This window comes from Balaenoptera borealis (assembly GCF_965194805.1).
Source record: "Balaenoptera borealis genome assembly, chromosome: 1".
Taxonomy (NCBI): Eukaryota; Metazoa; Chordata; class Mammalia; order Artiodactyla; family Balaenopteridae; genus Balaenoptera; species Balaenoptera borealis.
The window spans coordinates 140,936,691-141,147,936 of record NC_138860.1 but is presented as its reverse complement, the minus strand read 5'-3'; the positions used below and the strand labels follow the sequence as shown (position 1 = coordinate 141,147,936).

The following is a 211,246-nucleotide window of genomic DNA, read 5'->3' as shown; positions in this document are numbered from 1 at the left end:
CCCAATTCAATAAAATTAGAGTGAGGCAGGCTTTGCCTGGCTGTGGGTTCCCAGGGATCAGAAAGTGCTTGGGCACAATGGGTCTGAGCCCAGCTTGTATGGCTGGATCCTTGTGCCAATGCTGGGAGCGGAACTGTGGCTCCCCCAAGGCAGTGGATAATACCACACCACTCTTCTTGATTTTGCAAGGCAGACTCTTAGGTTTTAGGCACTAGGTTTACTATTGTATATTTTTCTAGAAAATTAAAATGTTTGTCTTCCCAGTTCCTGGTATGCAGAAATGTGTACCCAAATTAAATAAGCTCATATATGCAAATTATTCTGCATATTGAATTGGGTTTGAATTTATAAGCAAAATGTAAAGGATGGCTGTTGAGTTGGAATTTTAAAACAACAGCAGACAAATCCGGAAGCAATTCACCATGGAAAAGGCGCTGGGCAGCCTTGAGGGAAGGGTGTAATAGAACTTTTTCTGTGTTTGCCTTAAGGTCGCTGCCCCTTCCAGCTCTCCCTTCGTCTGCTGAGCTCTGGATCGAGGCGGCAGGGTGGCTTAAGGAAACAAGGATCTTCTAGGTAGAAATGGATTGAGGCCCTTCTACAACCTTTCTATTAGAAATTCATATTTAGGAAATGCTGTTGGAGTGGATGATGGCACCTTGACATTCAAGTATCCCAAGGGGGAAATCGCATCAAATGGGTAGGGGGAGTTGGGGCCGTGAAGGTGGTCCTACGGAGATCTCGTCTAGAAGATTGTCGGAGAGAACAGATTCTGGCAGAGCAAGTGACTAAGGCTGGAAGCCTTACTGGCTTGAGTCATGCTAGTAGAGTGTCACCTCCTATTTATGCTTAATGGTGCTATTCTTTCTTTATCCACACATCTCAAGTGTACTTATTTTAATTTCTCTTTTAGATTGTTCTAGTACCTTTACTTCTTCAGGAGTGTGTAGATTGTACTTAAATGGCATTGGGCTTCCTCACATGTATATTTCTTGCCCAAGAGATTTCTACTAATGTGACTTGGCTTGTGGGGGTCTCCATTTGGGGCAACTCCATTTGGTTGCCTCTACTCAGGTCCTATTCTGGATCGCCTGACTCTAGATAATTTTTTTTTTTTTTTTATGTTAGTGGATTGGCTTGGATTTTGCTACTTTGAGAATGCGGGTCCCACATGTATATGGCGCAGACCCAAGTTTCCAATTTCATGATTCCAGTCTGGGAAGACTAACTCTCTTTTCTTGCTGAGAACTTGGGTGAGTGGAAGGACATTCAGATTCCTGTTTGTGGATGGGCAGCTTGGTCCTGGCTCCAGTTCCAAGTCCTCATTAAATGCCAGGCCTGTGGGCATTTTAACCCCAGCTCCTACAGCCTGTCTCTCTGTCCCTGGTCCTTTTGAGGGCTATACACCCTCAGCTACTGCTGTATATATCCCGACACCTAAGGAATCCCCTTTTCTTGCCTTTGAGACATGTATCTTATTTTAATATTCAAATATTTTAAATATATTCTGTCTAGCATTTCTAGGTTTTAGGCATAGAAGGGAGTGTTTTAGAATGTGCCCAATCTACCATCTTGACCTAAAATTTTTTTTTTTAATCAGTCATCAGTTTTATACACATCAGTGTATACATGTCAACCTCAATTGCCCAATTGACCTAAAATTTTAATAGAAGTTATTTTTAGTAAAATATTGCCTTTTAATATTAAATTTGTAAATAATGTCTTTACTCACCTCTTATTTTTCTAGCAGGTTTACGCTGTTTCTCTTTTTTTTTTTCTTTTTAGATGTACAATCATATGATCTCTAAATAATGACAGTTTTGCAACCTCTTTTTTATTAATTACACACTGAAATCCCAACCTTGTCTAATTGCACTGTCAGGAACTTCTAAAACAATATCCAGTAATGATGGTACTATCAGGCCCCCTCTTGTATCTGAGTTTATTAGAAATGTTTCTAGTGTTTTAATATTAAACACATCCTGGCTTTGGTTTTGAGAAATGTTTTCCTTAAGGTAAGGGAATACCCCTACATTTTCATTTTATTAAGAGGTTTATAAGAAATGGGTGTAGGAATTTCATTACCTGCATTTTCAACATTTATGAAGGCAATCCTATGGTTTTTCTCTTTTGACTTATTTAAAATTAATTTATATTATTAAATTTCCTAATATGCAGCCATGCTTAATTTCTTGATTTTTGAGATGAACCTCACTTGGAATTGGTGTATTACTCTTTTAATGTATTTCTGGTTTGATTTGATATATATGATTTATAGGTGGAGCTATATATTTTTAGACATTTTTTTCTTTTTCATTTCTATTCACAAGTAAAATTATTTTGTAGCTTTGTTTTCATTAAATTAGTAGATTAATGATTTGTTAATTTTTTAAAAATATATTAAGATATTACCTATATTTCTCTGTGCTCTTGAATAGTTTAAACAGCATCAGAAACATCTGTTTGTTTAATAGTTGAAAGATTCATATGTGAAATGATCTGGGACTAGAGTTTCTGAGAAGAATTTTCTTAATTTCTTCTATGTTATTAACTTCTTTAGGTTTTCCATCTCTTTCCAATCCAATTTTGGTAATATGTATTTTCATAGAGGAACATCAATTTTATTTGTGTTTTCAAATAGACTAATTATAATAGTATATGATAGTCTTACACCTATCTATATTTCCTCTGTATATGGGGGCAAGTCTCTATCATAATTTTGTGGTTTTGTGCTTTTTCCTCTTTCTGTTTCTTCTTTAAAGCTAGCTACAGAGACACCCATATTTTGCAGGGATCCAGCTTTAAGAGTTACAGATCTATTTTTTGTTGTTTTCTTTTTTTTTTTTTAATAAATTTATTTACTTATTTATGGCTGCCTTGTGTCCTCATTGCTGCACGCGGGCTTTCTCCAGTTGCGGCGAGCGGGGGCTGCTCTTCGTTGCGGTGCGTGGGCTTCTCATTGCGGTGGCTTCTCTTGTTGTGGAACATGGGCTCTAGGCGTGCGGGCTTCAGTAGTTGTGGCACGCAGACTCAGTAGTTGTGACACACGGGCTTAGTGGCTCCGCGGCATGTGGGATCTTCTCGGACCAGGGCTCGAACCTGTGTCCCCTGCATTGGCAGGCAGATTCTTAACCACTGCGCCACGAGGGAAGTCCTGTTGTTGTTTTCTTAATCATTAATTTCTGATTTTACCTTACTGGCTCCTTATTCTACTTTCTTTGGGTTTATTTTACTGCTTTTCTAACTTCTTGAAATAGGTGAGTCCTCATGTATTTTTTTCTTTATTTTTATTTTTTATTTTTGGCCACACCGTGTGGCATGCGGGATCTTAGTTACCCATGCAATGGGAGCACGGAGTCTTAACCATTGGACCGCCAGGGAAGTTCCCCTCATGTATTTTTTTCTGTAATGGCAGTTAATATAACTGGGCTTTCCTCTGAAGTGGATGTGTGCCATCTGTTGACCCTCCAGGATATTACACACACTGGAGATGACCTTTTGGGATTTCTGTACTTTCCAAGAGATTTTGGTACCTTAAACCAGCGGTCCCCAACCTTTTTGTCAACAGGGACCGGTTTCAAGGAAGACAATTTTTCAGTGGAGGGGGAGGAGGTGGTTTAGGTGGTAATGCTAGCGGGGGGGGGGGGCGGGGGGGCAGGAGGGGGCTGGTTCAGACAGTAATGAGAACGATGGGGAGCGATGGGGAGCAGCAGATGAAGCTTCGCTCACTGGCCACCGCTCACCTCCTGCTGTGCGGCCCAGTTCCTAACAGGCCGAGAACCGGTACCGGTCCACGGCCCGGGGGTTGGGGACCCCTGCCTTAAATCCAAAGGACTAGATAAGAACCCTGGGTGAGGACTGACTATGCAGAAATTGGTCATGAAAAGGTTGTAATAGCTGAGGAAACACTTTAAGAAGTTCTCAGAGGTAGGGGAAGAATAGAGGTGTTGTCTAGCTGGAGAGTATGACAGATAGGGTAGATGTTTGGAAGCCAGACCACATTGAATCTTGAATCTTGAATACAAGGCTAAAGTTTAGAGAACTTCTATAGGCTCTGGGGAGCCCTTGATGGGCTATTTTAGGGTAGAATGCCATGAGCTCAGAAGGGGTTCTGGCAGATGCCAGGACCAGGGTGTCAGACACAGTGAACAGGGCAGGACGCCAGACGCACCTGCACGATCTGAACTCAAGTCAGGTGGGATGAATGGAGCTCGAGGGGGTCAGGGCAGACATGCAGGATGGAAGTGGTTGGCATGAAAGTAATCATAGAAATTCTGAGTGTTCTAAGGGAGAGGGGGGAAGAGAGGAAGAGTCGCGGATGAATCTTTATATAAAGGGATTTAAAGAGAGGAGCCCGGCATGGGGATCTGGAGGGGAGAACCAGGGAGAGCAGACATAGAAGCCAAGGGGCAGAGCCACGCTGAGCTACAGGGAATCACGAGGGCGAAGCTGCCAGCAGGTGGAGGAGGGGAGAACCTCCGTGAAGACTCCTCGATCTAGAGGGCGCCCTCACTGCGAACACTAAACTAGTGAGTGTTACAGAGTAGAATGGAAGCGCTGATGGAACATAGATTCTGGAGAGAATGGGCTCTTCACCCTTCAGATCTTTTCATGTTATTCACAATTAACAAACAAAATATTAGACAATTGTGGTTTCTGTTGTTGGGACCGGGATGTCAAATTTAACCTTATCTATCTGGGTAGCATGTATTCAGCGGAAAATACTAACTGGTGCCTTTTTTCAGATAACAGTTTTTGTCAAAGAGAAGTCAACTAGAGGACAAAACAAAAACAGGGGATGTAGCCTTCATTTTAGAGAAGATTAGCTACAAATTTCTTTTAAAGAGAGGTCTCTCTTAGAGTACTGAAAATATTATTCAATTTACTAAGATTGAGGATATGCTGAGCTGTCCCATGAAATGATGTGTAAAGAATGCCTTGCAGGCCCGCAATAAATGTTAGTTATTATCCCTCACCTCCCACTCCCAATGCATTTCTAGGCAAATCAGGCCTGCTGTTCCGTCACAGGGAGCTATGTTCTTCCTGCTTAGAAATTAGATCAGGTCTTCTCGTCTGGGGCCAGCGTGCCTGTCTTTCCCAACCAGAGACTGTGTGCTCGCCAGCATTGCTTGACCTTTCCGACACGCATCAGCATTCCCTCCCACTAGGCCTGCTCGTTTTGCCTGGTGTCTGCAACAGGATAATCACTTTGGAAGCTGCTGGGCAGGTCTCCTGCTTCCAGAGGGGTGTGGAAAAAGCCACCCATGCAGTCATATGTGACTGGCCTACCAGCAAGTGCTCACACTGGCCATGGTGGGCTCTGGGAGAAATGGGGAAGCCTAACCAGATTTTCAGCACCTAGTCTAGCCCCGTGATTGAGTCAAGGCTATGCCAGGGCCAGAAGGAGAGGGAAGGTGGAGGAGAAAGACCAAAGGGCTTCCCGTGGGGTCAATGACGAAAAGTCAATGCCAATAGAACAGTGAGAGTGCATTCAAATGACATTACTGTGTTATGTGGTTATGAGGGACGGGAGTTTCTCATTGCAAAATTACTTTTTAGCATCCTGATAAGCAATTGATAGGTGTCTGTGCCCACCAGCTCTGAGCATCCCCCACTCTCTCCTCCTTCAGTTGGGCTGCCTGACTTGTGAGAACTTAAAACATCTCCACCCACACATTGAATGTGTACATTCACATGACTTTCCTATTCCACTCTCTGCATCACTGTAAGTTGACTATTTCATGAAAGTCTTGCCCAGAAGATGAAAGTTGAAGTAACTATTGTTTATTCCTGGAAGTTTCCAAAAAACTATTGAAATGATCATTCAATTGTTCAACTCTTCAACAGAAAACATCGACTGACAATTTACTCCCCAAGATTCTTTGAACGCTTGCTGCTTCCCTTAGTGGCCATCAATCTCAAACTCGTAATTCATGATCCTTACCCAATCCTAATCAAGCCCCTCATTGAAAGAGCTTCTGAAACCAGACTCCAAAACCTTGTAGATCTCCCGATTTTGCCTTCCCCTCTGCAAGACACTACTAAGACTCCATCTTACTGAGAAAAGAATGAACTCAGTCTTGTCTTAACAACAGGTTGTCCTGGTGATATTTGGGGGAAAGGCAGCATTCAATGAAAATCTTATCTGTCATCTCAACCTTCCCCGAGTTCTGGAATCCATTCAGACTTCAGGCAAAGGGGATATGGGTTAGAGGGAGCTCAGTAGTTGTGGCTCGTGGGCTTAGTTGCCCCGCGGCACGTGGGATCTTAGTTCCCCGACCAGGGATCGAACCCACGTCCCCTGTGTTGGAAGTGGATTCTTTACCACTGGACCACCAGAGAAGTCCCTTGCCACCCTAATTTAATCACATCTGCAGAGACTCTTTTTCCAAATAAGGTCAGATTCACAGGTTCCAAGAGAATAGGAGAAGGACATCTCTTTGAGGACCACCATTCAACCCACAGCATCCATAAAAATGAATAAGTAGGACAATGAAATTAAAAACAAACACAGTAGAAGCCCACTGATGGCAAAATGTCAAATTACTGTAATGTTTCTAGCCACAGGTTGAGTGACACTGACGCGGAGTGTACAAGGGCTGCACATCATCCCTCCAGCTGTGTGGGTATCTGTAGTGGTGCTGAGGGCAGAGGTCACAGAAGGCTTCCCAGAAGAGGTTACAATGAGTTGCAACTTAAAGAAAAGGTAGGCATTAGCTGTGAGGAAGGGTGAGAGCTAGAGGGAAGAGCATCTTAAGAAGAGAGGAACAAAAGCATGTCTTATGGGTTGAAATGTGTCCCCCTCCCGCCCCCCCCAAAGATATATTGAAGTCCTAACCCCTAGTATTTGAGAATGTGATCTTATTTGGAAATAGAGTCTTTACAGAGGTAATCCAGTTAAAATAAAGTACTTAGGGGGGCCCTAATCCAGTATGACTGGCATCCTTATACAAGAAGGAAGATGATGTGAAGACACACATAGGGAGAAGACGGCCACATGAAGGTGGAGGCAGCAATTGCAGTTATGCTGCCACAGGCCAAGAAGTGCCTGGGGCCACCAGGAGATGGCAGAGAGGCCCTGGCTGAGCTGATCCCTCAGGTCCCATATCTGCTCCCTGCTGGGCTGGGAGTGCTTTTAAGCCTAGGTCGTGTCGATTGGGGTGGCACTCGGGTGGCTTTATAATTGTGCCATCCTGAATTGTCACCCTCCTTCCTCCCTGGCTGGGCCCCTCCTTGGACCACTGACTCCCTCCTCCTGATTCCTGGATGGGCTCCTGGTGTGCACACCTTGCCCCTTGGTACAGTCTTATTTACTTGAATGTCCATCCACCTGCCTGCCTGACCAGACCTCTGAACCATGAGACCTGGATGCCCCAAATTCCCCCCCAGTGAGGCCCTGTCCTACCTCACCCTGACCCAGGGCATCCTGTTCCAGCCCTATCGGGGACACCATTGTGCCATCTGTGAATGGCAGTTCCTGGACAAAACTGCAGAAGGTGATGTTCACTAGAATACAGTGAGATGGCGCCCCCTGGAGTTGTGCAAGTGAAGCGACTAGTATCACTGCAGGCTCAGACATCATTTGGGTCAGGCAGTGCCCCCTTCAGGCAAGATTCCTTCATCTGCCTGTAGCCCCCAACCCCTCTTTTCCACCCCACTTCACCAATAAGACCAGGCTGGGCCTCATCCACAAGATCAATGTGCTGACCAGGGAGTGTGGGGGACTTGGGGGAGGAGTTCAGGGACAATAAATACTGTTACTTTTCGCATTTCCAAAGCTGGGAAACCACTGGGAGATGAGACACCAGAGATGTCAACTTTATTACTGATCACAGCTGGAAAGAAGGACATGGCTTAAATGTACACAGCGAGTATCTCACACCTGAGCCCAGAATCACAGGTTCACTCTGGTCACAGGCAGAGCCGCAGTGCCCCCTGCAGTGTCCCTGTGATATTGTGATTAATAATAAGAAATATATATTTGAATTTTGTCCTGTTTCTGGCACAGAGCTCCTAAAACCCTTGGAATCTCCTAAGCGATGAGAGCCATAAAGGTGTCTTTTGTTATGTTGAGGACTGACTTTGGACAGCACCTAAAGATGGGGGCTGATTGCCAGAAGAACCAACCATGGGATTAAAGGGTTGGAACTTTCAGTCTCACTCCTCTGACCTCCGAGGAGGCAACAGGGGCTGGAGATTGAGATCAATCACCAGTGACCAATGATTTAATCAGTCATGGCTGTGTAGTGAAGCCTCCATAAAAAGCCAAGGACCAGGGTTCAGAGAGCTTTCCTGTTGGTGAACACGTGGAAATGCAGAGAGTTGCATGCTCTGAGAGGATGAGGAAGCTCCACCCCCTTTTCCCACACCTTACCCTATGCATCTCTTCCATCTAGCTGTTCCTGAGTTATGTCCTTTGTTGATAAACCTGTGATCTAGTAAGTAAATATTTCTCTGAGTTCTGGAGCTGCTCTAGCAAATTAATCGAACCAAAGGAGGAGGTCATGGGAACTTCTAATCTATAGCCTGTCCATCAAAAGCACAGGTGACAACCTGAGCTTGTGATTGGCAACTGAAGTGCAGGGCAGTCTTGTGGGACTGAGCCCTTACCTTGTGGAATCTGATGCTGTTTCCAGGTACATAATGTCAGAATTAAGTTGAAAGGTAGGACGCCCAGCTGGTATCCAAGAATGGCTTGGTTGAGGGGAAAACCCCACACACTGGAATTGGTGATCAGAATCTTAGTCCTCTAATGAGGAATGACCGCACCTGTCCTGCTGAGCCAGCAGGGGGGTGGAAAGCAGACCTGCGTGCCTCCTCTCTGTGGGCAGGCAGAGCACAGACAGGGCCTGGGCTTTGCTCCCATCCTGCTCCAGATCTATAGTTCCCTGTGCTATACAGTAGAACCTTGTTTTTTATCCATCCTATATATAATAGTTTGCACCTGCTAATCCCAAACCCCCAATCCTTCCCTCCCCCACCCCCTCCCCCTTGGCAACCACAAATCTGTTCTCTATGGGTGTGAGTCTGTTTCTGTTTCTTAGATACTTTCATTTGTGTCATATTTTAGATTCTACATATGAGTGATATCATATAGTATTTGTCTTCCTCTTTCTGACTTACTTTGCTTAATATGATAATTTCTAGGTCCATCCATGTTGCTGCATATGGCATTATTTCATTCATTTTTATGGGTGAGTAGTACTCCATTGTGTGTGTGTGTGTATATATAAATATACCACATTTTCTTTAGCCATTCATGTGTTGATGTACATTTAGGTTGGTTCCATGTCTTGGTTATTGTAAATAGAGCTGCTATGAACATAGGGGTGCATGCATCATTTTGAATTATAGTTTTGTCTGGCTATATGCCCAGGAGTGGGATTGCTAGATCATATGGCAACTCTATTTTTAGTTTTTTTTTTTTTTTAATTTTACTTATTTATTTATTTTTGGCTGTGTTGGGTCTTCGTTTCTGTGCGAGGGCCTCCTCCAGCTGTGGCAAGCGGGGGCCACTCCTCATCGCGGTGCGCGGGCCCCTCACCATCGCGGCCTCTCCTGTTGCGGAGCGCAGGCTCAGCAGTTGTGGCTCACAGGCCCAGTTGCTCCGCGGCATGTGGGATCTTCCCAGACCAGGGCTCGAACCCGTGTCCCCTGCATTGGCAGGCAGATTCTCAACCACTGCGCCACCAGGGAAGCCCTATTTTTAGTTTTTTGAGGAACCTCCATACTGTTCTCCATAGTGATTGCACCAATTTATATTCCCAACCACAGTGTAGGAGGGTTCCGTTATCTCCACACCCTGCCCGACATTTGTTATTTGTAGACTTTTAATGTGGCCATTCTGACCAGTGTGAGGTGGTACCTCACTGTAGTTTTGATTTGCATCTTTCTAATAATTAGTGATGATAAGCATTTTTTCATGTGCCTATTGGCCATCTGTATGTCTTCTTTGGAGAAATGCGTCTTTAGGCCTTCTGCCCATTTTTCAATTGGGAGTTTTGTTTTTTTTGTTCTTGAGTTGTATGTGCTGTTTGTATATTTTGGAAATTAAGCCCTTGTGGGTCACATCATTTGCAAATATTTTCTCCCAGCCCTTATAACCTCAGCTGTAGACCCTTGAGACTGTCATGGGATGCTGAGTGCATTTGTCCAGCTCCTCCTGCAACAGAGATCCCAAATGTGCAATGGTGTAAACAAGTTAGAGAATTATTTCTTGCTCACATATCAAATGAAGAATAAACAGTCGGGGGCAGATTTGATGGCTTTACAGTGTTGGGGTGCCTAAGCTCTTTCTGACTTCTAATTCTATGATCCCTAGAGAGCTGGCCTCATCTTCATGGATCAAGATTTATCACTACCACATTCCAACCAGTGGGAAGGGAGAAATGCACTTTTTTCCTTCTTTAAATGCAGGAGCCAGAGTTTGCACACATCACTTCACTCACATCTCAGTAGCCAGAACTTAGTTACGTGGCCACATCAAGCTGTACGCGAGGCTGGGAGATGGAGTCTCTACTCTGGGCAGTGATGTGTCCAGGTAAAAGTTGGGGATTCTATTACTAAGGATGATGGGAAGAACAGATATTAGGGACAGTGACACCACCATTTTCCTGTCAGTCATTTTAGACCCTTCTCCACCATCCAGTTTGTCATCACATCCTGGCCCATGCCCACTCCTGATGCCTTCCCCATAGGGCCCTATTCTTTATCCCTACTGACACCAGGACGAATGGCCCTTACAGCTTTATACCTCGTGTATTATGAGAACTTTTAGCAGATCTTTTTGCCTCCAGTCTCTTTCCACCCTCTCCCTGTGATCATTTTAAAGTGCAAATCTGATCATATGGCTCCACAGTTTAGAAATTCTTCAGTGGCTCCCCACTGCCCAGAGCAGTGAGATTTTAACTGCAGATTTCTGAATCCCTGAGATTACATGCATATTTGGCACATATGTGCATTCTTCCAAAAGGAGCTTCAGATTTTCCAAGGACTCTGTGATTTCCCCTCAAGTTACAGGCTCAAGTTCAAATCCCTAATGTCAACATACAAGTCAACAAGTGAGATGTGTCTACTGACCTTCTTCTCAAATATCCTCTCCAGTCTTTCCTCTTTGCAACCTAAACCCAAGTCATCGTGAAATGACTCTGAACGAGCTGGCCGTGCTCTTTCACACTACACATCTTTACACCTGCTGTTCTATCTAGAATGCCTGGGAAAACTCCTATGCATCCCGCTGGCTTAGCTTAAAAGCCACCACCTCCGGAGGCTTCCCTGACTCCCTCTGGCCGAGTCAGTCTCTGCAGCATGACTCAGACTTTCATTATTCATCCTATCGCATAGCTGCTGTCAGCCAATGTCTGTCTCCTCCACCAAACCATGAACTCTGGAGCCTAGGACCCAGAATAGATAGTCCACAGGTGTTTGTTGAATAAATGTCACTCATGCCCCCCAAAACTCTAGTGTTCTTTCTGAAATGTAAATCTGAGCATCGCTTACTATGTTCCTATTTCCTTCAAGTCTTGTTACAGTGGCTTTCTCTCTGGTCTCATCTTGCCATCCTTCAGTTTTTCTACTCCAGGAAGACTGAAGTTCTTCTAATGTCCCAAGTCAGTGTTCTCCCTTGTCTTGAGGCTTTATGCATGCTTCCTCAGCTCCTCTTTGCCTGGCTAATGCCTAGTCATCCTTCAGATAGCTTAAACATTCCTTGGGAAGCCTTCCTTGACCCCCTCCCTACCCTTGGACTAGGCTGAGGGTCCCACCTATGTGTTCCCATCACACCTTGTACTTTCCCAGTTGCAACATGCATCATTCTGGGCCAAAAGGAATTGTTTGTCTTTCTTCCCGGCTAAACTGTGTGTTCTGTGCCTAACTTGACTACCAGCATGTCCCCATCCCCAAACACAGTACTTGGAAGGGAGTAAGTCCCTGACAAATCTGTGTTAAATGAAAGTTAGTTGAATGAATTTTTCAATCACAACTCAATAACTTTTCATTGCCTTTAGAACAAAGACTCATCACAGCTTTAGGGCCCTTTATGATCTGGTCCCCATATATTTTCAGTCTCATCTCTTCCAAACCCACTCTTTTATCTCAGCATCTCTCTCAAACTCTACATGCCAGTTCTATCTAATTGAATGAAGGTCCCCAAATGCCGGCTCTCAAGTCTTCCAGCCTTTGCAACACTGGTCTCTCTGCCTGACACACTCTGTTTTCTCCTCACCTCTCAGTCTTCTTCCTTTTCTGGCTAACATCCACTAATCTTTACATTTTCTTTTTTTTGTTTATAAATTTATTTATTTTATTTATTTATTTTTGCCTGCGTTGGGTCTTCGTTGCTGCGTGCGGGCTTTCTCTAGTTGCGGCGAGCGGGGGTCACTCCTCCTTGAGGTGCACGTGCTTCTCATTGCAGTGGCTTCTCTTGTTGCGGAGCATGGGCTCTAGGTGCCTAGGCTTCAGTAGTTGTGGCTTGTGGGCTGTAGACCACAGGCTCATTAGTTGTGGCGCATGGGCTTAGTTGTTCCGCGGCATGTGGTATCTTCCCGGACGAGGGATCGAACCATGTCCCTTGTACTGGCAGGCGGATTCTTAACCACTGGGCCACCAGGGAAGTCCCTTTACATTTTCAATTAGACCCCTCTTTCTCTAGAAGCCTCCCTTGACTTCCTAAGACCAGCTCTGGTGCACTTTGTTGGTACGCCGGTAGTGTTCTAGGCTTCCTTCTCACCATTCTGTTTCCCCAAGTAGATGAAGTGGCTGTCTGAACTGCGTCACTGTGATGTTTCTAATTCAAGCCCAGCACCTGCACACAGTGGGGACTCCAGAAATATCTGTGGAATGAACTGTGTTATCTGGTCTTATTCTTTACTGTTAGCAAGTGTGTCTTGTCTTCCTAAAGCCAATTGCAAGCTCCCATGCAGGCAGTGAAGGAAGCTAAAATACCTGTGGGTCTCTCCCCAGGCCTGAGCTTAATTCTTGTCTCCAGTGAGCCTGATTTATGTTCCTTGGCAGCTGTGCTGTCAGACACTTGATAAATGTATTAATCAGTGGAAACTTGGCTTAAAGTCCTGGAAAGCCTGGGATTGGGATCATGGTAACCTTAGACACTGGTTTTCTAGAGGGGACCACAGCTGCTTTCCAAAAGCCAGTGCTGGGAACAGTGTCAGTCACTGGGCCGGTTTCAGCAGATATTTGTGGAATGAATTCTAGAGCAGTGACAATGACAGGGAGGCAGGCTGTGCTTGTTCATCTCACCATGCTCTGGGCTCAGACATTCCAATGGAATGGAACGGTTAAGTGATGAGATCATGTATTCACGGTCCAAACTCAACATGAAAAGAAACTTATTTAAAATCTCAGAAAGGGTGGAGAAATCTTTCTGATAATGACTCAATGGCTTTAAACTCTACGAAAACCAGTTTGCCTTCTCTGGTCAATAAGCAGTTTTTTTATAGCTGGATTCGAATGAGATAATTATAAGAAATATGACCAAATAAAAGTTGCCACCCCAATATGAGATGCAGAGATAGACCCTAAATTGGCAACACAGGACACGGATCCCCTTACTGCTCTCTGCAGAAACACAATAGAAAATAAGACCCATATTGCAAATTCCCAAGAGCTGAGAGCAGAGAAATGCAAGGAAACACTGAGACAGAATATCGAGAGGCAGCATTTTAATATATAAACGGTCAGGATAGGCCAGAGTCTTGCTACTGCACGTGTGGTGTGGCCCTGCAGCGTCAACATCCCCTGAGAACTGGTTAGAAATGTAGACTCTCCAGCCCCCTGTTCTCGCAGACTGACTGCGTTCTAACAAGCTCTCCAGGTGATCTATATGCACATCAAAGTTTGAGAAGCACCCGGCTAGAACATTTATTAACGTGGGGTTCTGCTCTTTAAATGTGTTTTGAGATCAAAATAGACCCACTGAAAGCATTTTAGATCATTATTTGCTCCATTCTCTCTGAGCAACACCGTCCCACATCGATATCCAGCTCTAGGACTCTGAGCCTCTCTTATAAATTACAACGTTGTACTGAAGTTTGCTGTGCCATTTCGGTAGACAGTCTTTATGGATTATAAATTGGATTCCAAAACTTCCATCAACTGTTCCTTGCTCAACACCCCCAGGAGGTAGGTTGTATGATGATTTCCTTTTCTGGAGATCATGAAACTGGGGCCCGGAGAGGTTCCATGACTCACCCACGGGGCAACAAGCAAATTGGTATCTGAGACAATTGAGAACTCAAGCTTTAGAGCTGTCAATGTGAGGCTCACCCAACTTTGATGTCTTTCCTTTTTATATAAGAGGGATTTTTTTTTGTTTGCATAATAGGTTTTAAAGAAAAAACAAATGTGTAGGTAAAGCCGTGCACATGTGGGCACCTGGGATTGTAGAAGTTTAGGAACAAACTTTCCAGTAGACAGATCTGTCAGTGCAGAACGGGCCATGCCCGGCCCAGCTTCCACATTCCTCCTGCAGCCCAGGAATGGTCCAGGCCACCATCATTTCGTGCCTGGAACTACTTCTAACTGCTCTTCCAGTTTTCAGTCCCTCAACTTTCAATTCATACTCCATAAAATTGAATAACCTTTTTGAAATGTTAATGGCACCTTATAACCTCCTCTCCTCCCCTGCTTCAAACTCTTGGTTCACCTTAGGATAAATTCAGTTTCTTTTAACATGGCCTAGAATGATCTGTTCTCACTAGTATTTCCCTTGCTGTTGCAACACTGTTTCAGTTCCTCTTGCCCCAATCTCCTGACCCCAGGACCTGAACTCAAGTTCTTCCCACTTTTGTGCCTAACTCCTCCTCTTCCTTCAGCCCCAGACTTCGTGTTTCCTCAGAGAGGTCATTCATGACACCACCATAACCGAGTACCCCCTCCTCATCCTGGTGTTAGTATTTTTATATTATTACTTGGTTCTTTGCCTTCATGGCACGTAGGCAATTGTGTATTCATTTGTATTTTTGTTTGTCTACTCTATGGCTGCCTCTGTAGATTGCAAGTGTAGAACAAAGAATGTTGCCCACTCTCCAGTTCTACAAGGATCATCAAATCATTAGCCACTGCAGTCACTGACCAACAGTGCACCCTGAGAGGAATTCAGGACGAATAACAGGATGTGGCACTCTGTGCTTTGGAAATAAACCCTTAGAAAATTAGATATATATTTTTTAATATTTTTATAAAATTTTTATGAACGCTTGCATCTTCCCAAACATACAAAAGCACTAAAATCATTAACTAAGATACTGTCCCTCATGACTGGCAGTAACCTTTTGCTGAGACATATGGTTGACTGCACATGTTCCCCAGCCAAAATCATATTTATACTGGCCTCTTCCCCTTCCTCTTTGGAGCAGTTCCTCAGAGCTTTTTGAGGAACTCTTCTCAGACTATAGTCTTCAGTAAGGTCCCAGAATAAAACTGAACCTCGCAACTCTTATGTTGTGTGTTTTTCTTTATATTGGCACAAGCTTCAAGAAGACAGGGACCATGACTATCTTTTTCAGCATTGTATGTCCATCCAGCTCTTTGCACATTGCTTGCCATGTAGTAGTTGCTCAATTAACATTAGTTGAAAGTATTAATTTTTTAAATTGTTCTTGATCCTCCAGAGTTTTAATCCTTCCCTCCTTGCTATTACAGAGAGACGTTATTGTTTAGCGGTTACGTGCATGGACTTTGGAGCAGGATCACCTAGATTCAAATGCTGGCTCTTCGAACTTTGGGCAAGTTACTCTGTCTTAGTATCCCCATCTGTGAAGTAGGGAAGATGATGATAAGAATAATACCTACTTTATAGGCTAACATAACATAGGATGATTAAATGAATTGACATAGATATAAAAACAGCAGTGCTTGGCACATAGTAAAATTAACTATTATTACTATAACTGTATCTTGTGCATTGCTTTATTAGTGCATGCATCACTCCTTTTTGTAATTATTTTCATACCTATGTCACTCTCTAGGTCATGAATTAGATCGTTGCTTACTTCACACTCATGAGGTCTAACACAGTGCCTGGTCAAGTCAGCACTCAATAACATTGAACTTAACTTGGTATGTTACATAACATTCAATTATGAAAAATGTATATTATTTCTTTTTCTCACCACACTCTCCTATTATTGTATCTCTTCATTAAAATTAGGCTAATAATGAATAACAAATCATTGAAATTAAAGATTTTCTTTAGCTTGGGGAAAAAGAAAATGGAAAACAAAGAACAGAAGTATAACGTATACCTGGAGAGGAAATATCTCTTGGGTTGCAAAATCCGGAAACCATTTGGAAGGATAGGCTTTATGATTCTACTTAGAGGCCATCATGTTTGTAGAGGAATTAACTCCTTTCATCTCTGCAATCCATGCTTTGGACATTCTACCTAACATATTAAGTCAGGAAACGATGAGCCGGCAATATTATCAAGAATCAATCTGTACCACAGTCATTCCTAGTACACCCGAAAGAAATAATCAAAGTTGTACACAAAGATTAATGTAAATGGATGGTCATACCAATACCATACTATGACTTATCATAGTGAAAACAGCCTAAAAGTCTTCCATAACCCATGTGGGAACAGTTAAACATGACATGGCACAGAGCCACCTAGTTGAAAATGATGCAGCTAGTTCAAACCATATTTTCGAAGAAAATATGTTGGAGACACAAAATTGAAAGGCACAAAAATTAGATTATAAAATGGTGCTTTACATGGGATTATATGTGATTTTAATTTTCATCTCTAATATTTCTGTACTTTCCAAACTTTTACACTTTAACGGAAATGTGGTTTCTTTTCTCTTTTTTTTTTTTTTTTGGCCATGCTTTGTAGCTTGCGGGATCTTAGTTTCCCAACCAGGGACCAGTCCCAGGCCCACAGCAGTGAAAGCGCTGAGTCCTAGCCACTGCATTTCCCGGGAATTCCCAAAAAGTGGTTTCTTTTTAAATCATAAAATAATTTTTAAAAACCCTTTATCCATTTTATATTTTGGCATTCATCCCATTATTTTTACTGTTTCTCAAGAGTGTGGGCCATGAACAGTTTACATCAGGATCCTGGTGCAGGCAGGTGCACACTTAGGTATCAGAATCTGCGTTCTCACCTAACTGCTCAGGTGAGTCTTCATTGAATACATGCTAAAGTTGGCAAAACTTCAGATTTAGTAACTAGGGAAGAGGAGAAAAACCTGTGTTTAATATTAAAGAATTATAAATGGATATAACCTTTAAAATTGTGAATCACTATACTGTACACCTGTAACTTACAGAATATTGTACGTCAACTATACTTCAATAAAAATGTTTTTACAAGAACAATGTCTCAAGAAAGCTACGTGGCCAGAAGATGGCGCAGGTTTTCCATTTACCTGATCTACGTCATCAGAATGAAATCTTGTTCAAAAGAAATTGCTCGATCTCATTAAGTAAATCCAGGAGAGCGTCCTCACCCTGAAGTGAGAAACTAGAATCTTTACTATGGGATGGGATTAGGCATCCTTTCTTCATAGAATCCACTCTCCTCTAGAGAAGGATGAGTAGGTTAGGATATGTCCTCTGGGCTAGAACAGTACTACACCCCAAAGGAAAGCTCTACCCAACCCCTTGTTTTGTCTTGGCTGCAAAGTCAGGCTGGGTTAAGTTAGGGTGGGTCTCTGTGGAATTTAGGGACAACAGGAGTGAAAAGCAAAGGGAGAGGGTCTCTAATTCCAGGGCAGGTAGAGATGGATGCAACAGACTCCCCAGCCTCTCCTCTTCTTTTGCCTCCACTTTGAGTCCTGGCATCAGCGGGAGAACCCACCACCTTGGCACCTCCACTGAAGTAGTGATGGGAGCACCAACTACAGGTGCAAAACGCCTTGTCTTTCAAGACCCAGCTCCCTATGACAGCTTCCAAGGAACCTTGCCCAGCCCTTCCCTGCAAGTGTGGCTGACAGCCTTCTCTGTCATTCCTAGAACCCATGCTTGCCTTTACCTTTTCAATAACACGTTGTCTTAAAATTAATCTGTTTACAAGGTCTGTCTTTCCCAGGAGATGCCAGACTACGAGCTACTAGCCATAGGCTATCAGCTACTGCTTTCCTCCATATCAGCCATAGACTGGGGGGAAAATATCATTCACAGTGGTGGTGAAAATAATTATTACCCAGTAATAATATTAACCAAAGGAAGAAAAAAAAAAATGGAAAAAGAAAATGTGTAAGACCTATTTGAGAAAAAAAAAAAAAACTGCCAAAAGTTTAAACAAATGATAATAACAATATTAAGAGCAAACGTTTATAGGAGTCTTACCATAGCACTATTCTAAGCATTTTTGCATATTTTACTTCATTTAATCAACAGTCTATGAGGTAGGTAGCACAGTATTTCTCGTTTTGCAGGAAATGGAGGTACAAAGAGGTTAAGAAACTTGCCCGATGAGATTTCATCTTCACGGCTGGAAAGCTTGAATAATATATGACTCTTCCCCAATTGTTTTTTTTTTTTTACAAGAAAATTAGTTATTTCTGAGATATACATTTTAAAGTAATAACTAGGATTATTACTTATAACATTATACCAGAACATATAAGATTTTTAGAAATTTCACGTAATGTCTGAAACATTTATATTAACATATTTCCATACATATTTCCATACAAATACAAATATAAGATTTTTAGAAATTTCATGTAATGTCTGAAACATTTATATTAACATATTTCCATACAAATAACCCAATGAAAGTTTAGTATTAGTTGTTTTGTTTGTTTTTTTATACTGCAGGTTCTTATTAGGCATCAATTTTATACACATCAGTGTATACATGTCAATCCCAATCGCCCAATTCAGCACACCACCATCCCCACCCCACCGCAGTTTTCCCCCCTTGGTGTCCATATGTCCATTCTCTACATCTGTGTCTCAGCTTCTGCCCTGCAAACTGGCTCATCTGTACCATTTTTCTAGGTTCCACATACATGCATTAATATACAATATTTGTTTTTCTCTTTCTGACTTACTTCACTCTGTATGACAGTCTCTAGATCCATCCACGTCTCAACAAATGACCCAATTTCGTTCCTTTTTATGGCTGAGTAATATTCCATTGTATATATGTACCACAACTTCTTTATCCATTCGTCTGTTGATGGGCATTTAGGTTGCTTCCATGACCTAGCTATTGTAAATAGTGCTGCAATGAACATTCAGGTGCATGTGTCTTTTTGAATTACGGTTTTCTCTGGGCATATGCCCAGTAGTGGGATTGCTGGGTCATATGGTAATTCTATTTTTAGTTTTTTAAGGAACCTCCATATTGTTCTCCATAGTGGCTGTATCAATTTACATTCCGACCAACAGAGCAAGAGGGTTCCCTTTTCTCCACACCCTCTCCAGCATTTGTTGTTTGTAGATTTTCTGATGATGCCCATTCTAACAGGAGTGAGGTGATACCTCATTGTAGTTTTGATTTGCATTTCTCTAATAATTAGTGATGTTGAGCATCTTTTCATGTGCTTCGTGGCCGTCTGTATGTCTTCTTTGGAGAAATGTCTATTTAGGTCTTCTGCCCATTTTTGGATTGGGGTGTTTGTTTCTTTAATATTGAGCTGAATGAGCTGTTTATATATTTTGGAGATTAATCTTTTGTCCGTTGATTCATTTGCAAATATTTTCTCCCATTCTGAGGGTTGTCTTTTCGTCTTGTTTATGGTTTCCTTTGCTGTGCAAAAGCTTTGAAGTTTCATTAGGTCCCACTTGTTTATTTTTGTTTTTATTTCCATTACTCTAGGAGGTGGATCCAAAAAGATCTTGCTGTGATTTATGTCAAAGAGTGTTCTTCCTATGTTTTCCTCTAAGAGTTTTATAGTGTCCAGTCTTATATTTAGGTCTCTAATCCATTTTGAGTTTATTTTTGTGTATGGTGTTAGGGAGTATTCTAATTTCATTCTTTTACATGTAGCTGTCCAGTTTTCCCAGCACCACTTATTGAAGAGACTGTCTTTTCTCCATTGTATATCTTTGCCTCCTTTGTCATAGATTAGTTGACCATAGGTGCGTGGGTTAATCTCTGGGCTTTCTATCTTGTTCCATTGATCTATGTTTCTGTTTTTGTGCCAGTACCATATTGTCTTGATTACTGTAGCTTTGTAGTATAGTCTGAAGTCAGGGAGTCTGATTCCTCCGGCTCCATTTTTTTGCCTCAAGACTGCTTTTGCTATTCGGGGTCTTTTGTGTCTCCATACAAATTTTAAGATGATTTGTTCTAGCTCTGTAAAAAATGCCATTGGTAATTTGATAGGGATTGCATTGAATCTGTAGATTGCTTTGGGTAGTATAGTCATTTTCACAATGTTGATTCTTCCAATCCAAGAACATGGTATATCTCTCCATCTGTTGGTATCATCTTTAATTTCTTTCATCAGTGTTTTATAGTTTTCTGCATACAGGTCTTTTGTCTCCCTAGGTAGGTTTATTCCTAGGTATTTAATTCTTTTTGTTGCAATGGTAAATGGGAGTGTTTCCATAATTTCTCTTTCAGATTTTTCATCATTAGTGTATAGGAATGCAAGAGATTTCTGTGCATTAATTTTGTATCCTGCAACTTTACCATATTCATTAATTAACTCTAGCAGTTTTCTGGTGGCAGTTTTAGGATTCTCTATGTATAGTATCATGTCATCCGCAAACAGTGACAGTTTTATTTCTTCTTTTCCAATTTGTCTTCCTTTTATTTCTTTTTCTTCTCTGATTGCCGTGGCTAGAACTTCCAGAACTATGTTGAATAATAGTGGTGAGAGTGGACATCCTTGTCTCGTTCCTGATCTTAGAGGAAATGCTTTCAGTTTTTCACCATTGAGAATGATGTTTGCTGTGGGTTTGTCATATATGGCCTTTATTATGTTGAGGTAGGTTCCCTCTATGCCCACTTTCTGGAGAGTTTTTATCATAAATGGGTGTTGAATTTTGTCAAAAGCTTTTTCTGCATCTATTGAGATGATCACATGGTTTTTATTCTTCAATGTGTTAATATGGTGTATCACATTGATTGATTTGCGTATATTGAAGAATCCTTGCATCCCTGGGATAAATCCCACTTGATCGTGGTGTATGATCCTTTTAATGTGTTGTTGGATTCTGTTTGCTAGTATTTTGTTGAGGAGTTTTGCATCTATATTCATCAGTGATATTGGTCTGTAATTTTCTTTTTTTGTAGTGTCTTTGTCTGGTTTTGGTATCAGGGTGATGGTGGCCTCATAGAATGAGTTTGGGAGTGTTCCTTCCTCTGCAATTTTTTGGAAGAGTTTGAGAAGGATAGGTGTTAGCTCTTCTCTAAATGTTTGATAGAATTCACCTGTGAAGCCATCTGGTCCTGGACTTTTGTTTGTTGGAAAATTTTTAATCACAGTTTCAATTTCATTACTTGTGATTGGTCTGTTCATATTTTCTGTTTCTTCCTGGTTAAGTCTTGGAAGGTTATACCTTTCTAAGAATTTGTCCATTTCTTCCAGGTTGTCCATTTTATTGGCATAAAGTTGCTTGTAGTAGTCTCTTAGGATGCCTTGTATTTCTGCGGTGTCTGTTGTAACTTCTCCTTTTTCATTTCTGATTTTATTGATTTGAGTCCTCTCCCTCTTTTTCTTGATGAGTCTGGCTAATGGCTTATCAATTTTGTTTATCTTCTCAAAGAACCAACTTTTAGTTTTATTGATCTTTGCTATTGTTTTCTTTGTTTCTATTTCATTTATTTCTGCTCTGACCTTTATGATTTCTTTCCTTCTGCTAACTTTGGGTTTTGTTTGTTCTTCTTTCTCTAGTTTCTTTAGGTGTAAGGTTAGATTGTTTACTTGAGATTTTTCTTGTTTCTTGAGGTAGGCTTGTATAGCTATAAACTTCCCTCTTAGAACTGCTTTTGCTGCATCCCATAGGTTTTGGGTCGTCGTGTTTTCATGGTCATTTGTCTCTAGGTATTTTCTGATTTCCTCTTTGATTTCTTCAGTGATCTCTTGGTTATTTAGTAACGTATTGTTTAGCCTCCATGTGTTTGTCTTTTTTACGTTTTTTTCCCTGTAATTCATTTCTAATCTCATAGCGTTGTGGTCAGAAAAGATGCTTGATATGATTTCAATTTTCTTAAATTTACTGAGGCTTGATTCGTGACCCAAGATGTGATCTATCCTGGAGAATGTTCCGTGCACACTTGAGAAGAACGTGTAATCTGCTGTTTTTGGATGGAATGTCCTATATATATCAATTAAATCTATCTGGTCTATTGTGTCATTTAAAGCTTCTGTGTCCTTATTTATTTTCATTTTGGATGATCTGTCCATTGGTGTAAGTGAGGTGTTAAAGTCCCCCACTATGATTGTGTTACTGTCGATTTCCTCTTTTATAGCTGTTAGCAGTTGCCTTATGTATTGAGGTGCTCCTATGTTGGGTGCATATATATTTATAATTGTTTTATCTTCTTCTTGGATTGATCCCTGGATCATTATGTAGTGTCCTTCCTTGTCTCTTGTAACATTCTTTATTTTAAAGTCTATTTTATCTGATATGATTATAGCTACTCCAGCTTTCTTTTGATTTCCATTTGCATGGAATATCTTTTTCCATCCCCTCACTTTCAGTCTGTATGTGTCCCTAGGTCTAAAGTGGGTCTCTTGTAGACAGCATATATATGGGTCTTGTTTTTGTATCCATTCAGCCAGTCTATGTCTTTTGGTTGGGGCATTTAATCCATTCACGTTTAAGGTAATTATCGATATGTATGTTCCTATGACCATTTTCTCAATTGTTTTGGGTTTGTTTTTGTAGGTCCTTTTCTTCTGTTGTGTTTCCCACTTAGAGAAGTTCCTTTAGCATTTGTTGTAGAGCTGGTTTGGTGGTGCTGAATTCTCTTAGCTTTTGCTTGTCTGTAAAGCTTTTGATTTCTCCATCAAATCTAAATGAGATCCTTGCCGGGTACAGTAATCTTGGTTGTAGGTTCTTCCCTTTCATCACTTTAAGTATATCATGCCACTCCCTTCTGGCTTGCAGAGTTTCTGCTGAGAAATCAGCTGTTAACCTTATGGGAGTTCCCTTGTATGTTGTCATTTTTCCCTTGCTGCTTTCAAGAATTTTTCTTTGTCTTTAATTTTTGCCACTTTGATTACTATGTGTCTCGGCGTGTTTCTCCTTGGGTTTATTCTGTATGGGACTCTCTGCGCTTCCTGGACTTGGGTGGCTATTTCCTTTCCCGTGTTAGGGAAGTTTTCGACTATAATCTCTTCAAATATTTTCTCTGGTCCTTTCTCTCTCTCTTCTCCTTCTGGGACCCCTATAATGCGAATGTTGTTGCGTTTAATGTTGTCCCAGAGGTCTCTTAGGCTGTCTTCATTTCTTTTCATTCTTTTTTCTTTAGTCTGTTCCGCAGCAGTGAATTCCACCTTTCTGTCTTCCAGGTCACTTATCCGTTCTTCTGCCTCAGTTATTCTGCTATTGATTCCTTCTAGTGTAGTTTTCATTTCAGTTATTGTATTGTTCATCTCTGTTTGTTTCTTCTTTAATTCTTCTAGGTCTTTGTTAATCATTCCTTGCATCTTCTCAATCTTTGCCTCCATTCTTATTCCGAGGTCCTGGATCATCTTCACTATCATTATTCTGAATTCTTTTTCTGGAAGGTTGCCTATCTCCACTTCATTTAGTTGTTTTTCTGGGGTTTTTTCTTGTTCCTTCATCTGGTACATAGCCCTCTGCCTTTTCATCTTGTCTATCTTTCTGTAACTGTGGTTTTTGGTCCACAGGCTGCAGGATTGTAGTTTTTCTTGCTTCTGCTGTCTGCCCTCTGGTGGTTGAGGCTATCTAAGAGGCTTGATGGGAGGCTCTGGTGGTGGGTAGAGCTGACTCTCCCCAATTGTTTTTATTTTTAACTCAAATCTCATCAAAATCCCTAAAGAATGAAAGTTCACTGCTGTAAGAGGTTCATATTTTATGTAAGTACATAAATCCTAGAAAAAATCTGAAAGATTGTGCATCAAATGTTGGAGGTCTCTTTGATTCTTTACACTTTCACGTATTTAACAAACTTGTTGCAATATGCATGTATTACTGAATTCTAAGCATTGTGAAAGGCACTTCAACTGAATTATCTCAAGTTCTCCCAACACCATGAGGTAAATACTATTTTGCCCACTTTATAAATTTTAGAAATGCAAGCACAGAGGAGTTTGCTAACTTACTCTAGGTCACACAGCTGGTGAAGTGGAGGTCTCAACCCAACAGCCTGAATCTGGAGGGATGAGTGCCTTAATAGCAGAAGTCCCAGGACTCTGGGACTCAGAAGAGTTCCTAATTCAGGCTAGAGCATCAAGCAAATCTTCTCTTAGAGAAGCAGAGGGTCATCAAAGCAGAACTTAGAAAAAACAGTGCTCGGCACACAGTATGTACACACTAAATGTTTGACAAATGAGTTGATTAACCTAGCAAAGTGAGTAGAATTAGGGTGAGGAAGGGCATCCCAGGAAGAATAAGTCTTAGCTCTGGCTCCAAGCTGGGTTTCTTCAACATTCTGGTGCTGCAAGTCCAGAAATGACTCTCCTTTTCGGGTCTAGGGTGTCCTGGCAGGTGGCAGGGGTGTCAACTTGATAATCAAGCTGGAACCAGACAAAATCTTCATTTCTGACAGTCCAGACAAGGCTGAAGAGCTGGTCATACTCAAAGATGAACCGGTGCCAGACAAGAAGGCCAGTGCCAGGCTCAGCCTGTTTGCTCAAACCCCCTGGGAAGCTCATCCTCTACTTCCAAAGTGATTCCCTAGGATCGTTCTGGACCAGGTAGGGGACTAAGGGGCAATGGTTTTCCAGGACTTTTTGCTCATATTCTTCACAAAACACATTTTTAGGTTGACACCTACGATTTTTCAATCATAAATTTAAATATTGATAGTTTCAAAGGTTATATTTTCTAGTGTTTTTGTATTCTGAACATACCTTAAGTGTATTTTTTGTCAAAAACAGATTTAGTTCTTCCAGTTTATGGAAAGTGTTCTCCTTATAACCTAACTGGCAAAGCCAGTCCCATGAGACAAATCATACTTTCTATCAGGAAACGTTGGAGTTCACATTTCAGTTCAAATAATGGTGTTAACGTACATCCTGGGGACATGTATCTCACTTCTGATTCTCAGTCCAGTAGAGACAGGGTGTGTCGGAGGGAGGGAGGGAGGGAAGGGTGGGTGGATAGATGAAAGGAATGGATGGATGAGTGGATGGACAGATGGATGGATCAATGGTTGGATGGAGAGGCTTGTTGCCTGGATGAGATGAAGTACCTCCTCTTTCAATATCTCTCATGGAAGCCTCCAGGTTGGGCTTCTTAGGGATTCCTACTTAGAAGCTGGTACCCTCAACCAGATTTTTATGCCAGGCAGAAATGCCGCCATAATGAATCTAGTAATCATTTTGCAAAGAGAGAAAAGAAAGATTGAGAAAGAGAGAGGGGAAGGTCATACCTCAGTCACCTTCTCAAGGAGATCAGCTTTAGATACATATGGAAGCTGAGACCCTGGAAACTAAGTCTCTTAAAACTATGTGGGAGCCACAGCATGTGGGTGGGGGTCTGTGGCTCCATGGTCTTTCCCTTGGGTTTTTCCTCTCTCACCCTCTTGCACAGACACAACACTGAGAATATGCAAAGCCACGGGGAAAATGGTAGAAACTTCACCATGGCTGTTGCTGGGAAGAGCAATTCATAAATGCTCTGTTCTTTTTTTAACCCTCCAATTTGACATCATACTATAGCTCATGTAGGCTTTTATTCCTGAATACCAGCTAAACTTCTTAGGCTTAACCTTTCGGCCTCAAAAATACTGGGCAGATGCATTACCTGTCTACCTCTTTATAACTATAATAATTGGCTGTGTGCTCTTTTTTAAATTAACATGATGAGTACCTCGCCACTCAACTCCATTCATACAATCACAGAAGAAATACCAAGAAGAAGCCATCTCAGCATTAAGATCTAATTCCTATCAATGGAGTGAACCATATGTTCTTTCCTACAGCTGAGGAAATTTACAACAAAAACTGAATGTAGATATATGAACACTAAGCAGTTATAAGTTTTTGGCCTTATAATTTTGACCATGGTTAATTTGACTGTCTCTCTTATTGAGATGTAAAACAAAATGTAAATTGAACTTCTTAGATTAAGTACCATTAATATTATAAATGTTCTCAAATATTAGTTATAAATGATGTTATAATATGATTTCTTTTGTGTTAGGATCCCTACTCATCTTCTGTGACACTTGAAGGATTTAAGCTAAGACATGTAAAATTGTTCAAAATGGAGTCCCAGTGGTCCCAGTGTGAACTTCCATATTTGTTGTCTTGAAAAGTCTGCTGGAGGACTGAGGATGTCTTAGAGGGATAAACGAAGAGAAGTTTGATGGGTGACGTAAGTCACTGGAACAGAAGAAGCGACTGATGAGTCAAGGCCCCCTCCACTGGGGTAAATGTTATTCCTTAAAATGAGACGCCTCACTGAGGACCTGACTCTACCTGCTGAGAGCTGTTGCAGAGGGACGCTGCCAGAGGCCCTCTCTCAGCAGAGGGCCACTTCCCACTCCCACTTGTCGGGAGACCCATTGTGGACTGGAGACCACTGCTCCTGCAGAGATGTCTCCTGCCCAGGCTTTTCATTGGAGAGGTCCTTACCCCCTTTTCTATTTTCCCTACTTTGACTAACGTGTCTTGCATGCTAACTGCATGCAGTAAATCGAGTGACTGGTGAATTGAATTTTGGCCATGTTTCATCTATCTCCAAGCCATGATGCGTGCCTGCCCCTACTGTTGGGCCCTGTGACAAACATTGGGATCTGTTACCGATCAAACTTGGGTCAACTCGCCTGAATGCAGTAAAGCCAATCCACTGACACCAGGTTGTGGTGAAGGAAAGTGCAGGGTGCCAAGCAAGGAGTCCAGGGCAGCTAGTGCTCAAAACACCCGAACTCCCAATGGCTTTCAGGAAAGCTTTTTTTTTTTTTTAGGAAAGCATTTTTTTTTTTAATATTTTATTTATTTATTTATTTATTTATTTATGGCTGTGCTGGGTCTTCATTTCTGCATGAAGGCTTTCTCCAGTTGCGGCAAGTGGGGGCCACTCTTCATCGCAGTGCGCGGGCCTCTCACCATCGCAGCCTCTCTTGCTGCGGAGCACAGGCTCCAGACGCGCAGGCTCAGCAATTGTGGCTCACGGGCCCAGTCGCTCCGCGGCATGCGGGACCCTCCCAGACCAGGGCCCGAACCTGCGTCCCCCGCACCGGCAGGCAGACTCTCAACCACTGCGCCACCAGGGAAGCCCCTAGGAAAGCATTTTTAAATGCAGGTGAGGGAGTGGAGTCACAGGGTATATGATCAGCTTGTGCACAATTCTCTGACTGGTTGGTGGTGAGGTACAGGACAGTGTCACTTTATCAATCCTCAGGTACCAGGGGGCTATGTGTTCATGGTCATCAGGACTTTAACTTCTTCCATTTGGTGGGGGTTTTAGCATCTGTAAAACAGCTCGGGAAAAATGCATCAAATACTGTTATCTAAGTACTTCAGAGAGGAACTAAAGCAGAGGACAAGTTGGGAGGGTTCTGTTCTGGAAGGCTGCACAGAGTCCAGCATGGTTACAGAGCCACGGAGAGAGAAAGAAGTGGACAAACACAAGGGCTTGGGAATGATTAAATATGGGGATTGAAGGAAGGAGAGAAATCAAGGTTGACGCCTGGGGTTATGTCTGAATAACAGGGCAATAAGTGGTGCCTTTATTGCCTCGAGAGCCTGGAGTCGTGGCGGTGGGGTGGGCGTTGGACACGCTCAGCCGGAGGCACCCAAGAATCGGAGCTGGAGGTGGAGCTCAGGAGGTTACTGGATTGGAAGTCAGCAGTGGCTTCAGGCTTGCGTGAGATGTTCGGAGAAGCAGCGAAGGGGTGCAGATTGAAAAGGGATTGGGCCTAGGAATTTGCAAACTCTGCAAGGGGAGGGAGGAGCCAGCAAAAGATTGGGTCAGTCCTCCAGCCTCCTTCCTCACTTTGCTCAGGGCTGCATCTCAGGCTGGAGCCCCTCTCCAGGTAAGGCTGGCAGAAGCGTGGGGCACGGGGTGGGTGCTGTCCTGGGGCCCCCTAGCTTTACAACCTGCTCTGTCCCTCACTGACCCGTGAGAAAGGCACCTTCCTAGGCATCCCTTACCCTGAAACTGGGGACATTAAAATAGTAGTGCCATGAGAAGAAGATGAAGGCCAGGAGGAAATGAGGAAGGACTTAGGTACTAACTTTAAAAACAGAGTCGGGAGGTGAAATTGACAGTGTCTTTTGGAAGCAATGGTATAACTGAGAGCTTTAGAGCTTAGGGGGCCTCCTCCTCCATTCCCTAGATGTGAGGTCTTGAACTTTATCTGCAACCTATTTCGTCAGAGTATTTCTGCATTTCCTTCACTGTTAGAACAATTGATTGAATTCTTTTTTCAAACAACAAAAGGAATAACATGTTTACTGTTATAATCATATAAATGTAAGCAAACACATAACTAGAAAAGTATCTTTTTTGTGTGTGTGTGTGAGTACAAAATGGGGTACTTTTCTACATACCAAACCTTAAATTTTGAATTCGGTATCATGGGCTTTGCTTGAATTCTAGACCCTGAGCACAGCTGCACGGGAGACCAAGTCCTGCTCTGCAGAGAACTCATCCTCCTTCCAGGACAAGGACCCTCAGTGGGTGAGCAGTGGTAAAAAACAAAATTCAACCAATTTGAAAGTCGAATTGAGCAGCATCCATTCTAGCAACTAGAAGTGTGCTCCTAGCAATTACACAAAATGGAAGGTTTTTAAGAAGAAGAAGCGTGGGGCAAGGGAGTCATTAGGGAAAGAAAAGATTACTTTTTCAGGGAACTCTACCTAACGCACTGTGGTAACCTAGATGGGTGGGAAGTCCAAAAGGGAGGGGATATCTGTATGCGTATGGCTGATTCATTTTGTTGTGCAGTGGAGGCTAACACAACATTGTAAAGCAACCGTACTCCAATAAAAGTTAATAAAAAAAAAAAAGAAAGAAAATATTACTTTTAGGTCAGAACATCTTTTAGGGGAAGGCAATGGCAGTTTTATCATGCAGACTGCTTCTTCCTCTGGGGGTCAAGCTATAGAGAGGACCCACATGACAGATGACCTCCTTGGTGCCAGTCAGAAAATTCCAAACTGGTTGGCTAAGATTGCATTTCTGGGGAAGTTGGAAACTGCAAGTAAGTCAAGTATTAAGTCTAGGTTTGGTGTTCTGGGCTTTAGCATAAGTGATGCCATTTGAGGCCTGTGGTTTTTCTTTAGTAGCAGCTAAGCCTTGGTAGTTGAGTGGCTTGGTAACTGGAGAAGTGGAGAAGGGTGTGGGAACACACATATTTTAGAGTGATCCAGGGGAATTGACCTTCTGAACACATGAGGAATGATTCTAGGGTGGGGACCCTTAACCTGGAGCTTTGGTAGTCTAATATTATTAGCAGAATCCATGACTTTGTCACCACTAGAAATCACAGGTATTTTCGTTTCATGTTACAGTTTTGCAGGTATCATGGAACACAGTTTTACACTCTAAGTCAAAATTCAAAAATAGGTTAGATCTGCTGCTCGATCTTGTTAAATAATAGGTTAAGAAGCTCACATATTCTATATCTCAAATTATTGTTTTGATAACTGTATCATGCTAAATTCCATTCAGATATGAATGAAAACAAATGTGGTCTCTTTCCTGCCCAAGATGCTAGACACCCTGAAATTCTATCCTGAACTCTGGGTTCAGAATCCCTAAATCAGGGTGGAAAACAAGATTTAAACACCGAGGCTGGAGCAAACTTGGTAAGTTTCAGGTCAGGCTTAGGGGGCCATCAAAAAGGGTTTAGCACAGGAGGACTCCAGGGGCTTTTAATCAGTGCAGTGATGAGTGCTGCATTATGTTCTAAGGAACTTGCTCTAACAATATACGGCAGGAGGGCAAAATTTGGAGACAGGAATCAGGAAGGGTGAGAAATGTTGACCAATTCACACACCCAAGGCATTGCGGGTGGGGAGGGTTGGCGGGGTGGTAAATGTTTTGGTGTGCCTTTTAATCGTGTGATTCTTACTCATTTTGTACGACTTTAGGCTGTGTTAAGTAGTTCGAAATGGAATCACAGTGGCCAGTGGGCGCCTCCATGATGATTGTTCTTAAACAGTCGATGTTAGACTGTGAGTGTCTAAGTGTGACATTTTAGGAGTGTTAATGTGGGTACGGAATTTGTTTGATAAGGTCCAAGGAGAGACATCACTGGAACAGGAGCCACGGATATAGATAAGACCCACCAGCCAGGGCTTAACTGACTTATGATGCATGTGTGATTGTGTGCAAGAAGTGGAGAGAATCATAAATTGAACTTTGGTTTGTATCATAGTCTCCAATTCCGGGACTCACCTGGCCTTCCTGCAAGGCTAGGCCACCTTAAACCAATTTCCTCTTAATCTGGGGTGAAAAACAGCTTGTTTTGATTTGCATTTTCTTGGCTTGTGACTGCCATCATTTCATATATTTATTATCTACTTGCATTTCCTCTTTACTGAATTAACTTTTCAGAATAGGCAGCCTGTTTTTAGTGTGCTTTTTTTGTTTTGTTTTGTTTCTCTGAATTTGCTGATGGTTTTGTGGACTTCCTTTTCTCGAGAGAAAGAACAGTTCATATTCCCACCCCATTCTCTGGAACCACCCAGCGTTTGACATTACTGTATACTTTTCACATTTTAATTACCCAAAAGATCTAACAGTTCCTGCTGCCCCTCTCAAGGTGGAGAGGGGGGATATTTGGCCCAGAACTGACCATCATCAGCTTTCTCCAACACTGGAACCAGTTTTGTTAGCATTCCCCTGACTGCTAAAACTGAGCATGTTTTTATCTGTTTACTGTCCATTCTCATTTCTATGGTTTTGTGTCTATTTACAAAAATGGGACTGTACTATCTGCATTTTCTGCAGCTTGTTTTTCCTCTGATATATCCAGGACATTCCTAACCAGTGCATTGTGTCCCTGATACAGTCACTAATAGCCACCTAACTCTGACTCCTCAGTGGGCATAGGGCTTCTTTGGTTCAATCCTTCTCTTATTAAAGGGTATTGTTTTCTGAGTTTTTGTCACAAAAAGCTCAGTACTAAACCTTTTGTTCATGTATTGTTAAGTCCAGGTGATTTTACACCTGGTGTAGATTCTTGAGCGGAGAGTATATGTATTATTTCTGATTTTAATAGGTGTTCCAAGTTCCTAAAAAGTTATAACTATTCCCACTCCAGATAGAGAAAAGTGATCCTAATTTTTTCTATTATAGCCACAACATCTGGGCTTGGGCAACTTTTCATGCTTAGTATTCATTGCTTTCCAATTTCCTCTTTTTTAAATTTTAATTTATCATTTTACATGAACTTTTACTATAAGAAACATTAATGATTTTTGTGGTGGTTTAGAATTTGTTATTCTCTCTTCTGTGAAGTACTTCCCTGTTTTACCTTTTTTGCAGTTCAGAACTCTTTAATGAAAATTGTCTGTTCTATATGATTAAATGGAAAGTTCTGGACATGGAAACTTTTTTAAAATGTTGAACATTTTATTGATTTTTCTTTATACTCATCTGATGAAGATTTTGTGTTTGTTTTTACTTTTGGATCAATATTTGATTATTTTAAAGTTTTGCTAGGATAGCATTAATTTCATCTAGAGTTTTCTTAATTACCGTACATTTGCAAATTTATCTTTTAAAATCCTCATACTAGGTCCTTTTCCACGCTTAACTTTGCACATTGTAATTTTTTTCTGTTTAAGGAAAATTCTTACTTGGCTTTTGATTTTATTGTTTACAGTTTTCTTTTAAATTTCTACTTTTATTTGAGCCTTTTGTCTTTTCTTTCCTTGGTTTAACTTAACCATGTTGTTTGAGGCACAAAGATTTTTTTTTTTTTAATAGTAATCTTTTATTTATTTATTTATTCTTATATTTATTTTTGGCTGTGTTGGGTCTTCGTTTCTGTGCGAGGGCTTTCTCTAGTTGTGGCAAGCAGGGGCCACTCTTCATCGCGGTGCGCGGGCCTCTTCACTATCGCGGCCTCTCCTGTTGCAGAGCACAGGCTCCAGACGCGCAGGCTCAGTAGTTGTGGCTCATGGGCCTAGTTGCTCCATGGCATGTGGGATCTTCCCAGACCAGGGCTCGAACCCGTGTCCCCTGCGTTAGCAGGCAGATTCTCAACCACTGCGCCACTAGGGAAGCCCCAAAGATATTTATATTTTTGGATTATCATAACTGAAAATTTTTCTTTGCTTCATTTCATACTTTTGATCTGAATTATGCTTTATTGTTCAGTACTGCCTTCTTTGTGCTTTAATTTTGTCAGCATTTATCTGTACAACTTTGCCCTTATTTTCAGTTTTCACTGGTGTTTTGCTTTAATAGTATTTGTAGGACATATAGAGCAGTCTTGTTACTGAACTGAACTTGGGTTCACTCACCTAACACACAGCAGTCAATCTATTGACACTGGGTTGTAGTGAAGGGAAGTACAGCATGTATTTGCAGGGCACCAATCAAGGAAAATAGGCAGCTAGTGATCAAAGGACCTGAATTACTTGCTTGGTGCCCTGTAAATAAACACTTTACTTTTCCTTCACCACAGCCTGGTGTCAATAGATTGACTTTGTTGCAAGAGAACCTGAGGTTGAGTTTGTAACAATTTTGGTGACCATGAAGGGACCACTGTCCCAAGTGGGCGTCTTACCTGTGGAATATTGGTCCCTGACAGGAGGTGGCTGTAAGATTCTGTCCAACAGCTTCCTGAGCACCTTTGTCTCAGGGACAGCCCTGAGCATCTGCCACCAACTGGGTGTCAATGACCCTCAGAGATTTCGTGATGAAGGAAACAGGGCACTTGCTTGAGATGTCTCTGCTAAATAGCCGAGCTCATGTGTGATGGCACCAGGGTAATTTTTCTTTTAGCCACTTGACTCTGTCTGTGGCAGGGCATTGATTTTGGGGATTTTCTGCATTAGACTAAGGAATCTGAAACACTGAGAGATGCCTCGTGTTTGCTGGCTGACCTCCTTGATATTTGACAGCACTAGCTATGAACAACTAAAGATGGGTAATCAGAGCTCTGTTCCAACTTGTAGCCCATTAGGGTATATTCAGCAGAATAGGGAAACTTTTAGTTATGCGCCTCTGAAAAGAAAAAAAAAATGGGGTTCTATTGTAACACTGCTTGGTCTCATTACTCTTTAGGATCTGGGGAACACTGGCCCCCTAATGGCTCTCTAGATTATAAAACTATCTTTCAACTAGAACTATTCTGTGAAAGGGGAGGAAAATGGGATGATGTTTCTTATGGATAGCTTTTTATGCTATTGTATCAAAGTGGCACTTATTCAGAGAAAAATGTAACATGCATAGAATTATGATACACAAAGAAATTTCCTCCAATAAGGAGATATTAAAAGCTTTACCCGATTCTCCGGAATGAAGAAATGAGGGATTAATTCAACAAATAAATGCTCTTACAGTTCTGCCATCTCTGCCCCTGTATGGTGGGCAGAATGCGGAAGCAATCGCCAGGGTCCTATATCCCACAGGAGCCAACTCACCCTCACCTGCTCTGGCAGGAGCTGAGGAAAGCACACTGGTGTCCTTCTTGTTACCTGACAGGAAACCAATTTTGGCCAGGGAACCACTATTGTTCAGGCAGAGCATTTCCCACTGAGGCAGATTCCCATTGGAGGAATAAATACCCAAGATCAGCCAGCAGGTTTTGTGTGGATACACTCTCCCTTTTCAACCTCAGACTTGTTTAATTGGAAAAATAAGATACCAACCGATTGGGAAGACACTACCAGGATGGAAAATCTATTCTTCTCCATCTTTGCCACCCACAGCCCAAATTGGGCTGATGTTCAGGGTTTGCTAACTCCCCTGTTGGCTGAGGAAGAGAGGAGGATGGTGATAGAAAAGGCTAGAGAAGAGGCAGATAGAATGAATGCTTCTGCCCCTAACAAACCCATACAAGCACCAGCAGCAAATGCAATTCCCACCACAGATCCAGGAAGGGATTGAGAATGACCTAGGAGATAAAGCTCGAATTGAGCATGGCAGGGAGTGCAACTTAGCAGGGCTCCAAAATGGAGAGCCAACACAGGAGGTTTCATAAGGTGCAAGGAGTGTGCCAACTGCCACAGGAGAACCCCTGGGTCTTAGGAGAGAATGTATAGGGCATATTGCCAAAATATAGATGTGGATGCTGATAATCCAGAGAATTTCAAGTTAGTTAATCAGACCTTATGGCTCAGAGTACCGCAGCTGCAGAAGATAGAAGGGCTTTTTGGCCTGCCCATATCTCATCTGGCAGAAATTGCTTTCAGTTTTTCACAGTCGGGAGGAAATACAGACCAAAAAGAGACCCGTTAAATGATGCAGCAGATGTCCCTTTTGGCGGTGACACTCACAGGAGAAAGGGAGAACAAGACATCTGAGCAGAGGGTAAGATCCCAGGGAACCAAGAGAGTGAAGGGTGACCCCCAGAAAGGAGACCCCAAAAAGGGACATGTTAAAGTGGGTCCCCAGCAGTGCCTATCGTAAGCCAAGAAGGAAATTTGTCCCAGCTCAAAAAAGAAACTGGAAGAGGAGGAGAAAGCATTGTTCATGCTGTAGTAACGGAAAGTGACAGAGTGAGGAAGGCCTGGCAGGGAGTCTGCTTGGGGAAACAGCCTCCTTCCCACTTCCCAAGAGGAGCCCCCGGTAACCCTTTCATGGGAAACTAACAAATTGACTTTCTGATTGATACTGGAGCCACTTGCTCTGTTTTGGACACTCAATTAACTAGTTAACCCAAAAAAGCGCAATGGCGAGAGGAGTCTCCAGAAAGCCTCTCCAAAAACTGCTTGTGCAACTTCTAGACTGTCAGATTGAGGCCACTAACTTAAAATGCAGCTTTTTGTACATGCCAGAGTGCCCAGTCCCATTGCTGGGGTGAGATTTATTAAGTAAATTCAATACTAAATTGACTTTCATACCTGGACAACTGGATATAGAGGTACCACCGGAACAAGCCTGTGCCTTGCAGGCGGCCCTCCTCTGTCAAGGGATGGAGGAGTCACAACCAGCGTTCCTGAAGACATCTTGCAGCAGGGAAGCCTGGAACAATGGGCTGACTGGAGGCCAGGGAGAGCCAGGAGGGCTGTCGAGTAAAGGTGAAACTGAAGCCAGACACTCAGGCTCTGAGATTAAGGCAATACCCCTAAAGGAGCAAGCAAAACAGGGATCCAACCTTTGATAATCGCCTTTTTGAAATACAAGCTTATTTGCGGCCCTCAGTCACCATCTAAAACTCCCATCCTGCCTTTAATGTGCCCAGCACTGAGGACTAACAGTTCGTTCAGGACCTAAGAGCCATAAATCAGATAGTGGATGATATTCACCTTGTAGTCCCAAATCCCTATATTCTGCTCACTCTCTTACCTGGAGACCTTTGTTTGTTCACTGTGCTAGGCTTAACAGACGTCTTTTTCTGTGTTCCTTGGAGTCCTAAATCCCAAGCATCGTTTGCATTTGAATGGGAAGATCTAGAAAACAAAAGCAAGCAACAATACTGCTGGACAGTATTACAAGGACTTACGCCCCCAGCCCATGTTGTTCAGGAAAGTGCTAGCTAAAAACGTAATGGAGCTCCAGCTGCAGGAGGGAGCTCTGCTCACATATGTGGATACCTTCACAACTAGCAAGATGAAGAACTTGGGTAAAAACACTGGGACTACTTTGAACTCTCTGGCCAAATGATGCTATAAAGTCTCTGGGAAACAAGCCCAAATTTCCCAACCATCTGTGAAATATCTAGGATTCAAACTGACAAAAGGCCAGAGGAATTTGCTCCAGGACTGCCGGCAGACAGTAGCCTGGGTGACAGTGCCCACCACCCAAAGACAGTTGTGTGGGTTCCTGGAATGGCAGGATTCTGCTGCATTTGGATCCCCAACTTAAGTTAATAGGTAAGCCACCGTATGAGGCCCTAAAAGGGGCTGACAATAAGCCCTTAGTGGGGACGGGAGAATGTCAAAGACCTTCCAAACAATGAAGGAAAAACTACTGACTGCCCCTGTTCTGGGTTTGCCAGATTTGAAAAAGCCGTTTGATCTTTTTAAACATGAAAAACAAGTAGTGAGACTGGAGGTATTGACCCAGAATCTGAGAAACACAAAATGCCCAGTATCCTATTTGTCAAAGACTTTGGACATTATAATCCAGGGATGGTCAACATATTTGAGTGTCATAGCTGCTACTCGAGATTTGTTGCAAGAGGCAGAGGATTTCACTCTAGGACAGCCAAGCAGGGTGCATACGTCCCACTATGTGCTGCCACCATTGGAATAAAAGGATGGATATTGGCTCACTTCAGGCCACCTGGGAGGATATCAGGCCATTTTACTTGATAATCCTAATGTGATTCAAAGACTGTGTCTTCCTTGAACCCAGCCACACTGCTCCCCACCCCTTTGGGTGGCCCATGCTTGCAGGCCCATGTATGATTTATGCAGGTCATTGAGCAGCTGCTCAGACTTGATTAATGTTCCCTTGGGAGATCCAGACTTGGAGGTGTTCACAGATGGAAGTAGCTTCATGGACCACCAACACTAAAAGACCAGATACTCAGAGGTAACCCTGCAGGAGATCCTAGGAGCAGAAACTTTGTCATCAGGTACCTTGGCCCAAAAGGCTAAAATTATTGCCCTTACTTGACTTTTACATCTCAGTGAAGGTATAATAGTTAACATCTATACTAACTCGAAATATGCCTTTTCAGTTGTGAATGCACATGGGGCAATTTGGAAAGAGAGATTGCTCACTTCTGAGGGAAAAGAAATCAAACATGCCCCCAAGAAGTTTTGAAACTGCTAGACACAGTGCTCAAGCCAAAGGAGGTGGCAGCGGTGCATTGCCCAGAAGAGCCAGGAGCAAAACACCTTCGGTTATAGCTCTGTTCCTAAGTATACACCTGACCCAATTTAGCCTGACATACTCACCTGAGAACCTCAGAAGGTCACGAAAATGTGGATTTGATCTTACCGATCTAGGAACAAATGGTAAATGACCAAGGAGCGTTTTCAATTCCTGAATATCTAATGGAGGAAGCAATTGGTTCAATATACCTGAGCACCAATTATGGGTATCCAGTGTATACAGGAGTACATTAAAGACCAAATATGCAAAGGACAATACAAAGAGTATTATGAAAATGTATGATTTGGGCTAAAAATAATTCCAAGACTGGGGCCCCACCCTGCATGGAGTCCAAGCTAGAGGGGAGGGCCTGAGAGAAGTTTGGCAAGTAGGCTTTACAGTCATGCCCAAAGTTAAAGGAAACTTTCACTATGTACTGATGATGGCAGACACCTTTACAGGCTGGGTGGAAGCATTCCCTTGCTGGATTGAAAAAGCTCCAGAGGTAGTAAAGGTCTTGCTCCAGGAGATAATTCCTAGTTTTGGGCTACCCAGCTCAATTCAGAGTGAGAATGGAGGAGCCTTTATTGCTAATGTGATTCAAGAGGTAGCTGAAGCATGTGCAATAAAATGGAATTTGCATGCATCTTGGAGGCCTTGATCGACAAGAACCACACCTTAAAAAGGATGATAGCTAAAATCTGTCAAGAAACTAACTAAACCTGGGACAGAGTGTTGTTGGTTGCACTGCTTAGAATTAGATTGGGTCCTAGAAGTAGACTCCAGCTCTGTCCTTATGAAATATTTTATGGGAGACCCTTCTTCTATTCTGAGCAGTTTGGTGGCCAGACATCTGACCAAAAGGTAAAAGTAGACGCTGTAAGATATGTGCAAACACTGGGGTTAGTTTTCAATGCTACTCCTAAATTTGTTACTAAAAAAATGATGTTTCCCACAGATGTCCCCCTCCGGTGTTTTAGACCTGGAGACTGGGTGTTCCTTGTAACATGGAACCATGTACACCCAAAGAACCAACTCCAGCTGCAGTGAGTGGGGCCTTACCAGGTTCTGCTAGTAACTTGCTCTTCTGTTAAATTGACAGGAGTCAAGCCGTGGATCTGCTGTACACGGTTGAGGCTGGCTTCTGATCCAACTACAAGTCCACGGTCCTTGGCAGTTACAGAAAAGACAACCACAACACTGACTGAAAGCCAGTTCTCCTTCCTGCAAGTCTGGACCAGGGCTTCGGTTAAAATTAAAGGAAGTATCTTAGATAAGTAGTGAATGACTTGTGGCCATTCATAATAACATTTGTAATTGGCTGGAGCATTTTTCTGATTTATTATTTGCTTAGATCCCTTTGCTTGCTTCTTGATTCATGTAATCATTTTACCTGTGATTACATTGCAGTCAATCAAACCTGTAATTTGTTGTGATATTGACAATAGGAGATATTTCATCCTTGCTCTATTTTAATTTAACCCTTGTGATAATAGAGTTCGTACCAAAGTTTAGGGCCAGTGCTATTTTCCCATACGAGCTGTTGGCCCCAACTGTAATAATGCTTCTTGCTTTTCTTTACTGTCTCATCCCACTGGTGTCTGCTGCTTCCTGGAAGGAAAATTCTCTCATTAGGTTGTCTCAGAGTATACCGAGAGGTGGGAATTTAAGTAATTGTTGGATATGTCATTTGAAATCTCAAACTATTCGTGAACAGTATATCCCATCGGTGGTCCCTATAACTGATTTTGATACTGTGCCAGACCCCTTAACCTTCTATAATCTTCCTCCTTCAAGCTTCACATTCCAAGTTCAGATAACCAAGAGACCTCAGAATATCCCAATCCCTTGCTTCAACCTGTCTGAAGTAATTTCCATTGGAGGAAAAGTTACTACCGGTCCCCCGCGGTCCCTCAAATTTCTCCTGGAGAAATGTGATGCCCAAAATCCCCTGAAATGTACACTTGACAAATGTGTAAGGGCTAAAAATGACACGAATTTATGCCAGATAGCCAGACAAGTTGGATATCATGTAAATGGACTATGGAAGGCTTGCGGCGGCTCTCACCCCTGGCTTGAAAACATAATCTCTGAACTCCCCAAAAATGAAAGAATCAATGACGTGACCCTGGGAGGTATAACTTGCTCCCCTCCAGGATATATCTTTGTCTGTGGCATAGGGAGTGACTCACCAGCACAAGGATGGGCACATCGCTGCTTAGACAGCTGGCAAATGGAAGGGTCATGCCTATTGGGATATTTTAGGATCCCTTTTTCTGTGCATAGTCTGGAGAGCATGACTTCTCTCTCTAAATCAAACACCCGTCTTAAAAGAGAGATATTGGCAAGGTAGGAGGACAATATAGGACAAAGTATTTTTGCCAAACTCACACCAACTGCCAGAGTTTATGTCAATAGAGATATGATTCATAATGTATCTGCCGCAATTGGACAAATTGCTGAGGACACAGCTAAAAGTATTGCAGCCCAACAAACATCTTTGAACTCATTGGCTCGAGTGGTCCTGGATAATAGAATAGCCCTTGACTTCTTATTGGCAAAACAAAGATTATGTGCAGTGGCTCATCCCACATGCTGCACATATGTCAATACCTCTGGAGAAGTTGAAACCCAAGTAAACAGAATAATTGAAAAGGCTACCTGGTTATAGGATGTTTATAAAGAGGACACGTACCAGGACTTACTTTTGTGATAGCAATCTGGAATAGGGGGACTCTTCTGAGTACTGTTACAAGGCTCCATCTGGTCATCATCCTCTTTGTAATGTGTTCATTAATTTTCACATATTTCTCCAGATACTATGACAAAGTTCTCAAAGAGGGAGATAATGTTTCATAATGCAAAACACTGATGCTAGGCCTGGGACTTGAGAATTCTTAGAAAAGAAGGTCCAAGACTTTCTCTCCTCTAATCCTGAAGAATTGACATCGCCCCTGTTCCGCAGGAAGTAGCCAGAACGGTCGTCGCCCCATTCCCCTTAGGACTGAGGAGTATCGAAGAGAAGAGGGAACTGAAACGGAGCTTGACCCTGCAGTGCCCTCCTTCATACAATTCCCTCTTGTCCGCACTTCTTTTTTGTAGAAAAAGCTAGAGTTTTTGAGGCCTTGTCAGAGTTCCAAAGAGCAGACTCAAGCAATTAATGATCACAGAAGTGAGGAAATGCAGAAACAAAGGAAAAGCTACCAAGCAAGAAAAGTTCAGCCATAAAACAGAGTCACAGGACTCCTAGTTCCTCCTCAAGGGATACAGATAACAATCTGATGCAACATATCCTTGAGTTGTTTTACAGAAACCAGGACCCTGTGATGAAACCTGCTGACCACAGCCAAGGAGACTCAGAGAAGTTGGAGCCAGACGGGTGATGACCAGCATGCCAGATATCACTTTATTGCTTAACACCCATCCAATCAGAAGAATCCATGAGCTAATCACATGCTTCAGACCCTTACCCTTAATTTTAGTCTTTAAAAACGCTTGCCTGAAAGCCGTCAGGGAGTTCAGATCCTTTAAGCATTAGGTGCCCATTCTCCCTGCTTGGTACCCTGCAAATAAATGCTGAACTTTCCTTCACCACAACCCTGTGTCAGTAGATTGACTTTCCTGTGCATTGGGTGAGCAAACACAAGTTTGGTTCAGTAACAACCTGTGTTTCGGTTGGGAGAGGTCAGTGGTTTTCCTTAATGACTTTTCAGTTTTTTGAATATTAGGAGCACTTTCAAACACACAAAAGAATAAACTCTCACAGCCATCACCCAGATTCATGAACAAGCTTCTTCTTCATTTGCCTTGTCTATTTTTATTTTTTTTTGCTGAAATATCTTAAAGTAAATCCCAGACATCATTCTGTTTCATCCTTAAAATTTCAGTATCTCTCTCTTAAAACAGAAGGGTGTTTTCTTATATAATCACAATATTATTGTCCCAGCTAATAAATTTCATATTCCCTAATATTTAATACTCTGTACATATTCAAAATTTACTGCTCCTCTACAATTGATTTATTGAAGCCAGGATCTAAGTAAGGGGCACACAATTCTCTCCATCTGCTAAACCAGAACAGCACCTCATTCCCCAAGCCATTAAAGTATTGAAGCCCTGTTGAAGGTCATATCTGGTGGACTTGTTTCGTTGCTTCATCATAGTCACCTTGATAGCTTCAGGTACAACCCTAGTTATTAAATAGTTTGTTGCACTAAGAGGAATAAAACGTGTGTAACTAATATTGATCAATTTTTTATTCGTAGTCATTTTTATGCTTTCTCTTTTGACATTTTCTCTTACTTCAGATCTTTCATGTACATTGATTCTTCACTTCCTGTCACTCATAATTTGAGTTATTTTTATCATAAATGAATGCTAAAGTTAAGGCTTTTTAATAACCACTGTGGGTTTTTATGTGGTTAATGTAGTTAATTATGTTTATAAATTGTTTGCTTTTAAGCTCTTCTTGCATTTTTAATGTGGTAAAGTGTACATAACACAAAATTTACCACAACTATTTTTAAGTGTACAGTACAGAGGCAGTAAATACATTCACATTGTCATGCAACCCTCACCACCACCCATCTCACAAGTTTTTCATCTTTCCAAACCTAAACTCTACCCATTAAACACTATCTCCCTATTCCCCTCCTCCCCCCAGCCCCTGGAAATATCATTCTACTTTCTTCCTCTAGAAGTTGACTATTTTAGGTATGTCATATAAGTGGACTCACACACTACTGGTCCTTTTGTGACTGGCTTATTTCACTTAGCATAATGCCTTCAAGGTTCATCCATGTGGCAGCATATGTCATATTTTCCTTCCTTTTTAAGGGTGAATAATGGTTTGTACATATATACCACGTTTTGCTTATCCATTCATCCTGTGAAGGACACTTGGGTTGCTTCCAGGTTTTGGCTACTGTGATGCTGCTGTGAACATGGGTGTACAAATAAATAACTTAGTCCCTGTTTTCAATTCTTTGGGGTATATACCCAGAAGTGGAATTGCTGGAACATATGACAATTCTATAGTTAATTTTTTGAGCAACCCCCTTATTTTCCATAGTGAATCCCCTTGTACTCTTGAATAAACCAACTTGGTCTTGTTGTATCCTTTTAAATAACTGCTGAATTTGATTTGCTACTATTTTCTTTAAGATTTTTGCATCTATATATATTTATGAGTTTGAGGATAATAATTTTGTTTTGCATTGTCCTCTAGTTTGTTATTGAAGTTTTATAGCCTCCTGGAGCATATTGAAATACTCCTTTTGCTGTTCTCTAGAAGAATCTGGATACTACTAAGATAAATGGTGTATCTCTAATTTTCAATTTTAATTGTGAAAGTTTGATAATATTCCTGTTTTGTTTATCTGTGGTTGTATCTCCTTTCTGTTCATAGTGTTATTTATTTGTACCTTTTTTTCTAGCTAGGTCAATGCCACCCAGAGGTTCAATGTTTTCAACTTTCTGGGTCCATTTTTTTGTTTGTTTGTTTCTCTCGCAATTTAACTCAGTTTTCACCTATTCTACTTTTCTAATATTTTAAGCCAGTAAATTTCCCTCAATTCATCACTTTTACCACAAGTAGTTATTATGATTGATATCCAATATTTTCAAATTTCCCTTATTTTTGGCTGATGAGTCATTGTAGAATTTAAATAGCTGTGTCTTTTAGTATTCAAATGCCAATCATAGAAATCTTTATCTTTTAATTTTATGCTCTCTTAATTTTTCCTGGTTCAGTTTTTATGTAATGAGAAATTTTTGATTGTAATTTTTGATTGTAACAACTTCTTGATTGTAAGTATACATCTTTCCTTTGCCCTGACATTAATGTTGTGTTAGCTGCTCCTATGAGTCTTACATCACAGTCTTTTTGTAATACAGTAAGTCTCCTACATATGAACGAGTTCCGTTCTGAGAGTGTGTTAGTAAGTCTAATTTGTTCGCAAGTCCAACCAAGTTAGCCTAGGTACCCAACTAACACAATCAGTTATATAGTACTGTACCATAATAAGTTTACAATACTTTTCACACAAATAATACATAAAAAACAAACAAACAAAAAATAAAGAAAATATTTTTGATCTTACAGTACAGTACCTGGAAATGTACAGTAGTACAGTACAACAGCTGGCATACGGGGGCTGGCATCGAGTGAAGAGGCAAGAAGAGTTACTGACTGGAGGAAGGAGAGGAGTTTGGAGATGGTAGAGCTGAAGGATCATCAGCAATAGTAGATGGAGGGCAAGCTACAATTTCACTCATGCCTGACATTGATGGCACAGGTCTGGTTCCTTGCTGGATTTGATTCTATCTACCCGCTTGAAAAAATGATCCCATGTATGAGTAGTAGCTCTGTTTTTTCTCATCATGGATGACACAGTAGCACTGGGTTGCATTCTGAATGGCTGCTGCAACCTTTGTGTACCATTCTGTTTGGGTCCTGTGCCTCAAAAACTAACAGTGCCTCCTCAAAGAAAGAAAATCCCCTTGCCATTTCTTGTGTCATGAATCTCTACGGTTCTTCGGTTACTTCTTCTTCCTCTTGTCTCTCTTCATCCTTTCTCTGGGCCTCCAGTTCCATCAGGTCTTCATTTGTAAGCCCCTTGTGTTGAACAGCAAGGAGTTCAATGAAGTCCTCTTGCAGATCTAGCTTGAAATAAAGATACTGTGCTACTGTACTCTACACAGTACTGTACAGAAAAGTACACAAAAGTACAACCACTTGTAGAGGATGCAGGCACGTGACAATGTACACCAGACACCTGAACTAACTTCTGTGATTGGACATGTGAATGCACGTTCATATCTTTGAAAGTTCGCAACTTGAAGCTTCGTATGTAGGGGATTCACTGTAGTCTCTAAAGTTCCACTTTTTAGGCTTCAGCATTGTAGTAAGTAGTCTTATGCTGATTCTTAAAAAATCAATAAAGTTAATTTTTTAGAACAGCTTAGGTTTACAGCAAATTGAGTGAAAAGTACAGAGAATTCCCACATACTCCAAGCACTTACACAAGTACAGTTTCCCTCATCATCATCCCACACCAGAGTCACATTTGTTACAATCAGTGAACTTGCATGATACATCTTATCACCCAAAGTCTATAGTTTACACTAGGGCTCACTCTTCATGATGTACATTCAGAGTTTTGACAAATGTGTGACACGTATCCACCATTTTACCATACAGAATCGTTTCACTGTCCTAAAAATCTCCTGTGCTCTGCCTATTCATTCCTCTCCCCCCATTTCCTGTGAAGGACTGATCTTTTTACTGTCTCCACAGATTTGCCTTTTCCAGAATGTCATATAGTTGGAATCATACAGCATGTAGCTTTTTCAGATTAGCTTCTTTCACTTAGTAATGTGCATTTCACTTTCCTCCATGTAATGTAGTTTGTCTTTGATGAAATGGCCTCTAATCCAATGACTGGTGTCTTTATAAGAAAAGAAAACAGAAGACATAGGCACACACACAGTGGGGAGGCCTCGTGAAGACAAGACAGAGGTTGGAGTGATGCATCTACATGCCAAGAAAGACCATGTATTCCTGGCAACCACCAGAAGCTAGAGGAGACAAGGAAGGATTCTTCCCTAGATCCTTTGGACAGATCATGATCCTACCTATACCTTGATGTCAGACTTCTACCTTGCAGAGTTGTGAGAGAATATCTTTTTGGTTTAAGCCACCTAGTTTTTGGTACTTTGTTATGGCAGCCCTAGGAAACTTAATACAGTGGTCATGAACCCACCTCAGCCCCCAAGCTAGTGCTGTCCCCTAGACTAATATCCCATTCCTGCCTAGATATGAGAGGTGAAAGATTGGAGGAGGTCAAGCCACAAGAGTCTGCTCACACATTTATTTTCATTGACCAGATTGAGAGATAAGCCTGTAGCATCCTGCAACAGGGATGCTTACACTGACATAGCCACACAAACTCAAGCCTTCCTGTCCTTGGGATTTACTTCGGGTTAGTAATTAAGTTGGTTTTTTTCCAAGGCTGGGGGAGGAGTAAGAATCTCTACTGTAAAAAGTAAACAGTTGATAGTATCCTTTAGTCTCTGCTACTTTATCATCAAGTGTACACAATTTCCCTCTCCATTTTCCCTTTTATCCTCTGTCCTCACTTGTACTTCCCATCCCCCAGTATTCACCCACTCTAATGTGTGCCGTGTAAGTCCTTGGATATATGTGTTCCTTCTAAAATATATCAATTTGTGGATGATTGTGTCCTTAGTTTATGTGCATAGACTTATGTTTTAGACCTCATTTATTTTCTACAATTTATACTCGACATCCTTTATTAAAAGATCTGTGCTGGTTGTCATGCACGTAGAATTCATTGTTTCTAACTTGAATTTCACTGTATGCATCCACCATATTTTATTTATCATTTTCTCTAGTGATGAACACCAAGCTGCCTCCAACTTCCCACCACTACAAACAATGCTGCCGATGACCATTCTCACCCCTGTCCCTTTAAGGACCTGGGTGAGGGTCCCTCTGTTGGCTCCTAAAGTAAGCTTATGTTTAATTCTGCTGAGTATTGCCAGTTTGTTCAGAGTGGTTCTAGTATTGTGAAAATGAAGAACTACCCAAATAATTTCTAGTTGTGCCATCTTGGGGAGAAGTCTGCCTCTGCCAGGTCCAAGTCACCCACCACCAAGCTCCTCTCCATTTCCACAAGCTTGAGCCATTCAAGGAAACTGCAGGTCCCTCAATTTCTCTGTTTTTGTACGCAGTGAGTATGTGTAGACTCTTAGTGACGGTTACATTTATGACCTAGAAGGTTGTTCGTTTAAATACAACAATGCTATTCTTAAAAATATATATATATGTATCTATATGTACATATATGTGTATATACACACACACACACTGCTCTTCTTAAAAATATATATATATACACATATATATGTGTGTACATATGTATATATATACATATATGTATATATACACACACACACTATACACACACACACACACACACACACACACACACACACAAATGCCTCCATTGTTGTAGATTTGTTAAAAGGAGAATATTCCTTTCTCCATCCATAAATTCTTTTACTGGGCTTGTAAAATAAAAAGCATGACTTTAATGCTATTGTATGCCATATTATTTGTGAAACGAATCTGCCATTATTGGACATTTGGGTTGTTTCTTCTTTGGAGTCAGCTGAGCACGTGGGCAGCCTGGTGAGGACCAGGGAGGGGAAGAGTGACGACAGCTGAACCTCTGCTGTGTGTTAGACACCAGGGTGCTTCTCATACACACATAGTCTCCTTTATCATCACTAAAATCTTCTTACTATTATCCCCCATTTTATAGATGACAAAATGAAAAATCAGGCAGATTATCTAATTCCTCACAGTTACAGAAGTAGGTAGTAATATGAATAATGTGAAATTCCCAATGGTCATCTAAATATCTATTCTTTTTAAAAAAATTATTTATTTATTTATTTATTTGGTTGCTCCAGGTCTTACTTGCAGCAAGCAGGTGGGTTCCTTAGTTGTGGTGTGCTGACTATTAGTTGCAGCATCCAGGTGGGATCCAGTTCCCTGACCAGGGATTGAACATGGGCCCCCTGCATTGAGATCATGGAGTTTTAACCTCTGTGCCACGAGGGAAGTACCTATATATATTTTTCAAACTTATACTTTTTGTATTTTAGCAAATTGCCTCCAGGGTTTAAAATGTTATTTTATTTTATTTTTAATTGCAGTTGAAATTGCATAACATTAAATTTACCATCTTAAATGTTTTAAAGTGTACAGTTTGGTAGTGTTAAGTATATTCATACTGTTTCCCAATCGATCTCTAGAACTTTTCATCTTGCAAAACTGAAACTCAATGGCCATTAATTCCCTCTCCCCCTCTATCTTTGTACTTCCTGTCACTATGAATGGACTACTTTAGATCCCTCATATGAGTGACATCATCAGTATATACCCTTTTGTAACTGGCTTACTTCACTTAGTATAGTAACCTTGAAGTTCATCCGTATTGAAGCATATGACAGGATTTCCCTTTTCAAGGCCTCATAATATTCCATTGAATGTATATATCACATAACCTTTAATCCTCTGTCACAGACATTTGCGTTTTTTTATATCTTGTGGCTATTGTGAATAACGTTGCAATGAATATTATTGTGTAAATATCTCTTAGAGATACTGCTATAAATTTTTTTGGTTATCTATCTAAAAGTGAGTTTGCTGGATGATATAGCAATTGTATTAAAATTTTTCTTCAGGAAGCTTGGTACTGTTTTACGTAGCAGGTGTACCATTTTACGTTCCCAAATACCTCCAGATTTTTAAAGAAATATGAACACCCTAGGGACTAAATCCCCACACACAAGGTGGCCTTGTCTTTACAGGCAGCTTATGAAGAGAGTTAGAAGGTACCTGTTGGTCTGAGCATCATTGAATGGTTTGCATCCATTCTCAGAAATTAATTGTTCCCAGCAAATTTGCACAGTCTGGGGAGTCAAAGAAGACTTAAAGGACGTGATATCCACACTAAGCCATGAAGGGTCCTTAGAGTTAGCTGGGGCAAGACAGGAAGGGCTTTCAGGTAGAAAGGGCAGCCTGGAAAAACCCAGAGAAGAGAGGACTGGACTCATGCAGAGAATTCCTGTCCCTTCGGTATAGCTGGGGCTTAGAGATCTTATAAAAATCTGCAATTTTGACTTTCTGTTTAATTGTTAGTTTTTCTTTGGGAGTATGCAGATGTTTAAACTTTTTATGTGGTAATCGCCCCAGGCAGGCAGCAAAGGCCAGCCTGTTAGAGACCGTCATGTCCATCTTTCTTTTCGTTGCAACAACAGAAGATGCTAACTGAATACCAAGGGTCTGAACATCTTCTTTAAGAGGCACTCCTTGACCTCATAGAGTTTATGGTCTTAGTGGGAAAGCCAGGCATTAAAAAAGGAATTGCGAGTTCTATAAAGGGAAATACTGTGTGCTCTGGGAACCTGTAGAAAGGGGATAGAGGAGGCTCAGAAAGTTTATCTGAGGAAATGGAAACAGATAGGGTAGGGGGTCCTCAGAGGAAAAAAACCTGGTAAATCTTTCTGACATAAGAGAAGCCATTTTAAGGCCTTAAGCCATTTTGTGGTCTAAGCCTGGCCACAATTCTTGCCCTTGAACAGGTCTCAGTAACAATGATCTTAAAGGAACAAAACAAAATACTATTAGCAGGCAAGAAAAGTAACAATAGCAAAGACAACTAGTTAGTTGTAAAGACTCCCAGTTGTGTTTCAATGGTAAAGATTAGCCTGAAGCACTTTCTTGAGCTTTGTTGTGGAATTTTAATCTCCCTCCAGAGGTCAACCACTAGATCCATAGGAACCTAAAGGATGATGATGTTGACCTTTCCTGACCTTTGTAACTTCAATCAACTAAAGCCCGGGACTCTGTCAACCTTTGCCCCAATTCTATGCTGAATTCTCCTCTGTCCAATCCCCTTCATGGATATGCGTGTACCCTTACTTAAACCTTCCCGAATTTTGCTTTTCCTGGAGACACTGCTTTGGGAAAGATCCATGGTGTTCTCTTTATTTGCTGGAAGTAACATCCTTCCTTCTCTTGATCTCTGTTTCGTTGTGTCTTTTTGCTCGAAATCCACCAAGAGGCAAACCCAGTTTTGGGGGTAACAAAAGGAAGGGGGAATAACCCCTAATTTACCACTGAAACGTCACAGCTGTTATTAGAACATTAAGTTTAAAAAAAAAATGATTTGCCTTATATACCTTGTATAATTTTAGAGCACAGTGAATTTTATTTTCTACATATGTCCCTTAATAAATGGTATCTTTTCTTTAAAAGGCTTTATAACCATCATTTCAATTGCTGCATAATTCCTCTAATAAATGCACCATAATTTGTTAAATCTTTCCCCTACTGCTAGACATTTGATTGTTTTAAGTTTCTAATCAGCATAAATATAAAGACAGAAAATTTTATGAATAGTATAGGGGAGCAAAATGTACCACCCCAAAATGTCTCTTTTGGGCATGAGGATTAATTTAGGCTGATTATTTTTAAGGCCCCAAAGACCAGGAAGAACCTTTTGTTCCAGGAAATAGTGGGGCAAGAGAAGATGGTCATGCCGCAGCTCTCAGGCGAGTCCCTGGGACGGGCTGCCAAGGATGGGTCCTTGGCTTCAGGCAGGAAAGAATTCAAGGGCGGGCCATAGTAAAGTGAAAGCAGGTTTATTTACAGAGATACACATTCCATAGACAGAATGCGGTTGGTCTCAGAGGGTGAGAGCAGCCTTGGGAGAAACACGCTCCACAGACAGAGTGTGGGCCATCTCAGAAAGCGAGAGGCCCCTAAAGGTGGGGTGGTTAGTTTTTATGGGCTGGGTACCTTCATAGGCTAATGAGTGGGACGATTATTCCAACTATTTGGAGAAGGGGTGGAGATTTCCAGGAATTGGGTCACCACCCACTTTTTGGCCTACTATGGTTGGCCTCGGGCACCTTTAGTTGTGTCATTTAGCAGTGGATGTATTACAATGAGCGTATACTGATGTTCAGGGTCTAGTGGAAGTTGACATGTCCACCATCTTGGACCTAGTTGGTTCTAACCAGTTTATGTTGTGCCTTCAATGGTCATGTCATTCTTTTAAAGGTTGTGCCTTGCCCCCCTCCTGTCTCACTCTGACTTTCCCCCTGACTGCCTTAAAGAATGTAGATAGAAGACCTTTTTCAGGAAGGGAGTTGTCACCATAGATAAAACTATAATGTGGAATAAGTGTGTAGACAGGGAAGAACCTAGTAAAGTCTGTTAAATCTCTCTGTGTCCCAGTGTCTCCACAGAGCCCAGTAAACATTTGTTTACCAAATATTTGCTTTTCCTTCTCCATGTAAATTGCCTTTCTCCCCTTTGAAATCCCAATCCAATCTCCCTAACATCGTCTTTTGTCTTTGGTGAGGGTTTTGGCCATTTGGCATGTTATTCAGTTTTTCTGGGTTTCCCTCACGTATATATATCATTAAACTTTTGTTTCATTTTCTCCTGTTAATCTGTCTCATGTCAATTTAATTCTTAGAATAGCCAGAAGAACCTAGAAGGGTAGAGGAAATTTCTTCCTCCCCATCAATAAGCATGTGTCCTTTGTTCAACCCTACCCCCTTCACCACAGAACTCCTACCATAGGACAGTCTAGCGGGAATGGAATGAATGGATCAAAGATCATGGTCATGTTATGGCTTTTGCTAAATATTACCCACATGATCTTCAAAAACTGTTAACAATTTAGATTGCCTTAACTGAGAGGGCCAGCTTCTGGCCTCTGGTTGCCAACAAGGGTGTACAGTAGTCCCCCTCATCCATGGGCAATACGTTCCAGGTTCCCCAGTGGGTGCCTGAAACTGCAGATAGTGAAACCGTGCCCTGTAGAGTTAACAGACGCTGATATCTAATAGAAATTCTTGAACTTGTCTTCCAGAACAATATATAAGGGAACAGCTTGTTAAAACTCCTTTGCTTGTAAATTGCCTTCCCAGATTCATGCAGCTCAGTTGTTTTATAGGAACTTGGAGTCAATTCCTGCCCAGTTTGAGCCAACTGGGGCTGGTTGGGACCACAATCCCTAAAACTGGGCCTGTGCAGCTGTCCAAAGAATAGAAAACTCCACCCTCAGATCAGCTATAATTTAGGCACAGTAAGAGATTAACAAGAGTAAGAAATAATAAAATAGAACAATTATAAGAATATACTGTAATAAAAGTTATATGATTGTGTTTTTTTCTCTCTGGAAATATTTTATTGTACAAATTTAGTGCCTTTCCATCTTAACTAAGCACTTACCACACGCTTACCACTGTGCCTATAACTTTTGTAATTTGAGGTGCAACAGCAAAACTAGCAGAAATTTCTCTTTCCTTCTTTCCAATTACACGGATAGAAGATTCATTCTTTGTAGATGTTAGGAACTTCAGCATATGGATTTTATTCCTTTCCTTATTAAGTCAAAAACTTTCACCTTTTCACTTAAAGGACGCACTTTATGGCTTCTCTTTGGCATATCCAAATGGCGAGACTACTCTAAATTTGGAGCCATTATTACATAAAATAGGGTCATTTGAACCCAAGCACTGCAATACTGCAGCCAGCTATCTGATCACCTAGACAGCTTCTAAGTAGCTAACAGATGGGAGACGCTTGACAGGGATGATTCATGTCCCAGGCATGACAGAGCAGGACGTGCAACATTTCATCACGACTCAGAACAGCGTGCAATTTAAAACTTATGAATTGCTTAATTTCGGGAATCTTTCCTTTAATGTGTTTGGATTGTGGTTGACCATGTGATCATGGGTAACTAACTGTGGAATGTGAAACCGTGGATTCAGGGGGGATTATTGTAAGTAAAAACACATTTTAATAAGAAAATCGTGGTACCTTGTAACGTAATTTTCAATGTTGACATCTATTGAAATCACACTTCTTTTTTAAATTTTTTAATTTTTAAAATTTTTAAAAAATTTATTTATTTTCTTTTATTTTGGGCTAGTTGGGTCTTTGTTGCTGCGTGCCAGCTTTCTCTAGTTGCAGCAAGTGGGGCTACTCTTCGTTGCGGTGTGCAGGCTTCTCATTGCGGTGGCTTCTCTTGTTACAGGGTGCGGGCTCTAGGCGTGTGGTCTTCAGTAGTTGCATCATGCAGGTTCAGTAGTTGCGGCTCATGGACTCTAGGGTGCATGGGCTTCAGTAGTTGTGGCGCACAGGCTTAGTTGCTCCGTGGCATGTGAGATCTTCTCGGACCAGGGTTCAAACTCATGTCCCCTGCATTGGCAGGAGGATTCTTAACCACTGCGCCACCAGGAAAGTCTGAGATCACAACACTGTTGGCATTATTTCACTTGGTACTATGTTCAGACACTGCACCCATTTATCTACTTGTAGACTGTGCTTTTACTTTTATATCTTTAAGTGCTCTTTATCTCATTTCTCCTGCAGGACTAAAGAGAGGGGCTGTGGGCTCAACTTTCTACCCACTAAATCTTTTATCCCCTCTAGTTTTGTTTTTTTTTTTTTTGGTTGCATTGGGTCTTCGTTGCTGTGCGCGGTCTTTCTCTAATTGCGGCGAGGAGGGGTTACTCTTCGTTGCGGTGTGCGGGCTTCTCATGGCAGTGGCTTCTTTTGTTACGGAGCACAGGCTCTAGGCACGCGGGTTTCAGCAGTGTGGCACAAGGGCTCAACAGTCGTGGCTCGTGGGCTCTAGAGCGCAGGCTCAGTAGTCGTGGCACATGGGCTTGGTTGCTCTGCGGCATGTGGGATCTTCCTGGACCAGGGCTCAAACCGGTATCCCCTGCCTTGGCAAGCAGATTCTTAACCACTGCGCCACCAGGGAAGTCCCTAGTTTTGTATTTTAAACTCCTGTATTGGTTTTAGCCTTTGGATCATTTACGTTAAATATCCTTTATCATATCTCCTAGGGGTTTCCAGTGCTAATTTTTGAATTTTGTTTCTTTTACCAATATTTACCTCTTTCTTATTTTTAATGTACTTTTAAGTCACTTCTTTCCTTTTACCATCAATTTCTACTTCACTTTAGAGTTTTATTTGATTATGTGTTTGTTCCCTTGCTCTCCTGTGTTTCATTTTAGTTTGTGTTTAGAGTAAGGGCTAGGGAAACAGTTCCCCAAGGAAGAAGTATAGAGAGGACCCAGTGTGTTCACAAGCAAATTTGGAGGCCAGCACTGCCCTTAAATTCCCTCTAATCTAAATCCTTGTCCCTCTTGGTTCTCCAAAGCCACTCACCCCTTGGACCCTCCTCCCACCCACAAGAGGAGTCCAAGGAGCTGAGGGAGGGGCCCACATAGAGAGTCTGCCCCTCCCCCCACTGTCTAGCCAAGCTCCAAGAATTTCCGGGCCAAGCAGCTTGGACCCCCCTGCTAGGGCTTTACTGCATCACTCACCCACCTAACCCCTGGAGCATAGACAGCCAGTGTGAGCACCCCTGGGCCCTAAAGTTGGTCGAGGACTGACTTTTTGAGTGGAGCTGCTTGGGGAGACGTGTTGACGAGTCTGGATGTCCGCCTGTGTATTATGAGAATCCTCTAAATTGAAGAATGTGCAGGGAGTAGAAAGAGAAAGAGGTGGGCTGTGGGCCAGAGATGACCCTCTCCCTGTCTCCAGATTCTAATATGGAACTGTGAGGGGTCTGAGAACTCTGAATTTGAACTTGGCATTCTTCATGCCACTTCACACTTCATGCAGGCATATTTGTTGTAGTAGTTTGTTAGCTTTATAATTTTTAGATGCATAGGTAGGATAGTGGGCCTCCATTTTCACTCTTGCTCCAGAGTTAGGGGTGAGCCATTCTGGAAACTGGAGATTTTGAGGGGTTATTTCAGAGGGATGTCATGATCAAAGCTATGCTCAAAGATTTAGGTGGTAAATTATTTTTTTTTTAAATGGGATCAAATGAGAAGATATCAGGCAGGATGAAGAAGGAGGTGGTTAAATCTTAAGGGGAAGCAGACTCCATAAAAAAGATACAAAGTCTCTTTACCTTTAGTTAAATTAAAATACAAACAAATTATTTTTACCTTTAGTTAAAGGTAAAAAGAGAATAAGAAAACAAAGGTAGAAATTTAGACATTAAGAGGACAGATGTACACCTTAAACTTATACACAGTTATACGTCATTATATCTCAATAAGATTTTTTGTCCTGAAAATTATAGAAATAAATAAATAATTTTTTAAAAAGGACAAAGTTCAACTGAAATAGAGTTAGAAATAGCAGAATGCATCAAGGTAATGCACTGTGAAGCACCCTCATTTCCTGGAGTTCAATCCACCACCTACCCAGCTTTTCCCTGAGCCACTGTGTGACCTGACCTAACAGTGTTTAGGCTGATATAAAACTCAAGGTCTTAGTATGTAACACTGGGGAGGGTAGATATTGCTAGTAAGTTTTATATGCTAGTGAGATTTTGAGTTCATCTTATCAGTGATGCTGTCTCCTGTCACCGGCAAAGTCCATTAACAATTCCCGGGAAATAAAAATAGAATCCGGTAATAAAATAAGAAAATAAGCTTTTTCTCTGTGCTTCATCTGGTGTCACTTGCTCATGGGGGGCTGTGTGCAGAGGCCTTGCACCCAGCACTTCAGACCAGAGTTCCTGGTGCAAAACACCTGCACAGAGACCTCAGCTCTGCAGGCCTTGTGCGTGTGTGGAAGAGACGCCCATGACACCTCAGATCAAGATGGTGATCATGGGCCGTGTGCAGAAACGCCACGCCTGCCCCTCGAGAGCTCCGCCCCCTGCCCCAACCAGATCCCTATACAGCAGCCCCGCCCACAGCCTCAGGGAGAGGGTGTTCTCTAGAGCCTGAGCTCGCGCCTCTCTGTTCTTTGATGGAAGAATAAAACTTTCCTTAGCTTCTGAACCGAACCATTCTATTGGCGGGAGGGACACCAGGCAGAAGGACCTTTACTGGGGGCCTACTCAGGAGGGTTGGTAACAAAGTAAGTACAGATACGCTGCTTTTGGCAGGAGAAAGGCCTTGGATGTCACAGGAAAAACAAAAAGAAAAGCAAAACCGAGATTATTATTGGTGTATCCTTGTGGGAGGATAAAGAGCTAGCTTGTTACTTATAACAGTGCGCTGGGTGCGAGCTGCTCCTGGAAGACCCGGCATGCTTCCTTGCCAGCCGGCCCCGCCCCCACGCCCCACCCCCAGCCCCACCCCCACGCCCCACCCCCAGCCCCGCCCCCAGCCCCGTAACTGTGCCCGGAGGCCCGCATACGGAAGACTAAGTTGCCCAGGACTCTATTTCTCACTCACCAGAGATCGACTGATGTTTGGATGGAGCTAAGTTTGAACCTATGGAGATTTTATACTAAAATATTGCTGAGAGGCAGATGGGGGATGAGGGAGGACACTTAAGACACCAGGAAAAATGTAGACAACTTTGCAGAGGAACTGGTCCATTTCTAAGTGGAAACAGGTTTCCGCAGAAAATGGCTTTTCTTTCACAGCCAGATCCCAGCCTTTGTGATCCATCACTGCTCAAAATCAGGCTGCTTATAACTAAGCCATCATCAGCTATTTCACCAAAAACAACTATAATGGAATTAGAAAGGTGCAATGTGTGGGCAGCCCAGAGTTTGGGACCGGATTCTGCTTCTCCAGGGTTCTGGCTACAAGGAGACCATGAGTCTCGGGCCATCCACCCCAGGATCCCTACCGTGGCCTCTCCTGGAGGGGACCTGCGTGGGCACACACTTCCCTATCAGCGTCTAGAGATGGTTGGCATTCTTGGGCCTTGGAAAAGGTGAGGTCGAGGTAACGTGGGCATGCAAGGTGGGGCCAGGTGGCCACCTAGACTCAGGCCCCCAAACCAACAGCGTGTCACGAGGTCTGATCAGCAGCCCCCCACCTCCTCAAGCCAAAGGCCTCACACGCCTGACTTCTTTAAAAGAAAAACATTTTTATAAAATTTCCTGTTATAAAGTTACCTATGCCGAGCTTTGTGCATATTTAAACTCCTTGGGCTTATAGCTCCTATACAAGTATAAAATGGAAACAGACTTACATCTGAATTACAAACAAAGCTGCAAGGCCAATCAAATTTAAATCATTAATATAACCCTATCCACTGTGTTGTTTTTCTGGAATGCAGTAATTGCTCACAGCACGATGATGGTCCCGCCCTCTCCAGAACAGGCTCTCTTGACTCTGCCTGTTTTGTGGAGACTTAATCCTCATAGGGCGTTTCTCTCTTCAGACCAGCTGGAGACCTTTCTTTTTCGCAGGTGCCAAGACAGAAGCAGCTCTGACACTGTGAGGCAAAGACCCAGAAGATGCTTATAGTAAACTTTGTTCTTATCCTCTCCAAATTAAAACAGAAAATCAAATTGTTCCTGAGACCACATGGACTTTCCCAAATCCAATTTTTGAAAAATTCTGAACTCTGCTAGCAAATTGTCCAAAAATTAACACAGCAACATCTGACACAGGAAGTGATCCTCTCAAAAGCAATATCCTTGCTGTGTCACCCAGAGTGAGGGGTTTGGGGCTCTCCCCCCTCCAGCCCCAGAGCCCCTCTCACCTCTACCAGAGGCTTAGAAGCAGAAGCCTCTGTGTTCCAAACCAAGCCCATTTACACCAGGGACAGAAAGCTTACAGGTCTTTAGGACGTTTATTCTAGTGGAAGCTGACTTGTCCACTATCTCGGACCTAGTTGGTTCTAACCAGTTTATGTTGTGTCTTCAACGGCTATGTCGTTCTTTTAAAGGTTGTGCCCTGCCCCTTTTCTGTCTCACAACCTCTCGGGACCAGCAGTTCTCTGTATGTGCTGTGTTCTCTTTTCCTCTGCCTATCCATCTGCTGTTCCCACTCCCGCAAAAGTATTCTCCTTGTTGTCATGTCCCACTTAGCAGTCAGTTTTGCCCTCTCCAGGAAGCTGTAGCTGTAGCTGAAGGCCTAAGACCATACGGCCCTTTCATTCTCTTTAAGCCCCAGGCTGGAGGCAAATACTCAGGCTTGGGGCTCAGCGTGGGCCACCCCAAAATCTGCCACAATGACATATTGATTATTCTGAATTGGAGTTGCTTGAGAAGCAGCCGATGCAAGAAGGAATCTCTGACCCTTCTCCGTCTCCCTGAAAAGCAAGAGATAAACGTCCCATGGGAAAGGTGCACCCCCTGCATCTGGAGGTAAGAGGACACCCTTATCATCAGAGATAGGGAATTTGTAGCTGAGAAGCCTGTATAAGCACACCTTGTTACCTCTTTTAATTTACTATCCCAAGCCCAAACTCTGTTCAGATTCTTCACTAATTAAGCACCCAAAGCCTGTTTCTTTGTCCTGTCAATTCCTCACAAATTTATTGTTTCTTTGTCTAAAAAGTCTGAAAGCTGCCTGCTTCAGCCACTTCTTAGGTCCCTTTTCTATGAGACTTCCATGTACGTGAATTAAAATTTGTTTCTTTTTCTCCTGTGAATCTGTCTTGTGTCAATTTTATTAATCGCCCAGCTATAACAACTCAAGAAGAGTGGAAGGGGAAATTTCCCCCTTCCCTGGCATCAGTAATGGAAGGGCCACGTTGGCAAGCCGTGAAAGATTGACGGTCCCTTTTAGACAGCAGTGTACTTGGCTGGAGCTTCTTAATGCTGCCTGAGGTCAGGATTGGCCCCAACCTGGCAAATTGCTGAGATGGCAGGTGAGAGTCAGTTGGCCCAACCAACAGCCTTCCAGCCAAGTGCGGTTTGGTAGTGACAAGCTATCAATTTCCTAGAGAAGCACTTAAAAATGCAGATTCTGAAAAAGGAAAGTCTGTACTCTCACCCACACTCCCAATCTGATTTCTCCAAATTCCATAAGAAAAAAAAAAAAATCAAAATTCTGAGGTGTTTTAGGGAGTGCTCAATTAAAAAAAAAATTTTCTTTTGATGTGGACCATTTTTAAAGTTTTTTTTTGAATTTGTTACAATATTGCTTCTATTTTATGTTTTGGGGGCTTGAGGCATGTGGGATTTTAGCTCCCTGACCAGGGATAGAACCCATGCCTCCTGCACTGGAATACAGAGTCTTAACCCCTGGACCACCTGGGAGGTCCTGGGGAGTGCTCAGTTTTCTTGAGCAATGACTTTGTCCCTGACTCGTGAGACTGTGTAGTCCCCTCACAGCTTCTGTGTCTTTGCCCCTCTCCCCACCTGACGGCTTAGCCTTAATTCCATCTCACGGAGCCAGAGCAAGAAACTAAAATCAGATTAGCTCAAAGTAAAGTGTCACAGCAGAATCTGTGTACTCTTTGTGTGCCTGATGAGGCAGTTGTAGGCGAGGACACTGGTAACCTTTTCCAAACCTGCTGCTTGTCAGGGAAACCAGCAGACCTGGCTGGGGTGAACGCTAATGAATGCTGGAAAGGTCAAGCTGACCCAGCAGCACACACATGACATCAGGGGGTGCTGGATATCTTGGGCTTGAATAAAAGCAATGAGACAATTTTCTAGCAGAAAGACCCCAATTCAATAAAATTAGAGTGAGGGAGGCTTTGCCTGGCTGTGGGTTCCCAGGGATCAGAAAGTGCTTGGGCACAATGGGTCTGAGCCCAGCTTGTATGGCTGGATCCTTGTGCCAATGCTGGGAGCAGAACTGTGGCTCCCCCAAGGCAGTGGATAATACCACACCACTCTTCTTGATTTTGTAAGGCAGACTCTTAGGTTTTAGGAACTAGGTTTACTATTGTATATTTTTCTAGAAAATTAAAATGTTTGTCTTCCCAGTTCCTGGTATGCAGAAAGGTGTACCCAAATTAAATAAGCTCATATATGCAAATTATTCTGCATACTGAATTATGTTTGAATTTATAAACAAAATGTAAAAGATGGCAGTTGAGTTGGAATTTTAAAACAACAGACAAATCTGGAAGCCAGTCACCATGGAAAAGGCGCTGGGCAGCCTTGAGGGAAGGGTGTAATAGAACTTTTTCTGTGCTTCCATTAGGGCCGATACACCTTCCAGCTATCCCTTCATCTGCTGAGCTCTGGATGGAGGGGCCAGCATGGCCTAAGGAAACAACAGTCTTCTAGGTAGAAAGGGATTGAGGTCCCTCCACAACCCCTTCTATTAGAAATTCATATTTAGGAAATGCTGTTGGAGTGGATGATGGCACCTTGACATCCAAGTATCCCAAGGGGGAAATCGCATCAAATGGGCAGGGGGAGTTGGGACCATGGAGGTGGGTCCACGGGAGACCCATGGGTGGGTCCATCTAGGAGATTGTCAGAGAGAACAGATTCTGGCAGAGCAAGTGACTAAGGCTGGAAGCCTTACTGGCTTGAGTCATGGTGGTAGAGCATTACCTCCTATTTATGCTTAACGGTGCTATTCTTTCTTTATTCACACATCTCAAGTGTATTTTAATTTCTCTTTTAGATTGTTCTAGTAGCTTTACTTCTTCAGGAGTGTGTAGATTGTACTTAAATGGCATTGGGCTTCCTCACATGTATAATTCTTGCCCAAGAGATTTCTACTCATGTGACTTGGCTTGTGGGGGTCTCCATTTGGGCAACTCCATTTGGTTGCCTCTGCTTGGGTCCTATTCTGGGTCCCCTGACTCTAGATAATTTTTTTATGTTAGTGGATTGGCTTGGATTTTGCTACTTTGGGAATGCAAGTCCCACATGTATGTGGTGCAGATGCAGTATTCCAATTTCATGATTCCAGTCTGCCAGGACTAACTCTATCTTCTTGCTGAGAACTTGGGTGAGTGGAAGGACATTTAGATTCCCGTTTGTGGATGGGCAGCTTGGTACTGGCTCCAGCTCCAGGACCTTATTAAATGCCAGGCCTGTGGGCATTTTAACCCCAGCTCCTACAGCCTCTGTCCCTGGTCCTTTTGAGGGCTATACACCCTCAGCTACTGCTCTATATATCCGACACCTAGGAAATCCCCTTTTCTTGCCTTTGAGACATGTATTCTTAAACTATTTTAATATTCAAATATTTTAAATAATATTTTGTACAGCATTTCTATGTTTTAGGCAAGGAAGGGAGTGTTTTAGAATGTGTCCAATCTACCATCTTGACCTGAAATTTTAATAGAATTTATTTTTTAGTAAAATATTGCTTTTTAATTTTAATTTTGTAAATAATCTCTTTACTCACCTCTTTTTTTTTTTTAATTAATTAATTAATTTATTTATTTGGCTGTGTTGGATCTTCGTTTCTGTGCGAGGGCTTTTTCCAATTGCGGCAAGCGGGAGCCACTCTTCATAGCGGTGCGCGGGCCTCTCACTATCGCGGCCTCTCCTATTGCAGAGCACAGGCTCCAAACGCGCAGGCTCAGTAGCTGTGGCTCACGGGCCCAGTTGCTCCGCGGCATATGGTATCTTCCCAGACCAGGGCTCGAACCCGTGTCCCCTGCATTGGCAGGCAGATTCTCAACCACTACGCCACCAGGGAAGCCCCTCTTTACTCACCTCTTTTATTTTTGTAGCAGATTTAAGCTGTTTCTGGGGTTTGCATTTTTTTTTTTTTAGATGTACAGTCTAATGATCTGTAAATAATGACAGTTTTGCAACCTCCTTTCTATTAATTACATACTTTAATTCAGTCCTTTGCAATTGCATTTTAATTCAGTCCAGTTGCATTAGCAGGAACTTCTAGAATAATATCCAATAATGGTGGTACTATCAGGTCCCCTCTTGTGTCTGACTTTATTAGAAATACTTCTAGTGTTTTAGCATTAAACACATCCTGGCTTTGCTTTTGAGAAATGTTTTCCTTAAGATAAGGAAATACTTCTACATTTTCATTTTATTAAGAGGTTTATAAGAAATAGGTGCAGGAATTTTACTAAATGCATTTTCAATATTCATAAAGGTTCATTCATAATGGTTTTGCTCTTTTTACTTATTTAAAATTAATTTATAATATTAAATTTCCTAATATGGAACCATCCTTAATTTCTTGATTCCTGAAATGAACCTCACTTGGTCTTCGTGTGTTATTCTTTTAATGTATTTCAGGTTTGATTTGATACATATAATTTATATGTGGAGATATATATTTTTTAACCCTTTTTTAAAAAGTTTTAATTTCTAATCACAAGTAAAATTAGTTTCTAGCTTTGTCTTTATTAGGCTACTAGATTAATGGTTTGTCACTTTTAAAAAATGAATTAAGATTGTTTCCTATATGTCTCTGCTCTTGAATAGTTTAAACAGCAACAGAAATATCTGTTTGCTCAATATTTGAAAGGTTCACATGTGAAAGGATCTGAGACTAGAGGTTTTTAAAAAAACTTATTTATTTATTTATTTTTGGCTGTGTTGGGTCTTCGTTTCTGTGCGAGGGCTTTCTCTAGTTGTGGCAAGCGGGGGCCACTCTTCATCACGGTGCGCAGGCTTCTCACTGTCGCGGCCTCTCTTGTTGCGGAGCACAGGCTCCAGACGCGCAGGCTCAGCAGTTGTGGCTCACGGGCCTAGTTGCTCCGTGGCATGTGGGATCTTCCCAGACCAGGGCTTGAACCCGTGTCCCCTGCATTGGCAGGCAGATTCTCAACCACTGCGCCACCAGGGAAGCCCTGGGACTAAAGTTTTTGAGAAGAATTTTCTTAATGTCTTCCATGTTATTAACTTCTTTACGTTTTCCATCTCTTTCCAATCTGATTTTGGTAATATATATTTTTATAAAAGAGCATCAATTTTATTTGGGTTTTCAAATATATTAATTATAATAGTATAAAATAGTCTCAAACCTATCTATATTTCCTCTGTATATAGGGCAAGTTTCCCTTTATCCTAATTTTGTGTTTTTGTGCTTTCCCCTCCTTCTGTTTCTTCTTTAAAGCTAGCTACCGACACCCATATTGTTCAGTAATCCAGCTTTTAGACTTACAAATCCGTTTCTTTGTTTTCTTAATCATTATTTTCTGATGTTAACTTTATTGCTTCCTTATTCTACTTTCTTTGGGTTTATTTTACTGTTTTTCTAACTTCTTGAGATATTGAGGTGACTCCTCAGGTATTTTTTCTGTAATGGCGGTTAATGTACCTGGATTTTCCTCTGAGGTAGCTGACAGGCGCCATCTATCGACCTTCCAGGATATTACACCCACTAGAGATGGCCTTTTGGGGTATATGTACTTTCCAAGATATTTTGGAACCTTAAACCCAAAGGACTAGATAAGAACCCTAGGTGAGATCTGAATACGCAGAAATTGGGCATGAAAAGATTGTAATAGCTGAGGAAAAATTGTAAGAAGTTCTCAGATGTAGGGAAAGAATAGGGGTATTTTCTAGCTAGAGGGTATGACAAATAGGGTGGTGGTAGACGTTTGGAAGCCAGACAACACTGGATCTTGAATCCAAGGCTAAAGTTTAGAGAACTTCTATAGGCTCTGGGGAGCCCTTGATAGGCTCTTTTAGGGTAGAATGCCATGAGCTCAGAAGGGGTTCTGGCAGATGCCAGGACCAGGGTGTCAGACACAGTGAACAGGGCAGGACACCAGACGCACCTGCACGATCTGAACTCAAGTCAGGTGGGATGAATGGAGCTCGAGGGGGTCAGGGCAGACATGCAGGATGGAAGTGGTTGGCATGAAAGTAATCATAGAAATTCTGAGTGTTCTAAGGGAGAGGGGGGAAGAGAGGAAGAGTCGCGGATGAATCTTTATATAAAGGGATTTAAAGAGAGGAGCCCGGCATGGGGATCTGGAGGGGAGAACCAGGGAGAGCAGACATAGAAGCCAAGGGGCAGAGCCACGCTGAGCTACAGGGAATCACGAGGGCGAAGCTGCCAGCAGGTGGAGGAGGGGAGAACCTTGGTGAAGACTCCTTGTTCTAGAGGGCGCCCTCACTGCTAATACTAAACTAGTGAGTGTTACAGAGTAGAATGGAAGCGCTGATGGAACATGGGTTCTGGAGAGAATGGGCTCTTCACCCTTCAGATCTTTTCATGTTATTCACAATTAACAAACAAAATATTAGACAATTGCGGTTTCTGTTGTTGGGACCGGGAGGTCAAATTTAACCTTATCTATCTGGGTAGCATGTATTCAGAGGAAAATACTAACTGGTACCTTTTTTCAGATAACAGTTTTTGTCAAAGAGAAGTCAACCAGAGGAAAAACAAAAACAGGGGATGTAGCCTTCATTTTAGAGAAGATTTGCTACAAATTTCTTTTAAAGAGAGGTCTCTCTTAGAGTACTGAAAATATTATTCAACTTACTAAGATTGAGGATATGCTGAGCTGTCCCATGAAATGATGTGTAAAGAATGCCTTGCAGGCCCGCAATAAATGTTAGTTATTATCCCTCACCTCCCACTCCCAATGCATTTCTAGGCAAATCAGGCCTGCTGTTCCGTCACAGGGAGCTATGTTCTTCCTGCTTAGAAATTAGATCAGGTCTTCTCGTCTGGGGCCAGCGTGCCTGTCTTTCCCAACCAGAGACTGTGTGCTCGCCAGCATTGCTTGACCTTTCCGACACGCATCAGCATTCCCTCCCACTAGGCCTGCTCGTTTCGCCTGGTGTCTGCAACAGGATAATCACTTTGGAAGCTGCTGGGCAGGTCTCCTGCTTCCAGAGGGGTGTGGAAAAAGCCACCCATGCAGTCACATGTGACTGGCCTACCAGCAAGTGCTCACACTGGCCATGGTGCGCTCTGGGAGAAAAGGGGAAGACTAACCAGATTTTTGGCACCTAGTCTAACCTCATGATTGAGTCAAGGCTATGCCAGGGCCAGAAGGAGAGGGAAGGTGGAGGAGAAAGACCAAAGGGCTTCCCCTGGGGTCAATGACGAAAAGTCAATGCCAAGAGAACAGTAAGCGTGCATTCAAATGACATTGTTGTGTTATGCGGTTATGAGGGACGGGAGTTTCTCGTTGCAAGATTACTTTTTAGCATCCTGATAAGCAATTGATAGGTGTCTGTGCCCACCAGGTCTGAGCATCCCCTGAGCTCTCCTCCCTCAGTTGGGCCACCTGACTCAAGAGAACTGAAACCATCTACACCCACACAGCAACTGTTTATATTGGCCTGACTTTCCTATTCCACTCTCTGCTTCAACATAAGTTGACTATTTCAGGAAACTCTTGCCCAGAGGATGAAAGTTGAAAATAACTATTGTTTATTCCTGGAAGTTTCCAAAAAACTGTTGAAATGATCATTCAATTGTTTAACTCTTCAACAGAAAACATCAACTGACAATTTACTCCCCAAGATTCTTTGAACCCTTGCTGCTTCCTTTGCTGTGGCCATCAATCTCAAACTCTTACTTCATGATCCTTACCCAATCCTAATCAAGCCCCTCATTGAAAGAGCTTCTGAAACCAGACTCCAAAACCTTGTAGATCTCCCAACTTTGCCTTCCCCTCTCCAAGACCCTACTAAGACTCTGTCTTACTGAGAGAAGAATGAACACAGTCTTATCTTAACAACAGGTTGTCCTGGTGCTATTTGGGGGGAAGGCAGCATTCAACGACAATCTCATCTGTCATCTCAGCCTTCCCTGAGTTCTGGTACCCATTCGGACTTCAGACAAAGAGGTTATGGGTTTGAGGGACTCTGGTCCAGTAGGACAAAGGCCCTAGTCTTATGTTCAACACACATGGCCCTAGGTGATCTGCCTGGGCCTACATGTAAATTCAATGTATTATTGTCTGCTATTTGTGAGTTCAGAAGCTAGGCGATGGGAATTAAAAGCTGAAGAAATATCGAGTCACTCTGTCTGCCTTCAGTCTACAGCTTAGTGGGGAGAGAGACATTTAAACAGATAAAATACATTGTATTATGTACAATGATATTATGCAGAATAGCGCTTCTTAAACAATAGGTGGTTAAGAAGCGATTTTTCCTACCAAATCTACTGTGGATCAATGCTTTTGTAAAATGCCATTGTATTCATGTTCTTTGGCTGCTACAACAAATTAGCCCAAATCGAGTGGCTTAAATCAACAGAAATGTATTTTCTTGCAGTTCTGGAGACCAGAAGTCTGAAACCAAGATGTTGGCAGGGATATATTCCTCTGGGGGCTTTAGGGGAGGATAGTTCTTGCTCCTTCCAGCTTCTTGTGGCTCCAGGTGCTCCTTGGCTTGTGGTTGCATCATTTTAATCTCTGCCTCCGTCTCTGTGTGACTCTTTTAAGGACTCACAACATTGGATTTAGGGTTCACCTGGATAATCCAAGATGGTCTCGTCTTGCCATCCTAATTTAATTACATCTGCAAAGACTCTTTTTCCAAATAAGGTCACATTCATAGGTTTCCAGGGAATAGGACAAGGACATCTTTTTTGTGGCCCACCATTCAACCCACAACATCCATAAAAATGAATAAGTTGGAAAATGAAATTAAACACAATAGAAGCCCACTGATTGCAAAATGTCAAACTACCGTAAAGTTCTAGCCACAATTTGAGTGGCACTGACGCGGAGTGTACGAGGGCTGCACATCACCCCTCCAGCTGTGTGGGTATCTGTAGTGGTGCTGAGGGCAGAGGTCACAGAAGGCTTCCCAGAGGAGGTTACACTGAGGTGCAACTTTAAGAAAAGGTAGGCATTAGCTGTGAGGAAGGGTGAAAGCTAGAGGGAAGAGCAAGCATCTTAAGAAGAGAGGAACGGGCTTCCCTGGTGGCGCAGTGGTTGAGAATCTGCCTGCCAATGCAGGGGACACGGGTTCGAGCCCTGGTCTGGGAAGATCCCACATGCCGCGGAGCAACTAGGCCCGTGAGCCACAATTACTGAGCCTGCTCATCTGGAGCCTGTGCTCCGCAACAAGAGAGGCCGCGATAATGAGAGGCCCGCGCACCGCGATGAAGAGTGGCCCCCGCTTGCCGCAACTAGAGAAAGCCCTCTCACAGAAACAAAGACCCAACACAGCCATAAATAAATAAATAAATAAATAAACCCAAAGTTTAAAAAAAAAAAAAAAAGCCGTGTACTCATGGATTGAGTATAATCACGTAAAAGAAAAAAGAAAAGAGGAACAAAAGCACGTGATATGTGTTGAATCATGTCCCCCTTTCCCGCAGTAAAGATATACTGAAGTCCTAACCCCCAGTACTTCAGAATGTGACCTTATTTGGAAATAGTCTTTACAGAGGTAATCCAGTTAAAATAAGGTACTTAGGGGGGCCCCTAATCCAATATGACTGGCATCCTTGTAAAAGAAGAAATTTGTTGTGTTTTGTTTTGTTTATAAATTTATTTGTTTATTTTTGGCTGCATTGGGTCTTTGTTGCTGGTCTGGGCTTTCCCTAGTTGTGGGGAGCGGGGTCTACTCTTCGTTGCTGTGCATGAGCTTCTCATTGCGGTGGCTTCTCTTGTTCCATAGCACAGGCTCTAGGCACGTGAGCTTCAGTAGTTGTGGCACACGGGCTCAGTAGTTGTGGCTCACGGGCTCTAAAGTACAGGCTCAGTAGTTGTGGCGCATGGACTTAGTAGCTCTGCAGCATGTGGGATGTTTCCGGACCAGGGCTTGAACCCGTGTCCCCTGCATTGGCAGGCAGATTCTTAACAACTGTGCCACCAGGGAAGTCCTAAAAGAAGATATCTGGACGCACAGATAGACATGCACAGAAGGAAGATGATGTGAAGACACACACAGGGAGAAGAGGGCCACACGAAAGTGGAGGCAGCGATTGCAGTTATGCTGCCACAGGCCAAGAAGTGCCTGGGGCCACCAGGAGATGGCAGAGAGGCCCTGGCTGAGCTGATCCCTCAGGTCCCATATCTGCTCCCTGCTGGGCTGGGAGTGCTTTTAAGCCTAGATCGTGTCGATTGGGGTGGCACTCGGGTGGCTTTATAATTGTGCCATCCTGAATTGTCACCCTCCTTCCTCCCTGGCTGGGCCCCTCCTTGGACCACTGACTCCCTCCTCCTGATTCCTGGATGGGCTCCTGGTGTGCACACCTTGCCCCTTGGTACAGTCTTATTTACTTGAATGTCCGTCCACCTGCCTGCCTGACCAGACCTCTGAACCATGAGACCTGGATGCCCCAAATTCCCCCCCAGTGAGGCCCTGTCCTACCTCACCCTGACTCAGGGCACCCTGTTCCAACCCTATCGGGGGCACCATTGTGCCATCTGTGAATGGCAGCTCCTGGAACACAACAGCAGAAGGTGATGTTCACTAGAATACAGTGAGATGGCGCCCCCTGGAGTTGTGCAAGTGAAGCGACTAGTATCACTGCAGGTTCAGACATCCTTTGGGTCTGGCAGTGCCCCCTTCAGGCAAGATTCCTTCATCTGCCTGTAGCCCCCAACCCCCCTTTTCCACCCCACTTCACCAATAAGACCAGGCTGGGCCTCATCCACAAGATCAATGTGCTGACCAGGGAGTGTGGGGGACTTGGGGGAGTTCAGGGACAATAAATACTGTTACTTTTCTCATTTCCAAAGCTGGGAAACCACTGGGAGATGAGACACCAGAGATGTCAACTTTATTACTGATCACAGCTAAAAAGAAGGACATGGCTTAAGTGTACACAGCGAGTATCTCACACCTGAGCCCAGAATCACAGGTTCACTCTGGTCACAGGCAGAGCCGCAGTGCCCCCTGCAGTGTCCCTGTGATATTGTGATTAATAATAAGAAATATATATTTGAATTTTGTCCTGTTTCTGGCACAGAGCTCCTAAAACCCTTGGAATCTCCTAAGCGATGAGAGCCATAAAGGTGTCTTTTGTTATGTTGATGACTGACCTGGGACAGCACCTAAGGTTGGGGACTGATTGCCAGAAGAACCAACCATGGGATTAAAGGGTTGGAACTTTCAGTCTCACTCCTCTGACCTCCAAGGAGGCGAGATGGGCTGGAGATTGAGATCAATAACCAGTGGCCAGTGATTTAATCACTGTGATTAATCACTACACATGGCTGTGTAGTGAAGCCTCCCTAAAAACCCAAGGTCCAGGGTTCAGAGAGCTTTCCTGTTGGTGAACACGTGGAAATGCAGAGAGTTGCATGCTCTGAGAGGATGAGGAAGCTCCGCCCCCTTTTCCCACACTTTAGGCTACAAGTCTCTTCCATCTGGCTGTTCCTGAGTTATATCCTTTTATTATAAACCCGTGACCTAGTAAGTAAGTGTTTCTCTGAGTTCTGTGAGCTGCTCTAGCAAATTAATCGAACCCAAGGAGGAGGTCATGGGAAACTCTTATCTATAGCCTGTCCATCAAAAGCACAGGTGCCAACTTGGGCTTGTGATTGGCAACTGAAGTGCAGGGCAGTCTTGTGGGACTGAGCCCTTAACTTGTGGAATCTGATGCTGTTTCCAGGTACAGAATGTCAGAATTAAGTTGAAAGGTAGGACGCCCAGCTGGTTTGCAAGAATGGCTTGGATGAGGGGAAAACCCCACACACCGGAGTTGGTGATCAGAAGCTCAGTCCCCTAATGAGGCATGGCCAGGCCTGTCCTGCTGAGCCAGCAGGGGGGTGGAAAGCAGACCTGCGTGCATCCTCTCTGTGGGCAGGCAGAGCACAGACAGGGCCTGGGCTTGCTCCCATCCTGCTCCGGATCTGACTGCAATGACAGTGGAGGGAGGGTATCTAGTTTCTTCTCATAGCTTTCCCTTCTGGGGAGAAGAGTGGAAATTTCCTCACTTCTAAGGCAATGAGGATTGAAGAATATTTCCCCGCTCCCTACTCAACAGTAGGGTGGTTCTGTTTGCTTCACCGAGGACTTCACTGAGTCTGGATGTGGAGTTGAGGCGGAGAGGAAGGCAGGTAGGACCCCCTGCATCACCGGCTGGGCTCCTCTGTTCCAGGACCATCTCTCTCTGGGATGGGACAGGGGGTGAAGGAACTGATTTGGAATCATAGGGAGTTCCCTACTGAGGGGGCAATGGAGGCAGTGTGGGTTCAGACTATCTGTACCCTGCACAGAAGGCTGCTTTCTTCCCCAGGAATGCTGAGTGCCTGGGGGTCCTGACCCCTCAGCTGTTGCAGTCCGAAACGCTCTGCCTGTTTGTCTCCTCTGTCTTGGGGCCACCCAGCAGGACCTGCAGGTCAGCCACTGACTGAATGCTGGGTCCCTGAAGCAGCTCTGTTCCCTCAGCAGTGTTTACCCCTGCTGTTGGGCACTCGTCCCCAGCCTGGGTCACTGGCAAGGGAGCAAAGAGAGTTCCAGATGTATGGCAGGTGGTGGAGTGGAGTCACAGAGCCAAATCTACTGCTTGGAATCCCAGATCTGCCATTTAGTAGCTGTGTGGCCTTGGATGAGTTACTTAACCTCTCTGTGCTTCAGTTTCTTCATATATTCAGCAAGGATAATATTAATGCCAACTTTAAAGGCTTATTGTGAGAGTAAATGATTTCATACAACACCCTTAAGACTGATGCCTGGGTATTTCTAAGTACTCAGTGAAGACAAGCTTCTATTTTTATGGGGCCAGGTCTAGAGGAAAAGATCAAATGGCCAGCGGAAAGGGGAAGTACTCTTCTGTATATTGAGTTCTGTCACTGGTGCCAAGCGTTAAATGGATGCCTAATCTAATTAACCTCTTACAAGAACAGAGGGGGAACTATTATCCCCCAGTTCACAGATCAGGAGCCTGAGTGGCCAAGTGGTCTAGCTGGGCTTCAGCACCAGAGACAGCCAATTCCAGACACCATGGTCTTGCTCGCCTCCCACCATGCTACGCAGCCCCGAGGGGAGATTGGGAAAGAAAGCAAGTAGGGTAGTTATCTCCTAGGGTCTTAGGAAGGAACAAGCGTTGCTCTGATGAAGCCAGGAAGTCTGATTCAGTCTTTCTGGCTGAAGAGTCACTTTTGCTCCTCAGTGCACAAGGCTGACTCTGGCCACCAGCAGCTTCTGAGATGAACATGTTATAACCCGGACACCCAGAAGGAGACTGAATCTCTCTCCTAAATCCCAGCTCCAAAATCCCTTGGAGAAGGTCTGATTGGCCCAGTCAGTTCCACGGTCCATCCTTCAGTGGCCAGGGGCCAAGATTTCATGTAGGGACGTGGCTGCTTCTGCTGCAGTCGTGTGGATGCTGGATGGGGCTGGGAAGGGGAGGTTCCTAGGACAGGAGGACCTGGCAGACAATCCACAGGTGTCTACTTGATAGACTTTGCTCTCCAACTTTTCTCTACTCGTAGCTCCCTGTTGCTCACACTTGTTGCCTGGCTTGACCTCTGTGCGTGCAGATTCTACCTGTCCTCCTACTTCACTCCACTTCACAGCTTCTCTCTCTTCTCACTCCCTCACATGACCTTCTACTAGTAGATAAAACTCTACATGTTTCTTCATTCAGATTTCTCAGATAATTCAGTGGTCTTGCCCATATTTCCATACCAGGCCAGTTCACAGGCACTGTCTTGCTTAAGGACTGGCTGCCCTGTGGCCCAGAGCCTGTGTTTAGGAATCTGCTATAGTGATACCGGGCCTCACCTGCAAGACTGTGGGTGGGGTGTTTTCACTGCGGGCATGGAACAGGGGCCTGTATCTTGAGGACATATCCATTATACTTAGCCATTGAGGGGATGCTGCTTCTGAAGGCCTTCCTGAGCTTTTCCCCCTGAAATCCACTAACCTCAGCTTCATTTATTTGTATTTTTTCATTTTATTGAAGCATAGTTGATTTACAATGTTGTGTTAATTTCTGCTGTACGGCAAAGTGATTCAGTTATACATATATGTATTCTTTTTCATATTCTTTTCCATTATGGTTTATCACAAGATATTGAATGTAGTTCCTTGGGCTATACAGTAGGATCTTGTTGTTTATGCATCCTATATGTAATAGTTTGCACCTGCTAATCCCAAACTCTCAATCCTTCCCTTCCCCCACCCCCTCCCCCTTGGCAACCACAAATCTGTTCTCTATGGGTGTGAGTCTGTTTCTGTTTCTTAGATAGTTTCATTTGTGTCATATTTTAGATTCCACATATAAGTGATATCATATGGTATTTTTCTTTCTCTTTCTGACTTACTTCGCTTAGTATGATAATCTCTAGGTCCATCCATGTTGCTGCAGATGGCATTATTTCATTCTTTTCCATGCCTGAGTAGTATTCCATTGTGTGTGTGTATATATATATCTATATATATATATACACACATACACATATATACCACATCTTCTTTATCCATTCACCTGTCAGTGTACATTTAGGTTGCTTCCATGTCTTGACTATTGTAAATAATGCTGCTATGAACATAGGGGTGCATGCATCTTTTTGAATTATAGTTTTGTCTGGATATATGCCCAGGATTGGGATTGCTGGATCATATGGCAACTCTATTTTTAGTTTTTTGAGGAACCTCCATACTGTTCTCCACAGTGGCTGCACCAATTTATATTCCCACCCACAGTGTAGGAGGGTTCCCTTTTCTCCACACCCTCTCCAGCATTTGTTATTTGTAGACTTTTTAATGATGGCCATTCTGACCAGTGTGAGGTGGTACCTCATTGTAGTTTTGATTTGCATTTCTCTAATAATTAGCAATGATGATCATCTTAACATGTCCGTATTGGCCATCTGTATGTCTTCTTTGGAGAAAAATCTATTTAGGTCTTCTGCCCATTTTTCAATTGGGTTTTTTGGTTTTTGTTATTGAGTTGTATGAGCTATTTGTATATTTTAGAAATTAAGCCCTTGTGGGTCACATCATTTGCAAATATTTTCTCCCAGCCCTTATAACCTCAGCTTTAGACCCTTGAGACTGTCATGGGATGCTGAGTGCATTTGTCCAGCTCCTCCTGCAACAGAGATCCCAAATGTGCAATGGTGTAAACAAGCTAAAGAATTATTTCTTGCTCACATATCAAATGGGGAATAAACAACCAGGGGCAGATTCGATGGCTTTACAGTGCTGGGGGCCTAAGCTCTTTCTGACTTGTTATTATATGATCCCTAGAGAGCTGGCCTCATCTTCATGGATCAAGATTTATCGCTACCGCGTTCCAGCCAGTGGGAAGGGAGAAATGCATTTCCCTTCGCTTTAAATGCAGGAGGCAGAGTTTGCACACATCACTTCACTCACGTCTCATTAGCCAGAACTTAGTTACGTGGTCACATCAAGCTGTAAGGGAGGCTGGGAGATGGAGTTTCTATTATGGGTGGTGATGTGTCCAGCTAAAAGTTGGAGATTCTATTACTAAGGATGATGGGAAGAACAGATATTAGGGACAGTGACACCACTATTTTCCTGTCACTCATTTTAGACCCTTCTCCACCATCCAGTTTGTCATCACATCCTGGCCCATGTCCACTCCTTATGCCTTTCCTATAGGGCCCTATTCTTTATCCTTACTGACACCAGGACGAACGGCCCTTACAGCTTTATACCTCCTGTCTTATGAGAACTTTTAGCAGATCTTTTTGCCTCCAGTCTCTTTCCACCCTCTCCCTGTGATCATTTTAAAGTGCAAATCTGATCATGTGGCTCCACAGTTTAGAAATTCTTCAGTGGCTCCCCAATGCCCAGAGCAGTGAGATTTTAATTGCAGATTTCTGAATCCCTGAGATTACATGCATATTTGGCACATATGTGCATTTTTCCAAAGAGAGCTTCAGATTCTCCAAGGACTCTGTGATTCCCCCTCAAGTTCAAATCCCTAATGTCAACATACATGTCAACAAGTGAGATGTGTCTACCGACCTTCTTCTCAAATATCCTCTCCAGTCATTCTCCTGTGCATCCTAAACCGAAGTCATCGTGAAATGACTCTGAAAGAGCTGGCCGTGCTCTTTCACACTCCACATCTTTACACCTGCTGTTCTATCTAGAATGCCTGGGCAAACTCCTATGCATCCTGCTGGCTTAGCTCAAAAGCCACCTCCTCTGGAGGCTTCCCTGACTCCCTCTGGCCGAGTCAGTCTCTGCAGCATGACTCAGACTTCCATTATTCATCCTATCGCATAGCTGCTGTCAGCCAATGTCTGTCTCCTCCACCAAACCATGAACTCTGGAGCCTCGGACCCAGAATAGATAGTCCACAGATGTTTGTTGAATAAATGTCACTCATGCCCCCCAAAACTCTAGTGTTCTTTCTGAAATGTAAATCTGAGCATCGCTTACTATGTTCCTATTTCCTTCAAGTCTTGTTACAGTGGCTTTCTCTTTGGTCTCATCTTGCCATCCTTCCTTTTTCCTACTCCAGGAAGACTGGAGTTCTTCTAATGCCCCAAGTCAGTGTTCTCCCTTGTCTTGAGGCTTTATGCATGCTTCCTCAGCTCCTCTTTGCCTGGCTAATGCCTAGTCATCCTTCAGATAGCTTAAACATTCCTCAGGAAGCCTTCCTTGACTCCCTCCCTACCTTCCGACTAGGCTGAGGGTCCCACATGTGTGTGCCCATCACACCTTGTACTTTCCCAGTTGCAATGTGCATCATTCTGGGCCAGGAGGACTTGTTTGTCTTTCTTCTCTGCTAAACTGTGAGTTCTGTGCCTAACTTGACTACCAGCATGTCCCCAGCCCCAAACACAGGACTTGGAAGGGAGTAAGTACCTGACAAATCTGTGTTAAATGAAGGTTAGGTGAATGAATTTCTCAATCATAAATCAGTAGACTTTCATTGCCTTTAGAACAACGACTTATCACAGATTTCGGGCCCTTTTTGATCTGGTCCTCAGGTATTTTCAGTCTCATCTCTTCCAAATCTACCCTTTGATCTCAGCATCCCTCTCAAACCCTACATGGCAGTTCTATCAAACTGAATGAAGGTCCCCAAATGCCGGCTCTCAAATCTTTCAGCCTTGGCAACACTGGTCTCTCTGCCTGTCACACTCTGTCCTCTCCTCACCTCTCCGTACTCTTCCTTTTCTGGCTAACATCCACTAATCTTTACATTTTCAATTAGACCCCTCTTTCTCTAGAAGCCCCCCTTGACTTCCTAAGACCCGCTCTAGTGCCCTTTATTGGTACCCCTGGAGTGTTCTAGGCTTCCTTTTCACCATTCTGTTTCCCCAAGTAGATGAAGTGGCCGTCTGAACTGTGTCACTATGATATCTCTAATTCAAGCCCAGCACTTGCACACAGTGGGTACTCCAGAAATACTTGTGGAATAAACTATGTTGTCTGGTTTTATTCTTTACTATTAGCACATGTGTCCTGTCTTCCAAAGCAGATTATAAGCTCCCTTGCAGGCAGTGAGGGAAGCTAAAATATCTGTGGGTCTCTCCCCAGGCCTGAGCTTAATTCCTGTCTCCAGTGAGCCTGACTTATGTTGCTTGGAGGCTGTGCTGTCAGACACTTGATAAATGTATCAATCAGTGGAACCTTGGCTTAAAGTCCTGGAAAGCCTGGGATTGGGATCATGGTAACCTTAGACACTGGTTTTCTAGAGGGGACCACAGCTGCTTTCCAAAAGCCAGTGCTGGGAACAGTGTCAGGCACCGGGCCGGTTTCAGCAGATATTTGTGGAATGAATTCTAGAGCAGTGACAATGACAGGGAGGCAGGCTGTGCTTGTTCATCTCACCATGCTCTGGGCTCAGACATTCCAATGGAATGGAACGGTTAAGTGATGAGATCATGTATTCACGGTCCAAACTCAACATGAAAAGAAACTTATTTAAAATCTCAGAAAGGGTGGAGAAGTCTTTCTGATAATGACTCAATGGCTTCAAACTCTAGGGAAAGCAGTTTGCCTTCTCTGGTCAATAAGCAGTTTTTAATAGCTGGACTCGAATGACATAATTTTCAAAAATATGACCAAATAAAATTTGCCACCCTCACATGAGATGCAGAGATAGACCCTAAATTGGCAACACAGGACATGGACCCCCTTAATGCTCTCTGCAGAATCACAGTAGAAAATAATTTGCAATAATTGCAAATTCCCAAGAGCTGAGAGCAGAGAAATGCAAGGAAGCACTGAGACAGAATATCGAGAGGCAGCATTTTAATATATAAACGGTCAGGATAGGCCAGAGTCTTGCTCCTTCACGTGTGGTGTGGCCCTGCAGTGTCAGCGTCCCCTGGGAACTGGTTAGAAATGTAGACTCTCCAGCTCCCTTCCCTCGCAGACTGCGTTCTAACAAGCTCTCCAGGTGATTTGTATGCACATCAAAGTTTGAGAAGCACTGGACTAGAACATTTATTAATGTGGGGTTCTGCTCTTAATATGTGCTTTGAGGTCAAAATAAACCCATTGAAAGCATTTTAGATCATTATTTGCTCCATTCTCTCTGAGCAACACCATCACACATCAATGTCCCGCTCTGGGACTTAGAGCCTTTCTCATGAATCACAAAGTTGTACTGAAGTTTGCTGTGCCATTTCAGCAGACAGTCTTTATGGATTACAAATTGGATTCCCAAACTTCCATCAGCTGTTCCTTGCCCAGCACCCCCAGGACGAAGGTTGTATGATGATTTCCATTTTTAGAGATGGTGAAATTGGGGCCCAGAGAGGTTCCATGACTCACCCAAGGGGCACCAAGCAAATTGATATCTGAGTCAAATGAGAACTCAAGCTTTTGAGTTACCAGTGTGAGGCTCACCCAGCTTTGATGTCTTTCCTTTTTATACAAGAGGGATTTTTTTGCATAAGAGATTTTTAAGAGAGAACAAATTCATAGATAAAGCCATGCACATGTGGGCCCCTGGGATTGTGGAAGTTTAAGAACTAACTTTCCAGTAGACAGATATGTCAGTGCAGAGCGGGCGCTGCCCAGCCCAGCTTCCACATTCCTGCTGCAGGCTGACAAGTTCTGCAGAGCTAGGAGCCTCAGAAATCTCAGAGCCACATGAGGGCTCATAGTCCGCTCGTAAGGGTGGAGGGGAAAGGAGCCAGGATTACCGTGAGTCCATGGGTACTGCTACAAAGGAAAAGTGGTGGCTTCTGGATGATAATAACCCATGCCAAGAAGTATGCTCACTCTGATTCATTTGTTTCTTTCACAGATTCAGAAGAGCTGACGTAACTGGACGCTGCCTAGATATATGTGGTGTGCTTCACTGGATTGGATAACTTCCTGATTAATTCCAATTTCCTAGAGCAAAGTAGAGCCACTTGGTGACTTGGAAATGGTCAAGACTGTATATCTGGCATTGATGCCCATGTGCTTCTTCCTACCTCGTCTGAGTTTCAGATTTCTCTGTCAATGCCAACTAAACAGAGGCCCCAGAGGGGTTTGTTCAGTTTCACCTGCCTGCATGGTGATTCTCCTAGGGTCCTCCAGAGAATGACTGCCAGGGAAGCTGCTTAAATCCCACCCCTTCCCCACCCCCTCCTCTCTAGACATGCATATTCAATGGGATATCTTCATATATAATTGATTAAAAAACAGAAAGATGGCGCACTTTAAAATTCCATGTGAAAAGTATTGCTTTGCTACTGTGCTCCTGCCTGCCTGCTCTCTGCACGGTGCTACAAAGGGTAGAGTCACGAGGAACTCGAGGCTGAAGATAGTCGGGATTTTTTAGCCAACACCAATGCACTCTGTACCTTGCACCCCTCTGCAGCCCGCAGTTTTGGGGCTTGGCCTAAGGCAAAAACTACAAAGCATCCTAATGAGCGGAATTATACAAGAGGAATGTATGTGCATATTTGACATAGTTTCTTCTCTTGCGGGGCGGCCCCCTGGCTATGACCCGTGCCCTCTCCAAGGGCGAGGGAGGAGTCCAGAGAAGGCCCCTTCTGTTCCCTGCTGCCAGCTCTTCCGCAGCCCCTACGGCCCCAGGGACCTGCCCTGCTTTGCGTGGGCCCGTAGCAGCCCTGCAATTTCCACATGGGCGGGCGATTTCAGAACGATGGACAAAGCTGTTCGGCCAGCCTACAGGGGAGAAAGAAAAGGAAAAACAAATTTTTATCCCATTTGCCTCCCACCGCAGAAAGGAAGGGTGAGTTGGGAGCAAGGGGTACGCATGGGACATAGAAGTCTATTCCAAGCATTCACAGAGGAGAGGAGGAAACTCGAATGGCATGAGGATCAGAGAAATGGGCCCCCTTCCACGGAAACATCATTCACTCCTGGGAAATCTGTGCCAATGAAAATAATGAAGTGTTGCTTGGTTTTTAACACTTTTTTTAAAAAATTGGAAAACAGAAGAATGAAAACAACTCTTCCATTATTCCATTACACAGACCTAAATGAGAGTTAGGATTTCGGTAAGTTTCCCTCCAGTCTTTTCTCCTGTGCAAATCTGTTGTTGGTTTTTAAATAGAGGAATGATAATGTATATCAATTCTGAATGTACTTTTATTTTTAACTCGCCATGATATGCTATAAGACTTTCCCTGCTCTTACATAGTCATCAGGACGTATAGACTTTTCTTACTGGCTGTATAATATTCCATTATTTACTGAACTCTTTTCCTTTTACTGGAGATTTAGGTTGTTTCCAAGTCTTCACCACCATAAACTTAGTGCAGAAAGCATCCTCCCATTCCTAACTATTTCCTAAGGACCAACTCTTTGAAGTGGGCTTGCAGCCCAGAAAGACACATGCATTTTTACTTCCTGATGCGTGATACCATGCTGCTTTTCTCACCATGGCTGCTGTGCAAGAAGCTGCCCATTCCGCTGTCTAAAGAAGCTGCAAGCAGAGCGGCTCTCAGCAGGCATCACCAACCATTCTCTACCCAGAGATGAGGGGAAGGGCCGCCACGATGCAGTGGACACTGAGCTCCGAGGGCTCAATCCCGAACCCAGAATTCTGAAATCTAAACAGCTCTGAAAACCACTTTTCTGGCAACTCATTTTGAGGGAAAACCTGAGGTTATCTCTGGTCCTTACTTAGTCCATTTAAGTATCAATACTTTTACATTTTGCTGTATAAATATGAATGGGTTTGACACATGGGGGCCACCCAAGACCCCACTAGAGTGTTCTCTGCTCTACTGCAGATGGGGGAAATTACTTTCTAAAATGTGGAAACTCCAAAGAAGCAGGTGGGACGTGTTCACGCTCAGCTAAAAACCCTTCAGTCTCTTCTCTGTGCTCCAGGATGGAGTCCAGCTGCCATCGGGGCTCCACACACACGTAAATAACTATAATGTACGGCCAAAGGCCAAACAAGCCAGCAAAGGAACAGAGTGAGCTCAAGGGACAGGATGACCACCCCGTGTATACGGGGGGAGGGCAGGGGGTGGGGAGAGGAAGGAAGTGGCATTTCAGCAGACAGGCTTCACAAAACAGGTGAAGTTCTTTCCCTGAAAAGGCCTCGTGATTCCTTGTACCCGCCTTTTACCCATCTTTGTAAGTTGGTATTTGTGGGGTTATTTGATAAATCTCAGTCTCCACAAGGTCAGACACTGGATCTGGCCTGCTCTGCTGGCCCAGCCCCTGGCCCCGTGCCTGCGGTCTGGTCAGCCCTCAATAAGCACTGTTGAAAGAGGGAATGCTGGAGGATAACAGAGGATTCATTTCAAGTTGATGAAGAACCTGAGCCACCTAAATCCTAATGAGTATGTTCTTAGATTGGCCAAGTCTGGAAGAAAGCAAAGATTTTCCACAGCAGATTCTTGTGAAAGCCCCACCGGAGGGGCCTGGGTTTATTTAGGCCTGTCCCCTGCTGCACTTTGTCAACCTTGACGCTCCACGTCAACAAGGAGACAGTGTGATTAACGTTATTATGGGAAAGAGCCACAGGACCAGTCCCAGGGGACACGTGCACCTTTGAACAGGGCCCACCTGGAGAGGACAGCCTGCATCTGTGGGCTCTTCAACTACAGACGTGGAAAGCGGGGGCCCCATTCATTTCAGAAAGTGGGGCCAGAGAGACCACCTAGGGAGGCTGTGTCCCTGAGATGCCTCTGCCCGAGCCCTGGGAACAAGCCCACGGCACGCAGCTCTGGTGGACGCCAAGCACGGCAAGTCCCTGCTCGGCAGCACTGCAGGCCCAGAGAGCCCGAAGGGGTCAGGCAGCCAGCTCACCTTGTGTGTGTGTGTGTGTGTGTGTGTGTGTGTGTGTGTGTGTGTAGGTGAGCAAGGCATAGTCTATGCTTTCAAGAAGCTTTCACTTTGATGCATGCTTTGGAGTCACTGCCCAAACAAGTCCTTCAAAGGGTAACCCTTGGGGACCAGGGCTCAGGTCTCACCACCACCTCCTCGTCCTCGTCACTCTGGGGGTCCCAATAGGCTGGGTGACCGATTTCCCGAATTACCTTCTAAACGTGGGAGAAGGTGCCTTGCTGGCTGTTCTGGAGGTTCTGCATTTATAGCAACCTTTACGTGTTGGTAGGATGAGAGAAACCAATTTCAGGACATGATTTCCCTTGCGGTTTTCCAAGGGAGCGCCTAGGTCTCCATAGGAAAGTGAACGTTGAAACGAGATGGTGATCATGATACGGGCTGGACTCCACCCTTCAATGCAAAGCTGGAGGCACAGGGCTTGGTGCTTGCCAAGACCCAGTCAGCGTTCCCCATCTCCCACTGAAACTCTTCACCCAAGTCACCTTTGGGAAATTTGGGTGTGACTCCTGAGTCAACCCTGTCCCCAGCAGGCAGCAGGTGATTGGGCCGTGAGCAGGGTCTAGAAACTTCTGTGGGTCTGCCACCTGTATCGCTTGGGCACCCCTGTGCTCACTGGGCATCCCCTAACCCTCTCCACCTTCCCCTAAGACAGGCTTCCGCTGCCATCTCCGCTTTAGCTGCCTAGTTCCTTCTTCTCAGGCTGCCCCGAAGTGCAACCTGCCTGTCCTCAACCCCGGTCTGGCTCTTCCTGATCCAGCACTTGACTGGGACGGCATTTCATCCCACCTGGATTTCAGCACTCACCTACACCAGGGTTTCTCAGCTGAGGCACTACTGCCATGTTGGGCCAAATAACCTGTAATTCTTCACTGTTCCTGTACTTCGTAGGATGTTTAGCAGCTTCCCCGGCCTCTACCCACTAGATGCCAGGACTGCCCCCACACATACTTATTACAGATACAAATGTCTCCAGACACTGCTGAATCTCCCCTAGAGGCCAAATCACTCCCAAATGGGAGTACTTCTCCCTTTGGGCTCCAGCCTCCTCTGAATGGCTCCTCTACCTCCAGACCTTCATCCTCCCTACTCCCTCCAGACGCTTCCTGCAAATGCCCAGGTCCCTACTCATTCGTGCTGTGGCTGCTTCGTATTTGCTATCATGGGTCACCTATTCCCAACAATAACAGTTGCCATCAACTGAGTACCTCCTAGATGTCAAATAGGGGCTTTACAAACGCTACCGTATTTAGGTCTGGTCTATTACTATCCTCATTTACAGACGAGCATGCAGAGGCTCAGAGTGGTTAAGTGACCTGCCCAAAGGCACACAGTCACGGAGCCCTGTTTCAAACTCATGAGTGTTTAATTCTAAAGTCCATGCTTCTAACAATCACTCGATTTGTCCGAAGTTCAACAGAGGCCTACCTCCACCTACTGAAAGCAGCTACTGAGCTCTCTAATCTGGGGCAGGACACTCTCTCAGTCTCACTGCCTGATGACCCCCGCTAACCAGGGACTTGCAAAGCTCCTGCCCCCCGTCCCACAGGCCTGCCCTCTCAGGCCTCCCCTGGCCAACTGCACTGGTCACTCCTAAGAGGGCCCTGGGCCTTTTCCAGATTAAGGGGCCAGCTCCTTCTGCCCCAGGGTGACCCTGCAGGGAGCTCATTAACATAGAGCCTTTATCTGACTGTAACACATTTGGAAAAGGAGGCTCTTATTTCCAGAGCCCACCACTGTTCCCACAGGCATTTCAAGAGGGTCTGTGCTCTCTAATGATCACAGAAATGGCTTTGGGCAGAGCTGGAGTTCGTGGGACCTGAAGATACTGGGCCTGGGTGCCTGCTGCCTGGGTGTGGTGCAAGGGACCCAGCAGCTTGAATCAGTGATGGAACAGTGGCAGGGCATTTTCAGATGTGGCCTGGTAAGAGGGGCTGTCCCTGGGCGAGGAGGGGGCTCTCTTTCCCCCCTCAGGCCTTTGTTCCTTTTGAAGTGTGGATGTTAAGAAAGTACAGAGAAGTCTGTTTAAAGTGTTAAATTATAGTGTCAGCATTAAGTCAGACCTGGGCTCGAATTCTTGCTTCAAGAATCAGCAGCTTGTGACCTTATGACAGCTATATAAACGCTCTAGGCCTCTGCTTCCTTATCAATACAAAATGGGGATGGCAGTATCTACCTCACTGGATTACTGAGAGGATTCGTGAGGTAATGCATGGAAAGAGTTAGTTCCTGTGAGTGCTCTTAGGACTTTGACGGAGCTGGTTCCACTAGCTGTGTGATCTTGGGTATGTTACTTAACCACGCAGGGCCTCGGTTCCCCCAGGAGCAAATGGGTGGCATCAACAGAGTCAGCCTAATAGGATTGTTGTGGGATTTAAACTAGAGAGTCCGTGGTAACTGCTTGGTACAGTACCTGGCACCAAGCCAGCACATGATACAGGTTAGCTTTTATTACTATTGTTATCCCATCACTGTCACCACCACGACCACCACCATCATCACCATCATCGCCATCAACGCCATCACCTTACAAGAAGCATGTATCTGGCAATGCAACTTCAAGCAGGGTGGCTTGATGAAATGGGCCACTCCGTAAGGTAGGTCACTGTCCAAGAGTGGACACAATGTGTACTTGGTTCCTTCATCCAGCCTCTGGGAGCCCCATGGACAGCATAGCTTCCCTACTCAAGCTGCTGCCTCAAAAGCCCACGTGCTGTTGTTGCCATGACCAGATGTGGTTCAGGGCCAAGACCAGGCCTGAGCACAATCCCTCAGAATGGTGTGAAAGCCTAGGGTTTGGGGTTTCTCAGCTCCAAGTCTCGCAGCATTTACATGGGTCATCTCATCTAAATCCAACAACAGCCTTCGGAGGTCAATTCTGTTCCTACTGCCATGTGGTTCCTTGAATTTTGCTGGCTGGCAAGGTACTTTTCAGGAAAGGAAGTGAAACACCCACTTGTGAATCGCCTAGAAGTCTCACCTTGTCAGTCAGGCTGCTGTCACAGGCCGGGTGTGCCAGGAGCAGCCGGACCATGTCGACGTTGCCATGGCGACAGGCCAGCATGAGGGCTGACGATCCATCATGGTCCTGCAGGTTGACATCTGCCTGGCAGCTCAGTAGCGCTTGGACCATGTCCTCCCTGTCGTGGCTGACCCCCAGCATCAGCGCAGTCTGGCCTCCCTGCACACAGAGAGCAGGGCTGTGGTGAGGCTGGGGCTGATGGGGAGGACCCCCTCCGCAGCCTGGGTGTAATCAGGAGAGACTTCTCTGGAAAATGACAGTTGACCTGAATCTCTGTGGTAAGGGACACATCCTCCTCAGCCTGGTAAACTTCTACTCCTCTTCCAAGACGCTAGTCAAATGCTGCATCCTCTCTAAAGCCCTCTACTAACACCCCAGGCACAGGGTTCATAACACAGCATTTACCACTTGGCATTTCAACCTGTCAACCTCTCTTTCTCATAGACTGTGACATCTTTGATGGCAGGAACTAAGTCTTTTTCATCTCTGTCTCGCCAGTGCCTAGCACCAAGTACATGCTGGTAAGTGCTGAATGATGGAATAAACGAAGGGTTGAATACTTCAGGACCATGGTTTCTGACTCTCTGCCCCAGCCTAACTTCCTACAGGAAGTCTTGGGCTGCTCTGAACACCTCTGGTATTTTCAGCTGAATGATACCCAGAACCCTCTTTTCTCAAGAAGCTCTCTGTTTACATGGTCCTGTGGTCATTTCTAATCCATAGCCATTGACAACAATCTTTCACATCACTGTAATCATCAATGTACATGGCAATGGATTAGAGTCAGAAAGTAAGACCAAGCTCTGGTTCTGCTGTTTCCTGGTGCGTGATCCTGGCCACGTCACTTCGTGTCCCTGAACCTTGGTCTTTCTTTCTTAAAAATTAAAATAATTATGATCCATCCTCTATACCTCACAGGGCTTTTGTGAAAATCAAATGAGATAAAGGGCATAAATATAAAAATGTGTGGCAGTAACTTTTCTGATTACAAATTGATCATCATTTTTCCTGAATTTTCCTGTATATACATAGTCCTCTTATACGACTTGATTATATACTTTGCCCTCGTGGTTCTTTCTCTCCTGGGTTCCAGGCAGGTCAGGCGTGTCTCTCTGACTGTCGGGCTTTGTAAGGATGTGAGAATAGGTAAGGACTGGTTTCTTTCCTCTCAGATCCCCTGTGGCTCTGACCACAGTGTCTTACACGTAAAATAGGTTGGCTGATGTGTTCACTGATTAAAGCTCCAATCTGCAGTCACTGATGGATTATGCTTCCCTGCCCGCAAGGCTGGGGCTTAGAGAAAAAAAGGGGGTTGCAATCAGAAAAATCCTGGCTTTGCCGCATTCTATACTTATGTGAATCTGGACAAGTTAACCTCTTGGTGACTCCTCCTGATCTGGTAAAGCAGGAATGCTTAACGATATTACCTGCCTTCTGGGGCTGGTGTGAGGCCTGAGCGCGGCACAGATGCTGTGTACACTTTAGCTATTATTGGATTTATGAGCATTAGAGATGATGTCTGACCATCGCCTGGGACGTGCGAATGTATCGTTAGGTGTCCTGGTTCCCCATTTCTCTGGAACCCAGACAGATCTTTCCAGAGACGCTTGTTTGCTCTTTGGTTTGCTTATGCTCAGCCCTGAGGTAATGCTTGTTTACTGTACTAACCAGACCGTAGGTTTCCCTCCAGACCCCTCTCTTCGAGCGGTATTAAAGCCAGATGACATATGCAGATGTCTTCCTGTCTGCCCCCTGCCTGACTTGGGGCCCCCTCCCTCCTGGTCTGGTTCCATACAATTTAATTCAACAACCATTTACAGAGCACTGCTATGGCCCGGTGCAGCGCTGACCCTGGAGATACAGAGAGAAATAAGTAGTTTAGCCCAGGAGACTCTTGGCCTCCCAGCTCACTCCTATTTAACCTGGTACCTGCAGCTCCCCTCATACGTAAAGCCCCCAGAGGGTGCTGAAGGGTGCAGCTGCACTATGAATTCCCATCCCTCTTTTGGTGACCTGGGATGGGTCCCTTACTCTCCTACAGCATTGGTTTCTCCTCTATAAGAAGGGCACTGATTTTGATCATTAGTGAGCATTCCCCCTTCAAGAGGACCAATTTAGAAAAAAAAGATTTGATATGTTTATGGAAAACATATTATTTAAAATGAAAACAGCTTTACTGAGTCCTATGGAGTAGGTGGGTGAAGATACTTTGAAAACTAGAGAGTAAGCTACAAATGTCTGTTTCTTGCCACCAATAGAATTGCTAGTATGTGACGTGTGCAAAGAGACTTTGCCATCAGGTTAGGCTACTGTCTGCAATCACTTTGGGGTCGGGATGGTGAGCAGATTTAAATAGGTCGTTGGGAGACAATTTATGGGTCTCTTGGCTTTCTGCATATTTCGTGAGTCAGGCAATATCTGACCTTTTGTTCTAGACTACTTTTTAAGGATGAATGTACAATGAACAGCGTTGGAACTTAAAGACAGTGTCCCCTCCAGAACAGAGGGCAGACGCGCTTACTATCCAGTATGAAAGATTCAGGTTCCCTAAGCTCAGGGTTCCTCTCCAGTAACACAATCCACTCTGTGTGCAGGGATCTGGCCCTCCTCGCACCGCCCTGTGGGAAGTGGGAATTGGGACTTGGGGAACTGGTATAAATACCAATGCTCTGACTACTGTTACTGCTGTGAGTAACACACTGTCCTTTGTCTCTTGCACAAGAGTCCTGGGTCATCTGCCAGCATCCATGACACTTGTTAGCTTTAAGGTAGAGTAAAATCTCAGACCCTTTACAGTTCTTGAGAGTTAGGCTACACTGATGATCACTCTAGGGGGAAATGGAGAGTGGAATGCACTCTACTTGTTCTTCTATTGGTCAAAGATGGATAAGTGGCCTTTCAAGGAATACCCACTGTTCCATATGGAGCTTTGTCTACTGGCTAAGAGCCACACCCTTACTCTGTGTTCTCTAGTAGAAGGGCCCAGAAGCTGAACGGAGACATCCCAACCCTCTGAACTGCTTTGCAATTTATGATCGAGGTGGATCTCCTGCAGGGGCTTTCTACACAACTAGCGAACGCCTTCTCAAGGTGCTAACTGTGGGAGCATTCAGTTTGAGGAGTCAGACCCAGACGGAATTTACCCAGTTTCAGACGGGGACATAGATTACAAGCTCATGACCTCTGTCCCAGCCTGTCTGGGCCTCAGGAGGCTCTGAGGAAACTGAATGTCCAGTCTTTGGACAGATGCCATTTGGAGGGCCCAGACTTCTCGGGTTAAAAACTCTACATGGATCTGCATGGAGTTTCTCACCCCGGTGGCAGGATAAAACTGGGAGGTGCCCGTGTTCATTAAAGAGGAGATCATGTTCACACCTCCTACCTGAGCAGCTTGGATGTTCACATTTCCTTCTCGTAAGAGCTTCCAGACCACAGCCATGTCTTCATCGGTCTCTGCAGAAGCCAGGGGAGTGATCATCACGGCGGTGTAGCCAGCTTTGTTCTGATGGTCCACGTTGCAGACGCCTGCAAGAGAAACACCGAAGCTGGAACAGCTCCCGAGAGGCTGGAAGCCAGGCTTTAGCCTGTTCAACAGGATGCTGCCTGCTGGTTAAAGGGCCACAGAATAGAGCAATCCTTTCCCAGTGGTGGAATCTATGTTCTACATTTTTAGCAGCCTTTAACAGTGGCCACTTTTCTTTACAAGTTTTCTGAGGATACCCAGCAAGAAAGGTCCACATGAGAGTCAGAGGTGGCCAAGGGGGCCAATGACCTTGACTTTATTTCCTAAAGTGGAGGACAAACATTATTCCTATTCTACAGATGAGGACTCTGAAAGTCAGTGAAGCTATATCAACTGCCCAAGTGAAGGAGAAGTGAGACCAGGACTCAGGTCTATCCGGCGCTAGAGCCCATCACTCACATGGCCTCACGTCACCCACAGGTGTGTATTTCAGGTCTGGTTCTATGTCTATGTGTAACTCTTAAGCAGCTGGCTATGGTTGTAGGTCTTTTCCAAAGGCTAGTGATATCTTGTGCAATGGACCAGGGGACATGAAAAACACCCCAGGATAAACATGGGAAATCTTCCGGGAATAACCATTTTCATTTGAAAAGCAGAGCGGAAAATAAAACACTCCACAAATTTTTATATTAAAGCAATTAAGAATATACATTTCACAATAGAATGAAAAACTGGCATATTTTTAAGATGAAGTATTAAATGAGAACTCAAAAGAAATTTCTGCTTTGTAACCCTGGGGATATGCATTCATATCCGTTCCCACCAAAGGAGACGTAGGAGATCTTCAGCCTGTTATCTGTTGTCTGAAGGCTCCCACTTCATAAGGGCGGTACAGTGTGGAAAACCAAATCTTCCCTGTACTGTTGGTCATGCAAAAAATCTACATGTCTCTTTGGGACAATAATAAAGCTATTTCAGTAAGGCAAGTCTGAGATTTTCTTAGCATTTCTTCTGTAAAATGGGGATAATAACAGGATCTATAAGGTTACTGTGAAAGTTAATGAGTCAATGTATTAAAAGCACTTAGAACAGCTCCTAGCACATAATAAACACTCAATAAGTGTTAGCTGTTATTACTATTATTGTCCAGAATGGTATTCTTGTCTTTACATCCTTGCTACTTGCTCTTGAAGACTTAGAGCTTCATTGTAACAAATCTGGTTTACGACAAAATGTCAGGGTTACTTATAAGTTCTGTGCAGGGGAAAAAAAAAACAACATTTGTTTGACATTCCCTCCACTCCACCCCAAACAATTTTTCAGAAATGTGTCATAGTGGACGAGGATGCCAATGGATACAGTTGGGCTCATGTATCTGCAGTTTCCTCCCTGAAGCCTCTCTGGCCACTGTCATGACAAGCTGGGCTATGAAAGCCGAATAATAACTCTATGCATCGCCTCACAACTCTGTTCTGATAAAGACGGGAATATCTGCGTTGCCACGTTAATGACTTTAAAATTTTTACCCCGTGACTATTTTATGTTTGCTTTTAAGATGCATAAATGAGCCTCAGGTTACGATTCTCTATACTCTCTTCAGAAACGTGACCTATAACTCAGTAGAGTGAGAACTAACTCCTACCCAGGGGCTCTGAAAAGGGGCTGAGGACCCCTGGCTTTCACAGCAGATGTTTCTGAGCAGCTCCAGGGAGCAAACCAACCTCCCCAGAGGCGAGGAGAAGGCTCTCGACTGAACATCCTCCAACTCGGCCAGCTTCCTCTTCTGCAGAGGCGTCCTGGCGAAATAGAGGACAGATCACAACGGACTAAAGGGTTGGAGGTGCACCCATGGCTTTATTCTCAATAATGATGAGTCACTTCTGTGCAGCCCTTTACAGTTTGTAATGTGCTTTCCAGATGCTTCACAAATGGCTGGGAAGGGAGCCCAGTTTGGAGTGGGACACATCTGCCCTCCTCAACACCCCTACTACAGTGAGGGAAAGGAATGGCACTTTCAGACCGTCTTACCAGCCCCCTTCATTCTTTATGCTTGCAGCTGTTGTGCTATTTCAGCATGTTAAAGGGAAAAGCTTCCAAACCACTTTAGGGTTGATGAGTATTGACTGGATCTTGGACAACATCAGCAGAAATTTATAATAACCAAATCAAAGGTTGTCTGTTCTCCAGCCTGGCCTGGCCCAACCAGAGGACTTCTAACAGGCTGCAAGCCTGTGAGCTCCTTAGAGATGAAGGTGCTACGTTATGAATCTTTAGAGTTTTTGTGCACATAATAGGTGTGCCTAAGGTCTCACAGTGTCCCTGGAACCTAGCTTCGGGTAGTAGAAAAAAACCCAGGTTGGGAGGGTGACAGATCATGGTTAGAATTCTGGCTTAGCTACCTACTGGCTCTGTGACCTTGACCACATAACTTGACCTCTCTGAGCCTCAGTTGTCTCACTTGGAAAATGCATTAAATATCTGCTTCACAATCCCCGCAAGGACTGCATATGGTAGTATTGCACTGTGTCTGGGTTGGGGAAGGCACTCAATAAACAGTAGGTGGTGTTGTTATTCACGTTCTATAATGAAAGGCCCTAACACTGAATACAGTAAATGCAACCCAGAGGCATGCTCCTTTAATTATGTGCCTTTCTCAACTGAGTTACCATTTTTAGGGTATCCATGAATCCCTGAAGAATGTTAGAATTGTAACTTCGTCTTCCTCTGATGATGCAGAAAGAACTTTAGGCTGTCATTATGTACATCACCTTTCCATGCAGGTAAAGAGCCTCAAGGCTGCTTAATGGACTTTTGGAGAATGAAAGTTTACTGGAATTTAACCTAGCTCCCAGGAGTCATCCATCCACTCGTTCATCTAACAAATATTTTCACTCGACACCCACCATGAGCCAGGAACTGGTCTAGGTGCTGGGGATACTGAATGGAAGGAGACAGACAAGAGCCTCCCTCAGGTTAACTGAGTTCTGTTAGACTCAGATAGAAGGGACAAGCAAAGATCACGTGAAGAAAGAAACTGGGTGTACTGCTAGAGAGAGATGGGGCAGCCGCTTTAGATGTATCACCAAGAAGCCTTCTGCGGTGACATTTGAGCTGTGACTTGAATGATGAGAAGAAGCCAGTCATGAGAATAGTTTCAGGGAAAAGGGTCCAGATGGAAAGAAAATGCAAAAGTCCTAAGGAGGGAATGAGCGTGGTGAGTTTGAGGCCCACACGTGGCTGGAGTGAAGGGAAGGAGGGTGCATGGTGGTGGCAGAGAGAGCAAAGGCAGGCAGGACCAGGCCATCTGGGATTCCTGAAGGCCAAGAGCAAGGGGAAGCCGTGGGAGGGATTTAAGCGGGGGGCGGAGGACAAGATACAAATTGGGGGGGAGCTGTTGGATCCAAAATTCAGACTTCCTGATGGCTGTTTAAACTCCCCCTCCAGCTTCCTAAGTAAGGGTGTACAATTCTAGCATGTGCCTAATTCCTGGTTGCCACGGTATCGACTTCAAATCCCAGCAACACACTTAGTCATTGCATGATCTAGAGCAAGTATGTTGACTTTTTGGAGTGTCACTTTCATCACCTATAAAACAGGAATAATCGTCCTAATAACAGGATCGTTATGACGATTAAATGACATCTCAGGTGCCAGGTGCTTAGCAGAGGGCCTAATCCGTGTAGATCATTTGCGGTTTTATACCTCTTGTAGGTACCCTCCTAGATATCCCTCATACAGCCTTCCTAAGCTCACAGATGACATTCGACTGGGACCCACACACCTTCAGTCGGTCCCATCCCCCGCCTGTCCACACAGTCGCTCCTAGGCTGCTTGATGTTGTCACACGCTCTGCAGAAACTCCACTATAAGCCCTGTGGTGTCGTCTCAGCAGACGTAGAGTTCTTTGTTTGACTATTAACCACTCTTTCCAGCTCCTAAGATGATCAAGGCCATTTGCAATGATTCTCCACCAGAGGGAAGAGTCTTCCCTTCCTCCAGACTTCCAACAATTAAGAACCTAATGCTCACTTCCCTTCTCTCCTCCTCAAATCCCTCTGGACCTTCACCCACCCTCCCTTCCTTTTGCTTCCATCTCAGAGGAGTAAATATCCCAGCAGCTTGCCTATGCTGACCTCGTCTGCCTCTGCTGTGGATTCCAGGTTTTTCTAGCTCCTCGAAAACCTTGCTCCATCAAGCATCTTCTCTCCTTTGTATCTTTAATCTCTCTCTCTCTCTTTCTTTGTCTCTCTCTGTCTGCCCCTTTCTCTCTCTGTGTCTCTCTCTCTCTCGGATTCTTCTTCTCGGCCGACAAACATATTCAGGTCTCCTCCATCTCCATTCACTCAAAAATAACTCTCCCCATCCTCTCCTGCTTCCTCCAGCTATTGTGCTACATCACTGCCTTCCCTAGCCCATGAACGTCACTCCTTTCACTTCTGCAATCTGGTTTCCTCCCAACAGGCCCCTGAAACAACTGTTTCCAAAGTCACCAGTGACCCCTTCCCAAATCTGCCAACCAACCCCAGGCATCATCCTTCAGGGACACTACAGTACAGTATTTGACCCAGCGGACAATCTTCTTTCTTCCTGACATTTTCTTCTTCAATGGCCTGGGACTTTTCTCTGTCTGCCAGAACCTATCCGCTGCAGTGCACATTTCCTGCTCTCTAAACAGGGTATTATCTCACTTCTTTGGAGCCCTGAAATCACATTCTGCACCTCTCTCTGGTGAGCCATCATCCTGCTCCATCCTGACTGTCAGGCTGTAAGCTCCTGGGAAGAAGAGGCTCACACCTAGCTCACCTTTGCATCTCTGGTGGTAGTCAGTATGGACCTCATACACAGTTCACAAATATCTGATGAACGGTGAATGAATCAAATTGAGTCAAACTGATCAAATGGAGCCATGACTTTTGTTACAAAGTACTGATGAAGATGGAAAATGTGACCTTTCCTAGAGGCAGTGTGGTATAGCTCTGGAGCTGGACAAACTGAATACTTAGTGTGACTCTACCACTTACCAGCATTGTGACCTGAGCAAGTTTTATAACTCTCTCAGCCTCAGTTTCCTCAACTGTAACATGAGAACAATAATACCTACATCACAAGAGTGTTGTGAAGAATAAATGACATAATAAAGGAAAAAATGGTCTAGCCCAGCTCCTAGAACACAGGAGGAACTCAGAACAGTGAAGAATCTCCTCGCTGGAAAGAAGTGGGAACAAGAACTGCCCGTCACAGAGGGACCCAGGCTGCAAAGATGCAGCCATTTCTGACCTGTTTCCAGCAGCAGCCTCACGATGGAGAAGCTGGAGTGGGATACGCTGTAGTGAAGAGCTGTGTTGCCATTGCCATCAGCCAGGTTGACAAGCAGCTTTAGCAAGTGTGGGGAGTGAGGCTGGACCCCGCGGAGGTAGGTGGCCACCACAGCAGGGCTGGATGACTTCCGGCTGGAGACCCGGAACCACTCTTGACTGATGGTATTTAAGCTCTGCTTCTGAAAGATCAACAGATTCCAGTTCCAGGAGGTTACCTACCCGGGTGCTCCAGCAGGGGTGTTAATTTCCACTAGGAAAGGTCAGCTTAGGATGCTTCCACTTCTATCCCTTCAGCTCCCTCCAAATGTCCATGTGATTTACTCCTAGAGGGCTCAGAGCTAGTGGGGTCCCCATGCAGCAGCACACTTTGAACCCGTGGGATCGGTCCCCCATATGAGGTAGACAGGAGGATTGGGAGAGCAACACAATAGCCAGTGACACAGCACATTACTCGGGGACAGTTTGAGTCTACTGTACGTTTCGATCACATCCCCCATATGCACAGGATAACCATGACCCCCTCTTTCATGCGTCTATGTAACCCTAGCCCAGACTCCACCAGGGCATGTGCATGTTTTTAACAGGCACAGCTGGAAAGTCACAACATTTTACTAATGGGAAAAATGCACACTGAAAGCTAAGACAAACAACATGCCCAATTTATGCTTGAAGTAAAACCCAAACAGATGTGCTCGAATTATTTTTGGCTTTTAAGTTTTGCTAGGACCTTCAGAGAAAATGGTTTAACAACCCATGGCAGGACCGCACTATCTGCAGTATTCAGCTCCTTTATAACCATGAATGCAAATGACACCAACTCTGCATGTGACATGACCTAAGTGTTTAAAATGGAACATGACTAGATTATTTTTCTAAAGGGGAGGAGAAACGATGAGGCTGTGACTATTAGAGATGATTTCACATTCATTCTGGAAAGGCCGCTGAATTAGGAGTCACTACACCCTAGGGGCCGGGCATAAGTCCTGGCTCAGCTGTGCGACCTTGGAAGTCCTATAACCTTTTTGAATCTTTCCTGTCTTGTCTATAAAATGGGGGTGAAAAAAGGGCTGGGTCCCTAACCTCCCATGCTCTACAGAGTGAGGTCCTTGCACAACCTGCTTTGTCTCTAAGGTGGAGAGGGGGTGTCCTGTGCTTTGATCCTAAAGTGGGTGTGATGTCAGGTTTGTATGTCCTCTGATCGATTTTCTAGGCGGAAACAGTGGACCCTTTTGTGGCTAAAACACTTCTTATATATCAGAATATCTCGTTTACCCGTGGAATCTTCAGGAGAATCTGGAGAAAGATCCTAATATTAAGGAACATAGTGGTAGATTTTAAATGAAGATCTAAGCAATAACTTAGCTCTGTAATTCATTTAAGAATAAGTAGCAGGAGTTTTAATCAACATCCACCTCACATATTGGTTCTTTAACAATCTGGGAACAAGTTATTTGCCAAATCAGCGAAGATAAAATACTCATGAAAATGGGCTAATCAATCGTTTTTACTCTTAAGGCTCTTCCGCAAAGGAGAACAAAATGGGCTTTAAAATGCTTACAAGCTGTTACACATTGGGTCTTATCAGTTGCTCTCACGACTTGGGAAAATGTGTCTGTGCCAGTGCCTCTTGATTCAAGCAGAAACTAATCCTTACATGTTTAAATCTCCATGGTCCATGATGGTGTTAAGGAGCAAACAGATGTATTTTCTTGCTTTTGGTCTCTTGACCCATAGGTGCACTTCAAGAAAAACAGTAAAGACTACAGAATGAAATGCCAGGGCTTGAGGGTAGTGGAGACATGCGGTCCACCACCTTCCTTTTATTAATGAGGAAATCATGGCCCTGAGGGTTGAACTGACTCACCCAATATCTCACCACTATCTAGCGGTCCTGGGAATAGAACCATGGTTCCCATTCCACCCGCTCTTTTCCACTCTACTCACGGTTCTCTCAAACTGCGAGGCAGTTTTGAGCCTAAGCCACAAAAGTTCTATGACACATTCGGGTTGGGACGCCTAATTACACTTGGTAAATGCCTCTGAGCCGCAGGCCTTGTTCCTGTGCACGTGCGTGGGTTCCGCTTTCTCAGCACAATCCATCACCTTGGGCAGCAGAGTTCGGGCAAATGAGAGAACAGCCAGCGGCCAGGGGCCCGTGCACACCCACACCGCTGCCTCAGGCACGGGACCCAAGTCAACGCAGGTGAAACTTAAACAGTATAGAAATCTTTACATGATGATGAAAAATCAGAGTACCAAGAGCTGGTCAGTGGTCGTCCCAGTTTCTGGCAGATGTTGGCTCAATGCCCGGCATGCATTAAGGAATTCTTCTGAGGGTTTATATCTAAAGAAAAAAAATATATATGTATGTATGTGTGTGTGTGTGTATATATATATATATATATATATATATATATATATCAGTCTCCATGTTGATAAAAAATAAAGTCCCCTACCTTGACTTTCACTCTCATCTTTTAGCTCTCAGCCACTCAAACACCCAAACTGGGCAACTTCGCAGGGTCAGGGGCATTCCTCAGAAATACTGGGTGAATACAGCCTCCTGACGAGGAGGCTTGGCTTCTGAACTCTTCTGAAGAGTGAGTTAAGCGCGTTGCCCTTTAGATCCTGCTGTTTTCAGGGGGCAGGAGCAGACCACCAAAGCATTTTGGGGGCCACGGGCCCAAGTGCCATTCCTGACACGCTGGGAAAGGGAGAGTTATCTTTCTGACTTTGGAGCCAACATTTTCTGCCTGAGTGACTTGACAAATCCAAAGGACTTAATGCACAGCAGCAAATTTCTTCCGGTTATTCTTCCATGAAGGACACAGTAAGTGCTAATTGAGTCAATAAAATGAAAATCAATTAAGCTGGGGCGCTCTCAATGATACTCACTCCTCCTGTGCTAGTATAAGGGCAGACTCAGCACTGAGAGGCCTAGGTTGGGAGTCAATGGCATTTGGTCACCGAGAAGCTCCGCTCTCATCGCGTCCTTACAGCGCTGCTATTTTGGAGCAGCCTGCGGCACTGCTGGACAATCAGCTGCCATTCACTGCTCATCACTCCTTCAGCAACCAGGCTGGGGATGATGGTAACGATAATGAATGGTACTTATTATTCTCATTTCTCCCATTTATCAAGAGCCTACTATGTGGCAGGCACTACAGGAGGCATTTTGCATACTTTTTTACATACTTTTTCTCATCCAGTCCTCAGATCAAATCTATCAGGTTGCTACTATCCGCATTTTACAGATGAGGAAACTGAGGCGACCGCAGCTAAATAACACCGTGGCAGACGTAGGATTTGAATCCAAGTGTGTCCAACCCCAAAGTCAGTACTCTCTTCATCATGCCATGTGACCTCTCATCACTTTCAAAAACAGGGCTATGTCAGTATGGCCAAAGGGAGAGACAGAAAAACATGTGGGAGAATCACAAAAGACAGGCGTTGAAACACCATCTCTGCTAGCTGTGTCACTAACTTCTCGAAGCCTCTGTTTCCACATCTGTAAAGTGGGGCTTGTAATAATTTCTACCTTACAGATTGTTAGAAGGATTACATCAAGAGAATACCTGTAGAGTCCTTCACATTTTCAGTGCTAAGGCCATGTTAGCTTCATATGCAGAGCTCTGTCTATGACAGTATATCCCATGAAGGCAGAAGTTATATCTGTTTAGTTTAACCAATGCACAGTACCTGGCATAGATTGGAAACTCAATAAATATTGGTGAATGGATGGATAAATGAATTAACAAACGACCAGATGAAAGGGTGAATAAATGCCCTTGCTCTTTCTCAGAGGATCAAGTGCCCCATCTGTTCCCATCTGACTCACCTCTCAGCCTTGGGATGGGGAAGCTCTTCCCCAGGCCCGCTTTCCTGGTCTGTGTCACGGGTGCCCTCGGGAATGCCCTGCCCCGCCTTGTAGCTGAGGTGGGCATCCTTGCCCCGCCTGTGTTCTGGGCCATCACATTTCTTCTCGGCCTCGCTGTCAGACAAGTCTTCTGGGGAGGTGTCCTCACTGCTGGTCTCCTCACTCGAGGTGGTCTCATAGCTGGGAAAGGAGACAAGGTCACTCGTTCCGTGCTTCCTGCCCGATGCGCGTGTCAACACTAATGAGAACTCGGTGGGCTTTAAATAACACTTCCGTGCTTGCTAACCTCGTCCTCCATTCTCTACACTTGCAGTGCTGGGCAAGGGGACTCCCAGGAAACCTACTGTCAGAGGAACATGCTTTTAAGAGCTCTGTACCTTTAACGCTGGAGGCCATTTGGGGAAAGGGGTAATTAACTAAGCTCTTCGCAACAAACACACAAACAGCCCATGGCCTAATTGGTCGATGCATTCAGATGATCCAGGTATCCAAGGCTCTCATGAAAGCATTTGATTCTGGAACCCTAACGTCCTGTCCTGAGAGGGACCCAGATCTAGGCAAACATCCCCCACCCTGAGTTTTCTGAATCGCCTAACAAATCTTCACATCTCTGGGTGACTGTGAAGCCTCCCTTTGGCCGCCCTGTTCTATCCCAGCTTACAGCTGACAAGGGAGGAACCATCTGTGTTCACTCCTGGCAGGGTTCCATGGGACACGTGAACGGTTGGGATACTTGAGCCTAGCACCTGCCTTTCTCAGTTGCTGTTTCAACCACGGCTTAAAACAGCAAAAGTGAGGGCGTGGGCCACTTGACTGGCCTTCCCTCCCCAGCAATGATCCTTATGTTCAGTTATATGCAACTCTATTGCGGTGGCAGACCAGAGACCAGAGAGGAAAGTTCTGGAAGATGTATTGATCCCTCTGCTGATGGTCAACAGGAGACCTCCGATGGAGGTTGCTCCAGTTAAGATGAAGATTTTGGGTTCTTGGCTTACTGGCACTGCCACAGAGACCAGGGGAGACCAGGGGCCACAGCTTCTCCTGAACCCCCTCATGCCCTTCATCTGAATGGCGGTGCCTATGTAAAGCCCCTGTGCTCACTGGATTTGCAAACCCAGACTGCTCCCTGGTATGCTCACATTCTGTCTTGTTCAAACCCCAGATATTTCTTCCTCTACCGTGCTTGGAACAACATTTTGCTTTTGTGATTAAGAAAACTGGGCATACTAAGTTTACCAAACAGTTCTTCTCTTAGAATTGCTTCATAAAAGCTCCACCTGGAAGTTCATTCATTCATTCAACAGACATTTATTGAATACCTACTATGTGCCAGGCACTGTTCTAAATGTTATAACCAAAGTCCCTATCCTAACTGAGCTTAAACTCTAAGTCGGGAAAGGCAGAAAATAAACACGTGAACAATATATTCAGATAATGATAAGAGCAATGAGTAAACTAACAACGGGCCATGGGCTAGCGTGCTGGGAGGAGGGGCTACTTTAATTAGAGCAGAAGTTTTTGTTTTTGTTTTTGTTTTAATTTTATTTATTTATTTATTTATTTTTGGCTGCGCTGGGTCTTCGTTGCTGCGCGCGGGCTTTCTCTAGTTGCGGCGAGCGGGGACTGCTCTTCGTTGCGGTGCGCGGGCTCCTCATTGCGGTGGCTTCTCTTGTTGCAGAGCACCAGCTCTAGGCGCACGGGCTTCAGTAGTTGTGGCTCACGGGCTCTAGAGCGCAGGCTCAGTAGTTGTGGCGCACGGGCTTAGTTGCTCCGCGGCATGTGGGATCTTCCCGAACCAGGGCTCGAACCCGTGTCCCCTGCATTGGCAGGCGGATTCTTAACCACTGCGTCACCAGGGAAGCCCCCAGAGCATAAGTTTTTAATGTTGGCTGCATGTTAGAATCACCTGAGGGTGTTTAAAGTTCCCAATACCTGTACTGCACCCGAGACTAATTAAACCGGAGTCTTCCAGGAGGGGGAGTCAGGCATCAGTATTTTTAAGTCTCCCCCAGGGTTTCCAAGGTACAGTCAAGGTTGAGAACCGCTGCACCAGACTGACAGATACTGAGGGATATCTGGGAGAGAACTTTAAGTGGAGGAAACAGCCAGTGCAAAGGCCCCAAGATCAGCCTGACTGAGCATGTTTAAGGGAAGAAAGCCCGGAGCCAGTGATGGGGGATGAGGCAGGCTGTAGTCACGAGATGGACCTCCAGGTTTTGGTACAAAGCTGGCACTTTTGGGGACCTCCCTGGTGGTCCAGTGGTTAAGAATCCATCTTGCAATCCAGGGGACGCCAGTTCGATCCCTCATTGGGGAACTAAGAATCCACGTGCCACGGGGCAACGAGCCCGTGTGCCGCAACTACACAGCCCAGGCGCTCCGGAGCCTGCACACCGCAAGGAAGAGCCCGTGCCGCAACTAAGACCCGACGCAGCCAATAAATAAATAAATAAATATTAAAAAAAAAAAAAAAAAAAATCACAAAGCTGGCACTTTTGCAAGTATTTAAGCAGGGGAGAGAGAGGACCTGCTTTAGACTTTGAGGTTAGTCTGATTCTGCTTTCTGTACACAAACTGGGGAAAGCTCAGAAAAAAATTGTTTCTCCTCTGGCCAGTGTCTGGCGTCAGCAGGAGTGAGAACAGCAACGCTCACAGAACCTGCCACAGTAGTGACGTCACCCTTGTCTGAACTGGGTGTCTTCCTTCTGGTCTCACCCAAATTAGCAGGGGTTCCGACCTGTTCCGGGCAGCCTCCTGGGCCCACCCCTGGCTGGGCCTGGTGCCCCTGCTTTGGGCTTTCCCACCATCCTCCACTTCTTTCTCTACTAGAGTTCATCTCAGCCTGTCAGCATTCTCCCTTTACTTCTGTCTTATCTCTGCCCATGTCCAAACTGTGAGTTAAAGGCAGGGACAATGATTTATTTGACCTTTTTATCCCTACCACCAAACACATCATCGGTACTTAATAAATGTTTGTTGAATGACTGATTTAGAAAATATTCTAAATCCAGTGATTTACTCTCTACACTATATAAGGTCTGGTTCATGTTCTGAGTCAATAGACATTGATCATTTTTCTTCATCCTAAAAAACGTTGGTCTGGTTTGCCGTAAGTTAGTTAAAGGAAAGAAAAAATTAAAAGGATGAAATTTGAAATTCTACAAATTAAGAATTTGTCCTAGGTTCAGTGTTACGGTTCAGATTAAACGTCTTCCTTAAAGGGCTCATGTGTCCCCAGACTAGCAGAAGGCACCAGAATCCTGGCCCCAGGGAACACCAAAGCCAAGACATATTAAAAGCACAGGATCCAACAGACTACCACAGCTGGCAAGAAGCCAAACACATGCAAACCCGAGAGGGAGTTTTAAAGGGCCGTTGAGATTAATTCCCTTGAAGAAGAATGAAAGCCAGATGCTTCCCCTAGGAAAAGGGAGTGCTCAGGACAACAGCAGGAGAGGTAGTGTGGAGGGCAGTCTGGGCTTCACGAGCGATGCTTACCCACCGTTAACCCCAACAAACTGAAGGTTCTTTTTGGTCCCATTACCTCCTGCACGGAAGCCATAGTCTTTCTTTTTCATTATGGATTTAAGGCTGGTCGACGGGGAGATCTCTAGGCAGACACAACATCACAGGTTAGCATGACCTTGGGGATGCCCCAGAATGCAGCAGAACTGGGACTCTTGCTTTGAGGGCACACAGGCTGAAGGTGTGTGAAGAGGCAGAAAGGGAACTAGATCATTTCCATCAAATATACTGAGGGTCTTTGAGGTGCCCCAGCCTTCTGGTCAATGCCAGCCAAATTGTTCCGGTTCACAAACCCTCTACGTGTGGATTACAGAGTAGAGTTATCGGAGCATTCTTGAACCATGTGGTGTGAGTGCCACTGTTGTCCCTATCTTAGTCTGGGGAAATCTGAGGCTCAGATTTGCTCAGTGAATGGCAGAGCAGGAGTAGAACTTAGGCCTCCCGACCCCTGGTCCAGCACCCACTTCTGCTCGAGGGCACCCCAGCGGTCCTTCCTGACTCACAAGCCGGATGACACTTGTGATGTGGGGTAGGCACGGAAAACACATGAGCAAGAGCACGAGTCTTCTTTTGCTGGGCTCAAAGTTACAGGAGGCAGGTCACAATCAGTAAGACTAGCACTAGCACCGAAATAATGAGAAAACAGCCAATTTGTGATCTGCGGCAGGAAGCCGACTCACACGCTGCTGCCCGTTGAGCAAAGCAAAATATGGTTCCACTTAACTCCAGAGTGTGTGATCTGTTATAGGAGGAAGAGCCGCTCAGCCAAAGGGTCGACTTCCACATGTGAGTATCGCTCAATTTCTCTCTCTCTCTCTCTCACACAGACACAGAGAGAGAGAGAAAATAATTCAGTAAAATATTTCAGTTCCCAATATAATAATCCTCCAAAACAAGGCTACAAAAAACCTCTAATGTGCAAGAACTGGGCAGGACCACAGGAATGCAAGAGCCCAAGAAACAATTAAGGAAGGCAGAGGTTTAAAGCACTCACAGCCAGGGCCTTTCTTCACCCTAGACACTGCCTTTGCACAATGCAAATGAGAAAGAGGCACCTCTCTGGGCAGACACAGTGCTGCAGGCTTGGCAAGTGTGGGCTGGGTTTCAGCTCCCATTTACCCTCTGGCATCTCTGTGCCCTGTGCTACATGAACGACTGTATGTGGTGGCCCTGCAGTCAGTCCCAACGTTAGAGCAAGGACAAGAGCAGAGGTTCCAAGCCTCCACTGTCACAGAGATCAGTTTTTATTCCACTGGGTTCCTGGATGTGCTTAAACCTTTAAAAAAAACCATATGCATGCAATTAAAACCCTTTTCCCCTTTGACTCGTCAAGGAGCAATGGTTCCCTGTCTCAGGCACCAGTATTTACCCGTCGGCGGGGAGGAAGAGGGGCCCGGGGGCTCCTTCTGGGGTGGAGCGTGGGCCGAGTAGGCGGACAGCAGCAGGTTGAGGGAGCTCTGTAGCTGGCTCTGGATGCTGCTGAGCTTGGAGGCGGGCTGCTTGATGGCACGGGCCAGCTCCGGGTACCCATGCTCCAGGCAGCTCCACTGCTCCTGCAGGAGCTCCTGGATCTTCTTAACGTACTGCCCAATAGTGGCATCGGCGGTGGGCGAGCTGGGTGGCCTTCCTGGGCGCTCCTTCCCCGGGAGCTCTGAACCGGCCTCCTTCCTCCCTGCTGGGGGAGCCGTTCTCTCGCTGCTCCTTGGAGAGCCTCTTGCTCCCCTGACTGGACCCTCGGCTCCCACCTGATGCCCTCCCTCCTGCTCAGAGCGTCCTTCTTCGATCCTGAGCTCAGTGGAGAGGCAGCTGTGTAAAGAGGGGGTGAGGACCATCTTGGATCCCTGTGGCAGTGACAGCTGGGATGGTGACACAAATTCTGCTGGGCTCCGATCCCCCCATTTGTGACTTTCCTGCCTCCACAGGACGCCATTCCCCTTTCCCCAGGCCCCCCAGCTTTCAGATCTTGTGCTGCCCATAAGGTTGACCCCAATGCTCTTGTCACACGACTCCGTGGTCAACAGTCCGTGCAGAGGGTCCGTGTTGACCATGGCGTCAGTCTGGCCCTGAGCATCTTTGGTGCTCTCGTGGCTAAGCTTTTCTGTCAGTTGAGCTACGGTGCACTCTAGCTCTCGAATCCTCTGCCCCCTAGCCTTGATTTCCTCCTCCTGCCGCTGGAGGGCAGCTCTGACTTGGGCTAGTTCCTCAGTTCTTCCAGACAACTCGCCCTCAAGGCCCGAGAGCTGCTGCTTCAGGCTGGAGATGCTGCCGGGATCCACGGAGGTAAGGCCCAGGCTTTCCTCCGTGACCCGGATGCCGATGCTTCTCACGTCTACTTCTACAGGTGGCGGCGGTGGGATCTCGCTGATGTTGAGCTCGATTTCTTCTAGGGCGAGCTCATTCCCAGGGACGGGTGATGGCAGAGGTGGGGGGCTTGGTGTTGGGGAGCCGGGGGTCGTGACCGCCACCTCGGCTTGTCTGCTTTCCTGTTGGTCTTCTGCATCCTCTAGAACTACAAGGGATGAGAAAGGAGGCCTTGAGAAAGGGAGGTGATTTGGAGCTGCTTCTTCACCCTCTGGAGGCTCAGGCCCCTTCCGGATCAGCTCCGCTATTCCTGGCACCAGGTCTCCAGACTCTCTGGCTTCCGGTTGGGCTGCTGTTCGCTGGGTGGAGCTGGAAAAACCTGCAAATCCTTCCGTAGGACCAAAGGCGCCATCACAGACACCGCCTTCGCCCTGAAGTGGGGGGAGGGTGGGCGGGGTAGGGGGCCCTGAGTTTAGGCTCGGGTCCTCTGAGGCCCTGTTTTGCAGCAGCGTGGCTGGCATGCTGGATGCTCTCAAAAGCTGGGGCCGTCCACTCCCGGAGGCGACCTCAGCCTCCCTGGGACCAGCAGCCTCCAGCTGTCTGGCGGTCTCCGTCAGTAGGGCCTTCCGGTGGTAGCTCGCCTCGCTCCCGCCGGCGGCTTGGGGGGGATCACCGAGCGGCAGCGGCTGGGCTCGCGCCTCTGTCCCGAGCGACACCTTACTTGGCACCACTGGGGGCCAGTTCGGGTGGGAAAGAGCAGCATGGGGGCGAGCCCCGCTGTCGGGAAGGCTGAAGTTTCGGGGCAAAGTGCTAAACTTGGCCTGCTTGGCCCTTCTGTGGATAGGAATCCTTTTGATGGTGTTTCCCTTCTCGATGTCATCCACGTACTTGAGGAAGTCCAGGTCTAAATGGAAGCCATATGGGGTCTCCACGGAGTAGGGGTGGCTCTTTGGAGGGTCTTTCTCTTCATCCCCCTGAGAGGACTGGTCTTTGGCTGGGAGACATAAGACATGTGAAAAAGAAGCGCAACGTTAATGAGAAAGACAGGCGGTGAGACCTAATATCTCTCCCATAAGCATTCTCCTAAATGTTCCAGCCTCTGAATTATGCTGAGATGCTCACCGTCTTTTGGCTGGGCTGAGAAATCCTGTTATTAAATCAATGTGGACTTGGCCAATGTCTCCAAGGAAATAGGTAGAGGGAATAGTTTCCAATGTGCAGTATGGCATTTCAGTTACCGCTGTGGCCAGGAATTTGCCAAATCAGGGTACTAATTGGTAATTATGAATATGGACGTTTTCAAAGGATGAGATACACGATTGTCTCAATATTAAAAAAGGACCTTGCATTATTCAAAAAGGTCCTAGCAAATCTTGCTAAAGCCAGAGATATCAAGGAGCCTTGCTTCCTGCATTATTTAAGCTTCCTCTGATGGCTGAGCCTCTAGGTACATGAAGCTCAGAACGGGCACCCATAATCATGCACAGCCTATGCTCTTTTCCACTGGAAAACTGCGCAGTGCTTAACAAACAAGTTTCACTTTCAAAAACTCATGCCAGGTAAGGAAATACCACCTTTTTCACAAACTGGAAAAAAAGGTGGTGGAGGAAAATGGGACAATCAATGTCAAAAGGGACATTGGCAAGCATCCTCCAAGAGGTGTGGGACTCATGATTTTTTAGAGCAGCCCAAAGTATCAGGAGAATATCACAATGAGAAAGTTCTCCATCACACCGAGGCACCACTGATCCAGCAGAGGATGCTGAGAACAAGTCAGTCCTTTGATTATTTGAATCCATAGGGATTTGTCTCCAATTAGCGTCTTCCTCAGGTTAAATAATCTTTGTTGTTTTGATGTTCCTAATGTGACACCCTTTATTGTCTCTGTGACATTCTGCTAAACGTGATCTGAAAATGCTGAGTTCAGGAGAGGACATTAGTGGAGAGCACAGAGGCCAAGAATATGGACCCTGGAGCCCGGTCTATATTTCAGCTCTGTGACCTTAGGGAAATTACTTAGCCTCCCTGTGTCTCATCATCCGTAAGACAGCAATAATAACAGGTAAGATGAGATTGTGAGGACTGATTAATACATATGAAGTGCTTAGAACAATGCCTAGCACATGATGAACATTCAATACACACTCAGTATTGTAGTTATTATCTTTGTGGAAGTCCAAATTACAGAGAACTGAAGCCCCCTAATGGAAGCTGACTTGCTAGGTACATAGGAGGGGATCCTCAAATTCTTTGTGTCTGACTGATTGCTTGACTCCAAGAGTAATAGGCCCTGGGGGCAAAATGACAAAATAGCAGTAATTGAATTCACTTACCTCAACCACTATTTATTGAGCACCTCTGTTGGTTGCTAAGATAGATCTTAAGGACACAGAGATGAATCAGGTATAGCTCTGCCCTCAAAAAAAAAGTATGGTCAAGTAGGAGAAACACCAACAAGTACGATGCAGTGTGACAAGGATGGTAACAGATACATGCTCAAGGACCAGCGTTCCTTCTTGACTTATTTTCCTAGTTTCTCCAGAAAAACTTTCTTGGACTTAGAGGCTAATTCTGCCTTGGTTGGAGAGGGATGACTTCATAAGAGTGACATATAACTGGGTGTTAAATGATTAAATAGCAGTTTGCCAGGAGAACACAAGAGGGTGAAAGACATTGTAGCTGTTTATCTCCAAGATGGCCATTATCAATTCCTACCTTCTCTAGACAGGCAAAGGAATCTTTTATATTGAGAAGTGGGGTCCATTTCTCTATGCTTTTGAAACTCAGCTGGCCTGTGACTGCTTTGACCAAAAGAAAATGGCAGAAATTACACTGAGAGAATGCCAAGACTAGGTCATAAGAAGCCTCTAAGTTCCACCTGGGTCTCTTAGAATGCACACTCAGGGGGAAGCCAGATGCCATGTAAGGAGTCCAACTTCCCCGAGACTGCCATACTGTGAGGAAGCCCAAGTAGCTCCAGAGAGAGGTCATGTGAAGAGATGGTGAGAGATGCCTCGCCAGCCTGAGCTGTTCCAGACATCCTAGCCCAGGTGCCAGGCATAAGTAAAAGAACTTCAGACGACTCCAGCCTCAGCCATCATCTGATTTCAATGACAGAAGGGACTCCAAATGAGAACCACTCAGCTGAACTTGTGTTAATAATGCATGATTGTTTTAAGCCACTAAGTTTTGGGGTGGTTTGTTTTGCAGCAATAGATAGCCAGGACAGATCAGATATATGTCAGAGAATGGGCAAATGCATTAAGGTGTGAAAATCCATAGTAATCCAGGGTTCTATAAACACAGTTGATATGGTTGGAACTTAAAGTGTGGAAGAGAAGGGTGAAGAGTAGAAAAAGATAAAATTGGAAAGGTCAGCAAGAGCCAGATCAGAGAGCCACTTGTATGCATGCCAAGAAGCTTTGACTTTACTCTCTAGGCAGTGGGAGTCATCAAAGGGTTTTACACAAGGGAGTGACTTGGTCAAATGTGATTTCACAGTGAGCATTCTTGCAGAGGATTAGAAGAAGAACAAACCAGAGGCCCGAAGACCAGTTGGGAGATTGCTGACATGGTCAAGGTGAAAGAAGCTAAGGGAATGGAAGGAAGGGGCAGGTTCAAGAAGAGGTGCAAGTGATGGCATTACCTGGGGCACATATAGGGCTGCTTTTTCCCTAAGAGTGATGACATATTTGGGCTGAGCTCTTCCCACTTGCCTGTCTGATGTATCCTTCTGGCCAGTGCTACATGCTTGGGGCACAAGAACTGTGCTTAGGGAAGTACAGTTATCTCCAAAGAACTAACGAAGCCAAGTACACACATAAAGGCTGAACCCTTGAACACTGACACAATCGACCCTACCAGCCTCAGTGCTAAGTAAAGTTGCAGGGCCTGTGGGTGAGTAAGTCACAGCCTCAGCAGGGAACACAGCAAGGCATTGGTGCTGATCCACAGGGTTGGTCCAAGTTGGGTTCCAGAGCTTGTGTGCAGATACCTGGACTCCAGGCAGATAAGGAGTAAACACTCCTCCAGCACCCAAAAAAGTCCAATTAGTTCCCATTCACCCACATGATTTTTTACAAACCTGCTTTCTCCCAAAGAGGCACACTGGTAGTCTCAATGACAGCAATTGTTCTCTGTTAGTTTCCCAGCTGCACTTGGCTATACTCTTAGGCCTACTGGCCAGTTCAGCAGCCTCCTGGATTATAGGAACAAGCCAAATCAGAGAGGAGGCATTTGTCTAAAGTTAAATAGGGAGCAGATTTATGACCCAGAAGGCAAAGAGCACTCCAAAGGAGAGACTGCATTATTTATCTGCTTACTGCCTCAATTCGGTAGAAATGAACTGATTTGCCCATCAGCCTCTGAGAGCAGGTCCAGAGCACAAATACAATAATAGCATCAAATGAGGAACAGCAGGTTCCAAGGGAAAATATTCCACAAGGGAGACTGAGGTGAATCAAAGAAGTCTGTGAGACTGAGCAGTTATCCAGGATGATGGGTTTAATAGGTGCTTTCCTAAGTTACACTATGGGGTCTCTCTCCTCTCTCTCTCTCTCTCTCTCTCTCTCTCTCTCTCTCTCACACACACACACACACACACACACATTGTGCTGCTGTGCCTGCCACCCACCATTCTGCATTCCTTCTCTTTCTCCCAGTGCAAGAGGAATGCTGGACCTTGAATGAGGGAGCTTGATCTGATATGCTGGGAGATCTAGGCTCACATTAAGTTCTGCTCCTTTTAATTCTACCTGGTGATAGGTATGCAGGAGCTCAGAATTCCAGGCATTGGGCCAGGGTGAGAATTAATTAGGAGGACTGTCTCTGCTCAAAATGAACTTCAGATCTGACAAACCAACACATAACTGGCTGGAGTTGAATCCTGCCTCTGTTACCTCCTACCTCTGTGATTCTGGGCAAATTATTTAAATTCCCTATGCCTCAGTCTCTGCATTTGTAACATGGTGATAAGAATACCTAACTCACAGAGATGTGATTATTAGCACCGATGCAGTAGAGAACATGGCATAGGTATTCAACAAAGGGGCCAAAAGATGAGGATGGGCTGGTTCTGAATGGGGCGGGGGGAGATTCACTGAGAATGTGTTCTTTCTTGAATATTTAACTCTGTGTTAGGCCTAGAGCATCAAGAGGGAGTGAGAGTCCAAGAAAATAATTCTGGAGAAACTGGGAAAAACGAGTCAGGGGAGAAGAAAAAAGTAGGATATATGAGGCTCAGAGCTACCTAGAATTCCCTACAGAGTCTCGGTCTGAAAGCACCCCAGATCACTAGACCCTTGGAAAGGACCTGCAAACACAGTCACGAGCCTAAGACCTACAGGTAGGCATGAGAAAAGGGATTAGAAGGAGACAAGGGAAGGAGGAAGGGGCCACAGTCATTACCCTGAGGGAAAAAGTGAAGTGGGGGGCAGGTAAGGGAACCCATCAGAGGTATTTAAAATGAGAAAAAAAGTCCAAAAGCCTATACTCAGTTTCTGAAGGAAATGGGAAAAACAGAAACTAGAGAGAAAGTGGCCAAAAATACAACCGGAAAGAAGGTGAATTAAATGAATCTCTTTAAAAGGCCAAGACAGCGGAAGCTGTCTTTTCCCTCCTCTGCCTTTATTTTGTGAGATGTGTGTGCTTGAAGGGAGGGGTGCCTTTCTTAGCTAGTTGTGGGTGATCACGTGGAAAGCAGCCATGCCAAGGACGCTGAGCGGGGACAAATGAGGCAAGCAGGAATGACAGGCCCCCGGGGCATTAAGGGAATTAGCTGGTGTTCTGCGGGACCACTTTCAGGGATGCGCTGAAAAGGCAGCTCTCTGGGGAGAGAGGCAGACTTTTGAAATATATGGTAACTGCATTTGGAAAGAAGGATGAGGCAGGGCTGGAGCTGCCGTCCAGTCCTTGAGTCCTGTACCAGTGAAGGGCCATATAGGCTCTCCTGTTTCCTGACATTTGGTGATCTGGAAAAAGCATTTCATTAGAAGTCAGGGGATCGGGGTCTAGTCTATGATGTTTGGCAAGTTTCCTGGGGAGGGAAAGGGGAACATTCATCGAGACATTCGTTGGGCTAGATAGTTATTACTTAACAACCTTACATGCATTATCTCATTTAATCCTTTACCAACCCTGTGAAGTAGGTATTAATACCTGCTTATAGACAAGGTGTGGCAGACTGTTTGCAAAAATAGCCACAATTATAACCCACCCTTGTGTACTTCCCTCCCACACTGACCCTAGGCTTGGCCTTGTGACTTGGTCAACAGCAAATGTGACATATGCAGAGATTTGAAAGTTGCTTGCACATTGGAGTTTGTCTGTTCTTGCTGTGCTTGGAACCCTTCTGTCATCATGTGAACAAACCCTAACTAGCCTGCTGGGCAACAAAAGATGCATGGCCAAATCATCACCAATGCCCTAGGTGACATGGAGTCAACCACCAGACATGTGAGTGTAGCCATTCTAAACCATCAGGACAAGTCACCCAGAAGACCACAGACATGTGAACAAGTCCAGCAGAGATCAGTCAAGCTGGCCCAGCCCAGAATAATGGCTTAGCCAACCCACAGAATCTTTTAAGAAATAATAAATATCTTTAAGTCAATACATTTTTGAGTGGTTTGTTACACAGCAAAGCTAACTGATATAGGAGGGAAGTGAAGCTCAGAGAAGTGAAATGCCTTGGAAAATCACACAGGTATGAATGTAGGCTCTTTTACCAAATTGTGCCTCTTTTTTAGACCTCAAGTTCCTCATCTCTAAAATGAGGTTAATGAGTGAGATCATCCTGCTCCCTTCTTGCTGCTTGGAAGGGATGAGAAACACTACAAAAATTACACAACTCCAGTATAAACATAAGCCTTCATTTTCATTCCCTACTACCTTCTCTTGTTCATGTCTGAAACACACAGTTTGGGTTTCCCAGCACCGCCTATTTGGGGACGGTCTCCCGTAGGCCTCCCCTGAGCTATTTCCAGGATTTATGGTAATAATCGCTTTCCAACCCAAGTGCTCACTGTAGACCAGGGAATACAAGGGAGCCTGCCTACCGTCTGTCTTCTCCATCTTAGAGAATGCTGACCGCCAGTCTCTTGGGCACTCTTCTTCCGATAAGCCTGTAAAATTTGTTGGAGAGTTCTGAAAGAAAGAGGATGGAAAAGTGGAGAGTCTCATTACAATTAGAATAAGTATGGAGGGAACATAGCACCAAGAAAAAAAAAAAGTAACACCCCCTCCTTGCCTTTCTCCCCGGATGCCCATGTGCTCATAGCTCTCCAAGGAGGGAAATTAAAAGCCTATACACACTCCTAGAGTATAATCTTGCGTGTGTCTTCGTGGAATGTTAGCAGTGGTTGACACCAAAGGAAGCCTCTGGTCCAACTTGACAGATGAGAAAACTAAGGCTTAGAAGTTAATTGTTCTGTGCAAGGCCTCTCAGCACATTCATGAAGGAACTGGACCCAGGGCTCCGACAAGCAGCATGGTGCTCTTTCCAAAATATCAAGAGCTGAAATCTACTCACTTCCCGTCATGGTAAAAGAATTATAATCCATTTTTTTTGGAAAAGCTGGAACCAGAGTACCTATAAGGGATCTGTGACATCCCAATCAGATTCAAGAAAAAGATGAGCTAATTGGAAGGACTGACTAGGAGCTAATAGTTTGAGGTGATTTCTAACCAGGGGCAGAACAAGGGGGAGTTCAAGCCTGGTAGCCAGAAGACATCAGTAACTCTGCAAGCAGAGTACCCTCCTGACTCTGAATTAGGGTACCTTGAGGTTTGATCATAAATTCTCCCCAAAGTTTCAATCCTTTTCCAGGACTATTTCTTCAAATGGTAAACAACCTGGATCCTGCCCCCAGTACAGTAAATCACCCAGGAAATTGGTTTTTATGATTTAACTCCACACACATCAGAATCATAAATTATCTGTGACACCTCAGCAGTGGAAGCGGAGTTGTTTTAGGAATTCCAGTGTGCTCGACCACGAACTCCAGATCAGAGAAGCGTACCAGGGATGAGGGCAAGGTTGGGAGGACGTGGGGGTGAGAGAAGGACAAGGGGTGGCCCCCAGCAACCTGGGATGGAAAATGGGGAGCAAACAAGCAAACTGGGGAAGAGGCTGGGAAATATCAGGCCTGCCAAATAAGAGGAAGTCTGAAGTCTGCCCGACAGAAAGTTTGGCGTACCCTCTTTCTGTGAGTGCTGCTACTGCCTCCGAAGCTAGCACCCTGCTCCTGTCTTGATTCCCCCATAACCACGTTCCATGCAGCGGCCTATGCCTATGCAGGAGTGGCAGAGCCTGGAAGGGCAGGCAGGGTTTCTATAGGCAGAGACACTCCTTGCAGAAAGATCACAGACGCTAAATACCTCACTCACCTTTGTGGCAACAAGGACTTGAATTTGGAGCTGGAGCGGAGAAGTTAGGGAGCAGGAGGATGAATGTGGATGGTCCTGGAGGCTAAAAGCGGCCACTAAGGAGGCCGACAGTGGAGAGGCATGGAAGCTTCTAATCAGGGCTGAGGGAGGGTCGCCCTTGTTAGAAAGAGGAGGCTCTGAAACAACCTAAGTGTCCATCGACGGATGAACGGATAAAGAAGATGTGGCGCATAGTATATATACGTAATGGAATATTACTCAGTCATAAAAAAGAAGGAAATCTTGCCATTTGTGATAACACGCACGGACCCTAAGGGCATTATGCTAAGTGAAAGAAGTCAAAGACAAACACTCTATGTGAAATCTTTCTTAAACAAAAGAGAACTCATAGATACAGAGAACAGATTAGTGGCTGTCAGAGGCAGGGGTTGGGGGGTGACGGCTGGGCAAAATGAGTGAAGGGCATCAAAAGGTACAAACTGCCAGTTTTAAGATAAAAAGTCCTGGGGATGTAAGGTACAGCATGGTGACTATAGTTAACAATACTGTATTATATTTTTGAAAGTTGTTAAGAGAGTAGATCTTAAAAGATCTTGTCGCAAGAAAAAAAACTGTAACTATGTGACAGAGTGGATGTTTACTAAACTTATTGTGGCGGTCATTTCACAACATATACAAATATCAAATCATTACGTTGGACACCTGAAACTAATACAATGTTACATGTCAATTATAACTCAATTGGAAAAAAAAGAAAAGAAAGAGAAGGTTCCTGGGCAGAGGACACTGCTGCCGATCTCAGTGCCCCAGGTCTGCAGTCTGCAGCCGGGGGTGGGGCCTCCCAGATGCTGGCAGGCAAGAGAGGCCCGGAAGCTTCAAGGTGAAAACTGGGGAAGAAAAGGGTCAGGATGCCAACCCTACACGTGGCCCCTCCATCATCACGGCCTCTCCTCTCCTCCTGCTCCCTTCCTCCTCCCACCTCAAAACATTACTGAATAACAGGCAGAGCTCGGAGCACTTGACACACTTGAATTACCACACGCAAGCCTCACCATAACCCCAAGAGGATTATCATTGTCCCCATTTTCCAGGCAGGGAGACTGAGGCTGAGAGAGTTTGCAGGCCTGCCCCAAATCATATAACAAGCAAGTATTAGAGCAGGATTTGCTCTCAAGTCTCGTTGACTCCAAGCCTGTGCTGGGAACAGAAGTGATTTGTAAACGTTTTTCCACCCCTGTAAACCAGGTCGATGCTGTGACTGATCCCCAGCTCTCTTTGTGAGGGGAAGCGTTTCTGACTCCGATGCTTCTCTGCTTTTCCCCCCAGTATATGTGATGCATCTTCTGGGCGGGCAGAAGGAGAACCGCTCCTTTGGTAAGTCCTCCTGACCAAAGTGCGATCTGCTTCTCCGAGGCTGGACACCAAGCAACAAAGCTCCTCCTAAGCAGGAGGCGGCCACCTGGGTGCAGATGGACCTCTGGCTGCACGAACGCACCATCACCTCGGGGAGTTCAATCACACCCACTGCCCTTGGTTAGAGTTACCGTTCAGCCCTTCATATATCAGATCACAGAGCTTCAAATAATTCCGCAGCACACTTGGGGTCAAAGTTCATTAAAAAGAACTCTATAGAGACCTCTAATCGTTCTCTTAGACTTGAAGTTTTCTAAAATGAATCTTTCCAAGGGTACAGAAATTAATCAGTTGATACCCCAACTCTCTGAAGAGGGCCGAGCAAGCTTTCACGGTAAAGGGCTCTGCAGGAAAGGGGTGACTATCATGCCCACGTTATGCCACTTCCAGCTCCACCCACCCCAGCCTTCTCCACCTTGGCCCGTGGTCCTTCGCGCGGACATCTCGGAATTCAGCTAAGGGGGTTTTCTTCGAGTGGGTGGATGTTTGATGTGGTTAGGGGAGTGGAATCAAAGACTAAATGCCACATTGACACATGCTACTTTGTTTGCAATACAACAAAATATGAAAAATAGCTCTGTTGGACACAATTTCCCTTTAAAATGGAATTTTGCAACCTCCTGGAGCATTTAAAATTTTGACATAGAAGCAATTTATTACTCGTTCTGTTAAGCTGTATCCCCAGTGTTCAGAATTGTAATACCTGGTGGTGTTATGTAACTTTTCATTTGTTTATGGCCTATCCCAGGATCAAGAATGCCCAATTAGGTCCCAACCTCTCTCGTGAGCTCATCATATTCTAGATGTTTTGAGTATACGTAGCTGGATCTTTCTCTAGTTCTTCTCCCCTATTAAGCTTGTGAAGGTCAGAACTCCTACAGGACTCATTTCTGTGGCCACATGTCACCCTCACCCACTGCCCAGCTATATCCTAACATGTGGCAGATCATCTTCAAGTTCCAAATGAGGAACAAAGACACAAAGAGGCTATGTGGCCAATCTAAAGTTACCCAGTTAATTAGGGGCAGGACAGTTTGTGCGACTCCATCACTCCACACTGCTTCTCAAAGCCAATGGGCAGTGAAGAGGTGAGGACTGAGGCTGCCAGCACAAAATCCACCAAAGAGGCAGTTGCTGGAAGACAGCAGTGTTAGCCCATATGTAACTACCAGGCCACGTTAGAAACGGTTCCAGCAGGGTCCATGCCCAGGAGCGTGGATTTCCCTGGGCCAGACCAACTCCGGCAATATATACCCACACCCTCTCCCTCTCCCCAGTTATTCTTTTTATGATGCCATTTTCAATCTCACTTTTAACCTCAAATCCAAATACAAAGAAACCTTCCTCTACTTAGCCCTGAAACTGAAACCTAGTTCTGTACGTTTGTTCTCTTCAAACCTCTCTTTATTCTGCAATAATAAAAATGCCATATTTCATCCCAGAACAGGCTGCATGCCAAAATAAATAGCACCTTGGATTTCCTTAAAAAGAAAGCTTGGCTCAAAGCACAGCCTTATTGCCATGAGAATTCTTGGAGAATTCAACCTTACAAAGTCAAATATTTAGCAAGGTAGCACACCAAACAGCAATCTGTCAATCCCTGCAAGACCTCTTGCAAAGACAAAACGCTCTTTCTGAAAGAGAGGAAAAAAATTACTTATACCTCATACTGATCTCCCCAGATGATGAGAGCTTCCCGTTTCCCCACTCCAGGGCCCCATGTCTCCAAGTGGGAACGTCCCCTGTGCTAAACAGCAGGAGGCATATGACAGCACTGCTTAACATTAAGAGGGCTGAAGTCCAGGCACTGGGGAAGTGAGATGCACTCCCGAAAAGGATTCCATCAACCGAGTTCTCCAGCCAGCTCACTTCCCACCAACCCAGGAAACAAAGAGATAACTCATGCTCAATAAATGACACATTAACACAATCTCATTAACTCCGTTCCCACATTCTTCTGCAAGTGTCTGTCATTTTTGCCTGCACTGCAGCAGCTGAATCTGGAGCTTCATGAAGAAGAGAAAACTGTCGGGAGGAAAGCTGGGACCACATTACCTTCCCTTGGCATCTTCCCCACTGCCACAGCCTGGAGCTGGAGGAGTCACCTCCTCCCGGAAAGCGGGGTTCTGCTGCTGGACCTGAGCCAATCGCTCGTGAGTTCAGCACAGCAGCACTGGCTCCCCAGCTGTTAAAGATTTGGTCAGGTGATCCGTGACCTTGCTGGAAAAGCAAATACTGACTTCCTTTTCGCTCACGGGAAGAGGGGACTGGGGTCAGGACGGAATTCAGTGCTCAATAAGCTGATACTGGATCTTGCAGAAAGAGGAAGAAAGCTCAAATCACTCAATCGGAAAGTTAGTTCCCAGAGCTGCTCCCAGTTCAGAGGGACACATCTAAAGATGCTGAAACGGTGCACGCCTTCCTTCGTGCACTCCCTCAAAGCTAGGCGCTTATCTGGGGTGGGGGGGGGGTCATAATTAATTATGCTTTTCCTCCTCCTTCCCTGCAGCTGAGTGGCTCATTAATAAATTTGCTCCTAAAGAGAACTCAGCGTCCTAAGGAGCTGAAACCCTCCAGTGGTGCATCTCTTTCTTCCAGGCTCTGCCTTAGAAACTTCCTCCCCCGGCTGCCTCCTGGGTCCCACGGCCAAGCAAAGCTTCTGCGAGCGATCCCCAGAATGCTTGCTGCCCTGATCAATCAGTGACTGGAAGTCTGTCGGGGCAGAGCTAGAAGAAACAATGACCAGTGAGTTCCCGGGGCCAGACTGGCAGCTCCTGCTTCCTGCCGCTATGTGAATCTGATGCCCCAGCACCAAAACGCACCCAATTCTGGCAGAAAGAGAAAAGCAAGGAAGTACCTACTGTAAGGATCCAGCTCCAGGCAGGGCTTCTAACGGCAGAGCGGACCAGTGACTTCCGAAGGGCGGGTGCAGGAGCCGGGGAGAAGGCAGCTGTGGAGGAGGAAGGTCCCAGAGTATCCCAGGCAGGCGCCGTGAAGAGTCTCAGCCAGCCCACTGCAGCTGCAGCTCTTTGGAACAGAGGCAGGTGTGAGGTGCAGGCACAGAGGCTCCAGGCTCTGCAAATCCAGCACCACTACTAGACCTGAAGGAGACACAGGGGGGTGGGTGCAATCCAAACGGGGCCAGGACAGCATCTGGGCTCCTGTATGCAGGCTCAGCAAAAGGATTAGAGGACCTTATCCCCTTGACCTTCTGTGGCTCTAGCCAAACGAGGCTGTCCTCGGAAATGAAGCCCCATCAGCAAGACATGTCGAAGCAGCTCTGACCTTTACAGACACTGCCTGTCGAGATGTGCTCTCAGAGGTGAGGGCAGATTCCTGTCTAACCCACACTGAAACTGATGCCAGAGCTGAGTGTCACCCTGAAGTGCTGCCTGCATCCAGCCCAGGACACTTGGAAAGCACTTCACATCCAGGGCCTCACACCAGCTTAAGGCAGACAGGTAGGGCTGAGCGTCCCCATTGTACAGGTGAAGGAAATGAGACAGACTCAGCGAATTCCCTTGGCTCACCCAGGAGTGAATCTGGATTAAAATGAAGATTCCGGGGGTGTAGAATTCTGTGTTCTTCCCACTACACTGGATCAAATTTCTTATTTTCCTTGGAAGACTCTGGAGCATCTTGCTCAAGACGGAGGTTAACGAATTTACCGAAAGGCGTGGGGTGATGTGATGGACGAGACTATGGGACACCAACATTCACTTTTCTCAACTGCTAAAAGTGTTTAACTAGTACACAGACCAAACCATCAGGCTGTTCTTAAAAAATCAGAAATGTACCTTGAACTCTGAGGTTATATTTAAAAATATACTGAGGAGCAAACTGTCTTTCTGATAGATTTTAAATGATCATCGACCATCCCCTCTGAATTGGCTAGAGAACGGCTAGAAGCATAAGACATTTCACCAGGAAGCTGAGTGAAAAAGAGCTCTCCATTTCACCAGGTCCCATGACCTTTTAGCCACCCACTCTTCCTCTCTGGTTTATCTATGTGACAGAGGTAAGCCTTCTCATTTCCTCTCCCAGGATAAATTCTTCCTTATCCAAGACAAAATGGTGAGAGGCTTCCTTGCAGAGCTGAGCCTTTCTTGAAACACCCAACATTCTTCCAGGAACACTGGCCAGCTCCCGCCTGTCCCCCAAGCTCCGCTCAGCATCCACTCAAGTGCAGTGGCCAGCCTTCCTACTTACACTGCTCCTGTCGGCCCTCGACTGCCACAGGTGTCGCCTAAATTCTAACTGCTGCCCCTGTGTCTGTCTCCCTGACCAGGATCACGGGCTAGATGTTCCATCAAGTTTGTGAAACTGGACTCATCCACGATACCGACGACTCTAAACACAAGTGACCTCTCCAGATACTCCCTTAGGTACCAAGAAAGCACCTCTCCTTTCCAACAGGTGCCAGGCCTCTCATCAGACTGAAAAAGACAGCAAGCAGAATGAGGGAAGGAAATACTAGCCCCTAGCAGTGCCATAGATCAGCTTGGCTCAGATGCCAGGACAGAAGATACACACACACACGCACACACACACGCGCGCACCTCTAACCCTCCTTCTTCAGCTCTCTTTCTGAAGATGGGTAGCACTTTCAGTTCTCTGAGCTCCACATGAGATGCAGGTTCAGGCACTGTACTGATTGCCTATGTCTCTAATAGGAGGAGAGTTTCTTCTGTCTTTTCTGGCTTTGCACTTACCCAGTACTCTCCATTAACTCCATGGTCAAGCAGGGAGGTGAGCAGACCCAGGAATGTTACCCACCATCTTCCGGATGAAAAAACAAAGTTGGTTCCCAAGGGTATAAAGCTAAGAAAAGGCAAAGGCTCAACTCAAACCCAGATGTTCTGTCTCCCAGTCTAATACCCTTTCTTCTAAACCACACAGCCTGAACTGGGCATGCAGGTGAATGCAGGAGACACACAAACTCCAGGACGTAAGCTTCAATGCTGGTGCTGTCCAGGCAGAAGGTGACCTCACATTTAGGGAAGGTGTCCATGAGAAACACCAACAACTTTCTCTAGGGGAGTCTGAGCTTCTTTTGAGGGGGGATCCCGTCCATAGCCTCTGGCCCTTGCCATGCTGGGATACTGGCATGTCTCTACCCCTACAACTCACTCATGCATATGTCTTAATATTAGTAGCCAATTTCATGTTACCACCTATATACCCAGAAAATTCTCCTGGACCAAACACACTTATCCACCAGAACTTTTCTGGCAGGAATCATTTAGCCGAGGGGAGGTTTGACTCCTTTCGCAATTTAGACACCTCCAACTTTTATGGCCCAGGTCCCTTCTGCCCCATGATGGGAAAAAGGTGGACCACCTAAGTCAGGCAAGATGGCGCCAGGCAAGAGGGAGAAGAGGTGGAACTATCGGAAGAATGCGCCCTTTATCTAAGTGGTCCCTTAGGCTTTTGCACTTTGCTCAGAGAGGTCAGCTATCACGCAGGGCCGGGGAGCAGTGCGCTGCTTAGGTACACGTGCTGCTGAAACAGCCTCTCAGAGCAGACTGGTTACAGCCATTCTGACCAAACGCAACTTCACTGGACAGAGAAAGAAATCACACACGGGAGATCTGCGGGTGTAGGGGTCCAGTGGGAATGAGCTATTCAAATGATTGCCCCTTTAAGGCAGATGAAAATTTCTCAGGGATGAAACAGGGCCAATTGCAGGGAGAGAGGAGCCTGCAGTAACCAGTGAAAAATGCTCCTTGGAGAAAAAGAAAGGCGTCAGGCCCACAGGGAAAAAGACCTCTACGCCTCATCCCTCCCTTCACTTAGACCCTTCCAGAATGCTCTTAGTCTTTGACTCAAACACTCTGTTAGATAAAGATGCCAACAGACAAATGATGAAGGGGCACAAGCAGGCAATTCAGGAAAGGATACCAATGGTTAATATTAAAAAAAAATGTTTAACTGCATGAATTAATAATAAAAAAGATGCTAGAAAACATCGACATGCCATACTATTTATTTACCCTACACTGCACCAGGCAGTATAGGTCCATTCCAAAACCAGCCAATTTAATTCCCACAATGACCCTATAAAGTAGTATTGTTATGTCCATTATCTGAGGACAAAGCTGAGGCTGAGAGCAGTTGCCCAGTTACTGAGACCACCAGCGCCAAGATTGGAATCCAGGTAACGTGCAGCTCTTAACCATGGTATGACACAGACTCTCTAACAAGTTAGAAAAAACAGATTTTTTTAAAGAAAGGTCCTCAGTGTTGATAAGAATGTAATAAGGGGACACACCCTCCCCAGAAAGTTGCAGCAGAGTCATGTCCATCTATTTTGCATATTTTAACATAATTGAAGAGCAAGTTCTAGAGTGGCTAAGAGTCTGGACTCCAAATCTTGAAGCCAGGGCTAGAATCCCAGCTCTGCTAGTGACTGTGTAACCTTGGACAAATTATTTAACCTCTCTGTGCCTTAGCTGCCTCACTTGTAAAATAGGAATCGTAATACACCTTACACATCATGGATCTGTCAGGAGAATTAAATAAGATGACAATACACGTCAACAACTTAGAACTGAGGCTGGTATACAGTCTGTGTTCAATAAATAATAAATACATTAGCTAGTAACATAATGATATAAATTAAATTATGAATTCAATTTTGTATTTAAAATTCTAATCACATAACATTTAGGAAATATACCTGCTTTATAATGATTACTATAAATGGCTGTGCAAGGTTCCATGGACTTAGGCCTTATTTTCCAAACCCAATCCCTCCTAGAGGTCATTTCATCTCAAGTTTAACTCTCCCTGCAATGCTACTCGATCAGCCAGCCTGACAGACAGGTCTCTGGGCAAGTCTCCAGGGAATACCCCAATTCCAGGTGCTGGAACCCGGCTACCACATATAATGATGAATGATTAAGAGCAAAGATTTCAAGGTAAGATAGACCAGGTTCAAATCCTGGCTGTGTGACCTTGAGCAAATTTCCTTATTCAAGAAGAGCCCAGCTCAGGACACGGTTGTGAGAACCGCATGAGATAAGGTACATTAAGTGCTTGTGCCAATGCTCAGTATGTAATGAACACTCAGTAAATGTTAGCTATGATTACTTCTTAAGACCCACAGTTTTTTAAGCAAGAAAAGGCTAGGGATTGCATTTATTTTATTTATCACCCTATTCCTAACTGTTGGCATGGTAGAAACACAACAAAAATGTGTTGAATTAATGAATAAATAAACGGATTAATAGATAGATCATAGAGACTGACAGAGCTGGAAAGGATTTTTTTAACAGTCTTATTTAGGTATAATCTACATACCATACAATTTACCCATACAAATTGTACAATTCAATAGATGTAATATACTCAGAGTTGTGCAAACATTGCCACAACCTAATTTTTTAAATTGTGGTAAAATATACATAACATAAAATTTACCATTCTAACCATTGGTAAGTGTAGAATTCAGTGGTATTCACAATGCTGTGTAACCATCACTACCATCTATACCCCAAACGTTTTCATCATCTCCAACATAACTCTGTAACCTATAAAACAATAGCTCCCCATTCCCCTTTGCTCCCAGCACTGGTAACATCTATTCTACTTTCTGTCTCTATAAACTTACCTATTCTAAGTACCTTCTATAAGTGGGATTATGCAATATTTGTCCTCCTACGTCTGGCTTATTTCACTTAGCATGTTTTCAAGGTCTATCCAAGTTGTAGCATACATCAAAATTTTCATTTCTTTTTATGGTTGAGTGATATTCCATCATATGTAATTATCACATCTGGTTTATTCATTCATCTGTCAACTGACACTTGGGTTGCTTCCATCTTTTGGCTATTGCGAATAATGCTGCTGTGAACATTGCTGTACAAGTATCTGTTTGAGTTCCTGCTTTCATTTATTTTGGATATATACCTAGGAGTGAAATTGCTGGGTTATATGGTAATTTTATGTTCATCTTTTTTTAATATATAAATTTATTTATTTGTTTATTTATTTATTTGGCTGCGTTGGGTCTTCGTTGCTACGTGTGGGCTTTCTCTAGTTGTGGCGAGCGGGAGCTACTCTTTGTTGCGGTGCGTGAGCTTCTCATTGCAGTGGCTTCTCTCATTGTGGAGCACAGGCTCTAGGCACATGGGCTTCAGTAGTTGTGGCATGCGGGCTCAGTAGTTGTGGCGCACGGGCTTAGTTGCTCTGCAGCATGTGGGATCTTCCCAGACCAGGGCTCTAACCCATGTCCCCTGCATTGGCAGGTGGATTCTTAACCACTGCACCACCAAGGAAGTCCCCTATGTTTAACTTTCTGAGGAACTGCCAAACTATTTCCAAAACAGCCACACCATTCTACATTCCCACCAGCAATACATGAAGATCCCAGTTTCTCCATAGCTTCACCAACATATGTTTTTTTCTCATTAAAAAAAAATCAATATAGACATCCTAGTAAGTATAGCAGGTGTGTAGTATTATCTCATTGTGGTTTTGTTTTGTATTTCCCTAATGACTAATGATTATTGAGCATCTTCTCATGTGCTTATTGACCATTTGTATATCTTCTTTGGAGAAATGTCTAAGTTCTTTGTCTATTTTTTAAAAAATTTTGTTTGGTTCTTATTTATTAGGATGAAAAAGTATCAGATATTTGTCTGTAAACATCATCCATCTAATGAGATCATCTAAATGATCCTAGTTTTAATTTCATACATGAGAAAATGGAGACAAAATAATTTCCTTAAAATCACCATCACATTTTTTTTTATACAGCAGGTTCTTATTAGTTATCTATTTTATACATATTAGTGTATATATGTCAATCCCAATCTCCCAATCCATCCCACCACCACCACCACCACCACCACCTCCCCCCCCCCACCCACTATCCCCCCTTGGTGTCTACACATTTGTTCTCAACATCTGTGTCTCCATTTCTGCCTTGTAAATTGGTTCTTTGTCCATTTTTTAATTGGATTGTTTGTTTTTGTTGTTGTTGAGTTGTCAGTTCTTTATATATTGTGGCTATTAACCCATTATTAGATATGTGATTTGCAAATATTTTCTCCCATTCTGTAGTATGTCTTTTTGTTTTCTTGATAGTGTCCTTTGATGCACAAAGGTTATTTGGTGAAGTCCAATTTATCTATTTTTGTTGTTGTTGCCTGTGCACTTTGGTATCATATCCATGAAATTGTTGCCAAATTCAATGTCATAAAAATTTTCTTCAATGTTTTCTTCTAAGAGCTTTACAGTTTTAGCTTTTAAGTCTAGGACTTTGAACCATTTTGAGGTCATTTGGTTTAAGATAAAGGCCAGCTTCATTCTTTTGCATGTGACTATTCCCAGAACCAGTTATTGAAAAGTCCACAATCAGATTTTAGAACATTTTCGTCACCCTCAAAGGAAACTTCATACATGGGATTTCATTTTTATAAGGAATTAGGAACGTAATGAGTTATTGAGAATTAATAAACCTTGGCATTCATAAACAAAAATTAGTTTATTAGAGTTTACTGAGAATATGAACTCTCTGTTCTATAAAAATGTGTGGCCTCCATCCACTGGTAAACAACACTGCAGAACTAGGGTGTATGCATGCAGGTGAAGAGCTGGAATTCCCACAATTCTCAGGAAGGGTGCTTTGTTATTACTGCAAGAGACATTTGTCATGCTATTTTGGGCTACCCAGCACCATGTGAACACCCTTCCTATGTCTGGGTTATTTCCTTCCCTAGGAGTTCCACCTCCTCAAGGTTGAAAACAGAATTTACAGTGCCAGACTCCTTTACAGCTAGGACCCAGTCGTGGGACCTGCACTCAGCAGGCAGAGGCACCCCGGCCAGACCTCAGATTGGAAGAAAGTGCCCTGGAAAAGGAAGGACTGCAGGCAAGTGATTCTGAGGAGGGTGGTGGAGTGACCTGACATCCTCTAATAAATTCCTCTTTTACGTAAGCTTGCTAGAATCGGTTCTATTGTTTGCAACTGTGACCCTTGACTGCTACAATGCAGCATCAGCGTTGGCTTGGTTTTAAATTTCTCTATTCCATTAATTTACATTACTTGGAGAATTACTCTTTGGAGTTTCTGTTGATTGTTGTGTCCTGAGGATTTGCTGCATGACCATTTCGATTATTTTTCTCTTCCCCTTTATCCTTTGTTATTACCAAATTCTTTCTCACTGGAAAGTGGGAATCAGTGGGCTCGGTGGGCCACAAGGTCTTTTGCTTGGCTGAACTGGGCCACAGTCCAAAGAGCTTGGAAACCACAACTTGGAGTAAACCAAGGAATTCAGCCTCCCCTCCTCCCTCCTGGGTCAGTTCAGTGAAAGCATCTTAAGGGTAAGCACACACACACCCTCTGCAGTGGGGCACCCCTGCACCCACCCTCTTTGGGCCGCCCCCGGTCCCAGCATCATGGTCCTGGTCAGAGGCCAGCGGAAGCCTGCACAGGCATCAGGCTGGCTTTGGAACATGGCTGCAGGTGCAGACACTTTAGGGCTTGCGTGGGCTGTGGCATCTGCCTTCTGGGTTGGGAGGAAGATTTTGCTTGGCGCAGGGAATTCAGTTAAACCAAACCGAACCTGATAAGTCATCTCCAGACACCTGGGTGAAGCCAGTGATGTTTCCAGATTTTTCAGGCAAGTTGGAAAGCTTTTTATTATTATTTCACAAGGCCCCGCCTGGCCCTCTAGCAAGCACAGTCCAGAGAGGAGCGGGCATATGTGATGTGGGTCAGACAAGCATGGTGAGCACTCAGCCTCAGCAGCATGCGACTGAGGGAAGGTTGGGCATCTTTAGAGATGAACCAGAGAGAGGCAGTGAGAGAAGAAGGTCTCTAGAAACTTCTATCAACCTCAACTTTCCTTAGAGATCGGGTTCGTTGTCAGTGTACCACATGGCAATACAAAGGAAGGTCATACACTATTCTGGTTTGGGTTTTGTTTTGTTTTGTTTTGTTTTAATGTGAGTAAAGTCACTAAGAAAAGGTGTTTCCAAAATTGACATCCCATGTTTGTATCACCCCATAGTGGTTGCGAATTGGTAGCAGAGGACAGGCAGACTTTCATTAGGTAACTCCAATTAAAAAAATAAAGATGCTCACATCTTTTCTTTCTTTTTTTATATTTTATTTTAATTTTTTATTTAAGTATAGTTGATTAACAATGTTGTGTCAGTTTCAGGTGTACAGCAAAGTGATTCAGTTATGTGTGTGTGTGTGTATTCTTTTTCAGATTCTTTTCCCTGCTCACATCTTTTCTTCCAGCCAGATTTTAGGGCTTTTTTTTTTTTCAAGTTGAGGCCCCTCTTTCATGCTTTTGGGTATCCTTTAGGGCACCAGCCCATGGCCTTGCAGGTGGCGAATGTTCAATCAGTCCTGCTGATTATCTACAGTTGGGAGCAGAGAAACATAACACAGGACTTTGGACCTTATCTTCACTTACTAATGGGGAAACTGCAGCTCAATGAGTTGCCCATACCATACAGCAGGGCCAAGGTCAGATTCTGCTTTCTAGACTCCTGCTTTCCTTTATTAATTTCATGCTGATGGCCCTGGTCTGCAGTAGGCATTGGAGGGCACCAAACTGATGGCTTCTTTGAAAACAATGTGGCTGATGTCCCTAGTTTAAATGTGGGATAATGGCCTGATGTTGGTAAAGAGAGCCAGAGAACTGCTCATACTCCTATTGGTGACCTTTGCTTGCAGCTTCTGGCAACAGACAAAGTATGATGCACAGCAATGGAAATAGTTGCCAATGGCAATTAAGCATGTATTCTGTACTGACTCCTTTACCCATCCTCACTCAGCCCTGGGATGGTCCTATCACGATTCCCCTGTAAATGCGGTAAAGATGGCCACCTTATGGCCCGGCCACAGCTCAGGGCTGTGTTCAAAGAAACAGCATTTAAGTAGAAAAAAATGAATTGGAGGCAATCCAAAGCTTCACTGCAGTCTCTAGAGAAAACACAAAAGGGGAAGTGCATTCTTAGCACAAAGCAAAAGTCTTAAATTTTTCCTTTCCTATCTCTGCTATTCTCAGTATCTATTTCCAGCAAAGTAACTGCTCCAGAAGCAGTGTGCTCTGATCCCCAACATCCCTTATGCAATTCCTTCCGCCTGGATCTTCACTCCCTCACCTCTGGCATCTACGCACCCATCCTCTGCCATCTCTCTTTATCCTCGTCACAATCCCAATATTGGCTCCATTTGTCCAGAGCTTTCTCATCACTGGATGACCCCAGTCGGCATAATAGTGGAAGGGTAACAGCCAAGCAAGCCATGCCAGAAATTTTCCTAGAAGGGAATTACTCGAAGGCTCTACAGGCAAAGAAGTTTTGAATACTCATGTGTTTATGTTTTTATTCCCCATCCCACCCATTTCACAGATTAGAAAACTGAGGCAGCATCATCATAACAGTGACTACTCATATTGTTATAATAATGATATCATTGTTAGCCAGACACTCTCCAATATTGTACAATGATAACGTTTAATTTCACAATGATCATATTGGGTAGGTACTATTATTGGGTAGGTACTGAGCCCAGATGATAGGCTCAGGGCACAGGCTAGTCAGTTGCAGGACTGGAATTCAAATTGAGGTATATCTCACTCCAGAGACCAACCTCTTAACTACGGTGTTCTCTGTCTCTCAGGTTCTAGTTCTGCACCTGTCTATGAAGTAAGTTGCCAGTGGAGTCAGAACAGAAAGAGAAGGAACCAGATAGGATTTAGCAAAGGAACTAATTTACTGTTAAATGCCATCACCAGCCATGCTCATTAAATATCAGATGATTATCAACATATAAACAACATTTAGGAGGCATGCAATAGGACTATAAATACGATAAATTTATTTGCAAAGGAATAGACTAAGAAACGCAGTGACTTTCTGATTAACTTAAAATTATTTAGTCAATACAACACAATTACTTTTCAAATAATCTTTGAAAGTTCCAAGGCGGCTTGAGCTGTTTAATTGCTATTTAACCAGATAGCAGCAGTCAAGTCACACAGATGTCAATTTTAGAGAAAATACTCTTTGCAGATCTATCGCTCTGTCAAATTTTCCATTAGAAAGATGTATTTTTCAGGCTTTTAGGTTACAAGTTAATTTCCTTTCTTTGTTGTTCCAAGGGGCAGGGAGGGTGGTGTGGCTGCTGCAGGGGTCCATGGCTCCTTCCTCGTGTAACTCAGGAGAGAGCTGTACCTCCCTGCCAGTGGGGCAGTTTCCCCCAAAGCAGAGGGGTGCTGCTGCCAGTGACTCAGTGCAGCCCCCAAGCCCAGCCCAGATTTCCCCTAATGGCTCTGCGTGCATAAACCATGAGCAGCCTTGTGCCAAGACTTGAGCCAGAAGTTTGCCTGGATCCTACTCACATCCACTACACCTACACCGAGGAACCCACGAAGTGAAGGCAATAGATAAGAATGGAAGGAGCAATGGATACAAAAATCAGAATCTCCGGGGCAGGAATCAGCGTTTTAACGAGCCCTCCCGGTGATTTTTATGCACTCTGTAGTTTGAGAAGTCCTTTTCTAACTTACTTTAAAAAAACACTTTAGAAGCTCAGTTCAGTGCTTCTCAAATTGTATTATGCACACACAGCGCCCAAAGATCTCGATAAAATGCAGATGCTGATTCAGTGGGGGGGGGGCCTGAGAATCTGCATTTCCAACAAGCTATCAGGAGATGCGGATGCTTCAGGCCCCAGCACCAAGAAGCCAGGCCTGTGATGGGCATCTGTCTGGTTGGGAAGGGAAGGGAAGGGGTCCAACAGACCTAGGCACAATTCCTCGCTCCGGTGCTTGCAAGCTGTGCGACCTTGGCCACGTTGCTCTACCTCAGAGCCAGTTTCCCCAGCTATGAGAGGGTATAAGAAAGAACCAAGCACTTTAGAGGCTGTTCTGATGGCGCTATGCCTGGACTTAACACAAAACTTGGCATGTAGAAAACACTCAAACAGAAGCCGTGGCTGCTGTTGTTTCTGAGGGAAGGATGAGACTAGTAAGCGCTCAAGAATTGTTCATTGTTTGGTTATTGTTAATTGGGAGCTGCCGTGTGGCAGGACAGGCCTGGTGCCAGGCAGTACAGTACCATTTCCTCCTCCCAATGGCTCTGTGTGTGAGGCCAGGTATCGTTTGTTCTGGTTTGCAGATTAGGAAGCCGAAGCCCAGAGAGCTTGAGTAACTTGGTACAAGTCACAAAGATAGTGAAAGGCAGAGCTAGGGTTGAATCAGGTCTTCCTGCTTAAGTCTCTAACCGCCCAGACTGCGCCATGGTTCTGACCACACCTGCCTGCGAGGCCTGGGTGGGGGTAGGTGGGTGGCCTGATAACGCGTGCCTCTGGGAGGTGATACAATGCAGGGCCAGGTCGTGGAGGTGGACGACAGGCAGGGGCAGACGGAGGCCTCAAGGCGGAGTCCTGAGCTGCAGAGGGACATCGGGCCCCAGAGAAGGAGCAGGGCCAGGCTCCACAAGGATTTGGACACCCGGCAATCCCGAACTGAGCCTCAAAGGGACAAGGGCGGTCTCCCTCGTGCCCAGTACAGTGCTGACCCCTAGCAGTGCTCCTTGAAGACATAGCAGTCACACGAACGAATTGATGGATTCGCAGATTGATGAATATTTTGAAGGCAGCAACTGAATTGGAATTGGTGGACAGGATGTGTTGGAGTGGGAGAGAGATTTGCACTTCTGGACTTTTCCCCTTTAAAAAGGGAGCAGTTCAAAACAGAAGAACAACAGGAATATTTCCCTTGGAGCGCAGCCAGCGCACACAATGCCTCCTTTTCTTCCCAGGGCAGGAGCCGTTAGGGGCCCAGGCCCTCGGCGGGTGTGTGCAGCCCGGAGCCTGCCCGACATACTTACACACTTGTGCTCTGGAGCACAGAGCCCCCTGCCTGCCAAGCCCAACACAAAGGCCTCCTTCACCGCAGCCCTCTGCCAGGTATGGTGTCAGCGGCCGCTGCTTTTGAAAGTCCCCCTCCAGGGCTACAGTGAGGCTCTTGTGGTGGTGTGTCCCCACTACTGTGTGGAAAGAGGAAACAGTGATGCTTTCTCAACCATCCCGTCTCCTTCGCAGGCCACGAGGCATGGAGTTAAACAGCCCAGCAGCTTGAGAGAAAGCAAGGGAGCTTCCTGTTCAAAGATCAGCCTCTATGGATGGTATTCAATCAGCCATTCATCAGAAACTATCGTCCAGGCTCAGGGCTAGGTTCTGTGGATTCGTGGATGATGAAGACAGGGGATTAAGACCCTTTAAGGAACTCATGGTTCCAAACAGGAGGTGGAGACCTAAACAAGGACACATGGTGTTATAGGAGTGGGCAAAGGCATGACAGAAGACCGTGAAAGCATCACAGTGTGGTATCTGAGTTGGGCTTTGAAGAATGAAGAGAAGTTCACTAGGCACAGGCTGGGTAAAGCAGCCCTCTAGCCAAGAGACGAAAACAGGTACAGTGGGCTTGAGGAATGACCAGTGCACCAGGCCTAGCATACAGGGTGGGGGGCCCAGGAGGGAAAAGGCAGGAGCTGGAAGTCAGCTCGTTTTATTCTATAGAGAGTAGGAAACCCACAAAGGTTCTTCAGCAGGAGAGGAACCAGACGAAGGCTGGGTTTTGCATACAGCTCTGGCTGCAATGAGGGAGTGTGTGTGTCCCTAGGGCCTGGCCCATTAGTAGACAGTAAATATTTACGGGCTGATTTCGAGAGGGAAGAGAGAGTAGCAAATCTGACGAGAAGTCTGGCCAGACAATGCTTTTCACTAACGGCTCCTTTTATGTATTTTTTTTTTCTTTGAAAAGAACAGCAGTTTTTCTTCTCCTTTACTGAACCATCACAAATGTATATAATCTGAGATTGCAGGCATAATTACATAATGTCTTATACTGCTGGCAGTTTCCTGAATGTTGGCTTGTTTTCCGGAATAATTTTGTCAGCTCCTTGACAGCTGGGGCAATGCCTCTTGTGCTCTCTCTGCATTGCCCACAGCATCTATCATGTGCTAAAGGATTCAGTAGGCCCCAGGTAAGCAGAACCATGAAACAGATTCATGGAGCATAAGAGCAGGACAGGCTCTTGCAATTAACTTGTGCAACTCTCTCATTTTACAGATGAGGAGCCTGAGACCCGAGAAAGGGAAACATATGTGTGTTGTGTTGACATTCCTACTTCTAGGCTCTGGCATCTCATGGTGGGGACCTGGGCTCAGTGAAGGCTTTCAAGTGCTAACGCTGAGGGTCAAGGCACAGACTCTGAAATAAACCAGCGATGAGCCTGGGTAACAGCAGGGTAAATAGAACACCAACACGCAAACAACACAGGCACAGAAGGATGTGTTCATGTACATACACAATACGTATTCAATTCTGAAAAGAGCATAGCCTGGTACAGGAACTGCTAGAGGCAAGAGAACATAAAAGGAGGGTGGGCTTTGGAGAAAGGCAGGCTTGAGTACGAATCCCAGCTCTGCCGCTTACTAGCATATGTTTAGCAAATCCCCTAAACTCTGCCAGCCCCAGTGTCCACGTACATAAAACAGAAAAAAACACAACTTCTTCCTTACAGGGTTGAACAGATGAATTGGGATGGAGTATAGCAAATGCTTACCATAGGGCCTGTAGTGGGAATTGAAAAGTGATGAACTAGAGAGAAAGTAAGAAAAGGGCAGGACTTGGCAACCAATGGGATTCATTGACTATAACCTTTGGTTACTAAACACTTACAGTAAGTCCCCTACATACGAACGAGTTCCATCCCGAGAGCACGTGCGGAAGTCCGATTTGTTCGTTAAGTCCAACAAAGTTAGCCTAGGTACCCAACTAACACAATTGGCTGTATAGTACTGTACTGTAATAGGTTTATAATACTTTTCACACAAATAATACATAAAAAACAAACAAACAAAAAATAAAGAAAACACTTTTAATTTTACAGTACAGTACCTTGAAAAGTACAGTAGTACAGTACAACAGCTGGCATCCAGGGGCATGTTTGCACCTTTGAAAGTTCACAACTTGAAGGTTCGTATGTAGGGAACTTACTGTACTTTAGTTCAGGCACTGGATTTGGGAGGCGAAGGAAGCGTCAAAAACTGCAGGGTTTCAGACCTGGGTATCTAGAGAGTGGTGGGAACCACAGCCGAGTTAGGGAGGTCAGGAGGGAGAAGAGATTTGGGAGTAGGAGACTGGACTGTTGTCTCCTCGGGCATGAGTGTGCCTGCCTAGGGGTTCACCCACAGAGAGGGGTTTAGCCTGTGAGGGTGGCCCAGCAGAGAGTAGAAAAGGTGGGCCTGGGGCAGAGGAGAAGCCTGAAGATGAGAGTGTAGATTCTAGAGTCATCCATATCAGTGTGATGGCTGCAGAGGTGAGGGGGGCAGTGGGGAGCTGAAGCGAGCATTAGAGGAGTGTGGGGAAAGTCACAGTGGGGAGCAGGGGGCAGGGGGAAGAAGAACCAGTGTGGCTCGCAGCCCAGAAATCCAAAGGAGGGTGAGTGGAGAAAACCAGTGAGCACAGTGTCAGTAGAGCAGGGGGAAGATGCCTGGGGTTGACAAGAGGGCAGAGGCAACAGGTGGGGCTACTCTTCGATACTCCAGTGGAATTCAGGAGAGAGATGGGCAGCCGCTCAAGGGAGGGATGAGGTGAACTACGAGGACAGGGAGAGTGTTTGCAGGCCGAGGGGAGAAGCCAGGGGAGAGGAATGGACTGAGGCGCCAGAAAGAGAAGGGAACATAAGTCAACATTTACTCCAGGCTCTGTGTTAAAACATGTCACAAAACTGAATTTCACCTTCGCCACCACCATAGGCACTAGGCGATTTTATGAGTCATATTAGTCATATTTTGCAGTGAAGAAACCAGGCACAGAGCAGTTAAACAACTTACCCAGGTTAGCAGTAGGTAGACCTGAGATTTGAAGGATTTGAAGCCAGAGCTTCATGGCCAGTTTGAAGTACAGTGTTTCTGGAGGTGGGAAGTGAAGGTTTTTAAGGCTCTGGCTAGGGAGAGGAGAGCACAGATGAAGAGAAACAGCGAGGTGGAGATGACAGCGTTCAAGCCACATGACCTCCACCTTCTCAGTAAGGGAGGAACTGCCCCCGTGCTGAGAACGAGGACGTGTGGGTGGATTTGAGAGCTCAAGGGAGCAGGTGAGGTTTGCAACAGTCAGCGAGGGGGATGAGAGACAACTGAGACAAACGTGAGCGTGACAAGTAGCAGCTGAGGTCAAAGGGCATGGATTTAAAATGAATCCAGTAGTCCCAAGGCAGGATCAGAGAAAGGGAACAGCAAAGTTAAATCTAGGATTGGGGTTTACAAAAGTCAAAGGTGTTAAGAGGGAAGACGGGAGAGGGCAAGGGAGAACACAAATAGTGTGGGTGGTGGCACAGTGGGCGAGGGGAATATTTTCAGCATCATGTCGCCCATGACAACAAGCACAAAGGTGAGGACAGGGCAAGCAGCCACAATGTGCTGTAACTGAGGTCTGCTGATGCGCCGTCCCACCCAAAGACACCCTGATCACAAAGGGGCTCAGAAGCACCCCATTACCCATCCCCAAATAAGCCTTCTCGATTTAACAGTGAATGAAGCCTCATAACTACACTGGCCAAAACCATCGCCACAAACTATTCAACACATGTGGCTACTGAGCACTTGAAATGTGGCTAGTCTGAATTACAATGTGCTGTGAGTGTAAAATGTGCAATGGATTTTGAAGACTTAGGATGAGAAAACAAATGTAAAAATATCTCATTAATTTTTTTGGTATTGATTGCATGTTAAAATAATGATATTTTGGATATATTGGTTAAATAAAAATATATTATTAATGTCACCCGTTTCCTTTTTATTTTATTTAATGTGCTGCTAGAACATTTTAAATGTGACTCGCGTTATGTTTCTATTGAGAAGAGCTGGCCTGTAAGGCTACTGTGATACTAAACGTGGGCTAGATAAATGCATCCTGCCAGCATGCTCATTAAAGCAAATAAGGTTATCTGAATAGCTCTCTCAGCTATTCTCTGAGAGAATGGGAAACAGAACTGATAAGTTTTGATTTGTTGGATGTGGAAATAGAGGACCAGGGAGATGTGACCTGAATTAGGAAAGGGTTCCTCTGTGGGGTATGGAAGAGGATTTTACAGCATGCTACTAACTGAGGCAAAACAAGGGCCGAACATTCCAAATGAGACCAAATGTTGGAAAAGCCCACAAACCTGCCAGTGACCACAAAGGCCAGCCTCCCTTTTGGTGTCCAGGCTCTGCACCAGGCCATTCTCAACCTTCCCAGCTCCCGGCTGCCCCCTCCACTGACCTTGGGGTGACCTCCAAACCCATCCCCTTCGTCTGCTCTCACCAGTCTCTCCCAGCACCCTAAGCCCTACAACCGCACTCATTCCAAAAAGTCTTCCCCACTGGCCAGAAGGAGGGCCCCTCCTGTAGCCCTCCCTTTCAGGAGCTTCCTGCCAACAATGAGAAAAGGAGGCAACATGATACAGCACGACTAGCATGGCTTGCGAGCCAAGAAATCCAGATCTCTCCAATTTTTGCTGTGTGAGTTTGACTCCTATCACAGCTCCTCTGGGCCTCAGCTGCTTCATCTGTCATATTATACGGACCTAAATCTATTGACTTGTTGGGGGGTTCAATGAGATATCGGAGTAAGAGGTCTTTGTTAAAGACGTGTTACACAAATGAAAGAGAATATGGTACTCTAGCACCAGAAGGGGAAGGAGAGAAGTGGAAAAGGGAAAGTCCATAGCAGGAGGGGATGCCATTTGCGAAGACAAGGTATGAATCCCCCCTTGTACTAAGAGGGGCAGACTTTCCCCACTGGCAAGAGGGCGCCCCTACGAAGGGCAGGCACAGGTCACAGCCTTCCTATCAGACATACCTTCCTGCTCACATACCTGACTTCAGGAATTTTCCTGCAGCTGAATAAATAAACGTGGGTCCGGAGAAAATGTCCTAAACAAAACCGAATGCATCTGTTAATGAACTGCTTGAGATTTTAATGTTACTCAGCACTGAAAAGAGGGTTTTAAACTCCATTGAGAAAAGCTGTAATTTGCCCCAGATTCACCCTCACCCACCAACGCCCCACCAACTCCTCTCCCAACGGGGTGAAGGGTGGAGAATGAGGAATCCAAGGAGTGAAAGACATTTTCTCGATGGTACAATGGGCTCTGATCACCCAATATCCAATAAGCTGTGCTGAGTACATTTGCATTCTATTTAACCCTAATTCTAACCTTCGAAGGAAGAAATTATTATCCTCATTTTATAGAGGAGAGTACTTGAGGCTAGGAAGATCACAGGGAGGGCTCAAAACTAGCCCTTTCTATCCAGCACTCTTTTTCATTGTACTCTCCTTACATAGGCCTGGAGGTGATGTAATGATCTGTAATATGTTCAAGATAGAGGATTAGGAGAAAAACATAGCAGAACAGTATGCAAAACCTCATTTTTATTAAAAAATTTCTATCCAGATATAAATGTGAGCATATACCTAGGTCTATGAAAGGATATAGCTATATCTCATTTAGGTATAGTGCCAAGTCTAGAACAATACACTCCAAACTCTCCCATATGCCCTAACCACCAATTCTTGACAGTTTGTGGAGTTTACTCCTTCATACATTCTTATATCATTCTGAATGTTTGCTACTAACTGGTATAATCTTTTAAATAATTAATTAATTTAAAATTTCCCAGTCGGGTTTACTGAGCCTTTCAAACCATAAAGACCAGCCACTCACACATACACACACACTCCAAAAATTATTCAAAAAATAGAAGAACTTTTCTCTTTACCATTATTTTCCTTATCAATTAAAAAAACCACACAAATCTCACCTTGTCCTTCAAGAGTCCAATTTTTTAAGCTTAAAAGTCAATAAAATAGGTAGCAAATGTCTTACAATGCAATAAATATTTGTATTTATAAAATAAATAAAAAGGACAGGTGTTTTGGTGTCCTTCCCCAGCAGACGGCAGACGCCACGGCTGAGAGGAGTAGGCACAATGACTCACCACAGGGCCCCACCATCTTCGTCTTTCCAGGTGTCCACTCCCACCCTTCACTTCTTAGAGTTTCCATCTCAAACCATCATGCATCAAGCATCCCATTTTCTCCGCCTAACTGCTACTCCCCAGTTAAAATTTACCCAAGGAGTAGTAAAATTCATCCCCTAATCTAATAAAGGAACTACAATGTTAATGGCTTAGAATTTTCTTTCTGCTTCCTTGTAATGTATTAGCATTTTATTAGGAGCTTTCTGAACATACTGTATTAACTCGAGAGTGATTTGAACAGTGGAGAAGTCAAGCTAATTCGCCAGTGGGAGATGCAACCTGTGACTGTGGGCTATAGTGACATCCTGAATGTCCACCACTCACCTTCCAGCCAGGTGTTGCCATGTGGGGATTAATTCAAGGCTAGGGTTGCCAGACCTGATTTTTTTCAAAAGAAGCCAGGAATGTGGATTTATGTAAAATCTGATCTTTTAACGTCGACTTAATTCTTTTTTTTTTTTAACACTGCGCAGGTCCAATAAACCCACATGCACACCAAATGTTGCCCGTGTGCCCACCAGTTAGGCATCGAAGTGGTCTCAGCCCACTTTTCCAGCCTCACCCCCAACTCCTCTGGCCCTGACAAATGCAACCACACCTCGCTTTGCCTTTGCTCACTATACCAGCCCCTTAAGATGCCCTTTTCTGTCCTCTCTACCAGAGTCTTTCCCACCCTTCCAGGATCTTCTTAAATTGTGCCAACTCTTCCTAATCCTCAATATCAATCTCAATTAGTATTGCCCATCCTCCAAAAAGCTATAACCCGCCATCGTATTTCCATTGACTCCAGCACTTTGCACGTTCTGCCTCTCATTGCCATTATTTCCACATGGTTAAATCTTTCCGGTCGAAAATAAAATAAATTGGAAAAAAGGAAGGAAGGATTTTGTGTGTGTGTGTGTGACAGCTGTGACTTTGGTCCTATTCTCATTTTACAGGAGAGATAACCAAAACTCAGTGAATAAGTGATCATCTTGAGCTTTCTGTACATCCTCTAGCTGTGCATCTTCTGGACTTCCTTCTGCTTCCGCTACCCAGGATCCTACTCCTTCCTTCTCCATCTGGTAACTCCTACTCAACGCTCAAGATGCTTTACCTACCAGTGTCTTTCCCTTCTCCACACACCAATCAGGATGGGTCCCCCTCCCCGCAATTCTGTGTTCCCACAGCACTCTGTAAGAACATCTGTCAGCGCACTCATCAAACTATCCTGTCATTAGCTATCTGATTCTTGTCTCTGTTGAACTGGAAGCTCCTTATCTAGCCTGGTACCTGGCCCAGAGCAAGTGATCAGTCAGTATTTATTGGATGGCAGGAAGGAAGGGAGGGAAGGAATGATGCAGGGAAGGAGGAAAGAGGGAAAGAGAGAAAAAAGGATAGTAACAGCCCACAGGCAATCAACGAACGTGAGGTATCATGAACTGCATGGCTCCGAGCCCCACTTCTGGGGTGAAATTGACGCTGGCCCTTTTGTGCTCCGCCCCAAAGCAGATGATTGGGAAGGCTCCCATTGCACCCCCTTCTTCCCCACCCCCAGAGTGGGGCAGGCAGGTGGCAGGTTGCTGCTTGGCTTCGGGGTGCCAGGAACCAGCATTCACCTCCACTCTTTGTTCCTGGCCTCCAGCTCTAGGGAATGTGATTTTCTGCATCAGTCAGGCTCTGCTTTGGAAGGATAACTTCAGTTATGATGGATGATGGTGGGGCTGAGTCTTCCCCAGAGGCTGCCAGGAAAGCATACTGGAGAAGGCCAGCGCTCAGAGAAGGGCTGACAATTCTCATTGCCCGTGGCGGACAAGGGAGAGGGGAGCGTCGTTTTTTTCCGAGAACGCTGGAAGTAAGGCGCCCTGCTCTGGGGGTTGCTGGAAAACTCCTGTGCCCCCCACTCATTCACCCCTCCTCATTCACAGGCCAGGAGGCTGGGCCAAGCAGCTTCTGCTCCTGGACTCTCTCCCTGGTGCAAGCCAAAGAGAATCATTCTGCTCTCAGGAGACACTGCAGAGAATCTAGCCTGGGTTGATGGTCTCAGAAGCCCTACTCCACTCTCAAAGGAGCAGTTTACAACACCCAGTGACACCCACTATGAGATCAGAGAGGTAAGGAAAACTCTGGTCTCCTCACCACTACTCGACCAAAGTCAAGCTAGGGAGGGAGGCCAAGGGTACCATTCCTACAGGGAATTCAGAACCTCAGAGAACTCACCTAGAAGGCAAACGATCTGGGGAAAGGTCACAGGGTCCAACCTCTCCCAGGCCTGGGGCAGGATTCCCAGGTGCCCTACCACCCAGACTCTACATCCAAGCAGCTGGGGCAGAGGAAGCAGGGTTCCCCTCATTTCCCCTTTCTCCTCCCTCCTCATCCCCCCATCTCCTCCCTGGGACCCACCCAGAACCTCCCCCCAACTCCCCAAGGGCTTTCGATCCCCACCTCCAGGTTAACTGAGAATAGCAGGCTCTCTGTGAGAGCCTTGGGCAGTCCCTGCATCCACGGTCAGCACTTTAGGCTCAGTAAATCCTCAATAAACCAATAAGGTAGGATCTTTTACCCTATTTTAAAAGTAAGAAAATGAAGGTCAAAACCATCTTATAATTAGAAAGGAAAAAAAAAATCTTAAAACAAAAGGAGGCTACATTAAAACAAAATACTTAGAAAAACAAACTAATAAGACTCAGAACTTCAGCTAGAGAACTGACCAAATAATCCTACAGCTTTAAAAAGAAAAAAGAAAAAAAAAAAAAGCTAATTTTATTGACTACTTATTATGTGTCCAGCGCTTCATGTGCACTATCTCATTTCATCCTCGGGGTAACCCCATAACGCACTCTCTTATTATCTTCATTTTACAGATAAGAAACTGAGGGCCAGGGAGGTGGTATGACTTAACCAAAGCCCAGACATTCTTCTCTTCCAAGGGGCCACAGTACTGGGGTAACAGGTTACCCTGTGGGGTAACATATTTGCATTTTAACAATAGCTCTCTGGAGAAGACAAAGTAATCCAAAGGAATGAAATGACTCTAATGCCAGGAATTTCAGGCCTCGGCTCTGCCTGTGGGCAGAGTTCTTAGGGCAAGAGCCTTCTGGCATCACCGGGCATCACCCGAAGGTGGCCACCCACGGGCCCGGCTAACACAGGGCTCCATTCAGCAGCCGGCAAAGCCCAGGGCATGGGGTTAGAATGAGAGAGAAGATTGGGTCAGAAGGCCAGCCCCGAGGCAGGCACAAGAGAGGAGCAAGTGAGCAACTGCACAAGCATGTAATTCCAGGTGCTCCACGTACGTCCCCTCATGCAAAAATATCAGCCTGCTTACCAGTGTGGAAGAGGCACTTCCGGCATTAGTGTCAGGACCAGGCAGTGTGCTGGTGCAGGAGGCCTGGGTTCCCATTCCAGCTCAGTTACGTACTCCCAGGCCACCAGGACCTGCCACCTGTCCTCAGTATACTCATCTGTGAGACTGGAGTAGGCGCCGGTGTCTAGGTAAGCAGTGAGGTTTCCTAGAGACAAACTCTAGGTGATGGGACCCAGAATGGGTGCCAAGGATGGGCAATGGGGTCCTGAAAAGACACTGTTCATTGGCTTTTATCAAGGCTCTACTGAAAAGCACTCCACGTCAGATGCTGCACCAAGCACGGGGATGAAGACGGGAGCTTATACCCAAGAGGGGACAGCCTCCCAAGTAACGCTCATGAATCCTCCACTAAGAGGAGTGATGCCTGCTGCCCACGGGCCAGGTTTGCGGAGGGTTCAGGGAAGCCCTCCTAGAGCAGCCCGTGTGTGAAGACGATGGGGACGATGACTCCCTGTAAGCAGAGAGTGGAGGCACTTACCCAAAACAAAGCACTGGAGAGAGGACATGCAAGTTTAGGGAGGGCGCGTCATTACCTCTGGAGGTAATGAGGCTGGGCATGGTCAGAGCCAGGGGACAGAGCCGGAGTTAGGACCCCATCCTGCCTGACCCCACAGTTTTCGCTCTTAATTTTTATCCTGTCCTCACTCCTGCAGCATGTGTGCCTGTGAGTGGATTCAGGGTGGAGAGGGGAAGGGAGGAGGTGTGAGAACAGGCAAAAGGCCGGAGAGAAGGATGGGGAAGACAGGAATGGATAGTAAGCACTTTCTTACCAAAACAAATTGGCAGCCACGGTTTTTCTAGACAGACTCTCCTGTGGTTGCCTATCGTGGTTTTTAAGAGCACAGGGTTCTGGGATCAGGCAGATCTGGGCTGAGCCCCTGGCTGTACCACTTAATACCTCTGTGACCTAGAGCAAGTATTTAACCTCTTGGAGCCTCACTTTACTCACCAATACAATGGGAATGATAGCAATTATCCCTTATTGCGTACTCGGTAAAGATTATATCACTGCTATATTTAAAGGGCTTGGCAGAGTGTCTGGCACATGGTAAGAATTCAGTAAAAGATAGCAAAAAACCAACCACTATTCTAATGTTGCTCTGGGGGGCTCTCGTCTCTCCAGGCATCCTCCTCAAAATCAACATCTGGCCAGTTCCCCCACATCCTCACTGACTCCCTCCCTCCTCCGTTCAGCCTCCTTTGCATTCTCGCCATTTCAGAACCCACTTCAAAGCTATTTTTTCCCAGTGGTTCTCTTCCCTCCTAGGATTCTAGCTTGCATTTGATCAAGTGATTCATCACGTAATCTACACAAACTCCTTAACCTCTCAAGAACATAACTGCCCATTCTGTGGCTGTTTCAATGGACTGGTTTGCACGGGATTGGCAATCAAAGCAGAAGCTGCTGGGTTTGCAGGCTGATGGGAATTACGGAACCAGTTGCCCATGTGTGCCTGCAATTTGTAAATTTACTTCTCTCTATATATTAAAACCTTCTACCCAAACTACAAATTATGTGCTTTTGCAAATTTGCCAAACTATTAAATGAAATTTACTACTGCTCAAGAATGTCTTGCACTAATTGGACAGAGATAGACGGGTATATGAAAGATTAGGGCGAGGGACGGTGGGAAATTGGGAACTAAAGCTCACTGACTTTCTGGGGGCGGTTCTTAACCTTTTTTGTGCCATGGACCTCTTTAGCAGACTGATTAAGCCTATGGACCCTTTCTCAGAACGTTTTAAGATATATAAAATAAAATACATAGCTTGACTACAAAGAAAACCAATTACATTGAAATATAATTATTAATTTTTTTTAAATGAGTGTGTAATATAGTAGTATATGTTCCTTATTAATGCATTAAATAATAAGCTCTAGCAGCAGGTATAATAACTGCTGTAATTTCAAAGCTGTGATGGGCATAAATCATGTTCCAGATACACGCAGCAACTGAAATTTGATATGAAAATATCTGTGATTTCTACTGGTGACAAAGTCACAGATACTGCAAATACACTGTGGTTTGTTGCCTACATTCATAATCAAAGAAAATGTTAAATAAAGATGTTATTGTTTTCCCCACCCAAGTTCACAGAATCCTCTGAATTCTACCTATGGGCCCCCTGGGGCTGTTAACCCCCAAGTTAAGAATCTCTGTTAGATCCTTCATAACTCAGTAAGCATCTGTACTGAGCATATTCCTGAGTTCCAGCTCACTTTCATCTCTCTCTCAAGGAATCTCCACCCTCAGCCCTTCCTGCCTAAGAAGGTCAAGTTCTGCACATATGACCCTCCTCTGGCCTCCCCTCCTATCTGATTGGCCAAAGCTGACCAGAGACTGGCCTGGAGAGAAAACCTCAGCTTCTAGAGAACCAAGCTCAGACAATAGGATCCTCTCTGGAACTTGAACTCAGAGACAAAGGAGAGTGTGATAGTACAGTGAGGTGGCGGGGAAGGGGCGGGCACAGGCGCTGAGTTGAGCCAATGGTACTCAAAGTGAAGACCAGTGACCACTTGCACCGGTGGAATAGCCTCAAACTCAGAACCCTCTCCCTGCCACCTCAAGGATGCCTGGCCTCCTTCCAGGCCTCTGCTTAGATATCAATACTGCATTTTATAGCTCCTCACTCTCTTCATTAGAACCAGCTTAAGGGAGTCTCTGTTTTCTGCATCAGAAGAACCCTGAGTCAGTATTACCAACAGCATGTACAGGTGAGGAAGCTGAAGTTCTTCAGTCAACGTGAATCACTTGCTCCGGCCCACAGGGCTAGTAATCCTTTTTTGAGGAAGAGAGGGGTGATGGCCTTTATTATTTATTTATTTAAAAATCATACAGATGATACCTGAAAACGATCTCTTAAAAAACTTAACCATTACTAATGAAATGGCCCCCTGCTACACACTTGGTATCGCACCTAAGAAGTGTAGACCATGATCATACTAGGCTCTACTCAGCCGCCACCCAACTTGACGTTCCTTGTCTTTTAAACCTGTCCCCAACTGTAGGATGGCTACATTTTTCAAGGTGGAGGGGAGTGGGGTGGTAAGGACCAGCCGATGAACACAGCACTTGGAAACACTCAGCCCTGATGTCTGGTGCCCTGCTATGAAAATCAAAATTGATTTCACTGAGAGCCGGCATCTCTGGCTTCTGGGCAGAAACCAGGCTGCGGAGGAGAACCAGCACCGAAGGCTGGAGCAAATTCATGGAGCAAATTCTTCCCAATGTCATATTTCTCTCCCCGTTGTCCCTTGACGTCAGAGCAACAAACATCTCCAGCCGATAAGTTTTATTTACTTTGGAGAAAAAAATCGGAAGTGGGGAGGGAATCAGGATTTGTGTCTTCTTCCACAATGCCTGTGTCCCCAGACAGTTAAGTGAGGGGCAAGGCCCAGGTCCCAGAGCCCCGACAAGACAGTGAAGCGTTCCTTTTGAAAACAGACTTCTTTCCCTTGGAGAAGGAACCTTCAGCCAGCTTCTTCAGACACCACCAATCTATAACTGCCTGCAGATCACATTAACCATGTACTTGAAATCTTAGGGCAGCATTTATTCTAGCAGGGAAACTACGACAAGCCTATTTTTATTGGGAGGGCCCCTCTTCTTTCCTTTAATCCTACTTTGAAATATTATCCATGTAGACTGGAAACTTCACAGAAAGGTCTATTAGAAGCCTCTTAGTCTAAACTCTGGGTCTGGAAGATTAGCATTCTGAAGCACAGAGAGGTTAACGGCCCAGCTGTAAATCACACAGCTAGTTAGCAGTAGATCTAGGCTCCAATCTCGTGATGCCCTGGCTTCCAAGCCCGGGCCTCTTCCCACATAGTCTACTACAGAATAGCACCAAGTGGCCAGCTGTCTGACCCCCAGAGACAGAGAGCTCTGTCAATCCCAGTTTTATCATTTATTAGTTCCATATCCCCAGGCAAATCATTTAACCTCTCTGAGCCTCATTTTTGTCATCTATACATCTGAGATTATGATTGTACCTATCTCTAGGATTACTGCACACATGAAATGTGCCAGGGTTTGACACACACAGACCCTATTATTATATTGTACTGCTCCTGCTTCACATACTGGAGTGAACGGATCTGCCATGTGAAATGTGATAACTGTATCCGCACAGCTGCCCAGAGATAAGCGAGAAAAGATGGTTATCAAACCCATTTTACAGTTAAGAAAATTTAGTCCCCCGCAAAGATGACGTAACTTGCGTGAGATCAGAGTTTTAAAACTGAGCACATTCTTAGGTGCCCTAACTGTCCTCCCTAGCACACCATCCGAGGAATGGGTTGAATTAGAAGTAAAGGTTACCTCTTTCCCCACCCTCCACAGAGCAGAACCGTCTATCACTGGCTCACACTCTACGACCCTTCCTTATAAACTGGAATCAGCACAGTGCCTGGCACAAAGAAGAGACACAATGCAGTTTTGATGAATGAGTGAATTACTGTATCATTGAAGATCCTGATCGGCAGATAAGCTGGGCACTGCGTGGGCCCAGATGCCTGAAGCACAGGTCTCGTTGCAGAAAGCAGGAGGCAGGCACACAAGGGCTCCAGGAGCGGGGAGCAAGAACCCCATTCTCTCCATGCCTTCCCATAGCCTGCTCTACAGGGGGGAAAACTTTGACAAGACCGAGAGCTAGGCCCCTGATCTCAAGGGTCCCATCCAGAGCGTTTCCAAACCTAGCCCACATGGCTCAATCCAGGGCCCAGAAGACAACTGTGAAACACACGTGACCCTCCTCCGGCTAAAACAGATGTAATAACATTGAAGGCAAGGGGCAGTGAACAGGCCAGGGAGATGGCCCATCTGTCTTCCTAATTGTCAACTCTGCCCATAACAAAATTTGTCTCCCTGTCACACCTTAGGCTGCTACTGAACTGAAGCAAAACCAAGATATCCATCTTCCAGCCACGAGCAGCAGCCTTCACAAAGTGCCAGGGACAAAAAGAGGCTGTTTGACTAAGAGAAGCAGAGAGAGCTGGAAGGAGCCCTGGCCTGAGAGTCGGAGCTGGGGTGGGGTGAGGGTGTGTGTGTGTGTTGCAGGGGTTACTTGGGCAGTTACTGCACCTCACTGGGCCTCTGTTTCCTATAAAATTAAAGTCCAAAGTTCTGGAAAGTGGGGTCAATGGGGGAAGAGGAGGGCTGTGAATCATGTGACATTGTATGCAAAATATTTTAGGTTATATGCATTTGGAAAAGAGTATCCATAATTTTCATCAGAATCTCAAAGATATACGTAACACTCCCCCCACCCCATCAAAAAATTAAAAAATACTAGACTAGATGGTCTTCTAGTCTAGTAAGCATTTACTGAGCACCTTCTATGTCCTTCTCTGTGTTAGGTACATGATAGGAGAGTCCTGCCTTTACGAAGCTCAGGTGCATTTTATACTCGCTGTGATAGAAGCCTGTCAGGGGAGCTTCAGAAACAAAGAAGAGGGAGCATTTGACTCTCTGGTCAGGAAAGGCCCTCGGGGTCGTGGGGGAACCTTAGGTTAAATGTTGATGTTGAAAGCTGAGTGCGCATTCACTGGGTGAACAAGGAGGAAGTGTATTTTAGAGAAAGGGCAGCATGGGCAAAGGCAGCAAGTGTTCCAGGAACTGCCTGAAGTGTAATTGTGAGTAGAACATAGGAGATGCTCACTGGGGTCAGTGGGGGGAAGAAGCCAGAAATGAGGCTGCAAAGGCAAGCAGGGCCCCATTAGGAAATGCCATGCAAGCCACCCTAAAAAATTTTACATTGTAGGCAATGAGTTCATTCTAGTTTTAAAAGCCTAGGGTGAACCACCACGCCCAGCATGAATCTTTCTGATTTCTGGCAGAAGCCTTGGTCAGTCGTGAACACAGTGGGCAACAGGGAATAACTGGAGGAAAGAACTGCTGCCTCTTGGCGCCCTTAGTGGGCATGGGCTGTCTGCAAAGGTGCTGGTAGTAAGTGCATGCATGGGACGGGTAAGTCCCACACCGGCATGTTAGTCTCTCCTTCTTCTCTTCCAGCCAGGGGGACCCCAACTGCCCGTGATTATGAATGAGAAAAGAAGGTACTGATTGGCCCAGGTGATGGGATGCAGAAGTAAGGCACATGCCCATTTGGGCCCCTGGTCATCACTTGGTAAACAGTCTTTCAGTCACTCCAAAGGACTCTGCTACTTGCCTCAGGGCCCTCTCACATGCTGTCCCTTCTGCCAAGAAGACTCTTTCCGCCCTCTTGAACTAGTTACTTCTTATCAGCCTTCCAACTAAGCGACTACTGTATGTGTCACAGATTCTCATAGCACCTTATCCTTTCCTTTCAAGCAATTCAGCACTGTTTGTAATTCTATATTTATTTGAGTGAGTTGATTCAAGTCAGTCTTGGCCACTAGACTGCAAGCTCCATGAGGCCGTCTAGACAGTGCCAGTTTTGTTCATATCTGTATCCCACTCCCTTGCCTGGTGCCTGGCACAGAGCAAGTATTTGTTGATTGAATGAAAGTCTGGTGTGGACCCTGAGCCATTGCCCATTCTCACTGCCCTTTAACATTCCCCATAACTCAACTCACATTATGGTCCAGTGAGGAGGAGTTTTGGACATGGGCAGGAGGGTTGGACTTGAAAAGGCAATATCAGAGTGAACTCTGCCTTTATTCCAAATGGAGCTCTGTGTTCTCCTGTGTCCTGTCTTGAAAGGCTCTAAGGGAACCCACATTTGGTTTACCCAGGCAAGTCCTTGGGAATCGTGTTCAAGATGCTTTCTCCCCAAGCCTCAACCGCGTTACTGGCTGCATCTGATCCTCCCCTGACCCTACTTGGTCAATAGGACTTTGCCCAGGCTTCACGGGGTCATCCTCAGAAAGAAGGAGGCGCCTCCATCTCCTTCTCCTGCAAAATACCTCCTCCCGGCCCGCCAAGCCCGAACCCTAGGGCGCCTGGGAACCAAAACCACTGGTTCCTGCAGATGCTCAGGGCAAATGCAAATACAGACCTAGTGTAGGGGCCATGGGGTTCGACTTTCCAAATCCCATGCTAAGTAACTGGCCACTCTGCAGGGACAAAGTACTTGGGGTCAAAAGTTTGACCTTAAGGGAGAGATGACAGGGAGGAAATCTCACCGAGTGGCGTACATGCTCAGCAAAAGCGCCCTCGGCGGGGCGGCGGCCAGCACATCCGGCCCCCCTAGAGGCCCCCTTGCCTCCACCCAAGGTCGTGGTCCAACAGGAGCGCTGGAAAGTTCAGCCAGGGGCCGAGGGGTACCCGAGTAGGAATCGGGGGCCGGCTTTTGCGGAAGAAGGGAGACTGAGAGCTCGATTCTTGGTAGTCCTGGGAGCCGGCGGCAGGGTGCCCCAGTCCCGCAAGCTGCATCCCGGACCGCAGCGCCGGGCTCGGAGGCTCTGGGCGGGGGCTGCACCATCCGAGCCGCAAGGACAACGCGGCCTCCCCGCTCCCCAAACTCCTCCGTCCCCGGCACTAGGGCGCGGGGAGCGGGTGGGGCGGAAGGCGAGTGGCGCCCGCCCCTGGGCAGCCCCCTCCCCGCGCGGTCTCGGACCCCGGTGGGGGGCCGGGGGCGCCAAGTCGTCCCAGGCTGCCGCAGCCTCTGCTTTAGGGGAGCCGGGGATGCGGCGCGGGGAGGGGGCGAGGCGGGTGGCGGAGGCAGAGGAGAGGGGCCGAGCGCCGGGGCCAAGACCCGGGTCGCGCCGGGCCGGTGCGGGCAGGGCCGGGGTGGCGGAGCGCCTTACCTTGGCGAGCCGCGGGAGGCCGGCGGGGGGCGCCGGCTGTGCCTCGGACTTCGGGGCGCACGCAGCCTCCGGGTGCACCGTCCCCGTCCCGGGCGCGCTCCACCAGGATGGCGCACCCTCGTCGTGCGGGGCGCGCACCGCCTCGGGCGCCCTCTCGCCGGCGGGCTCGGCCTGAGCCCGGGGCGCACACCCAGCGGGGCACACCCACCGCGGCCGCTGCGGGACTGGCCAGGCGCGGACGGCCGAAGCTGCGCCCGGCGTCGCCGGCTGCCAGCACCACCCGAGTCCCCGCCTTCGCCAGGGGAAAAAAAGACTCCTGACGCGGCGCGGGCTTTGGAGTGTAGGAAGGGGCGGCATTGCGAAACCGAGGGGAGGGTCTTAGACTTGATAAACTCAAAAAGCTTTTGGATGGAGTTTGGAAGAAAAACTTTTTGAAAAAAGAAAACTCCTAACCTGTGTATAGCGCTTTTCAGATTTCCAAAGTGCCTTCATATGCATTTACCTTAGTTCATCCTTACTACAACAGTAACTAACTGTTGAGGCATTTCTATCCTCTTACGGATGGGAAGACATCATCACACAAGGTAATGATTTGCCCAAGCCAGGACTAGAACCCAGTCTGGGTAACGGAGTCCGAGTGCAGTGAGGGGATGTACATCGCCCCGGGGATTTTTTCATTGCAGAGGTGGATGCAGGATAGGGACGGATGTAACCGACCTTTTCTCTCTCCTAAGTCATTTCCTTTTCCTTTTGCTTTTTTGCTTCCCACCATTGCTTTAGCCCCACTAAGTCTTTCACTTCACACTTTGATCTACCACAACACCTTTTATCAGTTCACAATATTTGCATTTCAATCACTAACCTTGAATGACCTGCTCACTGAGTGCCATACCGTGCACAATAAACTTAGGAGAAAAGAGCTGGTACCGCCCCATTTTACGGATGGGGACAAACAGGCATGGGAGGGGTAGAATGTATGGAACCTGCGGGACTCCAGACCCCAGCTCTGACCCACTATGCGCACCTTTCAGAGGGTCCATTGGTGCCAGGTAAAACCTAACCAAAGGGGTTTCATTTTTGACACTGAAACTGTGAAGAGGGGAGATAATTTGGGGCAAGGGACACTTCTGAGACTTTCTTTTTCCCATTTTGATGGAAACATGGTTGTTATAATGATTTACTTCCTCTAGGGCACCATTAGAAGCAAATCAATGGCCCTAGAGCCACAATAAATGGCGCAGTCTTGGCCTCGGTATTGGGAATAATAGGGAGCGGTGGGGACTGTGGTGCACTTGAGGGCAGCTCCAGGCTCCTGCCCAAGTGAAGGGGCTGCTGCCACCCAGCTCTCGCCAATTTTCGCCATTCAGGGCAACAAGTTAATATGACCAGATCGACCCATTTTTCAAGAGAAGCTGTAAATCCAGATCTCTAAGTGAAGTTTCCCAATTTGTTGACAACTCATTTTTAAAATGCTAAGCACTTGATATATAGGTCAATATTGTTCAAGCCAAACGAAATTAGTTTATGGAACAGACCCAGCCCATGGAGCAGGGGTTTGTGCCCTTGAGTTTTGGGTACTTCACACTATTTCATTTGGGCCTCCCATTGCCCCTACAGGATGGACCCAGCATGGATTACTATTTCCATTTTATGGAAGAGGACACCCCTATTCAGGAGGTTTCCCTAACTAGCTCAAGGTTGCACAAGGTAATTGCTAGAGCTGGAACTGAAAGCTAGGCATTCTGATTCCTGATCCTGAAGCCTTTTCTCTCTGCATCCTCTGATCTCATTAAGATTTTGTTTCTTGGTTTCTAGGCATTGTGAGCCAGGTTAGGCATGGGGCTGGCACTGGGGTGTGGAGGCAGAGCACCTTTCCTGGGAGGATGGAGTAGGAGTGCCAGACTGCTGTCCTCGAAAGCTCAGCCTGATGACTCAGAGGTGAAGCTCTGTCTCGAGGGTAAAGCTGAGTCAGAGAAAACAAGGTCTGAATTGGGGCAGCTGGGGCTTCTGAATCCCAGATTAGTGTATTGAGAAACAGGATGAAAAACAAACTAAGCAAATACACCCACCCCCTTGCCCCTCACAAAACCAGAATCCATGGACTCAGAGACACGGGCTAGAGCATTGCCTATTTTTCCTGTCATGACAGGAAAGCAACAAGAATTAGACTGGAAAGTGGACCCTTGGGCGGTCCTGAGAAGAGAGAACCCTTTGCAGACAGCAGGTCTAGAATCTTAGGTTTGGGCATCTCCACTGCAAGACTCAGCCTGGGCCTTTCAGACAGAGTGAGTCTGAAAATCCAATTTAGAATGACTGCACCACACTGCTGGAGCCTGGAGCTGCATAATCAAGGAACTGAGCAGCAGACAGAGAATGGAGTGCCTCCTTATCCCCACCTTTTCTTGGAATTTGGGGTAGAGTGTAGGAGGATTAACAGTTATTCACCGTCTGCCATGTATGTGCCAGGCACTGGGTTGAGGATTTTACATACATGATCTCACTGGGACAATAAAATCTGTGAAATGGCTCTTATTCTCCTTTCAGGGATGGGGAGGCACAGTGTCACTTGCCTGAGGGCACACAGCTAGTAAATTGGGGAGGTGGGTTCAAACACAGGTCTTGGTGACTCCAAAGACTGAATCTTCTCTAACTGGGGGCCTAGAAATTACAGCCAGTGTGGAGGTGGGTCACTCAGATCCTGCTTCAAGAAAGGACACACCAATCAATGGTGTGTTGGTAGTGTTTAATAACTGGCTCCCAGGGCGCAAATGTGTGCATAGGTACAGTCAATGCTCATTATTCCAGGAAGTTTTATAAAGTGGCAGCAAACACTGAAATTGCTAATATTGAACCATTGCTCCCAGGGAAAATACAGGATTAGGTGCCTATAAGCCTTTTGGCACATTTTCATCAACTGATCAATACATAGCTTTGTTTTATGTTTTTGTTTAAAGAAAAAAAATATATATATATATATACAAACATTATATTTTTAATATGTATCATTGATTCATTAACATTGAACTAATGGCCAACCGTGCCATAACTCACACCTGAACAAAGGTTATCTAACACACATATTTTCTCCAAAAAACAGCCTTCTTGTGCTTAGGAACACTGGTAGCACTTCAGCAGTATGCTTTGGGGCTGTCTTAAACAGTGAAATCACCTGCAAAAAGTGTGAAAATGCAAAAAAGTGCCACCAAATAGACCACAAAAAGGACGCTTGTTTACAGCATGAGGCTGAAATACGAAAGCAGAGGGTCACCTTGCAACCTCAGCTGGGAATGTGCACACCAGTTGACTCAAAATTTTGGTAAAAATTTTGCACATATCCACAAATGACTACAAACTTGCTGCAAGTATTGATTTGGGGTTACAGATAAATTTTAGCAAGTAAGTGAATTCGCAAATACAGAATCCACACATTATGAGGAATGGCTGTACATATAGGTGTCCATGTATGCCTTCTGGGCCCTTCATATCCACTACCTATCCCTCCAGGTTTATCCCCCATTATCCTCCAGCCAGACTGGACACTTAACCATTCTCCAAACATGTCCCACACTTATCTAGCCTATGACTGAGCGCAGGCCACTGCCTATACCTGGACTCTTTCGCCTCTGCCTCCCAACACGCACGCACGCACACACACACACACACACACACACACACACACACGCACACTCTGTCTTCTCATGTCCAAATAATTCTGCCATGCAACTGTACCTTCTCCATAAAGGCCTTCCCGTTGCCCCAACAATGGGATTTCTCCATCCTTGGGACCACCGTGGCATTTTGAAGCCTGTGTCAGACACTGCTCATGTTCTACTGTATGGTCAGGGCCCTCAAGATGGCTGTTGTCTTGCTCTCTGTACATCCCCTGCTGTCTAGTCCCTGCTTCACCTACACCCTACTCACATGACTATTCAATCCTCTTAATCATAGGGCTTAATCAGTAACGGCCTATGGCGCTTGACCTCCATCCCAGCTGCTGGTTTCCCCGGTAATTGATGAGCCAACCTGACGTCAACATCCCCTATAACTGGTAGATTCCATCCTCTCCCCTCTAGAAGACTGCTGCTGGGTCCTGCCACTGTCTGCTGTACATGGTGAGGTGTCACTCCAGGACTTCACTTTGGACTTGTAAGATTCCCTATCCAATATATAGTTAATGTCTCTGTCGTTGTCTCCAGGCTCTTTCTTCGGCCTCGCAGCTGGACTATTACAAGGTCTGCAGGTCTGTGGAGTAACATCTACCTTGCAGGCCTGCAGCCTAACATCTATCTTGTATTACAAGGCAGCCTTAGTGATCTTCAAAAAACACAAATCTGATCATGCCACTCCCCTGCTTAAACCCTCTGAAAGGCATCCCATTGCTCCTGGGATAAAATCTGGATTCCTTTAAGAAGGCTTATAAGTCTAGCCCCTTCCTACCTCTCCAGCTTCATTTTGTGTCTGCCTCACCCTCACTTCTCTAGCCACGTGAGACTCCTTTATTATCTCTAACATGCTGGGTTATTCCCTGCCTGGAGTTCTCTGCACATGCTGTGTTTTCTTCTGCCTGGAATTTTCATCCCTCCAATTCTTTGTCTAGATAATTAGTATGAGTCTCAAGCATCACTTCTGTAAGGAATCTCTCTGATGTACCCCAACCTCCCGCTGGACTAAGTTAGGAGTTCCTGGTCTCCAGTGGCAGCTCTGCTTTTCTCGTAACACTCAGCACAATTTAAATTACGTGTTATTGCCCATTCTCCCACAAGATTGTAATTACATGAAGAGAGGCCTATATTCAGCATCTAGTTCAGAATCTGGCACATATAAATGTAAATCTCTCAATAAATGTTTTATGAATGAATAAGTAACTAAATCTCCATTGTCTTCAGACCTATTTGGGGAGTGATAGGTTAGCAGATAGGTAAAATAATTATGGAGATGTCAAGTTTTCTCTTGCTTACTTGTGAGGTTAAATTACTACTATGTTGGTGTTTTATACCACACAATTTTAAATACAAAAAAGTTACTATTATTATTAAATTCAAAAGGAATATGTCCCCACTACATTATATCATACACAAAAATCATTTAGATAATGTAGATTAAAGTGTGAAAGATAATCAATAAGCTTCTAGAATATAACATAGAGAAGACTCATGTCCTAGAAGGAGGCCAATTGGTCTTAAACAAGGCACTAAACCTAAAGAAAAGTATTGATAAACTTGGAATACATTAAAATTAACAACTTCCGTTCATCAAAACTTATTGACACAATGGGAATTCCCAGTGGTTAGGACTCCACGCTTCCACTGCAGGGGGCACGGGTTCCATCCCTGGTTGGGGAACTAAGATCCCGCATGCCTCATGGTGCGGCCAAAAAAAAAAACACTTCTTGACACAAACAGCAATCATTTTATTCCCTCTTATGAAGGTAAGGGTCGGCTGGCTTAGCTGGGCAGATGCTGGTTGGGGTTGAGTCATCTAAAGCTCATCTGAGATGGAACATCCAAGATGGCTCTTTTACATGACTGGTTCATCAATGGTGGTTATTGATTGGGAGCTCTGCTAGGGCTGTTGACCTAGGAGTACCTCCACACGGCCTCTCCATATGGCTCGGCCTTCTCACAGACTGGTGTTTCAAGAGCAAGTCTTCCAAAGAGGGAAGAAGTAGAAGCTGCCCAAGCTCTCAAAAGCCAGGACCAGAACTGATGCAGCATTGCTTTCAACATGTCTTATTGATTAAGCAGGCACAGGGCAAGCCTAGATTCAGAGGGAGGGAGTAATAAACACCAATTCTCAATGGGAGAGTGAAAAAGAACTTATAGTCACCTTTAACCTACCACAATACTACTAAGAGAGTGACAGCAAACCACAGACTAGGAGACTAATGTTCAAACAACGTTATCAGTTGAACTGTGTCCCTCTCCCTCAAATTCATATGTTGAAGTCTTAACCCCTGGCACCCTAGAATGTGACTTTATTTGGAAATAGGGTCATTGCAGATGTAATTAGTTAAGATGAAGTCATATTGGAGTAGGGTGAGTCCCTACTCCAGTATGACTGGTGCCCTTATAAAAGGGGAAATTTGGATATGGAGACACGTACAGTGGGAGAATACCATGTGAAGATGAAGTCAGAGATTTACAAGCCAAGGAATAACAAAGATTGCCAGCAAACCACCAGAGGCTAAGAGAAAATTGTGAAATAGACTTTTTCTCCTAGCCCTCAGCAGAAACCAACTCTGCCAACACCTTGATCTCAGACTTCTAGGCCCCAGAATTGTGAGACAATACATTTCTGTTGTTTAAGCCACCCAGTTGACGGTACTTTGTTATGGCTCTCCAAGGAAATTAGTACAATATATAAAGAATGTCTGCAAAGCAATACAAAAAAAAATCCACTAGAGAAATGAGCAAAAGTTTAAGCAAACACTTCATGATAGAAGACATTCAAAGGTCAACCATATGAAAAAATGCTCAATATCACTAGTTATTTGAGAAATGTAAATTAGACCTCAATAAGGTCTCACTGTACACACTTCAGAATAACTTATAGTAAAAAGGTTAATATCAATAATACAAAGTGTTGGCAAGAATATAGAGCAAATGGAACACATAAACATTGCTCCTGGAGTGTAAGCTGGTAAAAACCACCTTAGAAAACTGTCTGAATCTACTAATGACCCAGTAAGTCCACTCCTAGGCATAGACCGAATAAAAATGTGTACATATGTACAACATGGGGCATAATCATGAATGGTTATAACACTACTATTCTTAATTTCCCCAAACTAGAAACAGTCTAAATTTATATCCAGTACAGAATGGAGAAATAAACTGTGTTTTAGCACTGCAATGTAATACTATACAGCAGTGAGGATGAACCAATCCCTGCTACATTTAAACAACATGAATGAATTTCACAAAAACGAATAATGAGCACCAAGAACAGAGCACAGAATATATGATTCCAGCGGCTTCCCTGGTGGCGCAGTGGTTAAGAATCTGCCTGCCAATGCAGGGGACACGGGTTCGAGCCCTGGTCTGGGAAGATCCCACATGCCGCGGAGCAACTGGGCCCGTGAGCCACAATTACTGAGCCTGCGCGTCTGGAGCCTGTGCTCTGCAACAAGAGAGGCGGCGATAGTGAGAGGCCCGCGCACCGCGATGAAGAGTGGCCCCCACTTGCCACAACTAGAGAAAGCCCTCGCACAGAAACGAAGACCCAACACAGCCAAAAATAAATAAATAAATAAAATTTAAAAAAAGAATATATGATTCCATTTAATAAAGTTCAAACACAGGAAAAACTGCTCTGATGAGAGAAATCAGGGTAGTGGATATCTTTGGAAAGGAGAGAGCGACTAGGAGGTAGCACAATGGATATCTTGGGGGGAGGGTGATAATTTTTTTTTTTTCAATCTGGGTGATATTTTACTTTGTGAAAATTCATTGAATTGTACTTTGTGCGCTTTTCTGTGTGTGTTATACGTCAATGTAAAATTTTATTTAAAAATTAAATAAATACATTCCAGAGTGTCAAGTCATCTTTACCCACTGATAACTGGAAATACTAGTCATATTTTTCACATTTGTAATGATTTATAAATGTGTTCTACTGGAATATCATTCTGAGCATCTTTGAGGTTTTGTAAAGAAAAAAGAGATTGCAAGTTCAATTTCTTTATCTTTTTATATAATGAAGCTTTGTTGTGTATGTGAAATATTCAATGTTGATTAACTATTTAAAACTTGGTTAAATCATAGAGTGGACAATAGCATATTAAGCAAGGATTTGACACTAAGTTGGGAGGCACAGGCGATCCATTGGATGACAGAATTGGTCATCAAACAGATCTCAACATCAGTTTGCATTCTAATCTCCATATGGATGGCAGCCTCCACTCCAACCTTCCTGAACATGTAATTCCTCCAACTCCAGGAGCTCTCTCTCCCTCACTTCCAGGTTATTTCACATATAGCATTCTCTGCCTAGAATGGTCTTACATAGCTCTTCACCTATCTAACTCCTTCCAAGTCTAGTTCAGGTATCACCTGACCCTTGTGATAGACCGTCTCTGAGATGTTCCCCAGTGATCCCCTCCTCCTGGTCTTCATGCCCTGTGCAATCCCTTCCCTTGAGTGTGGGCTACACCCAGTGATTCACTTCTAAGAAATAGAATATGACAAAAGTGATGGGATATCACTTATAAGACTAGGTTACAAAAAGACCATGGCTTCCATCTTGGGCTCCCTCTCCTCTTGCCTTATTCTCACTCTTTTTCTCGCAGAACCCTTGCTCAAGGAAGTCAGGTGCCTTGTTGTTAGTAGCCCTAGGAAGAGGCCCACGTAGCAAGAAACTGATGTGTTTGGCCAACAGCCAGTGAGGACCTGAGGCTTGCCAACAGCCAGGTGAGTGGGGTATTGATTCAGAATGAATCCTCCCCAAGTCAAGCATTGAGATGACTGCAGTCCCAGATGACACCTTGATTGCAGCCTTGTGAGACCTTGAGCCAGAGGTACCAACTAAGCAGTACCCAGATTTCTGACCCACAGAAACGTTGATCTAATACATGTTTGCTGTTTTAAGCAGCTGAAGTTTGGTGTAATTTGTTACACAGCAATAGATGACTAATACAGCCCCCACCTTCACTTCTCCCACCCCCAGTTGGACTCACTGCCCCTGTTGTACCCAATGTTTCCCAGAATCACAGCATTTATCACACATTATAGTAATCTACTGCTTACTTGCCAATCTCTTCCATGAAAATGACCAGGGACCATGTCATAACTTTTTTTTATTCTACTTCCTAGAACTTAGTTGTACTCAATAAGTGTTTGATTAACACATGAAAGACGAAATAGATGCTAGCTGTTCAACCTTGGGAAATAATAACCTCTCTGATTCTCAATCTTTTCATCTGTAAAATGACAACAAAATTTGTAGAATGATTTAAGAGACAAAAAGAGCATGACTTGGTAAGTAATTAGATGTGAAACGTGAGGGAAAAGGAAGAGTCAAAGTTTGGACAACTGGGTATTCCTAAAAGAGAGAAAGAATACCAGAGGAGGAGACGGTTTAAAGTAGAAGATGGTGAGGTCAACTTTGGAGACGCCAAAATTGAGGTATTTATGAACACATCAACCAGGCTGATGGGTATATACTCCAATGCTTGCAAGGTCTGTGGTGGGATACTTTTGGGAGTTAATGGCATGTAGATGGTAACCAAAGCCATGGGAGAGAAGCCAAAGAGTGAGATAAGCTGTGGGCTGAGAATAGACACTTAGGGAATATTCTCATGAAGGGGAAGATATAGACAGAGGTCTGTCTACAATAGGAAGGCTGTGGTAACCCAGATGGATGGATGTAGACAGTTTCACAAAGCAGGGAATGATCAGCAATAACAAATACAGCAGCGATCAAGATATTAACATCCTTTGGAATCAGTCATTGGAAGATCATTGAAGACTGTTGCAGATTGTATCGTTCAGAGATGACCGTAACAATATTTCCCATCCCATATGCTCTTCTACAATGTGACCTTGCCTCTGTCCCATTGAGAGATGGGGTCTATACTATCTCCCTTTGATTCTGGGAGGGCTTGTGACCACTTTGATTAGTGATCATGGTGGAAGTGGTGCTATGGGATTTCTGAGGCTATAAAAGTCACAATTTCTGAATCATAAAAGGCGATGCTTCTTCCACCTCATTTCCTGGAACACTAGGGCATGCCATGTAAGAAGCCAGGCTACTCTGAGGCCACCATGCTGTGAGGAAGCCAAACCACATAGAGAGGCGTGTATAGGTCTCTGGTCACCATCATGGAGCAGAGACAAGCGATACTTTGTGACCAATCTGACTTCCAGACCCTCAGAATGCACAAGCATAATAAAATGGTTGTTTTATGCCACTACATTTTGGGGTAATTTGTACTTTATTACACAGTAATAGTACCTAGAACAATGACTTTAGGGAAAGAAGTTTCCATGGAATGGTTAGGACAGAAGCCAGAGTGCAGTGGGTTGGGGAATGTGTAAGAGAAAGAGGGGACACGTGAATAGATTATCGTGGGGGGAGCTCAAATTGGAGGATGATAGAAAGGGACTTAGGAGAGTTCTTGTCAGATGGAATAGACTGGACAGATTTATAGGAAAAGAGGAAAATATCAGAGGAGTGAGAGTGTTGAAGCAGAGAGGAGAGGTTGTAACAGAGGAATCAGCAGGGGAAGTCCCAGGCACAGGTTGAAGAGCTGGACTTGAACGGTCTCCACGGAGACTGGAAGAAAATAACTGGAATTTGTTGGGGCAGGAAGGCATGGCAGGATAGCAGGCAAGGAAACTGGTGGTACTGGTGTGAGTGCAGTTCACATGATCACGTACCAAGTCTGGACTTCCAGCTGGGGAGACTGATAGACCGAAGGAAATGGAAGGAACAAAGAGCTGGGGTCTCTTGGAGGTCAGATTGCAGGTATCATGGGTATGAAGTCTTGAGATAGCCAAAAGAGTGGGAGAATGCAACCATAAAGGAGGTTACTAGAATCCAGATGACACAGTCCTGGGTCATGACAAGATCAAGGGTGGGGTCTGGGAGTGGTGGCTGAAGCAGAGGAGAGGTGAAGTCCCTTGGAGTTAAAGAGATCAAGGAAGTAGCAGTCCAGTCAGTTGTCTGCCTGGGCACCGAAATCTCTTAGGGTGACACAGGACTTGAGCAGGACAGGAATACTGAGAGCGAGACCATGAATGATTCAGTGAATGAGCATCGGACAGTTTTCAGTATTGGGGAGGAGAGATGTTGGATGGCATGATGCTCAAAGAAAGCTATGAGTCTGGCCAAGCAATGGTGTGGAAGTGACAGAGGAAAGCCAGGACAATCCAGCCACCACTTCTACTTCCGAGGTGCAGGGTATGGGCCTGAGAGGGTGAGCAACTTTCTCCTGAAGGGCTACATAGAAAGTGAAGACTTCTGTTAAAACAAAAGATGATGAGAGCCTTCTAACGAGGATCTGGGGATAAAGGGAGCATGTGTCCATAGTGGATGGAGGGTTCCTGAGGGTGTAATGGCTAAATAGGGTTTGGGAGTGGGGTGAGTAAAAAATACAAGGAGGGCAAGTAATGGTGCGTGTGGGGGGTTGTGGAATTTGAGGTCGCAGAAGGGACTTTTTGTTACAAGGCCCTTGTTCTAGGCAGAGACCCTCTTAAAGTATTTAGAACTTTAGTATTTAGAGCCTGAGCTATGCAGGCGGTGGGGCCTTGTTCTAGGCCAAGGTTCTTGCCCTCCAAGTCCAGTGCCCCTCCCTTGGGCAGGCCCCTCTCATTGGAGCCAGGAGGCCCCTATGCCTGGCAGATGACTGTCTGCCAGGGACACTGTAAAAGGGGAGGGGGGGGTGGACGGTGGGTGGAGCTGGCGCCTGACTGTGAGACCCCCTCAGACGGCCTGGGCATTCCTGACTCAGGAAGTCACACATAGCAATGGATCTTCCTGTTATGACTGTTCTGCTATAAATAAAACAGAAAAATGTGAGAGTTCTTGAACTTTCCTGAGAGGAAGACAATAAAAGCAATTTGACCACCCACCTGGAAGCTCATATTAAATAACTTTTTTAAGACAGAAATGGACACGCTCCTATTAATAAGCCTGGCGAAGTAAAGCCTGTCTGCGGCCAGAGTGACTCTGAAAGCCTCTTTCCCCACAGAGGCCCTGAGGGGAGACTAAGAGAAGGGGTGTGATCCTGTCATTGGACAAGCCCACGCTGGTCACTGCAGGTAGAAAATTCTACAGGGAAAGAGTCCTCAGCCTCTAATCCACCTCTTGCCCTTCATGGAGAAGTTTACGCACATAATTATAGCATCTAAAGGAGAGACCAAGTATGTTGTTTTCCAGGCAAACCCTGTGAGACCCCCAACAACCTGAGGGAGGAGGGTCTGTTTGATGCCCATTTTACAGATGTGGAAACTGAGACTTAGAAGAGTACATTTACGCCCAGGTTCTCACAGTTAGAAAAAGCAGCTGGGATTTGAGGCACTCTAGCTGCCAGATCCGGGGAAATAACCACTCCACCATTTTCCCTGCCTGCCTGAGGCACAATGTAGTTGTGTGAAGGCTTTCAAAGTCAACTTCCTCTTGCTTCACCTCAGATGTGGTCGGGAGGCAGCTGATCATCACGTCCACTCTGCTCCTTGCTCACACCGTCCTTCAGTGTCCTGGCTGTAATCTGCAAAGCCACTGTGGACTGAACATCAGGTCTCCTTCAACCCAGACGCCCCCAGCATCCTGCAGGGAGGTCACCCTGGCCATCAGACACTCGGGATTCCTGGTTCCATGGAACAGAGAGCCCCTCAAGAGAAAGGGAGTCAGGGCTGGAGCTGAGACTGAGGGGCCCTGGGTGTTCTGTGGGTCGTGGTGTCCACCTCTGTCGCTGCCTTTCTCGCCGCCTTCTCTAGAGCCTCACTTCTCGCTGCACACCTTCTCCTACCCAGGTCTCTGCCTGCCTCCTCCTGGCCTCTCCCCCTCCCACGGCGTCTCCGACTCCGCCACGTGGGACCTTCCAACGCATTCCCGTGGCCCCCAGCCCCTCTGCTAACTGCCTGCGCATCTCAGCGTTCTTGGTTCAGATTCCTGAGGTGGGAATATGATCGGCCTGGCTCCCTTTTGGGGCTGGACCATAGGTCGTAGGTCGGTGGCTGGCCTGAGTTGGCTCAGATGACCTCCCGGCTGTACTGAACACCAGGGGTGGGACAAACACGGCTGAGGAATGTCCCTCGGCTCTTTCAGCCGGGGCTCTCTGTTGAAGTGTTCTTTTTATTTTATTTTAACATCTTTATTGGAGCATAATTGCTTTACAATGGTGTGTTAGTTTCTGCTGTATAACAAAGTGAATCAGCTGTACATATACATATATAAAATTATGGAACGCTTCACGAATTTGCGTGTCATCCTTGCACAGGGCCATGCTAATCTTCTCTGTATCATTCCAATTTTAGTATATGTGCTACCGAAGCGAGCACGAATTGTTCCTTTTAGAAGAGATGATGGTCAACATTTGTACTGTACTGCTAAAACCTCCACCCGCCCTCAGGCAGGAACACAGGCTTTTGGTGCATTTATAAATGAGGGCTTTTAACTGCCAGAAATGATAACATACAGTCAGCATACTCTCACTCCAACGTTCACTAGTGTGTGACCCCGTTCCCTTTCAAACTGCTCCCCCTGCCAAAATGTCTCTGTCTCTGAGAGCTCCCAGATAGTGACTCCTGTGTGAGCGATGGGTCCAGTCTGTCGCCAGACGACATCTGCATGCTGTCCTCTTGCCACACACACTGCTGGCCCTGCCGCCTCTGGCACTGGTGTTTTTGCAGTTGTCACTGTGTCCCCCAGCCTCTGCTGATGCCCTCGGCACACCTAAGCCCTGCGGGGATGTAAAGAACACCCACAGGAGGAGTTCTTCATCCTGTTTTTGTCACCTGTTATTAAGGGGCATCACCATGCTCTGACCTCCGATGGCTTGGGGGGGCTTGAATGAAACTGCTCTTCCGGTTTGTCCTCGCCAGCCACTTTCCCCAGGATCCAGGCACAAGGGCATGAGGGGAGGGCAGGGGCGGTGGCTCACAGGCTGGGGCAAAGTTGAGGAGAGACAGCAGGCCTTACTCTGCATCGGCCTCCATTTGGTTCCCTGGGGTTGGGTTATTCCCCAGGAAATTCCTGGTCTCTCAGGCTAGTAGACTTGGGCCAGACCTACCCCAGAGTCTAACCCTGATGGTGGAGGTGGCTTAGAATCGAGGTGGCCGTCGTGGGCACAGCCTCCCAGGATCAGCAGGACGGAGGACTCTGGGGTGAAAAATATAACCGATCTGGTGGGTAAGCTGATGGGCAGAGGGCAGATGAGCCCTTAAATTTACACTGGTCTCCTCTCTATACCTCTTGCTGCCTAATCTTGGGGTGAGAAGTAGAAAAGGGTAAGAGCTGTAGGGAGAGGAATGGGGCAAGAGATTGGGCCAGACAGCAGTGGACCTAGGGCAACGGGTTAAGCATTCACACATGCTAGAGCACCAAGCATCTCAGGGGGTGATTTATCCCTGGCAGACAGTCCTTTACAAGGCACGTAGCCTAGCCCTGTAGGTCAGCTGGGAACAGATGGTATAGACTTGATGTGACACTCAAGAGCACATTTTCAGGAGCCAGACTGCATGCATGAGAATTCCAGCCCCACTCACAAGCTGTGTGACCTTGGACCAGTTACAACAAGTCTCTGTGAGGTGGGAGTCACTATAGGACAGACCATGTAGGGTCATTGTGAGCAGGCCACCAGATGGTACACACAAAGTGCTCAGAACGGTGCCTGGCGCTCGGCATGGGGTTCACTGTTGTTGCTGAACTCATCTGTGTCTTACCTTCTCCAGCAAGATTGTTAAGTCCCTCAGAGATTTCAATATTTTTTTTTTTCTCCCTGTACATCAGTGTTGACAATGGGAAAATAAATGAGTGAATGATTGGAAAATAAACTTACTTACAAATTTCCAGGGAAGAAGATCTTGTCAACAATGCTTAGACCTGTGTGATTTTATGCATCTGCTGAGGCTCATGCCCTCAGTGTGATGACCCAGGCCCACTCCCCTCCCCACGCTCTCCCCCATCCCCATATACCTACCCACATCTGCACACCCCTATACTCAATCTTCTCCCCACACGCCTCCCACACACCCACACCCCCCTTCTACACTCCCCACAAGCACACATACAGCCTCTCACACGCAGCCACACCCACTTCCCTCACAGACTCCCCTCTCCACACACCCATCCTCACAATCACACACTCACACGCACACTCCCATCCTGACACAAGGTAAGGAATGTATTTTCCTTCTACACCCTTCTTTAGGGTAAGTCAGGAAAAGAAGATGAGCCTCCTGGCTGCTCTAGGTCTTCAGCCCTTCGCCCTTTCTGTCCCCGCCTCCCCTTCTCTCTACCTGTTCCTCTCTCAGTTGAAAGAACAGAGCCCTGGGAAGCCTGGACCTGAGTTTCTCAGATGCCACTGAAATGAAGCCATAGTTCAGAGGTCACTCAGAGTCAGAGTCACCCTCGATTTCCTCATGACAAGGGGAAACTCATTTTCTCCTTGGCTACCTGAACAGAAACGATTCTTTTCTCAATCCCAGAGGAATACAGCTCTGCCTGCTCTGGAGCGACTCAGCTGCATCTGGAGTCTTCCCCCCGCAGGGGAGTTTCTAACCACTCTCAGCTCCCCTCTGCAATGGTTTTCACGTTGCCTACATGACAGAGAGGAGAAAACTGACTTATATTTAACACAAATATTTGCTTAAAATATTTAACAAATATCTCTATTCGAGCAATATAATTTAAACCCCACAGCACTATTAGGGCTGGGTAGTCCTCCGTTTTACAAATGAAGAAACTGAGCACAGAGATGTCCAGTGACTTGTCCGTGGTCACACAGGAAGTAAATGGTGGCGCCAAGACTCAGATTCTTCTGACTCCAAAGCTGCAACTAAAAATGGAAAGATCCTCCCTATACTCTTAGGTTCAGGGAACAGCTTTGCCATCACATGGCCTTGTCTTCCACTGGTCTAGTGACACGCATAGCCTTTTCCTGTGATGGGCTTCGATATGAAACCAAATGTGACTTGGCAGCTCTGTCTTTTGGGGGAGATACAAGTACTTCCTCTTGTCTCTGGCAAGAAGCCTCTCCATCCATCCACCCAACCATTTATCTGTCTATCTATCCGTCCATCCATCCACCCATCCATCTAACTAAAAGCTTTCTGAGCACAATTTATTCATCTATAAAATAGGGATAGTTGATGTAAAGTTTGAGTGTTACAAAACTTGTTAAATACCTGACATATAGTGGATGCATTAATATTTATTCCATGATGTCTTTGCCTTGTTAAGGAGTCAGTTTCAGGGTGATTTTAATTCTTCTTTGGAATGTCCCATTCCTGCAGCTGGATAATGTTCAAAGAGCTCTATCCTTTGATTTTTGACTCTGGGGACCTGGGGTTATGGGGATGCATTGGGTCCTTTTTATTAGATGTGTCTCTCTGGCTTCCACAGAGAACAGTAGGAAAGTCCCACAAAGGAAAACCGTGGGCAGGGGGATCATGAATGATATAAACAAAAGTCAGGAGCAGCCTATAGGCTTCATCTTAAAGGAGTCAGGCATGGTAGGGGGAGGGGCTGGAGAGCAGGAAGTTTAGATTAGCTTCCCACCTTTTCTCTAGACTCCTTATCTCTCAAGAAGGAATTTTGTGCAACATTGAACTATAAAAATCCTCCGTTGGGCCTTTGATGCGTCTTCTCTGTAAAAAGACTGACCTGGCCCTTAGGGAGAAGGAGATGGAAAGCTTAAGGTCTGGGTTTGGACGGCAGTGAACAAAGCTGGCAAGCCTGAAGCCTGGACAGTTTCCTGGAGATAATGATCATGGAACTACTTATGCATGATATCCACACAGTACTTTACAGTTTGCACAGTTTCCATATGTGCCATCACATCACAACCCTGTATGTCAGGAAGGACAGGCATTTTTAGACTGTAGGGGATCGAAAATATGCCACCTCAAAATATGCCACTTTGGCAGAAGGATTATTTTGAGCTGAAGACAATTGAGACACAGTAGACACAAAAAAAGCTCTCCACCCTCACCCCCTATTTGCCTCAAAGCAGAACATAAATTTCCATTTGCAGAGGTGTCTCCTTCTCCTGTACTAGGAAGATGAGGACCCAGGAGGACAACTCTTAGACTCTCAATTGCAGGAGACAATTCTATACTCTTATCAGCCCGGAGGTGGCACCACGAGGACTCTCCATAACACATCTTACTAAAATAATCCTTATCTTCTCTTAGTTTCCCATGTATTTTCCTACCCAGTCTTTCCTTTGTCTTATCACTGCTCTACAAATTTATTGTTTTTCATTAAGATGCTATATAAGCCCCTTTGAGGCACTCATCACTGCGTTTCTCCCACATGTACGCATGCTGCACTCATTCATAAACTGTGCTTATTTTTTTTTTCTTGTTAATCTGTCTTTCTTCAGTTTCTAGGCCCCAGCTGCAGAACCTAGGAGAAGAGGAGAAGGCTTTTCCCTCCCCTACAAGACCTATTCTACAGATGAAGACACTAACATAGCGACAGCTGTGGTCCAGATCACCGAGGCTCCAACCCCACCTTCTGACTCCCAGTCAGAGCCCCCTACCCCATTCCAGAGCACCTCTTTTCACAAGGTCCCTAGACGGGAAAGAGTTATTTCACCATGTCTTAGGCAGCTGTGACTTCCAAAATAGCTTGGAGAGACTGCTGTTAGTTTTTTGCTGCTTTTAAGTTTTTAATTCATTCACTCAAATTGATTTTACAGAGCACCTGCCTCGCGCAGGGAGCTGCCCTCCTGAGCAAGTGCAGGCCATTGCAATTCGGTAGGTGAGGGGCGTGGTCAGGAACAGTTTGCCCCAGGAGCATCAGGTTACCCTGCCAATAACCTCTTGGAGGAAGTGACTCAGCATCCCAGACCTAAAAGATAAGTCAGAGAGACTTAGGCAAAGGGAGCCCGAGGAGACGGTTCTGAGTAGGGGAATCCCCACTGCAAAGAACAGCATGCAAAGAGCTTGGTGAGTTTGGGAAAGTGAAGAGGTTCAGGAACTGGGAGGGTGGAGGGGAAGGAGGAGGAAGGGGAGTGGTGAAGTGCAAGGCTGTTGAGGGGCACGGGACAGAGGTCAAGGGATTAAGCAGCGACGTTGAGGAGTTAGTCTTCATTCTAAGAGCAATGGAAGCCTTCAGAAGGTTTTAGCAGGGGCTTCAGAACGTTACAATTGCATCTGACTGAAGTGAGAAGAATAGGTTGGAAAAGGTGGGAGGTGAAGAGTTAAACCTGGGGGATTTTGTTTTTTGGTGTTTTTTCAACATGTCTTCACCACTAGACAGAGAACTCCTGAAAGGCAGAAAATGAGTCAGAAATATGGTCCTGAAGTTGCCAGTGCTCCCACAGAAACAAGCTTCTGGAAGAAACAAGCCTTTATTAGTATCACTAGACTTTGGGTGCCCACCATGAGCCAGGCAGAGCCTATATAGACCTGGGCCTGCCCTCAGGAGCCCACAATCTAGTGGCATATAGACATGTAAACTCCACCTAGGTGTCTGCACCAAGTCCTACAGGAGCACCTTGTGGGGCATGGCTGGCTTTGTAGAGATCAGGAAGGCTTCTCAGAGGAGGTGACATCTGAGATGGGTCTTGAAGGTGGAAAGGAGTTTGTTGGGTGGCTAAGTTTTGATCAAAGAATAAAGATCTAAACTTTCTTTAAGGACGGTAAAGTGAGACATTAAAGTAGCGCCTTGGGAGACATTTGTCAGGATTGCCTCACACCTGCTTCCCTGCTCTTATAGGTGATGACTGAATCCCCCACCCCACCTCATCCCCAGCTGCCAACTCAACAACACTGGGACTTCAAAACTGTTCTATTTTCTGACATTTTCTTCACATAAAAATGTGAAGGAAACTTGGTATAGTATTGCCATTAGAGCAGATGGACCTGGCTTCAAATCAGGGCGCTGCCACATCAACTTATTAGGCAAGTGCCCTTGACTTCTCTAGACCCTTGGTTCCTCATCTGTATAATGGGAGTAATAGCAGTTCCTGCATCACAGCATTGATGGGCAGACTCCTGTACCAGTTATGACACCATGGTGTCTCAGCTCCAAAACCCTTCTGTACTCTTCTTTGTCACTTTTGTCATGTGAGTCACTGCAAATTGTGTTTTTGCCAGGCCAGCTGACTTCTACTTAAGTTCTGCCAGTAGGGGTGCTAGAGAGGGCTGGTGAGGGAAGACAGGACTTGCTCCTTACTATCTGCTTCCTGTGGGTTTCCTATCTGAAGAAAGAGATCAGGAGGGCTTCTAAGGGGAAGTGATACCTGAACTGGGTCTTGAAGGATGGAGAGGAGTTTGTTGGGTGGCTATGACCATCTCCCCAGCCATGCTTCTTTACCCTGGCAGCAGCAAGGCCTCCCCATAGCAGTGGCTGAAGCCATTTTGCAGTTTTTCAACACAGAATTAGTTCCATCACATCCAATCAGAGACATGAGCACCAGCCCAGCCGTGCTCCCTCCTCAGTGGTCTGAATGTCAGCTCACAGCTTCCTTCCACTGAGCCTCTAAATTTTAATAATTCTGACTTTTTCCCCTGCACTCCCTCATACCTAGGGTGATAGCTGCTTTCTGCAGTTGCTATCTCCATTACACCTTATAGTTCTCAATGTACCCTTTCAGTTATCTAGTTAACAATGTTATACCTAGTTAACAATCCTTTATATTGAATTCATTCTTTTCAAGTCACTGATGTGGTTTCTGTCTCCTGGCTGCACCCTGACTGTTCATAATTAATTAAAAGATATGTTACCAACCCTTTTGAGTTAGTTGGTCTCCAACAAGGGTCCTTCTGCCCGGTGTTGCTCACCCCAATAGAACAAGAGTTCAGTTCAGAAGCAAAGGAAAGCTTTGTTCTCTGATCAAAGAAGGAGAGGTATGAGCTCACACTCTAGAGCACACACTCTTCCGGACAGGCTGTGAGCAGGGCTGCTTTATAGGGATCTCCCATGGGGAGGGGGCAGAGCGCTCATGGGGTAGGAGGAACCATCCTGCTCACGTGCCAGATCACGGTGCCTAACACAGCATCTCTGCACACGGTCTGCCACCGCCATCTTGCATTGAGGTGTCTGGTGCAACCATCTTGCTCTAGGAACCCTGATCTGAAGTGCCAGAGCAAGGCCTCTGCGTGTGGCACTCTCTGAGCAAGTGACACTAGACCAAGCACAAAGGAAAAGAAAAAGGTCAGACTTAATTTTATCACCCAGATTCTATCTTTATTTCCTGGGAATTGTTAATGGGCTTTGCTGGTGACAAACCCCTCTTCTCTTGTTTGTCCTGCTCCTCATTCTCGAGGGGAACTGAGGGGCGAGGGTCTGTCTTTTGCAACTGCTTCCTGCTGATTTGGGTGTCGTCGTAACCCCAGGTAGAGGAGCAGAACTTCTCCCCAGTTGCCTTTAGTTATGTTTGATTGTCACCAGGACATAGCCCTAACTCTTCGTATCCCTGAGTGACCACCATTTGTCTAACCCTTTGGAGACGAAGGACACCAGACAGTTTTTACATGGCCCAAATATTAGCAAGAGAATAATGGTCACATGTCAAATTTTTCCTAAAAAATGAAGGTCTTTTGCCTGTAGGTAAAAGTGTGCCCTGATATTGAGGATCACTGCCAGGGCCTGAATAGCCCCAGTCACACTTTTGGTTGTTTTTTGGAAGATAAACTGCAGGTAAGAGAGAGGTTCACACGAGTAGTCAAGGGGGCCCTTTGCCCCAGGTTGTCTCTCCAGAGGCTGGGGGGGCTTGGGGTCCTCTTCACTTGAGTGTGATGTGTCCACAGATTGACCCCTGCAACTTCAGGGCAGGATGGGTGGTTAGGGCCAACAAATGGGACCTGTTCCACTTAGGAGTGACCTGATCCCTCGGGCTGCAGGTTTTCCAGGTTTTAGGTTCACCCAGTCTCCTGGTTGGAGGGGGGGGAGGGCTGGTTAAGTGGGTGCAGGCAGTACCTGGTTACCATATTCCGTGAGAGCTTTCATGGTTTCTCTTACCTGAAGGGCATACTGAGTTGTTCCATTTCCAGAGAGTTAAGGTATCCTTTCTCTCGGGCTTGGGGAATGGATCTACCACACCTGAGTTCAAATGTACTTAACTTTACCTTATCTTTTGGGGCTAACCACATGGGGAGCAAGGCAATGGAAACAATCGGATTTTCTTGAGTTTCCTCACATAGCTTGGCTAAGGTCCATTTCAAGTCTGATTGGATCTCTCTACTTTCCCTGATGATTGGGGTCTCCAGGCTGAGTGCAAGGTCCATTTTATGCCCAGGGCACTCGTTATCCCCTTCATAACGTGAAACACAAATGCTGGACCATTATCGCTTTGTAGGGATCCTGGGAGGCCAAACCCGAAGATTATTTCTCTCAGCTGCCATTTCAGTTCTAGTGGGGAATGTTTCTATTCACTCAGAAAATGTGTATACTAGCACCAGGAGATAACCTGAAATTGCCCAGTACTCTCAGTATGACACTGAAATCAATCTGCCAGTCTTCTCCAGGATATGTCCTTCTGGTCTGAATGGGCCTTATCTAGGGGCCTCTGGGGAGTCTGGTTTTGGGGTTGTTCATTGTGCAGATGGGGCAGGTCTCAACTATCTGAATGATTATATTTTTCATACCAGGGGTTACCATGACCTCAACTAACCAATTATACAGGGCTTCCCTCCCGTAGTGAGTTCCCTGATGAGCCTCCTTGATGACTTGACAAGCTACAGTTTGGGGAAAGAAGTATTGCCCATGTTCTTTAACTAGCCACACATGGCCTCCTAGATCTCTATTGAAGCCTCATTTTCAGGCTTTGTCTAATTCTTCCTTAGTGTAGATTGGGGAATAATTGGATGGATCTGGCCTTTGATGTATGAGGGGTAGTTGCCAAGTTATTGGGTTCTAGGGCTGCTCTTTAGGTAGTTGCATCCACCTTTTTTCCCTTTATTACCTCTGCATCCCCCTTTTGGTGACCCCCAACCATGAATCACTACCACCTTTTTTGGAAGCTGTACAGCTTCTAAGAGCTTCAGTATTCTTAAGCCATGTTTCACCTGTTTGTTCTCTGCAGTAAGCAGACCTCTTTCCTTCCAAATATCCCCGTGTGTGTGTGTGTGTGTGTGTGTGTGTGTGTGTGTGTGTGTGTGTATTTGTGTGTAAAAGATGGCATATGCATACTGGGAATTTGTGTAAACATTTGGGATCTTCCCTGCCTCAAGCTCTAAGGCTCAGTTGAGGACAATCAGCTCTTCCTTTTGGGCTGAAATCCCTGGGGGTAGGCTTTGTGCCTCTATGACTTAGGTCTGGGAAGTCACCACCGCACATCCTGTCAGGCTCTTTCCCTCTCTCATAAAACTGCTTCCTTCTGTGAACAATTCCTCTTTTGCCTTTGGCAGAGGCTCACTTCCTAGGTTGGGGCAACTGGAATACATTATGTCTATGGTTTCTATACAAACATGCTCCAGGGGCCCTGTTTCTGTAGGTAGCGGGGTGGCAGGATTTAGTGTCTGACAGGATTTTATGGTAGACACTGGGTTGTCGAAAAGCACAGCCTGAACTTGAATAGACCTTAGAGGGTTTAGCCATTCTGTTCTCTTAGAACTTACTAAAGCCTGAACCTGGTGTGGAGTCCATATAGTGGTTGGCTGGCCAAATGTTACTTTTCAATTAAAGGAAGGTTGTAGCTGCTACCACCCATAGGCAAGGAGGCCATACTTTAGTGGTTAATTTAATTATTTAGAGAAATAAGCAGCCACCTGAGTAAGGGGCCCCAGTTTTTTAGCTAATACCCTAAGGGCGATTCTCCTTCTCTTTTGAATGTAAAAGTCAAAGGGTTTAACTAAATCTGGGAGGACCAGGATGGGGCAGAAGTAATTGCTTTTTAAAGTCTTGAAAGGTCCCTTCACATTCTGAATTCCATTCAAAAAGATCATCATCCTTTCCTTTCCACTTTTCATATAGAGGCCTATCTATTAGATCAGAGTTAGGGATCCAGGTGCAGCAAAACCCAGCCATCACCAGGAAACCCCTAAGCTGTCTTCTAATTTTAGGAGGGGCAAGGCTGCAAATGGCTTCTTTCTTTTCCTGGGGTGGGAGTCTCTGACCTGTGAGAACGGAGACTAGGTAAGTCACCCTAGTTTGTGATATTTGAGACTTTTTCTTGGATAACTTATATCCTTTATCAACTAGGTGGTTCAGAATGGTTACGGTATTTTTGTCAGAGGCCTCCTTAGTAGGGCTGGAGATCAGAATGTTGTCTGGGTACTGGAGGAGGATTCCCGACCCCAGATGCAGATCTTTTAGGTCTTTAGCTAAAGTTTCCCCAAAGATGGTGGGGGAATTTTTGAACCCTTGGGGCAGGATTCTCTAACAGTATTGCTGTTTTTTGTTGTCTTGGGTCCTGCCACTCAAAAGCAAATATTTATTTAGACTCTGGGGCTACTAGAATACAGAAGAAGCCATCTTTTAAATCTAATACAGAATACCAGGTCCTGGTGGATGGTAGTGTGGCCAGCAGAGTGTAGGGATTTAGGGACTACTGGATGTATATCCTCAGTGCCTTCACTGACTGACTGCCCCAAGGTCCTCTGCCATCCGGTATTCCCCATTGGGTTTCTTTATGGAGAGAATGGGGGTATTACAAGCTGATCTGCATGGTCTAATAAGGCCCTGTATAACAGGGGCAAGGCCCAAGAAGGCCTCCCGACAGAGAGGGTACTGTTTTCTCTTGGGCCATGTATGTCTGGGTTTTAGGTAGACTATCACGGGACTGGTTCCTACAGCCTGTCCTACCCATCCCTGGGCCCAGACCTGGGGATTTACTCCAGGGAGGTCAACTTGCTCTGTTTAGGGAGGTTTGTCCTCAGCCATTAACATTATCATCTTGTGCCCCCTGTCTAAGGGAATGCCAATCTCCAGTTTGTCTCCCATTAGGTGGATAGTAGCCCCCAATTTATTTAATATATCTTTTCCTGCAGAAGTATAGGGCATTCAGGGACATACAGGAAAGAATGGGTGAGTGTGTGTTCATCCAATTTACATTCTAATGGCTTTATGAATGCCCGTTCTTGGACCTTCCCTGATACCCCCATAATTTTACAACTCTTGTGACTGAGTTTGTCTGATCTGGCTTTCAGAATCGAGTAAGTGGCACCAGTATCAACTAAGAATTTGACAGGCTTTTCCCCTATGTCCAATGTCACCCGGGGCGCTTCAGGGGTCAATTGAAGTGCCAGCTTTGGAGCCCTCTGGCCCCATTATTTTTCATCTATTTGGACCAACAGCCTTCAAGGGTAGTGGCCGGGATCTGCCATTTCCGTCCCCCTTCAGGGCGGTGAGGGCATTCTCTCTTCCAGTGTCCCTCTTGTTTACATATGGTGCACTGATTGGGTTCAAATTTCCTTGGCTTGTTATCCCTCCATGGGGGCTGGGAGTTCACTCAACGGAGTCAAGAGTCTCTGTGGGCAGTTAGTCCAGATTCTTGTGCCAACTGGTTGACATTGGAGCATGACAGCCAGTAGGTGGGCTTGCCTCCAGGTCTTTTCATCCTCTGACTTTTCCTCCTCTATATCTCGGTTATTACTCAGTAGGCAACCATGACCAGGTAAGAGGAAAGGATATCTGGTTCTATTTTCAGTTCCTGAAGTTTATGCCTAATATCGGGGGCACTTTGGGAAATTAAATACAACCTCAGGATTGCATTTCTTTCCAATGACTCGGGGTCAGTGGTAGTATAGATTCAGAGGCATTCCCTGAGGTGTTCTGGGAATGCTGAAGGGTTTTCCATTGGGTCCTGACTGATTTCCTTTATCTTATTCCAATTGACAGGTTTCTTTCCTGCTGCCTGGGTTCCCTTTAGGATCATATTTTTATAATGGGTCAGCCTCTGTCTTCTACCCCATTCTCCATTGTCTCAGTGGTCCCAGTTGGGTTCATTATCTGGCACCACTTGATTTCTCAGTTTGAAAATAGCATGACCAGCACTGTTTCTGTTCTTTGTCTGCTTCATCTCATGCTTTTGAAAAGACCATGGCCTTTTCTGCCATTAGGAATACATTGAGGAGGCTATGGATGTCAGTCCAGGTGGGGTCTTAGGTCTGAAAGAGTTCCCTAATCATATTCAGGAACCCCTCTGGATCTTCCCTCAGCCTCGTACTATGACTTTTCCAGTTATACAGATCAGAAGTGGTAAATGGGACATATACCTGGGTAAGCCCTCCTGCCTCAAAGGGAGTACTTTTCCTGGTGGGTTGTTGGACCCTGGCTAATAATTAGGTCCACTTCCTGTAGTTGCTGGACTGGGTTCTGGGAAGGGGGGCTGGTATGCAGGGGGCCCCTCGGGACTTTGGCCCAAATTGGGACATATGAAGGAAGGGGGTAGGGAGAGAGCAGTAGGAAGAGGGTTAGGGAGGAGCTCAAGAAGGTCCTCAGAGGGAGGGTGAAGGACTAGTATCACCTCAATGGAGGAGAGCCCACATCCCCTGTGAAGGCCTTTGTTCGTATATAAGACCATAAAAAACTGGACATAGGGAATTTCATCCCTTTCCTTTTGTCGCTGGCAGAGCAGGTCCAATTGTAGAGTGGTGTTGTAATTTAGAGACCCATTGACAGGCCAACGATTCCTGTCTCCTAGCTGGTATTGGGGCCAGACTGTATTATATAAGGAGATTAAATGTTTGGGGGTCTGGGGTGATACCCCCAAATCTTCCAGTTCTGTAGGATGCACCCTAACAGGCTATCCTTTGGTAGGGTGGACCTTTGGTTTCCCCATACCTTAGATGTTCTGTTTTGGATTTGCTTCCAACTACCAAAGGGGCTGTTGGAGGAATTTGTAGGCAAACAAATGTCACAGATTTGATTTCTGATTTGAGAAATTTGGAACCAGCACCATAGGAGACATCAAATGGCAAGAACTCTGGTAGAGCTGGGGGTCTCCCTTGAATCTGTAACAGCCCGTGCTTGAGACAGTTAGTCCCTCCTCATCAGGATACCCCACAGGAGGGTACAGGGGCTGCCTCCACGTCACAGTAGCTTAGCCATACTAGTTCCTGACCAACTTGGTCCATCAGGCACTGGCACAGCTGTCTGAGGTAGGGGTTGTCTCCTTCTGCCTTTTGGCTGAAAAGGAAGAGTTTTTGGACTTCCTGCCAGGTGAAAGCGAAAAGTATGAGGGATTCCCACAGGGTAATCACCAGATCTCTGGAGCAGCTGATATTCTGTGCTGTTACAGGGAGGAGAGCCCGTGAACCCTCAGTCAATAAAGAATTACCCAATGTTCCCCTCAGAAGCAGAGGGGGAGGACAGATGGGGTGGTGGGTGTTTCCTATTATTGTCAGCAGCTCACAGGGTTTCCTGATAATGGGGTTCCTGGTCTTATGAGTGGCTCACAAGGCTCTCCAGCCCACTTCAGAGAAAAGAGCACTGACCAAAAGAGGTCAAGTCACCAGTCACATTACCTACCTTTGGAGCCTTTCCCACTCGGGCTTCCTGGTGCCTTTTCGTGAACTCTGATGGAGCGTCCTCATCCTGTTTTGTCAGTTGGTCCTCATTACCTGGGCCTTTTCCTGGTCTCTCCTCTTAGCTCACAGGGCTGGCCACTTTCCTTTACCAAACTAAAAGTGATTATGGAGAATGTGGTTGACAAGGAGGGCAAAAATCCCTGGTGTGGCCATTACTGCCTTGTAGAGGGCCAAGAGGACAGCACTACTGGTGAGACAGTGGGCAAGACTTCCATGCTTCTTCCCACCCATAAGACCCCACTGTCCCCTCCGTCCCCCCACCTCCACTGGGCACTGTGGGTAGACCAGCCAGAAACAATGGGCAGGCATGAGTGAGTTTCTGTCTCCAATTCCCAAAGATGTTGCAGTATGACCCGCTCAAGGGGGTGCGGTCGAGATTATTCTGGGGGCTATGTTGTGTGTGCACCACACCTGGGTATCAGGTTGTTGGGCAGAGTTGCTCTGAATTCGCCTGAAGGCTGCCATTGTTCTACCCCAGAGCGAACTTAAATACCAGAGTCAGTCATCCTCACTTGAACTTCCCAAAGCCTCCACCATCCTCCTGCTGGAGCTGGGGCGAGCCTGGAGCCTAGAGGATAGGTACAGGCAAAAAGGCCATGATCTGTCCCTTCATGGTTGCCAAAATTTGTGATTGACCCTTTCAAGTTGGGCCCCAACAAGGGTCCTCCCACCCACTGTTTTTCAAGCCATTAGAACAAGACTGAGTTTGGTTCAGAAGCAAAGGAAAGTTTTATTCTTTGATCAAAGAATGGAGAGGTGTGGTCTCATACTTTAGAGTACATGCTCTCCCCAACAGGCTGTCAATGGGCCTGCTTTATGGGGTTCTTGTCAGCAGGGAGGAGGGCAGAGTTCTCATGGATCAGGCATAGCTGTGCCGCTTGTGGCTCCAGACTGAAGTGCTGGGTGCCGCATCTCTGAATTGTGGTGTTGTGGGCAGCACTTCTGCACACAGCCTGCCGAGCTGAAGTGCTGGGGCAGTCATTTTGTACTAGGAACTGAGGTGCTGGGTGTAAGGCCTCTCTCTGCACACGATACCCTATGAGCAGGTGAAACTAGACTAAGCACAAAGGAAAAGGAAAAAAAAAGTTAGACTTTATTACCTAGATTCTATTTTTATTTCTTGGGAATTGTGCGTAGGTTTTGTCAATGATATATGTGTGTGTATATATGTGTATGTGTATATATATATATAAAATTTGGTACATACTAAACTCTCAATAAATGCTTCTTCTTATGATTCCTTATGGGTTCCTAACATTCATTTATTCATTCATTCATTTATTCAGCATATGTTGTTTCCTACTATGTGTCAGGCCCCATGTGAAGTACTGGGGTGCAGAGCTGAATAAGCTACAGTCCTGCGCTCAGGGAGCATACAGTCTGAGTGGAGGAGACCACCAAGGACAGGAGCCCAGCCCAGGAATCGTTCTTGGCAGCTCCTCCAGGACTCCCCCATTGATGATCTCACTGCCCAGCTACTCTGTCTCCCAGACCACCCAGAATCCTCATGTCCAACCACACAAGCACTCTTCATCTGGCACATTTTCAAACACCTGTTTTTGACAGGCCTCCAGAATGAATGCTTATGGTAAGGTTAATTTGATACTATCTTATTATTTATTTGCATATCTTGCCATCCTTAGATGGTAAATTACTTGAGATTGGTTTCCCCAAATGGCTTGGTTCTGTATCAGTTTATAGGCCTAGTACAATGCCTGGGCCATGATAGGATATCCAAAAAAAGATGATAAATGAATTAATTCATCTAGTCAGCAAATATCCCTTGAGCTCTTAGTATGAAGCAGGCAGTGGACTAGGTACTGGGAAGACAAGGACAAAGAAACCAAGAGCATCCCAACCCCCAGTGAATGGATGTCTGATTCAGTGACTGAAACTGGACAACCACTGAGGACTCAGACCTTCATGAAGCTGAAAGTGGTTCCATCAGCCTGGTATGACATGGACTTTCCAGCGCCTCCTCTGCTTTCTTCCTGACGAACCCTCAGTGGGAGGTGACAGCCAGCCTGCTGTGGTTTACCTTATGTCCTGAACACTGGTGGCCAAAGGCTATATTTAAATAGCAAACATTTGCATTTTTAATGTTGACTAGAATTGGAAAGGCTGATATTGGTTTTTACATGATTGAAATAGGCCTGGCTTCAGGCATTTCTTAAATGGAAAATTGAAAGTATTTCCAATAGAGAGGGCAGAACCATCTCAGAACACTGTGCCCTGTTTGTATCCTCAGAAAATATCACCTTGGGACTTCCTCAGTGGTCCAGTGGTTAAGATTCTGCACTTCCACTGCACGGGGCACAGGTTTGATCCCTGGTTGGGGAAGTAAGATGCCACATGCCATGCAGCGTGGCCAAAAAAAAGAAAGAAAATATCATCTCCCTCCCCTGAGCACAGTCAGCACCGTTGCACTGTTGCCTTCTCAACATTTCAGGATCCTCTTAATCTTCACCTGGTCCTCTTCACCTTTTTGGAGCACAGACAGCATGAGAACTACTAGTCCTATCTCCTTGGGAAGGAAACAGATTCTCAGAGGTGCAAACTGCTTACCTCTCTAATCTTCCTTTTCCTCATCTGTAACATAGGAATAAAAATGCTGCTTCACAGGTTTGCAAACGTGGTAATCTGTAAAGAAGTTTAACATCCCATGCCTGATACTTGGCTAATGCTCAGTGGACATTAATTCTGTCCATCCTCTGACAGTGACCTGTCTAAGGTAATCCATCAAAATCAGCTGAGAACCCTAAGCTCCTTGGCTCCCGGGTTTCTTTCCAAGAGGCCCACTGGACACGAATAGGTTAAAGCATACATTTTTGGGTTAAAAGCAGAAGGACTCATTTCCATCTTCACTCTATTCTGACTACTCTCATTAACAGTAAATGCCATGACAGCCTGTCTGAAGACTTCTTGACATCTATATTTTCCTTCTCTGTTTTTGTTGTAGTAAAAGTCACTGAATGGTCCAATATGGTAGCCAATAGTCACATGTGGCTATTTAAATTTAAATTAATTAAAGTTAAATAAAATTTAAAATTCAGTTCCTCAGCCCTAGTAGCCATATTTCAAGGGCTCAGTGACCACATGTAGCTAGTGGGTACCTTCTGCCTTCCCTAGTTCTGCTGGTCTGATATGCTTCTGTGTCCAGCATTTTATTCATGTTCTTCAGAGCATTTGCCCAGTCGTATCCATGTCTCTTCACTGTATCTCCCCACAACAGTGATTCTCAAACTGCATGGAGGAAAAACCAGCATTTTTTTGTTTAGTTTTTGTTTTTGTAAATATCCAATCTGTTGCAGGTGGGTAATTTTGTAAAATAAAATGAAATTTAAAAAAACAGATATATAAAATATGGACCTTAGTTATTGTATTGTTAGATTCAAATTGCTATAAAGGTTTCTAAACTTTTACCCTCAATTTCTATATTTTTCTCATCTTTAGCCAGTAACAGTTTTCAGGTCACACTTGGAAAAGCAGTGTCCTCCAGCACCTGCTTGAAGTCTCTGCATGTGGTCATCGCTTGATATGCTTTATGGAATCCATTGGAAGTTTTCTGTCAGTGCTCCTCCAGATGTCTGAGGGATGCAGAGGAGTGTCTTTGTGGAGATGCCATTAGAATGAAGAGGCCCCTCTGTGACTGCAGGCAGATTCAGGTGAGGACACCAGTTCTACTGTCTAAGTAGCTTCATGACCCTGAACTTCTTACCTCAATGTGGTCTTGACCTGAAGCTAGACCAAGGTTCTTAAACTCTTTTTGGCCATGGCCCTAGCTGATAGTCTAGGGAGGCCTATGGATCTCTTCTCAGAATGTTTCAATGTTCGATATTTTAAATGCAGAAAATAAAAACCACAGGATTTCAAAGAAAATCAATTATTCTCAAATACAGTTATTAAAATGTATGTTGCACAAGTGTTTGTTAACACATTAAAATAATGATATCTGTTTGTATTTGGTTGTTTAGTAGCATGGAGCCTCCACATGGAGGCTAAACAACATGCTGCTAAATAACCAATGGATCACTGAAGAAATCAAAGAGAGAATCAAAAAATACCTGGAGACAAATGAAAATAAAAACACAGCAATCCAAAATCTATGGGATGCAGCAAAAGCTGTTCTAGGAGGGAAGTTTCTCTCAGGAAACAAAAAAAAAAATCTAAAAGAAACAACCTAAACTTACACATAAAGGAACTAGAAAAAGAAGAACACAACCCAAAGTTAGTAGAAGGAAAGAAATCATAAAGATCAGAGCAGAAATAAATGAAATAGAGACTTAAAAACAATAGAAAAGATCAATGAAACTAACACTTGGCTCTTTGACAAGGAACAAAATTGATAAACCTTTAACCAGACTCATCAAGAGAAAAAGAGAGAGAGACTAAATCAATAAAATCAGAAATGAAAAAGATGTTACAACCAACATCACAGAAATACAAATGATCATAAGAGACTCCTATGAACAACTATGTGCCAATAAAATTGACAACCTAGGAGAAATGGACAAATTCCTAGAAACATACAATCTCCCAATACTGAACTAGGAAGAAATAAAAAATATGAACAGACCAATCACCAGTAATGAGATTGAATTTGTAATTAAAAAGCTCCCAACAAACAAAGGTCCAGGACCAGGTGGCTTCACAAGTGAATTCTACCAAACATTTAAAGAAGAGTTAACACCTCTCCTTCTCAAACTATTCCAAGAAATTGCAGAGGAAACACTTCTGAACTCATTCTATGAGGCCAGCATTACCCTGATAACAAAACCAGAAAAAGATATCACACACACACACAAAATTATAGGTCCAATATCACTGATATACATAGATGCAAAAGTACTCAACAAAATATTAGCAAACTGAATCTGACAATACATCAAAAGGATCAGACATGATGATCAAGGGGCTTTATGACAGAGATGCAAGAATTTTTCAATATCTGCAAGTCATTCAATGTGATACACCACATTAACAAATTAAAGAATAAAAACCATATGATTATCTCAATAGATTCAGAAAAAGCTTTTGACAAAATTCAACATCCATCAAAAACTCTCCAGAAAGTAGGCATGGAGGGAACACATCTCAACATAAAAATGGTCATATATGACAAGGCCACAGTTAACATCATACTCAACAGTGAAAAGTTGAAAGCATTTCCTCTAAGATCAGGAACAAGACAAGGATGTCCACTCTCACCACTTTTATTTAATATAGCATTGGAAGTCCTAGCCACAGCAATCAGACAAGGAAAAGAAATAAAAAGGAATCTAAATTAGAAAGGAAGAAGTAAAACTGTTACTGTTTGCAGGTGATATGATACTATACATAGAAAATCCTAAAGACACCATCAAAAAACTACTAGAGCTCATCACTGAATTTGGTAAAGATGCAGGATGCAAAATTAATATACAGAAATCTGTTGCATTTCTGTACACTAACAATGAACTATCAAAAAGAGAAATTAAGGAAACAATCCCATTTACAATTGCAGCAAAAAGCATAAAATACCTAGGAATAAACCTACCTAAGGAGGTAAAAGACCTGTACTCGGAAAGCTTTAAGACATTGATGAAGGAAATTGAAGACAACACCACAAACAGATGGAAAGATACACCAGGCTCATGGGTTGGAAGAATTAATATTGTTAAAATGACCATACTACCCAAGACAGTCTACAGGTTCAATACAATCCCTATCAAAATACCAAGGGCATTTTTCACAGAACTAGAACAAATAATTCTAAAATTTGTATGGAAACACAAAAGACCCCGAATAGCCAAAGCAATCTTGAGAAAGAAGAACAGAGCTGGAGGAATCACGTGCTCTGATTTCAGGCTATACTACAAAGCTACAGTAATCAAAACACTATGGTACTAGTACAAAAACAGACACATAGATCAGCAGAACAGGATAGAAATCCCAGAAATAAAGCCATAAACTTATGGTCAATTAATCTACAAGAAAAGAGGCAAAAATATACAATGGAGAAAAGACAGTCTCTTCGATAAGCAGTGCTGGGAAAACTAGACAGCTACAGTTAAAAGAATGCAATTTGAACATTCTCTAACACCATATACAAAAATAAACTCAAAATGGATTAAAGACCTAAATGTAAGACTGGAAAACTCCTAGAAAAAATATAGCTGGAACATTCTTTTACATAAATCATAGCAATATTTTTTTTGGATCTGTCTCCTAAAGCAAAGGAAATAAATGCAAAAATAAACAAATGGGACCTAATTACACTTAAAAGCTTCTGCACAGCAAAGGAAACCATCAACAAAACAAAAAGACAACCTACTGAATGAGAGAAAACATTTGCAAATGATATGACTGATAAGCATTATATCCAAAATATATAAATAGCTCATGCAACTCAACAAAAACAACCCAAATAAAAAACGGGCAGGAGACCTAAATAGACATTTTTCCAAAGAAGACAACAGGCACATGAAAAGATCACCAATCATTAGAGAAATGCAAATTAAAACCACACTGAGATATCACCTCACACCTGTCAGAATGGCTATATCAAAAATATCACAAATAACAAAGGTTGGTGAGGATGTGGAGAAAAGAGAACACTTTGTACACTGTATGTGGGAATGTAAATTGGTACAGCCACTAAGGCAAACAGTATGGAATTTTCTCAAAAAACTAAAAATAGAACTACCATATGACCCAGCAATTTCACTCCTGGGTATTTATCAGAAAAAAATAAAAGCATTAATTCAAAAAGATACATACACCGCAATGATTGTAGCAGCACTATTTACAATTTCCAAGATAGAGAATCAACCTAAGTGTTCATCAATAGATGAATGGATAAAGAAAATGTAATACACACACACACACACACACACACACACACACACACACAATGGAATACTACTCAGCCATGAAAATTTGCCATTTGCAACTATATGGATGGACTTGGAGGGTATTATAGTAAGTGAAATAAGTCAAACAGAGAAAGACAAATACTGTATAATATCATTTATATGTGGAATCTAAAAAATAAAAGAAACTAGTGAATATAACAAAAAAGAAACAGACTTTCAGATATAGAGAACAAACCAGTAGATACCAGTGGAGAGAGGAAAGAGGGGAGGGGCAGGATAGAGGTAGGGGATTAAGAGGTACAAACTACTATGTATAAAATAAATACACTACAAGGATATATAGTACAACAGAGGGAATATATTCAATATTTTATAATATTCTAAGTGGAATATAGCCTTTAAAAATTGTGAATCACTATGTTGTACACCTGAAAATTATATAAATTATACATCAACAGTACCTCAATTTAAAAAAATAATGATATCTGCTTGTGAGCAAAATACCTACTCTAATTCGATGTATTGATGAGTGTAAAACTATATTTCAAGTTATCTACACAACTGTACTGTGATTTGAAAATACCAGTGATTTCTATTGTGGCCATCACAGATACTGCTATTTCTCCCTTGATTTTTTGCCTATATTCAACTGAAGGAACTGTTCAATTTCATTTTGAGAATAATGAAAATAAGGATGCAAACACAACACTGTAAAGCAACTATACTCCAATAAAAATTAATTAAAAAAAATAAAAATAAGGCTTCTCTGGTGGCGCAGTGGTTGGGAGTCTGCCTGCCATTGCAGGGGACACGGGTTCGAGCCCTGGTCTGGGAAGATCCCACATGCCGCCGAGCAACTAAGCCCGTGTGCCACAACTGCTGAGTCTGCACTCTGGAGCCTGCGAGCCACAACTACTGAGCCCATGTGCCACAACTACTGAAGCCCATGCACCTAGAGCCTGTGCTCCACAACAAGAGAAGCCACCGCAGTGAGAAGCCTGCGCACCGCAATGAAGAGCAGCCCCTGCTCGCCACAACTAGAGAAAGCCCGGGCACAGCAATGAAGACCCAGTGCAGCCAAAAATAAATAAATAAAATAAATAAATTTATAAAATAAATAAATAAAAATTTAAAATCTCAGGATAACAACAACAACAAAAAAGATGCAATTTTTCCCATCATCTAAGATCTGGACAAGGTGTCTCCTAACTCATTCATTAATTCATTCAACAAATGTTTATTGAGAAATTACTATGTGCCATGCATTATTCCATCATAGGCAAAGTTTCTGCCCTCACTGAGTTTTCATTCTTGTCGTGAGTCAGATAACAAACAAATAATACAGTTGATTCGCATTATTTGTAGTAGTTATGTTGTATAAAGTCACCATGAACATTGAATTACTGAATATGGAATCATTGCTCCTAGTAGAAATAAAGGTTTAGGTTCCTGCTAGCCTCTGGTCACAATATATTCATCAATGGATCAATGGATCAACCTTGTTTATGTGTATTTCTGTTTAAAGACATCTTATTTAATATATATTGTTGATTCATTAACATTGCACTCATGGCCAACAGTACTCTAACTATCAGTGTGAATGGAGCTTATCTAACATAGGTATTTTCTCTGTAAGGTACATGACAGCCTTCTTGCACTTAGGAAACTAGACAGCACTTTGGGGGCCATTTTAAACAGTAGAATCACCAAAAAAAGCACAAAAATACAGAAAAAGTGACACTAAATATACTGTGACGAAAAGATACCTGTTTACAGTATGAGATGAAACAAGAAGGCAGAGATAGTGGAAGTGTAGAGAAAGGGATTGATTTGAGAGCCGTTTTTGATATACAATTGACAGGACTTGTGATGCACTTTCTCCTACCTTCCCATACACATTATCTTCCTGGAGGGGGGCTACAAGGGTGGGCTGGGAGTTTAGGTGACTGAAGTTTCAAGTTTGGATGACTAAATAGATGTTGATGAGAGAGGAGATGTGGGAAGCAGAGTAAGTTAAGGGCAAAAAGATGTTTTGGACATTCCCAGGGGACAACTGGGAAGATGCCCAACTCCAACTGCAAATACGTCTGATGCTCAGGATAGTGGCTATGAGAGTCATCAGGATGTAGGTAGTAGTGGAAGCCATGTGGACAGAAATCAACCTTCAGGCTGATTGAGGAAGTGAGGGTGACCCACAGCAAGCAATTAGAAACTAACATCTGATAAACTAGATACAAAAAAATGTTCAAATAAGTGACAGAAATAGTAATGTCAGGAAGAAGAGATAACAGCTGGAATTGCTAAAAAAATTTCTTCCTGGAGAAGGTGGCTTGAACAGACATCAGGATATGCAGGATTAGGGGGCCAGAAGGAGGGCGTTGCTGGTGGGAGAGAACAGTGGGCGCAGCTATAGGGCAGGAAGGAGGTTAGCCTCAGAAGTACATTCCCCATGATGGGGTAGCCAGAGAAAGAAACAAGGAACCATTGTAAAACCACTTTGAGGAAGCTGGTCACCAAGGTTGCCTCTGGGGAGGGGAACTGGGAGTCTAGAGAAAAGGGTGGAAGAGAGACACCTCTTTATACCCTTTGGGATATTTTTACCTTGCTCACCAATTACTCTTATTATTTTTTTCAGTGGTGTAAATAAATCATTTGGCTTTGGCAGAGTAAGAGATGAGTCTGGTGCAGAAGGGAATCAAATGGATCCTATGTCTTAGGGTTTGATTCCTGGTCTGCCTTTTAGGCAGGAGAGCAGGGTAATCTCTGAAGTACTAGGACTGGCTGTAGCTCTGAGTCTCTGCCCCAAGGGGATCTTTTACATGGATTTAGTCCCTGGGGAAGTTGAGTAAGTGAATAAGTCCTCTAGAGAACAGATGAGGACAGAATGAGAAGAGGCTGCACAGTAGAGTTGGATGGCTTCCAGGGACATAGAAGTGTGCCCCCAAAGGTGGGTTGATGGGTCAAGGCTGGATTCTAATCTCAAAACTTTCTCTTATTACTTGTGTGTCTAGGGCCAGGTTATGCTGCAGTAGCAGTGCTGACGTCTCAATGGCTTGACGCAACAAATCTTACATAGAGTTCTTTTGAGAATTAAATGAGATCATCATCAACATCATCATCATCCAGCCTTTTTGAGGACTTACTATGTGCTGGGCTATGTAGCTCACGTAATATAATCCCCATAAAAACCATATAAGGTGGTTTCCATTATTATCCCCATTTTCTAAATGTGGGAAATAGGCACAGAGGAGTCACTGATTTGTTCAAGATCACACAGTGAGAAAGTACCACCTGGGACTGAAACTGGCTCCCTAACTCTAGAGTTTTAAGCTCTGTGTTAAAATCCTCACTTAGCCCAGGGAGAGACACATAGCATCGGTCAAATTAGGCTAGGTAATGCTGCAGTAACAAACAATGCTAAATCTCAGTGGCATAACAAAAAAGATTATTCCTCCTTCGTGCTATATGTCTAGCGCAGGGCGGCAAGTATGGTGCATTGTAGTCACTCATAGACACAGGTGATGGAGGCTTCATCTTGTCCTGTGCTTCTGCAATCACTGAGGCAGGAAAGGGGCAGGGGAATACTTTTGCCCAACATGACACACATTACTTCTGCTCTTCTTTCATTTGCCAAAGCTAAGGCAGTGGGGAAATAAAATTTGACCTCATGTTCTGAGACAAGAGCCATAATATTTATCAATAGCCATAATGACGGCACATAGGTGCTCCTTTAGTGTTGGTTGAATTGAAGTTAAATGACCAGTTCTGACCACATTAGTGAACTCTGTCTCACTAAGCTCAATTTATAAAGTTTTTGAGAGTTTGCAAACATAAGCACTATCAATTCTGCACAGAAGGCCACCAGAGAACCACTGCATCACTAATTCTGCATGTCAGGCATTTCTCTGTGCAGTCCACATGTTGCCAAGAGACCACAGAGAGTTCTGGTTACAAGACTCAAAGATTCCTGGAAAATGTAATTACTGTCTTCCAACCACTGCCATTCAACCCCTCGCTCCATCCCGTACCACCTTTTTGCGATTGCTTTTTACTTTTCCCCTCTGTTTCCCTTGTCATGTTCTTCCATGAACTCACATGAGGCACACACAGAAATATGGTAAGCTTGCAAGGTAGGAACCTTTCGGAACCACTTTAAAGTGTGCATTTCAGGGGCAGTAATTCCATTCACAGTGTTGTGCAATCATCATCACTATCTATTTCCAAAACTTTGCATCACCCCAAATAAAAACTCTGTACCCATTAAGCAATAAATTTCCACTAAGGTGGAAATTTTTATTTTCACTCTTTTTTTTTTTTTGGCCGCGCTTTGAGGCTTGCAGTATCTCAGTTCCCCGACCAGGGATTGAAACCAGGCAATGGCAGTGAAAGCCCGGAATCCTAACCACTAGGCAACCAGGGAGCTCCCTATTTTCACTTTAAAGACAAGGATACTTAAGGTTAAGCCCTGTGCCCAGAGTCACCCATGAAATAAGTAACAGAGACAGGATTTCTGACTTTAGGTATCATGATTTTCTTGCTACATTCTGAAGCCTCTCTATTATCTTATCACTCATAGTAGGTTGATGCCAACCATCTCCTGGAGGTGGAGTGCAATTCCTAAACTTGTGAGTGCCCCTTCAGTGGTCTGGGGAATAGACCACCCTTCGTTCCCTCAGCAACATTCTGCATATGTTACTGAATACCTGTTAAGTGCTGGAGATTCAAAGATGAGTGCTGCGGTAGTTCACAGCACAGTGAGGTTATGCAGAAGCTGTTCATTTCCCCCCATATTTTGTTTCCCTTCCTCTCCAGTAAAAAAAACCTCAGATTTTTAGCTGAACTAATAGGTCCCAGAAATAAGACTACACTTCTAATCTCTCTAGCATCTGGCTCCCGCAAAGTGACTAAGTTCTGGTCAATGAGATGTAAGAATAAATGCTATGTGAAACTTCTGGGCAGCGTTTGCAAAGAGAAGGAGCATACTTTTCTTCCACCACTCCCCCTACCCTGCTTCCTCCTGGGTAGAAGTTATGCTGCACCAGCTGGAGCTTGGGCAATCATCTTGGATCATCATGTGCAAGCCTTGGACTGAAGATGGAAGAAGCTTTAGTCCTTGACACAGTGGAGTGCTATGCCACCCCTGGGCTTCATATCTTTCATTTATAAGAGAAAGAAAACAAGTTCCTACATTGTATGTATCTGTCACCTCTTGCTGCATAACAAACTACTTCAAACTTAGTGGCTTAAGACAACAATTACCTAATGTAGCTCCTGATTCTACAGGTCAGCTGGGAAACTGGAGCTGGATGGTCTAGGCCAGGTTTACATGTCTGGTTGGTCTAGGGGGTCTCAGTTGGGATGGCTCATCTTTGCTGCATTTGGTTTATCTACAGTAGGTTAGCCTAAGCATCTTCACATGGCAGTCTCAGGGTTCCAACAAAAAAAGAGAAGGCAAGTCTCAATATGCAAGTGCTTTTCAAGTCTCTGCTTGTGTCACTTATGCTACTGTCCCATTGGTTTACTCAGGTCGCTCAAAAGCATAGTTACAGCGGAGAGTGATTTGTTGGAGGCCATTATTGCAACTATCTCACTGTCTAAGCCACTGGTATTTGGGGATTTTCTGTCATTAGGATATCTGTTGCCTCTGGTCTACACATGATCAGCCACGGAAAGGGTAGGAGGATATGAATCAAAGACACCACATAGTTTTTCCCTTTTGGTTTGCTCTAATCCCATTTTCTCACTTGCAAATGTAGGTCAAGTTTCCTGATAGAATCTGGCTCCAGATACTTGGTGTACAGTTGGTTTAAATTAAGGATATTATATAAATAAAACAACTGCAGACACTCCAGTCAGGCAGAGAAGAAGAAGGACATGAGGTAGGGTGAGGCAGGGGGAGAACGGATGGTTTGTCAACACCTACCAAGGTAACCAGCTTAGGGCCAAAAGAATTTCCCGTTATTTTTTTTTTTTTCAAACATGTACTTCACACTACTCTAGGAGGCAGTTAAATATGAGCCAGAAAACTGACTGTCTTAGAATCCAGACCCTGTGACTTACTATTATGGGATGTAGGCAAGTGACTGAACGTCGGTGTGCCTGCTTTCTTATCTATAAAATTACCACTTCACGACATTGGGCTGTTGCAAGGACTACACGAGAGACGCAAGTTAGCTATTACTGCACTAATGTCATGTGCTGGCCTTGAGCCAGTCGGGGCTTCCAATGACATAGGCAGTCCTTGACTCAACATGGTAGCTCAAGACAGCGAGACGGTGATGGCCTCACGAGAAAGGAAGTTCTATGAGGGCAGGGTTGTTTGTTTGTTTCTGTTTGGTCTCCTATTGTATTTCCAAGGCCCAGAATGGAGCCTGAAACATAGGAGGGGTTCAATACATTTTAGTCGAATGAATAAATTTAAACAATTCAGGTGCTATGTTACATCATACAGGATTCAAGTGGGGCACAAAGGAGGGATGTCAATAAAATGATTATAAAAATGAGATCAGAGAGACAGGTAAGGAAATAAAATGCATGAAGAGCAGGAAGAAGTTATAGTAAAGTTTCTAAAATTTGACTGAGTGGAATGACTTCTAACTCATAATCAAGTCATAAGAAAATTTGGGGATTTAATTAAATTCCCATCACCTTAAGGCAGGGCTAGGGAGATGAACGTGAGTAGCAGCAGGCCAGAAGTACTGTCCAAGTTGCAGGCCAGAACCTCTGACTTTGAACTTGAATCTGTAACCCCAGTCTCAGGCCAATCCCTCAGTTGGCCTGAGATGGTATATCTGTTCCCGGCCATTGGCGAAGGAAATTTGCTACTCAGGAAAGTTATAATCAAGTACAGAGATGATAAAGTAAATTAAACCCACAGGATTAATACTTTCGTGTGATGTTTAGGAATAAGTTTTACAAACATCATGAAAAACTGTGGGTAATGGTTATTTATGGTATATGAAACTTTTAGGAAAATTTGACATGTTAATTGAATAATTTGAAATATTTAATTATTATCAAGCCTCATTTTACTTTTAAAATGCATGAAGCTTTGTTTAATTTTGTAAACTGTGTTTGACTATCTGCAGACTGAAATGTTTTTAGGTCTTTTCAGGCATCTTAAATTTGTAACTAGAGTTTCTGTGCTAAAGAAAGTTTTGTTTATCTTATCAGTAAATCAGCCTTATTGGGCATCTTGCTTGAGAGAATCATGCTTAAGAGAATCAGATATGTTAAATTTGGGCTTCTAATTATAAAAGTTCAAGGGAATTTAATTAACTATGACAGTTTAAGGAAATATCTGTTAAACTTAACTGAATATTAATTAAAGGACAAGTGAAAGTGATGTTATTTTTATACAAAATTACTAGATTCATCGATAAATTAGCTGGATTGGTACATTGAGCTCTACAACTTAAGAAAAAGCTACGTTTTAAACTTACAACTTTATTTAATTGAATATCCATGAAAACCCTTCACCTTTTTGAACCCGAGGACCCTGCTTCTTCTGCAGCCCCGCCTCCTCCTATCACTGGGCCCACAGGCCAGCAAGTGTCTGTCTACTTCCTCTTTCATTTCAGTTCCAGACCTTTGTTCCATCCTCCTCTCTGAAAATCCCTAGCATTGAAACTCATGGCCTCAGACAATAGCACTGATTCTTACTGCAGGCAAGTATCTTTAGACCCCCGGGTCACTGGTCTTTACTCCTTGAAGATTGTAGCCCATGTTCATTGTCATTCTCTCCAACAGCAGCCTGCCTCAATTCTTGGTGATTTCAATATTCATGGCGACAGTGGTGATATTCAGGTAAAACGTAGGTGGACACCAATCAGACGCAAAGTTGTTCCCCTGAAGGGCCTCAGCCTGGGCCAAATATTATCCTTTAATTCTGTGGGGAGGTCCTGGGTCCTGGGGCAGGGGTCACCGGCCAGTGTGGCCAAGGCAATGGGAGAACATCAGGGGACGTAGGCAGTGGTCATTAGCCAACTGGTATAAAAGAATTTCAACATTTTAACAATTGAAATGGACATACTTTTCCTACCAGCTGACATCAACCCTGAGTGGATATGATTCTCCCGAGTTCCTTGCCCTCTTCTCCTCATGTGACCTTGTCCTCCACTCTACCTCAACCACCCACTCCCATCTGTCATATACTAGACCTAAAAACAGTAACTGCATCCCCTCTGTGATCTAAATTGTAAGCATCCCACTCTTGGGCCGCCACCTCCCGTCCTTCAAGCTTACTCCACCTAGAACTCCAACTCCAACAATTCTGCCATCTTATCAGAGCCTACAGTTCATTAGTCCTCCCAGTTTTCACTATGTTTCACCTCCCTCATGCTTTTTATTCTTTTTTTTTTTTTTTTAATCGTTAAGCTAGTTAGGAAGCATACTCATAGGTGATGTGTCGCAGACAATTTTTTTTTAAATTTATTTATTTATGTATTTATTTTTATGGCTGTGTTGGGTCTTCATTTCTGTGTGAGGGCTTTCTCTAGTTGTGGCAAGCGGGGGCCACTCTTCATTGTGGTGCGCAGGCCTCTCACTATCGCGGCCTCTCTTGTTGCAGAGCACAAGCTCCAGACGCGCAGGCTCAGTAATTGTGGCTCACGGGCCCAGCTGCTCCGCGACATGTGGGATCTTCCCAGACCAGGGCTCGAACCCGTGTCCCCGGCATTGGCAGGCAGATTCTCAACCACTGCGCCACCAGGGAAGCCCCTTTTATTCTTTTAACCAGATTAGATTCTACAGTACATCACCGTAATCATTCTTTCATGCATACACAACCCCCTTACCCTAGTCTTCCCTTCTGTCACCAGCCTGACAAAGCCAATCTATGGTAAATCCAAGTCCTCACCTGCTCTAAGATGGCACTATGCACTTGAATGTAGCTGCAGAAAGCCACACCACCACACTGACTGGCCTCACTTAAAATTTGTGATCAGTAACCCTGAGAGGGCCTTTAGTGGACAATGGTACTACATTGCCAGCTCCAGTCGCTTTCCCACTCTGGTAAATAACCAGAATTATCTCGCACCTCTTCTTGTCTCTTCAAACCTCCAGAACTCTTCTGCCCTCCTTACTCAAATCTAGTTGTTCTCAAAATATTTTCGTCTCATGACTCCTTTAAACTCTTGAAAACTGAGGGCCCTAAAGAGCTATTGTTTATATATAGGTTATATCTACTCATATCTATTATATTACAATTAAAAACTGGGACATTTAAAACACTTGGTTATTAATTTTATAAAAATAACAATAAATCCATTATACATTAACATAAATAACATATTTTTATGGAAAATAACTATATTTTCCAAGCCTAAAAAATTTTAGAAGCACTGTTTTACATATTTGTAAAATCTTTTTCATGTTTTGTTAAAGAGAAGACAGAAGACTGGATTCTCATACATGTTTCTGCATTCAAATTGTTATAATATATAATTTTGGTTAAAGTATATCATGAAAATCCTGGCCTCACACAGATACAGGTAAGTAGTTGGAAAAGGGAGTAGTATTTTAATAGCTTTTTCAGATAATTGAGGATATTCTTCTTTGGTACTACACAAAACTTGACAAGTGATCATTTCTTTTTTTTTTTTTTAAGATTTATTGATTGATTGGTTGATTGATTGATTGCTATGTTGGGTCTTTGTTTCTGTGCTAGGGCTTTCTCTAGTTGCGGCAAGTGGGGGCCACTCTTCATCGCGGCGCGCGGGCCTCTCACTATCGCGGCCTCTCTTGTTGCGGAGCACAGGCTCCAGACGCACAGGCTCGGTAGTTGTGGTTCACGGGCCTAGTTGCTCCGCGGCATGTGGGATCTTCCCAGACCAGGGCTCGAACCCGTGTGCCCTGCATTAGCAGGCAGATTCTCAACCACTGCGCCACCAGGGAAGCCCAATAAGTGATAATTTCTTAAAGGGTGGTTGCAGTGCGAATTTTGAAACCACATCAATCTTTTTATACTCTGTTACATTAAAATGTATTGATTTATCTTGTACTTTAAATTTTTTTTTTTTTATAGCTACTTTTATTTTTATTTATTTATTTATTTTTGGCTGTGCTGGGTCTTCGGTTCGTGCGAGGGCTTTCTCCAGTTGCGGCAAGTGGGGGCCACTCTTCATCGCGGTGCGCGGGCCTTTCACTATCGCGGCCCCTCCCGTTGCGGGGCACAGGCTCCAGACGCGCAGGCTGAGTAGCCGTGGCTCACGGGCCCAGCCGCTCCGCGGCATGTGGGATCCTCCCAGACCAGGGCTCGAACCCGTGTCCCCCGCATTAGCAGGCAGATTCTCAACCACTGCGCCACCAGGGAAGCCCTATCTTGTACTTTAAATGGATATTTTACCCATCCATAATTTTGTAACACCATGCATTGGTCATTTGGAAAGTATTCGTTCACAAAGTTATGCAGATCTTCTAAATGTTGACATATTCACATATGTTAGTATTACCATTGATCTCATCAGAAGTCTTTAAGTATTGGGAAGATGCCAAGCTCATGGAGGCAGAAGTTTTCCAAAATTCTAAGTTTTGTAGCAAAGCTTGAATGTTATCACTGTCAAGAAATAGCTCACAAGTATCTCCTGTCAAACAGGCTCACTTTGTTCATTTTTTAGAAAATGTCTGCCAATTATGTGCTCAAGTCTGAATAACCAGAGTTGGTCTGCCAGTCATTCTTTCAACTGGTGTTCCATGAATAAAGCAGCAGGGTCAGCTCTCATTTCAAATTGAACAAGTGCTTTTCCTCAAGACAGCTATCATACTTTGGTATGCAGCAGAAGTGCTTTATATGTACTTCCCATTCAATATTAAAAACATGTGTACTCAAGGGATGAAATTTTATAAAATTAATAACTTTCACTGCTTCATTAAAAATGTTCTTCAGTGAAACTTTTTTTTTTTTTCCTGCAAGTGCTTGGTGGTGAAGACGCTTATGACTACTAGTATAATTTGGCACTATTGCCTTGACACCAGCAATTTTACCCACCATTGCTTTTACACGATCAGGACAAATGTGAGCACAGTTGTTACAGGATAAACCAAGCAATTAAAAAATGTTAACACTTTGAAAATATCAGTACTACTTGTGTTAATTGCATTGACATAAAGGAAGATCTTTGATGATTAGTTGGCGCTAATCCTGAACGAATACAAGCAAAACTCCAAGTCTAGGCACATTTGTAGATTTGTTCGTTTTAAGGCAAAAGTTCAGTTCTACAGAGGCGATATTAACTCAGTCTTTTTGTCTGCAGCTAAATTTTTACTCTGAGTAACTGAATCATTGCAAGGTGGCAGTTCTGTGGTTCCTTTCACTGACTTTTCATCCAACAGGCATTCAGCAATGTCAACTATACAAGATTTTATTTGTCCCTCTACCATTGCATGTACTTTTCCAGCCAGTGCAATATGGTAAATTACCTTGTAAGGTGCTTCAGTAGCTTTTTCATTTCTAGTTTGAAAAGCTGTGACATGCAATTATTGGATTTTAAAGAGCTCATGATATGTATGTTTAAAATATTCAATTCATTTTTCTTTATACTCTGTATACTAGCCCCAATATGATGCTGTAGTTTAGGGGTCACCATATGTTATTAGAAAATGCTCTGATGCATAAAAGACACTAAGGTAATAATTAACATTTATAAAGCTTAAGAAAAGATAGCTTTTGCCATATTTTTCTTTCTTTTTTTTTAAATTAATTAATTAATTTATTTATTTTGGCTGCGTTGGGTCTTTGTTGCTGTGCGCGGGCTTTCTTTAGTTGCGGTGAGCGGGGGCTACTCTTCACCGCGGTGCGTGGGCGTCTTATCGCGGTGGCTTCTCTTGTTGCGGAGCACGGGCTCTAGGCGCACGGACTTCAGTAGTTGTGGCACGCGGGCTCAGCAGTTGTGGCGCACGGGCTTAGTTGCTCCACAGCATGTGGGATCTTCCCGGACCAGGGATAGAACCCCTGTCCCCTGCATTAGCAGGTGGATTCTTAACCACTGTGCCACCAGGGAAGTCCCATATTTTTATTTCTTATCTTCAATTTTGACAGTGTCTTTGGAGTAGATTCCTCCCTTCCATGAGTCAGAGAGCTCACTTTTCTTTTTTTTTAAGCTCTTTAGACACGGACTATGTAATTGCGGCTTGAGAAAGTAAGTCTTCTAATCTCTCATTTTAAAGTCAACAATATATCTTAAAATATATATATATTTTAAATAAACTACTTTTATTTTAGGAGAAAATAATAAATTCTAAAATAATAGTTTTAGGTATCTAAACATTTGAAAGAGTTAGGAAAAAATTAAATATTATGCAAAACAAGACCAAAAAGTGTACTTCTTACTGTGTTTTCCTGCAGGTGCAAGGAAAACTTTGGGTAGTCACCCACAATTCCTTTCTTAGCCCCTGAAAGTCTTGAGGTTCACCTCTGTGTTGGATCCCCTCTTTCCTCCAAGCCTCTTGCACATCATCTGAGATGACACCACTCCAGCTCTCATTCTCACTTGTCCAATCTGCATGTGATCCAAGGAAAATGCTTAATCATCTTTTTCCCAGCGAATGAACTCCAAGGGTGCAAGCCATCCCAACACAACCCCTCCTGTTATTCCAGCCTCTAAAGAGCCACTAGCTAGGCTCTCCCCTTTTAAACTTCTCAGGACACTAGTTCACCTTTCTTTGTGGCCCTGTTGAGGCACTTTTCCCCTACATCTGAGGTGAGGTAATTCTCATTCTTTCCCTCAGAAGCTCATAACACAAGGACAGTTTTCTCTAAATATTTGCACATTCATTCATCCCTAACAGTAACAAAATAGATTAAAATTCCTGCTTTCATGGAGCTCATATTTTAGTGCACAACACTAGACAAATTCAAGAAAATAAAACTCTCCTCTTATCTCTTACTATACTTTTCTTGGCACTCCAACCTATTTTATAGGCTAGAGATGTGTGCTGAGCTTAGATGTGTGCTAAACCAATTTTCTGAAACCTTCTTTAAAAATTCTTCATGGTGTTCTGACTCCTTAGTTTGGAATATGGCATCTATTATCTTGGTGCCCCAGCTGAAACTGAGATAAGAACAGACCCATTTTTAATACCTGTTACAGTTTTATCTAACACATTATCTAAAACACAGTCTCCCAGAGCTGAGCCATTGGAAAGTCAAGTAATACTCTTGATAAAGTCCTCTCTTCCAGGTCTAGGAAAACCAACATCTTTGCCATCATCAACATCATCATTATCATCCCTACTTCATTCACAGAGCTCTTCACCCAGCTCCTTCTCCAAACTGCCAAACTCGGCTGGGGCAAGGGATGGGGTAAGGAAGCCTGGCACTGATTAGGCTTAGGGTGCTGTAATTTCATTCCTTAAACTTTCCTCTGCTTCAAATGAAGCAATGACAGATAAAGTTATATATATATATTATATATATATAAAGTTATATATATATTATATATGTAAAGTTATATATTATATAGTTATATATATAAAGTTATATATATATATATATCCATATATGTATATTTCATTTATAAAGGTATAGCTACCCTCAATAACAAAACAATACCAAAAGCATTTCCATGGACATTAAATGGAACAGATAAATGATAATGGAACAATAAGTGGAGGCAGAGTATAAATTTTCTGGATTAGAAACTGGTAGAGATGATTGGAAATTTGACGCTTTCCCTCAAAGTCAGGTGAAGCAATTACCACCCCACACCCCCACGAGTGGTACGGACAGGAGCCAGCACATTGTGTGAATCAAGTAAGTAATTTTATTTGACCCACAGGAAGAGGCTAAAAGAGGCTGAAACCCACTACCAGAGCTTGTAATAAATAGTTTAAAGAAAAATTCATGCTAACTGGTCCTGGGCTGAGATATCTACCAGCTCAGTGACCAAATTTTGAATAATCCCAATATCATCACAGGAAGAAATATGATATAAGAAACAAAGCAGTAAAAGATACTAGTAAATTTAAATAATTATTGACTTTTAAAACTACAAAATTTTGTTATAAAGATATAGAACTAAAATCCAAGACAACAACAGCAATAAGAAAAAGCAGCTAAAACAATCTAAGATCTTTATTTTGTTCAAGAAGGAAATACAAGGAGAACTAGAATAACTTTAGACCTTATAAAAAAGATACAGTTATATATAAATGTTAAATATGAAGAGGTAAATTCTGAAAGGATAAAATATAGAATCTATAGCTTTGAAACCAGATTTTAAAAGGAGAAAAATACCATCAGTTCAATAGAGATTTCATATAACGACAGTGTGAAAAGATTGACAATTTCCCTCTGCAAAAAATAAATACATAACTGGATGAAATTGTCAAAAATAACAATTTCGGGGCACTGGAAGTAAACCAAAGGTAGACAACAAATTGAGAAACATTTATTTTTGAAAAATTTAGAGCAAGAGTCTTTGGCTTTCTTGCCTGGGGCTGCTGCTGCCCTGTTCCTTGCCTCATCCCCAACTCATCAGGCAAAACTGTAGCTTTACCAGTCTTTGCTGCCAAAGCAGGGTGAGGTTGTGGAAGGCACTCTGCTTGGGATGAAGTAGGGGACAAAATCCCACAGTTTTGCCAGCTAACAGTGGGGTGCCGTAGGGGAACAGAAGGGGAAAATTTTGCTAGTCTAAGGTTGTTGTCCCAGCTGGAGTGAGGAGTGGACCAGACATAAATTTAACAAAGAGATTCTGAAAATGAGAGAGCCACAAGAGGCCTGAGCTAAACTCTTCACACACACACACCTGGCTGACGGAGGAAACACACACGCCTAGGAGAGACTTCAGAGAGCCTGGTAAAAAGTGAAAGCTAGGGGAGGCTTGGAATTGGTTGCAACTTTAAATGGATTCTCCAGCTCACACACAGATCAACAGGCAGAGGCTGGAATCTTTACCGGCCTGAGGTGTTTGAGAACAATTTCTGTGCAAATCATTGGCCAACCACTGAGCTACCTAGACATGGGGTGACCCCAGGAGGCCAGGTTGAAAAAATTAAAAGTAGAATAATAAGTTGAGCAGACACATCGGTGACTCCACACTATGGAAGAGAGAGATTCCACAGTACATGTGCAGACAATTTACGAAAAAGATAAAGACTCAGAAAAATAAAACAGAATTGAGTCATTGCAAAATATTATCTAAAATGTCCAATTGTTAACCAAAAGTTACTAGACCTATAAAATATAGGAAAGTGTGATCCGTGCTCAGAGAATAAAGCAGCCAGTGCAAATTGTCTCTGAATGGGCCAAGATGTTGGATTTAGCAGAGAAAACTTCAAAGCAGCTATTATAAATATATTCAAATAATTAAGGGAAACTATACTGACACTGGGTCAACAAATAGGGAATCTCAATAGAGGAATTGAAACTATAAAAAGGAACCAAATGGAAATTCTAGGATTGAAAAATAGAGAAACTGAAATGAAAAATTCACTAGATGAGCTCAATAACAGATTTCAGAGGAAAGAAGAAAGAATTAGTAAACATGGAGATAGAGCAAATAAAAGTATCCATTCTAAAGAATAGAGAGAAAAATGATTGAAGAAGAATAAACAGAGCATCAGAAACCTGTAGGACAATGTGAATTATTCCAAGAAGGAGAGAAGAAAGGAGAAGAAGTAGCAAATTATTTGAAGAAATAATAGCCAGAGACTTCCCAAATCTGTTAAAAAGTATTAACATACAGATCCAAGAAGCTCAATCAACCCCAAACAGAACAGCTACAAAAAGGACCACTTCTAGACATTCTGTAGTTAAATTGAGGAAAGACAAAGGCATAATGAGGAAATAAAAATGCAGTCAATGGCTGACTTCTCATGAGAAACAACAGAGGCCAGAAAGCAGAAGAATGACATACAAAAACTATCAGTAATGAATTCAATTTCCAGGAAAACCATCCTTAAAGCTTCTATATCCAGCAAAACTATACTTCAAAGATGAAGGTGAAATGAAGACACTTCCTCATAAACAAAAACTGAGATGATTCATTGCCAGGAGACCTGCCCTAAAAGCAATACAAGAGAAAGTCCTCCATTCTGAAAGGGAATAACATCAGACTGTAACACAAATCCAATTGTATGCTGGTTTAAAGCAATATTTATAACCCTGTATTGCTGGGCTTATGTAGATATGATATATGTAACAAGAAAAGCACATAGGAAGGCAGAAAACATGACGTTTTACTGGAACAAAGTTGCATTTTGTGCCAGAAGTAAGTCAGAATTAACATAAAATAGATTGTGATAAGTTGAAAATGCATCTTATAATACACCCGCACACACAAATTTTTTAAAAATAAAAAATATTTGCTTAACACAGAAGAAGGTAGTTAAGGAGGGAAAGAGAAATGACAGAAAAATGAGACAAATACAAACAAAAAGAAAAACGGCAAAAGTAAATCCAACCATATCAATAATACAGAAAATGTGAATGAATTAAACACTTCTATCAAAAAGCAGAGATAATTAGAATGAATTTTATAAAAAGAAATCCCAACTATATACTGTCTACCAGACACACTATAAATTCAAAGAGATGAATTCAGTGAAAGTAAAAGGATGGAGAAATGTATACTATGCAAATATTAAATAGCTATATTAATATCCAAGAAAATACACTTCAGATGAGATATAATTAGAGACAAAGAGGGATATACCCTAATGGTAAAAGAGTCAAAATTCTAGCTATACCCCAGCAGTATGACCTTATGAAATCTAAGTATACTTCCTGAGGATTTTTTAAAAATTTACTTTTGTTATCTTTTCGTTCGTAAAATGTTTCTACTGTGAAAATTAAATGAGATATTATATCATATTCTTGGCATATTAACCAATGTCCTTCCATCCCTTGTATTAAACATATGTAGTAAAGTTTACTAAAATCAGTTAATGAGGTTATACACTGTGATTATATTATCTGATGATTTTTTTTCATAAATTCTGTCCAGTGAGCATTACTGAGTGTCTGTTATCTGTCAAGCTGTATGTGAGGTAACGTATAAAAATAAACACAAATAAAGCATGAAAAAAAATAAAATAAAAGAGTCAATACATCAGGAAGATATAATTATAAATATAAATTAATATAATATATAATCATAATAAATAATATAAATATAAATTATAATTATAAATGTTTATGTACTTAACAAGAGAACCCCAAAGTACATAAAGCAAAAACTGAAAGAATTGAAAAGAGAGATAGACAATACAAAAAATTGTAGTTGGAGATTTCAATATTCCTCTGTCAGTAATTAATACAACAATTACACAGAAAATCAGTAAGAATATAGAAAATTTGAATAATGTTACCAACGAACTTGAGCTAACACATGTATGGAAGACTCTGCCTAACAACCTGCAGAATATACATTCTTTCCAAGTGCACATAGAACATTTTTCACTATAGACTGACTATATGCCAGGCCATTTTAAAATTTCAATAAATTTAAAAGAATCTAAATCATAAAAAGTATGCTTTCTGACCAAATCAACAACAGAAAAAAAGCTAAAAAACTCCCAAACATTAGGAAATTAAACAAGACATTTCCAAATAACCCTGGGTCAAAGAAGAAATCACAAGGGAAAAACTTTTAAATACCTGAATCAAATAAAAACGAAATCACAATCTATCCTAATGATTAGAAGGCTGCTAAAACAGGACTTAGAGGGAGATTTATACTTTTAATATTTATTACAAAAGATAAAAAAATCAAAAAATCAATAATCAAAGCAAATCAACCTCCAAGTAAGTAGAAGGAAGGAAATAATACAGATCAGAGGATAAATTAAAAAAATTAAAAGCTGAAAGACAATAGGAAAAATGAATGAAACTAAAAGTCAATTCTTTGCTAGGATCAATAAAATTGATAAACTTTTGGCTATACTGACCATGAAAAAGATACAGAAGACACACATTACTAAAATCAGGAATGAAATTATAGACCCTACAGAAATTAAAAGGATTATAATAAGATATTATTAATAACTTTATGCCAATGAATTAAACAAAGTAGATGAATTAGCCAGATTCCTAGAAAGACACAAATGACCAATTTAAGAAGTTGAGAAAAGAAAAAAAGAAAAAGTGTGGTTAACAGAAAAACCAAATAAAATATTAGAAATAAGTCCAAGTATATCAGAAAGAATAATACAGTAATTGTAAATGAATTTTATTAAAAGACAAAATTTCAGGTTGGATTTTAAAAACGAAATCCAGCTGTATGTTGCTTGCAGGAGTCATGGCTCAACAAAATGATAGAAAATGACTGAACATAAAGGGACAGAAGAGGACATACTGCAAATATACTAATCAAGAACAAGCTGGTATACAAATATTGATATCAGAAAAGGTAGACTTTGAGATGAAGAATTTAATAGTGGTAAGAGGATCAGTAATAAAAGGGAGAGTCTACCAAAAAGATGTAACGATTATGAGCTTGTATGTACTTTCTGCTTATTTAGGAAATCTTGCACTACTTCTGCATTCTAAAGCTATTTTTCTAAATTTTCTTCTAATGATTCTGCTTTCTTTTCATGATTAATGCTTTAATATATGGAGAGCTGTTTTTTTTTTAATTGTGAGAGGAAGGAACTAAGTTGATCACTTCTAATATTTTTTTAAAATTAACACCATTAATTAACTCCATACTACACTGTCTTGAGTCTAACTTCGTGTCCTTTGTTTAACTGGCAATGGCATATATCAGAGTATGTTTTAAATATTGATTGCATTTATTGAGTAATTGTGTGTTCTCTGTTTTGTTTTTGCTTTATTTTAAAAGTAAATTTGGGACCATTCTCCACGTAATGGAACCAGGTCTCCTGAGAGAATGAATGATTCCAGGGCTGGGCAGAGAAGGTCCAGGTTGAGCCTGAAACCTCTTGCTATCTTACAGAGAAAGATAATGCTCAAAAATAATGGAACAGTGCAGAAATACTGACACTGTTCCATTATTTTTGAGCATTATCTTTCTCTGTAAGATAGCAAGAGGTTTCAGGCTCAACCTGGACCTTCTCTGCCCAGCCCTGGAATCATTCAGCTCTATTTATAATAGCCAGGACATGGAAGCAACCAAAGTGTCCATCATTGGATGAATGGATAAAGAAGATGTGGCACATATATACAATGGAATATTACTCAGCCATAAAAAGAAATGAAATGGAGGTATTTGTAATGAGGTGGATGGAGTTAGAGTCTGTCATACAAAGTGAAGTAAGTCAGAAAGAGAAAAACAAATACAGTATGCTAACACATATATATGGAATCTAAGGAAAAAAAAAAAAAGTCATGAAGAACCTAGTGGCAAGATGGAAATAAAGACACAGAACTACTAAAGAATGGACTTGAGGATATGGGGAGGGGGAGGGGTGAGATGTGACAGGGTGAGAGAGTGTCATGGACATATATACACTACCAAATGTAAAATAGATAGCTAGTGGGAAGCAGCCGCATAGCACAGGGAGATCAGCTCGGTGCTTTGTGACCACCTAGAGGGGTGGGATAGGGAGGGTGGGAGGGAGGGAGATGCAAGAGGGAAGCGATATGGGAACATATGTATGTGTATAACTGATTCACTTTGTTTTAAAGCAGAAACTAACACACCATTGTAAAGCAATTATACTTCAATAAAGATGTTTAAAAAAAATGGAACACATCAAGAGAACATGGGAGCCTAATCTGAGAGAATATGCACACCAAATAAATAATGATATTAACATATTATCACCCCAATGACTAAAGCAATAATTCAAGTCCACACTAATATAAATAAATGCATCAATAGATAAAGGAGAATGAGAACAGTTTTCTAATAGGAGAATGCCAACCAACAAATGCAGAGTGAATGATGGAGTTAGACTATGACTATTTGGCAAGTATCATATTTATAACTAATTCAAGCAAGAATTATCATTGGATGCTAAAATTGGCAGGTGAAATTTTGGGGATATTTACATGGCCCCAAAGTATCTCCCCACAGAATACGTATTAACTACAAAGGGGGAATTGCAAAGGGGAAAATAGTAACTTTACAGTGGAGAAACCTGACCAACACCACCTTACATATTAAGTGATTGACGTTAGCATCACCAGTAATGGAACAAACTCACATCTGTGTCTCTTGATACGATGCACTGCAAGAGACACAACATCACTTATCTGGTGATGCTGTCGAAGATGCAAAATCTGAATTTAATCCTGAGGGAACATCAGATAAACCTGAATTGAAGGACATCCTACAAAATAATTGGCCAATATGCTTCAAAAACATTAAGGTCATGAAAGAGTAAGAAAGACTGAGTAACTCTTCCAGGTTGAAAGAGATAAAAGATATGAAAATGCAATGTGTAATCCTGGATTGGATCCTTAAAAATTATTTTTCTATTACTGTATAGAATATGATTAAAATAATGAGCTAATGTTGAATAATGGCTATAGATTAGAAAATAATATTGTCTCACTGTTAATCTCCTGATTTTGACAATTGTATAGTAGTTATATAAAAGAATGTCCTTGTTCTTAGGAATTACACACTGAATCATTTAGAGGTAAAGGGGCAGCATGTCTGCAGCTTACTCTCACATTTATATTTAAAATTAAGTGTGGCAAATGTTAAAGTTTGGAGAATTTTGTTGAAGAGTACCCAGGAGTTCTTTGTATAACTTTTGAAACTTTTTTGTAGGTTTGAAATTATTACAAAATGACACGTTATCAAAAACTGGTGAATTCTCTTCCCTAAAAATCAATGCCTTTTAAAAAATGTGAGCCCTAGTTCTTTTTTTTAACCACTCTTTGGTACCTTGATAGTGCTTATTTAATATGTAGTTTTGGCATCCACATTGTGCTAGAGTCTAAGGACATAGAGGTAAACTAAAAAAAATTTAGCTTTGCCCCCGTGAAGTTCACAGTCTAGTAGGGAAAACAACTGTTATACAAACAATCTCGTAAATGTAGTTATTATGTGATCCATTCCTGCAACAACACGTACCTCACAAAGTCTCACCTATGTGCAGATTGCATTACATTCCTTCCTTATGAAAATACAGATCCAATCTTTTTCTTTCTGAATGTCCTTTCTGTCCCACAATAGAGCTACAACCACAGGAAGCCATTAAGAGTCCACCCAACTGACTCTTTCAAGTGTGTTTCTGTTGGAGAGATAGGAATTAAAGAGGGAAATGGTGGTGGTTGTTTTTTGTAAGCTAAAATGCTTTCCATCTTGAGAAGCAATAAAGTCTGCTGTAGAAGCAGGGCACGTTTTCAAACCTCCTGTTCATTACAGAGATATGCATCTAAGGAACTTCCAGCCATGTTCTGGGTGACATTTTTTGAAATTCGAACAAAAAGGAGTTTGTTATAGAACTCACAAGGGCAGTTCTGAAAGCTTCATTGATTCCAATAATAATTCCCAATTAATTCATTTAGTCACTTCCTGATATTCTGAAATCAAGAGTTTTGAAAGCTGCTACCTTTAACCTTAGGTGAAATTTAAAATGCTATGACTTTAACTGATCCAACCTAAGCTAACCTTTTAGCCGTTTATAAAAATGCAAAACAAAGTCTGGGCCCAGGTCTGAGATGAGTGATTTGCAATAATATTCTTCATTCGTGCTGTCTTTCGAATGATGAGTCCTGACACTCCCAGAGGATATTAAGGATTTAGTGATAAATAGAATTAGACCAGGTGCTTCTCCTGGCTGAGGGCCTGAGGCATGACAACAGAGGGGATATCAATAAGGCCATAATGGGAACACATCCAGAATTCTCCAGCTCAACCTGTTCAGTGTAATTATAGCTCCCCGGTGGAGGGGTGAGGGTGGGCGCCCTAAGGAGGTGGGTGGGTGGGAAAGAGAGGCTTTCAGGAGCTCCCCCTCTGCCATCATTAACCTTGCTAACAGCTGCGGTCATTAGCGGTCCCCCACCCTGTGTCTGGGGTGCATCTATTCCCTAGGGTGCTCCCTCCCTGCTCACATCTGGCCCCCTGCCATGGCTGTTGCACCCTCAGAGCTAGTCTGGAAGCAGCCGGAGCTGACACTCCCTTACCCCCATCAGCCACCGCATGTAGTTTCTAGCTTTTAAATGCAGGTCTCTCCATTTTTAGAAAACTGGCCACGGAAATACCTCAACCCACAGGCTAATAAATTGAGAAATGAGGCTGTGTTCTATAAAAAGATTTCCCAGAAATTCTGAAAACTGAGCTTTCCTGATAAGCAGAGGCAGATTTACTGTGACTCTGACAAAGCCCATACTACAAGGTCCCGCTACAAGGTCCCTGGTCGCAGAGTCCCTACCACTGCCTTGGGAGGACACCTAACAATGTGTTTATGTGGTCATACGTTTTTTACAAATTTGCAAAAGCACAATATTTTCACAGCAGCTGGTTAAGGCTCTTGTCTCTTTCCATGGCACGCCCCCTTCATACCACTCTCCCCTATGCTGGTGGTTTTGGGATGTCTGAGAACAATTTTAGGGTCCAGGTAAAGAAAGAATGAGTTGGGTCTAAACTCATTTAGTCTGGATTAAATGGGACATATTTCCATGGCTCAAATTCACTTTGGCGTATAGTTTAGTTATTGCTAGACATCCTGATGTAGGAACGGCTCTCAGGAACATCCCTGCCAACCACGTGCTGACCCCCTCAGACTCACAAAGGAGTGATGCTCATATATGTACATGCGTAATGGAGAAGGAACATGTTAGAAGGAAGACTGGCTGGAAAAGCCTTTCCTCCCATGAAAGGCCATGGCCCAGCATGCCTCAATTTCCCCACCAACTCTTCTTGTGTTGAATTCTAGAAGCTTCTTTCTGCTCAAGGAGGCAGGGCGCTCCTTGGTGTGCAGGGAACACTGCCTCTCCTTCACTGCTCTAAGGTGGAATTAACACTGCCTCTGAGTTCCAGCTCTCAGCAGATTCTCTGTGCTGGGCTGGTAAAGACCACCACTCCCCTTCTCAAGGCTGTAGTAGACCCATTTCTGAAAAACTATATTTTTGTAAGTGAAATATTAAATATCTTGGAGGATCTCAATCTTAAGAAGGATCTCAGGGAGAATTTTCACATGAGACAGATATTTGATTCCAAATTATTCTGATCCAAGTTTTAGGGTTACAAATAATAGCTAATATACTTTGGACACTTGCTTCATGCTAGGCACTGTGTTAAGTATGTTTAATGTGCCTTATTTAATCTTCATATTAACCCAGTGAGTCACTATAATTATTCCAGTTTTAGAGATGAATCAATCAAGGCTTATTAAGTAACTTGCTGAGGGCTTCCCAGTTCTGAAGTGATAGAAGCAGCCTTCAAAAGTTATATCTTTTTGAGTTTTAAGGATTGCTTTTTATTTAATATGATTTTTTATAATTACATAAAACATGAACATGTTTCTAAAGTCAAATCTATAAAAATATTGCCTCTATCCTCCTCCCCTCCATGCTATTTCATCCTTTCCCCCACAGGTAACCCCTTTTTTATGGTCTGTCCTTCCAAAATTTTTATATATGTAAGCAAATATCTTCTCTACTTTGCTAAATTTAGAGAAAATAAAACCAAATAATGTTCTTGAACCTAATCATGTAGAGTGGAAGGCATAACCGTGTAAAAACTATTCCAAAGTGACTTAAAACACAGTTATTTGATTGCTTTGATTACTTTGGAAGACACCAGGGGATCATCTCTCAATACACATCCGCACACTACGTTCTGTCTTGGACCCTGCTGCCTGAAGAACCCAAATGGCAACAGTAATAACACATTGAAATGCCTGGCTTTACCAGCAACAGAGCTGCTTCATTAAGGCTTCAATCATTCATGTCTTTGATTAGTAGCTCAAAACCCTGAGGTTGTCTTGAAAATATTTCAAGTAGCCTATACTTAAAGAAGTCGACTCTTCTTTTTTTGTGGTCTACGGATATGAGCAAAATAGTTTGTCTTGAGCATTTAGGATCAGCTGGATTCGTGTCACAGATCCTAGACCTGAAAAGTGATCCCAGAGCAGAGGGAACGTTTCCTGGTTTTCTTCCTTGCAAATTTTCACCCCAGGAGACAGATATCAATGTTGCCATGTGCTTCACTCATCAGCTCACAGAAGTAGACCCCGCAACACCACTGATGTAGCAATCTCTCTATGGATGCAAGTTTGCCCTTCAGAGAAATTCTAGGCCTCACATATACATTTGTATATTATTCCACATTGCCAAAAATTTCACACCGAGTGAACTTGAAGTACAAATCATTGCAAGTCTTGTTGCAGCTGCCATGTTTTTCCTACAACTGGGTTGTTAGGAGATACAACAGGCATCTGGGTTGTTAGTGACTGAGGATGGGAAATGCCACAGCTGGTCTATTGAGTGTAGAGTCTCTACTGGTTTAAATTTAGAAAAGATGAATATGTATAAGGGCTTTTGTGGCCTTGTTCATTACTTTGGTCCCTTTTCACATAAGATCTTGTATTCCTCAACCATGAATTCTATTAATATTAACCATTAATTCTATTAACTCATGGACCAAGAGTTTCCATGGTCAGAGAAGAAGTAATGTATAAATCTTAACCATTCTATTCATTTGCAGATGATTTCAAATTTGATCTTTATATTAGAGCCAATGGGTTATTTTTTCAAATGTCAACTTCCAATGGGTCTACCTCATGTGGTTGTCGGAAGGATTAAATAAGATGCTGCAGGTAATGTCCTTCTCACGGAGCCTGGCACATAGTGAGTGCTCAATAAATACTAGCTGGAAGCAGAGTGCACCACAGTTAAACCACTCTGGTGTTGGAGGGCTTGAGGGTGAATCTCAGCTCTACCACTCACTATTTTTATGACCTTGGGCAAATAAGTTGACTTCTCTGTGCTTCAATTGTCTCATCTGAAGAATAGAGAGAATGACAGTCTCACTTCAGAGGGTTATTGTAAGGAAGAAAACATTTCCATCAATGAACATCAGAAACATATGTTTGCATAAGTTAACATGTAAAGCACTTTTATTAGGACCAATGGGATAAAAACTGAAGTGATCAAAATGGTTTTATCAGACTATGCCCACAAAGTGTTTATTTAAGGTATTTGTCATTTGTATTGTACTGCCCAATTTTTTTTTAAGATTACAAAAAGAATGTTTAATAAGATATATCACAGAGTATTATCAATTTAGGAAAAACAGTGAAATAGCAATAAATAAGAAATGAATTATATTATGGCAAGAGGATTGGTTTGGAGTGAAGGGAAGGCCAAAGAGTATAAAATGGCTATTAAATGTTGGCATTAAAGCATGATGCATTTCATTTTATACTATGGAATCTCTAGTCTAATCTTTTTTTGAAAGTCTTCCTGAAAGAGTTGAGGTAATGACAATCTCAGGCTTTTCTTGGCTTATCTTCCCATAAAGCCTTCTCTCAAACTTTGAATATCGATTGTCAACCCATTTGGTAACCAACTTTTTTTTCAACAAATATTTGTACTGCTTAATTTTTATTGTTGTTGTTGTGTACTGTTAACACTTATCAGATGCTTACCATCCATGTCCCAGGCACGCTGCTGGGCAATTCCTAAGCATTGCCTCATGTAATCCTCTCAACATTCCCCATAATAACAGGTACGGCAACTAAGACACAGAGCACATAAGTGACTTGCCCAAAGATCAGCCAGCTTGAACCACAGTGTGTCCTACTCCAGACCTCTTGCATCACTTTATTCTATATCTTACGATAGTCTAAAACCATTGCTAACAAAAACACGTGTACAATAGAATGCTAAAAATAAATAAAGCCTCTGGGAAGGAGGCCAATAATTGAGACCGGAACCTCGGATAAAATAGTTATTGCATCAAGCATTAATTTAGAGCTAAGCTTCCCAACAACCAAGGCAAAACAGAGTACATAATGTGTCATACGGTATCTGATTTTAAAAGAAAGCCATGCTCTTCCTTCCCTCACCCTGAACCTGGAGTACTCCTACTCATTTCTTCATCAATAAAATCTAGTAAACATCTACTTTTGCCATACACATTTCAGTCCTTCAAAAGACACACTAGTCCCTGACACCAAACTCTCAGCTAAGTTTACGGTGTGGTTTTTCATAGGACAGATATGGGATGACCTGTTGAACAATGTCTTCATAAGAGCTGGTGCAGAAGCTGCATGACCACAGTCTGAGTGACCACTTCTGGTGTCAGCCCTCGATAAAGGCAGATAGTGAAACCGAGGGGGGCTCTGTGGGGCTCCTGGGCATGGAGGCCTTTTTGTCCCCCGTTTCTTGTAGGCTAGACTCCAGCCTCCATGACCTACCCTGAGTTCTGGAGGGCCGATTCGAACAGCTGCTAAACAAGGGAGGAGCAGCCAACAAACCACTTGCAGCAAGATTAAAGGGACCAGAGAAGCTCATCAAGATTAGGAAATGACCACCTGCGATGAGATGAAGGGAGTGCAGGCCCTGCACACACCCTAATCTTGTCAGCAACCCACCCTTGAACTATTGCTGTAAAACGCCTCATCAAATCCTCCTGGGTGAGGACATACACTTTTTCAGGGCAGGAGCCCTCTGTGTCCCCCTTTGCCTGGCAAAGCAATAAAGCTATTCTTGTCTTTCTTTTTTTAAAAATAATTAACTAATTTGTGGCTGTGTTGGGTCTTCATTGCTGCACGCGGGCTTTCCCTAGTTGCGGTGAGCGGGGGCTACTCTTCATTGTCGTGAGTGGGCTTCTCATTGCGGTAGCTCTTTTGCTGTGGGGCATGGGCTCTAGGCATGCAGGCTTCAGTAGTTGTTGCACATGGGCTCAGTAGTTGTGGCTCGCGGGCTCTACAGCACAGGCTCAGTAGTTGTGGCGCACGGGCTTAGTTGCTTCACGGCACGTGGGATCTTCCCGGACCAGGGCTCGAACCCATGTCCCCTGCATTGGCAGGTGGATTCTTAACCACTGCGCCACCAGGGAAGTCCCAACCTATTCTTTTCTACTTCACCCAAAACTCTGTCTCCAAGATTCAATTCAACACTAGTGCACAGAGGCCGAGCTTTCAGCATCAGTAGCAGCATATTCAATCCATGGGTCCTGGTAGGGTTAAGTACCACAGGGATCTTTGCATGACCACGAAGTACTATGATCTGTTCAACTGAAAATAACCAATGAAGCCATTGTGTAAGATAGCGCGTTGCTTTATACTGGACTTGAATATGTATAAGGAGTAGCAGGCCCAAAGATTTAAGAGGAAATTATGGAAGAAATTAAAATTTTTTAAGCGTTAAATTCTATCCATTGAGGTAATATATTTTCCTGAAAATTGGGGAAAACTAGATATCAGTAGCAGAACATCTTGACACAGCCATATAAAAGTAGTGAGCATAAAACAAGATTACAAGTGAGAGGACAGAACTCCTTGATGCCTCCCTTGTTCATGGGAGTGTGGCTGAAGTTTGGTGGTCAAAGCAGGGAATGAGGAACTGGCCAAGCCAGAGGAGCCCAGAGCAGTGGGCTGCTGCCCTCCAAGTCCCTGGGGTGGGGGAGGAGCATCCGGACTCAGAAGTCAGCCTCCTTCCATAGAAGGGATTCCATGCTGTACCATCGTCTAGGTATTCTATTTCTTACTCTGCCTTTGGGCCCAAAAGCAGCAGGCTAATGTGCCTTCTGTATTTCCAAGACAGGGTAGCATAATGCAGCATTTCCCAAACTTTGATGAGAAAAAGCTTTGTTGGCAGCACACCTATTAATATCTCCAGAACAATGTTCCTCGTGACACACTGATCTAATGTAATGTGTATACATAGGTGAATAAACTCTGGCCAATGTTTAAGATAAGGGAAATAATCCTTGTATTATGCTTTCATCTTGCTTTCAATTTTAAACGTTGGTTTTTCTTTAAACAAGGCCTTCTGACTCACTGAAGCTCTTTGTGCAAGGAGGTATGTTTGCATTTCAAAGTCTCATGTTTCCTAAGAAAGCCAAGTTCTGAAAACACATTTTGCTGTGATAAAGACTTTTCTGAGATTATAAAGCTAAACAAAAAGTACAATGAATTTAAAAGTTCTTTCTTACCATGGATTTAGCAGCAAGAGACCCCAAAATACTTATTTATACAATCTTCTTTGCCTATGAATCCACTGGGCAACTACATAACCAACAGGTTAAATAAACACATATAGTTGTACATATGTGGGTGGGTTCATGGGTAGTAACTGTAGGGTATGTGTCCTTCAGGAATATTAACTGTTCTCCTCCAGCTGGGTGACTTTGACAAACCATTTCCTACGTATATTTCAATCTTGCCATCTGAAAAATGAAGGTGTTGGATTATAGTGTTTTTAATACTTCCTCAAAGATGAGAATCCCGAGAAGTAGTGGTTAAATATTGAGATTACTAAACCCTCTATTTGAACTTCTGATTAAATGGACCTAGGTTGTTTGTTTATTTTTTGTTTGTTTGCTTATATGCTTATTTGTTCATTTGTTTTTAAACAAAGGCTCTAGGTCCTTATCTTAAAGGAATTTGAAAACTTGATTAGGTGACTCAGGGACTGTCCATCTCTGCCATTCTATAATTCTATGACTCAGTGAGGTGGGAGATCCACTAGCCCCCTCAACAGAAGCTTACTGTAGTTAAGATGAGACCTTGGCCTTCCCTGGTGGTGCAGTGGTTGAGAGTCTGCCTGGCAATGCAGGGGACACGGGTTCGAGCCCTGGTCCGGGAAGATCCCACATGCCACGGAGCAACTAAGCCCATTCGCCACAACTACTGAGCCTGTGCTCTAGAGCCCGCGAGCCACAACTACTGAGCCCGTGTGCCACAACTACTAAAGCCCGCACGCCTAGACCCCGTGCTCCGCAACAAGAGAAGCCACTGCAATGAGAAGCCCGCGCACCGCAACGAAGAGTAGCCCCCGTTCGCCGCAATTAGAGAAAGCCCGTGCGCAGCAACGAAGACTCAACGCAGCCAAAAATAAACAAATAAATAAATAAATTAAAAAAAAAAAAAAGATGAGACCTTGGGGGACTTCCCTGGTGGTACAGTGGTTAAGAATTTGCCTCCCAATGCAGGGGACGGTTTCGATCCCTGGTCAGTGAACTAGATCCCACTTGCATGCCACAACTAAGAGTTCTCATGCCACAACCAAGACCCGGGACAACCAAAAATAAATAAATTAATTAAATTAAATTTTAAAATAAAGATGAGACCTTGGGAAATTTCTCTTTCTTACGTTCTCCCCCATGAAGAGTGGCATCTAGATAAGTTTGTGTGAAATAGATATCTACCTCTCATAAGTCAAGGAGATGATAAGCCCTATGAGAACAACAAACCCTAGTTATGTGGTGGTTATTAAAACTGTGAACACTCTTCCCCTTAACTCTCCTGATGTGTTCTCTTAAATAAATGTCCCACTCAGGGTCCTAGCGTCTGTCCTCCTCCCCAAACCTCACGGTGATAACTTTCAACATCCAGAAATGGTTTGAGAACCGCATAACTCCATGACCTGTTGTCAAAGCTCAAACTCCTAGAAACACCAAGTCTGATCACTTACTTTTTCTTCTCTGGAAGCCAGTTAATCCCTCTGAGACTGACCCAACCATTTCTGGGAACTGGTTGGAAAAATGAAGTCTGGTTTTCCAACCAATCCTTTGAGATAATCATAAGACAGAAGGCTAAAAGGTCCTGTGACTTTAGTTTCTCTAAAAGAAAACCTATAGGACAGCACCCAAACACAATCATCTCAGTTTTAATTTTTAAAACTTAAGTTGCACCTTCCCCTGTCCAAATCAATGATTCATGCAGGGAGGAAAGCAGCATCGTGTTTTGTTGCTGAAAGACTGTAATCTCCTTCTCTGAACATCTTTAAGAACAGTGCTGGGCGGCGGCCCGAGCGCAGCCAGAGGAGGAGGAGGACGCCCGCCCTGCACCGCAGCTCGCATCTGCGGCCGCGCGATCCACCTCCCGCGCCACTTCCCCCGCGTGCGTCCCTCTGGCCGCGGAGCCGGCGAGAGGCCACACCAGACCGATGGCGGCGGCCCTGTCGGGCCTGGCTGTACGGCTGTCGCGCTCGGCCGCGACCGGCGGCTCGTACGGCGCCTTCTGCAAGGGGCTCACGCGCACGCTGATCACCTACTTCGACCTGGCCTGGAGTTCTGCGCATGAACTTCCCCTACTTTACGTCGTGGCTTCGGTGATTCTCAACGTGCGCCTGCAGGTACATATTTAGAGCAACTAACTTGTGGCACTGTGGGGGGGTGCCCAGCAGAATGGCTGAGCTCCACCCACCAGCTCACCCGCCCTAGAGCAAAGCGACCAGCTCGCCTCGCGCACACAGACGTGCCAGCCGGTCTCGCCATTGCCCCATCTTTTCATATAAATGGGCGGCTAGAAATCATTTGCTGAAAGCCTGCAATATAACCAAAAAAGCCTAAGATATAATTAAATGTTGAATCTCAAGGAAATAGCTAATTCAAAGAACAGAACTTAAAACTCTGAAAATCCTCAGAAATACTTGAGAAGTTCTTGCATCCATAAAACAAAAGACAACACCGAATGTAGGGAAATGACAATAAGCATAGGATGCCCTAAGGGGGAAAAAGGAAAAGTTACTAACAACTTAAAAAACGATAAACTGTACAAGAATGGTCAAAATAGGAGACAAATCTTCCAAATTAGAAAAAGAAGAGAAGAGACTTCCGACTGAATGGAATCGATTCTAGGCAACAGACGGATGGAGCTAGACAGAGGAAATTTACAACATGATCTGGAAGGCATACATTTCTTCATCCCAAAAGAAAAAACAATGGCAAACAGAACCTACTGGGAAAAACAAACATTTCAAACTGTACAAGGAGAGCATGCTTCACATATGAAGCAACCTCAGATGTGGCCTGTTTTTCAGCCGTTGCCTGGAGTGTGAGAAAGGGAATCTGAACGCTGGCATGTGGCTCAAGACTCTGCAGTCACAGAAAATCCAATCATAGGGTTCAACTTTGCTATTCAGTGAACAGTGTTTAAATAATCATTGCGATGGAAATATTAGTTACGCATTTTCATTTTTAGAGTAAATCTCTAGGCAAAGCAGGGGAGACAATTATAGTTACAGAACAGAGTGGGAATGTTAACCAACTTTGACAAGTACAGGCAACAAGTTGGCAGGCAGAGAGGAAGAAATGGAATAGTGGTGTTATTCTCCTAAACTAGGAAGTCCACATACTGTCTCTAGTTGAAAGAATATGACAGATTTAGGGGTTAGATTTTTTAAGTGAACAAGGTAACCAACAAAAGAGTTAAAAATAGTGATACAACCAAATGGAGGGGGGAGGAAATCCAAGGGGACAGCAGGAAGTCAGCAGAAAATGCCTCATGTCATCAAGTTAAGAAATAGTAAGAAAAGCATATTATTAGGAAAAATGGAGTTAACCTCTAAATAGACATGTAAAAGTTTTTGCCTCTGGGTTGGGAAAGCAAAAGTTGAGAAGGGTGGATGGGGATTTACTGCTTTTCATTATATGTCCTTTTGTACTGGTTGATTTTCCTAAATCCCTTATATGCATGTATTACTTTGATTAAAAGTTAAAACTTATTAAAAATGAATTTACTGCAATTTTTAAAAAAAGAGTGTTGATCAGAGTGAGAGAAAAGAATTGACCCTAGGGAAAGGAAATATAGATATGAGACTGATGAGGTTAAGTAAAAATCCTGAAATCCTGAATTTGAAATGCCAAGTATCAGTATGAACTCATGATATATATATATATATTTCTTTTTAATAAATTTATTTATTTTTGGCTGAGTTGGATCTTTGTTGCTGCTCGAGGGCTTTCTCTAGTTGCAGCGAGTGGGGGCTACTCTTCGTTGCGGTGTGCGGGCTTCTCATTGCGGTGGCTTCTCTTGTTGCGGAGCACGGGCTCTAGGCGCACGGGCTTCAGTAGTTGTGACTCACGGGCTTAGTTGCTCCGCGGCCTGTGGGATCTTCCCGGACCAGGGCTCGAACCCATGTCCCCTGCATTGGCAGGTGGATTCTTAACCATTGTGCCACCAGGGAAGCCCAACTCATGATATATTTTATCTTAAAAAAACAAAATGTATTTTCTAGCTCTGTCCATGGAAAAGGCCTAGAAACAATGAACCAACCAAGTAGAATAAAGACATGTAGTACACAGATTGTGATCCTTAAATCCTATTTTCCACCAAAAAGAGCCAGGGCTCCTTGGAGAAATGGATGATTCCAAATCTAGGGTAGAAAATTACACGGCAAGCTTGGATTGTGTTTCCATGCTAGAAAGCAAGGAAACTATTAAAGACCACTAAGATTATGTCAGAAGGACTTGGGAGCTAACTTAAAGAGGATCCCACTAGTCAAAGATGGGACAATTTGAGCACTAATAAGAATAATCACTGTAATGTATGGAAACCATCAAACATATTAAAAATCCATGAATTTATTATGATGTGCTTAAGTCTTCATTGGTCAAAAAAAAAAAGTGCACTGGTCATATTTGGTGGACCCTAGGGAATCAACTCATTATTTTGAAAACTTGTAAATAAAGGAAAAGAATCAAGCACTTAGCCTCTTTGCTGTACAATCTGTAATTCAGCCAAGTAGTGGATTAGGAGAAGTTTCTCTTTATAGATTATAGAGTATTTCAGCTAAATACATTGTAAAGGAATGATATAATTTGACTATTGCCAACTTACACTTCTTAATGTATCTATATAATGATCATCAGTAGCTGCTAATATCACAAACAAAGAAACAACCAGACTATTCATCTCCTGATGGAAATATACACCATCCAGGAAGTATTCTTGCCAACAAACTCAAATTGGAATCTGATTAAGTTTCTAGATCTAACCACAAATTTACAGGACATACAGGGGTCAGAGAAAGATGAAAGCAGGAAAATACAGACTATATGGAAAACTTTATAAGACACTGACCCAGTTTCCTCAATGAATAAATTGCAAAGAAAAGAAGAAAAAGGAAAGAAGGTGACTTTTAGGTTAAAATAGACAAACATATCAACTGTTCAATGCGTGGATTTCATTTGGATCCTGATTCTAACTAAAAATAGTAAACAATTATGAGACAATCAGGAAGTTTGAACACAGGCTAAATATATAATGATATTAAGGACTGTTACTTTTTAAAAGTGTAGAAATCATTCTGGTTGTGTTAAAAATAGTTCTTATATTTTAAATACTCACACCTATTTATGGAAAAATGATATAATACCTGACATTTGCTTCAAAGTAATCTGGCTTGTGGGGAGTAGAGAGTACAGAGGGAAGCTAGATGGGTTATGAATTGATAGTTATTAAGCTGGATGATGGTTACAAGGGGTCTCATTATGCCAGTCTCTCTACTGTTGTATACAGTAAAATTTTTCCAAAATAAAAAAAAGGATTGATCATCCCCTCTCTTGGAAGGATTCACCTTGCACATTCTTTTCTTTTTTTTTTTTGGCCGTGTTGGGTCTTCGTTGCTGCACACAGGCTTTCTCTAGTTGCAGCGAGCGGGGGCTACTCTTCGTTGTGGTGCGCAGGCTTCTCGTTGTGGTGGCTTCTCTTGTTGCAGAGCACAGGCTCTAGGCGCATGGGCTTCAGTAGTTGTGGCACGTGGGCTCAATACTTGTGGCTCGTGGGCTCAGTAGTTGTGGCTCGTGGGCTCTAGAGCGCAGGCTCAGTAGTTGTGGCGCACGGGCTTAGTTGCTCCAGGGCATGTGTAATCTTCCCGGACCAGGGATCAAACCTGTGTCCTCTACACGGGCAGGCGGATTCTTATCCACTGCGCCATGAGGGAAGTCCCTACCTTGCACATTCTTGAAGGTGGCCAAGGAAGCCACCCTTTGTTCTCATTCCTGTGGGATGAGCTATGCATGGAGATGGCAGAAGCAGGATGACCCTGCTTTATTCTTTCACCATATTGAGGTGTTTCAAAATAAGTGATTTGAATAAACATTCAAAAGCAACTTTTTCCAACATCAACTTATTGCAGTTATTTGAGGTGGGGGTGGAAGGCCACAGAGGACCATGATGTCAGACTCCAGAACACAAATTTTTTCCCCCTAACATGATTTAAAACTCAAACCATCTTCACATGCCTTTCTGAGGCCAGAAGGACAATCCTGGGCTCTTGGCCAGAACCAACCCCCCACCTTTTCAGGACCAGTGTCTTTCCTCTCACTTCTTTAAAGAACCGAGAAGAGCAGAAAAACCTGGAAAACATTATGCACCTTTGACAGAAGTAAAATAAAAACATACTGTGTCAATTTCTCACAGACACTGTAGTCAGAACCTCATTTTATTTTCAGATGTGTGGGAGAGTCTTCTGTTAGATGCTCAGTCCAGCACAGCAGGGAGAAAACAGGATACACTGTAACTAGGTTGTAAATAGATTTAAACCCCTTGGGTCACCCTGCCTTTAGTTTCCTAATGCCCCGCCCCACAACGGAATGACAGGGCCAATATCCTCAATCTCAAGAGGTTTTCAAAATTTCATTCTTCACACAACTCTGGAATTTCTTATGTGCACAGACTAAATAGAAACAAAGCCAAATTCATGACAAATGACTTTTTAAAAACTTGAAATAAAACAAGCATTTTTCTGAACAGGAAGAGTAACAGATGCAAAGAAAGCCACCCAAATTGTTTTCTTCACATGCTAAGCTTCATATCTGTCCTTCACACTTATTCCGGATCCACGTTGCCGTTTTCATTAATTTGCTTGTGGATTTGAACCCACTTTGATTCCCATCCTGTCCATAAAACCTTCAGTCTCTCTTGAGAACCAAGGTCTAGGCTGAGGAAGTTGCAGTTAGAAACAAAAGTGAGTTAATAATACCAGGCAAAAAGTATTAAGTAAAGCCTGCTAAACTTTCTTCATGCCTTCTTGCTTGTAACGCTTGCATGACCCTCTGAGGTAGCTGCTCTTATTTCCTCCATTTCACAGTTGAAGAAACCAAAGCTTCAAAGGGCTACAACTAGTAAGAGACTCAGCTATGACTGGAACAAATTTCTGTTTTACTCCAAAGCTCAAGCCTGCAATCACTGCGATAAACCTTTTACCAGGAAGCTTTGGAAGGGACTTAGCTATTTATGTTAAAAGTAGCAGAACTTTGTAGGGAAGATGCCAAGGCAGTAAGACAGAGTAAGAAAGGGTACAGGCTGCTTCGTGTGACTGTGCATATTGTGTACTGCACAACTCCAGGGGGCGCCACTCACACTATTGTTTATGGAAGTGGTGCCTTTGAAGTTGTGCTGGGCACCACCTGCATGGCCATATGCCTTTAATGGGCATGGGCCTTGAAATTTAAATAAGCTCCTCTGATCTTTGACCTTCATTTCATTTCTCTAAGCTTTAACTTCATCACGTGCAAACTGGGGCTGCCAATAAATGCAGAACAGGCAATACTGCTAAGATGACTGTACCCCAGTGGCTATTAGAGTGGTTATGAATATACAGTTTATGAGTACTGTGCCTAGAAAGCAACTTCTCCCAGAGTACTCTTCCTAGGGGGGTACAATTGGGTTTGGCCAAGTGCAAGTCTCCTTCTCCTCCTCCTGAACCTCTACAGGCAGGAGTGCCAAGACCTCAGTCTTTGAGCATCTTCTCTGCCTATACTCATTCTCAAGGTGATCTCATGCAGGCCCATAGCTCAAATGCCGTCTAAAGATGATAACTCTTAAATTTTACCTCCAGCACTATGCTCTCCTTGAGCTTCAGATCTTATGTCCATCTTGACATTCCCATTTGGACATCTAATAGGCCCCTGAAACTAACATAATTTAAGATATCCACACAAGCGACAAAACCAAACATAAATATATGGGACTACATCAAACTAAAAAACTGCACAGCAAGAGAAATGATCAACAAAATGAAAAGGCAACCAGTGTAATGGGAGAAAATATTTGCTAAATACATTATATATAATAAGGGGTTAATACCCAGAATATATGAGGAACTCATATAACTCGGTGGTAAAACATAATTCAATTTAAAAATGGGCAAAGGGACTTCCCTGGTGGTGCAGTGGTTAAGAATCCGCCTGCCAATGCAGGGGACATGGGTTCGAGCCCTGGTCCAGGAAGATCCCACATGCTGCGGAGCAATTAAGCCCGTGCACCACAACTACTGAGCCCACAAGCCACAACTACTGAAGCCCGTGTGCCTAGAGCCCGTGCTCCGCAACAAGAGAAGCCACAGCAATGAGAAGCCCATGCACCGCAACAAAGAGTAGCCCCCACTCACTGCAACTAGAGAAAGCCTGCACACAGCAACGAAGACCCAACACAGCCAAAAATAAATAAATTAATTTTTAAAAAAATGCGCAAAGGACCTGAATAAACATTTTTCCAAAGAAGACATACGAATGGCCAACAGGTACAAGAAAAGGTGTTCAACAGCACTAATCATCAGGGAACTGAAAATCAAAACCACAATGAGATACCACCTCACAGCTGTTGGAATGGCTGTTATCAAAAAG

General features: G+C 44.0%; 1 protein-coding gene, 2 long non-coding RNA genes and 1 pseudogene across 9 annotated transcripts in view; 2 read left to right on the top strand and 2 right to left on the bottom strand.

The window, feature by feature from the left end:
* Nucleotides 1–1,048: 1,048 nt before the first annotated feature.
* LOC309613458 lies at nt 1,049–65,083 on the bottom strand. The gene is made up of 4 exons (XR_014235736.1): nt 59,979–65,083; nt 59,627–59,664; nt 1,653–1,691; nt 1,049–1,574 (listed from the first exon to the last, which is right to left on the bottom strand). It is a non-coding gene; the product is annotated as an uncharacterized lncRNA (long non-coding RNA).
* Nucleotides 27,344–90,119, top strand: LOC309613356. Its single transcript, XR_014235674.1, has 6 exons — nt 27,344–28,093; nt 28,660–28,740; nt 38,108–45,535; nt 75,355–76,293; nt 85,210–85,330; nt 86,174–90,119. It is a non-coding gene; the product is annotated as an uncharacterized lncRNA (long non-coding RNA).
* Nucleotides 74,337–142,096, bottom strand: KANK4 (KN motif and ankyrin repeat domains 4). Of its 6 annotated transcripts, none has more exons than XM_082356635.1 (11): nt 141,809–142,096; nt 112,527–112,770; nt 106,927–107,014; nt 98,940–100,865; nt 97,544–97,655; nt 94,007–94,225; nt 92,425–92,512; nt 90,128–90,347; nt 84,770–84,912; nt 81,346–81,546; nt 74,337–76,226 (listed from the first exon to the last, which is right to left on the bottom strand). In XM_082356635.1, exons 3-11 carry the CDS (start codon nt 106,940–106,942, stop codon nt 76,122–76,124), a joined length of 3,030 nt encoding a protein of 1,009 aa, XP_082212761.1. In that variant the 5' UTR covers nt 106,943–107,014; nt 112,527–112,770; nt 141,809–142,096; the 3' UTR covers nt 74,337–76,121. The 6 variants fall into 6 exon arrangements, with proteins under 6 accessions (XP_082212761.1, XP_082212759.1, XP_082212760.1 ...); XM_082356633.1 differs by having other exon boundaries at nt 112,531–112,770; XM_082356634.1 differs by having other exon boundaries at nt 112,531–112,696.
* A 60,261-nt stretch (nt 142,097–202,357) lies between these two features.
* Nucleotides 202,358–211,246, top strand: part of LOC309613311 (small integral membrane protein 10-like protein 2A pseudogene) — a 9,310-nt pseudogene continuing 421 nt past the window's right edge. The window contains exon 1 of the transcript in view: nt 202,358–211,246. This exon is cut by the window's right edge and continues 421 nt beyond it. The product of the transcript in view is annotated as a small integral membrane protein 10-like protein 2A pseudogene (transcript).

Excerpts from the sequence above, each read along its gene's own strand:
- KANK4 (XM_082356632.1), bottom strand. The coding sequence starts at position 107,137 with ATGGGCATCCGGGGAGAAAGGCAAGGAGGGGGTGTTACTTTTTTTTTT. Across the intron at positions 97,656-98,939 it reads CTCTTCCTCCCCGCCGACGG|AGATCTCCCCGTCGACCAGC; the intron begins GTAAATACTGGT and ends GTGTCTGCCTAG. Across the intron at positions 76,227-81,345 it reads ACAGCAGCCTGACTGACAAG|GCTGGCCGAACAGCTTTGTC; the intron begins GTGAGACTTCTA and ends TCTCCCCTGTAG.